This window comes from Crocodylus siamensis, chromosome 8, assembly GCF_052110815.1.
Source record: "Crocodylus siamensis isolate JL-2025a chromosome 8, ASM5211081v1, whole genome shotgun sequence".
Lineage (NCBI taxonomy): Eukaryota > Metazoa > Chordata > Crocodylia > Crocodylidae > Crocodylus > Crocodylus siamensis.
This window is the reverse complement of record NC_143402.1, coordinates 18664907-18953264: the sequence shown is the minus strand read 5'-3', so window position 1 is coordinate 18953264 and position 288358 is coordinate 18664907. Positions and strand designations below refer to the sequence as shown.

Here is a 288358-nt window from a genome sequence, read left to right as displayed (position 1 = left end):
TTATTTGAAGCGGCGCTGTTTGTGAATGATAAGATAAATCCATAGACAAAGGACTGAAAGCAAATTCCATTTAACGTTTCCTGCTAGGGCTTCCTTTTCTTACAGACCTTCAAAAGAGAAGGCTTACGGTTTTGTTACATCCAGTTTTTGCTAACATTTCAGATCCAGGTTTGGAAATCTGAGCAACTATCTTTATTGCCATCCATTCCATGGTCTGCCCTTCCTGTTTTCCAAAAACAAAATGTTATATTTATTTTGAAAGATGGGATATCCTGTTTGAAGACTTAAAAAAAAATAAGACCCACACAGAGATTGGGACCTCAAATGCTACTTCCTGTCTCCTCGATGAAATAAAGAAACTGTTCTAAGTAAAGAAGGAAATATGGCAGGAAAAAAATGTTCAAAAGTAAAGGTCAATGCAGTTCTTGAAAAAGAATAGTACGTGTTATTTTTTTTAAAGGGAAGTTTCCAAGTAGTGTATGTAAGAGCACCTTTTCAATATTAGACCTATTTTACTAGACCTATTCTGAGTATTGTAGTACTCAGTCTTAGTCGGAGACCAGGAACCCATTGTGCTGGGAACTGTATAAACACAGAATGAAACATGTTCTTACTCCACATCCCTCACATAATTTTTTTAAAACTTTTTAAATATGAAAAATATACTGATCCCTAATGGTGATCTTCTCAGATAGGGGTCTTTTAAGCATGGTGTCACAAGAAACTCTAAATTTTAAATTATTGTGAAGTTGTCATATGTCACTAGATTTTAATAGTCTACAACTAGTAGCTTCTGAGTGAGAAGTCTAATAAGTCTTGAGACCATAAAGGAAAGGCTAAAAGAAAATTTCTTCTCTCAAAATCTCTTCAGAAAATGGCATTACAGATGCTATGTCCATCCCTGAATGTTTTCCATATTAGATGTGGTTAGTTTAAAAAAAAGACAGAAAGATGTGAGGCAAAGATCTTTATGGGTATTGGTGATTTTTTTGGGGGGGGACCAACTGCTTGGTTGGTATCGACTTATACAAGCTTTTGCATGTAGTGCATGTCTAAGTCCACCCCAAGTATGTAGTTAGCCAATAAAAGATATCACCCACAAAAATCTAGCCTATTTTCTGGACCATCACAGCTACAACATCACTCAGCCACTACTAAAAAGAGAATTTCTTTTCTGACTGACAGCCCTGCAAACTTAGCCTTCACTCATAAAGGAAATGGTCATTGTCTTCTTACTCTATCATCACCAGCAGTGGAAATTCTGAAGGAAAAATAAGCTCCTTAGTTGTATCTATGGACTCCCTCTATTCTCAGATTAGACCAACAGTTCCACCTCTTTAGCTCCACATTGATTCACCTATGGATCACACCTGGTGCAGGTGAAGTTTTCAGAATACATCAGGGACCCCATTGTGCAAGGCACTGTACACATAAAAAAATACTTTCTCTGCCTCAAAGAGCTTGCAGTGCAAATAGGGACAGAACATGAAAGTGGGGAGAAAGAGGCAGATGAGGGAGGTGGTACACGGAACAGAAAGCCATACGTATTAGAGCCATGTTTGACTTGTGGGCTTCCTGATCTTTGAGGAAATAAATTAGGTTAATGAAAGCAGACTTATACTAGCTCATCCTGCAATGAGTGAAACGTAATTTAGCTGTATAAAAGCAGTTACTGTGGAGTAGCTGATGTGCCGTAAATCCTCACCCTTGTTTGCCTTGAGGTATCTTGTTTATGTGTCCATGGCCTCAGTACAAAAACTACACTTGAAGGTTGCAACCTGGTGACAGCAGGTTGTAATATCAAATATCAGGCTCTGCTAAGGCTTCTGCCTTGGATGTTCAAGAAAGAGTTTGGTAGATGATGTGGAGCCAGACCACAGAAAAAAACCTTTGGAGCTGACAAAAAATTCTTTAACTCGCTGAGCTCATCTGCACAAGATGCGTTACTGCATGGTTGCCTAATTTACTGTGCAGTAAGCACGTGCATCTGCATGTGTGTGCAGTTACTACACAGTAAATTCCCTTAATCGCACTTAAATTCATTACCTGTAAATGCACGTAGCAAATTTAAGCATTAGTTAATGTGCAGTAACACACATGTAGACGTGACCCAGCAGCAAGTTTGCTGCCAGATCTGCCCAGTCATTAGGGGGCCAGTCAGAGGCCAGCCCCAAGGCTAGTGGCAGGGAGTCTCCCCTGCTCCAGGGCTGGACTGCCTCTCTGGCAGCCCCTGTCTGCAGGCTATAAAAGCCAGCAGACATTTTCTGCCCTGAGGCACATACCACAGGAGTCTGAGGGAACCGCAAGCCTTGTGTGTCCCCCTGAGCAGGCCATAGCCTTGCTAAACCTTCCTCCCATCACCACAGATGGCTGTGGCTGCTGCCTGCAGCTTGCAGCAGCCTCTGGTCAGGCCTGCCAGCCCCCAGGGCCACCTGCAGCCAGGTCAGTGCAGGTCATCTCCCTGCTGCAGGGCATAGTCTCAGGCACATGGCTCCCAGTCCCATGCCGTGCCCCTGTGCTGGGCACTACTGGCAGCTGCCCATGGCCAGCAGCAGTGGGACAGCCAGGCAAGGCACCAGAGAGCTGACACAGGACCCACCATGTCTTCCTCATCCTCCCTGTCCAGGCCTGCTCCCACCTGCATGTGCACGTCTGTGCCATCCACCCCAACTGGACCCAGGAAAAGGTTGGTGACCATGTGGTACTCTGAAGCAACATGGAGGTGCAGAGGCAGTTTGAGCAGGGTGGGCACTCGAATGCCCACATTTATGAGGCCTTATCTGCTGGGGTGCTGGAGTGTGGGCACTCCCAACTGGTGTGGCAGTACCACGTGAAGGCCTTGCGGACACAGCAGGTGGCCATGACTGACCACAATCATCAGTCCAGCTGTGCCCACAAGACCATGTCCTTGATGCAGCAGTTGAGCAATATTTTGGAACCTTGGGACCCAGGCCACAGCTGTGCGATTTACACCAACATGGGCGGCTGGCCCAAGCCCCTGCCTTGCCCTGACCCTTCTGGTGACACATCACCAGAGGAGGGACCCTTGGGCTTGAGTGTCCTGCCCCAATCAGCACTCTGGCTGCTTGATCCATTAGCAGCTTGGGGAGCCCTGGCCAATGGCTTCCTCTCCAGCTCTGCAGCCCCAGACCTCACAACAAGTGGCCAGCCATGACACTGCTGGCCATCAGCTGACCAGCTCCTCCCCAGGGGGGAGTGGGGGGTGCTGGCCGGTCACCTGCACAATGTGAACTGCAGGCCAAAGACACCAGACGCAGCTGGACAACTTCACCAAGGGGAAGGACTGCGCCGAGCCACCAGCCTCACTAGCCTTTGACATGTGGTAAGCCCCACACTAGCAAGGGGGCCCTCCCCACCCCTGCCCCTGTCCCCACTCCCTGCCTGGCCTGTCTGTACTCCCCCAGCCCTGGGCTCCCCCCCACAGCATGCAGAGAGTCGGGACACAATGCAAAACTTTATTGTGCAGCCTGTGCCCCTGCAGCTGGGTGACCACAGGCATCTCACACCCCAAGGGAGGCATCAATGTCAGCAGTGATATCTTCCTCAGCAGCAGGGGGCAGGGACATGTAGTGCTGCCACAGGTAGTCCTCCAGGTGGTAGCAAAGGTTGGGGGGCAGCCTGAGCTTGCTCCCCATGCTATCATAGTTCATGGTCCCATACTAGGTGTCCAGGTTCACCTGGGGTACCAGGAGGATCAGCAGAAGCAGGGCAGAGTGGGTTGGGCACCCCTCAGCCTGCACAAACAGCTCATTGAGCCCCGGCTGGGGCACACACAGCAGGAGCATGCTCAGGGCGCAGCAGTGGCACAGGAAGGAGCCAGCCCTGGGGCACCTCCTCAGATAACACCCCTGCAGGGAGGGTGGGGGCACAGCCAGTTCCTCATCCCAGTTGTCCAGGAGCCCTGCATGCCCTGAGCCCAGGCACTGTAGGCTAGCAGCAGTGAAGGTGGGTGGATGGCTTGCAGGTGAAGAGGGAGGGAGCAGGGTCTGGAGCCGCAGCAGGAGGTGCTGCTGGAAGCCTGGCCTGTCCCACCCTGGGAACAGTTCCGGGGAGCAGGCTTCCTGCGGCCAGCACCCAGCAGGCCACCGGCCCAGGGGAGTATGCAGGGGTGGGGCTTACCTGGCGACTGCCTAACCCAACTTACCATGGTCCCTAGACACCCATGTATGACCAACCCCAGATCTGAAGCTGGACAGCACACGGCCCCTGGTGCAGAGCGTCTTATCTCTGAAATTATCCAAACTCTCACAAAAGACTTCCGTCTTCTGACTCTGCAGGGTCTGCATCTGAACATGGGGGAGATGCTGCAGCAGACAGCGGGGATGCTGGATCAGGGACACTGCCGCAGGGCATCAGGGCCCTCTGGATGTGCCAGCTGCACCAGATATGCCAGCTGCACCAGATGTTCACTCAAAACCAGACCGTCCTCCTGCAGCAGCTGATGGAGGTGGCTGCAGAGAGAGTGATGGATGCATGGGCCTGGAGCCAGGAGGAACTGGCCCTCCAGGAGAGGTGGTACCAGGAGTACATTGCCTGGGAGACTGCCTGGGAGGAGGCATGGGACCAGGCAGAGTGCAAGTACCAGGCTGAGCTCCTAGGAAGGGCCAAGTGCATGCCAGTGTCCTGGTGCTCCAGGTGGGGCCGGAGCTGGTGAAGCAGGTCTGCAAAGGCGTCGATCCTCATCCTAAAGGCATCAATCCACTGCTCATCATTTCAGTTATGGTGCACCAGGTGCTGCCACCAGTGCTGACTGCCGTGGTAGGCTTAGAAGCAGTGGGGCAAGAGCCCCTGGAGGGTGATGATGGCCCCAGCAATGGCCTCCTGGAGCACCTTGTTGGCATCACTGGCAGTGCACTAATGGTAGGGGCCCTGGGAGGGCACGCAGCAGGCAGGCAAGTGGTCACTGCATGAGAGGGAAACTGGTGGTGTGAGGCATTGGTCAGAATGGCAGGCCAGCAAGGTGAGCGAGACAGCCAGCAGGACTGAGGGACCCTGTTCCTCACTGCCAGGGCCAGAGGCTGGGGGAGCCATAGTGCAGGAACACAGAGCAGACACAAACACAGCTGCCATGTGCTCCCTCTGTGTGTGCCACGCCCTCCTCTGTGCTCAGGAACTGGCTACCCAGGAAGCACAGAGCAGGGCTGGGTTTCAAAGACAGCTTCCAAGTGCTGGAAGCTAGAGCTGGGCTCAAAAATGGCTGCCAGGGTGCTGGCAGCTTCAACCAGAGCCTGAAGCTCACTCCAGTGGCCACTGGAGCACATGGCAGGGCGGGAGAGACCTGACAGCAAATTTTCTGCCACATCTCTGCACGTGTAGACACCTAGCAAAAATCATTTATCGCACAGTAGCTTACTGCACAGTAAATCTAGTCACACCTCAATGCATGTGTAGACGTGCCCAATGAGAAGGAAGGTGGTCTTAAAAAGAGTCTGTTTACTTGGGCAACTGAATTCCAGTATTCCATCATGCACTTGTCAATGTTCAGTGTCCTTCCAACCCCAACCCTAGCTCTAAAAATTTTGTGTGAAGGCTGGAAGCAGAAGCTATCTATGAGAGACAGAGTATGAGACAGAGAGAAGATATTAAATTGCATCTCATCATTAACTGAAGCAGTTTAGTCTGAGACAAAGAAAGGAAAAAAATGCATAATTCGTTGTAACGTAGTAGGAATGAACACTGCAAATGTGACCCTTCCCACACTGTGAATTCATCCAGCCTGTTTAGGTCTTAAACAGGCCTCAAGCAGCTCTTTAGTCTGGGCTGGATCACTATGAAGATTCGAAATATTCTTGCCAGAGAAGGAATGACTTCTGGCTATGTCAGATTAAACTATTGTGGACTGCAATATGCTGGTTTCCTAATACAAAACAACTGGGTTATATTCACAAGCTGGGGCCTAAGAACTTCTGAGGAGAGAACTAGCTATGATATCCATCAGATGGGAATGGAAGAACCTTTAATAGTTGCTTAATGTCTGAATAGCTGTGTAAGCAAGAACACAGAAACAGCCTAGTGGTTAGAGAGAGTAGGGGGTCATAACTCCTGAGCTACACTCCTGGCACAGGTACCAATTAACTCTGTGACCTTAGGTAAATCCATAGGCCTCCACTTTCCCATTTGCAAAATCTCGTGTTGTAATGCTAGACTTACTCATGCCTGGAAATCTCTATGGGGGTTCTTGGATCCAAGATACTATGGAAGAGTCTGAAAGTTGATTGTGTTGTGTATTTAACACTCTGAGAGGTTGACAATATGCACATGGCCTCTTCCACATGCTTGTAAAGTACTTCATGGTGCCTGCATTTAAGGTGCTATAAGGAGTGCAAAGTAGAAGCAGTATTACCTGCGCAGTTAACCCTTGGGAGCCTTCAGATGCATATGTATTGTTTTATACATGCAAATATCTGACCCAGTACAAGAAAGCAACAGAGTCTTCCTGATGCATGGTCTGTATTTATAAAAATAACATAGAATTACATGTTTGTGTTCAAACCACTGTGCTATTATCTACATTCATGCTCTGGTTTCTGTACTTACCACCAAGGGCTAAAATCCATAAACATCCAAGAACACATCTGGAGAAAAAATTATGATTGGAAGAGCCAGAGGTCTTCATTGGAATCTCTAAGCTTGTTTTGGGAAAGCTATATGGGTTTACTGACAACCAGCTTTTAACCCTAACTCCATTCTGAGCTGTGATGACTCCTCACTATCTGACACAGACTGAGATTTGATCTGTCCCACAGATGGGCACCATCTACCAACTCACTGGATCTGGCCCACAGGTGGCCCACAGCCAGAGCCACCATGTGGTGCCAGGCAGCCAAGACTGATTCAGGCAGTAGCTTTGGGCCCAGGCGGGGCTTTTGCTGCAGTGGTCATGCAGCTGTGGATGCTGTGGGCAGGGAGTCCTCATCTGGATACATAGCTGAGTGTTGGAGTTCCTGGCGAACTACAGCTTTGGCCAGGTTCTAGAGGGAGAGGCGAGGGAAAAAACAGAGATGGATATGGCCCTCAACAGGTCCCCAAAACTCATTAAATGGCCCTCCACCTAAAATAATTGCCCACTCCTGCTCTAAGGTAAATGGCTCATTGCTAAGTGTATCACAGAGGGTATCTCATGAACTGAGACCGCTATCCACCAGAAACAGCCCTTTCACCCCAGACACTGCAAAGAACTAACAGTGCTGACACAATAACTCTTTTTACTCCATGGTAGTCATGACATTTCCTCCAGATAATGATGGCTCTTAAGAAATGTCTGCCATAGCAGCATTGAGTGCAGCTCACTTGAGTGTGGCTCCAGCTATAAGTGGCATAGATGGCAGAGCCTAAACAGACTGAGTGTGGGTCTCAGAAGATGCAACTTTCTCATGAAATCACGGGGCCTCTATGCAACCGACCAATGTGTTTGTCAGGAGAAGCAAACCATGGATCATCTTCTGAGATGCCCTGTAGCACCACAATGCACCCCACAAGATCTGGCAACACCAACAGCAGAAGCGGTGGCCACCAGCTCATGTGCAAAATATTGGGAACAGATGATACAGAAAGATTGGATTGAAGACTTGATGAAGAAGTCACACAATGCCTTCTGATCTACTGCCACACTGGCAAAAGCTATATTATGCTGGTTACAGACTTGAAACAACTATTACTTGACAAAGGACTGAGCGAGGTTGGGGCTATACTGTTTAATGTTAAACCTTCTGTGGCAAGGAAGCATCAGAGCAGACACGTACACCAGGAAAAAATGAACCTATTGCAAAGTCACTTTGTGCTGTCTAGCTAGCTTCTGTGATGCCTAAAAAGCACCTTCTAAAACCTATATCTAGATGTGCATCTAAACTGGTGTGCAACATTACATCCATATGTATTCTACATTTTTATCCACCAGGCTTTCCATATATATTATGCCAGCTTAGTTGTTCTCAAACATCCAAAGACCAGTCTGAACCCACTGAGTCTAAAGGCATCTAAACTGATACTATTTACATACTGAAAGGGGCTGGGAGAAGAATGACACCATTTTAGCCTGGCCCATGATTTTGATTTCTATATCTTCTGGAAATCTCTCCATTTGTGCACTGCCAAGGGTAAACCATTTGCTCTCAAAGCAAAATTCCACAGTCCCTGTTCTGGAATCTAAGCATACATACACCAGGATTGTGACGTCCACTCAATCAAAAGGGTTAGCAGCAAAATAAAGACTGAACACAATGGAGCCATTCTCACATTATCTTTCTTCTTACAGTGCTGATGCTGCCACTGATGGCTTTCTTTCCTGCACATCATGGCCACATACCCATTAATGATTTAGCAAAGAAATACAAGGGAGTGGGGCTACTCAAGGTGGGGTAGCTCCTACAAAATACCACAATGTTGCAAACTCCAGAGTAAGATGACAAGTCTAGGGTGCCTCAAAACCTTAGCCCCCACTGCCTTGTGGGTGCTCTTTGGTTGGAGAAATGCTAAGGGACATCACCCTGACAGAAACCCACCCTCTCTGAGGCATTAGGCAGCCAACAGCACTTCTTATCTGTTGCTCTCTGACAGAAGCATGCTTGCTCAGAAGCAAGCATTAAGCTGGATTCGGTCTGGCCTTTGGATTCTGCCTCAGTGGTCTAAAGGAGGATGGTAGGTCTTGGGCAGCCTCCACTCCTCCATAATCTTGTCTAGGCATACGCATCAAAGGTCTTGGTGTGATGGTCCCAGGAATCTGTACAAATGGATTCATCTGGCATCTAACAAGACCTCTTACCTGCAGACCACTATCCAGACTGTTACCGACTACAAGGGAGGAAGATGGATGTTGCTGCAACAAAGGCGCTAGACTGGGACTCAAGACATTTAGTTCTATTCCCTACTTGGTCACTGACTTCTTGCTAGTGAATTTCACTGCGCATAAGGTCCCTAGCCACAAAAAATGAATATCTTCATACCTGGGAGGCATTGTGAAGAAAAAATAATTTGTTTTTAAGATGTGCATCTGCTTCAGTAATGGGAGCCATGTGAGTCACTAGACAGTGCTGAGTACATTCAACATACCTTTGTTCTATATGTGTATGCCAAGTCATTTATAGAGATTGCCTGTAGATATGTTTGTGCAGGTAACTGTAAACCACATGCTTAATTCATCAGCCCTGGTAATGGTTGGGTAACAAATTAGGGTTGAGCAAAATACTTACATGAGTGATGGAAGTGTAAGAACAGAAATACGTATAATATAGTTTTGTATCCTTGAATGTCACATGCTAGAAAAAGTGTGACATATTTTTGCATAGACTACAAATAGTGGACACAAGGACTGCCTTTCAAAACCAGATCACTAGTGCCCCATGTCAAGTACCTCATCCTTCAGACTAGGCAAAACCCAGAACCAGATGCTTCAGAGGAAGGTGTAATAAGAAAACCTGTTCTTCCTAACCCCAGGCAAGTTACACCCTAAAGACTGAGAGACTTCCATCCCTTAAGCCCTTGTTATCCTATCTAATGTAACGATGAATATTATAACTATCAAATCATTTTCTGGATCCTTCATAGCTATTTGGTCAGATGAATACTTATGGCAGAGTTTCACATGCTAAGTGCTCCTATATATAAAAGCCAGAGCCCCTTTGAAACAAAGCAGAGAGCCTTCTGAAAAAATGTCTTCCCCAAAAAGCACAAGGTATTACAACTGTATATTTTTTTGCTTCCATCTCAATCCTAATGATGTGAGGAACATATGCTCGTTACCTGAATATCTAACTACCAGCTACTAGTAAATTACTAACCTGAGACCACAACAAAATAGACACTCGCTGCTGACTGCAGAAGGGTATGGTACCTTCCATGAGAGGCAGATTTTTGTTTCACTACCCACACATTTCTATTTTTAAATCAGGCTTTTACTTCATTTTGCAGATGCTGTGTGCTTTAAGCAACAGCTGTACATTTACAAACCACCTACACAAGACACTTCAGAGCCTCTTTCAAGGTGACTGTGGTTTTCACTGCAGCACTAAACTCACATATGCCACCAGCTCATGGATTTACAGTGGGATTGGCAGTAGTATATTCAACAGATCAGAACAAATGAAGCAAAAGCATCTGATATATTTTTAATCACCCTATCCCATTCAAAGTGAATTTTAAACCCTGCTAATTATTAGCCTACTAACTTTGAATGGCTTCCTTCAAATAAGACACCGTCAAGCTAAATAGCTTAAAGGCTTTTTGTGGGTTTAACCAAATTTTTGGCTCCTAAAATGGACTGCTCAGGAAGAAGAACATGAGCAAAGCCTTAGGATCAAAAAAGCTTCAAAGTTTAAGCAGATAATGTGTTTCTCCCTGTAACTGGGGCTTGTTAGAAGAGCTATAACAAAGCTTAGTCTTCTTTGACTATTGTGTAGTGCTCTGGGTAGAGTTTATCTATCTGGATACTTCACTGGCCTCACCACTGTAGTCACTGGGCACCTCACAATGGATTGTATTCTCACAACACGTCTTCAAAGTACCAAGTTGCTGTCCCTACCATACTGATGGGAACTGAGACAAAGGGGAGGTCAAGGTCTTGACCAAAATCAAACTGAAGTCTGTGGGATGACCCTTGGAACTAGAACCCAGTTCATCTGTATTGCTATTCAGTGCCTTAACCACCAGAAGACCACCTTGTCCTCACTATTACCCTAGTGAAATAAGGATTTTTGGGTCCTGAGACTCATTCTTGCAATAGTAATGTAGCATATTTACTGACTGACTTGAGGTGATAGCTAAACCCACCTCAGTGCAACCCAGTTCTCAGTCAAAGATGGAAGCTCAGTGTTTTGTCCAGTGTGTCTTCCAGTCCTCAATAGTTTTCATACTGGTAAGCTGTCATAGTATGATAGACAAACAGCTTTGTTCAGGATCTGCTCATTCCTTACAAGAATATATACCACAGTTTGAACCATGTTTACATTGATCTTTCTCTTAAAATTTCCCACCAGTGTAGTTCCAGTGACTAGAGGAGGCAGAGAACTGGACTTTGAAGATTACTGGGTTCTCTGGCATGTGTCTTGGGTTGAATTAGCCTATTTCTCAGTTCTACCCATGCATTGAAGTTATATAATACATGCCTCTTTCATAACTAAAGTGCTTTGCAGAGTGAATCCATTAGTAAAGTGCAAAATACTATTTTCTCAGTATGGGTGTTATTACTGTGGGTTTCCTACCTATCGGAGATGTCTACACATCACCCTACACCACCATAGTGATGTGCTATGTCACTGTACAATGCTTACATGAGTCTATACATGTTTGGCAGCTACTTCACTGTAGTGTCGCACTCCCCCATTTTAGCATGCTGCTATGGCAAAGCAGCGGTGAAAACTAGCCGTGCACTGCACACACTACGCAGTACAGGCAGTTACTGCGCCATGCTTTAATATGTCCAAAAGGAAGTATTAAAGCACTGTGCTGTACTTTAGTACTTCAGAAAGGAAGCGTGATCCATCACAGTTCAGGAACTCACCAACCATGAAGAATCTCAGACCTCCATCCTGGTTACTGCTTGGACACTTTGAGCAGAAAGTCTGTTCTTTAAACATTATAACAATGTGGGGGAGGGTAGGTGCCAATTGTTTTTTTTCCCCTTTCAGGACGATTTTTAATGTAAATTTTGAGTCGGTTCACCTTTATGCAAAGGCGGGTGCAGAGGTTTAACTAGTGATTTATATAAAAGATGCCAGGAAGGCAAAAGCTGCTGCAGAGCAGCAGTGAATTGAACTTCCTTTATTTTGGTCACTTGCTGACTGTAATCAACTTAATTCTAATAGCAGGTGATTTGAGGCCCTATAAGTGCAGAGTTTGCCTGTGCTGCGTACTAAAAGTGCCATCTAGTGGAGAACTTCAGATTAAGGCAAGGTTGTTTCTGTGAGTGCCCTTTAATTCATTAATTACTCCATGACATGGAACTTACTTGCAGTTTGTCCTTTAATCAGATTCTCCTATTCTGGGACACTCCCCTAGCCCCCTGCAAAAATAATATGGGCACACAGCAAGTGTGAAGGGAATGATCTCTGGGAACAAGGATCTAATGATCCCTGGACAACACAAGCACTGCCTGTTGGCACATGTGGCCCACAGAGCAACATTCACAACTGAAGAGAATCATGGTCAATAGAGCTCTCTTTGGAGTATAAAGAATTTCAACCACCAGGAAGAGGATGAAAGGTAAAGAGGTTTCTTTGTCCTATACAGAAAGAAAAGCTGGCTTTATACCAATTTGACAAACTGGTGAAATTGGAGATGGAGGCAGGAGACATCCCAGCTGGTGGAGGGAAGCGTTACGCACTCATGTCAGTTCATCATAATGAGTGCTTATATTTTTCCCAGCTTCTACGGTCATGCAGTTCATTCACAAATCCACCACAACTCAAGTGGATTCTTGGCAGGGATGAAAACTCTTCCTTTTTGCGTCAGAACTGTTGGCACATTGGATACGAAGTGACCTCAATGGGATTTTTGCCCATGGGCTTGGCTTTTCCTCCTTTTCCTCTGGGCAACCAATGGATTGGCTGAGGGCTTGAAGGCCTGGAGGTGCACAAACAAGACACACAGAGCAGTGATCAAGAATCTGTCTGGACTTTGTTCTGGAAAGTTTGCCAGTCACAGCCCTTTGTTTTCGTGTTGCACTGCGTAGTGATTTATCATGTTCAGTTGCCTGACTTTTGTCACTTTCAATCACATCACAGAAGTAAGTAGCATGACTCACACAGCCCGAGGAGATCTAGCTCATTGTGGGGTGTCAAAAATTCAAGGAATAGAGTATCCTGAAAATAGCAGTTAAGGAAAGAGATTTTCCCTTAAGGAAATGGTGACATGATGTATGTTGTTACATGGTTGATTTTTTTTTTCTTAACTTCTCTATCCTGTCTGCAACAGCAGAAAATATTTTTGTTGTCTAAATAGTACTGTTTTCACATGTAGTCAAAAAAGGAATTGCTAACCCTAATACTTCTACACCACTTTTCATCCAAGGATCAACAAGATCTTTACAAATACTCCTTGTACCATACCACATTCCTCAGAAATGCCAGTCTAACCACCAAACTATGGACAACTATTTTGAGGAATGGAAATTAAATGAGCAGCTCAAGATCACAGAACACATCAGTGGCAGAGATGGATAAAAGAGAACCCAGGAATCATGATACTCGTTTGTGTTTTGAATGGATTCCACCATGCTGGTTATCCTCTCAGAGATTTCAGCTTTTCCTTGATAAGATGGAAAGCTAGAAAGATAATCTTGAAAGCCAGCATCATTCATATAGCAGCAGTAGAACCACTCGTACCGCTTAATAGGAGGCATGTTAAAAGCAGAACTGCTTGTTAAAGAAGCATCAGTGCATAAAGATTGTGCTCCTTGCCCTCCATGGCTCTGCCCTCTTACTTATACCAAAGTATAAGGGGCATAAAATGACCATCCTTGTTTGCTCTGGTGTGACTGACCACACTGGGCATGTCCTCACGAGCAGGAATGTGTGCTTCCCTGGGGACAAACAGCAGCTGCACAATGTGTGCCACTGCTACTTGTCCCTGGGGAACACCCATGCCACATGCATTCTGGCACACTGCATGTTGCCCTGGGCAGGGGAGGGGAGGCTGAGGCCACCAACTGTGCTTGCCCCAGAAGCCTTACCTGGGGTCCTGAGGCCTCTGGGAACTGCAGCCATGGCAATCATGCAGCAAGGACCCTCGTCATCAGCCAGAATATGGCTCCCACTGGTGATGCTCCAGTTTTGGGTGGCAAGGACTGCCTCTCTTTTTTTTTTTTTTTTTTTTTTTTTTTAGGCATAGAATTTTTTTGACCCCAGGATCTCCCAGGGTTAAAAAAAACAAAACCCACACTGCAAAGTAGCAGTGCAAAGGACATTTTCATGTGTGGCACCACATACTTCATGTCTGCGTTCATCTGGATGTGCCCACTGAGGGCAAAGTAACAGAAAGTCAGGCCTATATGTCTACCACCCTATCCTACATCCCATATAGCAGCTGTCTAGAGTTCAGAAAGCTGGATGGTAGGGAATCCACCTTGGTACATTTCCTACACAATAATATTAGGTGGAATACAAAATTGCCTGTTGAAGCAAACTTTTAAAAGCCTGCTATGCTCTGTGAATGCACCATTTCAGATTGACAGTGGATGTGTTCTGCTTTGCTCAAGTAAAATTACAAAAACCAACAACTATTGCAATCCAAATAAAAATTTAAAAATAAAACATTCTACTGCATACGCTTCTCTCCTTGGGGAGACGATGAGCAAATAAACACGTGACAGATATTAATTACATTGTTTAATGCAGTGATTCTGAACCAGGGTGCCACAGCACCTGGGGTGCCTTGAGATCCTCTCAGGAGTGCTACGGGGTGCCAAGCAATCTTAGCATTGTTACAGTGGTGACATGTAGGGGGTGCATGTGCACCCCCTGAGAGCGGTGGTGCACCCCTTGACAGGCAGCACTCCCCAGTTAGGCGATGCACGGGGGGGCAGGCAGGAGTGCTGATGCCCACCCTGTGAGTGCCGGCCAGGGAGTGGGAGCACCAGGAGAAGCACCGCTGACACTTTGGAAGCACTACTGGCACTTCTGGGAGCACTGCTCATGCTTCCCAGTCGGCAAGAGCGGCCATGGGGGGGGAACATTGCTGACTGGCTGCTGATGGGGCATGTGCCCCCCCAGCCAAGGAGGCACCAGTCACTCATACGCTGTTAGATGTGCAAAATAAGTAAAAGATAAAATAAACAAAAGATTTCAAATAGAAATCCATAGCGTTGGAAACATTCTGATCTGCTGTAGAATCTCAGTTCATTGCAACAGGAGAATTGCTCTATTATTATTTCTATTCAAAGAATGAATGAAAACTAAGGGCTGGCATTTTCCAAAGGGTACCTCAAACCTAAAAAGGTTGAGAAGCATTGGTTTAATGAATAACTAGAAGGAACCAATTCCTGTGTGATTGGAGTGGAATCAGAACATACACAGAAAAGAATAGAAGACAATGACTGTGCCAAAAGCTTTAAACTGTAAAATAAGATACAAAAAAAAATGCTTTGGGGCCTTCCTCTGTTGCAGGGGCCATGGAATCTCTTGAGCATATTTAACAAGTACCTTGGAGTGACAGGAATAAAACATCTATATGCCTCCATAGATAGACAGCTAAACAGATAGATAGATAGATCAATCCATCCATCGATCCAACCATCCCAGTCCACACTTCCAAGTTCTTGGCAAGGTCATTCTATTCTGGTCTATTCTGCATAGGTTCTGTTACCACGCTGATCACATAGCAACTGGTTCCTAGTTCTGTGAGTTGAAACATGATTAATCTGTCAGGTACTTATGTGTATGTAAATGTAGAATGAGAGAGATATATGTATCTGTTTCAAGACTGTGGAATATAATGATATGTATATTCTTTTTATATACATATATATATATAAAATTCTATTCCATAGATGTGGAGCTGATACATATATATACATCTGTCTCATTCTACAGTTTCATACATTCAAAGACATGACAGGTATTAGTCACATTATTTAGAATCATGTAACAAGGAGTCAGTTACTATGTGATCAGAGTGGTAATTGAACCTATGCAGAATAGTATAAAATAGAGAAGTCAACAATGGCCTTGGCTTCTACTCCATAAACATGAAATTGAAATATACATGTATCTATCTTAATGTACAGTTCTAAGTTTTTGGCAAAGTCATTGTCTTTTATTCTCCATAGGTTCTGATACCACTCCAAGCACTGGCTCCTTCTAGTTATATTTTATATTTTAGTTTATATTTAGTTCCTTCTAGTTATATTTTATTTTTCTAGTTATATTTTATATATTGTCCCAGGGGATGATCCTGGGGCCAGTTTTGTTCAGTGTCTTCATCAGTGACCTGGAAGATGGCATAAAGTGTACCCTGAGCAAGTCTGCAGATGACACCAAGCTGGGGGGAATAGTAGGTATGCTGGAGGGTAGGGCCAGGATTCAGAGTAACTTAGACAAATTGGAGGATTGGGCCAAAAGGAATCTCATAAGGTTCAACAAGGACAAGTACGAAGTCCTGCACTTAGGACAGAACAATCCCATGCACCAGTACAGGATGGGGGCTGACTGGTTGGGCAGCAGCTCTGCAGAAAAGGACCTGGGGGTTACAGTGGACAATAAGGTGCATATGAAGCAGCAATGTGCTTGTTGCAAAGAAGGCTAACGGCATCCTGGGCTGCATTGGTAGGTGTGTTACCAGTAGGTCAAAGGAAGTGATTATTCCCCCCTATTCAGCACTGGTGAGGTCACATCTAGAGTACTGTGTTCAGTTTTGGGTCCCCCACGACAGAAAGGATGTGGACAAATTGGAGAGAGTCCAGAGGAGGGCAACAAAATGGTGAGGCGGCTCGGGGACATGACTTATGAGGAAAGACTGAGGGAACTGGGCTTATTTAGTCTGGAGAAGAGAAGACTGAGGGGGATTTAATAGCAGCCATCAGCTACCTGAAGGAGGGCTCAAAAGAAGATAAAGCTGAACTGTTCTCAGTGGTGGCAGATGACAGAACAAGGAGAAATGGTCTCAAGTTGCAGCAACAGAAGTTTAGGTTAGATATTAGGAAGAATTTTCTCACTAGAAGGGTAGTAAAACACTGGAACAGGTTACCCAGAGAGGTGGTGGAAGCTCCATCCTTGGAGGTTTTCAGAACCCAGACAGACAAAGCTTTGGCTGGGATGATCTAGTTGGGGATGGTTTTGCTTTGAGCAGAGGGTTAGATTAGATGACCTCCTGAGGTCCCCTCTTTCTGTGATTTTAGATCTATGTCTCTTGAAAATATATATAATATGTGTATTTCTATAATATATATTATATACATATTATTTTAAATGTGTAACGCACACACACGCACACACATACATACATGCATATATACACATACAGACACACATATACACAAACAATCCCTTGAAAATTTTATGACAAATCTCACCCTGTAATTCAGCCAACTGGCCACTAGCTGTCCCCATTGCTTCACACAAGCAAAAAGACCAACATTTTATAGTTAAAAGATACCCTCTGTTTTCAGATGAAACATCCATCTCCGAATGTGTAAGTTGCTGCTCCTGAGAGAAAGTGAATAACTCATAAAAGATAAAAAGGAGCTATCCCATGGTTGATTTTTCTCCCACCAGCACAATCTGTAACTATTTTCCTCTCTATTATTCCCTTAAAAATAAAATTATAAGCACTATTCCTTTCAAGGACCACTATAAAATATTTTATGGACCATGAGGCTAAATCCAGAGCCTTCACAGTTCTGTTTATTTATGCTCCTGTTATATTTAGCCCTCAAGTTTCCAAAATGAAACTAAGAAAGGTTTTGCTAACTGACATTGGTTTTATTTTACTAGAGCTGTATCAGTGTCCTTCCTTGTGTTAGAAAGGGCAAAAAACTAAAATGGAGTAGAGACCAAGGTATCCAGATAACAGAATCCCAGTGGAAATCAGCAGTTCGCAATATCTGAAAGGCTTTGTCTTATACAACAAAAAATCATTGTTTGTCTGCACTGAGCTCCCTCTAAAACTTAAAAAATGTAATATGCTGCCAGTTGGAGATATGATGCACTGGAGGTAATGCTTGATCACATGCTTTGGTTATGCCCTATTATTAATTCTTTTTAGAAAGAAATTATAACTAGAGTTAACATGACTTTGAACACAGCACTGATACCCTTGGCAATTGTGTGTGCAGTTGGATATATCCTCAAGGAATTCAAACTGAATCCTTCCAGATAGCACTCTTACAGTGGGACTTATTAGTAACATGCAGGATTATGTTGCTGCATTGGAAAAAGTAGGACATCGCCAAAGGTTGAAATCTGATACAACAAGATGGCACAGCTGACATCTATGACAGGTTGCTAAAGGTTAACTGCTTCAAAAGTTTTGGGAAAATTTAGAAGGAATTCTTGGAAAACTTTGATAGCTGGATTCTTGCTCATGCTTCTTTTTTCTTCTCTCCCTCCTTTCTTCCCCCTTTTTTTCTTTTATTGCTTATTTTTGTGACAGTTCAATTTTACATGTACAGCTATATATGTTTTATCAATAAAAAAAATGTTTAAAGGGGCAAGAAATCACAGAATCAGAAGAGAGATCAAGAGGTCATGTAGTCCAACTTTAGATCATCCCTGGCTAAAAACCATCCTGGACCAGTGTTGTCTAATCCATTCTTAAAAACTTAATGAACAACCCTCTTGCACAACTACCAGCCACAATCCTCAAAACATCAAATATTCCCCAACTTGACATAAGTAAAGTAAGGGAATTAGGATACTGCCAATGTCCTGCCACTGCAGAGAGGAAGCACTTGTTAAATATGTTCAAGAAATGGTTTCTTGAACTATTACCCTGATAAGAGGGGATGGCATCAACCCCCACGGTCCATGTCAATTTGACTGTAGGTAAAATGCTTTCCTTTAGGCAGTTGGTCTAGCTGGTGTAATAAAAGGTATCATCTCTGAACCAAGAGTTCTAGATTTTTGTAGTCCTTTAGCCAGGAACCCCTGGGTTTTTTAAGTCCCAGCAGAAGCACAAGAAGAAGTACATAATTCCCCCCCAGCCCCTCTTGACAAAGAGCAAAGGCCAAGAACGTGGGATAACCAAATATCCTCCACTCTGCACTTCAACCTGGGGACCACAAACACAAGTCCGTACATCACACTAACTGGAGAATCAGAGCTCTCCAAGAAAGAATAAGCCAACTCTAAACTATACATAGGACCAGCTATACAAATAAATATTTACTCCTTAACCCCTGTTATGCCCCCAGTTTCTAGCTATACAAACAGATGCTTAGGACAACATAGGAAATATGGCTGCATTCTCCAGTGCCTTTCATGTAGTTAGTGAATTGGAACAGATCAGCTTCAGAGGTCAAAAAGTGACTTCTTGAGCTCTCTTACACTGAAGAATAGCTAAAGAAAGTAATGGAAGCCCAGGCATTTAGAAACATAGGAACTGTCAGACCAGATCAGACCAGTGCAATTATCTCATCCTATCTTTGATAGTGGACAGGACCAAATGCCAGAGAGGAAGGTGTAAAACTTCCACAATTTCCTTTTTTCCCCCTAAAAATGCCTATTGAGAAAATTTCTCTTGCCCCCAGGCTATTAAAACTATTAGAACAATGCACTGAAAAATGCCCTTCATGGAAGCCACTGCCTTGAAGAGGAGAGGAGATGGACTGAGTTAACAAGACAAATGAGCAAGCTGTAAAGTTAGGATTTTAGACATTACAGGATTTTGGCAGACCATGAATCTGGGGACTTGGGTTCATCTCAAAACTTAACAATTCTCTCATGCTTTCATTTTCTATGACTGTGTCTTGTTTTCACTTGGGCTTTGGCTTCTTCACAGAATGCATCCAAAACACAGACCTGCTATCCACTTAATCAGATCCACAAGGCTTTGGTTTTGCTTTCTGTATCAACAGAGTCTTCTCAGAGAAATCCACTGTGTCCCTAATTATGCTGGAAAATATCCATTTTATCCTAAAATAATTACAAATGTCTTATAATGCCTTCATAGGTTAAGGCTTTTTCTTGCTGCTATGCAAAAAAAAAATCATCCAAGAGTATTCAGAGAATACAACATTTGATGAATTTGACCTTATTTGGGGCCTTTACTGAGCATTCCTAAATCAGTTTTCTATTATGCCTCTATTTAATATTCGAAAATGATGAACAAGTATCAAAACCATGCTGGTATCAGTGTCTAAATATTTTAGGTCCTGGAAAGGATGTATCCAATGTCCTAGAACAGGAATGGCCAACCTGCAGCACATCTGCCACAAGCAGCATGGGTAGCTGCTGTGTGTGGCACATAAGACCTGGATGCTGAGTAAACTGGAATCAAGGGGGCTCAGGATGCTGTTGCAAGAAGGTGTTAGGCATCACCACCAAAAGCCAGGTTCACCCTTCCTCAGCTCTGCAGCTGCTACTAAATTCAGAGCTTTGGATCCTTGTTTGCTTTATAAAATTGCAGCAGTTGCAAGGCCAAGGAAAGATTAACCTGGTTCTTGACAGCAACACTTCTCTCTCAGCAGTGATCTATCCCTATATACAGTTGGAGGCTCCAGCTCCCCTGCCTTTATACTGGCACCCCAGGGCACCCACTCTGCCTTCCTTGATGGACAGATCAGAGGACAGGGGTCAGAGAGGCACTCAGAAAAGAGGCAAGGCTTAACTAGTGGTAAGCCACCAAAAAGTTTGCCACCGCTGATCTAGAATTTCTCAAACGCCATGTACAGACATTATACTTTCACCAGTATAAGTGAATTGGAAATGGTTGGAAACTGGTCTATACCCATAACAGAACTGAAGTTCAGCACATGCAGACTGATTTTAAAATGGTAGAACCTGGTCTAAGATTTCCCTCCACCACCAAAGGGCGAATGTGTGTCCTGTTCACTACCAATCAAAACTATCCTAGTTACAGAAAACTGCGTAACTTAGATTGATTCCGCCCTGGGCTTTTTGAACGTCTGTACCTAGCCAAAACGTTTGTAAATTTTCTCTCCTTTCCACAGGTCCTATGCATGGCCTTTTCCACCCTGATACAATTAGTACCTGTGATTCACAACTAACACAGCCCCAATATGCTTTTAGCAACAAAGGAACCTCCATGTAACAACCCAAGACAGGATTCTGATGCTCTCCGAAAAACTGAAACCACTACAGTACAGTTTTGAAAGGCAGACATCATATAGCTGTCTATCTATCACTGTAGTCAACAAAATTATCCAAATCAGAATTCACTCCTTTGTCTTGGAAAGACCAGAGCTGTCATCTCTTTCAAAGGTAAGGAGAGGAAGAAGGGCCTGTTCTACAAAAGGCTAAATTTCTTTGACTCCCATTCTAATGGAAATATGCCCTACTCAAGGACTCCGAGGGATTCAAGTCTTTAAACCGGTACAAATTATATTCTCAGAAATTAACTCATACAATCTCAGTCCCTTTCTCCTTTCAGATACTATGTATCTCTCCAACACCCCCTCAATGTCTTTCTCTGTATCAGTCACTTTGGTGTCCACTAGAGTGGCCATTGGTCCTATTTTGTATCAGGCCATCCATCCTGTTTTTAAATCCTTTGTCCCTTGTCCATTTCTGAATAAGGGATGGACAGCAAAAAGTCCTGTTTTTCAGTTCACTGGTGGAAATACATGTCAATCATTTGTCCTCATGATTTTACTGGCGGTGCCTAGAGGTAGGGCACTGCACAGCCAGGAAGAGAGGGGTTCCAAGCCAGCCAGGGATGGAGAGAGGGAGGGAGGTGGTGGCTCCACACCTTTCTGCTGATTGGCCAAGGGATCTGGTGGCCCCACCCTCACTGCTGATTGGCTAAGGAGGTAGCACGTCCATTCCTCACTGCTAATTGGCCTGGGACTCACCAAGGAGCTGTCCTGTATTTTGGGGATATGTCAGTGGCCACCCCAGTGTCCACACAAGGAGGTTATTTTAATGTTATATCCTCATCAGACTTAAGCATGACTTTGGAGAAGAAGGAGATTAATGACATGTGGCCATGAGTAGTTGGAAAGGTCACCATGCTAACCAGTAGCTCCTCCTTCACTTGAGAAAACAGGAAATGTTGTGTTTTACTAGATTTAACAATGCCCACGTCATACTGAGTAGACAAATGAATCTTCACTGTCTTGTGTCCTGAATGTAGAAGTCCCAAAGATATCTAGAAGAGCTTTGCACAGTGATAGAGGGTAAAACACCTCAGATGATTTAAGTTTGAGTTCCAAATTCATTACTTGTAGCAGTAGCATGATTTGATGCAAGAACATTTCCCATGTCTCAAGCTGCAGGTGCCTCAGAAACTAAATGGAGCTCCAAAACAAATCATGGTTATCTTTTGGTTGGAAAGTAAGTTGCACTGTATTTACTTCCCTTAAGGAATCCCTTCCTGGAACATGCTCCAAGCTCCTGCCATAAATGAATAAGTAGAAGAAACTTCACAATGCACCAAGCATGGATTTTCAATATTTGTATGAAGGTTGGGGTCTTCTGCTAAGAGGCCACAGGGAATAGTCTTTTCTATTTCCAAGCCAAGATACTGAAGCAACACCCACAGTGGGCACATCTACACATGCACTTTAATGTGCAATAGCCTATTTTACTGTGCATTGAAGTGTCACGTAAAGAAAATTCAAATATGCTAATGCACAGTAAAACAAGCTACTGTGCATTAAGCATCACTTTAAAAAACCTCACATTGGAAGTACTTCATTTAATATGCATTTAGGAAAACTGCATTAATGTACATGTAGATGTGCCTACTATTGCACGGAGAAATTTAGTAGCGAGTTGCTTGACTAACTGGTTTATTTTGGGCTAAGTCACATGTGTAGCAGGCAGGAAGCACATCCCATCCCTTTGGACCAGTCACAGTAAAAACATGGCACCCACTAACTCACGAATCCAAAGTACAATGATGGGTTTCCAAGGGGTTGGTAGTGTAAGAGGGGAGATACTTATTGTGAGAAGACTCAGGACTGAAACACAGCCTCTGGTATTTGACACCCAACAATATAAAAGTCACTGCAATAAAATAATACTGGATGCAAACAATCCTAAATCCAGAGGGGAGTTCATAGTTCACACCTAAATATGATACTTGAAAATGGTCTGAACTAAAACCCTAAACTCAAAAGCTCCCCAAACTGCAATGTTAAATATCCAGATCTAAGTTTTGAAATTTGTTCTAAATAATAATGGAAAGTTAGCAGAAGGGCTGGTAAGTCCTCTTGACTTAATAGGGATATCATGATCCTCTTGAAAAAGAAGAAAGAGGTATACAAACAATGGAACAGTCCCCAAGGAGGACTATACAGCAACGGCCCACACTTCTAGGGAGCAGATTAGAAAGGCTAAGGTGGCGACTAAATTTAAACTAGCAACATAGAAACATAAACCAAGGACAATAAAAAGTCCTTCTTTAGGTATGTAGAGAACAGGAGGAAAACAAACTCAAGCAAAACCAAGGAAGTTATTCTTCCTCTTGACTCAGCATTGGTGAGACTGCAGCTGGAGTACTGCATCCAGGTCTGGGCACCGTAATTCAACAAGGATGTGGAAAAACTTGAAGGAGTCCAGAGAAGAATCACCTGTATGATCAGCGACTTGCAAGGCAAGCCATAAGAGGAAAGGCTGAGCCATATGAGGAAAGGCTTGGGTCTCTTCAGCCTAAAAAAGAGAAGACTGAGAGGGGACTTGGTAGCAACTTACTGCTATAATCGGAAGAATGTATCAAGTGCTCAGCGAACAACTGTCCACCAGGGCACCCTTGGGGAAAACCGGGGGTAACGGCCACAAACTCCTGGAAGACCATTTCAGGCTCAAGACTAGGAAAAACTTCTTCACAGTTAGGGTGTCCAGACTGTGAAATAAACTCCCTCCAGAGGTGGTACAATCATCTACGCTGAAATCTTCAAGGGGAGTACTGGATGGTCACCTCGCTGAGGTCATCTGACCCTAGTTGTCTTTCCTGCCGAGTACAGGGGTGCTGGACCTGATGATCTTGTGAGGTCCCTTGCAGCCCCTTACAATTTATGAATCTATGAAGATCAAGTCACAGAAATGCTGATACCTCAAGTGTTCCAGAAAACCTTTATCTGTTGATTCTCTCTGGGTAACTCTCACACAGTCACATCCCACATGCGCATTCTTATCCCATGGTAAGTGGAAGTTAAACCATGGTAGTTAAACCATCATTGAAAAAGCACAGGAAGTGACTGTTGAATAACTGTGGTGCAGCAAAGTCTTATCCTATTTTACCCCAGGGTAAATTGTGCATGTCTATAACCTGTGTGCAGTGAAGTATAGTCTCACTGTTGTGAATGCATTCTAATAGTTCTCACTGTTATGAATGTATTCTAATAATATTGTAGAATTATTGTAGAAATTGTAGAATAATATAAACTCTACAAATACACAATTTTGTTTTATACACAGTCCATGGAGTACAAGTGAGTTCCTACAAAGGAAGAGCTGATTCAATTTCCTGCTCAATTATCTTCACTTTTTTTTGTTTTCCCTTTGCTGACAAATATTAGTAGTTTTAAACTTAGTCTTAAATCAAACCTTTCCCAATATAGCATATTTTCAAAAAATGCCACATTAAGTGATTTTTGCTAATCCATAGCTATGTCTACACATCACCTGAGAGATTAATATCTCTAACACAAAATGAAAGAATAAGTGTTAGACACAACAAAGAAACAGAAAAAAAAAGACTTAAGTCGATGTATTTGTCAATATAAGCTGTTTTCCATGTTTGATACCAAGAGTTCTGTTGTAAAACCATATCAGAAAGTAGAAACGACCATTACTCCCACCAAGTAAAATGGGCAGTTATATTCATAATAGCAAAAAGCATTGATTTGAGGAGAAAATGTGTGATACAGAGAAGGCAGATCCAGGTACTGCATAGATTAAGCATATGAAGCATAAATTAAGCAGATGAAGACCTCTTATCAATTTTTCCTGCTAAGTTTCCTCAGAAGAGAAACTGACTGAAGAATTACTATGTTTTTGTATTCATCCAAATGATGATAACAATTAGCAAGCCACCCATGCCATCACCACTATATCTTTAAGCAGAGAGCTGTAGTTAGCTCCATTTATCTGATGTCAGCATCTGATAAAGTGAACTCCATCTATGAAAACTTATGCATCTCTGATTTAGCCTGTAATATGCATCTCTACATTGCCTTATAGCTTTAGGATGACAGCAAAGCTATAATAAAAACAAGATACTGGTTATAAACATAATTCTTTCAAGGGCTGTGCAAGGCTGCGGTTGCTGATTCGATTTGGAGGAGATTTGAATCGAATCGAATTGGGAGACCAATAAAAAGGTCCGAATTGATTCGAAGTCTCCGAATGGATTCAGAAAAGCTTCAGAGAAGATTCAGAGATTTGGTGATTCGGGCAGTCCCCACTTGCTGCTCCAAGGAGCTGGACCCGGACTCCGTGCCGATAAGTAGGGGGAGAGGGGGTGGAGGGGATCATGGAGAGACCCATGCCTGCTCCCCCAGCCCCCCTGAGCGCCCGCTCTCCCTGCCCCATCAATGGCTGCCTCACCTGGTCCCAGTATCCTGGCACTTAAAAAAAATAAAATAATAAGCCCCACACTCACAGGGCAGTGGGGGGCAGCAGGGATCACTCCCCCACTGGGCAGGAGATGGTGAATGCAGGGCTTTTTTTTTTTTTTTTTTAAGTGCCGGGATCCTGGGGCTGTACGGGGCAGCCATTGACAGGGCTGGGACAGTGGGTGGAGGATGTGGCCTGTTCAATTAGAAGATTCGGCGGTGGCCAAATCTCTGAATCAGATTCGGCTGCATCAATTTGGGACAATGATTTCAGCCACCGAATTGAATCACTGCCCCCCAAATCAGCTGAATCCAAATCCAAAGTTAATACTAGCCACCTTGCATAGGCCTAATTGTTTCTGGAAAATATGAAGAGCAACTCAATTCTAAATCACTAGTATGCGACCCTGGATCAGACTCTACAATAACATTTTGATTTTTATTTATCTAAAATGTTCCATGTCAAAGAAACAAAGTGACACCCCCATGTCTGGAGATGGTATAGAACAATAGGGGCAGATTCAAGTAATGATAACAATAGTTGGATTAATAGGATCCCAAGTATCCAAAGGTTCCCTAGCCAGCCTCACAATATGTTGTCCAAGGGAGTTATAGTATTAAAGGGATAGTGTCAGCTCAGAAGTCATATGTTGTATACCACTTCCTTTACCTACTATAACAATACCAATTCCATAAGTAATGTGGAAATAGTCTCCTTACACACCAGGATAGCAAGTGATCCACCGGTAGCATTTAAGTCAACGTTAACCAAAATAATCAAAGGGCATGTCTACATACACACATTTACTTTACAGTAACCAAAAATTACTGAGCAGTATGGGCGGCATCTACACATGCAAGCCCATACTGCTCAGTAAATATGGTGACTTACACCACTTGGGTATAATATTTACACCCAATTAGTTATTGTGCAGTAATGCACATGTAGACACCTTACTGCACAGTAACACTGCATGTGTGGATTGACTTGGGACTAACTTGAATCCCAAGTTGGTCCACATACAGCGTTACTGCGTTTTAATGCCTGCACGTGTAGACACCAGCATAAACCTGCTTACTGTGCAGTAAATTTAATCTGATGTAAATGCACATGTAGATGCATCCAAAGTGTACCAATTCAAGGAGTATTATTATTTATTACATGCCAGTAAAACTTCATCCTACAAACATTCATAAGAAGCAAAGAGTAAAGCGACAAAGTGAATCACTGAAAAATTTTGAAACATATTCATGGAAAATAGTTTGCACCTTGCACCCAGCTCTATTATCATGTCTTTATTTAGTATTCTAGGAGACTTTACTAAAAGAATGATTTAATAAGTACCATCTAGGCACAATGTTGTCTTCTTCCAGCACAAATGCAAAAGATTTCTCTGCAGAAAAGCATACCATATTATTAAATAATAAGGGTGAAAGCTAGCTCCCTCTCACAGTAGTGTTATGACTGTGTTGAGAATTGTCGTGTTGGTAGAGAGCAGTGATCCAAACATTCCTGAACACTAAGGCTCAGCGGATCAAGATGCAAATTATGCTGCCAAGTCCCATCATGCCTACTATATTTTGGGCCATTACTGCACTATATTCCTACGGGTTACAAGGCTGTAACGTTGAACAAACTTAATGAAAGCAGTTTCCAGATTGCTGGAGGGCTAGGACTGGTGGTACTGTAAATGAGTTCCACAACAACTGCGACTTCTTCCTGTGAGTGATTTATAGTTACATCTGCATTTGAGGGAGTTTGTGTGTGTGTGGTTTTATAAGGAGATAAGTTTTGGAGCAAATTAGTATTTTAAAAGTAGGTAACTAAAATAAAATTACTACAATGAGTGATAAGTCTTTTCTATTACAACCATCTCACTCCAGGTCTGGCAGCTGTTAAGCACCCACAATTATAACACATCAGGTTTGTTTCCATGGTGCAGTAAGGGTGAATAAAATGTATTGGGAAACTCTATGAAAGGAGTTGTGGGTTTAAACCACAGAGAAGAGTAACTACAGTGATGGACACTTCAAAAAAAAAAAAAACCCGAGAGAGAAGTAATTATAAAGAAAGATCAATATGGATTCATCTTGCTAGTACAGACAAAAATCAAATTGAATTTTAAACATATTCTGTATAGATGAATGACTTCCATGGAGCTGCATTATGCTAGAACACCAAAGAATTTAACATCACAGCTATAGAATGGCTTCAGTCATCTAATACAAGCAGGTCTAAAACCATGGTCCCAATTCATGCAGCGAGTTCTGACACCAATGTGACATCTCATTGATATGCCTGTCCTCCTGGGTCAGAAGTTGTATCGTCACATGATCAGGCAGCTGCCACATGTACACGTTAGTGGTCCTTAAAGCATCTGTATTACATTTACTTCAATTATGTGCATTATTCAAAAGCTTACGTAATTTTATTTTAATTCTGGATTGACTAAGAACAACTATTTAGCGTGTGAAAGGTACTGGTCTGTTTTGATTAGTAAGATAAGCTACAGGGCTGCAAATAATGACTGACTGAACTTACAAGCACATCAGGCACTAAATCCTTGCTTGTGCAAATGCAAGCTTCAGGTTCTGCAAACATTCCCTTGATGGTTGAAAGGGTCCTTTTAAACCAATACATGCCAGTAAAACTGCATCCAGCAAACATTCATGGGAAGTATAGAGCAAAGAAGCAAAGAAAACCACTGGAAAACATTAACAGATATTGATGCAAAAAAAGTCTGCACCTTTTCCCCAGCTTTAATATCATGTCCTAAAACAATTCCCACAAATACAGCTACTAGCCCTAATGTGACCAGGACATAAGGACGTTCCCGTCTCAGGAGAGGAAACAGAATAGTGTTGTCAGGTGTGTGAAGAGACTCCTTCCTTCTGGGAACCAGGATGAGGGGCCTGGTTAAATGGTGTCAAAGTGCAAAAGACCCTTAAAGAAAAAATGCACCTCTGAACAAAGAAAGAGATCATTATACTTTGCACCTGTTTAACAAAAATATCCATTCAACTTGTCAGCTCATTAATAAAGGTGCAGTTAAGTATCACATTATTATAAGGATTTTCTCAAAATCTGAAATAGGGCAGTTACATGCCAAGCCAGTGCCAAGGTGTCTACCTCATTAAAAAAAATACCCTCTCTCCCTCACTATTGATTATAAGCCCTCTAGAAATTAAAAGTGGAATTTTTATTGCATGTTTTATCTCCATTAATCCCAGGGTGGTTTGTTCATGAACAGGAAGCAGCTACCACTTTTTTCTTAAAGATAAAAAGCTGGATTCTGCTTTACTTTATATATGCTCATGGGGTAAGGCACTACTCAGTAGGCATGTCTACACCTACATATTCATGCCAGAGTTTATTGCTCTTGGGCACCACGTTTACACGTGTACCCAGGACCACAGCTTGTTGACCTAGTCAGAGCAGCCCCAGCTGACAGGGGACTGGGGGGAGGGAGGGCATCCTGCCAATCCAGGACTGCTCCAATGCACCTTGTGCTGCAGAGGGACAGGGTGGGTCACAAGGATGCTCCACTGCAGGGCTAGCTGACAGGTAACCCTCACAGTGAAGCACCCTTGTACCCCAGCCAGCCACATCAGTGTCTACACATGTAGTACTGCAGAGGAAAAATCTCTGCAACAGGATAGTACTTATATTTACACGTACTAACCTGCTATAGAGTTTAGTAGTTTCCTGCAGCCTAATAGGGTTGCACATATAAACAGAGACATTTACTGCAGAGTTAGTCTACTCCAGAGTAAACATTTCATGTAGATGTGCCCAGTGAGAGTAAAGGTAGCTGGATCTGATCCCCAAAGAGAATTAAAACTGAATTTGTTCAGGGTCATTACAGATAAGATAGTTCCATTTAGCATAAGGAGGGAGGGAATTAACCATTTTTGGGGTCCTCAATCAGAACAGACTCTCTTTCAATTAAACTTCAAAGATAATTGCAGAATCCTGATTCATTTTGACAAGTACTTACCCCCACCAGTATACTCATTAATGCTGAGCCTTCCCCTGTAAGTAGATGCTTGCTATAGGATGGAGACATCTTGTGTATGCCCTTGATAATATAAATATAGCTTAAAATTAATAGGTCTGCTGTGGTTTGTAGGTGCTCACCAATATAAAGATGGGTTGAAGTCAATAGGGCTGCTTGTGTTAGCAAGTGCTTAATCACCCTGCATCAGAACTGCATAATCTCCTTTTCAGTTTTCAGTATGAAAATATTTTTAATATTGAAAATTTTGGCTCTGCCAGAACATAAAAATGGCTCTGGACCTGGCAGGTATCAAGTATAAGACAAACAGAATGTGAAACCTGAACAGATTCTGACCAAGCTCCTTGAAGCACAGACCTATATTCCTATATTCCTCTCTAAAGAATGCTTAGCACAGTACAGGCACAAAAGAAATAAGGAATGATAAGATGAGTTGGGGTGGTGTTTCCTTGATGCTATTTTTCTATATTTTTCAGTGTTTCCATGTAAAATTTCCCTTAGGAGCTACTTACTGCTCAACTAACTTATTTTGTTAGCTTTCTAAACCATTACTGGTTGTGTGTGTGACATGGCGCCAAAACCAAGGCAGGTCAGAGTGCATTTAAAGAGGATAGGACCAGGATGGCATACATAAAGAATCTGTGAGAAAGGAAGCACCAGAACTAGCAGCAAGGTGGGGTTGCCTGCATGGTCAGCCCTTCATTTGAATGCAAATGTAATTTTGGGGCAGGCAGTTATCTGTGACATCAGGCAGAACCTTAGTAAACTGTTACCACCAGCACCTGGTAACACCATTGTTAATCATGTGTAGTAAAGGGACATCAGGGCTAGCATGAGTCATTTATAGAGCCAGTCAGGACTAGAAAAGAGAGAGAGAAAGAAAGAGGAGGGGGAAGAGATCAAACAACCACTGCAAGGAGCAGGATGTCCTGGCAAGACACAGCCGGGCTATGAGCATCATGTATGTGAGTTATCTCTTGGATAAAGAAGCCAGCATGTATCCAGGATCTGCAAGGTGCAACAATAACAACCTGCCAGTGCAAAACTTTGTCTCCACGCCGCCCTACTCAGATTATGTGGGATATCATCATGTGCCAAGTATGGACAACCATGGACAGACTTCAGGAACCTGGGGATCTCACTACGGCCCACAAAGAGAGGATTGGAATGCCTATGGGCCCGGACCCTCCAGCACAGTTACTGCTGCACAGATCAATGGCTCCTCTCCTGGGCAGGTCTCCTACAGTTCTGCTGATTACAACTCTCTCCATCCTACTGGATCTGGGGTTTTACCTCCTGTAGATACAATTAACACGGAGCAAATCTCTCCCAACCCTCAAAGGCACAGCTCTTATGAATGGATGAGGAAAACGGTGCAATCTACTTCCACAGGTATGTGGGCACTGAGGGTTAGGGAGAATGAGAATCCTGATTTTTCTTACAGATTTTCTTGCTATCCGTTAAGTCATGATTCTACTCCTGTATGATATCTTTGATCACATGGTTTATTACATTGCCATTCCTGATATCTGATACGGGGGCAAAATAAAAGTCAGCTTCTAAAGAAAAAGAAAATGCTCAGTGCACTGAAGTGACCCCACTTGTTATGAAATGTGCAACATCTTGGCTGAATTTCTGAATTGTATGATTTAAATGAGATTTGCCGGTGTATTTCCAGGGGAAAAAAACAACAAAAAATAGTGTTAAAGCCCTGATTTTTTTACTTTCCTCATTAACTATCCTCCAGTTTTAAAGTAAGCATGACAAAATGCAAACCAAAATATACATTTAGCATAGATGCCAAAACCAAGGCTTTACACTGAAAATGATTTCTTCAAACCTGAAGATCTTTCTCAGGTAGGAAGACAAATTCAAGTTAATTGAGCAAGGATAAGGATCATGCCTCCAGAAGAGAGTCAACACCATAGCTCCTTTTTAAAGTATTAATGTTTTAAAAGTGAATAGATAAGGAAAGGTTTGCTTCAGTTGTCTTATCACAGGAAGGAACACTAGAACCCCTAGTTACACAACCAATCAAAAACCTTAGCAGGTCAATCCGATTCGTAAAACTGAGCAGGTAAAAGTAATAGGCAACAATAACCATGTAACAGGTAAAAATTAATCCCCAAACCCTAGGAAAAGGATATGTTTGATGACGGAATGAAACAAGGCAGCAAAATTAGCACTGTTTGCCAATTAAATATCCCTAAATCAAAACACAGCCATCAGGGGAGAGGAAACAAAACCAAAAGGCTGCCTGGGAAGAACTGAGGCAAAACTGTGTGTGAAAGCAGCAAGCCCTGTGAGGTGCTGAGTATCCTCTGCTCCCATTTTGCCCACTAGGAATCAAGGGCTCTCAGTACCTGTTTGGTGCTCAAGTCTTTCAGCTACACTGCAGGGGATTTCTTTCCTCCCCTTTCCCAGCCTTTGTCTTTTGCACTCTGTAAGCAATGCTTTAAATTTAAGCAGGATTTGAATTTCTGAAGGGAAAATAAAACCAAACAATATCCTAAATAATCAAATGAAAGAAATACAGAAAACCCTACATTAAAATGGTGCATCTGATCTTCTAGGGCCAAACTGCAGCAGACCTACCCAGGCTGAATAGTCTTTTTTTATTATGTTTAAGACACCTGAAATCAATGGGAGAATTTATGGAGTAGGGGACTAATCTGGGTGTGAGAGAATATCACCATTTAAGTCCTTAAAACATGAAGTTATGCACCAGGTGTTTTTAAAATCAGCTCCTTCACTTCCAGCACTCTCCAGCTACCAAAGCACAGACCCTCACATCTAAAAGAGACGCTATGTCTTCCAAGTAACAATCCATCCTCTTTTAAATGTGAAGAAATACACATCAAGGATACACAGCACAAAGATTTGGAGCTCATGAGCCAAATGGCAGAAAACCTCCTCCAAATAAAATGCCCCACTCCTCCTCCCTGCTTTTCAGCTCTTATCCTCCATTCCTCCTACATTTTCATACCTATCATTTTGGACTACAAACTCTTCTGGGCAGCCTTCATCTCCTAAGCAGCTCCCATCTCCTTACCTGCCCGTGCAGCCTTCTCACCTGGTGGGCACTGTATTACACGTGTAAAGAACAAGAACCTTGTCACTGCCCACCTAATAGCATGACCTGGGCTCTTCCATATTAGCCCTGACAGCTCTCAGTCATGCAAGGTGCAGAGCCTGCAGCAGGAAGCACGGGTGTGAAGTGCTCACACCTTTCCATTCTGTACTGCCTGCTCCAATGAGGCCCTCAACTTTTAGGAGCTCAAAAGGAGCTGAAGGTGCTCAGCATCTCATAGGATCAGACCCCACAAAGGTGATTCTTATTCAAATGCCTAAAAGTCAACCAAAGGGGCACTGAATGCCCTGGGAGCTTTTCCACTGACTTAACTGGGTATTGGATCAGGCCTAATAAGAGAAATCCTTCCTTCTGAGCAATAATATCAAAACAGCAAGTTTTTCCTATTGCCTGTTCTCTCTGCTAATTAATTTTTAATTCTGGAAAGCTCAGCTCAGCCACAACAGCCATTTCACTAGGGAGGGTCCAGCTCCTAGCCCTCATTCTCTTCCAGCTTCTTGTCCTGCTTTTAAAAGGAACAAATTGTTCTCAAGTTTTCCATCATGGTTAAACTTGTTTAACTACCATCCTTAACATTCATAGGTCCTACGCATGTAAGTGTGAGTTCAAGTGAGATATAGGAGTATTTTCCATTTAGTAAGCCAGTTGCAAATGCTTAAATGTTTGCCAGGCCATGGCGCACACCATTCTTTAGGAGGAAACCCACTGCAGTTTACACCTTCCGAGCCCTGTACAAATATTAAGTCTGATCCATCACTATTTTGTTTGTTCAGCACAACTACCAGCAATTTCAGTAAAAGCTTGCCTATATAAGGACCCCAGAATCAAGCCCATTATCAAATTAGCTGTCCCAAGTACTGTTGCCCCTTTTTTACAGAGGAAAAAAACTGAAGCTCAAGAGCCAACTTGCCCATAGTCGCTCAGCCAGAAGCCAAAATAAATTAGATTAACTGAATACAGTCAATGAATATTAATGCAAGATAATCTTGCAAGTCTACAAGGATTGCTCCCATTAATAATTCCCTGGGAACTCAGCAGAGCTGCTTGCATTAGGATTACTCACAGGAGCCGTCTTGCCTGTGAATAAGGACTACAGGCAGGAGCCCTAATATGGAACAAATTCTCCACCTACAATGATTTTTACAGTGGGCTTCTCTCACTATCGTTTTCTGCCCTCTTGACCTCACAAGTGCTGAAGGACAACCTATTACCCATTCTCTATTAGTGTCTTATTCCCTGGATGTCTTTCCACCACTGTTCTTCTTTCTTGTGGTTACAGTTTACATGTAAAGAAAAGAGAAAAAAAAAGAGTGCAGTTAAGACCAGGTTCTTAGGTGGGAAAAGGTGAAATCAACTGAATTATTCCAGTTTACACCAGTGGAAAAGATGTTTCTCAGGATGCAACATCAGGGACTGGCCTGTCAGTTTGGTGGTGCTACTTTAGTAACACATTACTTTAGTCCATCATTTGCAGGTTGAAGGAGATATTTTCTTGGGTTTATAACCCCCTCTCCTAGGTGCTTTGGCATTGGAGCAGGGTGGGGCCCAGATTTATACCCACTGGCAACATTTGGATTGAGTGCTTGGTCATTGCGCTGTTTAAGGGGTTGAACAAAGAAAAGAAAGCAAAATATGTTAGGACTTCAGAGAAGGGCTCAGAGGAGACTTTTAGGAGGAAAATGTTTGAGCATTAAACAGTCAGGTTTTTTTACCCCAGGATATAGTTGGGGCTATGCCCTTCTCTCTCACAGTTGCCCCTTCCCGCTCCAAAGTTACCACACAAAGGGGCAAAGACAGACAAGGCGACTGTCCACTACCAAAAGGGTCACCTTAAAGCCCTGGCAAAGATCCCAGTACATCCTTCAGTTTTCCTCACGTTTTCAAAAGAATTCAAAGGGAAAATTTTCAGGGGAAACTGAAAAAATGTAGTTTGGACCATACCAAAATTCACCCCGTTTGGGTTTCATTGCTACTGACTTCCTGCCCCTGGGGCAGGGGGCTGGACTCGATGAAGGTCCCTGCCGGCCCGAATGTCTATGACATCTACCAGGAAGAGAGCGCACCCTTGTATTTTCGCAGAAGAGACAGAAATGTGACTTTCCGGTTTTGTGAGAGAGCAGCAGTGGTGTTTTCTCACAAACTGAGGTGAAGCCATAACAAAACCAAGGCTTTGAGACACTGGTGACAATTCACTTCGCCGGCAGTGTCACTAACAATGTGAATTTAGTCACAGAGCTGTGGGGCAGAAGAAAAGAGGTGGCTCTTTCTTATCATAAAGTAGAAAAGAGGCACAGGGTTTTATGATGGGATAAGAAAGGGGATGGAGGGAAAGTGATTAAAAGCAGAGCGAGACACTTCCTGTACACAATGACTCCGATATCATCCTTGTCCAATGACAGTTTTATTCTGAAAAGACAGGTCACACACCGGTTATGACAAGTATCCTACATGTCAAGCTCACATCGCTGACGCTTGCCAAAGGACACTACTTAGCCTTTGAAGAGCACAGCAACTCCATTCCTTGCATCTTCAGAAAGAGAAAAAATGCCATGGGAAGGAACTGCCCTCCTCCTAAAGGCCCATACTGACCAGGTGCTGAATGCCTACAGGGTATTTGTGGGGATTTCAATTCATCCCTTGTTCTCTTGACTTACAGTCATGAAGGAGGGAGCACATTAAGAGAAATCCCTTTTTCAGCAGTTTACACACTTCTGCTATCCAAAATCTACATGTTGAGCAGGGGACCCATCCAATCAGCAGTGGAAAGTGAGAAAAGATGGAGAGAAATTCTGCTATGGATCCAGTGGATTTGATGTGGCTTACTTCAGTGTGGTATCTCCAAGTTTATACTAGGAAAACCAAGAACAGAATTGGGCCAGTGAGTTCTAGCACAAAACATCAGAAGAGATCCCGAGTAGAAAATCCTGGTCAGACAAGTCAACATAACTGGGAGCAAAATCCTGCACTTAAAGTCACATAACACGTCTCAACTCAAATATTATGCTTTTTCCCTTCAAGCATGGATCTTCCCAAATATATACAGTGATAATATATTATTAGAGACAAGCGTTACCTTCAGAACAGAGAAAGAATGTTTCACATAGTATGCAGACACATAGAACATGATCCTGGAAGCATTTATGCACGTCATTTTATTCATGGGTAGTACTATTCAATTCAAAAGGTCTTCTTTGTGGAGCCTGAGTTACTCACAAGCATATATGCCAGACTGGGCCCATATAACGCTTCTGAAATAAAAGGAAGCTGAATTTTCATTGTAACTATTTCAGAATATCCACTTTGGATTCATTCTGACCTTTCTATCATTACTTATTAAAGAAACTCCAGGCATATCTAATTAGAGGGCTGTGAAAGAGACCCTTGATTCTAATCTGAAGATATGCAAAATCAAAATTGTGTCTATATATGAGTTTTGCAGATACCCCGTTTGTGTGCAATGGATGGATCCAGACACTAACCCCAGTACTGAAATTATGCACATTTGAACTCTGTAGCTCAGACCCACTGGCAGGCCAGAATTTGTCCTTTATTCTATCATTGACTTCAGGTGCCCTCAGATCAGCACAATTTTCATTCACGTAACTGTGGCATCTACATAGGTATCTATATGAGCATAGGTAGATCCAAGATTTTTTTGAGTGATGTTAGCATACATGAGGCAGGAGGACACTCCTGAACAGTTAAGAATGGAGGATGAAAAAGAGGCCAGAGCCAGTTCTAATGCTAATTTATTTTGCTTTGTAAACTAGTTGTGAGGTCTGAGGGTATTTTTTTTCCTTCCCTGAGCTACATTGTCTTAGGTTTTGAGGTCTATCTGTCATACTGAGGCAACAGACCCTTTTAACACTTCTTTTTGCTTTGATATGCAGTCCTGTCTCTTCCTTCTCCCTCTTTTCTTCAGGAGTTATATTGCCGGAAAGGGTGATGATTTTCACAGCAAATAAAGGGGCCTTCTCCTAGCTTTATTGTCTTCAGAAGAAATGCTCTGTGAATTTTATGACCAATGGGAAAGCTGTTCCCTTCCCCCCACTCAACCCTGGCCAGTCACAAAGATTGCTAGGGTAAGTGGGGGTCCCACAAAAGAACTGTTACAAACCCCTTTGCAAGGTGTAGAGTAAACCATGAATGTCAGGTGAAGCCCATTATTCCATTAGCACTTTCAGATTATCATAATTTGTAAAAATGAATCTTGGGCAAAATTCCCTGTTCTCAAACTGCTTCTCAGAACCAGCCAATCCAGGCATTACTGCTTGGAGGGTACATTACAATGTAGGTTAAGACCTTTCCCACCTCTGACTTCTGGTAGCTTCTAGTAAACTTCTGGTAGTTCAAGTGAAGAAAAACAATTTACATAATACAGTCCCTCCAACAGAGAATGTCTTCAGTAAAAACTGGTCCTACAGGCTGGTTACAATGAGACCAGCCAGGCCAGAATTAGACCAGGGGAAGTCCACTAACAAAAGGCTGAATCCAGGGACACTGAGTACGGTGAGCAAGATTTGTCTAAAGCATTGAATTTAAAGTTTCTTTTTCACCTTTTAAGTGATAAATCATAATTCTTATCCCCCGGAAGGCTGTGAGAGGCCACTGACATTGAAAAGATTCCAACTAGTTCTAATGAACATCGGATCGAGCCTTAATAAAACAGATTTTTACACAACTACTGCAAACATTTTCTTAGATGTCCTGGCAGATCTCAGTACTGATAGTTTGGTAGGCATCATTCTGAACATGTAAGAAAGCAACAATATTCAAGCGAAGATCCACCATATAAGTCAGAATTTCGTTCTTACTTTTTAATTTTTTTGTAAAGCAACCTTCTTAACTAGATTTGAAAACTGCATTTCTTGAAAACAGAACCATACTGTATTATCACAGCTACAATGAAATCAGAAAGGTACTTGTATAATAATAAGTAAGTTGTATGGGGAAGTAAGCACCCTTGTTTTGCAAATATACTTAGTTTCTGCTTCAGTTCCAAAAGCAAAGGAAAATTCCTCCCCAGATAATTAAAATCAGAAACTGAAAGGTGTCTCTTTGGCTTACTTCTTGTTTTTGGAGATAAAAGGAAGATCTGATATTTGTTTATGGCTTCTGAATGTGAATAGAGTCCATGATAAGATCACCTTGTAGCTCTTTTGTGTACTTCATCTTAACACCACAATAGAGAGTTTAGGGAAACATTTTAGGCATTCTGTTCCAGGGAATGACCCCAAATTCACATTTAAAGGGGAGAAACCCCTAAGCAAAACACAGGCTAGAGAGATCAAAAGAAGTTAAAAAATATCAAGTAAGGCATTAAAGCACCACAGGTGACCATATGTTAAACAAACAATTTACACTTCCAATGAATGAAAACAAATGCACTGATACCTATGTGGGCTACACTGAATAACCACTCTTGTTCAGGACCTCTCATGTTTTTACCATAGTATTTTAAAATTAACAGAGCTTCTAACTTGGCTATTCATATAAGCAAAGTTTGATTCTGTTCCTGATGCAGTTTGACACTGTTTTTACTGTGATGACTTCAGAGTAGCTAGGAGTTGGAATCCTTTCCAGGGAAGGGTACAAATTTGACATACAGTACAGCTAACTTTGTGGGGAAAAAATTAAGCACAGCAAATACAAATACAGACAAAAATATTTTTCCTCACCAGAAAGAGTCTGGCCTGACTCCAAACTATACAAATTCAGTGGCTCAAGAAAGCTGAGAGATGCCACTCAAATGCCATTATTAATACTTACAGGGGATAGGTTGTTGTCTGCCATTATTAATACTTAGTTCTTGCCCAAGGACCCAGCTTGAGAGAATGTGCAGATTAATGGACCAAATATATAAAATATGGAACCTTGTTCTTCAGGCTGGGAAACAGGAAGATCACAGAAAGCATGTCTGACATACTGGTTGGATCAGTGTCATCCATAGCCAGAGGCAGAATATTATCTATTCTCTGCAGTGAACTATTATTTGCCTAAGATCTCCCTGTCATGGAGCAGGATGCTACAAACACAGGTCAACAAGAAAATCTCTGCTGCAAAGGGGTCACGTTCTAAAGACCAGCTTGATGGGCCAAAAATTACCAGTCAGGGCAACACTGATTTTCAGATGTTGAAAGAAGGGGAAAATACATTGCTCATATGCTGCTCCTCTGCGTGGACAGATTTGAGGTGCAAGGGATCGGGGGATGCTATTCACTCTGGAATCTTTGATTGTATTTATCAGGGCCAAACCCTCCCTCTTCTTCCAGAGCTGGGGAAAGCTCTCTCTCGGCAGAACCAGTGAGGACATGCCCCAGAAATAAAGGATAAAGTATTTCAGGAACCTGCTTGATTTGTGGTCCACAGATTTCTCTTCTGTGGGAACCTTTTCAATTCAAAATTGTAGGGGAGTTAAAAGGGGGTGGGTGGAGGGGAAATGTGGAGCAGGAGTTACAAGCCATTCAGCTTCATGGAGAAGAAGAGTGCCAGCTGTGAGACTACGCACCTGAAATTCAGGTATGTTCACAACTGTTAAGTGCAAATCAATTACAGGTTTCCCTCGCCAGCCACAGGGGTTAAGTTCCTGAAAGTTCCCGTGGTTGGCAAAACCGACAGGACTGGGGGAGCAGGGGCTGTGGGTTGGGGGTGAGGGGCACCAGCAAGGCTGTGGGGGCAGTGAGAGGCATGAGCAGGGCCAGGGAGGCCATGCAGGCTATTTTGAGATTGTACCCCCTTCTTTCTCTGAAGCGTGGATACTCAAAACCGTGGTTGGCGAGGGAAACTTGAACATATCTCTCTGCCCTTTCACATGCATCCCCAGCTGGTGCTTACATCAAGATTATGACTCCATAAAAGAAGACTAGTTACCTCCTTCAACAGTTGTGCACCTGTTAGTTTGGTAGTTAGTTCTCCCAAAATCACAGTTTGGTGGAAGTCCTAGCAAATAAGGATAGGAACACCTAATAAGGCCAGGAGGTAGCCCAGATGCAGGCTGTTCTAGATTGCAGGCTAGAGCAGGCCTTCAGAATAATGCAGGACATTAGTTTCAAGGGAGCTGTTTGGTTATTATTTTTATTACTATAGCACCTAGAAGACCCAATCATGGCCTGGGACCCACTGTCCTGGGGGCTGTGCAAACAAAAAACAATGATGTTCCCTACTCTGGAGAGTTTTCAATTTAAGCATAGGACAAGAGACAACAGAGGGTCACAGTCAGACAGAGGAGTGCAAGAAAGCAATGAGATGCTGCTGGTCAGCAGGATACACAATAGTCCTAGAAGGCTTGTGACATACCCTCTGTCAACTTTTTAGCAAACCTTGGAGAAAGGGAGGCTCTGACACACCTTTTGTTTAAGGTGGCTGTTAAGCCCTTGCAGACCTTGGCAGATTCTGATCAGGGCTTTTCACTGCTAGCCTGAGAAGTTAGGCAGACAAGATTCTTTGGCTAAATCCGATATCTTTTATTAGACCAACTAATATAGTTGGAAAAAATCTTCTTTGCAAGCTTTTGGGTATGTTTGCTTTCTGGGTCTAAAACGGGTGACAAATCATAATTTATGAGGGAGACAGACTATGGACATTAGTGCAAGGAATTAAAAAAACAACATATTTTCTCTGAGGGTGTTTATACATGAAAGCTTGCAAAGAAGACTTTTTCTCCTCCGTTTTTTAATATAGTTGGAAAAAAATCTTCACCCAAATATTCACCCTTATGTTTTTGTACCCGAAAGCCTGCAAAGAAGATTTTTTTCCAACTATATTAGTTGGTCTAATAAAAGATACCGGATTTACCCAAAGAACCCTGTCTGCCTGTCCTTAGACCAACATGGCTACAACTGATAGCTCTGAGAAGTTACCAGTTATGGGATTAATAAGCTTTCTGACCAGAAATTCCACATAGTTGCATCTGTCCTCACTGCTTTTTGCCATTCACAATTACCTCCTCAGCATCCCTCATCCTGCTGAACCATGTCAGCTCCATCCTTCCATCCAGATTTGATGTACTAATGGAATCAGTGAAAGAGACATTGGTACTAGGATTTGACACTGACCATTACCCTACATCAAGCATTATTTGTCTCTCATTCTCTCTCTGCTTATTATTACATGAAAAGCCATTGCTTTTTTTTAAATTCCTCACACTGATGTCCATAGTTTATCTCCCTCATAATTTGTCTCTCTTTTCTAATCCAGGAAGAAAAGAGATACCTATTAAATTGAAATAATAATACTGTGTCTCTCTATAACCCTTACTGCTATTGCCTTCATAACATTAATAGTGCAGGAGATTTTGGAGGACTGCAGCCAGTGAAATAGGCCCCACCATTCCCCTTTGATACAGGTATCAGCGTCTCAATTTTAGAACAAGGAACTGAGCAGTAAAAATGTTCCATGGATCATCTGTGGTCATGCAGGAAGTCTGCGCTGGAACCAGGAACAAAATCCAGATTTCCTGACTCCCAGTTCTTAACCCCATCTTCCCCTCAAAATGATAATGCAAGGGATGATAAAGAAGTCAGAACATCAGCTTGTCATCTGTTTGTTTAAGAACAAAACTAAATGCTGGTGGCCTAAGTCTCCTGTGCTGTAAATCAAGAACAACTCTCCTCATGTCAGTGGTTACCCTGGGGTAGGTGAGAGAAGAATCAGGCACAAAATGTCCAGGAACATTTTTTTCCCAAATGCAAAAGAAAGTGTTTTGTGCTGCTGAAATTAAAAACTGTAGCTCAAAGCTGTATGTCTTTTTTCTTTTAAAACAGGTAAAACAAGAACAAGAGAGAAGTACCGGGTGGTTTATACAGATCATCAGAGATTAGAATTAGAGAAGGAATTTCATTACAACAGATACATTACTATCAGGAGGAAGTCTGAACTTGCTGCAAACCTAAGACTTTCCGAGAGACAGGTAGAGTATGGGTCACACATTCAGCATTTCCTATGCATTTATTATTACTGCTCAGGAGACAAGAAAACTGGTTAAAAGCATGACTATCCTAATGTCCCTAAGTATGGAGCAGTGCAGCTGGACTATTATAATGCAGACCACTGACCTGTTCAGCTGTATGAGATCTGTTGCACTGTACTTGTCTACAAGATCAGGGACAGAAGTTCAATAAACCTATTTAACCTAAATCCGTTCAGTTTAATAGTACATCCATCAGGTTTATCTTAAACTGGTTTTACCATTTTGAAAGCAATTTATGAGCACTGAACTTCTGTTGTGTTACAGATTTGAACTAGTTTCCAAACACATACACCAGTTCATGTGTAATTTCTGTCCCTAGCCTAACAAGGCATTATTTCTATATTTCACAGCATCACTGCCAAGACTGGTGCAAGCTCTACCTGCAATAACAATGGTGCACACACAAGTCCAGATTAGGTACAGGCAGCTGCCAGCATCTTAAGCAAAATGCTGTTTAGATATGCTCCAAGAAAGGATAGCTGACGAGGTCTTAAAACACCAGCAGATAAGGTTCTTTGGATAGATGTGATATTTTTTATTAGACCACTAAATAGTTGGAAAAATTGTTTTTTTGCAAGCTTTTGGGCACAATTTTTCCAACTATTTAAAAGAACAATTTCTTCCAACTATTTAGTTGGTCTAATAAAAGATATCACATCTACCCAAAGAACCATCCCTGCCTAGGTCTTTAAACCAACATGACTACAACCAACAACCCTTAAAACACCAGCAGCATCTTGGAGCCTTGTCTACACTGATGGAGCTAAACCAGTGGGAACAGTGGTGGAAAATTTTCGCCAAAAAGCCCAGGGAAAAATCCTGACCTGACTTCATTCCAGGGTTTTGTTATAGATTTAAGCGGGGCCAGAACTTCAACCTAGCAGAAACAGAGCTACTGACTCCAACTGACAAATGGACATATATTAAGAAAAAATACTTACTTGTCCCTCCAGTTCCCCTTCACATTTACTGGAGGACTCTGTCCCCATTTCATATTTGCCCCATTTTTTTCTCTATTCATGAGGCCCTACAAGACCACCATCCTGTCCAAGACCTGAATACATGTTGCTCTGGAACCCATCAATGTCACACTCCTCAATCAGCTAATTGCAATGTCTGTACATTGCTCCTGCAGCACTCACAGCCTGTGTGCCTCCTCCTCCTCTCAAAGGGCCTGGGCACATGGCCTCTGGCTCTAAAACACTTCCAAGCCCAGCTGGCCCCGGAAGCAAGCAAGTGAGATAAGAAGTCAAGCTAGATCTCCCACAGAGCAGTACAAATAATTATTTCATGGTTAGCATTTGTTCTGTACCATTTTAGGTGGGGGGTTCCTTCAATCAATGCACTGAACACAGGCAGTGGAGTAAAAATTGATGAGTATTATTGATGGAGATCAATGGATAATTCCCACTGGGTTATATCATTAGCAATTTCCACTTTTGCTGTTTTCATACTATGCAGCCATGCCACAATTTTCTCAAGTATGATTCAAAATTATTACCTGAATAACATGCCTAATTCTCCAATCAGATGCACTTTTTAGAGTTAACCATCTGTAAAAAGCCACCAAATTGGAAAAGTAGCATTTTATCACTAGGATGAACTCCCTTCCTCTGGGTACAAATGACAAACAAGGTGTAAGGAAATGGAGAAACAGACCCAAGTGTCAAAAATATTTCTTGATCTTCAGCAAAGAGTTCATTGCAAGTGGTTGATTATTGAACAGTCAGGTTTTTTTAACTGGTTAGTAGGTCAAATGATACGTGTATTATCTCTTATTATATAATTGAACTCCTGGTATCTGCATTTTATTATGCTCTTAACTATACACTTAAGATTTGTTTCTATGAACATTCTGCAATATTCACTTGAAACTCACTGATCTGATGATCATTCCTGCAAATTAACCTTTTTATGATAACAGTTGAAGAAAACTATTTGACACAATCTTCAATTTCTATAAGAAATTTGTTCAAATATCCATGGCAATGTGTTTGCAGTACTTGCTTTGCTCTCATTGATCAACTATACCCCTGTGTCCAAAATCAGAACAACATCTATGCATCACTTAAAATAGTGGTTCTTCAACTTTTTAGATATAACGCACTCCCTGGTAGAGTATCAAAAGTATCAAGACACCCCATCAGAAAATGCCAGCTCTTAGTTTTCAGTTGTTTTTTGAAAAACAGTGCAATTCCTCTGTTGCAAAAAAATTCAGAAAGACCAGAATAGGTCAGGATGTTTTTAACACTATTGATTCCTACTTTATATCTCTGGGTTTAGCTTGTGTATCTTGTGTATCTTATGTATGCACACCTAACAGTGCTAACAACTATGTATCACTCCATAACATCCTTGAAAGAATCTCAAGGCACCCTGGTTGAGAATCACTGACTTAAGCCATTCCTAAGCAGGGCTAGACACAGGCATAGGAGAACTGGGCAGCCACCTGGGGCCCAGACAGGGGGCCTAAAAATGGTAATTGTATTATTATTATCATTATCTCTAATGAAGGGGGGACAGGTACTAAAAGTTCGCCCAGGGCTGCCAGGAGTCTAGGTACGATGCTGATTACTAGGCAAACTCAGGCTTACATGGCACCTAAATGATGCATAGGATTTCAGCCTATACAACTTTCACTAGACTTCTATAGTGCATTAATGAAGAAGATTAATTACTTAGCTCGGGGTGAAAGCCTGAAATGATTCTCTGGGAAAGCCTCTTCACTAACTGTTTCAAAGTGCTGAACAGGAAGTAGGAGAGAATGTTCTCCAGATAATGTAAATGAAAAATGTTTCATATCAACTTAAAACTGAAAAATATTTCCAGAACTTTAGACAGTGAGTGTTGATCTGTTCAAAAGATCTGTGGTTAGAAATAAACCTGTACATGTTTGATGCAGTAATCCATTGAGAGGGCCTCATTCTAATCTGAAATATATTGCCATGTACCTTGACAAACAATGTGAATAGATACACAAATTCAGTCATAAACCATTTGAATTATTTGTGCCCCTCTACATGTGCAGGTAAAGGTGCATTAGGATCAAAGCATGATCCACAAAATCATGCTTCCTGTCACATCATGTGTATGGCAGGAGGTGTGATTGTGGGACTGTGCATTAGATCTCATCTAACCTTATCACTGGTGCAGGAATCATGATCCCAGGCTTCCCCAGAACTGGCTCCTGTGACTTTAAGCCCCACACCCAGCGGGACTCACAATGGGGACGATGTTCTCTATGCTGCCCCCACTGCGAGCCCCACAGCTGATGTGCTCTGCAGGGTTTGCAGCCGAGGCTACAGGGAGCATGCTGCCGCTGCTGTGAGCCCCAAAGCTGAGGATGCTGCCACCACTGTGAGCCTTGTCAGTGCAGGGCTAGAAGGGAGTGGTGCACCCCTATGGCTAACGGTCCCCCAGTTGATGGGGCTCCCAGCTACAGGGGAGCACTAGGCCACACGTTCAATTAATGACATGATTAGAACAAGCTACAGAGTTATTACACATTTTTGTGGAATAACCCTATAGTTTATTGCTTGTTTTATCATGCCATTAATTGGTTGAAGGTGTAATTGCATCAAAACTTGAGGAGTGATTACTTGGTTAATTGTGCCTGGACTGTAATGTATAGAGGGGGCCTAAGTTTCATATTTTAACTTTCTTTTTACAAAATACTTGTATACACTCCTCTAACTATACCAGTAGGATTAGCTACCTCTCTCAACCCCCACTGCCAGGATGGATTTCTCATGCTGATGCAGTTTATTCCCATATGAAATATAATGTTATATTGGTATATGACCACTTTATACTAAAATAACTTGATCCACACTGAGGATTGTACCAGGTATAACTATATCAGTAAAAAACAAACAAAAGGGAAAAAAACTTCAAAAACTCTTAACCATCTTAGTTATGCCCGTAGATTAGAGTTAGTAATTACATGGATGATACTTGGGTCAGTCTCAGTACCAAGTAGAAGCACATGCATAGATGGTACCAGATATAGTAAGATTTTGTGGTTCTGGCAGAGTAAATGGACATAATTGATGGGGCAGGGAAATGCCAGAGATACTAGGAGATATGGGTCCACTTATTTCTCCAAAAGTATCTGCATAGCATAGATGGCAGGAGAAGTTCTTTAGTGAAAATGAAAAGTTAAGACAAAGGTGTGTGACTGATTGAAGATCCTACTAACAGTGCACAGTTATGGGTAACCACAGTTTTCCATGGCCATGCATCAGCCCAGCACCTGCCGTTTTTCCCATAAGCCTTTTGTCTTGCCAACCACAGTTTTGCCAACCACAGGAACTTTCAGGAACCTAACCTCAGCAGCTGGCAAGGAAAACCTGTATATGTATAGCAACATTTTACCTAGGGGGTCCCAGAATACTTCATGAATGTTACAAGACCTGTATTTCAGCCACCACTAAAATGCAGGCACCGCTGAACTGAAACAAAAGAGTTGTTTCATGGAACATGGACAAAGCAACACTATAGAACACACTGTTGGGACAAAAAAAAAAAATTAAGGATGCTATGACTAATCAAATTAACCTATGGGAAACCTAAAAGGCAAAATGCAAGCCTGTTGTTACAGGGGCTGAATACAGACAGTCAAAAAGCCTGAGGCTAAATCCATTCAGTCTTTGTAGGTTAGTCTAAGCTATACAGATTAAATTGAAACAGGAGTGAACAGACATTTATCGTTGATTCAGGAAATGCAGCCATATGCCTGCAGTGGCCCAGGCCGGAAGCTGTCAGGTGCTAGAGCACAGCTCTCTGGCTGTGTGCTCACTTCCTCTTCCTGCTGCTCCCAAGGCCTTTGGGATTTGCAGTCCACAATAACATCAGCAGGACTCTGCAGGGTTGTTCATCACTTCCTCTTCCTGCTTCCAGGTGCCCATGCGATTTGTAGTCCACAGTTGCAGCCAGCAGTAAGTTTGAGTGGAGGAAGGTGTGTTTATCCCTCCTCCCTAGTACCAGACCCCAGCTGGGGTTTGTTGGGGCTGGGACATCCCCAGCCGAGCTTGCCCCTTCCCCATCACCTTGTCAGCCAGCCCTCACCGCTCTAGCTTCAGAGCAGAGGGGTGGGGCCAGCCCTGATCTCTGAAGCAGGCAGCGCAGCCCAGCCCAGCCCAGCCCAATCCAGGGCTGGAAAGCATGCTGGGGTCCTCTGATTTCACTTGAACCAGGAAGGGGGTCTAGGACAGAAGTTTCATAAGCCAGTTTGACCCAAATCAGTTAAGTCTGATACTATATTCAACCAGGTTTATCTTAAACCAGTTTCAGCCATTTTGAAACTGGTTTATGTGCACTGAACTTCTGTTCTGTTACAGGTTTAAACCACTTAAACTGGTTTATGTGTAACTTATGTCCCTAGCCAGGGAGGCAGAAATAAGGGGAGGAGCTAAAAGTGGAGGGTGGAGAGAGTATTAGAGTGTGGACAAGGAAGTTATTTGTAGGGCAGCTCAGAAAAAGGGGGGAAACAAAGAACAAGGGAGTCAGGCAAAGAAGGAAGGAACATCAGGAGAAACATGAGAATACATCTGAGAGAGAGAGACAGTGAATTACATCCTTTTGTTGTGCTATAAAAAGTTCTTTGCCTGCCTTTGTTCAAAAGTCATACTTTTGCATATACTTGCATGTACTGAAAAACTGGCACATGGCCATAGGCTCTGGCAGGGTTTGGGCTCTGGCAGAATTTGGCCCAACCTGAATTACCACTGCATCTCTTTTCAATGTAGAAAAACTCTTACACCACCATTTGCATTAAAATGTACAAGCATTTACATTACATTTTGTACTTAGTACCAATACATTAACAGACAAGGAAGCCAAAAAATGCCAAAAATCCTGCAATACTAAAAAACTCACTCCATTTAATACATTAAAATGTGTGTTAAAGTTTTTCAGAAAGGAACTGGCTGTTACACAGCTTCCTATTTCCCTCCTAAATGATCAATACATGTTTGATTTTCACTGTGCTAGTGATTAGGTAACTGCTCAGCCTACATTCTGTTTGCTGTTGACACACCTCTTTCTTTGCTTCTCTGCAGGTAAAAATCTGGTTCCAGAACCGCAGAGCCAAAGAGAGAAAATTAATGAAGAAGAAAATGACTCATTTTGATGGCAGCAATCTCAGCTCTATGCAGAGTGACTCTGGCTCAGTGAGCCCCATGCCCGTTCCTGACCCACAAACTCATTCAGAAATGTCCAATTCTTTATTCCCCCCTCCACCTCCTCCACCTGCTCTTTCCATGAATGGCTTACAGCACAATGGCAACCTTCAACAGGTCGTAGCCTCTCAGTAAGGCTGTTCAAAGAGTTGTTTTATACAGAACTTTATAAACAAACAGTACATGGAGCACTACAGTTCAACAGGACAGTTGTAGCTGGCAAAATACCCCAACACCATAATGGTCTTGTGCACACAGGCTCCAATTCTCAGGTCTACAGAAGGCAGAAGCAGATGTCAAACACAATGGAACTGTTGTGTGCAAGGGGTCCTGATTGTGGAGAGATCTTGGAAGGGGATGCCAGGAGGCTGTGTCACTAAGCAGGCACTGCCTGGAGTAACACAGAGGTTGGGAAGGGGTGGGGAAGTTGGACGAGAGACAAGGAAGTGGTCATTTGTTCTGCTACTATGCAGCTCCACTAGCCAAAAGATATATGAAATAGGCCACAGACAGTGCTGCATCCCTGCGGCTATTTTAAGGCCTCTGCAAGCACTATGGGTCTTGATAAGAAAGTATATTCTTCCCCCTACTTTTCCTCATATAGGTTTCATGTGTGAATCTCTTTCTTGGACTTTGCACATGGCTCTGATAAAAATGAAGTTCTTTGGCCTATGCAACTGAAAGCCTGGAACACGTTGGCTATAGACTGTTGAGGTTTTTGGGATGAGGTCCAGTTTATCTCCTCCACTACTCTAACAGAAATTACTTCCAAGGCTAAGTAATACTGGCATCTACTCTTCAAAACTTGGTATAAATGTTTCCAGAGAAAAGAATTTGGGAATTGTGAATCTCAGCCCAGGTTTGCTCTTGGTGGGAAAAAAAAGATAATTTCAGTTCATTTTGTTTCTTAGAGAAGTAGCAGAGGAAAATAACCCCTAAGATGTTAGAGATGTTTAAGGGAACAATCACATTTAATGAGACCATGAAACCTATGGAAAAAGGTACAGCTAACGCATCTACATATTATGTGGATTACTTGGTTTTCACACATTCTGTAGTATAAAAAAGTTGAAAGGCCAAATGAATAGATGAGAAGAGAAAACCAACATTCTGCTTGAGCATAACCCGTTTTTTAAATGGGTACCTAATAGTGATCTGCTAAATCCACATATAGGCTTGATATGTACATATATATATGTAAGTCTAACATTCAGACATGCTGATTGCTCATTAACTGCAGCACAACACATATTTAGGAGCTTAACTATGTATTTAGGTGTCTAGGTTGGCACCAAGGATAACATTTCAAAAGCACCTACAGCCTAGATCTCAAGCTTAACATGCCAACAGCAGCACCCCCAACCAGGCTGTGATGAAAACTCTACACCAGGCAGAAGCACTGCAGCTACAGCTATATGAGGCTAGAGGCAGCCTAACTCCACAGTGCTAATTAGTCTTCCCTTGGTGCCATGTGAACATAGCTGCACTGCTTTCACTTGAGAAGGGTTATCACGTGCAGAGCAAGGAGTATATCTAAGGGAGCCAGGCACAATAGGTCTGTAGTCTAGATGTGAGTGACATGATGACAAAGATCCTAAAGGTGACTTCAGCATTTAGAACCCAAGGTGCTATTGACTTTCACCAAGAGTTGGCCTCCTAAATATCCAAGCCAGTTTTGAATTGGAATTTAGGAGCCTAAGGGCATGTCTACACTGCCTCCTGAGTGCCTAGGAGTGCTACTTTGAAGCATGCCCTTCATCCTTCCTCTCACTAAGCATAGGCCAACTCCGCCAAAACAGGCAGGGCAGCTAGTTTAGTGTGGACCTGTGCACATGCAAAGAAGCTGACTTGATAGACAGCCTGGAAGCAGCTCTGGGCATATGCTCAGGTCCCAGCCTTTGACATACCCCAAGTTCGAGCAAGCGGGTGGAACAGGCTTCTGAGCAGTTCTCCTGGGCTTTTCACACAGGCAATGTAGATAGACATGTCCTTTGTTACTTTTGTGCATTGGAAAAATTTACCCCAAAACTTAGTCTAAGGGTGGATACATTCTTGTTTTTCCCCCTAAATATATCATATAATATTATTTTGATGATTAAGGTGGAGTTATGAAAAATCACTTTGTATATAAAAGAACTTTAAAATAAATGACTTTTCCATAAGTGTTTCCAACACAGTATAGACCTACTACCAAAAGCTGCAATGCAGGAACGATTTTTGGAGACTGTTTTTAATCATGATATAAAGCTTAAATATATAAAATGGGGGAAGATGGGATGGTTAAAACAGAAAAACTCAGAATTTCACTACTAAATAACCAATTTTACTGCAGTTCACACATCTAAGGATGCATTTTAATTTTTACCATCTTGTGGTTATTTGATGACCTGTGTGAAATATAATTAGTGTATCCAATCCTGCTCCAAATGTGCTTGTGTCTCCATCATATACTTTCACTCTCCCACACTGAAAAGAAGTCCTCTTCTTACTGGCAGTAGCAGCTTGCAGCATTGAGATTAAGCACCCATATGAGTCTTGGAGTGGTCCTTCCATACAAGGTTTAAGAAGATCAGTTAAACATGACGATGGAAGTCTCTCCTGCTGCTATCTCTGTTGTGCCTATTTTGAGAAGTAGTACATACAAAGGGAGACATCATTCACCACAGCACTTTATCAGACAGTTTTAGCTGGAAATTCCGTCATGCTTCTTCCTATTGTCAGGTGGAGTGTTTTGGAGAAAGGCCCTTGATTAACAGCATTTGGGCATCAAAGTAATTTGGCATTTGCAAGGCTAACAAACTCAGGCATCTCAAAGCATTCTATCTTCCAGATAAGTCCATCAGAAATGCATATAATGGCCTTCAAGTGGAAGGAAACCGTATAGATGCTTTGGGTATAGAGCAACACTAAGCAAAGATTTCTATTTTCAGGTCAATCCTACTTGACTTCAATTCAATTCAATTTATTATTAAGGATTCTGGCTAAAAGCCTCGCTCCTGAAAACAACATGACAAACATGCAACCATAATATAAATAAATGTAGGCAAAAATAACGGACATACAAATATAATAATAAAATTAAGCCAACCATTATAAAAACATTGTTCCTTTTTCTAGAATTAACATAAGTATAAATATAGTATAAATGGTTATAGTATAAATATAGTGATAAATCAGATCATGAATCTATAAAAATATTGTACATAGGTCCACAACTGACACAGTAAAATCAAATATAGTGATAACATTTATCAACCATATCAACAATAAAGGATGTTTATCTCTAATTGCTTCAGCCTTATAAGCAAAAATTCCAAGACAGTTCACTAATTATGAATCTGATGAAAGAGACAGATTAATTTCTCTCTGTTTGAAAAGTATATCAATTTCTGCAAGAACAGTGATAAATATTTCTCATGTCGTTATATAAAAAACATTCTAAAACATAATGTATAGTGTCTTGCAGAACTCCTAGACAAGCTGGGCAACATATTGTAGCCCTTGGAATGATAAGTCTACGTCCAGCCAAAACAGCTGTAGGCATCTGTTCGGTCCTAGTCAAGGAGGATCACCATTTATTGTTGAGATCCAGCTATAAATACCTTTCCGCCCTCCACAATCTAATTTCCAAAGAGTATATAAAGGGGCAATACAAGTAGCCCTGGCCACTGCAAAATCATTCTGCCTGGCAATATCTCGTAACCTCTGGAAAACCCGAACCTTTTCTATGGGAGAGAAAAGTCTTTCATTCTTTGACATAGTAACCCATCCCAGAAAATGCAAAAGTCTGGGAAAGAAAAGCTAACCAGGGAGATTGAAGAGAAGGGGGATTATTGATGTCTTTTATATAGCACAATTTAAGCAGATAAGACGGTAGAAGAGGCAGGATCTGAAACCAAAATCCTGCCATTCTGATAATATTAGTTAAGTTAGAATCTAATCAAAATCTCTGATCTCAAAAAAGATGTGGGAGTTGAAGGAGAAAGACCCAGAAGAGCCTTATGAAACTTGTTCTGAGGCAATGTTCCCGCTAAGGAGCAGAGGTCCGTGAGCACACTGCTTTGGTCCCACCTCCCCTTTTCGGCGCGGTCCACCAGTAAATGTCCCGCAGTGAGTGTCTAGGTAGGAGCGGGCAGGGTTCAGCCCTATGTGGAGCACTGTGGGCCCCACCCACCCCCCTGCTCCATGCTAACTGCTGCCCAGAGCAGCACAGTGGAGTGCTGTGGGGCAAAACGGGAAGGAAGGCACTGGGGCCGGCGTGGGACACTTACCAAAGGTAAGCTCCTCAGTCCTCACGCGAGGCAGGCAGTGCCTCCTCCCTGAGGCGAGGCAAGGCAGGGATGGGGACCGGTGCTGGTGCAGGCTCTGCTGGCTCCAGGGAACTGCTCCACCCCCCAGCCCTGACACCATGTGCTTCCTTGCTCCCAGAGGTGATACGGGGGTGCAGAGCAGTTCTCCAGAACCGGTAGAGCCTGAGCCAGCCCCAATCCCTGCCTTGCCATGCCTCTAGGAGTGAGGAGGCACATGGTGTCAGAGCTGGGAAGTGGAGCAGTTTCCCGGCCCTGGTAAAGCCCACGCTAGCCCACACCTCACCTCCAGGAGCAAAGCAGTTTCTCGGCCCCAGCCCCTGCCTCGCCTCCAGGAGCAAGGAGGCACATGGCATTGGGGCTGAGAAGCAAAGCAGTTCCCCGATGCCAGTCCCCAGGTCCTGTCCTCACTTCACTTCCAGGAGCACATGGCCTTGGGGAGCAGCCACTGCCTAAGCTTACCTCCAGTAAGTGTTCTGCACTGGCCCCTGTGTCTCCACCGTGCTCTGCGCCCGGCTCATTGCTCATCTCCTCTCTGGATGGGTGCACGGCATTCGTAAGTTTGTGTGCGGCATGGTTTTAAAGCATGCACGGCCACGCGTGGGTGCAGCTTGGAGGCAACCTTGTTCTGAAGTATGTCTACATCATTACTGGTGGCATAACCCCATACTTCAGCGCCATATAGAATCTGAGGATATGCTGATATAAGAGCTTGGACTGATCATCCGGCTGTGGTCACATAACATTTCTTTATAGCCACAGCCAATTGGACTGCCTTAGTTTTAACTCATTGAATGTGGTATTTCCATGATGGAAAAGCTGTGAACATCACACCCAAGTACCTATAGGTTTTAATAACTTTGAGTTTACTTCCATGGATATTTCATCAAATGGCTTCCCCCACACATTATTTTGGATTTATCATAATTAATCTTTAAATTGTTTTGTCCACACAGATACTCAAAAGTTGTAATTGCTCTTTATAATTCAATAGGGGTTCTTGACAGTATAACGGTGTCATCTACCTACATTAAAATAGGGATCAGCGTTGCTAATAATTATGAGGAATGAAAATGAGCATCCTGCATGTTTCTGATAATGTCATTCATGTAAAGATTAAATAACGAAGAAGCCAAGATGCATCTTTGTCTAACCCCTTTTTGTATCTGAAATTTCTGTATGAGTTCACCCCTCAGATTCCCCCTAACTTGGCCCTACTTGACTTCTGAGAGAAGGGATACAAATTTAAGCCAAGTTCTCCTTTCACTCACCCCCATCCATCCACATGCACACACACAAAATCAAGATGATAAAAGAATCCTCAGATTTAGATTGTCCAAATGTAAGATGTGAACAAAACTAAATCTGCATCTAGTGCTTCCATTAATTAATTTAGGACCATTCCTGCAACATGCTTAACTACTTAGACAAGCCAGTGGTTCTCAACTTTTTGAGACTCAAGGTATCCCTGGATAGGCTCAAGGCACTCCTTGGAAAATGCCAGTTCTAAGTTTTCACTCTTTTTTTTACTACTGAAAAATAATAGAGCATTTTTCTGTTGCAAAGCACTCAGCCCACAACTATGGATTTGAAATTTCAGGCTTTATCTTGTAAACCTTGTTTGCAAACCTTGTTGGAACGTGACAGCATTCTTGAAACAGTCTCAAGGCATCCCAGGGTGCTGTGGTACCCTGCTTGAAAATCACTGTGCTAAGCACTCCCAAACTACTTCTGATTCCAGAAGATGAAGCTCCTAAGCACCCTGCAAAACATGTCCAGCTCTTTGCAGGATCAAGCTCAAAGTTGCCTGCTTTTCTCTCATCCCACCTTGATACCACCATTCTTGAGTGTGAAGGATATACTAGGATGAAGACATTTCTGTACATTGCCCTAAAATGCTTTAAAATTCTACCTTAAGATTAACAGGAGAGACATCTAAGCCCCTTAACTCAAGGGCCACTGTATGAAAGAGAAAAAAATATGATTGTGCTCAAGTATTTGTTCTTTAAAACTAGGCAAACATGTCATTCAGAAAATGAGGAATCTGGCAAAATGGCCTGTCTTATCTTGTTTACATGCAGAAGAGTTATTGAGGAAGATAAGTGATCACTTTGAAGATTTGACTCATTTCTATCCTAGTTTGCTGAATACTTACTTGCTATAGGTTGCTATGTGTTTCCAATCAGAGGTTGTTAAGTACACAAAATAAGGCTGAATTTTATTTGCAGAAGCAAATGTTCAAAGGTTAAATTTTATTGCTCCAAAAGCAGTATCTATAAACTAGGATAATACTTTAGGGATCATTAACTTAGTAGTTATGCCAGTGACTTTAAAAAAAAAATAGTTCAGACATTTTGTAAAACACGCAAGGTAAAATATTGAACTAAATACCTTAAGCATGCTTTCATTCTTATAACATATTTAGCCATAAATGTGTAGGGAATAATATTTTTCTCATGGAAAAAGAAATATATGGGGTATGTTTCCCTACATACTATAGTGAAGTGGATGATTAAAAATATATAGAAAGAAACATTTGGAGCCAATTAACAATAAAATGGTTTGAAATCAAATGGTATTGCAATCAAATGGTTTGAAAACAGGACAATGAGTCAGAAATTCTGGCACTAGTCTTAACACTGACAAACTTCCTTCCTGGTTTTGGCAGATCATTTAACCTGTCTCTCTTTTCCCTCGTATTTGTAAAAAAACAAACAAACAATGGCAATAACTCAGAGATATTGTGAAAAATAAATACCTGTTAGTAAGGTACAGTGAAGAAGAAAAGCACAACAAAGGCACTGAAATAATCACATATACCTACTATATCACAAGGGTATCAAAGGCCTTATTACAATTAGACCTGAAACCTGTATAAGTTCTATTTTCAGAATGCTTCACTAAACTTTGAATTCTCAATGCCAACATGGACAATCAAAATGGTTTTAACGGATTGAGGAGAACACATCAAGCAGACACAAATTAACATGTACAAATACAAAGGCATATCATTTCAAAGGTTTTTAGAAACTCTTATGTGCAGCATCTACCACTAACTGAACAATATCCAGTGTGCAAATACTGTTGAGTCCCAGTCACCTACTCAGTCACCTTCAGCAAATATATTTACTATTGACATTGAGGCCCCTTTATTCAACTGTGAAAGATTTCATGTTCCATACTACAGTCCCCACATTTGGAATTTTACAGCAAAATGCTGCAGTCCCATTTGTTCTGAATGGTCACGTAATGACCTGTACCAGTACTCATCCTCTGGGGGTCTTGAAATAAGCTGTCACCATCTGGGCACAGAGTCATATGTGCCTCACTGCTTGACAGCCTGAGTGGGCATCAGCACCAACACCAGTGACACGAACCAGAAACAAAGATAGCAGAAGCAGAGATGAGCAACATGACAAAATGCAACAGCAGCTTCACTCTTATGCTTAAAGGATGAAAACAGCTTCTTGTGCACTCTGCAGGAAAAGAGACTCCAACAGACAACAGATGCAGGTGGATGCTGGGGGTAAAAGGTCTTAGCTCCACACAGTAAACATATGAACTATTCTCTATCTTGAAAGGCCTTAAAATCAGGCATTTCTTACAACTAATTTCCCATCATTTGCAGTTTAAATCATTGCTTTGACATCTTATCAAATGTAAAGAATAAAGGATACAAAATTACAACCTTGACAACTGTTGTCTGTGGACAGGTGACATTCTATCTCCACTCTCATGACAAATATTTTACATGAAAATTTCCTATTGTGCATTATTGTATCAGCTAATGCTTCCTGTTATTTTCTACAGGGGTTTACTGTGAATTCAGACACCACAGGACATTCTAGTCTTTCAGCCTGTGTAACGAACAAGGGAAGCAAGGTTGTATTCTTATTTGTGCTACGTGCCCTAAATCTGAGCTATAACTGGAGCTTTGGGCATTGAATCAGCACGTTGCAATGAGGTCATGAGGAGCTGATATTTTGAATGGCATTTAGAATACCATTCTTCCTTCCTGAAAAGAAATGCATCTGTGGCACATGCCTGTTACAAATTTCTCTTAGCTCTGGATTTATAAGAGCTCTTGTTCAGACCCTCTGAAAGTAGATAAGCCTGCAGAGATTTTGCATCTAATAAAGGGTTAATAATAACTTCATAATACTGTCAGCCCACTAGAAAAAGATGGTACATCAGTAAAGTTCACAACCACCCATTCTGTCAGGAATCCCACACAGATACTTAAAGAAATATAAGTAAGAAACACTATTAAGCCTGAAGTTAGTAATGTTTTTTGACTGGTCACTTCTGAAGGCAAGGAAACAAATCTTCTTCCCCCATCATTTTAGCCTAGATGCCAAGCTCATCTGCATTATTTTCCTTCAGTAAAGAGAAAAAGAACCATATCATTTTGCAGTTTTCAAAGCCAATTTTCTTCTTGCTTTCTTCTTCTTATGCTGCAACAACTGTAACCTCCTTCTGAGTCAGAGACAGATATTAATGTATTTATAAAAATACACTCATGCATAAATGCCATTAATTAGAGGATCAAGTATTTATAGCATATGCCAATTTTAATCTATCACATCCCTACAATTCTACTTACAATAGTTGCTATCAAAACATTTATCTGTGCCTTTACAGTTATAATATTACCCCAGTATCAGAGATATCTCTTATGTGAATTAAAAGAAATAGTGCAGATATTATGATACTGTCGCCAATTCTACATGTACAGGCAAACTGTAATAATGTCAATGGTATCAATGGTACCTATAGGGGATTACACGTAACACTTCTTCATAGGCTGATAATGAGTATACTGCCATACTAAAAGTTTTAATTTCCAATGTTTACCTAATGAAGCTCAAAACACACTGCATTAGCTATGTACATATAAGAGCCACTTCCCCTCAATATAAGGGCAGTTTTTGGACAGATGGGCATACCCTGCACTATAAAATAACAGGACAGAAATTTCAGGTTGTTTTTTATAGTCAACCTATCCTGATTTTGCTAATAGGTGTAACAAAGCCACTGCCCAAATACCATAGGCCTGTCCTGTTCTATGGCCCTAATAATGAGGGTTAAGAGCCCCATTTCTCTCAGATGGGAGCTCATTTCCCTGCTCCTTATCCCAGTATGCAAGGGTGAGAAACAGGTCAGCATGTGACCCATTGTAAGCATGTGACCCATTGTAGGACATTACTGTACTTCACTGATAACTGACATGGCTTTGTGGCCTTAACCACTGCAGACCAAATACTAAGCTGGTGCAACAGAGCTTCACCAAAGGTTTACCTATGTACATTCTGGATGGACCTGTGCTGATAAGAGAGAGGCAGTTAGTGGTGTGAACACAAATTCCCATTGCAGACACCATGAGTTAGCCAACAACTCAGCCAGCTACAGGACAGTCTGCCCTGTGCCTCTGGCAAAGGCAGTTGTTTCATCAAGGAAGATGACAAGGAAATGACTCATGGGGGAAGGGCAGAGAAGCAATTTACTATGCACAATATAAATTAATAGCAAGCTTATTCTCTAGTGAAGACAAACTTTGGTACTATACTGTTTGCCCAAGCCTTTCCTTTTTTTTCTCTATATCCTTATCACTCTGCTGTTGGAGACACAAGAGCCAGAGTGTTGAAGAAGGTTGGTACGTTGCCATTTTTGTTATCTTATTCTCACACTGATGCTAAAAATTTGCAGTCCTGCCCAAAAATCTTATCCTTTATGTAAATCTATTTAAAAAAAAACCCTTATCCAAACCTACCATTGTTAGCTGATACCAAATCAGTACAACAATATGCCATAGGCATATCTTGATCTAATTATGTTCTGGAGAGAACTAAAATAGATCTGAAGAAAATGTAGATAACAGAAGAGACAAAACAAGAAAGGGAAAGGAAGAACATAAACAAGAGATAAAAGAAGAACAGAGAAAGAAGGATAAACTTCTGTGATATAAAAATACAGGATTAGCTGATAGTGAAATTGTTGGGGAGGGTAGAGGGCACCACCCAAGAAGAAAAAGGCCATTGGTGAAAAATCTAATAATACAGTTAACCTGAAATAGAGTAACTTTGTGCTCAGAAGCTTATCTAAAATCTATCCTTACCATATCACCTTCCCAAAAAAATTATCCCTGCCTCGTGAAAATAAACGTCACTGAGGAAGAATGTGAATGTGCAAATAGTACTTTTATAAGTAGGGGCAAGCTTCAAATAATGTACTTGACTTGAACTGTATAAACAGTTAAGAATAATTTACATAGTATCTATGGCTTTCAAGTAATGCTGGTGAATATGAAACTTCACCTATTTAATTCCATAAATTTGTCTACAACTGACAGTATTGCAATGCTTCATTATGTTGTAGTATATAGCAATCAGGCATTGTGCTTGCAAATAAAGCATAATGTAGATGATTATATTCCCAATTTACTCAACAATTGCTTTTTAACGTGTATATTGCTCACAAGAATTGATGTGAATCCCTCCACTCCCACATCAGAAGCACCCATCATTACTGACTTGGGCATGCTCACAAAAACTATGTTGCAGTACTTTTCCTGCAATCAAAGACAACTGGGTCCCCTTTTAATTCCTCTTGTAACTCCAGGCCTTGGTTTCCCCACACCTACTTCCATTACACAGCTTTCCAGTCTTCTCAGTCATTCCTGGTCTGAGAAACACATAACAATACAAGTTTTAAAAAAACACTTAAAAAGGAGGGAAGACTTTTCCCCACTAATCCCTTAACTTCCTTAATTCTCTTTCATTTGTGCAAAAATCTCCCCTCACATACACATTTAGGTTTCTTCAGTGCTGGAATTAGAAGAGATGTGTGAATATGTCAAAGTGCAAAGGGCTCTGAATGAAAAGCCACACCTCTGAAAAGAGAAAGATCTCATTATGATTTACACCTCTTTTGCAAGCATATCCACTGACAAATAGCTCACTGCCTACACATGCATTTGAACTAAAACATTAAATGGAATCCACTACACAAAATTTAACAAGGCAAATGTACAATGGTCATCTATTGCAAGGCATGGATAGTTTAAGATCATGCTCACAACAATGCCTTCTGCAAGCGTTTTTAAACTACCTTTTCTCCTTCTTTACATTATTTACCCTTTTAGCACCTAAGTGTCTTACAGACAGGTATGAAATCAGTTCTGGATCCAGACAATTTACAATACAGATCTGTCTCACCCATTTCACTTTACTAAGCTAATGTAACTGAAAAGAGATTGTGCTCAGATGTGGAAGTAAACAGCCTGAAAAATCACCTTTCTCCTTGAAAAATTCATATCTCCTATAGCTACAATTAGCTTCAAGAAGATATGAACTGGAAGCAGCTAATAAAAACAATTATTTTCCTTCTTTTTTTCCAGTTTATTTCCATTGTACTTTTGGCACTGTCCTTGCCAGTGCACTGCTTATCCCATAAAGTTAGTCAATAATGGACTCCACATAGCTAGACCCCCATGAGCCCCAGTAAAGTCTATGGACAGCCATTGGATGTAAGGGTTTGCCCACACTCATTGCAGGGTCAGGGTTTTAACTTCTCCCATTCTAAAAGACTTTGATAAATATCAACAGAAAAGAAAGAAGGAAAAAGGGGGAGGGAGGCGAATGAGATACAAAACACAGGGCCCCAGGTTTTTTGGGTTGTTTTTTTTTTTGGGGGGGTGGGTATTTAGTGCTTCTTACTTTAAGTCCTTGCAGCTCTGCAAAAACTTCAGTTCTTTAAAATTCATCCATTACACAATATTCAGGGTGAGAGTATCTCTTTAACCAAGATAAACACGTAGTTTATGAAGTTGCAAATGTATGGATTTAATAAACACATTTACCAATACACTTATCCACTTGAAAATTAAATAAACTTCTTGGATAAATATCCTCATTTTAAAAGAGTTGTGGGGGGAAAAAAAGTTGTGCCAAATGTTTTAGTAACATTTATGTCACAGTTACTTTTATAGATTAAAAAGAAATAAGTCAAATGCTTTTGATTAGAAGCCCAAAAAAATTCAGGTATCACTTTTCTGACGTGGAATTGTTTTAAAAGAGTGGGAAAGGGACTAGAACACATAAAAGATCTGTGAGAAAGGAAGCACCAGAACTAGCAGCAAGGTGGGGTTGCCTGCATGGTCAGCCCTTCATTTGAATGCAAATGTAATTATGAAAGCAGGCAGTTACCCTGACGTCAGGCAAGATCTTGGTAAACCATTACCACCAGCACCTGGTAATGCAGTTGTTGATATTACAGGATGAGGTAGAAGAAGCAAAGAAGTGTGTCAATTTTTAGGAAGATTAGGAATAGCTAAAACAAAAAATTAAAAGGTGAAGGGGAAAAAATGGCAAGCAGAATATCATAGCAACTACTTCTACCCGTTTTGACCATAATGTATGTGAGTTATCTCTTGGATAAAGAAGCCAGCATGTATCCGGGATCTGCAAGGTGCAACAACAACCTGCCGGTGCAAAACTTTGTCTCCACGCCGCCCTACTCAGATTATATGGGATATCATCATGTGCCAAGTATGGACAACCATGGACAGACTTCAGGAACCTGGGGATCTCACTACGGCCCACAAAGAGAGGATTGGAATGCCTATGGGCCCGGACCCTCCAGCACAGTTACTGCTGCACAGATCAATGGCTCCTCTCCTGGGCAGGTCTCCTACAGTTCTGCTGATTACAACTCTCTTCATCCTGCTGGATCTGGGATTTTACCTCCTGTAGATACAGTTAATACGGAGCAAATCTCTCCCAACCCTCAAAGGCACAGCTCTTATGAATGGATGCGGAAAACAGTGCAATCTAACGCTGCAGGTAAGTGTACACTAAACTTTCAACTTCTTAAAATATCTTTATCTTTCTCTACCCTTTTTTGATAAAGGGCCTTATACGGATCACCTGTATCGCTGGTTTGCTCATGAGAGTTAATCTTACTTACATTTTATAATTACAGTTTGAAATAACCTAGCTCTAGTTTCACTTTTCCTCCTAGACTTGCTCTGTGATATTATTCATACAGAATGGCCAGTGTGTCCTACCTTAGATGTGGTTGCGTGTTGTTAACATATACAGTGATTCTTGCATATACGCTCTGGAAAGTGCTTCAAGGCATGTGGGATGCTACTGAAACAAACAAGTAGTCTTTTTGATTAAATGTGTTTTCATATGAGCATTTTACATATGTAACTATTGGACTTTAACCAAGAAGATTTAAACAAAAAATCAGGAAAATGTATTAAATGCAGTTACTGGAATGAGTTGTGTCTGTATCTTACACATTGTTTAGTAATAAGCATCTTAACAACTTCAAGCTGACTTTATTCCTTGCAAAAATTCTTTAAAAATATTTTAATTCAGTTCCCCAAAACTGTAATGATGAAGCCATTTTCTTCTGAAATTACTTTATCCCCTGTTTCATTTAAATGCTTTATCATCAATTGAGTGGATACTTTTCCAGGAAAGCTAGTTGCTTCATTTATGATTTTATTGATGTGATTTATGACCTTTATAGTAGAAGGCAGGGTAGAGTTGCACCTTATTTTTCCACAGCTATAAAGTCTCAATCAAAAGGAAGATCCCTGAACATTTTCATTTAATTTGAAGTATATTCTTAAGATATCGCCTTCCTGTATGGCAGGATTTTGCTATTTTTTACGATCAGACTTTTAAAAATCATTTTGTTCCAACTGTCACAGCCTGATGTGCCTGTTTTTTGTGGCAAGCTACATGCCAGAAGAACTTTTCTATGTAGCTCATTTGGGTGTAGATGAGGTGTAGCAAGGGCTGTCAGTTGCTAAATCTATTGTTACGGTTAAAAATAGTAAGTGTGTGTTACAGAGCATCAAAGAAAAAGGCCTAAGGAAAGAAGGATAATTACGGTTGGAACAATCTTACCAGATAAAGAAATTGAGTATGTTGACTTCAAACAGCTATTATCACTTAAAAGTGAGATTTTAAAAAATAATTTCTCAATGAATATGGTAATATATTATGTTATTTTCCATTGCTGCTAAAAATACAAATAAATTCTAGATAATCTTAGGCTATCATTTCTTGTCCTTTTGGGAGCCTAAACAAGGTGTGTCAAACCTGACAGATTGACTGGGCCTGGTTTCCCCTTATATACCCTTGTGTAAGACAGAAATAACTCCGTTGAAATAAATGGCCTTTCAAAGGTGTCAGAGTTGAATGCAGCTCCCCAAAACTGCGGGGACTGAATTAAATGGTAAGGGGACAAAAATGTCCTTGGTATAACTCTACTGAACTGAAATAATACATTTCAAGTAAGTAGAATATACATGAACCCTTGTTCCATATAGCACCTACTGTACAGAGATGAGAAGACACTTAGGCCTGGATCCTGGAAAGACTTGTGTACGTGGTTGCTTAACTGTGGCCCCATAGAGCAAAGCGTTTAAGAAAATGCTTACGTACCTCTTTATTCAGGAAAGCACATAAGCCTATGCTTACATTAATGCACATGCTTAGGTGCTTCGCGCGCCACTAAAAAGGATAGCTGAGTAGGGGCCTACATTTTTGCAATTGCAGGGACACAATAGCAGGTAAAACTTTATAGGGCTTTAGATGCTGAGGATCCAATCCCTTGAGGTGCTCAAAACACTCAATTCCCAAGGACCATGTACAATATGGTTTGATCCTACTAAAAATAAAAGTAAAATTACATTTAGAAAAATAAAACGTAAACATGAAATGTAACGTGTTTTAATCCTCAGACCTAGGGACACACCAAAGAATGGTCTTTTTTTTTAAATTAAAACATTGAATGAGAGTGTTTTACATCCCATTGGTCACAAGCAATTGCTCCAGTGAAAACAGAGTTTTAATAATCTGTGTGTGCAGGTGGTGGGGGAGAACTTTGGTGTCTGTTTTGTTTTTTGAAAACGAAAATTCAAAAACAAAGGATATACATGTAAAAAATGGGTGTTGTATACGACAATTGATTGATATATTCTCCAGGACACAACACAGTAAGAATGGCTTCAGGCATTGTATGCTTTACGGAATAATAATTAAAAAAAAAAATCAGAAGTGGAAAAAGAAAATCAATTGGATCACCGTATCCACTCTTACCAATGTAGGTCTGTGCTCTGTATGCATTATACACAGCTCCACTCACTCTATCTTTACATGACTTTAAAATACGGTTTCCAGCACTTTCCTTTCAAGAATACTTCATTGTCTGATAACACTTACTGTTCAGAAATTAATTATATGCCCTGCAATGATTTCTTATGTGCTTAATTTCGTCCATTCTAAGTAGTTCCACTGAGGTCAATTTTAGTTAAGCAGGTGGGTAAATATTCTGGGATTAAAACATATAAATTTGGAAGAGGGAACTTTCCTTAATACAGTCCGGAAGACACCAGTGTGAATTACAAATTATTTTATATAAAATTCAGTTCCATCTGAAGCAAAAACATTAACAATTTTAAGATGCCAATCAGGAAGAAAATGGTATATAGAGGCATAGCATTCTTTTTTGTCTTTTCAATAGTCTGTGTTCATGCTGAAATGCAATTCTTTTATAATATATTCTTTTGCAAATAAAGTATATTGAGTATGCCTTTTTAACAGCAAATGTTAACATTCCAGCCTTCCAAAGATACAGTATAATTATGCTGGGTTTTTAAAAATAAGTAGCATACTTATTATGCAACAAGAAATTTAAAAAATGTAAATGAAGTTTAGCAGGATATCTTTCGAGACTAATTGTCACAAACAGAAAGGAACATACATCCATGTTTCCTGTGCCTGATCTATTAAAGTCAAAGAACATTCCCATTGATTTTAAGGGTGTAGAGTCAGAACCTAAATCAAAGTAATTTCTAAATCAATTAAAGTGATAGTATAAACTGAAGATTGAGGTTTCCTTCTTTTATATTCCACAATGTGTGGGATGGAATGAAGGAAGGAAGAAGTGTTCGAATAGAGGTCTGGAGTTCAAACCTGCTAATAATTGCATGTGAAAATCACAGGAGTGAACAACCCAGTCAGTCTGACTCACAAGGATATCAACAGAGAGTTTGGTGAGAAGGGGTAAAAGAATAAAGATTTCCCCTGGCATAGGGATGGAGAACCTTTAACGCATACATGTATTTATTTTTCCCTGTATTACATCTACATATCCACACATATACATATATGGTTTTAGATTGACAGTGCTATACAAATAGGTCAGATGTGTTACCAAAAGAGAACTACAGCTAGAAAGTAAAGTAGGAAAGCAACTATGGGGGAAAAGGGCCTGGTCCCAGTTCTAATGCTAATTTATTTCACTTTGTAAACCAGTTGTGACATTTATTTTTTCCCTGAGCTACATTGTCTTGGGTTTTGAGGCCTATCTGTCATATTGAGGCAACAGACCCTTTTAACACCTCTCTTTGCTTTGATATGCAGTCCTGTCTCTTCCCTCTCCCTCTTTTCTTCAGGAGTTATATTGCCGGAAAGGGTGATAATTTTCACAGCAAATAAAGAGGCCTTTTCCTCGCTTTATTGTCTTCAGAAGAAATGCTCTGTGAATTTTATGACCAAGGGGAATAGGCTAAACTGTCCCTCCTACTCACTCCCTTGAATCTTGGTTATATTTACTGATTATGGAGAAGTTGGAATAACCCTGTTGAATTTTAACTCTTGTTTTCAAAGGTTACACTTTAGGCCATCAGTCTAATTGGAACCTGAATATCTGAGACACTGTTAGCATAACTATCATTAAAGGCAAATATTTCAAAGCCAGGGACTTAGCCACCTTAATAAAAACAGAATATGGTCAAAACATTAATCAAACACTAATTTCACCTAAAAATGTAACTTTTCGCAGTAAGGGACTTCCCTATTTAAAACTGAGATTTAGGAAATTGCCCTTGATTTTGCATAGGTTAAAATTCATTCAGCACATGTGGTTTGGGGCTCAGATAAAACTGCCTGGAGTAATCTGCTGGGTTGTATGCTAAAAATTAAAAAAAACATGAACAAAAGAAATATTCCTTCATCTATTCCTGTCCTTTTCTTTTCTTCCCTAAGATGAAAGGAAGTCTGACATTTGTTTAGGGCTTGTAAATTCCAAACCAATTGGCTTGTGTTTCTGAATGTGAAAGGAGTTCTTGATAAAATCTTCTTGTAGCTCTTTTGTGTGGCGTGTGCTTCATCTTAACACCTCCATGGAGTTTAGGGAACCACTTTAAAGGAGTCTTTGTCCTACAGTTTGTCCCAGAAAAACACATCAAAAACAGCCTGGGAAGATCAGAAGAATTTAAGCAAAAAACAGAAAACAAAAACAAAAAAATGCCAGCTACCCAATCAACTTTGAAAAGTGTGAAAGAGAACAAGTAAATTACAATATGATCTCCTGGATTAATGTCAGATGAAGAACTGTTTAATAATCTCCCAGGAATGAAAATGTGTATTTCTCAACATCAAGTAGTGTTGCCATTGATATTATTATTAATCCAGTGCTAAGAACACGTTTTTTCCCAAAAAAATTAAATTGAAAAAATGAGGCTATTTAACAAGAATTTTAGCACCTGATCTTGGGAAATGAGTATGCTTAGCACCCCAAAGGTTTAGGTCCAAAAGGCATTCATGACCTTGCATGAGGGTAAACCATTCTAAGTAAATGTTACTGAACTGGTATATCCTAGAATCAAGCTGATAAACTATGTTTCTGCTCTGTTTTTAGTGGAATATTTCCTCAGTCATATGTTTGGTTTTACAGTTAACACTAATATCTTGGTTCTAAATTTCATCAATATATGGAAAGTTTCTAGTCAAAAGATATAATGGCTGAATTTCAGTACTGGGTGAATCCTTCCTGAATGGCAGAAGGTAGGACAGAGTGGCACTTTAGGGACTACCAGATTCAGAGACATAAGCTTTCATAAGTGACAGCCTATTTTGTTGGATACTACTCTGCCCTGCCTTCTGCCAGACTTCAGATTAACATAGATAATTACTTCTCTCTTCCTAGGTTGTCTACATCTGCAAACACATACTGACAGAGCACAAAATCACTCAGCAATAAAATGCAGCTATCTCTGGGTGTATATATATGGATGTGTACATGGATACAACCTAATTAAAAAAACTCCAAACATTTTAGAAGGCCATTAGCTCAGAAGTGAAAACAGCATATATATTCTGAAAAATAATGGAGTTGCTCATATTTTTAATGCATCCGTTACAAGGAAAAATAATTAGGAAAAATTACTAAAAACTAACCCAAATAGCAGCAATAGGAGAATGAAGCATTAGTTAAAGCATGAAAGTTAGGAGATCTAAATTCAGTTCATAGCTGTGCCATAAATACACGGTGTGACCCTGGCTAAATCACTTACTTTCTCTGCATTTCAGTTTTCCTATCTATTTTCTGCACAGAAAATAATCCCATATAGGTCCTGTGAAAGTATATGTATGACTGTAAAGTTCTTTGATATCTGCAGATGAAAAATGCTACATAACATTAGAGTATTAAAATATTATATTTTTCCTAAACAGGTAAAACAAGAACAAAAGAAAAGTACCGGGTTGTTTACACAGATCATCAAAGACTAGAATTAGAGAAGGAATTTCATTGCAACAGATACATTACAATACGGAGAAAGTCTGAACTTGCAGCTAACCTGGGACTATCTGAGAGACAGGTACATGGAGAATAAAGTTTTCCCACCTATTCATTTTTAAAAGCCAGGTCTTGTAAACTCTAGTGTCAGAGATGACAAGAAGCTAAATTCAGTACTGAAACTTTATCTATAGCATGCTATCAAGGCCCAAGTGATAAACTGTATGAATGCCATGGTGACAAACATAGGAACTATATACAGAATTAAACCAAGTCAACATATAAAGAATCTGCACTCATGTATTTTCTGGTTACTCTGAGGGCAAAGTTTGAATGACTGAATCAAAATACAGGTTTAGAAAAGCACTTTTTCTTGATTATATGACAGCTTAACAAACCACAGTATTCTGTTAGTTCCATCCATCATAACAATGGGATTCTGCATTTTGCTTCATTTACAAAGTGGTAGGTAGCCCAGAAGAGAAGTACAGTCACACAGTTCAGCTCTCAGCAAACACTGTCAAAATGAAAAACACAAATACCAATAAAACTAAATACCTGTGCATTTTGGTATTGATTTTATCATTTTTTCTGTGAGATATCCTTCTTTGATCACTGTGAGCTGAGTACATGAACTGAGGGTCTTCTTTAGCTTCAATAAGTTTTTTTTTTCTATTGCTTTACAGTCCACTGCATATGCACTTACTTATTAGATGCAGGCTGCTTTAAGGCAGACATTTTAAGACCAAATTCTTATTTCTATGCACTGCTCATAGCTCTGACTTAAGAAAACATTCAATAGATGCATTACATTTACTGTTAATCAAGGACATCATCTGAGCATATGCCCAAGTTAAGCTAGTACTTAAATGTTACCCTGAAGAATGCTGTTTTCTGAATTGGAACCCAAGTAACCCGGCTGTGTTCAGGGGAAATCTGTAGGAACTCAAGGTGAAGAATTCCTCACTGCAATGCTAGGAGGAGAGATCACTCGTGGAAAACAACTCAAGGAGAATAACAGTGGTATGAACTGTTGCATGCAGACCCAGGCCCCCATCCCTACTTTCACAACTAAAATTCACTGGTTCTGTTGTGGAAAGTAGAGAAGAGGGGACTTGGCATTATTGAACAAATTATCATCTTTCTAATATACCTCATATATTCTTTATATATACCTCATATATTGTTCCCCTCCTGGAATAAGCATATTTTGGCAGAATGCAGGTCACAGTGAAACCTTAACAAATCCATTCAGAAATGCATAAGCTTTTGTAGGTAGCAGCCCACTTCGTCAGATGTTTGAACATTCCCCCTCTTTAGATGTCACCTCCTCATCCATGTGCACTCTGTGAAAGAACATGGAGTTAAAGAAAACCAATATATTAAAATAAAGCATTAGGATGCATAAATATGCAATGATAGTTTATGGTCAGGCAATGGATTTTTAGAAATACATATCCTAGTGTGAATCAACTGTATTAAGTTACACTAACGGTATTCCTGAAATAACTAATGTCAGTACCTAGATTTAGCATTTAATTCTCTTTTTCTGTAAAGTTGCTTTACATGAACTAGACTTATTTTTGACCATGCCTTTTATTAATATTTCCTTATTTTTCATCAAGTAAAGCTTAGATAAGATATGCAATTATCTGTCACCATTCCTACAGAACACATCCCCAACCAAGCTAACTATTGCTTGTCATCCTATACACAGAACAATGGAAAGGATAGGCTGTACAAAGAAGACCATAGAAAATAATGCTGAACTATGTTAATGCTGTTATATAGCTAAAACTACATCCTCACAAGCAATACTGTGTTTAGTCCTGGTCCCCCAACCTAAAACAATTCAGGAAAATTATAAGAGATTCAGAGCTGAAATGGAGATGGTTTCAGAACAAGGTGGACAACCATCTGCTGGGAATGGTTTGGGTAGATCCTGCCTTAGTTGCTGATTTCTATGATCCCGCGAGAGAGACTGGGAACAGAGTAAGATGATGAATAACACTGGCTTATATAAAGGAATATGGGGCTCCTATGTACTCTCTCATAAGAAAAAATGGTGGGATGCTCCATCAGATGGTAAGGCACCAGACTGAAAACTGATCACAGTAAACACTTTTCCATATGCATGAAAGTTCCTAGTTTGTGGAAGTTCCCATTACTAAGTATCACTGATCTTGAAAGCTTAGCAAGATTCCAAAAAAGGATTAACCATTTCTACAGATAACAAGAATAATCACAAGCATGTTAAATATGATGTTTTTAACATGTGGAAAGGAATAATGCCTCATGATTCAGGGCATAAACCAACCTTTAACAGGGCTTAGGAAGTAATTTATAGGCCACTTAACTCCCCAGAATCATCTTGTACTACTGCCTATAAAGGCTAGATACTGGAACAGATGGATCTTTGGTCTGATCCAGTAAGGGAATTCCTAAATTGCTATTAAAAAGAAAAATCTATAATAGAGATTTGATATGAAAAACTAATAACGTTTCCACAGATTACAATATAAAATGCAGTTGTGTAACAACAAACAAGCACAACTTTTTCACTGCTTCAAGCTAGTTTTTCCTCCCCTTTTATATCACTGTTAGTATTGTATACCGGCTGTTACTATTTCTTAGAAATAAATGTTGTTCATAATGTTTCAGGTGAAAATCTGGTTTCAGAATCGCCGAGCCAAGGAGAGGAAAATGATCAAGAAGAAAATCTCGCAGTTTGATGGCAGTGGGGGCTCAGTTCAGAGTGACTCCGGCTCAGTCAGCCCAGCTGAAATGTCCCACTCCCTCTTTCCACCCCCACATGCAATAAATGGATTACAGCCCATTGAGATACAGCAGGTCATCGTTTCAGAATGAACAGGGCGGGAAAAATGTGAAAAGGATTTTTCTTTTCTCTGTGACATGTCAGTTTTGTGAAGGACCATGCTCATTCGGGTCTCTTCAGAGTGCTGGCTGCCCTGCACAGGAACCAGGACTGTTTCCAAAATATTTTAATTACTGCAGAAATCTCAGGGAACCCTTGCTGCTAAAATCCATCACTCATAAAGCTTTGAGTAGGATGTAATTTTGTTGCAGATATTGCCAGGAAGAGTGAAACAACTGAAGACTAGGGGGAAGGTAGTTCTAATCAGTTTATATTTTGCAGAAACTTGTTGGTGAACAGTACAATACAAGGAAATGTGGGATGCTGGCTTTATTTGTGTGCATTACATTTTTATATAATTAGAGTTACCTGTAGATGTTTATAAACATTCATATTTAGAATACTGAAGAGTATGCCACCTTTTAAAAAAAGACGCAACAAAAATATTTTAAATACATCAAGAAAAAATGGGACATAATGTTACAATAACAACATATTGCATCTAGTCAAATTAAAGGTATCTTTTTTTGTCCTACATTACTGTACACAGTATGTTCAGGGCTTCTAAATACAATAAATTTACAAACCTATAGTATCTTACACCAAACCTGTCAAGATTTGTTTGATGGTAAGAGCTTTAGTAATTAGTAAATACCAAATGGCTCAAAGCATATAAACATTACTTCATTTTTTGATTACTGCATACTTTATTGTTTAATAAAAAGAGGATTGACAGAAAAATCTGTTATTTTTAACAAAGTCTCTATGCATTTGCCCCATGACCTGAAGGATTGAAGTAAAAAAAAAAATTTTTTTTAAATCAGCCTTTGGCTAGTTGCAAGCATTTCCCATTGATTGTAAATAGGGTTTAGTACTGGCTGACAGGCAGAATGCAAGTCCTTCTGATTCACTTAGCATCAGGTGTAGAGTGCTAACACCAGTGCCAGACTATAGTGAGTAATCAGTGCCAGCAACTCAGCATTCATGAACACTTCCATAACTTCACTTCACCAATGACGAAGAAACAAAAAGTTTTTTCCTGGAGAAAGAAACAAGAGTTGGGGCTGAGGTTTGGGCAGCAAGAAGTGGGTGGCAGAAAAGATAACAAAAGAAAAAGCTATAAGTTGACACCCAGAAGATTTTTACATGTCTTAAATGTATTCTTTATCTCAACAAGGTCAAAGTCTTATGCTCAGAAATAAACAGCCAAACCAATGCACCTGGCAGCATGGATAAAACTAAATAGGGGACTCTGATTCTATAAAGCCAACTGCTTGTTTTGAAGACATGTGACAATGCTTTTCCCAGTTTATTTGAAGATTCCCTATTCCTATCACACTGCCATTCATTAGTTGCTAATGCTATAGAATAACACACAGTTTAGCATTGGTTGCCAATATTATAGCATAAAATACTCCAGCACTCTATACAAGAGTTACAATGCTTTACAATGCAAGAAGTATAGTTGAAGCAGAGCTACTCTCTTATTACCCATAGCTCCCACACCAGTCAACACTGGGAGGCCAGTTATCACAGAGAGGCAAGCTAGAGCTTTTCTGAAGTTATTGTTCACGGGTGAATGATATACCCAATGTGTTATTCCTCCTAAAGTCTTCAGCTACTAGCATACTTCTATCTTCCTTCACTGATGCTTTTCTGGCCCCCAAAACTGAACTGAGTCACAAATATAACTTGTTAAACAATAGTGTAAGACTTTTCTAATGAACAATGTCTACAAATACATCAGGAAATGTGCATGCTTCTTGTATTCTATTAAACTGCTGCTTCAGTGACTTTCATATGATTTCAGAAAATTGTATGTACCAAAGGATTCTTCAAGGGATCCTTGCTAAGTAATTAGCTTTTAGTAACTTTTAGGTTAAAGGGAAACCCTTGAAGGAAATCACATTAAAATATTACCATTCACAGCATTATTTGGATTTTTTTAAATTAACCCATGCAAGTGTACAAATTCCATTTTATGCTTCTGGCATGTGGCTAACATGTCATTGGGGATCTTTTAATTGGCTGTTAAAAGATTAACTGAATAAATATACTAAAAGTTAACATTCAAATAGCAGTCTGTATTGCCAAAGCACTATGTGAATATTAACAAATCAATCCTCAATACATTTGAGTAGAGAGCAGTAGTTAGCTGTTAGTCTGAAGTCAAGCAGAAGGCAGGACAGGGTGGCACCTTTGAGACTGATAGGTTTAGAGAGCCATGAGCTTTGGTAGGTAACACTTGTTTCATCAGATGTATTTTCCCATTTTACAGATAAGGAGAATGAGACTAACTGGTTTATCCCGATGTCACACAGGCAGTCTGGGTTAGAACTGGGATTCATATGCCTCCTCTGTAGTCATGCTGCCTTCAAGTCAAGAAGCGGGATGGCATGAAAGATAGAGCTGCAAAGTCTTTGTAAATCTGTCACAGATTATTCCCTGTATATATGCACGGTCAGGAATGTGTGTGAACTTAGGGGGGCTCTGTTTCCAACAAATACACTGCACAAATTCAAAACAGGTTCAAATTTGAGATCATTTAAAACTAGCATGCTGAGCTATCCTCACCCAACCTGTGGTTTGCCCACTAGCTGTTCTGAGTTGCCAGGCTGCCAGGAAGTGTCCTGCTGTTCTGAGAGAGAGTGACAGAGCCGCTGAAAGCGTAAGGTTGAATTACAGAGCAACAGCCATCGTTCTTGGGGGGGCGGGGTAGGAAGAGGCTAGCTAAAATGTGTGCCAAGTGAAATCCGGTGAAGGAGCTAGAGAGAAAAGGGGAATGGAGCACTTGTTTAACCCTTCCAGGATATTTTAAAGTGGATGTGGCTGGGAAATGTTTCCCCTCACAACAAATGAATGGAATAAAGAAAGTTCTTTCAGTTTATTCCTTTAATTTTGTAAGAACTGATGTGTTTGTGCTAAGAAAACAAAAAGGGTTTCAGCAATGAAAATAAAAATCTTCAACCGACTGAGACAATTCCTGCAAAATTAAAAAAAATATGTATTAAACACTTCCACTCCAAACTTCAGAAGCCAGCCAAGCAAGTCAATTCCTCTGCAAAGCTGAGAAATCCTTTGACAAAGGATATGAGGCCTCATCAACTGAGCCTCCTTTTCTGCACTGGCTCTAAGCCAAAGCCACCTTTGCCACCTGTACTGTGGAGTGGGACCAGAACAACCTAGAGCTGCTTGACATTGGAGCATTTTTTACTAGTCTCTTATGGCATGTTATACCAGGACAAGATATCCCAGTAGCATGGCACCCTGCTCCTATACCCTACCATGCCTACCTTGTCCTTTAGACCATGGACTAAGATATGAGGTCAACACAGAACTGTTATACCAGGCTAACCCCTGCAGTGTGATTATTTTATAGGGTGTTTAAGACTCCATTGTGACCTTTTTTTGCTGCTTGTGCAGAGTAAAAGTTCTGCTTCATCATATACAACCTGGTCTGTTCATTTACATTTTATATCTATAAGGTTAAAAAGAAAAAATGAAAGATACAAAAAACATTTTCCAGTATTTATCCTTCCTCTGTTGAAGACTTCTCCACTGACTTTAATTAGAGTCTCTCTCTGCACCATAAGGCAATTTAAAAAATGATAAATCAAACAAGACCTTTCTTGCCCAATGGGTATATTCCCCAAGCTCTCATACTTCTTGTCTTTTTCACTTCATGCAAATATAAAGCCATTAGAGTGCAGATCACTATGTTTAAATTCAGCTGTTTGATTGGTTTTTATAGGGTTGCAGAGCACTGAGGCACTTTAACACCATGCTGATATCAAAAAGAAACTCTGCATCACAAAATTGCCTAATTCCAGCAGCAAGCAAATCCCTTCTGACACATTTCTATGAATCTTTATTCTTTGGAGGATATGGTAGATCAGTCAATAGTTTGATGTAACTGCCTCTCTTAGGTCCATCTTCTATAAATACTTAATTAAGCAGTGTTTTTGCCATAATAGGAAAGTACAGAATTTTACTACAAGTTGCATGGTGATGTGCAACAATGCACTCCTAAGAGGTAGCTTCATAAATGCATCCCTAAATATTGATCTGTTAAAAAAGTAAGTAAAAATAGCTTAGACTAAAGATTATAAAGGAACTTTAGCACACAAGTTTTAAAGGAAAGGGCAGAATCCAAACCAAGATTTTGATACTAAGTCAGGGGTAGGCAAAATATGGCTCATGAACTAGATCCAGCCCTACAGTTGATTGTATCCAGCCTGTTGCTGCCCTCACAGCACTCCACATGGGGCTGAGCCTGCTGCTGCCTGGGGCAGCCTGTGCTGTGCTTCAGCCCACCCCACCCCATGCCTGCTGACAGCACCGCCCTGGCTTTGGCCCCAGCCCCAACTAGTGTGCACAGCACTGCCGCTGCAGCCACCTGGGTTTTGCCTGGCTCCCCCAATTTCTAATGACTCCTCCTCCTGCTGCCTCTGTTGCCTCACTCCAGGCCAGGGCAAGCTGTAACCCCAGCTGGATCCTGTCCCAACATATAGGGCTCTACCTCCACCCACCTTCCACTCACTGCACCTTCCCATTGTGATGAGCAGCCACATGCAGGAGGCTAAGTGGATGAAAGGTGGCTGGAAGCCGGAGCTAGAGCCTTACACACTGGGGCAGGAGCCGCTCTGCTGCAACTTCCCCCACACCTGGAGTAGCACAGCAGGGGCAGGAGGAGAAGGAGGAGGTGAGGGGAGCCAACAAGTACTGGGTGGCTGCAGCAGTCCCGCGAGCAGCCCCTGTGGAAAGCAGTGCACAGTGTGCAGGGCTGAGGCTGAGGCTATTGGTGGGCATGGGGTGGATGCAGGTAAAAGCAAGGCTGGGGCTGCCCTCGGTGGAAACAGGTAGGGTTCAGCCCCATGCAGAGCTATATAGGAGCAGCAATGAACCATATTGGGGGGGAGGGGGGAACAAATACACCTGCACCACACCACCTGAGCGAGCTCTGCTGCACAAGCCCTGGGCCCCACATCCCTACCACACACCTACCCCATCCACCCTCCACACAATGTACAAGAGTAACACTTTAGAGCTTTTATGCAATTGCTTCTATATACACTACTCAAAAACCCATGAATCAGGACAAAAATATTTTTTTAATAAAATTTAAATATGTTATAGTAGATATTTTATTTTTAGCACGTTTTGCTTGTAATCAATAATTTGTTAAACTGATACCTTGTGGAAAATGTTATGGGTGGGGCCCTCAACAGCTCACCAAAACTTAAGTGGCCAGCCAGCTGAAATAACTGCCCACCCTTGCACTAAGTCCTCTCCACAGAATGGGTCAAATCAAAACCTTACGTCAGAACAGTTCAGGACTTCTCCGGGTCAGAAACAAAGAGTATTTTTGCAGCTTGAACTCAATCTAATTTTGTACAGCTCTATGTTATACATTAATTGTCACTGAGGAGCACAAAAGCAAATATCTTTCTGACTCTTATTAACTCTTCATATTTACTTATACATTTAGTATTTATACATTTAGTACATAGTATATAATACATAGTATTTATACATTTAGTATTATTAAAAATGTCAGCCTTCTCAGCCCTCATTGCTGATAGCCTGACTTCCCCCATGCAGCTAAATTCAGTCAAATTAGCCTGTGAAAATTTTCCAATGGGTTATATATGTTAATCAGTCCTATAAAAAGTGCCTAAAGTAACTGCAAAGACATATGGGATATATACATGGAGGGAGAAGTATCATTAAAAGTCGGCAAGCAAAAGAAGTACACACAAAAGAATTTTTGCAATCTATTATGAGAACCACAGTTATCCCTTTGTATGCAGTTTCTGGTCATAATAACCCAAACAGGAAAGACTGAGTACTGTTAACCTTTCTTTTCAAAGAGATCAGTTTAAAACTTGGATTGTTGTTGGACAATACTAAATGAATTTTACCATACTTAACTCTTAGGATTTAGGTTTCTTTTTTTGATCCTTTATTTCAAGAGATAACAATTTGGATTAACATTAAGAAACAAATTCTGATCCCCTGACTCATATTTAGTGGCACCACTAGTCACATTGATTTTAATGGAGGTACTTGCGGAGTTGGCATGAGTGAAGATATTATAATCTCACCATCAAAGAGAACAGGGGACTGTGCAGAGGACAGAAACTAGGACCAACACTTGAGACTTCTAAGCAATTCATTTAGGCCAGAAATTTTCAAAATGCTAATTTATTTTTTGCAGACTTAATATTTAAGTCCTTAGGGGTTGGTTAGCAACACTACTCAGTAAATATAATTCCAGCTGAACTTACTAGAGCTGCAAGAGCTCAGCATCTTTGGAAAGTAGGTCCAAGGTATTTGAAGTGGAGCAAGAAAAAAAACCCTGAGGGCTGCAGATTTAATGGAGGCTTAAAATGTTGGCTCTAACATCCTGTTTCAGCTTGCCTGCAAGAAGAAGCTAATAATGATATGACACCTTAGTGAGGTGCTCTTTAACCCCTATGCAATTTTTCCAGCTTTTACAATATTTAGTGCTTTTCTTAAAGCCTCAACTGCTAGAATGATGGGAAGAAGCAACTTCAACTTTGTACCCTACAAATGAGTGTTTTAAATGCTCAGTGTTAATGGCATAAACTTATAAAGTATCCATAAGGTTCTTCTGTAACAGCTATAGAATCAATTTTTTTTTTTTCAAGATCCTTCATCCTTACACTTTTCTGGCAGGCCTTTGACAGTCAGTGAGGGAAGAAACTCTTGGACTAGAGAAGTGCTTGTTCTTTTTTTTGTGAAATTTTATTGAGTTTTAGCTGAATTTAAAGCTGTAAACAGTTCATTTCCATTCCCTTTTTTGCAAACAAACCAAAATAACAACTAACCTTTAAAAGTCTAAAGGTTCTAACCTGGGTGGGTCAGTGCCAAAATGATGCAAACAGAGGCATGAACTATACCCGAACATCAGCACAAAGCAAGGTTTTTTTGAGTGATATATTTCATTGGACCAACTGTATAGTTGGGAGAGATGTTGGTGTCCTTACCAGGAACCTGTGACATTGCTGTGATGGCAGGGATGGGGAAGAGACACTGCTCCCTCCCCACCATACCTCTTTAGTTCCTTCTCTAAGGGCACCTCAGCCACAAGGCAGATATTCCCTTAAACCCCTGTGGAATAAGTGAGAGGGCTCCTTTCCCTCTGTAAACTCTCAGGATAGACCCAATACATGGCCTGTACAGAACATTCTGGGATAAGAGCTTTCTGCTGCCAATTAACATACCATGATTAGTTGAGTAGTTCAAGTAGTAGTACTCAGTGCTACGATACTGCAGTTTCAGCATTCAAACCTTGCTGTAGATGCATGATAGGGGGGTTGTTTTAAATTTTTTATATACAACTTGGTAAAGTGGATCTAAAACAAGCTATTAAAAGAAAAGGTCTTAGATGGCAAAATCTGCCACTTGAAAGAAAGACCCGAATTTAGGTTGCTCATGCAATATATATGTGAACATAAATATATTCGACAGAAAACCTACCTTACTGCACGCTCAAGACTGGCACACACAGAGGCAGAATTAAGATACTATGGGCAACTATAAATCTGACATTTCCTAACCTTAAAGGCTAGTACAGACATTCAGAGGAGTTAGGGGTAGGTTAGATCACATTCAAAATGGCCACCTGATCTAACTTAGTTTGTCCGGGTATGGCCCTTACACTTAGATCCCTAGTTAGGTTGATCTAAGTGTGAACAATCCAGAAAGTCCAGTAAGGTTAGATCAGTCTAAAAATGGCTGACATGATCTAAATTAACTGTACCTTGGAGGTATTTTAATTTGGATTGAGTATGGTGAGACTGAACCAACTGAACTTCCAAACAGTTCTCAGTGCAGCCCCATGGCTAGAAAAACCCAGCCACTGGCCCCAGCCCTGGGGCTATGCTTTTCCTAGAACCCCTGCCTTCTTCTGCCCCTCCCCCCCCGTACTGATGCAATTGAACGTCTGTACACTGCTCAGCCCCTCCGGCCATCTTCAGATGGACAACTCCCCCCATGGATCAGCTGGAGCCCAAACCACTCTGGTGCCAGTTTTAGTAGCATTTCTGAGTGGCAGAAGCCGATGGAAGTAAGCTGGGGCGGGGAAAGGAGCGGGCAGGTTCGGGGGGGAGGGGTTGTTCATCTGGGTATGGGAGGAGGGGTCAGGGGGATAAAACAGCTTTTGGTCTGGGGTGTAGGAAAGAAATCCCTGGTGAAGAGGAAGGTATGACAGAATGATACCACACTTACACCATTCTAGAAACAGGCTTCTTGAACTCCTAGAGTTTTCCTGGGAACTATAATAGACAAGTTAGGAATACAATACCATTCTCATTCACTTCCATGTTGAGAATGAAATGGTTAAATGCCTGTGCAACATTCTGCAAACTCCCCCTTTAAACATATAGTACTGGCTTTGTGGTACAGTTTCTTCTACCATTCAAAATATTCCATGTTAATCTATATTCTAAAGACAGAAAAATTGCTCTCTCGTGTCCACTTTGATCCTTGTGAAAACCAATGAAGTGGTAGAGAAATATACTGAAGTGAATTATCTATGGCTTTGACATTCCCTGATAGTCTTGTTCAGTTCCCAGTAATTACCAGAAAGGGTGCTGAGAAAAATAAACATATTCCCTTTTTTATTGGTTTACCAGTGAGGGTTTTTATGACTGCTATAAACTAAACAGTGAAAAGGAAAATATGCTGTCAATCCTTCTATCAAGATTAAAAAGTTAAATTAAAGAAAAAGTCACTCCCTACTCAGAACTTCCTCATTTTAAGAACACACCATAACATCAGCTCTTCTTTCCCTATTAAGTAGTCAATCCAGTTTTCTGAATATCTTTGTCTGTGACTCTCTCAGCACTCCTGCCTATACTACCCCATTAGGCTCCTTGCAGTTCAGTTCAATGATTCTACTTGTAAATGAATCTCTTCTGTAATTAATAACAACCCAGGCTCCCTTTGATTGGATAGTGAATTCCAGATCTGAGTGCTCACCTTCCTATAGTGGCGCTCAAGGTATTTTTAAAATTTTTATTTCAGATTTATTCCTGTCAGGCCTATGTACAGAACTGGGATACTCCTTAATGGAAAGGTCTCTCAAAGCATCACCTAAAGTGGAGAGAATCCTTTGAGATATAACTTGTCTTCCATTTTCACTTAAAGAAACCCTGTAAAAGAGGAGTAGCTAACCTGACCTCCCATATACCCCAGAAGCAAATCTCTGCTAAGTTTCTTGCGTTCCTTTTTGTTCCTTTCCAATTTGCAATTTCTGTTTGCAGTAGTCTGTACTGCTGCATTATGTCAGGCAATAAACACCATTTTCCCTTAGGTAAAGGAGGTATTTTTGTTGGATTTTAGCAAAAACTTGAGAAAATATTTCAACAGGACTGAAATGAAAGGAACTAGTGAGGAGCCAGTCTAGAGTTTCCCACTGATATATTAAGTCTGTGCCCACAACAGTTTGATCTGATGGAATAGAGAAACATAAAAACTCACAGGGCTTTTTTCTCCATGACTCCTCTGGGAGTGAACTTTCAAGACAGAACAGATCAGCCAAAGTATTACTCTTGTCTATGGGTAAGAAAGAAATCATTTGTGCCTTTCCCCCCACCCTTTATTAAATTATCCTTGTTTGAAAAATGTTAATTGACTTGTCTGTACAAGGGAATGAAATTCCTTTCTATTAAGGGGTGAAAGAAGTCTTAAAAAACCTATCTTATAATTCGTTACCAGTCACTGCTTCCAAAGGAGGTGGGATTTCCTCCAAAGTATGCACTCAGCATGAGGGGTGGGTGTTCCACATCATTCTGTGCTGCTGGGCTGAGTACCATAGGACTCTTCCTACAGTGCTAGGTGACATATAGCAGAAAGTAGCTACATCTATCCTAAAAGATGTTATGCTTCCTGTACTTTCAGTTCTGCCACTCCTAGATGATAAAGCCCTGGATCTCAGCACAAGACCACCTGGAATCATGACAATCAGGCATGGTACAAGGGCAGCTGTAAAATATGAAATTATGCTAGCAAGTTATGTTGACACTAGAGCATGTGATTATTACAAAACAGAAAGTGGATGCATGCCAGAGTTTAAACAGGGTGGTGACATCCAGTCACCCTTTATCTGAGAGCAATAGAAGGTAAACCAAGAGCTAGTACAAAGCACTGAAGGAATACAGATGCTCAACCACCAAAATAATCCAGAGCACAACATGCACACAGATATCACTACACCATAAGTGGCTCCAGTGTAAAACTACCTCATCCCAGCAGGAGTAAAATCTCCAGAGCAACTCATTAGTTCCACAGATGAAAAAAGCTGCATTCACTGAGATGCAACTTATTTTTAAATCTATGTAACTAGATTTACATCAGCATGTAAATATACTACATATATTTACATGCTGTAAATATACTAGTACATTTACATGCTGATACATGTAAATGTATTTACATGCTAGTACATATACTAACCAGCACACCCAACAAGTATCTTTCCCCAAATATTTTCAGAGTCAGTATCTTCTCCTGAACAGTTTCAGTGCAGTGAAAGACCAAAGGGCCTTTCACTTCAGGGATTAAGAAAGCAAGGCCAGAAGACAAGAGTTACTTTCTGTTCTTGCATCTGAAAGGAAAATGATTTGTTTTCAATCAAAGCTTGCAGAAAATATTAGGGCATAGCCAGATATATATGTCTAAGAATTTTTATATTGCCTGCTACTTTGAAAAAGTCTGTTTTAAAATTAAAATTAAGAAGTCTGCTGCATTATAATTCCTATGATGCCATGTAGCCTATACTCTTCCTGCAAAGAGATCACGAAGCAGCCAATGCTTTATCCATCAAGCTGAAAATATGTACTCCTGGTCTAAAGAATATGATCCCGTTGCTTTAGCATTATAGATGTGTTTGGAGGTGTACAGCCACTCTGAGATAGACTAAACTAAAGATTTTGCAGTTCACTTTCTTTTCTCTGAACGTTAAGATGTGGTTATGAATTCCTCCTTCTGAATGATGATTGCATGCAGATGCTTTTTTGATAGCATGGTTTAAAAAAATGCAATAATGAAAAAGTAATTTCATAGATTTCATAGACATTAGGGCTGGAAGGGACCTCAGAAGATCATCGAGTCCAGCCCCCCCACCCAAAGGACAGGAAGTCAGTTGGGGTCATAGGATCCCAGCGAGATAAGCATCCAGTTTGCTCTTGAAGGTGCTCGATGTAGGTGCTTGAACCACCTCTGATGGCAGGCTGTTCCAGACCTTGGGGGCTCGGACAGTAAAGAAATTCTTCCTTATGTCCAACCTGAAACGGTCTTGCAGGAGTTTGTGACCGTTCGACCTCGTCATCCCTTGGGGCGCTCTGGTGAACAAATGTTCCCCCAGATCCTGGTGGTCACCCCTGATAAACTTATAGGTGGCCATCAGATCACCCCTGAGCCTGCGCTTTTCCAGGCTAAAGAGCCCCACGGCTCTCAGCCTGTCGTCATAAGGTCTGCTTTCCTGACCTCTGATCATGCGCGTGGCTCTTCTCTGGACTCTGTCAAGCTTCTCCACATCCTTTTTGAATTGTGGAGCCCAAAACTGGACGCAGTACTCCAGCTGCCTCACCAAGGCCAAGTACAAGGGGAGAATGATGTCCCGGGATTTGCTCGAGAAGCATCTATGGATGCAAGCCAGCGTTTTGGTCGCTTTACTAGCTGCAGCATCACGTGGCAGGCTCATATTCATCTTGTGGTCAATGATGACCCCCAAGTCTCTTTCTTCCGTAGTGCTAGCCAGCACAGCACTGCCGAGCCTGTAAGGATGCTGCAGGTTTTGCCTCCCGAGGTGGAGAACCTTGCATTTTTCAGTGTTAAACACCAACAGGTTCTCATCCGCCCGTTTCCTGAGCCTGTCCAGGTCAGCCTGGATCTCCCTCTTGTCTTCAGGTGTGAATGCTTTGCCCCAAAGTTTGGTGTCATCACCGAACTTGGCCAGTCCACTTCTGACTCCAATGTCACCCTGCCACCACCTGGCACCTGTGTGGCAGCTGCCCGGGTGCAGCATGGTTCAACGGGCACTGTGTGCTGTCTGGGAGCTGTGGCTGCTGGGGCTGAGTGGTGCCAGGCTCTGTCTGACATGTGGAGCCACCCCAGCTCCCAAACAGCACACAGCGCCCTGCTGAGCCATGCTGCACTTGCACCATGGGGCAGCTGCCGCTTAGGTGCCAGGCAGGGGGTTCATCCCTGCTGGCCCCCACTGCCCACGCTGCATGAGGGGGCACTGCCACGACCCCGCAGAGGCCCTGATCGTTGCTGCTGAAGCCGGTGAGTGTGGGGTTTTGGGGTTTTTTTAAGTGCCAGGAGGCTGGGACTGGGCAGGGGATGGGGCTGGACAGGGAAGCCATGGGGGCTTCTCCCATGGTTCCCCACACTGGGGCAGAGGCAGGCACAGCCAGAGGATCCACGGGAGAACCTGCAGCCACTCGTCTGTCCCTGCCTCTCTCCTGCTGATCCAAATCTCTGAAACAGCATTGAAACTCTGAAACAGATTAGGTCAAATCAAAACAGAACAGTGATCTGAAACACCAAAACGAAACACTGTCCTCCAAAATGGCCGAATCCAAAACCAAAATGAAACACAGCCGCTTCACACAGCCCTAATAAATTGCAATATTACATACTCTCTATCAATCAGTAGCTACAATGAAACACTAAGGAAGCCTTTTCAAAACATGTACCTTGGATAGTAGCATGAAGGGTGCTGACTGTCACCTTGAGATGACATGGAGTTATATTATTCAACCTATATGCTCTGAACTTTTAATATCAGTGGTGGTTACTTATCCCAAGAAAGAGGGAAGAGTAAGGGAAATTCCATTGACTCTTGAACTGGACTTTTACTTTAATTTACTAAAGCATAAAGCATTAAGTAAAGAGCGTTTTAAATTACTTTTTTTCACTAGAAAGACTTTGCTTCCTATATAAAACTCAAAGAATGATACATAGACTGTAAACAGCACTTTTGCATTGTTGTGTTTGTACAGGGCCAAGTCAAATGAGGCTATGGCCTCTGGAAACCAGCATAATGCAAACAACAATATAATCAATGATCCTCCCCCATTCAAGTGGCCTACCTGCCTTTCTTTCACTTTAAATAATCCCCTGAATCTTTCCCAAATAGGTAAAAAATATAAAAATAACAATACTTCCAAATACAGAGTACACTAAACTAGAGTTTAAGGATGAACAAGGTACTTAAAAAGTAAACACATTACAATCCTAGGAAGTTGAGTTGAAGTTTAGTTAAAAAAACAAACACATCCTCCATATAGGTCTGAAAATACATAGTTAAGGAATATAAACTACCTTCATTATATCCTGTGGTGAGGCCATGCAATAACCATGTAATTGTAGTGTTTGTAGTGCCAGATTAGAATAGCCTGATTTAAAAAAGGATTAACTTGCTTTCTGGTGTCACTGATGAGAAGAGCACAGGGTTTTTCAGTACCTTAGCATGTCTGCTTGTTTATAAACTCTAATCTGCATATCTAAACTATAGAAGTATGCAGAATATGTACACCTGCCATATATAAATATATATATATTACACATTTCAATATACTACACCAGGGATCGGCAACCCCCCAGCACACATGCCGAGCATGGCACGAGAGGCCATTTTGTTTGTCACACCAAGGCCAGCCCAACTCTGAGTAGCTGCTGCCAGCGACAGAGCCTGGGCTGCTCCTAGCACGGCTTTCAGCATCTCAGCTGCCTGCTGGGAGCAGCTCGCGCTCCCAGCTGGCAGCAGCTGACCAGAGCCGGGTTTGCAGCCAGCCTGGGCTCTGGGAAGCTGCAGCAAGCAGCAGACAGGCTGCAAACAGCTGCGCCGGGCTCCACAGCCCTGGCAGCAGCTCTTTGCTGGCGGTGACTACACAGGCACCTTGGGGCGGGCTGCACTGTCCCACTGTCTGCCCTGAGGTGTGCATGCAGTTGCTGCCAGCACGGAGCTGATGCCAGAGCTGTGGAGCCCAGCGCAGCTGTTTGCAGCCTGCCCGCTGCTTGCTGCAGCTGCCTAGAGCTCAGGCTGGCTGCAAACAGCTGCGCAGGGCTCTGGAACCTGCCATCACCTCTGTGCCAGGAGTGGAGGAGAGACTAGGGCTGCGCTGCCTCATGACCCTCCCCCACTGCCCGCTCCAATGCGCGGCTACACGCGCCGGTATGGAGCTGATGCCGGAGGCCAGCACAGCTATTCGGAGCGTCCCTGCTGCAGTTGGCCCCAGCTCTAGGGAGCTGCTGCCAGCCGGGAACCCAGGCTGCTCCCTGCAGTTAGCTGGGATGCTGCAAGCCCTGCTGGGAGCATCCAGGGCTCGAGCAGCTACCCAGAGCTGGAGTAACTGCTGACAGCCACACAACCCGTGCTGGGGGGGGGGCAGGGGCTTTGGGTGGGGCAAGGGGCACAAGCAGGGCATCCTGCCATGTACCCTTTGCCCTTTGTTTTTCTGCCATGCTGGCACTCCGCCACCTTCCGAGGTAGGCATTGTGGTGTTTTTTGGCACTTCAGCCAAAAAACGTTGCCTACGCCTGTACTGTACACTGCAGTGTAATATTGCAATATTAGGTAGGCGTTGTCAGCTGTCAAGTGGGAATAAGAAATTAGTGATGTTACAGACCTTCTGACCTGGGAAATACTTCTGTCAATCCTGCCATAAAACACTCATCTACTGGTTCAAAGTAATATCAGAGACAGAAACACCACTGCAAGATGGGCAATATCAACAGAGTATCTAATTATGTACAGTCTTGACAAAGTCAAGCAATGCATAGCAAGCATTGCAGTGAAGTGAACCAAGGGAGAAAACAATTAGTTTCCTTTAACTTAATTAGCAGTCTGCAGGTACTGGGCTGGAAACATAACTAAGGACAGCATTTTTAAACTGTTTCACTGATTGTCTTGAAACACTTCCAAAGCTTTTTCTTCTGCTAAGCAATAGCTTACATACAAGCTGGGACAGCAATGCCAGCTCTTTTCTTCCAGAGGGGGCATGGTGGCCAAAAAGACAGCAGGGTTACATCACATGCAGTTATATTTTCAATAGCACCACAAGTCCTTCACTTCCTTGCAAACAGTCCACAAGAGCTGCCAAAGACCTAATCCTATAGTACAAATGCATTGTACCAGCTTTCCTCATTTTTTCCCTGGGCAGTGCTTTTTGTGCTATGACTAACAGATAGTTATTTGTGTCTTTTGACTTTGGGGCTAGCTAACAGACAAAAAAGTTTGTCTTGAGCTCACCTTATTTTATTATAACTTTGACCTCATTGTGCAGCTGGTACTAAAATAAAGGTCAGTATCTTACCAGCATTCCTGGATATCACACCTTTGTTACAAAACTATTTCAAGGTTTCTTTCAAAGGACTGCGATAGTAAGGTAGGATAAGTAAAATACACAAAACCCTACCCCTAGAAACTTCACTGCTTGTACACGTGGGCACATGCGCAATTTGCATTGCTACAAACCTGCCTGTGGGGCTGCAAACCACAAGTGCCACACATGCATGCATTCGCTGTGCTGCTAATTTGCAGTGCCACAGGTTTTTTTGACACTGGGAGATCTTGGTGTAAAAAAAAGCGCAACAAAAAAAGCAGCACAGCATACATGACTGCAGCATGCACTGCCAGTAACTGGAGCCTGGATGTCCAGAGTCATGCTCTGGTTGTCAGCCAGGCTCCACATGCCTGGATTGTCACCACTGCAGCCCCAGGAGGCCCATAGGGCCCCAGGCAAAGCTCTGGGGCCAGCCCAGGTGCTGGCCCCAGCCTTCCCTACCCCACCCAGGACAATTTGCTGCATGCCAGAGCACGGTGCAGGAGCATGGCCACACTGTTTTAATTTAGTTTTTGTAGCATTCATTTTTAAACAGGACATATCTCTTTCATCTTCAACAAAAGTTAGTTGATATCACCTGCCATACAAAGCGTTTCTTTCTGGTTTGTCTGTGCCAAATATCCATTACTTGCCTGTGAGAAGAAGAAATCTGGCAAGAGTGGGAGATCAATTGATCAACCAATCCAAAACATAAAACTTTCAGTGTTTTTTAAAAAAATACATCCTTCTAGAAATAATTTTATGTATGAAGAAAACTTTCCAAACATGAATGATTACAGCACTGTTTTCATGAACAAGCAGTGAGACAGCTCAACACCTTTGCTTCTACGAAGGCAGGGCTGTGTGGCACCTTGTAGGCTAGGGACTGGCAAATCTCAGCACACATGCTGGAGCATGGCATGTGAAGACATTGATGCTTAAAAGCAGTTCGTTTCTCTGGAGGCCACTAAAATCACAGACACACACTCATTAGATGGCACAAAAGGTGTATTTGCAAATAGGGTCAGAGCAGAGTCAAAAACTCAGATTACTCTGAACCCACCAAGGAATTTTGCAGGCTGTATTTATCTTTTTCCTCCTGGGCACGTGTGCAGAAACAGGAACTCTTACAGCTCACTTCAGTTTCATACAAGCATACATGTGTTTACATCACTACATACATCACATGTATATTATAATTAACTACTTAAGTATGCAGGGCGGAGAGGTAAATATGCATCAGCTAATTAAGCATGCTCAGAGACTACTATAGGTCACCAAGAGTTTAAACCCCCCCCCTTTCAAGGACACAGTCAGTTGAATTCCAGCTTCTGTAATCTGCATGAGAAAGGCTAGGGAGAAGCTGGGGGAGAGTCTGCGATTTAGTATAAGAAAAGCTGTGGCAAGGCTGGGCAAGAAAAAAAGTCCTTGACAGTGTTTCTTTCTTACCGGTGTTGCAAAAATGTTGCGGTTCGTTTCTCGGAGGCGAAGAACTCTCAGACACACACTATTAGCAACACAAAAGGTATATTTGCAAATAGGGTCAGAGTGAAGACAAAAGACCACACTCTGCCCCCGAGGAAAACTCTCAGCTGGGTTTTATTCCTTCCCTCCTGGGCACGTGTGCAGAAGCAGGAACTCTTACAACTCATTTCCGGTTCATACAAACATACATGAAATGATGTCACGTCATCTGTTGCATGTGCATTATAATTAACTACTTAAGTATGCGGGGCGGATAGGCATATATGCATTAGCTAATTACGCATGCTTAGAAAGCTCTCCAGGTTACCAAAAGTTCAAACCCCTCTCTTTCCCAAGGACACAGCCAATTAAATCACAGCCTTTGTAGTTTACAAGAGTAGAGGCAGAGGAGTTTGAAGGTATGTGTGATTTAGTGTTACAAAGAGATAGTAAATTAGCGAGATGTCCTTGGTGGTGTTTCTGCTTATCAGGTACGAGATACAAACTGTACAGTTCTAACAACACTCTATTCACTATACATTTTTAATAATATTTCTAACACCGGGTACAAGATGCAAGCTGTGCATTTCTAACAATACTCCATTTCTAACAATATTCCATTTCTAACAACATTTTGCTTGTCACTCCAGCACTCAGGGTGGATGGTGGGGGAGCCACAAGGGGCCCAATCCCTTTTCCGTCTCATCTGTTTCCAGCAACGAGTCAGGTGAGGGTTCTGCGGACACTGGTGCAGCTGCTTGCAGCCTCCACGCCACCTGCTGCAAGCAGCCCAGGCTCTATGGCAGGCTCCAGGGGCCTGTCCAGAGCCCAAGCCGGCTGTGATAGGCAGCCAGGGCAAGCGCTGCACCGGGGTCTGTGGAGCCTCAGCCCAGCTCGGTATTGGTGATGGGTGCATTCGCATCTTGGGGCAGGGGGCAAGGAAGGAGCCAAGGCTACACTGCCACAAGAAGAATCAGGCCTTTTGCAGCTCCCCTGCCATTTGCCTGTGGCACACCAACCTCTTACAAGTAGACCTTGTGGGAGGTTTTGGCACTTCGACAAAAAATGTTGCAAGCCCATTACAGACTAAGTTGTTCAGAGAGGTATGAGCTTTTGTAGGCTATAGCCTACTTCATCAGCAGGCCATAGCCCAGGGCAGGCAAAATGCAGCCTGCGGGCTGGATGTGGCCTGCCAGGCCATTCTATCCAGCCCACAGGGGCCCTAAAAAACTTAGAAAATTCATATTTATTTGCCCCTGGCTGCCTGTCATACAGCCCTCTATGGCTTGCCAAAACTCAGTAAGCGGTCCTCCAGCTGAAATAATTGCCTGCCCCTGCCACAGCATATAGATTACCTCATGCCTTTCTGAACAAGTTAGTCTATAAGAGGATGGGCAAAATGGCAGATTTGCCCAGCAGCTAGACTCCATTTCCCAGCAGCCTCTGCCCACATCACTCGGGTCAGTTACCCTGGAGACCTGGGGAGTGGCAGGACCCTGACACCATGTAGCCAGGGTTTCCACAAGAGATAGGCCCCAGCAGTGCTGGCAGAGCACCCAGCTGGGTGGGAAGCTACTCCAGGGCTGGGGTCTTGCAGTGCTGACAGTGTGGTCCAGAGCCAGGGCAGAGCCATGATCCACTGCCTGCATGCCCCTGCCCAGGGCATGCATTTCTGATTCATTTAGTCTGTAAAGTGCATCTCTACCCTGCTTTCTACCCAGATCTTGTCACTTCTACCTGTGCTGCCTGGGAAAACTCCCAAGAGGAAAGGACAGCCAGCCGATCTAATTCAGTGAGAATAAAACTTTTCACTAACTGTTGCTACCAAGGGCTCCTTCTTTTTATATATTAGCCTCTGGTTTGCCACAGGTATCTAGTGAACTGATCAAGTCCTGCATTCTTCAATTCACAAATTACATGCTGTGATGCATTTGGCTGGGAACAACTACTCATGCTCCTTTTTAGACTCTTTCCTCTGTATCTTTCATCTCCTCTGAACTCTGCCTTGCCCTGCAAACTCCTTCTCTCAGCTCACCCTTAAAGTTATCCCAACAGATGTTCTGCTTCCATAGAGCTTCTGCAAGCTTTAGCTTCTCTCCTTTGGATAAACCGTCTTGCTGGCAATCTGTTACCGATCCTTGCTGTGGCCCTTTCTCCTCCTGACCATTGCCATTTAGCCAGACTCTGTCTAAACATTTCAGTCTATGCAAGTAAAAGTGGTGGTTTAAAGGAAATATGTAGCACACCTGGACTCTCTTGGATGTAGCACACTCAAATCTCTCTAATCAAGACAGCCACTCTCATTAAGTAGGGAACTTACTGGCAAATGTACCTTGAAAAAAGTAAGAATAAGCTATATTAGTGGTTCTCAAGCTGTTTAGGCTTAAGGCACTCCTCGTTAGCTCAAAATCTTCTTGGAAAATGCCAGCTCTTAGTTCTGTTTGCTTGGAGAAAATGAAGAGCGCAACTCTTCTGTTGCGAAGGACTCAGAAAGACCACAGCAGGACAGAAGGGGTATAAAGCTGTGCATCCCTCTTTGAAATCTTTAGGTTCACTTTGCAAATTATTTGCACCCCTCACAGTGCTCCTGTTGTGGCACTCTTGAAAGCCTCTCAAGGCACCCTGCAGTGCTGCAGCCCCTGGCTGAGAATCATGGAGCTTTACACACGTTACCCACGGCCGAGACCTGAACTGCTGCAGGAAAAGCCCTGGCTGCGCCATTACCTGCTCAGTAACTTCCCAAAGGCCTGTAAAGGGCTACGCTTTGGCTCTTGGCGGGGACATGAAGCAACCCATGGGCCAGTACCAGATTATGACACGCTGAGGCCCTAAACATTTTAAGAAGCCGTATGTGATAAAAATAATCCAATGTATTATATTTTTGTCATATTAGAACTAAAATGTCCATACAGGCAACCTCTACTTAACTGGCATTAAGCAAAAGTATTTAACGATCCAAGATGATGACTGCAGGCATTTTCAATGACCCAAGACGCAGACTGCAAGTGTAATAACAAAACTCGCTAAGTGCTAAGTGAAATCAGGTATCTGTTTAAAACAAGCGTTACAGCACTAAGCGGGGGTTGCCTGTATTGAGCCATTTCCCCATATCTCCTTTATCTACCAACTGATTACAGGCAGTCCTCGGACACAACTGGTTCCTGAAAACCTCATCTCAAGTCAAAATGTTGTAACTTGGAACCAATTTTCCCCATAGGAAACCATGTTATAAATGTAGGATCGGTTCCTGAACCAGAGTCTGATACCCTATTTTCATCAAAAATAATCTAGAATTTTGTACTCAATGAATTACAGATGAGTAATATAGCCATATTAATGTATTTATATGGTAAATAGCAATTGCACTGATTTGGAAGGACTTCTTTGAGGTGACTTTGCTGGACTTCTTGAAAGGCTCTTGGTTGGACTTTTTGAAGGGTTCTTGGCTGGAGTCTTCTCAGGAGTCTTGTCTGCTTTCTTAAAAAAGTGGCCAAGGAAGTTTGGACAGGTGTTCTCCAGGGAGACGGACAATGCAGAAAACTTGTTCACTGACACGGCATTGCGTTGGATCAAGCGTTGTAAAGTCAAAACTGACATCATAAAGTTGAAACAGGGTGTCAGTTTATAAACGTTGTAAATGGGAAAACTTGTAACTCAAAACATTTAAGTAGAGGACTGCCTGTATTATAAAACTTGATATTAAGGTGGGGGGGGGGTTTCTTATTTAGACGCCTCCTCATATTGTGAGGCCCTGAGCTGTTGCTTTAGTAGCTTAAGCCTAAACCCAGCACAATGTCTGGTGCTGCTGCTGGATGCCCCTGAGGTGCAAGGGCTGCCCCAGGCTGCCAAGAGAGGGGTGAAGCCTCCTGCTCCCCAGAGTCAGCCCTCAGCCTGCCACAGGCACCCCTACCCTGGGAGACTGTGAGGAAGGAGTAGGGGCTCTCTCTAGCTAATGCTCCAAGAAAGTAATCGCTTAACCTGCCCGTTCCTGTCCCTCCACTGAGAGAAACTAAGATAGCCCCCCCCCCAGCGCATGCGCCACCCCACTGCGCATGCGCGGCATCGTCTCCCGCCCCCCTCCTCCTCCTCCGCCCCTCTCGCTCCCCAGCCGCGCCTGCGCACTGGGGGCTCGGCGGGGTGGGGGGCATGAGCGTGTTGCTCCCCAACATGGCGGACTTCGACACGATCTACGAGCTGGAGGAGGAGGAGGAGCCCGAGCCCGAGCCCGTGGTGAGGAGCCAGGAGCTGCCGCGGCCCCGCGACGCGCCGGATCCCGTGGCGGTGCGGGGCGCCGGGCACATCACTGTGTAAGGAGTGCGGGGCGCCGGTGCGGGGCGGGCGGGACAGCCGAGCCGCCCTCTGCCTCCGCGGCGCTGCTGGGGCCACCCCGGGAGGCGGTGGCTGCGGGGGGAGGCAGCGGGAGCCCGAGCAGCGCTGGGCCCCTCCCCGCCGGTGCCAGGTCGCCCCCCGAGGGCCTGTCCATCCCTGTGCTTCTCCTCCCCGTGCCTTTCCAAACGAGAGAGGAATCCCACCCCCGTGGGACGTAGCTGAAAAAAGGGATGCAACAGACATCTCCTCAAGGTGGGAACGGGCTCTGCCCACATCTTGGGAGCTCTCCTGAAGCAGTGCCAGCCTTTCCCTGAAGGGACTTTCTTCCCTCCAACCCGCTCGGCGGGATCCACCTCTGATGTCTGGGCAATAAGAAATCTGCCCCCCCTGCATAGTGTGATTGGGGTGATTCTTGACAAGTATTTGTCTTCCCAGTCCATCTCCTCGAGTTGTGTATGTAACCTGCGTGCGCGCGTTTATCACGACGGTGTGGGAAAGGGGATTGGTGGTAGGAGAATAGCCTTGACGTCGTCGTCGAGTCACGTGAGGTGTGGCAGGAGCCACTGATTTTTAGCCGGTGTTCTTGCATCTTGACACACCTCCTCAAACCAATGCAGAGAGCTAAGGAATAATACTGTAATAGCAGGCCATTGAATGAGAAGACCGAGTCGATGATTCTGATGTCCTAGTAAATGAGGACTTACTCTGCTTTTTACATCAATGTATCAGTTCTGGATTTCTGTCCCTTTCTGATCAGATGGCCGCTTGTTCTGAAAGCTGTTCCTTTTGAAAATGACCTGCAAAGGTTGCCAAGAGAGCACATGTCACCCTGGGACTTGTTTGTTTTGGATAGATGCCTCAAATGTGGTGGGAAGCATTCAGACCCCAGCAGAGTAATGCATACTCACCTCATCAGTGAAATCTGAGGGAGAAACAGAGGTGTTGGGTTTTGCTTGGATGTCTTTTGTGTTTCTTCCTGATATGATCTTGGTACAAAAGGCAGATTGCCAGCCACACCTCTTTGCGGTGATGGAAGGCGGTATTCATCCTTGTTCCCATCTAGGCTTCCAGTCTAGATTATTTATGTATTGTTTTCTTATAACTACTTCAGAGTTAATGTGCTTAAAAATCTTATAGCAGACTTGTTTTTCTGCATGTGAAAGCTGGGCTAATAAGGTTGTGTTGCAGTCTCCATTGCTAAATATGGATTCTAGGAAACCACCCAAACTTTTTAAGCAAGCGTTTTGCTATTTCTACTGATCAGTCTACTAACCTTTTGCTTGTCACGTCAAACTTATTTACAATGCATGTTTTCCATGGTGACAGCAGGGGAATGACAGGTGGCAATACTTATGTTTAGATTGAGTAACATTTTCCATTTGTAAAGGGCTCCTGATAACTTTTTTGAATATTGTTATAGCCATTGTTTTCAGCAGGCCTTTGAAATTTAGCACAGAGAAATCATTGGTGCTGAAAAATACCGTCTGCTTTGTTTCCTGAAATTCCATTTAGGATTGTTTCTGGTGTAGTCAGCAAAACTCTGGTGCAGATGCATCATAACGTTCATATTTTAGTTAAGATTGGATCACTGGCTACCAGCAGTGCTTGGAACTGCGGAGCAGTTGTCAGAGCAGCTGTGTTAAGTGTAGAAAGGAACATTTAGTTTGGGCTCAGCCAGTGGGTTCCTGTGATCCATGTCTCAGGCATGTCTCCTTTCCTGCCCCTTTGCAAGGAAGAAAGGCGGGGGGCAGGAGGAACTGCTCACAGAAGCCGTCTGAATCCAGCACATGGACTCATCACTCCCACTTCTGTCAGTACATCAACAGGGGTCCCCCATATCTTGATGAAAAAGAGATCAAGCCCACCAGGTGGCCCTACCATCTTATCATTTCCCCCTTCCACCTTCAGTGTAAGAAATGTCTCTTCTTGATAACCACCAGCTAATGATATAGCTCAAGTGGTAGCAGTCTGTTACTGCAACAGTGGTGTGTTAAAGCCTATTGAAGCCAATGGAAGCGACCCAGTGGACATGAGACAACCCTAAATCTCGTCCCTAGCAGTCAAACACTGCTGATATGTGATGGCAGTGGCTATTAGAGGGCTATTTGAGTTGCATATAAGAGAATTACTCTTATCTTTTTCTTTAAAAAGAGAAATAATTTTAGAAAGTTGTGTACAAAAACTAGATTAAAAGTAAGCTAGTTAGCCAAGCATTTGAAAGATAGGAAATAATAGAATTGATTACAGTATTGTCAAGAACAGGTCCCTGTTATGATGGGTACTGTGCAGACACAGAGTACTAAAACCTACCTGCCTTTTGTGTGCTTTATGTCATATTTTTTAATGTCAAGACATGGTATTTTTTTCAACAGGACCCTGCATCATTACATACACAAGATGGACTGTGATCAGGAAATAATTAAGTTATTTAGTTATTTCCCTGCCTTATTTTCTGCAAGCCATCCTTTCCTGATTATATAGTCAACTTATTCCTCATGGTGGCTTCTATAGTGCTTGCTGTTGTAGTATCCAAGTGCTTCACAAATATATTAATGCATTGTGTTGCCACGTACATTACCCATGAGAGAAGTATTTGTTTCAGTTTCTCCAGCTATAAGATAGTGATGAAAAGACTTGTTTGAGGTCACACGCTGAATTAGTAGCAGAAGCAGAGCTACAACTTGTTCCTCTGACTCCCAATCATGGGCACATGCCTCCAGACCATGGTGTTTTTACTGTCAGAAGCACTGAACATCTACGGATATCTTTGACTTCAGTTACAAGTTGCGAGTGCTCACTATTTCTGTACATCACACCCCAAATGTTTGACATCCACAGAAATAACAGTTAGTGGCTATCTAATAAAATTTTGATTTTAGTGAGTTGAAGGAAAAATACTTGGGTTTGTTTCCCTTGCTAATTTTTAGAGTAGCTAAAGGAGATGGAAGTTATCAACTCTTTTGGCTGAAAAAGTAGGTGAGTAGGTGTTAGAGCTATTATTGCAATTGATTATCATCTTGCATGAGGCAATATGTCAGCTTCTCTTAGCCTGATTACTTGCCCTTTAATCAAGGTGCTGTCCCCTGAAGCTGACAGCTTGTGAGCTACTGCTGTATTAATACAGTTGTATCATATAGGTCTGGTTTGGGCAATACTACAGGAGTTTCATCTGTAAAAGTGGGTAAGAAATTGTGCTTAAAAAAAAAGTGCTTAACAGCTACAACTAAAAGTACTAACTTGCTTTTTAATTTATTGAGGTCAGTTGTGTTAAGAGATATCAGATCAGTATATGAGTAGTAAGTACTGCAGAGCTCTGTGCTATTGTTGCCTGAACTTTCATAGTAGGGTAGTTGTATGCAATTAGATTGTGTATTATTAGTCATGTTTTACAAACTGATTAGGTCCTGCAACAAAGACTGGAAATCCCACAGTAATTCCTCAAGAACAGGCCTGTTTAGTTGCCAGTTGCTATAAGTTATGCTTATGTATGCTATATGTTATTCTTCCTGTACTCCTTAAGGCTGAATAGACTTTTAAAAAGCTCTTGTAGCTTTTTAAAATTTTACTCTTTCTCTTCAAAGTGAAACTCTTTATTTTTAATAGATTTGTATCAGAAAACAAAGGAAAAATTCTGAGTCTGATTTGTCATACTATGTTGCCAGAAAATGGAAATCCATTTATTTTAGTAACTGTTGTTTGCCTAAAAGTTTATTAAAATAAACAAGAGTTTAATTTAAGGATTGGTGCTTGTAGTAAAGATTGGTTAAAAATCAGTCATTTATATATCATGAGAGAAGAACACCTGCTTATGAGTCTACTATTTCCTCTTTCTGTTAGTAGATTACAGCACTAATTTGTCACCATGGTTTTTCAACAATTTCTGCAAGACTGATCCTGGGTTGCTAATGATGTGCCTAAAAAGTTAGTGCTCATAATGAATAAATGACTGTATTACAATTAGCATAGTATATATGACATTTAAAAAATACAGAGGCTGAGAAAGCAAGATGAAATGGTCAAAAGCAGTTCTGTTAGACAGTCCATTGACCAGACATAGATAGGGAAGAACAACAAAACCCTAGTGCTGTTTATCTAAGCAGCTAACTTCTAGAATTTAGGAATGCATACAAGGCTCTTCATTTACACTTCTTGCATGACAATAAATTGACCACCTTCTTGTATGTTTAAAAGGTCCAGCCTCAGCTATACTTCAGTGTGTGTTCATTTTTCTTTACCATGTATTTCATGCACATCCTGCTTTAATATGCTGTTCTCTGCTTATATCAATTAGTAACTGGAGTTCTTAATTAAACTTTGCTAGCACTGTTGACAAACATTTTAATGGGCTTAGTTATAGCATTGTAGTTTAAAGCAGCATCAGTTTTCTTTGTTGTGTTTTACTTTTCTTTAAAGTTAATTATATGCTAGTCTGTACTTCTAAACTTGCGTTAAATTGTCAAGTTAGCGCAGTTAACACATCTGTGTTAGCACAGTATTCAGAATGGTAGCAAATGTCATATTTTAGCACTACTGGCATTTGTATGGATGACTGATAAAACTTTGGGGCAAAGAAATGGTGTTGTTACATATTACTCATTGCTATTCTTTCCCCCTCCCTCCTCCAAAAAAAAAAATCCTCGGCTAAAGTTATCATAGTAAGTATAACTACAAAACTTGCCTCAGGACAGTGACAATAAAAAGGAATCAAATAAGAATTCATACAGAATGGAAATAACCAGGAATGAGAATTCAAAGTAGTTTACAGTGTAGTGCTTAATTTGGTGAACAGCAAACAGCTTTATTCAAACCAAAAACTGTGTAGCTCATAAGACTGGCCTACAGCTGTATTATAGCATCCTGTAAAGGCTAAAGCTTAATTGGGGAGCAAGAGGTGAAGAGGGAAGGAAGTACCTTGGGGACTGTGCAATTATAGCAAAGCCACAGGGCACAGGGTACCAGGATTAGCTTAGGAATCTTTTTAAGTTATTGGCTTTTTTTTCTTAGCAAAAATAAGGCTAGCCGATGGCTTACGAAAAGCATGTTTAAATGCTAACTTGAAGATTTACAGGCAGGTTCACTGAATATTATAATTAGTTCCATCTTTTGGAATGTATTCCTAGTTTAAATTCCCTTGCTAAGGTACCAAGTTCTACAAAATACCTAGCTCCTTTCAGGCTTCACTGCCTGATGTCTCTAGTGCAGTTATTGTATAAAGGTTTTATTCTCTGTCCATAGATAACGCATGGTAAAATGCTCTGCTTCAGATTCATAGTTTTCAAAAATACTCTTAATGATTTTTTATGGATACTGCTTGGGTGAATTTGCTTTAGCCAAAAGCAACAATTTTTTTCCAAAAATAGGTGATAATGAATTTCATATAAGGAAAAGAAACTTGTTTTATCTTAGGAATTATATCCGTGGTATATGAATAAATTAGTAGACAAGTACAAACTAGTAATTCCAATGAAATGGTTGGTACTACTTTGTGTCAAACTAAGATTGGAGTCTAATATCAATAGTATTTTTTATTTAAAGAGGGAATGATTTACATTTGAATACTCTTGTTTTAGAATACAATTTGCTTTGCTAACTGTTTAAAGATACCCTTTAAAGAAGGCCACAAGCTACGCTTCTAGTTTCTTTCTTCTTTTTTTTTGTAGGATAGTTTACAAACTTTTTGAATTGAGGAAGTCTTGGAAAATACTAACACATACATAAAAATTCTGTTTATTGCACTTTTTAAGTAGCAGATTGATTATTACAAAATACTGTTTTTTAAAGGGGAAACAAATACAGTAAGTTAGGTGGAATATATTTTGTTTGTCTCTTTTGTCTTCAAGGTTTGGCTTGAGCAACAAGTTTGACACAGAATTTCCTTCTGTTCTGACAGGGAAGGTAAGTCTGAGTTTGCACTAAAATTTTAAATTTGAGGGGTGTACTTCATTCAATAGTTTGGGTGTTATCCATGTCTAGAAGCATGTTTTTGGGTTCAGATAAAATCAGTTTCAAGTAAATTGTGACAAAAGGTGATTAACAACTGTCTACTGCTGTGTCCTGTATGAAATGAGTTGGTGTTTGCCAACCAGTTCCTACTGTACATGTCTGCATCAGAAAAACTGCTTGCTGCAGTTTGTGTCATTGACAGTCTTGGCACAGAAAGCCCCAGGACTAGCCCAAGGTACATAAGCAGTCCACATCAAACTAGGACTGGCCCCGGGCATCCGGAATCCAGAAAACTGCCTGTTGTGTAAATTAAATAACTCAACGTTAGCGGGGCTTTCTGCCCAATTCATTTTTGGACAATTTGTGGAAAGAAAAGTCTGTTTCTTAAATATAGTGAGAAGGAGTGGAAAGCAAGCCATCTTGCAGCTTTTTACGTAAGCCTGAAAACGGAAGTGCTTTGAATTATTTTCTAAATACTGTATAGCACCAGTTTTTTAGTTATTGTTTGTTAGTGATGTTCTTTCACAGAAAGCAAATCAGAAAGAGGTTACTGCTGTGTTGAAGGAAATTTCCTCACTTTTCCTAGCATACTGTCCCTAAGATTAGTTAGAACCGTTTTTTCAAATGGTAGCCATCTGTTAATGAAATGTGGAGGTAGCTTTCTTTATTCTTCCTTTAAATGCTTTTATTTGTGTGTTCCTCTGCTTCGGACTTATGATTCTTTACTCCAGCTTTCTGGATTATTCTCCCTTTTGTTCCTCCTTATTGTTGAAATGTTTCACTTTCCCAGTTTTCACCCCATATCATTCCTCATCTCTCTTTTCCAAAACTGATGCAGAGGAAAAATTTCAGGATTTGTTATTTTCCGTAATCACATAGCATGCAGTTAAGGCTTCACACTGCCTCTGCAGTCTCTTGCAGTCACTGTTGAGTCATATTAACGTAGTACTGAAATGCATCTAGATGGCATCCTCTGTCTGGTTCTGATAGATCCATCTGTTTTTTCCCCTTAGTATTTTTTTTCCCCTTAACCACAGCGATTACGATACTTGAGCTAAAATCTGTCCAACGTTGTTTGGCAATCTAATTAAAATGATAAAGAAACAGATTACACCCTCCCTGCTCCCCCCACCAATGTGTTAAAAGGCAACCTGGTAATTCTGGGCCTGATCCAAGATCCCACTAAAGTCAAAGGAAAGGATATTATTGTCTTTATTGGGCTTTGAATTAGAACCTATAGCTGGACTTTTGTCACCTTTTTTGTCAAGGGTTCTCTTCCATCTTGAGGCAAATGTTCAGGATCAGCTCTTTGAGGTAAAGCCACAAATTAAACATGATTTTAAAAAGAGTGTGAACATTCAATGGATGTTTCAAAGAAGTATAATTTTCTATAAATGAAGCTGCAATTGTAGAAGGTATCTCCTAAGTAATAAATATGAGTATTAAAGCAGAATTCAATAACTTTAAATTTTGAATTTAAAAAAAAACCTTATAGAAACCTTAATTTCTCTTACTTTCCCCTTCAGTGAGGTTTCCAGCACTGTTTGGCCAGTGAGCATTTGATTTTTTTTTTTTTCCTATGGGTTTTCATCTTCACTCAACGATCTTGCTATAGGATTTTGTGGCTAAATTCTAAATATGGTACTTTGTAGATTTGCTTGGTTTGATTTTCAGTACTTTATTTAAACATCTTTTAAGTAATCTTGTCAAAATGCAATCTAAGTCCTAGGTCTATAGGTTTAGGGAACAGGAGGTTTCTTGATTATCAAGAAGACTAAACCAAGCTAGAAAAGTACCATTCATGATATATGGCCCAATGGCATGCACAGCTCCAGGTGACAAGAAAATGACAGAGCCAGTGAACCTTAAGGAAGAAAGTGGAGCTTCCTGCCCTGATCTTAAAACAATACGGAGATTAGTGTGTAAGGCAGGGAAGTGTAAGTCATAAAATGTACCCTTGGTATTGTGATCCAACAGGACATGTGATGGATAGAGTTTGTGATCATGATGATTGAAGGAGGCAGATCAGGCCTGCTGGGCTTTGCTTGCTCTCTTCCTCTGTTTGCAGATTCTCTTGCATCCTGTTGTAAAGTATTATGACACCCTCCTCCTTTTATGTTTTTTTTAAGGCCTAAAAGGAACTAATGTCTTTTTACAATGTGTACTGCACGGCCAGAAGCTGTGTACTTATCTTTCTTTTCAAGACACAAACAAACTCTTCAAGTAACTTTCCAAATATCTCAGACCCAGAGTTTCTTAATTAAGTTTTGTCTGCAGGCGAGAGCTGGTGAATTCTGTATTGGGAATTAACTAGAATCTTTCAGATTAATGTTTCAAAGCTGCAGGTTTAGATGGGGAAAAAGATTTAAGACTGTGGAAATAACTTGAGGAAGATCCACTAAGAAGTGTATGTTCTGAAGGCCACCTTACCAATAATTTGGTACTAGATTGTTTATCTTGCTGAAATATGGCCGTTATTGATTTCTTGATGTAAAAAATGCCAAGTCTTGGTAGGGTTATAAAAGGATCTCAGATATGTAGTGGCTTTTAACAAATTCCTCTGTCAGCTCAAAATAGCTTGGTGTGAGTACTCAGGATAAAATTGGACTTTAAATTCATGCCCTTCCTGTTAACAAGTATTGTGTTCTTAATTGAAGAATTTGTGGCTGTGTTGGCTGAGCTGTTGTTAAGGTATAAACAGGACTTTCTAATAAAGATGAGCTAATGCTCATCAAGACTTAAGTGTTTTGATTGGAGGAGGGGGGGGGAAAATATCACAGATCTACAGGAATATTTTGTCATTTCTTGGTTTTGCAAACTGGTGGTTGTCATCCTTATTGTACAGTCATTTTAACACAACAAATTGAAACTGAAGTATGTTCCACAACATTTAATTTTGGTGTATTAGAAGCAAGCAACAGTTAGTTTCAGTTCCATAGTACAAGAGTGAACTGCTAGAAGTCTAGCTCATGTATTTTCTGTTAGGGCATTATTTGGTGTCCTTTCTCCTGTGCAATCCAGAAAGAGCAGACTGATCTGTCTAGCTGTTTATACTATGTCTTTTCCCATGGCATCTGAGCTCATCAGGGCCACTTCACATGAATAATATTAAGATCTCATTTTATTCAGAAAATCAACTTTCATAGAAATGCCACAGAAATACTGGAATCCTGTGATTCTGATGTATTCTTTATTAGATGCCTTCAGTTTTCCCATCTGATTTATTTTTCTTCTTGCTCTGCAAAATCAACCTGCAGTCTCAGGAGCAAGCCAAGTCCTTGTTTCCCTCTTGGGTATTATTGCTACAATTAATAATAATAAACCTTCCAGGCATACGTTAGTTCCACAATGTAAATGTTTTCAATAGGTTTGCACACTCATATCTGCTAGAACTGGGTAAACAATTTTGCGGATGATGCAGAAGAGAATACCATCTGTTTTTCTTCCTGCAGCAGAGTTGGCTGCACAGTGCTAGGAAAAGCAAGTAAAGTAAATTTTTTTTTTGTCATCAAAGTTGCCAGATGTGACTCTGTATACACAACCATCATGCATCTGGTAAAAGATGGTACCATTTGTGTCCACTCAGATGTCAAAACTGAGCCACAATTTGAGGAACTTCAATTTTTTTAGGGAAATTAAATTTAGAACAGTAACTCAGTAATATGCTGAGCTTCAGCCTGCCTAGAAAGTAAACACCTGACATTTGTGACTCTAAAATTGTGAATTATTAACCTGTGCAGCATACCATTAAGACTTGTTTCTTTTAATACAAAATTTACATTGAGCGCAGATAAAGCGTTCTTGTTGAAGTGCAGCTACTTTCACAATATCATAAATATTGAAATGGATCTCTTCCCCATCTCAGCTATTCTGCTCCAAACTTGTATCAGTGCAGAATTGCTCTCTAGACTGTTACAGTTTTTTTTTTTTTACTTTACTGCAGCTCCAGGTCAAAAAAAGTGTATGTTTAATGTTTGTTTCAGTTGCTACACAAAGTGATTGGAATTGGTCCACTTGTTAAAAAAAAAAAAATTGTTAATTGAAGAAATTATTGTGAAATCTACTCCATATATGGAGGGAATGCATTTGTCAGAGAATACAAGCTTATTTCCTTAGTCAAAAAGTAAACACTTCTCTGAAATATTTGCTATGTACTTACTTGCCTGTTCATAGTACCCAAAACACTGCCCTGATTGATGGTCTTGTGTTAAATGACTGTAGCCCTGGCTTATGTACAAATCCAGATCACCACTGCCTCTAATGAGCAATGACCCAAATGGCCAGGAAACAGCTGTTGCACTTTCTGGCACTCACTATTGCAGTCCTTCCATGGGCATAGCTCTTACATGTAGAAGAGGATAGCAGAATCAAGTCTTCAGTATTTCCTGGCCCCCTTTCTGTAGAAGTGAAAGACTACCAGTGAAACCAATGCATTTCAGCTGCACAGAAACTTCAGCATGAAGTGGAGCAGTGTGTGGGGATACTGAAGAAGTTGCCTATGCCTGGCCTATTTCCTGATTCTTTGTGGGGTACTTCAGGTGTTACTAGCATTTGATTGTCCAACCCCCCTGATCCTTTCCCACCGGTCAGGATTCCACCTTAAAGTTTCCGCCTTAGGTCCAGCCTTAAAGTTTTTTCATGTACTGTGTATTTCTCAGAAATCCTTGTTAGGGTAATAGTAGTTCTCTTCCATTCTCTTCATCAAAAAAATTGGTTGTTGTATTGTAAGAGTTAATTTATGCAAGAATCAATCACAGACTTACCAGTGGTTACCATTTAAGAAAACATTTGTGTGGCGTGTAAATAAAGTTAAATTTCTCAGCACAATATTAAAATGAAGTAATTGTAAAATATTTTCTTAGTCAAGACGATGGGCAAATAAAACTTTTTTTTCCTGAAAAAGTAAAACAGCAATTGTATAACTTACTGTTCCCACTGTTATGGCACTGTTGAACTTCACAAAGGAGAAAGAAATGGATAAGTTGTAAAAGTTTTAATATGAAGTACCCTAAGTTAGCCTTCCTTGGGAGTTTTTTGTTTGCTTGAGTCGAGCTGAAACAGAAAAGTGCATGTACTGTGATGCACATTCAGGAAAGCACAATTTATGTTTAAATACCTGGCCTGCACAGCAGTGGAACCTATTTTCCAGTGCACCCTTTGGGTAAGAGCTCATAATGTCCCTGTCCTGGCATCCTAACATTTGGGTTTAAGGTCTTTCCTTCATCTCACATGTTCATCCAGTCATGTTGCTCTTTTTTTTTTTATCTTTGCTCTGTGACTTCAATTAAGTTGGTATATGTTTTGTTGATAAATATTTGTTTAGGAAGACTCTAGCGCATTTGTGTGCATGCGTGCGTGGACTCTTAGTCTGATTTTCTTTGCAGGTGGAGATGGTTAAAATTCAGGCTTTGTGCCCTGAGTAAACTTCCCTACATTGGCAGCTTCATGAAAGAAGTCTTGAGGGCTTTGACATGTAACATTCTTGTAAGAGGTGTGGTACAAGTGTTGTGTAATGTCAAGTAGCGCTTCTGGGTCTTTGTCCAAGAAGCCATAATATCAGTTGGAGAAATGTGTGGTCATTCAGTTTTGGAAGGGTTTTTTTAGGATCTTAGCCTGACTGCAGAAGAAACATTTGCATTTATCAGCAGTAGTGGTTTTCATGTCCTTTGCATATAAGACCAATGGCAAGGTACTCTTAGGTGTGTTTACAAGGTTGTCATTTGGATTTTAAGGTACTCAGCTCTTGTGTGCAGGAAGAGCCTGTGGAGCTGGATTCCTTTGACTAGTGCTTAATGGAAAACTGTCAGGAGTGAGCTTAAAGTTCCCATAATTGAAGTCCCACAGTTCTCCGAGGTAATGGGGGGGTTGTTTCTCTTTACTTAGTTCTCCTTTGTTCCTAATCTCAGTTTCCTTGGACCCAACAGAAGGGTGGTTCCAAAGAAGGATTCAGAAAGGATGTCTTTGTCAGCATCTTTCTCAGGTTACTTTGCTGTGGTTTCTTGCTTGAACCAAAGCAAGGGCCTGCTCTCCTTTTACTGTTGCTCTCCTCTGTTTTGTTTTATCCACTTTTTTCTTTCATAGAACAGGCTGTCAGAACACCTTCACAAGCTAGCATCCAGCTCCTGTGCTTTTGTATCTGTCAAACCATGTTTGTTTTTAGGAAAACGTGGACTTCAGACTGAAAACTTTGTCAATGTAGTCAAGTCAGAAAGACACTGCTTGAAGTCTACAGTTTTGTGTCGGATTCTAGCTAGATCACTGGTGGCGGCTGGCTGTATAATTCTGTGACCACGTTAACAGCACAGTTAATGCAGCTGGGAAGCAACAGAAGCTGCCCTTTTAATTGAGTATTTTCAAGTTCTGTATTGTTTTGTTGACCAGGAAAGGGGTGAGGGGACATCACAGAAACAGATGCCCATCTGTCAAGAATCCATTAACTGCTTCAGTGATTCCAGTGAAGTGGTTATTTTACTTGGGGATCTAGAATTCATTTTAATTTAATCACTGTTAATAGAGGGTTTTTTCCAACTATTACAAAATATCCTTTTCAGATCAAGGAATTCTTGAATGGAAATAAGACCTTGTGAGTATAGTTAACCTTAACATGCAGTTCTTCTCACAATAGACTGGTAGATGTTAAATTTTTCTTTTGTGTAAACAGCCACTACACAAACAGTGCTGTGCCAGAGCTTTATCACATCTTCAAGTAGCATGATTCCTATTTTAGACTCAAAAGATAGCCAGGATTCGTACTTCTGTGTCTTGAGAAGCTGGAAATATAGGAAGGGCTTTGAGTTCAATGAGGGACACCGCTTTAATCAGCAGATATTCTTTGGGTAAACTGTAAACTCCAAGGGTGTACTATTGTCTAGAAGTCTCAGCTTCTGTTTTCATCATTGGGGTTTGAAGTTGGTCCTCTAGTTGGCTTTTTGGCTTGTAAGGGTAAGGCACAACTTATTTTTTTTTCCCCTCCTAAAGATTTCCTGTTCTGTCCCTCACAAAGTTGAGTGGATGTGGGAAATTTCAGTCCGGGTGTAGTTAACATTCTAACAATTTAAATAAAACGATTCTGAATTTCTGGAAAGTATTATTTTGCCTCCTACACCTGAACTGTGCCTGAAAGTTAACCCACTTTTGAAAGTCTTCCACAGTGAAGTTCCATCTGTGAGTGTTCAAAACTGCCAGTCATTTGAAAATCTTAGCCAAAATTTTACTATGGATTTCTTCCAGAATAAGCCAGTTCTCAAGAAAGAAAACTTGTCAAAATAGGAAGGCTTAGGAACACCAACCTACTGTACAGATTGGTAGGGACCTACGTAATTCATGGGGGCTGCTCCCCAATTTTACAGACAGAACACAGGCCCAGGAAGCCATTTCGTGGGCAAAGCATGGCAGGCCTCCCATGCCTCTGGCCGAGAGCCCCCATAGCTCTGCCCCTCATTGCTTTTGGGCTGTGGGAGCTGTCTGGCATGTGGTCCCACCCCTTGCTAGTGATTGACTGGGGGCTGTCCATCATGAAGCTCCCACCCCTCACCACTGATTGATGGAGAAGGGGTGGAGGTATGACAGGCAGTCCTCACAGCCAGTCAGTGGTAAGGGGTAGGGATGCCAGTCATCTTGCAGGCAGTCCCTCTTCCCCCTGCCCTGGTAAGCTGCCACAGCACACTAGTGCCCCCCCCCACCCCGTTGGTTGTCCCCCCCCCCATCCCCCCCACCCCTCCTCCAGATTTTGTAGACATTGTGGTATTTTGCAAAATTCCAAATTCATTAGGTTCCTACAGATAGGCATGTCTTGTACTTCTGTGCAAGATGCGTTTCCTGTAGTCTTCCTTCTGCCTTCTAGGTTGCTCTTAGCAGGAAGCCATTGCTAGAGTTGTTGGATCATATTATTTGGAAGCATTTCAGCAATTTGTTCCATTTCCATTAATAATGCAGCTTTTTGCTCCAAAGGTCCAACTTCATCCTAGGCAAACTGTAGGCTTTCACTAGGGAAAAAACTAGCACTTTCTTTCTGTGTGAAATGGCAGTTTTTACCTACAAACTGAACGAACTCTTGTTTCCATGGAAGCCAAATATCTTTCATTCTTGCCAACCTCACCAATTTTATGTGCTGCACAGCTCTAGTCCTAATCTAATTTTATAGGGGACAGGGGTATTATTAACAGGACTGATTTATTAATCATTGCCAGATAACATGGAGGATCAACTATTAGAACCCTTCCCCCACCCAAGCCTTCAAGGTAAAATGGGCTTGTTCTAAGAAAGTGACCTTATGCTAAGCAGTACGAGCAGTGTTGTGGATTTGAATTGGGGGGTTGATTGAGGTGGCTTTGTTTCACGCCTGATAATTGTATCCTTGGTGTCACTTATATGTAGAGACAATTAGAATGAAAGCAGTTCTGTAATGGCTTCCAGTTAAAGTTCACCATCTCTGTTGCAGGTTGCTCCGGAAGAATTCAAGACCAGTATCAGCCGAGTGAATGCGTGCTTAAAGAAGAATCTCCCTGTCAATGTAAAATGGCTGCTTTGTGGCTGTCTGTGCTGCTGCTGCACATTGGGTTGCAGTCTGTGGCCTGTTATCTGTCTTAATAAAAGAGTAAGTGCACATTTCAAAGTGGCATTGTCGCTATGGTTTGCAATTACTGTTACCATTAAATAACCTTAAGTAAGTAACAATGCCCTTCTTTATTTGAAACCTTTTTTTCTATATCCCAGCTGCAGCTATAAGTCTCCTCTTTAAAATACATATGCATGTAATCTTTAGCTTATAACTATGTCTTGGACATTAGTAAAATACATAATTTATTAAAGTAAGCGCCTTTGAATTATCTGGGTAGACTTTGTTGGATCTCTGAACAGTGGGTTTGATTAGCTGATGTCTGGGAATTCCTTCCAGCTCTACAGTTCTATGATATTATGTGTTGCTTTAGTAGAGTGCTGCTAGAGCAGCAGTTGGTCCCAGAGACTGTCCTAAGTAGAGTGAAATGTTCCAGCTGCTCTTCTTTTCATCCAGGTGTAAATTTTTGAAAGATGAAAATGATTTTGCTTCCTAAACAATGGCTTTGTACTGCAGATATTCTGGACTATTGATTCAGCTAATTACATTTCATAATGTCGTAGGAGCAGCAGAATTTTACTTTTTATATTTGAATATTGCAAGACTCCCTTTCTTTCCTGTATAATCTCTTAACAACATAGAGCTGGACAACAGTAACATCTTTGCAATCAGTGTTCAAAAAGTATTCCTTCAAAAAAGAGGGAAAAAAAATCTAGGAAAGATTAAAGAAATGTAGTCCTGGTTGTATATTTAGAACTTACATGCTTCACAAGTACAGCCCAGCCTAGACTGACAAGCAGAACATATACACAGGTAAGCAACAGGGGCCAGGGCAGTGCTGTGATTAGGGGGCCAGTGCACACATCCACAGGAGGCCTTAAGTGCCTCTACACAAACGCTCGCAGTATGGAAAACGAGCAGGAGGAACTTACCCTCCTGCTAGCTGAGACCAACCCAGACATAGTGGGGCTCACTGAAACATGGTGGGACCCAACGCATGACTGGGCGATGAATATCAAAGGCTATAGGCTGTACAGGAGGGACAGGACAGGGAGGAAAGGCGGGGGTGTGGTGCTCTACGCTGAGGAGGAATACACATCCTCACCAGGTAGCACAGAGTCAGAGGAGGAGCACATGGAAGTGATCTGGGTTAGAATACAAGGCAGTCGAGGGGAAAGAGACTTAATGGTGGGGGTCTACTATAGACCACCCAATGAAGGGGAAGAGCTAGACCAGGAATTCTGAAGTCAGCTCATGGAGGTAGTTAAGTCAAAGGACATGGTCGTCATGGGTGACCTGAACTTTCCAGACATCTGCTGGGAAGAGCAGTCAGCCAGGTCTGAACGCTCACATAGGTTCCTAATCTAAATGCAGGACCTCCATCTAACCCAGGAGGTGCACAGCCCCACCAGGGGAGACGCCTTGTTGGACCTGGTGCTGGCCACGGGTGACGACCTGGTGAGGGGGCTGCGGGTGCTTGACCATGTGGACAACAGTGATTATCACCTGCTGGAATTCACCATCCAGCGCAAGGTGGCAAAGGCATGCAGCAAGGCAGCAGCCCTAGATTTCAGGAGGGCGGACTTCAGTGAGCTAAGGCGAATAGTTGGGGAAGCAGTGAGGTCCTGGAGGGGAGGGGAGGCAGGTGTCCAAGAAGAGTGGTTGCTCCTTAAGGAGACGATCCTCCAAGTCCAAAGGGAGGTAATCCCAACACAGATCAAAGGGAGCAGGAGGGCACAAAAGCCCCCATTGCTCACCAAAACCATCCGGGAATGTCTTCTAGCTGAAGGGGAGGAGTACACCCAATGGAAGGGAGGGGGCCATCACCAGGGAGGATTATACTGTGGCTGCTCAGGGATGCAGGGGGGCAGTCAGGAAGGCCAAGGCGGAGATGGAACTGGGACTAGTTTCCTGGATCGAGGGCAACAAGAAGTCCTTTTTTAAATACATAGGGGGCAAAAAGAAGGTACCGGGTAATGTGGGGCCCCTGCAGGACACGCTAGGAAATTTGGTCATCACACCAGATGACAAAGCTAACCTATTTAATGACTTCTTTGCCTCCATTTTCCTGAGCAGGGACCAGATCAGTTCCCCTCCCCCCACGGGCCCCTCTCAGGCCCCAGGGGAGGCGCACCTAGGCCAAGGGTAAGTGAGGATCTAGTCAGGGAATTTCCGGAGGGACTGGATGTATTTAAATCAGCTGGTCCGGACGATCTCCACCCCAGAGTGCTGAGGGAATTAGCTGAGGTCATTGCAGGACCCCTGGCTTGACTTCACGAGCACTAGTGCTGCTCTGGTGTGGTGTCAGAGGACTGGAAGAGGGCCAGTGTGGGTCCCATCTTCAAAAAAGGGAGGAAAGAGGACCCGGGGAACTATAGGCCAGTTAGTCTTACCTCGATCTTGGGTAAGCTTTTTGAGAGAATTATTCTGGCACATGTCCATGAGGGGCCAGCAGGGGAGATCATGCTTAGGGGCAACCAACATGGGTTCATTAGAGGCAGGTCCTGTCAGGCCAACCTGGTGGCCTTCTGCGACCAGGTCACCAAATCCTTAGATGCAGGAGTAGCAGTGGACATAGCCTTTCTGGACTTTAGGAAAGCCTTTGACACTGTCTCTCACCCCATGCTCATTAAGAAACTGGAGGACTGTGGTGTCAACACCTATACAGTCAAATGGGTTGCCAACTGGCTGGAGCGCACCACCCAGAGAGTGGTGGCGGACGGGTCATTTTCGACCTGGAGGGATGTGGGCAGTGGGGTTCTGCAGGGCTCGGTCCTTGGGCCTGCACTGTTCAACATCTTCATCAGTGACTTGGATGAGGGGGTAAAAAGCATCCTGTTCAAATTTGCTGATGACACTAAGATGTTGGGGGATGTGGTATGCTAGAAGGGAGGAATAGGCTTCAGTCAGACCTAGACAGGTTACAGGGGTGGGCGGATGAGAACAGGTTGGTGACAAGTGCAAGGTGCTGCACCTGGGGAGGGAGAACCAGCAGCGTACCTACAGGCTGGGGAACTCCCTTCTTGTCAGTACAGAGGCAGAAAAGGATCTTGGAGTCGTCATTGATGTCAAGATGAACATGGGCCGGCAGTGGGGATGCAGTCAGGAAGGCCAACCGCACCTTGTCATGCATCCACAGATGCATCTCAAGCAGGTCCAAGGAGGTGATCCTCCCCCTGTATGTGACACTGGTCAGGCTGCAGCTGGAGTACTGCAACCAGTTCTGGGTGCCACACTTCAAGGGGGATGTGGACAACATAGAGAGGGTCCAGAGGAGGGCCACCCGCATGATCAGGGGACAGCAGGGCAGGCCCTACGAGGAGAGGCTAAGGGACCTGAACCTGTTAATCTTCCACAAGAGAAGGCTGAGAGGGTGGCCATCTGTAAACTTATCAAGGGAGACCAGTGGGGAATGGGAGAGACCCTCTTCCCCCAAGCAGTACCTGCAGAACTAGGAATAACGGCCGTGAGTTGACTGACAGCAGGTTCAGGCTGGACATCAGGAAGCACTACTTCAGTCAAGGCGGCTGGGATCTGGAACCAACTTTCAAGGGAAATGGTGCTCGCTTCTACCCTGGGGGTCTTCAAAAGAAGGCTAGATAATCACCTAGCCGGGGTCATTTGACCCCAGTACTCTTTCCTGCCCATGACAGGGGGTTGGACTTGATGATCTGCTCAGGTCCCTTCTGACCCTACCAACTATGAAATTATGTGATGGACACAAGGGAAGTTCTGAAATTTGACATTATGCTTTGTACTGTACTTTTTGAAGTATCAGTGATTGGAAAGCCATAGAATTTGTCTCTAAATTAAAGCAGTTACAGTCTGAAAATGTGTCAGGACAATGTAGAAAAACTTTAGATCATAATTAAGAGTACAAAAACCTGGAATAAGACCTATCCTCAGCAAGGTGCATGAGTTATGTGGCAGAAAGATGTATTAAATCCTAAAACTGCTGAGCCACAAGTTGTTCTTTGAACTGTTAACTGCTTTCATCAGATTGTTGCATGAAAACAATTAAGAGGCAAAACTTGAATTGGAAAAATATAAACAACATGTTGTTTTACTAAGCATAGTGTTTGGGGGGAGCTGTAAGAGGGGATCATAAACCAGCCTGTATGTATCCAATAATAAAATAATTGTAGATCAATTTTAAAACAATGCCTGATTAAAGTTGTTTAAGGAATGAAACTCATTACACCCTGATATAAAATATAAAATAGGTTTTGTAAGTTTTTGCAAAATTAACTACTCCCAATTTTTAGTTTTAATTTCTTTCAAGAAGAGCCATTTACCCAGCCTTAGTTATATCAGAAATAATTTTAATAAAAGTATAGAAATTCCCAAAATATTTTGAATGGCTGTACACATTTGTCTGGTTCTATGTGACGTTAATATGGATACAGAAAAAAAGTTACTTCTTCTAAATAAGAGTTGTTTTGTGTTAATATTTAGTCAGACGTAAATGCAGTTCATTTTATAACACCTGGCAACAGATTTAGAAAATCAGATTTAAGTATGCTGATTAATTTGTCTTAAATGTTTAAGATTTATAGATTGTAAGGGGCTGGAAGGAACCTCATGTGATCATCAGGTCCAGCCCCCTGCACTAGGCAAAAAGGACAATTGGGGTCAGGTGACCCCAGTGTGGTGACCGTCCAGTCTCCTCTTGAAGATTTCCAGCATAGGTAACTCCACCACCTCTGGAGAGAATTTATTCCACGGTCTGGATACCCTAACTGTGAAGACATTTTTCCTAGTGTAAAGCCTGAAATGGTCTTCCAGGAGTTTGTGCCCATTACTCCTGGTTTTCCCCCAAGGGTGCCTTGGTAAACAGTTGTTCACCGAGCCCTTGATATATTCCCCTGATGTAGCAGTAAGCTGCTCCCAGCCTTCAGCCTTTTCTTTTTCGGGCTGAAGAGCCCCAAGCCCCTCAGCCTTTCCTTGTATGTCTTTGATCATATGGGTGGCTCTTCTCTGGACTGTCTCAAGCTTTTTCACATCCTTGTTGAAGTGTGGCGCCCAGAACTGGACACACTACTCCAGCTGCAGTCTCACCACCACTGAATAAAGCGGAAGAATCACTTCCTTGGTTTTGCTTGAGATGCGTCGGTTGATGCATGCCGTAATATTGTTTGTCGTTTTGTCGTGGTGACCACCCTCCTCTACTACAGTGAAACCTGGGCTGTCTACTGATGCCACATTAAGACCCTCGAGAGCTTTCACCAGCAGTGCTTGTGTCAAATCCTGAGGATCAAATGGGAGGACCGCCAGACCAGTGTGAGCATCCTCCATGAAGCTGTGTCCACCAGTATCAAAGCCTTCCTCTTGAGAAATCAACTCCAATAGATGGGCTGCTGCATCCGGATGTCCGAGAATCGCCTCTCTTGCCAGATTCTCTTTTCCCAGCTCTCTGTTGGCCGGTGCTCAAAGGGCCAAAGGAAACAGTACAAAGACACACTCAAGGTCGCCCTTAAGCACAGAGGCATTGACATGAATGGCTGGGAGGAGCAAGCTGCTGACCGTTTGGTGTTGTGGCTCCACCTAGTCCACCAAAGCATGCACTACTTCAAGGCCCAACAACTTGGTACTGAGATGGAACGGTGGAGGAAGGAGGAGACGACCAACCCAGGGCTATGAATCCCACTCTCCCACGCAACAACATGCCCCCATTGTCGAAGAATGTGTGTATCCAGAATTGGTCTCCTTAGTTACCTGAGGACCCTTCAAGCCTGATGGATGTCATCCTTGACTCTGAGGGACTGCCGCTGCCAAAGTATTGTTTGCTCTGCTGGCTACAGCATTGCACTGATGGCTCATGTCCATTATTACTCCTAGGTCCCTTTCAGTCATGATTTCATAGATTTCATAGACATTAGGGTTGGAAGGGACCTCGGGAGATTATCGATGCTAGTCAGTTTGGCGCCACCGAGCCTGTAAATATGTTAGGGTTTGTTCGTCCCCAGATGGAGCACTTTACACTTCTCAGTGTTGAATTTCATCTGGTTCCAATCCACCCAACTTCCAGCCTGTCTAGGTCCACCTGTATTTGTAGCCTATCTTCAAGCGTAATCATGCTTCTCCTTAACTTGCTGTCATCCGTGACTTTGGCCGGTGAACTCTTCACCCCCACATCCAAATCATTGATAAAGATGTTGAAAAGCACTGGATCAAGCACAGACCTCTGGGGGTAACTGCTAGCCACTTCTCACCAGGATGACAGATCTGTTCATTAGAACTCTCTTGGTCCTACCCCATAGCCAGCTTCCTACCCACCTAGCTGTCAAGCAGTTAAGCCTGCAATCCTCCAGTTTTCGTATGAGAACATCATGGGATACCAAATCATAGGTCTTTCGGAAGTCTAGGTATACAAGGTCGACCTCCTCTCTCTTATCCAGTTGGTGAGTTACCTGGTCATAAAAGGTGAGGAGATTGGTAAGATAAGACCTGACCGCAACCAAGTCTTGCTGGCTCTTGTTCAGGATCCTACCTTCTGCAAGCGTATCACACAGACTCCTTGATGAATTTTTCCAGGATTTTGCCTGGGATATGAGTTAGGCTAATTGGCCTATAGTTCCCTGGGTCCTCTCTTCTCCCTTTCTTGAAGGTGGGCACAACATTGGCCCTCTTCCAAGTCTTCATGTACCTCCCCTGAGTGCTATGAGTTTTGGAAGAGTTTTGCCAAAGTTCCTACGATGACTTCGGCCAGCTCCTTCAGCACTCATGGATAAAGTTCATTTAGTCCTGCTGACTTTTAAATGTCTAATTTTTCTAACTGATCATGCACCTATTTGATTTACACAAGTCAAAAATGGTAAGACCATCATATCCTTACCCCATCCTCTTTGTAAGTCTGTATTAATCATGCAACTTCTTAAAGGAGAAAAGAGCACATTCTTTCTGTTTGGTTTTCCTGGTTTCAGGTCTGGACTTATAGCCTTTCTGAATTTAGGATGATAGTATAGGCAGTCAAAAGATGAGGCCTTTCTCTTGTTTTGTAGGTTTGTTCCCACTTCTAATACCTGGAAGAAGATTGCACTAAATTTTACCAGAATAAATGTATGGGTTATATCACATGTAGGAAAATGTAATGCACTCTCTCCAACTTTTTAATACCTTTTTTTTTTTTTTGTAATAGAGTAGCTTGGAGTTAAGGGTGATGCTCACAGTTGTGTATACAAGTCATATGGTTCATACCAGCTCTGCCTTGCAATATCTCTTCTATAATGTTCTTGGGCCTTCTGTAAGTGTAAATGACCAAAACAGGTGATTGTTTTTGTGATGGGGGGCAAAGCTTTATAGGACAATACAAGGATACTATGAAACATATTTCATATTTGACCTCACATAAGGCTTCAGAACCTGATCTTGGAATTGAAAATCATTATATTTTAACCTGCTAGACTACTAACTGTTGGAAGTCTAGATCTTGCAAAGAATGGGACTTTTTCACTGACTATAAAGGCACTCTCCAGCTGATGGCTGCTTTTGTTCTCTCCCCTTCTCCCTCTCCCTTTTCCCTCTCCCTTCTTCTCCCCCCATGTTTTGCCAGAGCACCTCCACTAATTAGATAAATATACTAATTTACCCAGCACCTATTCGCTTATCAAAGGCCTCATTTTAGTATGTTGACAAATGCCTTGTTCAGGCAGAACATAACTCCCATGGAAAGCCTGAGCATGGTTGCTGAAAGAAGCAATCTCTTGCATAAGTGTGGTCAGTCTCTTGATGGGTTATTGAATAATGGAGTAAAGACTTTGAATTTAATTATACTATAAGGGGGCCAGTGCAGAAGGAGAATACCAGGGCAATCAGTTTAGATCCCATGGTTGCTAGCATATAGATGCTTAGTTTTGTCCTAACAGGACCTTTCGGAAGGCATACCTGCTTTTCTAAACAAGAGATGCAGTAAGGAATGCTAGGGGTCAAGTGTTTGGATCACCATGACCAAACTGAATAGGGTACAACGTTTTGGCAAAAAACAAATGGAAGACGCTATATGCTCCACCAAAAATACTAAATCTAAAAAGAATCCCAACACTATGGTTGGGAAGGGGAGGAGGACAGTTGAAAATCTTCCCCATAGGCACAGGGAAACGAACCATTTTCTTGACTTTCTGGGGCTCCCACTTTTCTATACATAAAAGTAGGGGTGCACCGATAGAGATTTTTGGGGATGATACAGATTTTTAAGGAGGCGTATCAGCTGATACTGATCGGATTTCTGCTACAGCTGCGTGCAGCTGGTAAGTCTGTTGTGGTAGAGGGAACGGGGGAAGATCAATGCCCCCCATGGTGAGGGACGAGTGGGGCAGGGGCTGGGGTAGGTGCTGCCCAGCCAGAGCCACCAAACAAACTGCTTCTGGACCAGCGGCACACAGTGGTGGGAGCCACCGCTCCATGGACAAGACACAGCTCTGTCCCACGCCTGCTCCAGCCCCTGCCCCACTCCTCCACCATGGGGGGCATTGATCTGCCCCTCCACCCCCCCACAGCCCTTCACTTCCCCTTCCCCTTTCACCACAACAGCTCTCCATGCTGCTGGGCTCTGCACCTCGCTACATGTGTGCTCCGCTGTGGCTGCGCACAGGCATGTGCATTTATTGGCCTAATTATTGGCCGCATCAGGCTGATTTCCAACATAGTCAGTTTTCTTTGTATTGGTGCCGATCCGATATCGGACCAATGTATTGGCGCACCTCTACACAAAAGGATTATAGTTGGAAAGGCAAGCTTTTTCCAAGGTGTAATTCTTCCTTAGTTCTCATTTCTTAACACACATTTATAATTTTGATTTATGTTTCTTGAATTGCAAATATAATTTTAAGATTTATGTGAGAGCTTGGTAGCTAAGCCACATCTAATGCTATTCTGGTGTTCTTTCCTAGACTAGAAGATCAATTCAGAAGTTGTTAGAATGGGAAAATAACAGACTATATCATAAGGTAAATAAGATTATGGATCTCTTGTTGTTCCATTTTTATTTACAAATAAGATTTTCCACAGCTGGAATATGGGAACTTTATTACTTTGCTTTAGGACTGGAGCTGAAGTTCTTAATTCATTTTGCACTTTGTGTGTGAAATGCCCTAGATGTTAAATAACATAATCTTTAGCAATATTTAACTATGTCACTAAAGATAATGTCATTGTATGTATTAATCTTACAATAATTATTGTCTTAGCTGGGTTTGCACTGGAAGCTGAGTAAAAGGAAATGTGAAACTAGCAATATGATGGAATATGTAAGTATTTTTGTTACTTTTAATATCTGATATCAGTGTGATTTTTAATGTTTAATTGAATTACCTATTAAATATCACTCCCCATGGAAATCTTTTGGCTACCAAAACAGCCTGGACAAACGCAAGATAGAAACTTAGCACAGGCAGCTGCTGCACATAGTGGAATTCATAAATTGTCACTGATAAACGTTTTCTCTTTGGTAATACTGCCTGCACAGACAGAGCCCTGCATAGGAGACATGGTAGAAATTGCATTTGGTAGTTAAGGAGCCTTGACCTCTAGCTACCATTACACATCCTCTGAACTCTTAAACAGTCCATAAGTTTCTTTCAATACACCTGTTGGGAAGTCCCTGTCAAAACTTTCTTCATAGTTTGTAGCTGTGTAATGAAAACTAATCCCTAAAGAATTGATATAGTATAGTATAGGCTTAGAAGTCTTTTAACTTTATGTTTTGTTTAGTTAATGGAATTTTGGTTTGTTTTGGGCTTTGTAGGTAATTATTAAAGTAATAGATCCACCTTAAGAGAATGCATTTGTTATGTCCATGTTGTCCAAGTACCTTCTCAGGGTTGCCAGGCTGAGAAAAAAACGTATATATCTTATCTTTTCTTTCCTTCACACCTTGCAAAATTTTTATTGATAAACAGGGATCCTTGTTTTTCTCTGTTTAAAAATCCCAAATTCTGATAAACTCAAAATCTGTGTTTTTCCTCAATTAAAATGAAACACAACTATTTATATAGTTATCAATTGAACACAATGTTTTATTAATGCATTTACAATTTTAAAGCAATTTGGAAGCCTGCCAGTGCCTCAGTCAGTATAATTAAACTAATACTAAATACCTATATATTTTGGCATTTGATTTTGGTTTTATCATGGAAAGTCAAAGCTCCCTCTGTCCCCTTTGCTCACCAATATCCCATCCAGCTGTGGCTGTCCCCCCTGCCGCTTTGTTGCATTGAGCAGCCCTAATATGCTGGTTCCATGCCCCTGTTGTTACCTTTCACTCCCAACCCACAGCCCTCCAGCTCTGCCAGTGCCCCTCACTCCCAATCTACAGCCTCTTGGCCCTGCCAGTGCCCCTTGCTCCTGACCCAGTGCCCCCTGCCCCCAGGCTGCAGCTCCCCAGTGTATGGAGAAGGGGTGGGTGTGTGAGGAAGGGGGAATGTAGGCACAGGTGACACATTGCGGGGGAGCACAGGTGACACATCATGGCTGGAGCCAGGCTGGATCAGCTTTGGGCAGAAGCTGCCTTCATGGCCCAGTGGGCAGAACCCAGTGTGGGAGAGAGTGCTGTGCTACCATGGCTGCTAATGTGAGGTGTGGTAGAAGCGCAGCGTTGTACCCCCTGCTGCTGCCAGATGGGCAGGGGGCACCTCACCTTGGTGGCCATGGCAGTGCGGAGCTCCCTCCCACACCAGCTCCAGCCCAGAGGTGGTTCAGCCTGGCTGCAGCCCCACACCCTGCTGTGGGTGCAGAAATCTGGGGGGCCACACATCCTGCTGTGCCCCCCACTGCCTATAGACTTACCCAGAGGAAGCTGCAGGAGCTGCTCTCCACCATATTCCCTGGCTGCCACATGCATGTGGCGTCCTCTGTGTCCCACTCTCCCCAGCCCCAAGCAGCTCATTGCAGGCTGGAACTCTGTAAGCCTACAAGGGGAAACCAGCAGTTTCCCAGGTTTTTCTCCTCCAAAGGAGAAAATCTCTGTCTTTCCATGGCAAATGGAAAACCTGAATCCTTGCTGATAACTCTTTTACTGACATGTTACATACTGTAAATGTAATCTTTTTGCCAGGCCCTGGATGGCAGTAACAAGGGCTGGATTCGGATTGAGGGGTTTACACCAGATTTTAACACAGTCTTACTTGACTGCAGCAGTGGGTTTACACTGTGCTGCACTCACTCCCACCTATTCCTCTCTCCTTGCCCTGCAGCTCCATCCCAGCCACACCACCTCCCTCCCTATCTGACCTGGTAGCTCAGACTGTCCAGGCCCACACAGCCTGGCCTGTCTTTGAGGCAAGCAGCTGTTACAAGTTGGTAACAATCTGGGATGCAGCAGCAGCAGGTGGGTTCCAGTGGGGGGGCTACAGAGGGTCCCGTGGGCCAAAAGCCCTGACAGCTTCGTGCAGAGTGCTGCGCTGTGCTCCAACTCAGACACAAGATGTCACTGCTCTGCTCTGTCTGCCCATCAACACTTGCATCTGGATCTTCAGTCAAACTCATGGTTTCTTGGTTTCTTATGGACAGCTGATTGTTTAAAAATAAACTATACAAATGAGTGTGTTTAGCCTTGTTTTTAGAGACTGTTCAGAAATTTACAGACAGTTGGCAGCCCTGCTTCTGCTCTTCAGATGGGCATGAAGATTGCCTCTTATTCTGTGGGGAAGCCACTCAGCCAAAAACTTGATGCCTACAAGGTCCACTTCAGACTGACGTGTCTTAAGTCCTGAACCTGTTAGCCCCCAAGTCTGAAAAAAAGACTGCCTTCCTCTCTCCTGCCCCCTTATCTTCCCTCTTCCCCTTCCCCCAAATGAGAAAGTTGTTATCAATATAAATTAGAGGAGTCGAAGATTTCAAGTCCTGTAGCATGTGGGCATTAGCATATTCAGCACTGGTTGGAAATTATGCTAAAGAGTGTAAGTACTTGGTTAATATGTTCTGTGCTTTTTTCTTTTTTTTCTTCTACAGGTAATATTGATAGAATTCTTACCAAAATATCCCATATTTCGACCTGACTGAGAAGCAGTATTCAGTCTTTCATGTTACCTGTCATTTCCTACCCTTAGTGCCTTGTAGATGATTTTGGAAAGAAGATGGTCTACTTTGCTGTGATTTAGAAATGGTCTTTGGTAGAATATCTTCCTCGTGATGTTATTTTCTTTTGTTTAAGAAGAAAACAATTTGCACATTTTTTATGTTAAACAAGGCTTCTATGTTGCACTCTGAATTTTTAACGTTAACGAACTGATATAGTTGCCACTAAGGATCTAACATCAGTGCTGCTTAAAACTTGTTCTGAGCATGCTGCCTTATTCATTTCTATACTTGCTGTTTCTAAATGTACGTCCTAACTCCATATCATACTGTATTTCATCCGAAGCATCACACTCCTATAAATCCTCTGTAGAAACATCTAGCTAAGCTTTTGGTAGTTACTGATAATTTTACTATAACTTGCTTGCATAGGACTTGCAATTAACAGCACTGGTTTTGTCCTGCACTTTGCAAAATCATAATTTACATTAGAGGGTTAATTATTTTACCCACTATAGATTTGTAAATATTGATTATTTGCATAACATGAAGTGTGGTATGCCAAGGTTTACAGAATGTAATATAGCTCTTAATATTGTATTGCCAACAGTTCTACAGATTTATTAACGTCTGTTAGCATCCTTCTAATTGTATGGACCCATTTACATACCATTATTATGGTGAAGCCATAATGAGTTTGTACATACTATCAGGTGTAGGGTTCAGTTGCACTTTGCTTTAGTAAGTGGATTAAAAATGTTTAGTGTTTCAGGTGTCTTGGTTAGCACCTGAAATAGATTCAAGCTATTTTAAGGTTCTTTTTGGAAAACTTGCATTCATGGAGCAAACTGCAACAGTTATTACTATCAGAATATCCTAAAAACCTATTTTTAAAACAAGAATATGTTTAAATCTTTTTTTTTTTTAATTTAAGCAAAGAAACATTTTCAGTAATTGAACACCTCTGTTACAGCTAAAGGCAACTACTTGGGACAGTTAAATCAATACTACAGAAACATTTAACTTATTTTTATAACACAACAATACCAGATGGTATGTTTAAGCAGTTAACTAAACTGGCTTTCTTTGTAGACCATACTATTAAAAGCAAAGAAATTCCACCGCAAGCCTGAGACTCATTTGAGAATACTCAGTTGGGTGGATGTGAGTCAGTTTAAAGAGTTTATCTAAAAATGTTGGTTGATTGTACTCAGTCAATGGCTGAAGAACCAAAATGCTTTGCCTGATTGGTTGCAAGAGCTCTCCCCAGACTCTGGCCTGTAGAAGATCAGATTGGGAGCAAATGGAGAATAACTGCAAGGCCCTTTGCCATTTCTAGTTAGGGGTAATTGAGAAGAACAGATGTTGTCAAATAGTATATGGGGAACCACAAAAGGTATTTTTTTGAGTGGCAGTGAATTTTATTTTTCTCATCACCATAACTTAGAGTTCAGGCATTGCTTTGCAATTATTTTGGCTCCTTTTAACACCTAAACAGCTTCTTATATTCAGTTTGTTTTCCTTTTAATGTATCTCTACCCTTCCAGTTTGGATTTATGAACCCTAAAAAAGTATTTGTTAAAGAAGTATTTGTTAAACCATTGCATTTTCGTAGCTGCAGTTGGCAAAAGTTCTAACAGACTCTTTTGTCATTTGTGAGGGATAACAGGCCAGTTGCAGGCATATTGTCCATTAGGAGTCAAATTCCTCACCATATTGGTTGTCTCACAGCCAAGAAGCAAGAAACGTTTATGCATGTGGTACAGCTTCCATTCATCACTGCCAAAAATGATGTGTTAGGCTGTGAAACTTGAACACTAAAGTTAGTTCTTTCTTAGCTTTGTACACAGTTCCGTTAACGGATCAGCTTCATTTCTATTAATGGATCAGTGGCAACTAACTGTCCAACTACATTTTACATGTTAAATTTTAAGTACAAAAACCTCTCCTAAATAGTATCAGAATACAGTGTTGGCTATAGTATGCAGCTCCAACTTTCATTGAGTCCCCAAAACAATACATACTGTTATATTTTGTTTCTTTGACGTATCTGTAAGAGGTGGGATTTGGAGAGCATGCAGAGACTAACCATGCATAACAACTGGAATAGCATGCTTAAGTCTGTATTTATTTAACTTTGAATTAGGGTTCTGAACAGTGAGTGTTGCCAAAAAAGAATAACTATAAGATTTTGATAGCTTAAAATCCCAAATTGTATAAGATTTAATATCATGCTAGAGCATGTTAATTGTTCTTGCCTTCTCTTCCTCCTCCCTCCCTTTTGTTTAAGTCATATTTCAGAAACCCCAGTCACCTTTCATGTGAGTGATTTTTATATTTTCAAACATTCCTTTTCAGCTGAGGGGACAGGCAAGCCAAGGAGAGTTTGTGATGTTGCCAGTGGTAGTAAATGCCGAGCACTCCTCCGTATTGTGGCCAATAATGTTCCCATCATCCCCCATTAGGAGCCAAGTCTCTTCTTGACTTCAGGAGATGGAGCTCAAAATATTTCCATCTGACTTGCAGTGCATTTTTATGAAACCATGCCAGGCTGAGAGAGAATATCATGAGCTTCCCTAGTTAATATATTGAATATTAATAAGCCTTGTGTTTAAGTGCATAAATTCTATAGATTTTTCTGCATGTCAGGTTATTTTGAATTTTTATCTTCTCCCCATAAAAAGTTAAGTGAAAATGGACACCTAAGTAATGCCTGACCTTTTGGCTATATTAGCAACTTGTCAGGAGCATGACAGCCAAAACAGCATTTTACAGAAAACCTCATCTTTTGGTCAGTAGGATTGATTGCAGCATGCAGTATTCTTTTGAATCTATAAATCATAGATCCCATTTCTTATCTTAAGATGCAGTCACCTGTCAGTGGTGCTGCAGATTCTGTACTGCATTCTGCCTACCAGTCCTCTCTTGACTACATTTGGCATGAACAGGAACATTCAACTGACAGTTTTCAGTCTTACAAAATAGTATTATATTACAAGCTAAAACTAAGGTATTCAAATATGAAATTATAAAACCTATTCATGGCAGGCAGTTTAGAGGAGAGGTCTGTAGCAACAAAGTGATTACACAATGTAGTAAAACGGAAAAGAAAGTGCCTTGACTTGTTTGAACAAGAATTGATGATACTGTGCATAAGGGAAAAAAGAACTAGAAGTTATCTGAGGTCTGAGTTTCAAAAAAAGCAGGTCTGGAAACACTGTTTACCGAAGTCTTGTTTATTTCTGTATGACTAGTTTGATCCTCATTTCTTTTTTCAGATTTGTTGTGTATTAGGGAGTGTTACAGTATTATAGGATATTGGCAGAGCAGGAAAACCCTTCGTCTGCTGATTTCAGAAATTAATTTCACCCTGACCTAAAGAAATGTTTAAGACCAATGTAAACATACATAGAACGTTTAGATTTGGTTATGTATGAGAGACTAGGAAACAGGATTCATTTTTGCTGAATTTAGTGTAGCCTTGATAAATACGAAAGTTCATATGCTTCTCTTACTAAGTACAAGAATTCATATGCAAAAACATGGATATGTGTGTAATAGTGTCCCATGATGACCGTTTACTACAGTTACTTGTAAACACACTAGCATTTGAGCAATAAAAATGTCAAACTGTTAATATTCAATGTAAATAATTTTGACCAGTTTAGTAAAGAATGTTGTGTGATACTCTTGTTCTACAATATTTTTGTTTTGTTTTTCTGTTTTGGTGTTTTTATATAGTTGTAACATTATTTGTGTCGCATTTTTTTAAAAATGGTTTTGTTTTAAGTTGTACAAAAAGCATTTTTTAAATTCAGTCCTTAACATTTTTATTCTGTTTACAAGTAAATTGCCACTTTTTTTTAATAGGACCTTGCCTTGAAGTTTGTTTGTTTGGGTTTTTTTTAAATAAACTCCAAAATAAGTATTGTCTCTACAATTTACTGAATTCATCTGTGCCATTCAAGAAGCTGGGATTTGGATCTGGTTAATCTGAATCACTTTTCAAAATGTTTTTTTTTCATCTGAATTAAATTTCAAAGTGGAAAAATATGTAACTAGTGCAGTGTGTGTGTGTGTGGAATTGGATAACACCTTTTTGCGCCTGTTGCTGCAGTTGTATTTATATTTATTTTTGATTTTAAGAGGTATGTCGTCTTTCTGATCTAGCTAGCTCAGCTCGGTCACTTCTTCCCTACCAAGTTTGACTGTCCAAATTACCAGGAGTTAGCCCACTCCAAAGGCTTTGTTGCAGCGAAGAAGATGCAGGCTGTGGAATCAAATTCATCAGGGTTGAACCTGTATTTCTTGATGGAAGCTGTTCAATTGGTATAGAGAGCGTTTTTTTAAAGAACAGCTTTACTCTTGGCCCAGAGAGCTTTTTCTACCATGCTTGTGTTGGAGCAAGCTACAATCCTCTTTTCATTTCTAAGGTATCTGTGAAGCCTGCTGCATTTTGAGCTGTGTTGTGAAGTTCTTAAAACTGAGAAAAGTGTGGTATTTCCCTTCTGCTACAGTTCCACTTTCAGGGAAGACTTAATTGATCATGAGAACATGTTTGTCAAATGTAACACCACTTTTCCTACATGCCAGCTGCATATGCAGTACAATACCAGATCCCATATAGGTTGATAGACTGTTAAAAATAATATTTCATATACTGAGTCATCTTGGCTTTCTACATAATGGAAAAGGTGCGTCTTTGAAAGAGGTATGTGTACACACATTGCTGAAAGGGAGAGCACTGGTCCCTAGGGCACTTTCTCCCTGCCCCAATATTTGGGTAAATACAGAAGCATTCCAACAGTATTTGCACTCACTAGTTGCCAAAATATTAATATTTAATTGCTGCAAACCTAATACTCAAATCTCTACTAAACAACACACTGCTTACTGGGCCAAGTATAGGAATGTGATGACCCAGGAGGTCTCATCCAGTCCCCTACTATCACAGAAAATTATGTCATTCAGTCACTTTGTCAAAGTGATTAAGCCCCATCTTAATGTTCAGGTTTTTTGCCCCATCTCAAGATGTCCCAGAACTTCACTGTTGTGTTAAAAGGTCTTTTGATTTCTAGTTTATATCTATTTGTGGTCAGTTAGACCCATTTGTTCTTGTCCCAATATTCTCCTTAACTTAAGTAATTATTTCCCCTCCTTGGTATTTATTTTCTTGCATGTATCACGAGAAAGTAGTTGCATCCCATTTGTCTTCACACTGCTGAACAACTAAATTATTTCAGTGTTCTCAATCCCTTGATCATCTGAGTTACCCTTTGTTTGGTTTTGATGACAACTTTTTATAAACATGGGTGATCAGACCTGTGTGCAGTATTCCAAATGATGTTTTATTAGTGCCTCATACACAGAGCCATCCCTAGGGGTGTGCGGGGCCTGGGGCATAACCTGTGGGGGGGGTAGAGGGAGGGGGAAGTTGCGAGCGGTGGGGGTGGTGAGCAGCAGGAGGGCGAGTGGGGGAGGGGGTGGTGAGTGGGCAGAGCCAGCAGTGGTGCATGCCAGCCATGGTGGGGCCTATACTGCAGTGACCGCAGGGCCTTGGGCAGTTACCTTGATTCTCCCCTGACCCCCCACCCCCGCGATGGCCCTGCTCATACAGTAGTATTAAAGCTTCCCTTTCCCTAACTAAAATGCTTTGACTGATTAACACATCCAAGAATAGCATTTTCCTTTCTACTTTATGTTAGGAGCTTCTTAGTTGAAAATAACTAAGTTTTTTTATTAGTTCCTAGGCCAGGGGTGGGCAAAACATGGATCACCAGGCCATTCTGTCTGGCCCATGGGACCCCTAAAAAGTTTAGAAAATTAACTTTTATCTACCCCTGGCTGCCTGTCAAAGATGACTGGTCGCTGACTGGAAGTACATCCCCCCGCCCCCCAACTCGAGGCACCAGTCACCCCTGCACCCCACCCACCATAACCCCACACCCTCCCACAGCCCCCCCACCTCAACTGCATACCCCATGCCCCTCCACACCCACCATACTTGCATCCCAACCACACTCTGCCACAAACACCCCCTTACCACCCACACTGTATATGGTAGGACTGTATTTTGAACTGTTATGCAGTCACCTCTAGATACACTTTATAAACACACAAATCAGTACAAAAATATTTTAATTAAGTTATAGTAGAAGTTTTATTTTTTTGGATATGATTTCAGTTTTTTTTCCCAGTTTCAAGATTATAGCACCCTACCTCTCAAAAGGAGTACTTCTGGGGCAAGGGGAGGGACTTCATAGTTTCATAGTTGGTAGGGTCGGAAGGGACCTGAGCAGATCATCGAGTCCGACCCCCTGCCATGGCAGGAAAAAGTACTGCGGTCAAATGACCCCAGCAAGGTGTTTGTCTAGCCTCCTCTTAAAGACCCCCAGGACAGGAGCCAGCACCACTTCGCTTGGAAGTTGGTTCCAGATCCTAGCCACCCTGACCGTGAAGTAGCGCCTCCTGATGTCTAATCTGAATCTACCCTTTGCCAGCTTGAGACCATTATTCCTAGTCACTCCTGGTGGTGCTCAGGGGAACAGGGACTCCCCCAATGCCTGCTGATCCCCCCTGACTAGTTTGTAACAAGCCACTAGATCCCCGCCTCAGCCTTCTCTTGTGGAGACTGAACAGGTTCAGGTCCCATAGCCTCTCCTTGTAGGGCCTGCCCTGCTGCCCCCTGATCATGCGGGTGGCCCTCCTCAACCCTCTCCATGTTGTCCACATCCCTCTTGAAGTGCAGCGCCCAGAACTGGATGCAGTACTCCAACTGCGGCCTGACCAGTGTCGCATACAGGGGGAGGATCACCTCCTTGGACCTGCTTGATCTGCTGCTCCTTGGACCTGCTGTATCTGTGGATGCATGACAAGGTGTGGTTGGCCTTCCTGACTGCATCCCCACACTGCCGGCCCATGTTCATCTTGGCATCATTGATGACTCCAAATGACCCCAGCAAGAAGGGAGTTCCCCAGCCTGTTGGTACGGTGCTGGTTCTCCCTCCCCAGGTGCAGCACCTTGCACTTGTCAGTGTTGAAACCCATTCTGTTCTCATCCGCCCACCCCTGTAACCTGTCTAGGTCTGATTGTAGCCTGTTCCTCCCTTGTAGAATACCCACATCCCCCCACATCTTCGTGTCATCAGCAAATTTGGACAGGATGCTTTTTACCCCCTCGTCCAAGTCACTGATGAAGATGTTGAACAGTGCAGGCCTGAGGACCGAGCCCTGGGGGACCCCACTGCCCACATCCCTCCAGGTCGAAAATGACCCATCCACCACCACTCTCTGGGTGCGGCCCTCCGGCCAGTTGGCGACCCAGTTGACACCATAGTCCCCCAGTTTCTTAATGAGAACGGGGTGAGAGACAGTGTCGAAGGCCTTCCGAAAGTCCAGGAAGTCTATGTCCACTGCTACCCCTGCATCCAAGGATTTGATGACCTGTTCATAGAAGGCCACCAGGTTGGTCTGACAGGACCTGCCTCTAATGAACCCGTGTTGGTTGCCCCTAAGCGTGATCTCCCCTGCTGGCTCCTCATGGATGTGTGCCAGAATAATTCTCTCAAAAAGCTTGCCCAGGATCGAGGTAAGACTACAGGATCGAGGTAAGACTAACTGGCCTATAGTTTCCTGGGTCCTCCTTCCTCCCCTTTTTGTAGATGGGAACCACATTGGCCCTCTTCCAGTCCTCTGGCACCACACCAGAGCACCACATGTGCTTGTAAAGTCGTGCCAGAGGTTCCACAATGACCTCAGCTAATTCCCTTAGCACTCTGGGGTGAAGATCGTCTGGACCAGCTGATTTAAATATATCCAGTCCCTCCAGAAGACTTCTGGTGACAAAGGTTGGCAGGAGGGCAGGATTTCCAGTCCAAATATGGGGACCGGGGATGGGACAACTGTCAAGGGACAGGGTTACCCATGCAGTCCTGAACAGCTCACCAAAACTCAGTAAGCAGCCCTCCGCCCAAAATAATTGTCCACCCCTGCCCTAACTTTACATTTTTATGTCATTGAATTTCTTTCCATTTTTGTTACCCTAGCCCTCAAGCTAGTCTATAAGATTTCAATCTAACCTCCTTTCTGATGGACTGAAGCCCTGCCATGAAGCATATACTTACGGACATGATGAGAACAGACCTGGGGGGAGGGTGGCTGGGGAAGCAAGTGAGGGACTGCCTTGGCTCTAGATTGCCTTGAGACAGCCTTGGGTGGCCAGATGCTGCTCGCACAACAAACTGACAGTAACATATGCAGCCATTAGCATCTCTCTCTGTCCGTTCTCAAGACATCTGAGGCCTTATGAATGGACATCTAAGCTCTTTAAAGTAAAGTCTGTCAAAAATAAAGCAAGGTTTTGAAGACTTCCATGTGCAGTTAAAGATCACAGTATTGTCAGTATTGTTGGTTATGTCCCTCAGGCAAAATGTGCGTGGCATGGACAGACTGATTAATGGCTGGGAGTTTCTCCAGCCATCCAACTGTTACTGTTTGTCACTACAGAACAAACTCAATTTGTCCTTTGTGTACAAAGCCATGGAAGAGGTCTGGGAAGACAGGAGACTGGTCTGCACCAATCCCTAAGCTGCCATTCACTGTTCAATCACTTTACACCCCAGCAGTGCATACAATGCCTCTTTAGTCATTTGAATGCTGCATTTCTACAACACTGGGATGCAGATGAGTAAGAGTTGGAATAAGCTCACTGTCACTACCAAGACAGCCATCAGAGATCTTACTATCCCTGTAACTAGGCCTTACATAGCTCAAGTAACTCTGCATTCCCTGTACTCACAACAGAGTAAGACTGCAATTTACAGCCTCCCTTGACCTAGACATATGCCAAGTCCTTTCCGCTGCCAACTGAGACGAGATTTTGTCTTCTGAAGGGTTGGGCATTAATCGTGTTGACTAATTCAGTTCAGGAATAAATTAAATACATCATGCAGGGCTTCGGTTCATCAGAAGGCAGGTTAGATTTACATCTTATGGACTACCTAAATCAGAGATGTATGCATAAGTTTTCATAAGCAGAGGGCTTGCTTCATCAGATGCTGTGAAGGGACCTGCAAGAAGCAGAGCTGCTAAACAGAAAGTGATTAGAATATGAAGGGTAGGGAAGGAGGGAGGAAAGAAGAGGGGACACTGCTGAGACAGGCAAGGGGGGTAGGAGAGAGGAAAACACAGCAGTTAGCCCATGGGTTAACTGGTTGGCTTAAACGACTTAAGAAGTTCAGTAGACATTTCCCTTAAGACATTTCAACACTGCCTGGTATGGATCTCATTCCAGAGGGCTCAGAAGGAGGATAAAAGTCTGAGTGTGAGACATCTCTAAAGGTCATCTCTGGCTTACTGCATAGGACAATACACCAGGATTCAGGAGTCCTTGGTTCTTTTCCTGTAGGGCTATGAGAAATTTCAACAAGTGTTTTGTTTCAAAGCTGTTTTGATACGTTTCGAGCTTGAAACAGTGAAACCGAAATGAAACAAAAGGCTTCAAAACAGCTTTGAAACATAATGAGGGCACTTGAAACTTTTCAAAATGTTTAGGGTTTCAAGCGGCTCTGCCAGCCCCACTGAGCTCAGCCCAGTGGTGGAGCCGCTCCAAGTGCAGCCCTGGCCAATGGCTCTCCCCTGCCTCCCGCTGCCGGGCTGTGCTCACCAGGGCTGCACTTGGAGCGGCTCCACCACTGGCTCTCCCGCCACGTCCTACTGCCAGGCTGAGCTCCGTGGGGCTGGTGCTTGGACTGCAGCCCGGCGGTGGGAGGCGGGGAGAGCCAGGGCTGCTCCGCCAGCCCCACAGAGCTCAACCTGCCCTCCCAGCTATGCCGGACTCCTCCCCGGGGCGCAGGCCCACAGATCTGCATGCAGGATGACAGGAGGCTGCCACTGCTGCCTAGGGCCAACAGCAGTACCAGTTTTCCTGGTGCATGGCATGGGCTGTGCCCAGTGCCTGTCCCAGGTGGCAGCAGCAGCCTCCTGTCATCCTGAGCAGACCCAAGGGCCCACAGCCCTGGGAGGAGTCTGGCATAGCCCTCTCAGAGGTGTGGGCCCCCAGATCTGCACACGGGGTAACAGGAGGCTACCACTGCCGGCAAGTGACACGAGTTTTGTTTTTTGCAGTTTGAGATGCAGTTTCCCAGAAACTGCCAGACCTATTTCCTTGAAACTTGGCAGGCTTTGTACCCTCAGAAGGGGCTACCATCCCTGCAATTTTCATCCAAATCAGGCAAGAAATGACAAAGTTACAGACATTTTCATGATTCCCCATTTATAGCCTATGGGCAAAATGTTGAAATGCATCAAAACAGCAAAACAGTTTTGATGAAACAAAATGGAAAGGTGCTTCGAAATGAAACAAAACGATGAAACTAAACACTGTCCCTTTGAAACAGCAAAACAGAAGCTGAAATGAAACAGTGCTGTTTCACACAGCCCTATTTTCCTGGTTCTGCTACTAGCTGGCTGGGTGATTTGGTTTCCCTGTCTGTAAATGGGGATAATAAATATTGACCTCCTTTACAGAGTACTTAATGGATGTGTGGATGAAAAGTGCTATGCACCTTGGCAGTGGAGGTATTCTAAATACTGGGAATTTATAGTGGATTTGTTTCTAAATGAAAAGAAGATACCTAAAATAGAAAATGTACTGATTGTTCCATGCTGTCTGGTAATGATGAAATGCCAGTGCCGTTAAGGCCCTGAATGTTGGGGTTTCCCAGAATTAAACATCTTTAAGGTGTTAGATCTTTGTAAAATGAAGATGCCTAAAGCTCCTGTAGGTTAGAAGCTGTAGGATGTTAAGCCTATCCTTAGTCATGATGTGCATAGCCAGAGCCATCCCTAGGGGTGTGTGGGACCTGGGGCATTTCAGCCTGTGTGGAGCCAGGGGGTGGCAAGCAGCTGGAGTGTGGAGCTGGTGGTGCTTGGCGGGGCCTGTACAGCACTGTCTGTGGGATCCCGCAAAGCATGGGGCCTGGAGCTACTGCCCCAATTCACCCCCCAACCCCACCCAGGGACAGCGCTGTGCATAGCAGACCTATGTAAATCAGGGAGGAATATTTCAAGTTTAGAGGACAAGCAGGAAATTAATCAATTAATATAGCAAGAACTTGAAGTTGTTCGACGATTTGAAATGTTAGGAGAAATCGAGGCAGCAACAGTTAGTGGACAGAGAGCAGGCAAGGTGATACAGGTGAGCAATACAGCTAATGCTACTGCTTGCAATTCCACACTCAGTGCCTAACATGAACAAAGAATAGAGGAAATGGAGAGCAGCCCCAGGCAAGCGTTCATCCGGTGGCTAGAAAAACTGAGTACTGAGAGCCAGAGGATACAGTTTGGGGAATTATTCCAGGATTCTTACTAGGTACAATACTACTACTACTACTAATAAAGGCAAAATGCACACTTAAAACACTGAATGCACACTGAATTTGTTTTCCTTGCCCCTTATGAAGCCATTGACCTCAGCACAAAGTACAAACACAACCACTAGCGTTCAGATTCAATAAACCCGTTTGCTCGTATCCTTCGGAAGTTTTTCTTTTTTAAATGAAAAATGATTTTAAAGCCACCATGATTTCAGCGCTGGGCACTTCCAGATGTCAGTAACTTCTTTGGGGCGTTTTGGTTGTAGCCATGTTGGTCTAAGGACATAGGCAGGCAAGGTTCTTTGAGTAGCTGGGATATCTTTTTATCTTTTATGAGATATCTTTTATTAACTTATGAAACATTTACAAACTTATGAAGCATATCTTTTAACTTCTTATGAAACAGCCTAACATGCATAGCAAACTAATCCTTAGAAGGCTGTTACGTTTAGGACCCATTTAAGGGGGCGCTGCAGTGTCACCACCCCACAATTGCATTGCGAGTTTTGTGATGTTTGAAGCGAGGCCTGGGCGTCCTACGTAAGAATCCACTTTGCGTCCTCTTCGAACCAACTTAAGTTTCTCGCCCTCGTGGTTGAGAAAACTGTGAATCTGACGAATCTCTAACGTATCTGGGAAGCTCAGGAGTCCTAAACCAGGGAAACGAGTAGCACCGGGACTGGATGACTGAAAGAAAGGCATCAGGGATGCATTTCGAGTCTGAGCCCCACGGGCAGTGCCAGGGTTCCTGCAGGAGGGGTCCGCGGATCCCCCAAGGAGCCCCTGCAAGGACGTGGCTCTTGCGGTGGCAGCTGCAGAGCCGCAGCGCCAACACGACGAGCCCAGCGCCCACGTGCCGCCAACAACCCCAACCCCAACCCCATTCCCCGCAGTGGGCCCGGGCGCTGGCAGCGCTTTGTTGCCTCGCCCCGCCCACAAGGGCGAAGGGCAGGCGCCGCGCCGAGGCTTCGCCGCTCCCGCTGCGCCTGCGCACGACCCCGCGCATGCTCCATGGGAAGCGGGCCGCGGGCCGCCCATGCGCGGTAGCGGGCGCGGCGCCGTTTTTCACGCGCGGGGGGACCTGTGTGGCGCCCACCCCGCGCGGCTCTAGGACCTGGTGGCTCCCGCCCACTCCTCCGGGAGCCCAAATAAAGAGCAATGGCGGCCCGTTAGCCGGGCATCCGCGGCGCGGCGCGGCGACAGCACCGATCGCGCCGCGGGTATGGCCGGGCCGCCCCGCCCCGCGTGAGGCGCAGCGGGCCCGGCGAGTGCGGCGGTGGGCGCTGCGCAGGCCGCGGCACAGGCCGCGGACATGGCCACCGAGCTGGAGCCGCCCGCGGCGGGCGCAGGGCCGGGCGCGGCGCCGCTGGAAGCGGAGGAGGACGAGGAGCACTGGCTCTACGGGGGTAGGTGCGGGCTCGGCGCACGCGCAGTCGCGTCCCCTGGCGGCGGCGCTGGCGCGGGCCGTGTACACGCGGGGCTGTCTCGGGGCAGCCGAGCCGCCCCAGCGCCCCCCGGCCCGGCCTGACCCCGGGCTGTCGGTCTCCGTGAGGGGTGAGGCCGGCGGTGTCTCCTGGTCCTTGTCCGAGGTGTGCACAGCCTTCCCGGGGCACAGGGGCAGACGGGTATGGGCAAACCACACTGGCGCCCAGGACCAGGACAAAAAGGGGAGCCCAGAAATGGCTGTTGTTGATTATTACTAATGTCTGGCGAAGGAGGACCTGATACTAAAAGCTCGCCCAGGGCCACTAGGATTTCTAAGTCGGACGGGATGTATTGGATCGCCGAGTCTGACCCCTGCCCTGGGCAGGAAAGAGCACCCGGGTCAAGTGACCCCAGCCAGGTGCTTGTCTAATCTCGTCTTGAACACATCCGAGGTGGGGAAAAGCACCGCCTCCCTTGGAAGCCTGTTCCAGACTTTAGCAACCTTCGCCATAAAAAAAGTTCTTCCCAAAGTGCAGTCTAAATCTGCTGTCCATCAGTTTATGGCCGTTGTTTCTAATAACCCCGAGGGGTGCCCTAGTAAACAGAGTGTTCTCTATTCCCTGCTGTCCCCCCCACCCGATGAGTTTGTAGATGGCCACAAGATCGCATCTCAGCCTTCTCTTGCAGAGGCTGAAGAGATTGAGTTGCCTCAGTCTGTCTTCACCTGCAGGCCCTCAACCATACAAATATAGCCCTTCTCTGAACCTTTTCCAGGTTATCTACATCCCTCTTGAAGTGCAGCGCCCAAAACTGAATGCAGTACTCCATCTGCAGCCTCACCAATACTGCATAGAGGGGAAGTATCACCTCCCTGGACCTGTTCATGGTGCACCTGCTAGTGCAAGACAGAGTGTGGTTAGCCTTGCTTATTGCCATATCACATTGGCAACTCATGTTCATTTTTGTGTCGACTATGACTCTGAGATCCCTTTCCACTGCTGTGCTGCTTGGAATGGTACTTCCCAGTCAATAGGTGTATTGGTGATTCTTGCTCCCCAGGTGTGCAGGTGCAATGCTGCCCAGAGTCCCCAGCCACACGTGGAGGCCCTCGTCTGTGCAGGACATGGGAATGGCTGCCGGGTGCCATGGGTGGAGCGATGGGTGCGTCTTCATGAGTCTTGGGGGCCTTGGCTGTCGGAGCCCTGCAGGTCCTTGACCAAGGGGCTGTGGCTCCCTGGGGTGCCGTGAAATCCTTCCCAGGTTATTGTGGTGAGGTGTGCAAGCACAATTTGCAAGGCGTGTCCAGAGACTTGATGGCAGCTCGAGAGGTGGTTTGGTAGCAGCTTTCCGCTACGTCAGGAGCATACATCAAGGGGTCAGTGAACAGCTGTTCACCTGGGCACCCAAGAGGAAAACCGGGAGTAATGGTCATAAATTCCTGGAACATTAGGAAAAACTTCTTCGCAGTCAGGATGTCCAGACAGTGGAATAAGCTTCCTCCAGAGGTGGTGCAATCACCTACCCTGGAAATCTTCAAGAGGAGACTGGATGCTCACCTCCCTAGGGTCACTTCACCCCAGTTGTCTTTCCTGCCTGGTGCACGAGGCTAGACCCAATGATTCCCCCCCAAAGTCTCTTCCAGCCTCACAATCCTATGAATCCAAACAGGAACCCATTGTGTCACAAACATGGGGATCTGCTCTGCTGTCTTGCGTGGTTGGCCATGGGAGGTGATGGTGCCTCTTTCTCACAATGTCCCTTCCAGCCCTAAACGTCTGTGGATCTGTGTATGCTCCTCGCTGGCTAGTTCTCACCGGGGCTACTGTATGCAGTGCTGGGCTCCACGTTTTAAAAAGGACGTGGAGAAGTGAGAGAGGGTCCAGAGGCAGGTGACAAAGATGATAAAAGGCAAGTCTCAGGGGGAGAGGCTGAAGGAGCTAGGTGTGTTCGGCTTGTGGAAAAGGTGCGTGAGAGGAGACATGATACCAGTCTTCAAATACGTGAAGGGATCCCATGAAGAAGAAGGGAAAGCACCTTTTTCTCTCTTGCTGGAGAGAGGATGATGCAGACAAATGGTTGGAAGTTGCAGCAGAGTAAGTTTAGATTGGATGTCCTGAAAAATGACACTGTTAGAGTAGCGAGGCAGTGGAATAGGCTGCTAACAGGTAGACAGGTCTTCAAGAAGAGATTGGACAGCCACTGGTCAGGGATGAAGTAGGCGTAGCTATGCCTGTCTTTGACTAGAAGTATTTCCCGTGCTTCTGGGCCTTTCTTCCTCTTTACACGTGTGAGGTGTGTTTAAACCTTCCCCAGAGGCATTGGGTATTCATTACAGCCAAGGCTTGGGACTTTGACTCAGGTGTGCCCGTGCTCCTGCTGGGACTGAAGGTGGAGATTCCTGGCAAGAGGGTCTTGCCCCTCTGCTCAGGGTCTGACCAGTCACCCTACCTGAGGTCAGGAAGGAATTCTACCCCATGGTCAGATTGGTATGGTTGGGGGTGGGCGGTTGTCTTCCTCTGTAGTGGGGGGCATGGCCCTCTGCCCAGGATCTCTTGAGCATATATTGACAACCTTTCATAGCCAGTGAATGCCTTGCTTCTGTCTGCTTTACCTGTGGCAGGTTGGGGTGTCGGGTCTGTGTTGCGTCAGGATTGGTAATAGTCTTACATACAGTTTAGATTGTCGGTGGGCAAAACACAGGCCAAATCCCACTGGCCTTATCTGGCCTGCAGCACCCCACAATGAATTGCACTTCATACAGCCCTTCTGCCCACCAGGGTGGGAGCAAGGTGCCCATGTGTACAACCCTTTAACATACCCTGTTGGGCCTTGCTCCCACCCTCTTGCGTGGAAGGACTCTGCCTAGCCAGCAGCTTCTGGGTGAGGCTTCTGCTGCAACCAGAACCTGCTTGCTCTGGGCAGCAGGTAGGGAAGTAATGGGGCTGGTGGGGGAGGTAGAGTTGCAGCTGGATGGAAGCAGGAATGCAACACGGAGCCTGCGCCCAGAGGGGCAGTGGAAGTGCGGAGCTCACTGGGCAGGGTGTGGGTGAGGGTGGGGGGTATAGGGCCAACTCCCCCCCCCCCCCCCCCCATGGTGTGCAGTCCCAGCTGCCAGCAGCAGCAGGTGGGGAGGTCAGGGCACTTGTGCAGACGCCCAGTGGGGCATGGCTCCGGCCATCACTGTGCAAGGGGAGGGAACATAGCCTGCCTGGCTACCTCTATTGCTGAGGCTCTGCGCCACATGCCTGCACTTCCCCACTTGCAGTGGGGGAAGCCCTGTGCTGGAGCCTGCTGCCTCCCCTGCTCCCTGCTGTGCAGGTCCCAGCACTCTGCTGGGAGTGGAGGGAGTCCCACCCCTGCTTCCACAGAGTCCAGCATGGGGCTTCACTGTTGTAAATGTGGAGCTGCAGGTGTGGGGCACAGAGCCCCTGCGATCGAGGCAGTTGGGCAGGCTGTGTGGGGGTGCACTCCTTGTCCCTCCCTAGTGCAATGCTGATCGCCTTGATCGCAGGGGCTCCATGCCCCCCACCTGCAGCTCCACACTCGGAGTGGGGAAGCCCCGTGCTGGACTCTGCAGGGGAGGGAGTGCAGTGCTGGCCGGAGCCACGCCACACTGGGTGGCTGTGCCAGGGACAAGTGCCCTGACCTCCCCACCTGCTGCTGCTGGCAGCTGGGGCTGCACACCAAGCAGGGGTGGGGGGAGCAACTGTCAACTGGTGGGGCTAGCTATGTGGCCCCCGAAAACTTGTTAAGCAGCCACCCCTGGTTTAGATGATGGTTTGGATGGGAATGATTCTGCCTCAAGCAAAGGAGGGGGTTGGAGTAAGTGAGCTCTAGAGGTCCCTCCCAGCCCTATTTCCCTAGGATTCTGGTAGTTCTTTGCAACAGGAGAATTGCTCTGTCTTCTATATTTGGGGGGAAAAAAAGAATAAACTAAGAGCTGGCATTTTCCAAGGGGGTCCTTGAGTCTAGACAGGGGTGCCTCGAGTCTGAAAATGGTGAGAACCACTGCCTTGAATATTTGTTCCATGAGCCCTTAGGCATTTGTTTCTTTGTTCTCATTGGTATGTTTTCTGGTACCTTGAAATTTCCTCCTCCTCTGCCATGTTTTAACATATAGGTAAAGACTGTTTATGGAGAGGAAATAAACATTCCTGACTCCTGTTCCATCCTTTGTCCTGGCACAAGGGTTGTTAACCAGGGGTGCACGTACCTTTGGGGTACTTGGATCAGTCCTAGGGGGTACATGCAGGTGGGCGGGGACAGAGCACCACCACCTCCCAGGAGCAGGCCCCAGGGCAGGGTGAGGGCAGTGGTGGCCTGTGGGGCAGGGAAGCTTGCATGCAGTGGCCATCACTACCACATACCAGCCTGGTGAACTTCCCCAGCCCTGCTCCTAGGAAGTGACGGTGATCCATCCCTGCCCACCTGTGTACCCACCTCCCTGCTCAGCGTCCAGCCATGCACACACCCCTCGTTGTCCCGTTTCTTCCCCCCCCCCCCGCTCAGTGTTTGGCCACTCAGGGTACTTAAACTAAAGATGGTTGAAAACCCCAGTCCTAGCATTTGAAGGCCTTTCCTGAATTAGTGATGCATATTTTCACTTCTGCTTGCTCTGTTTAATCTTGTGCTTTGTTTGGGAACAAAAGTGTTATGGCATTTGGGTTATCGCTTCCCTTCATCAGGTAGTCTGGATCACACAGCTTTTTGGGAAAAATCTTTTGTCGTCTTATTTCTTTTTTAGTTTTAACATGTGGTGTTTGTTCTATTTGCAGATGACACCACTGGTAAGCAAGAAGATGGACCAATTGCTGGGTAAGTCCAAAAACTACTCATTCATGATGATTAGACTTCTCCAACAGCAGTTTCTGTCTCAGACTGAAGGGTAATACCCAGGTTAAAATGTCAGCAACATCAACTCCATTGTTTTGTGTTGGAACTAATTGAGTTGTATGGAGTCTATTGTTTGAGCATCTTTATGGTTGTGACCTTTACATACAAGCTCTGTAGAGATGCTAAGGATCCAGCATCCTTTCAGGAATAGAGCACTGTCTCAGTATCCTAAGATAGAATTTTACTTTCTCTACTACCCTGTGCCAGCTATCCCTCCCTGTAAAAATTTCCGCATGCGAATGGGGTGGGAGAAGGGGAGGAGGTGTGTAAGCTGCACAACTGTCCTTAGCTGGATGGGTACTCATCACCTTGGAAAACTAAGCAGTGTTTTGCACAGCTTTGAAATGACATGATATGATATTTTTCACTTTGTTTGCACATACACACACAAAATAAAATTCTCATTCAGTAGATGTGAACACACAAACCTTTTAGATGGTGTACTTGCCTAGTAGCAAGGGACATCCTTTGGGTTTTTTTAATATAAGTTTACCACTGACCTAATTACATAAAACTAGCACTCTTGTCTCTTTTTAACTATGACTATTAACATTGCACAAACAGAATAGTAAGCAATTTGCAGACAAATGCTTGGTGATTATGAAGTAGCAAATCCTGTATCTTTCAGTCTTTTAATGTTTGCAAGTCACTTTAAAGCCCTCAAAGGCTAAGTATTATTAGCTGCTTGCTCTTATTTTTAAGTCCCTCATTTTGGGTCCCAGTTCCTCATATAGAATCTGTGTAGGTTGTGAGATGCCATATGTCAACAAGATGATTGATTGTTTGCTAGTCTGTTATCTATGGGAATTCCAGTGAGACATTCCCTTTGCCTACAGCTGACTTCCCTAATGATACTATACAAAGGTAATACAGAGTGCAGTATCTCTTGTCATTTCTGCAGTACACAGGGTTTTATTGATTTTTAAGCACTACTCTACAGAAGAGAGTTTTATCAGTAGCACAAAGGATTTACATTGGTATTCAGGGGAATGGAAATTAAATGGCCAGCACTTTATTAAGTGTATATAGATGCTAGTGGCCCCATCAAAGTGCAGTTTATCTACTCTGTAGCAGTGAAGTTATAGAGACAGATGATTGCTTTATGTGGATGTGTATTTCAACTTACATTCACACATTTTTAATACGCATCCACAGATCCTTCGTGTGATATGAAGCTGAAGGTAATACTTGTTGCTGTTTCTCACTTCAGTAATCTTGGTGACTAAGACGATTCTGGGGTTGGGGTCAATGTTGTGAATTACTCTGATTTGCTGAACAGCATAGGAAAGGTCATAGGGAGCCATCTGTGGCAATTTCCTCTAGTGGTTCTTCTTTCTCTCCATATAATGACCTGATGTCCATGACCTTGGAGTCGGATCTTCTTTTGGATGCCTGTTATGCTAATTTTTATAACTGAAGTGCTTTTGCTGCAGCATTAGGAATTTGGCCAGACTGGGCTCTGTGCTTTGTCGGCCAGCTCTTGAAATAAATGTCTGTCTGTCTGTCTGTCTGTCTGTCTGTCTGTCTGTCTGTCTGTCTGTCTGTCTGTCTGTCTGTCTGTCTGTCTGTCTGTCTGTCTGTCTGTCTGTCTGTCTGTCTGTCTGTCTGTCTGTCTGTCTGTCTTTGATTACTGCAATTCTTTCTTTGTGGGGCTTTCCACTACCATGCTCTGGCTGCAGCTGGGGAGCCAATATGGAATTCAGCTAGCCTGCTTGTCCAGATTTCTCTTCACAATCTTGCTTTCCCACTCTCCTAATAAGAGAGATTTAATTGACTTCTCTTGTTTTGTTTTGTTTTGTTTTGTTTTGTTTTGTTTTTTATAGGGCAGTGTTGGGCAATATACTGCCCACAGGCCAGATCTGGCTCACCAACTGATTGGATCCAGCCTGCAGGCAGGCACCTACCAATTGATTGGAAGTAGCCTGGGGCTGCCCCTGCAACACTGCATGGGACCAAGCCCTGCCCGCTTCTGCCTCGGGCAGCCTGTGTTGCCCCAGCCAGTGTTCACAGCTTCCCAGTGGGGTGCTCCCAAATGAAGCTTCTCCCACCTGCAGTGGCTCCTCTTCCTCCTGCCCCTCCAGGCAGCAAGGGGAGCAGGAGCCATCCAGTTGTAGTACTTCCCTGAAACAGTATAGCAGGGGGAGGAGGAGCTGCTGGAGGCTGGGGGAGCCAAGCAGTATCTGGGTTACTGCAGCTGCACTGAGAGCAGCTCCACTAGTGCACTGGCCAGGGCTAGGGCTGGGTGTGAGCAGGAGCACAGCATGGGCTGCCCCAGGCAGGAGGGGATGGGGCTTGGCCCCTGTGGAGCACTGTGGAGGCAGCTGTGGGCCACACCTGCACTGCCTGGGTGAGCTCTGCTGCACATGTCCCCTACTGCCCTCTTTCTCCTTCTCCCCAGCTGGCTCCCAGGACCTAGTGAGGGGGCAGCCCTCCACATGCCACCCCCCACTCCAAGACTACAATTTTATATTGAGCAATTCTGCAATTGCTTCTATATACACTAAAACAAATCGGGACAAAATTATTTTTTGAAATAAAATTGAAGTATGTTATGGTAGACGTTTTGATTTTTTAGTATATGATTTGCCTTTTGTCTGTCACGTGTTAAAATGATATCTTTTAAAAGATTTTATGTATGTAACCCCTGACAGCTCACCAGAACGCATTAAGTGGTCCTCTAGCCAAGGTCATTGCCCACCCCTGATCTAGGGTTTGCGTTGTGGGGCTCCATTTCATCAGGGTGATCTCTGATGTCCTTGTTTGCAAGGTGTCTTCCTTTATGCCGTACCTGAAATGGCTTTAATATCCTGCATATGCAGACTCTGTTCTGGCTCTTATGCACTTTGTTCCCCTTGGGGTGCAGACCTTCAAGCACCTGCTCCCAGCCATGGTTCTCTTCCCTGATTTTTACTCCCTATTTCACTAAGGAGTTTTCCTAGAATTAAAGTGTTGGCAGGGTGGGGCCCCCCAGATCATGGGCTATATAAATCCTTTGTATAAAAAAGGAACTTGTGAGTACTTTTCTAGTTCAAATGGGTAAATATAAACCCTGTCTCGTTAAATTTGGGTTCTGTAATATGTCATGTGTGTTTAGTGCAACAAGCGGTACTTCATCAGTGACTTGGATGAGGGTGTGGAGAGAACTCCGTTTAAATTTGCGGACAACACCAAATTATGGGGCAAAGTAAACACACAGGTGGGCAGGGAATGGATTCAGGCAGATTTTGACAGGTTGGAAAAGTGGGCAGAACAGAACAGGATGCGGTTTAACAAAGATAAGTGCAAAGTGTTGCATCTAGGGGGGGAAAAAGGGTCATCTCCCAATCTGTGTGTCTTGGCAATTTTAAGTAGCGCAGCAGCAGAAAGGGATCTCGGAGTCATAGTGGGCTTCAAAATTAACATGAGGAGTCCGTGTGACGAAGTGATAAGTAAAGTCAACCACACTCTATCAGGTACATCACAAACAGGTCCAAGAAAGTAGTGCTTCCCCTCTGTGGCATTGGTAAGGCTGCAGCTGGAGTACTGTGTCCAGTTTTGGGCGCTGCACTTCAAGGACATGGATAACCTTGAGATGGTCCAGAGGAGGGCTACTCATATGGTTAGGGGCCTATAGGCCTATGAGGAGAGATTTGAGGGACCTGGATCTCCTTCAGCCTTTGCAAGAGAAGGCTGAGGTGATCTTGTGGCTGTCTACAAATTCATTGGGGGTGGGGGGGGACCAAGGAATAGGAGATGTTTCTAGTTACCCTAAGGGGTGCCCTGGTAAACAAAGCAACGGCCACAAACTGACAGAGCAGATTTAGGTTGGACATCAGGAAGAACTTCTTCACAATAAGGGTTGCCAGAATCTAGAATGGGTTTCCAAAGGAAGTGGTGCTCTCCCGTACCTTTGGGTCTTCAAGAGGAGACTGGACAAGCACCTGGCTGGGTTTATTGACCCCAGAGCACTTTCCTACCCAGGGCAGGAAATCGGACTCAATCTACTGAGGCCCCTTCTGACCCTAAAAATCTATGAAATCTCTGACACTTGCTTCAGAATCTTTAGTTAACAAATTTTACCTCTAATGTCTATTGTTGCAATCTCAGACTTATCTGTAATGACTGATGAGCAGGGATCTTGCCTTTTTTTACTCTAACTCCCAAAATCCATGATTAAAATTAAAGGTCCCTCAACCCCCCTCCCAGCCCTGCCAGAGAGGGCCCCCAGCTGCCGGGGCTATGGGGCCAGGGACCCAGGGCTGCAGCTTCCTGTCTCTAACAAAAGGCAGTGGCTGCTGCAGCAGAAGGAGTACGGAGCTGGCTTCCACACCACTGCAGCAGGCTTGGGTGGGGCCAGGTCCTGGCGGTAGTGCGGACTCCTGGGGGGCAGGGGGGACACCCACATCCCCCAGATCTGGACAGGGGGGTGTGCACTGCGCAGCTTCCCTGAAGGGCTGATAGCACACCGCTCTGGGTCCATGTGCTGCCAGCCAGGCAGGCATTTCATGTGGGGCTTCCCCCAACAACTTCCAACTCCCTCAGCCACCAGCTAGCTTCCCGCAACAGTGCCCGCCCAGCTGGCAGCATATGGACCCAGAGGGGCATGCTATCAGCCCTTTGGGAAAGCTGCACATGGAGGTGCACTCGGTCTGATACTGCGCCGCTTGTGGTCCACGTGCTGCTGGCCGGATGAGCACTCTGTGTCTTTCCTTAACACCTCCCCGCTCCCTCAGCCCACAGCAAGCTTCCTTCCCAGCCCTGCCAATGCCCCCCAGCTCCCTACAAGCCCCACTTACCTTACAGGCTCCAGGAAGGAAAGTGAGCCTGAGCCCAGCCTTGGGTGAGTGAGAGTCTCAGGCCCGCCCTTCCCTCTTCTTCCTGCTCCAGGCAGGGTTGGGGGGTTTCTGCCCTTCTTGCAGTTAGCTCTTGCAGGCTGGAACTCAGCTTGCCTGCAGAGTTCTTTGCAAAAGCGGGAAATCCGCAGATTTCTCTGCTAAAAAGTTAGGTTTTTTTTTCTATGATTTTGAAAATGGGGAAATCCATGGTTTTCTCTCTCTCTCTCTTTTTTTTTTTTTTTCTGCCATGGGAAATGGAAAACCTGGATTCCCTGCTGATGAGATGGAAGGAATGGTTTAGGTCAGGGGTAGGCAGAATTTACCATGGGCTGGATTTGGCTTTTCAGGCACTTCTTTTTTTCATCCAGCCCGCAACACCCACCAGCAAATTGCACCCCACCCAGCCTTTCCACCTGGAAGGGCAGGAGCAAGGTGCTCATGTATACGCATGCCCCAACATATCGTATTGCTCCTCGCTCCCACCCTTATGGGTAGAAGAGCTCAGCCTGCCCAGCACACAGCTCCCAGGCAGGGCTGCTGCTACCAGGCAGCAGGTAGGGAAATGGTGGGGCGAAGGCAGAGCTGCATCTGGGCAAGAACACAGAGTGTAGGGCTGGTGGCAACGCAGAGCCTATGCCCAGGGTAGTGGCAGCAGTGCGGGGCTTGTGTGGGTGTGAGGGAGGGTGACAGGGTGTCGGGACTCCCCCCACTCCATGGTGCACAGCCCTTGCAGACAATGGGAGCAGCAGGCACAGGTACTGGGGCACTGGTGCCTGGTGGCATGCAGTGCTGGCCAGAGCCACACATCACAGTGAGGAACACAGCCCCTACCAGGCTGTCTCTATCACCAGTGCCCCCCGCCATGTACACTCAGCCCCCGCACTTGTGCAGCATGGGAGGGAAGCCCCATGTGTTGGAACTGGCTGCCTTCCCCCCTGCTCCTGCTATATAGGTCCTGCAGCTGGGGGTGATGAAGATGGCTCTCTCCAGTGCATGGGGCTTCCCTCCAATGCCACACAAGTGTGAGGGCTGCGTGTGCACAATGGGAAGTGCCAGTGATTAGAGGTGGCTCACCAGGGGCTGTGCTCTTTGCTGTAGTGTGCATTGCTGGCCGGAGCTGCGTGCTGCTGGGCATGAGTGCCCCCACCTGGTGATGTGCCATGGAGGGAGTGGGGGGTCCACACCCCTGCCACACACCCTACCATCCACATACAGCCCCCCACATATGCACATACCCCCAAACAATATACAAGACAAAAATAAATTCTTAGAGTTATTATGCAATCTCTTCTATATACAGTATGAAAACACAAATCGTGACATTTTTTGTAATAAAATTAAAGTATGTTCTAGTAGGTGTTTGACTTTTTAGTGTATGATTTTGGCTCTTAGGTTGTTTTAGTTCTAAGATGGCACCCCCTGCCTTCCCAAAAGGAGAGTTTGGAGGGGCGCAAGGGGAGGGACTTTTGGTGGCAAAGGTTAGGGGGTGGGATTTCTGGTCCCAAGATGGTGGCCAAGCGGCAGGGCCTCTATCAAGGGGTGGGGCTACCCACGCAGCCCTTGAAAGCTCAGCAACCCTCATTAAGTGGCCCTCCACCTGAAATAATTGCCCACCCCTGGGTTAGGTGATTGTTTATGTTCTGCCTTGTCATCGCCAAGTGACTGATGTAACATATAGCCCAAATTTTGAATGCAGTGTTCTCCGGGGGCTTGTAGGAAAGGAATTAGTTGATGTTAATCTAATCCCTACTATTCGAGTGTCCTCGTCGCCTAAATACTTGCGTAGCTGGCTCTTCTGTTGGCAGTCTCTGGGAAGAGCAAGGATTTACTGGGCCATGGAGCATGAACAACTTTATCCAAAAGATGGTATGTGTAGATCAGAACTGAAGCACGTGTAAAGGTGTGGCATCATTTGCTTATATGTTATCTGTTCATCGATAAAAAGAAATGTCTAGGCAAAGCTGCCTATGGGGCATCTTGCAGGAATGCTAACCTGTTTACAGTTAAACAAGCCTGCAAAGGATGAGTAATTGCACACCCAGCCTCCCAAATCCAGTATTTCTTTTTGATAGAACTGTGATGCGAAAGTCACCTTGATGCTGTATTGTTGGACACTTTAGAAATATTTATAGGAAGGGATCTCTGGGTTCAGACTGTCTATTTTATTTATGTCTCTTAAATTTGCCAGACATGCAGAATCTTCTCATCCTTTGCAAGATGCCCCTCAGGAGAGCCGGTCTGTCAGCAATGAAGACCGGGAGATGTCCCAGCACGTATGTGTTACAACTACAACTGGTAGATGTGGCTTTTCTGTGCAGTACACATTCATTACTTGAAAATATCCATGCATAACAAGGCTAAAGTGAAATGTTGCTAGTATTTTCTTTGTTGAAATATAGCATATTACATTTGTACCGTAACAACCAACTTATTGGAGATTTTCCCCCCCCCTTCTCCTCACACTAATTGCAACATGTAGTGTCTCTAACCTTAATGGTTGGAGAGCACTGGAAGCCAGGTATGCTAGGGTCTTTCTGACTCAGCCATGACTCTTGGGATGACTAGATGTCACAGACAGTTAATCCCTCTATCTTGGTTTCTGTGGTCCAAGGATTTCACTTGCACCTAGGGATGAATCTATTGTAATACCTAGCAAGCACATGGGTTATTGTAAATGGGGAAATATTGTTTATAAGCAGTACTGAGATCATGGGAAGAAAGGTGAAAAATGTATTTGAGGTGAGAAATATTGACGATTATTTGCTAAGAGGGGGGAAAAGTGGTGCTTATGTGGTGCAGTTTTTCTGCCTAACATGCACATTACATGAGGCTTTCCAGAGTTGCATCACTGCGAATTTTTGGCTTTAAATTTTAACGAGTCCCTATCAACTTCTACTACTGTTAGGCCCTTCCAAGTGGTGAGGATGACGAGGAAGACAGCGATAGTGACAGTGATGATGATGACGTGAAAGTTACCATTGGCAACATTAAAACAGGAGCACCATCCTACATGTATGTTTTCTGAGTCAAAGGATCTGCCTCTTTATTTTAACACTTAACTATATCTATAGCACTTTGGGGGAAGCTGTGCAGAAGGGAGGGAAGAGAGCATTTGACCTCACCAGCAGACTACAATGGGTAGAACACCAGCTTGGAAGTTGGGTTGGTTTCCGTTGGCTCAAGTTGGCTTCTTTTCATGTCTCACTCAAGCTTCCTAGGGAGCCTGTCTGTAAAGTGAGGATAATTCCCACATCTGTTGTTATGAGTCTGAATGGACTCATACTGGGGACATGCTTGACTGAGTGAATTTCAGGTTGGGATGTTGTGTAAGTTCTTAATACCAGTTTAGTGTTCAAGGTTTTTCTGGAATCAAATGAAACAGTAGGTAAATTGAACGGAAGGAAGCCTTAAAGTCGCTACAGTTTTCACTTGTCTGATTCTTCACAGTATGGGAACAATGAGGCCCAATTTGCAAATCAACCACTTACTGTCACTAAGCTAGTAAACCCTGACTAGCACTCAGCAGCTAGGCTGTTTTGGAGGTAGCATCTCTAGTTGCTATTGGCAACCATCATCTTAAAGAATTATGCCTGTTCTTTGCAGCATATTTTAATCCTTCATTTTAAGGATAATTCCATTCTCCATTAGCAGGGAAGGTTGTAGTTGATGGGGATTGAAGGGTAGTATACTACCATTTAAAATGATCCATTTAATTAATTTTTGAGGACCTTCTGCGTGTAGTTTGCTGTTTCACTGTAAATTTAAATCCCTCCTTCCTTTCCTTCCTCACATTCAGTGGCATACATGTTGTCACTGTTTTCTCCTATGGCTCAGGTACATCCTGATTATCATAAATTTGTTTTCAAGACAGGGTGGTACCTTCCAACCTGTGAGAGTCCTCGTCTGATTCCAGCCAATGCTATCAACCTGCTGCTGGACTTCCATTCCAGTGAGCTGTACAGTGCCTTGTAGTCTTACCTGTACAGAAGAGTTGTGTTTTAAAGTCACTCAAGTTAAATAATACAGTGCAGAGAAGCCTAAATAGACTGAATTGCTGGCTGACCTAAGAATTTTTGTCTTTTTAATCTCCTGCAGTATATTGAGGCTAGAATGTATTTGGGTTTTAATTTTTGACTCGGGACATTCTGTGGAAATGTCAACGCATATGTATTCTGATTCTTTTCTCTGTAGGGGGACTCCAATGAATCTAAACCTAAAAACGGGTAGAGGCTATGGAGCATCTGCTTCAGGTATCCTTTTTTTTTACCCTCTGTATCTTGACCTATTTTCTTCTTCTTTACCAGGCTTTTCATTGAGGTCACTGATGCAAATAGATGAATAAGCTGCAAATGTTTTTATATTTTCCCTTATTTATGGGGAGCTTGCATAAAATTTGAGCATCTTTAAAGCAAGAGCCACCTGCATCTTTCATAGAGATTGGTAACTGTCGGGGGGGGGGGTTGATGCCTGGAGATGTAACTCAGGAATGATCAGCTGGTCCCAAATAATCTGGAAATACCAGACGACCAGGTTATTGCTACTTTAGATTGAAAACGGGGGGGTGGGGAAGTGGCATTTATTTGTGACAGTTTCCATTGTTAAGTACAGGATGTTACTTGGGCCCAGGTTCCAGTTTCCTGACCCACACTCACTGGTACTTGCCTCCAGGAGTAGACATGCTGAGGTCACTGTGGCAACTTGCACTGTAAAGTACTAACCACTGGGCATGAAGGTAACAGAATCTGGTCTTGAAAGTGAGCTAAACATATTCCAATATGGCGCTCAGTTTATTTTGCATTTGTGTGATGAGAGGCCAAATACCTCTGGAATACTCTCTTCTCCTATTTGGGGGGACTGTCCCTTCTCCAGTCTCCATTTTCCCCCTTTCCATTACTCCCTTCTCATGATCTTTTCTATAGCTGAGAACTGGATGTAGCTGCCTCTAAAGCAGGAGTGGGCAAAATGTGGCCCACAGGGCCCCTAAAAATTTTAGAAAATTTTATATTCATCTGCTCCTGGCTGACTGTCAAAGGTGACCAGGAGCCAGGGACAGTACGACCCAGGGGAACTGGCAGGACTTGGTAGCAAGGCCAGCCTGAACCTGCCCTCCCCTCCTTCCTCCTAACCATAAGCCTCTGCCTGCCCCAGCTTTCACTGCTTCCCTGTGCACCGGCCAGCAGCTCCAGCACCACATGGTCCCTGGCTGCATCACCAGACTGCAGGAGAAGAGGGCCCATGCTGGTACCCCAGGGCCAGAAGCAGGGAGGGGGAAAGGGGGGGGGTACACGCATGCACAACCCTGCAGGGAGGGAAGGGGAGAGAGAGAGAGGCAGAAAGAACAATGAGGGAGTGTGTGTGTGTGTGTGTGTGTGTGTGTGTGTGTGTGTTCGTAGGGCAAGTCCCATACATGTGCACCCCTGACCACACAGTGCCATGCATGCAGGCCTGCAGACCCACACCCCTTCACACAGTCCAGCCACCTTTCCCTCCCTCCACTCCACATATCCAAATACATCACCCACATGTTCTCATACCCACATACCAACAGCCCCCCACAATATACAAGAGTAGGACTTCATTTTAAGGTATTGTGCAATCACCTCTGTACACTGCACAAACAGATGTAAATCAGGACAAAAATATTTTTTGAAATCAAATTAATGTATGTTGTAGATCTGGGGTCAGTAACCCCTGGCACATGTACCATTAGTGGCATGTGGAGACATTTTTCTTGGCATGCAAAGAAATTGTGTGTGTGTGTTTAGTTGCTGCTCTGGCCTCTCCTGTGCAGCCAGCCACAAGTCCCAGTGCTGGGGCAGGCACTGGGGTAGAGCCAGAAGAACACAGGCAGGGAGGCTGTCTGTATTCTACTGCCCTGCCCCTTGCTCCTAGGTTGCACCCTCCAGCCTGGCTGGCCCCTGGGGCTGGGGGAGGTGCTGCTCAGGGTTGCTGCCCTGGAGGCTTCCAGCGGGTGGCAGAGCCCTAGGCCCAGGCAGGCAGATACCCTATCCCACCCGGGGCAGCACTGGGGTGCTGAGTGCTGGGGCCAGGTTCTTGGGACAGGGTTTGGGTGGCATGCGGGGAGGTGTCATGGGCAAGCCAGCGTGGTCAGGCTGTTAGGAAGGCAGGGGCTGGGTAGGAAGTGGGGGGCAGCCCTGGGGTTCTGCGGGCTTGAGCTATGGTGGGCGGGCAGGTGGGGGTGCCCAGCAGCACCCATGGTGGGGTCTGGCCTGGCCCACAGTTTCTCAGGGATGGACCACAGCCACCCTGTGCACATGAGGATCCTGCCTGGTTGGGGCAGGCCACTGGGCTCAGGGGGCTTCCCTCTCCAGGATCAGCCTCCCTACGCAGTGCAAGCAGGGCAGAGCTGACCCCAGTGCAAGGGCCTACCTGTGGGAGACCCCTGGAGCCTGGGAACAGGTACCACGGCTGCCTCAGCCTGCCCGGGTCCCAGCCTTGCCCACCTGCTGCTCCCCTCAAGGAGCCAGGGCTGGGGGCAGGCACTGCACAGAGCCGCTGTGCTGCAGGCTCCCAGCCAGCTTGGCCCTGAGCACCGGCTGCAGCGGCTGTTTCCAGAGCCCGGGGAACAGCCTGCGGCTGCAGCTTCTACTCGCACAGTACCCAGTGTGCACAGACACCAAGCAAGGAGCTCCCTGAGCCCAGAGTCCTGCCCCAGCCAGGCAACATCCCTTTGTGGGCAGGGTGGCTGCGCCCCATCCCTGCGGACGTTTGTGGGCTGGGTGGGCCCCACCTCCAGTGCTGCTGGGCTCCACGCTATAGCCCAAGTCTCTGGAGTCCTGGGGCAGCTCCTGCTTCCTGCCTGACCCCAGCTCTCCTCTGGCTGCAGCCTTCCCAAGGACCTGGCCAGGCCAGGCAGCAACTCCCCTGGTGCCTGCTGCTCTCTGCTCCTCTCTCCCTCTCTTCCCCCTCTCATCACAACATGCTTAACAAGAAAAAAAAAATCACAAAGAAAAAGGCAGTACACGATGTTATTTATTGTCATCAGGTTTTGAATTTTTAGAAAGCCTGGTATTTGCTGTAATTAAAGCAACATTAATTTATTTATTTTAACTGTATTAAATATGCAGTGCATCCTGCCATGTATCCCCTCACCCCAGTTTTGTTTTTGTGGTGTACTGGCACTCTAGCACTTTACAAGGTAGACATTGTGGGGGTTTTGGCACTCTGGCCAAAAAATGTTGCCTACCCTTGTAGATGTTTTATTTTTAATTGTATATGTATAACAACATTTACTATACAGATTACTGGTAGTGTTTTTACTAGAAAGCGAGACAGTTACGTTTAGAAATAGATGTTGTAGAAGCATTATTTAAATTTGTAGCTGATAGTAGCTCTCTGTTTTTAAGATCAAATAATTTGCTCATCAGATTAGTGGATTAGAAGCATTGCATTAAAAGTGGTAACGTTTTATTTTCCTTTCTTCAAAGCCAAGTTGCAGCCCAAAGGTATTGATTTGGATGCCCCAGGGAATATAAATGGATTGCCTGTTATAGAAGTGGATTTAGATTCATTTGAAGACAAACCATGGAGGAAACCAGGTGGGGCCTCAAAGTTTCTTGTGGTAAATATTTTCTGCTGTTTTAAGTGGGTTTTTTGGTTCACTTTTTTTCATTCATAATTTATGTCAAGTTGGTGCTGGCTGGGCTGGGAAAGTCTGGACAGTCCAACTCCTGTCTGAGCTGCCAGTGACCCATTTATTGGCCTGAGTTATTGAGCCATGTGCAAACTTAAGTGGTGATTAGAAGAAATTGGACTGCATCTACCTGTATCTGTTAATCTAGGAAGAGCAGATAACTTTTTATTTTATATTTTATTCATATTCTGCTTCCAAAAATACACGATTCTAGTATTGGTGCAGTAGCATTCAATCCCAAAGTCAGTTGAACTTCTTAATCTTGACTTCACTGGACTATTGACGTGTGACTCATTATGAGATGTGGTCTCCTCTTCATGCACAGCAGCTTGCATGCTCTGTCCCCTCATGACCAAACCCAAAGGCACACCAGGTGCAGCTTTATAATGTCAGCATTCATGTAGGGAAGTGTCAGATGCTGAGGGAGTGATGAATTTGCTTTTGGTAAGTTAGCACTCAACCATGTAACTCCTCTGGGAATTAACTCTTGTTTGAGCTTTATATGGGTTTGTGAAGCTAGTGATAGAAAAATCATCTGTCCAGAGCCTTGTTAGGAACAGATTTAGTATTAGTTGGGAGGAAAAAAAACTTCAGAGAAAAAAAGAACCTCACCAAAGCACCTCTGAGGAAAAAACACTTGAATTTTAGTGTCAGAAAAAGGTTACCTCTTCCAAAAAAAAAAAAAAAAAGAGGCAGAATTGTATAACGGACCCTGAGACTAGATAACCTTGGGTAGGCCATCCTCTGTGTCTCCGCGTATCCTTCTGTACCATGGCAATATATTGACCCCTACCTTTACACAACACCAAGTTCTCCAGAGAGTATTTCACACAGCAGTTTTTAAGCTATTTAATGCGTGGGATGCTTTTTATCTTCCCTACCTGTATGGGGGGTGGGGGTGAGTTTTCTCCAGCAAAATGACTCTTACAGGCAAACTATGAACTGCTTTAAATTCTTTCAGTTCTTCGGATGAATTTGACTCGAAACTAATTGTAAAGACAGAGATCCAAATGCATATCCTCCCACAAATCTGTCAACCCAAGCATAAAATCCACCTGCACTTTGTCATAATGAGGAAGGAAGAAAGCTAACGATTTTTACTTACCTTTTCAAAAATACTACTAGGCCAAGTAAGTAGTATCTTTTGTAAGGCTGCCTGTGATATGCATTTGTGTCCTGCCCACCTGAAGTGGAAGGGCAGTGGGATACACAGAGAAACATGTGTTGCTCTATCAAGGTATCAGACACGAAGCACTCTGATATGGAGGGGAGTTAGACCAGATGTAAATAGAAAACACATTTCTTTTTCTTCAGCAGATCTGTCGCTGACTACAGAGAGAGAAGCTAGGGGGAAAAGCAAAATTTAAGCAGTGAGGCCAGTTAAGTTCAGAGCTACAACTGTGGGAATCGTTACTGTTCTGCTGGCTCTGGACCAAGAGTGATCCATGTATCTAAAATGTAATATTGATTTCATGTATGAATTGGAGAAAAATTAATGGAAAAATTTGGCCCATGTTTCATATTGGATGGTTCCGTATGCTACTCTAGTAGCCTGTCCCTAGAGAACCTTTTTGGGCTACACCCTAGGTGTAGACTCCACTAGCTAGTCACTCTCATTAAGTCGGGGAAGGCAAGCGGAAATGTTGTGTTTATTGAAATACTGATAAAAAGCCTAAATATGTGCTGGTAAAGCAGATCTGTGAATTGCATGTTGCTAAATTTGAGTGGGTTGAATTTGCATACCCAGGGGATGGGGCAGGAAGAGCAACTACCAGGAGAGAGAATATATGTCTTCTTGCAAAGACCCAGTGGTGGTGTGACCAGTCTGTCTAAGCCCTAATGTTCTGTAACTGGTTAAACCAAAAATGTTTCTGTAGCTGGAATGGTGAGGGTGTTCAGTGGTGCTAGGAGGCACTGCTGTAGTCAGTCCCCTTTGCTGTGAAGTCCCATCTGCACTTGTCCCTCTCCACCTTCATTTCCTTTGGCAGGAATTCCTGGCCACTTCTATTTAACTGACTGCAGTCCATGCTGAAGTAGCACATTAAACATCACAGTGAGTTGATGCTTCTTGGATGACCACAGCTCGGATCACAGCCGAACAGTGAGGCTCTGTGTGGTCCCAGTTGTACCAATAAGGCACATTCCAGCTTATCTTGGCTTAACACCATGGGCAGGCCCTAAGCAGTGAATCTGACTGAAAAAAAGCATAGGCAGTGCAGGACAGAATAGAAATGCACTTGCAAAGCTGTGGAAGGGGGAAAGCCTCTATCACCAACCTGCTTGGTCCCTTACTTCCATTAGCGCTTGACTCGGCTTCAGAATTATAGATAAAATAGCTAAGGACCCTGTGGAAAACGGAGGCAGTGAATAATTGCCTGCGAGCAGCGGCCATAACCCTGTAATATCCTGCCTTTGTGTTGAACCTTTTTCCCAGAAAACTTCAGATTTAAGTAAGATGCTGCCATCTCTAGGAAGGAACCCAGCAACAACGTTCAATGCCACTAAACAGCATTAAATGAAGAACAAATCTAATTCTGTAGAAGAATAATTATAAATGCTCTGTTTTAAGCATTTTTCGGCTCAATCTGAATGTGCAGACATCTTCACCCAGACTTGCCCTGTTAATTTGTGGCGCTGCTTCTAGGTGCTGACCTTTCTGATTACTTTAATTATGGATTCAATGAAGAAACTTGGAAAGCTTATTGTGAGAAACAGCGACGACTTCAGCTTGGATTGGACCCCTCCCCTCCTATCAGCACAGAGAATAAGATCACGGTAAGATCAACCTTCTGTGCAGCATGTAGCTGTAATTCAAGCATCTGGCTGTTTTTTTGAGTAAGGGTATAAGAGTGGAAGCTGGCTAAAAGGATTGCCCTTTTAATGTTGTTTCAGGAAAAGTAGACCTAAAAATATAACTTCATTCTTACAGTCTCTCTGCTTATGTATGGGCATGTCTACCTGAGACATTTACCACAGAGTTGCCAAATTAGCTCCCCAGTAAATGTCTCTACACGTGTTCCTAATAGGCTGCAGGAAACTAATAAACTCTGCAGCAGATTAATACTTGTATTTACAAATGCTGTGCTTCTGCGGAGTTCTTTGGTGTGTAGCAACGCACATGTAGATACTGACGGAGCTGGCTGGGGCACAAAGGTGCTTCAGTGTGGGGGCTACCTTCTGGCTAGTCGTGTACTAGAGCACACTCGTGCCCCAGCCAGCCCCTCCGCAGCATGTTGAGCTGGGTTAGAGCAGCCCCATGCTGGCAGGCTGACTCCCCTGGGTCCCTTGCCAGCCAGGGTTGCTCTGATTCAGCTCAGCATGATGTGGTCCCAGGCACATGTAAGTGGCACAGCGGGGAGCAATAAACCCTGGCAAAATATGTATAGGTGGTAGACACACCCAGTCACTCCTGTTGAAGGAAGAACTCCAGCCTTTGACAGGCTAGTATGAACCCCTATGGGATAGCAAGACTTGGGTGACTCCCCAGAGAAGCCTGTGTCTTTTGTGGGGTGTTGAGGGTGGGATGGTAATACTGCTAAGGTCCTTTGGTTAGGAGATCCTGTATTTGAGGTCGGTGTTGGGGAGACTTAACTTGTTCAGAAGTCCTGTGTCCTGCTTGACAGGATATAGGACTACAGGATAAGGACGATCATATGCCTAGAAGTGTCAAAGATCTTGTGAGAGAACAGCTTAAGAGGCTGGACATCCACAAATCAGCTGGCCCAGATGGAATGCACCCAAGAGTGCTAAAAGAGTTGGCTGATATCATACCATGACCAATGGCAAGGATATTTGAGAACTCATGGTGCTCGGGAGAGGTCCCTGAAGATTGGAAGAGGGCCAACATAGTGCCTGACTTGAAGGAAGGAAGATCCAGGAAACTACAGGCCAATCAGTTTGACGTTAATCCGTGGAATGATCTTGGAAAAAATTCATCAAAGAAACCATCAACAACAGGCTAACGGAAGGCAACATCCTGAGAGAGAGCCAACACGGCTTCATTGTGGGTAGGTCTTGCCTGACCAACCTCATTTCCTTCTGTAACCAGGTGACGCATCACCTGGACAAAGGAGAAGAGGTTGATGTTATGTATTTAGATTTCAGAAAAGCCTTTGACTTGGTCTCCCATGATGTACTCATGGTAAAATTGGGGAACTGCGGTCTTGACAACCTTATGGTCTGATGGCTGGGGAGCTGGCTTCTTGGTCAGACCCAGAGAGTGATAGTTGATGGAACAGAGTCAACATGGACAGTTTTGCAAGGTGGGCAGATGAAAACCTGATGACCTTCAACGTGGAGAAATGCAAGGTGCTTCACCTCTGGAGAAAACCTACATCATACTTACAGGCTTGGCAGTGCTACGCTCACTAGCACCATGACCAAAAGACTTGCGGGGGGGGGGAGGGGTCATGATTGACCACAAGATGAACATGAGCCACTAATGGGATGCCGCAGCTGGCAAGCCCAAATAAAATTCTGGCTTGCATCTACTGATGCATCTCAAGCAAACCCCAAGAAGTCATCCTCCCGCTTTACTCGGCCTTGGTGAGGCCACAGCTGAAGTACTGCATCCAATTCTGGGCTCCACACTTTAGAAAGGATGTGGAGAAGCTTGAGAGAGTCCAGAAAAGAACCATGCACATGATTAGAGATCAAGAGAACAGGCCTTATGAAGAGAAACTGAGAGGCATGGGACTCTTCAGCCTGGAAAAGTGAAGGCTCAGGGGTGACTTGGTGGCAGCTTATAAGTATATGAGTGTGCATCGGGAACCGGGAGAGCATCTGTTCACCAGGGCACCCCAAGGGAAGACTAGGTCTAGCGGTCAGAAACTGCTGGAACACCATTTTTTAAACTGGACATAAGGAAAAACTTCTTTACCATCAGAGTCTTCAGTCTGGAATAGACTCCCCCCTCTCCCTTCCTCCCCCCCCCAAGTGGTGCAAGCACCCACTCTGGATACCTTTTTAAGAAATACTTGGATGCTTATCTTGCTGGAGTGATTGGACCCCAGCGGACTTCCTGCCCCTTAGGCAGGGGGTTGGACCCAGTGATCTCGCAAGGTCCCTTCTAGCCCTAATGTCTATGAAATTTATGATTTAAGGCTGATCTGTGGGGCAATTCTAACCTGGAGGGGAGCCATAGCCTATTCACTCCTTGGCATCTCTCCTGAGACTGTATCAGTTGTGTTGGTGACTTTTGTGGTGCCCACCAGCATCACCAAGCAGAAACGGGATAGTAACATTTCCCTGGGTAGGATTTGCCCTGGTGAGGTAGAGGCTGAAGTCTCCACATCCCTCTTTCAGTTCTGCAAGATAGAACTGAATAAAAACAGGACCATACTCAGGTTAATTTAAACCATAGTGTTTCAAATGTACATTGAAAATAGAGAGGCCATCCAGTTTGCATCTCCATATCTGTTTGGCAACCATGGTTTCAGTTAGATCACTACAGTGGTGTTCTGCTTTCTATGTTGGAGATGCTTCTATTATCAAGAGTGAATCTGTGTTGCTTTTAATGCAGTTGGTAACTGAAGGCACCAAATGCAATTTCCCCTCCTCGTACCCTCTCAGGTTCAGCAAGGAAGGACAGGAAATGCAGAGAAGGAAGTGGAGAACAGCATCATCAAAACAGAATTCAAAACCGGACTTTGTGGCTCTCGTGGGAGGGCGCATGAAGGCTGGGCCTCCCCCAAACAGGTGAGGACATTTCCAGGCACCATTTCGGAGCCAGCAGCTATCATGTATTGCACACTGGACAAGTTGGGATTCAGCAGGTTCACCTCTGAATTTCTCTCATGCAGACCTTGCTCAGAATTGGCCATGTTTCTGGGAATGCTTGTTCCAGTTCCTTACCCAGTTGGCATCCTCACTGTAGCGCTCTGGGTGGGTCCAGCCTGTTGCTTAGTTCAGGCATTCTAGCTTGTCTGTGCTAGGGGAGGGATGAAATAAGACACGTCCCTCCTTTTTAGTTTTTGGGCTGTTGCCTCATCATCATAGGCCTGATCCAATTCCCTTTTAGCTGGCCTTTGCAATGCCTTGCTCACAGATGGGTCCAGTGCTTGGCAACTGCCAAAAGGAACTACTTGATCTCAGAACTGCCTGCTGAACAATTAGTATGAGATCAACTGGACACTTGGTGATTTTTTTTTTCCTGAGGAAATGGTCCAAGGAGGGTGGACAGTGTTTAATGCTGATCCTGGTTGGCAGCCTGTGCTGGGCAAGTCACCTTACTGGCAGTATGAAACTGACTGTTTTCTGTAAGGAGTTTGGGAAGCTTGGTTATGTGAAAGCAAATGAAGTTTTTGCTCCATGTTATCCAGGACTTTGCACAATTCTGTCTACATCCAGGGACAAATCCAGTACTCTCATCCCACCCTTTACAATAAGGATTTCATCACACCTAGAGAGAGTGCTTCAAGGGCCAAATCTAGATCATTCAAACAAAAGCCTTTAATATCTACCCCTTTCCATTTAAGCGGTTCACTTACTTTTTCATGCTTCTTAACAGTGAAATGAGACCTGTCAGTTCTGTTTTTTTCTTGCTCACATGTGATACCCTTCTGCTGAGCTTTTCCAAAGTCTTTACAATCCAGAGTAACCTGCTCCTACAAAGATTGCTCCCTAGCATGGCAAATATGCAACAGGGGGAGATTAGGTTCAGGAGCAGCAATGGACCTGTGCTTCTTCCTTGTCTGTCTCTTTCACCAGTTTAGAGTCTGGTCCCCTGTTTCTGTGCAGAGACACTTTATTGTGGGGCCCAGTAGAGCTCTCACAGTAGTATCCTTTCTATGGAAGGAGCACTAGGCCCAGGGATGGAGAGACAAATCTGTCTGAGGATCAGAGCTGTCACTAAAATAGCCGTGGGCCCTAAGGTGTCTGCAGCTCTTGGGGAGTCGGTTATGAAGTAGTGCAGAGTCTGAGATGCCTCTGAACCAAGGGCTTTGGGTGATTAAGCACTCGCCACTCTTGTTGGGTTTGATCCTGTATCCCCTGCAGTAGTTCCATTGACATCTGCTGAATAAACAGCGTTTTGAAACACTCGGGGTATTCATGGTCTTAGCAGCTCTCAGTGGCAGTAGTGTGTGCGATACCTCTTGATCATGTGCTGCTGATGATTTAAGGAAACCAGGTCATTCCCAGCAAGCAGAACTCGGTTTATGCTTGTGTGAAACTGCCACTTCTAATGTTTTTGTGGAATCTTAGAAGAGATGTACCTATTTTGTACCAGGAAGCTGGGTGGGACGATCGACGTGATTGGTGGACAGGCAGGTACAATTAGGAGAGTAGAAGGAAGACGTCGTGATAAACATGCCTCGGAGGAAAATCCCATCCAGGTAAATGGTTTGGATCTGTCTTCACAAACGTTTGATGTTGCATGTGCTTCAGTGAACTCTCGGCAACTGTCTGTCCCATAAGTGCTGGACTTGGTCCCTCAGTGTGGGATGAAGGATGTCTGTAACATAACAGACAGTCAGTCCAGACATTCAGTGATAATTTGGTCATTCCCCTGGGGTGTGGGACCATCTCCTAGGGAAACGGGTTTGAACCTAGCTTGGCTCTTATCACAGGCTGGAATTTGTGTTTAGAGAAGATGTCTGTGTCAGGGTATTCCTTTGCATACTGGCCTGGTGCCATCTCCCCCAGAGTAAAGGATAAAATGCTGAGAGAGTCTCCTGATTTATTTATTTTTAATCCCTTCTCTATAATGCTGGGGTTGCAGGCCACAGGACATGCACCAGCAGCACATGTCAGTGTGTTAGAATTGCAAGTTATCTGTTTTGTTTTCATGTTAAGGTCCTTGGAGATCATGGAAATAAGCCACAACCCCCGCAGCAGCCCCAGCAACCATCGCAGCCCCAGCAGCCACCCCAGCAGCAGCCATTTGCACCACCAGCGGGCCCCCCGCCACCTCCACTTGCTGGACCACCTCCACCACACTTTCTGCACCCTCCTCCTCCAGTTACTTCTGTCCCTCCACCTCTGCACCCTCCAGGTAGGTATTTTCATGTGGCGGTCTTGCTCATCCTGTTGTCTCTGGGGGCATTCAGTTTGCAGTTTAGGGAAACCAAAGGGCTCCCCAGTATTATTAATGGTTGTAGCAGGTCACTGAAGTTTGATTTTTAGATGGAGGTGCCATGTATGATTGCCTCTCCCAACCTCTACCTCCATGTGCCCAAGATCTGTGTGTTTTTTAATAAGAGCTTCTTTTCCTTGCAGCACTTTACTTTTTGTGAGTTGCTGATGACACCTGAGCCTTGGATACCAGGGTGGTAGTATATAGGAAAGTGATTAGGATGGGTCTTTGAAGGAACCTGGGAGTGGAGGGATTGCCCTTCTGGATCAGACCAGTGGACCCTCTATTCTAGGATCCTATCTGATGATAGCTAATGCTAGATACTTCAGAGGCGGGGTGCCAGAACCTCCATGTTGGACAGTCCTGGGGTAATGTGCCTATTGGACCTTTTTTCTTAGTCCAGGTCAGTTAGTGGTTGGATTAGGTCCTGAAGTAGGAGAGCATATGGATTTAATAGACATGAGACGCATCTTTTTGTTGCACTGGAGGTCTCCGAATATTCTTAGAACTTAAATATCCTCAAATTTAAATGGATATTAGACCTGTACTCTTTTTGTGTTTAAGAAAAGTAGTGCAAATGAGGTAACTAGTGGGCTTCTGGCAACTAGTGAATGTCTCCACAGTATCCTTGAGTTGTGCACCCTTAAGTCTTTAGGTGGGTATGGAGACTCCACAATACTTCAAGGTGACATCAACTTAAACTGTGTATCCACCCGAACACTCCACCTGCTGAGGCTGTTAAACCTAGGATGTCAAACATGATGAGATGGGAGGGGAGAGTTATTTTGGTCTAAGTAGGTGACATTTTGCATATGAGCAGTTCCACTGCTTCTTCTTTGTATTGAATCACTTGGCATGCTCTGTATCCCATGACTCTTGCACAGCAGGGAGAGATGCTTTGATGGTAAAAGTATATACTCATAAAGCTGCTCATATTGGCAGGAGAAGCTGGGTATTTGCAGAAGCTGAAACTATTTTAAATTCACTTTTAGAATATGAGTCCATTTCCAATCCATATAATGCATGTGGTCAGGATAAACCTGTATACTTCCCACCTAACTTTAAAAGGCGACTGCTTGGAGGAAAGGATCACAGGGTACTACTTGGAATAGGCCTCTGGACTTTGGAAGGCTTAGGTTCGACACTCAGGGCTCTTGATGCATGGTGTTTCCATCTCTAAAAGATTATGCAGGGAGACTTAACATTAATGTTTTGAGAACTTTGAGCTGGAGATGGGCAACTTGGGAGAGGAGAATCAGTTCAGTGCATGTCGTATCTTTTTACAAGTGGGCCTGTTGAGAAGACTGATGACTGACTGTGGCTGACTATAAGCTGTAGTCTGTCTTATCCAGGGTAGCAGAAGCACAACATAAGCTTTGGAGCACAAGTTCATGTTACACACGTACTTTTTCTCCAGACAAAAAAAATCCTTTCTCAAAAAAAAAACAAAACCCTGCCACTCCTGGTTCTTCTGTTGTGTGTTGATGCAGGCCCAGATTAGATCTCCTGAAAAACTATTTACTCTGAACAGCCAGTTTCATTCATTTTTTCTTTTGACCCAGTGTTTCACGAACCAGTCTCCTAGAGGAAAGCCAAGTCATCTTTAAATGCTGGTGCCTTTTCACCAGCAGGTGTGCAAGACCACTAGTTTTTAGTCAGTCTTCTACATTTTAAGGAGAAGGTTAGGGCCAGATGATCCAAAATTGCAGCAAGGTAATTGAAAGCTGCAAGTTCCAGTTCCGATTCCTTTCTTCCCTCCCATGTGTGCCTGCTTCTTTCAACTGACCTTTCCTTTTATAAACCAAGCAGTCTGCTTCTGATTCCTACCCTGTCAGCACCTTTGAGGCATGAACTACTCTGCATTTCTGTTCCCTGAATCTCCTTGCTCAGGTTCCTGCCCCACCTTGGGAGGGGTGGAAGAAAAGAGGTGCTGTCTGGCTTACAGGGTGATCATTCTAACAGAAGATAGATCCTTGAAGGAATCCACCATTGCTGTCAGATAACAGCCTCCTGCTGCTGCAGAAATGCCCTGGATTCTAGGAGAGGGTTCTGGTTTTCCCTCTTATTCAAACCAAACCAAACCAAGGATGTTATTTTTTCAAAGCAAAAGAAGCTGATTCTGTGATGCTGTTGGTGACCATGACTTGTTGCCCCAAACATTTGATTGGTTTGTTGGATGTTGCCGGAGAAGTGGTATTTTGTTGCCGGAGAAGTGGTAGGTGCTTACAAACTGCTGCCAATCACCAGTATAGTCTTGATGCCTAGCAAAACTAGAGCATGATAGTAGAAAGAATGAGGAGCTTTGACAAACACCGAGGCCACTTTTCTTGTCCCTGCAGTTTGTCGGTGGGATGTATGCTGTCAGTTTTGGATTCCTTTAACTAGGCACAGAAATATCAGCCATCTCCTGAAACACTTCCCCTCCCCTTCATCAGCTGCTAGCAAATCTGTCTCTCTTCCCCTTGAACGTGAGCCTTGCCATGGTGATCAATGTCTTTTTCACTTTGGGCTGGAATGCTGCCATGCTGCCAGCTGAAAGCAAAGAGCTTTGTGGGGTTTTACGCGGTCTAACATGGAAGCTGGTCCTCTGACAGGAAGAAGTCGGCAAAAGTACGTTGAACTAATACTGCACTCTCTTCACTGGCTCCTTATTGTGAAGGTCCAGAGTAAATACACTTTCAGGACATCTAATCCATAGGGACACATTGCTCCTGTGTGCTGATGAATAATGGACAGCCTTATAGCCTGCTTGGTCTCCTTTTAGCGCTTGATTCTGTGATAGCTAAGAAGAGGAAGGGAACATTTTGACAGACTTTGCTCGTATATGCCTGGCCTCAGCAGAAGGATGCCAGTGAGCTGGGCTCTAACCTTGGGTTCATTAAGGATGTGCTTTTCTTATTGTCTTCACTAGGTTTGTTTTCTTGTCTCCATAGGTTTACCACCACCAGGTCCCATTCCAGGTAGGCTCTTGATTTGCTTAGTTTTAAGTGGCAGTGATTCTCATGAACGCACATAAACGTCCGGCCTTGAGCCCTCAGTTTAGTATGAAATGGAGCGAAGATGAGGCCTGTTGTGCTCAGTCAGGCTTAGCCTTATAAATGCTGAAAAGCCTTGCCATCTTGGACCACTCCAGCTGCTTCAGTAATATTGCCTGTGGTGACTTAAAACAGTCTTTTTTTGTCTCTGAAGACTTTCTCAGAAATAGAACTGGAGAATTTTAACACAGGAGTCCTTTTGCCAGTCAAGTTTTGAGAGACCTAACCTCTTGTCACTGCAGGATCTTGCATAGGGACAAGTCTCCTGCCTTAAGTGACAGATGGATGCATCCTGTAAGATTTTTGCAGAGTATGGAGAATGAGGTGCGGCCACAGCCATTCTCATTGGACATCCTCTCTCCCTTGATGGGCAGAGCTGGTGAATGTTAATGAGCAAATGAAACAAATGGAAACCTTGCAATCTGGAACACTCCCAAACTGAGAGTAAGTTCAGAACCGGATAACTTCTCATTGTATGCTTGTTTCATTGCAGTCTTGCTGCAAGTCTGGTTCTTTTTCTCTTATTGAATCAACCTCACTTGTAGTGAGCTTGGATCTAGCAAAACTCACCTGTAGCAAAACCAAGTGCAGATCCCAGCCTGTTTCAGGACCCCGCACTTGCCCCGTGCAGTTCTGGTTTATTTAGATTGCAGCTATGTTCTGGAAATAAAGGAGGTGAGGTTTATCTTGGTTGAAGGGGCTGCTACAGCAGCTAATTAGACTGAAAAGGGAAAATGCATGGAAAATACCCAGTGAGAATTTTCAGCTCTGTTGTAGTTAGAGAAAGGTGCATGACACATACCTGTAGTCATCGGCCTTTTTGCTCAACAATAGTAAGTGCTCCTGAACAAGTGTCACAAGCATTATTACTTGCTCTGATTTGTATCTTTCCAAAAAAAAAAAAGGAATTTTCCAGAAAAGGAGAATACTGACTTAAAATGTCAGATTGCTTTCTTTAAACGTGATTTTTAAACAGTTGGCAGAGGAATTTCTGAGCTGCTTCAAGCCAACATTTTACTCATCAATGGCAATGACGTCATGTTAGCAGCCTATAATTTTGTTACACAAAACTATGGGTAATGCTTTCAAGAGCACATAGGGCACCATTTTCAGAAGTGACTTAGCTACTTGGAAGTTCTACGTGACTTAATTTTCTAAATTACTCTGGTTTTGAAAATGTTGTCTCCATCTCTCAAGTTGCCTGTTCTTGTAACTGAAATTTGGCTGCTTTTTCAGGTGGAAAGCAGTCCTAGGGCCCTCAAAAATCCCACCTCTGAGTTCAGTTAGTGCTATACCCTACCATGTTTTCTGCCTCCTTGCAGGGTAGTTCTGCTTAAAAAGAAACTTTTTTCCCCAGTGAACATAATAGGCTTCCCTGCTGTGTTGAGCTCAGTGTACAACTAAACCATCCTTCCAGTTGTAATCAGCTGGCATCCTGATAGTCAAGCTCTTTGTTTCTCTGTTTTCATTGTGACTTGAAGGGTTAATGGAGGGGAAAATCTGAGTCTTAATTTTTTGTTGATGCCAAATGAGCCAGGATTTAAGTTAATTCATACTCCTGTAGCTGTGGTGGTTCTGTAGGGCTACTAGAAGTAAGAACAGTAGAAGTTTTAATTCTGGTAAAGGGATACAGTACTATATACACTCAAACTAGACTAGAGTAAAATGTTGCTGTTTGTGTTGTGCAGTGCAGAACTGTAGTTTCACTGCCTAATTGTGAATGTTAATAAAGTCTTGGCAGCTGACTACGATCTCTTTGTGACCACTTCTGCTTTTATTTGTAGGGTTGTTTCCTCCCCCACTGGCTCCTCCACCAGCCCTCCTCATTCCAACACTCGATGGGTAAGAGAGAATCTTTCCAGGCTTGTTCTGTGTAACCAGATGTTGCTTGCTAGAGTGGAGCAAAATTACAGGGGGCGGGAAGCTTGCTAAGGAAGTAGGATATGTTGCGTTTCTCTTACAGGCTTGAGAGCACTGATGTTAGGAGTTAAGTCTGCTTAACTCCTAACATCAGTGGTAGGATGTGTGGATGCTATCTGTGGTCACATATATCTAGGTATACTAGACAGATGACCGCACAGGTGCAAAGAATGCTGAAGTTTGGGTGTAGAAAAGCTTCCAGACTGGCCCTAAATTGGAAGGAAAAAGTGAAATGACCAGATAGATTAAAGCTATCTGAGAAAGTTAACCTGTTATGGCAAGGCTTGCACCAAGCTTGCTGGTGCCTTTTGCATATCCAACTTTGTGGATACATTCAGGACTGCGCCATATTTCTCTAGCATTTTTTGTTAGGAATCTCCACAAACACTCTGTTGCCACTAATTATTTTTCCAGAAGCATTATTAGATCCACCTTGCAAAGGTCCTAGAGAGAAGCTAATGCACAAAAGCATGAAATGTGTTTATTTATATGCCCAAGCCTATGTACAGATCCAGGAACAGAACTTGAATTGCAGGGCTCTTGGTACTAAGTTTTCATGCCCACATCACATTCTCTTAATGCCCCAGGGAGTCATGTAGGAGATGAAATGATGTAATGTCAGTTGTCTTGCTGCCCTACTATTCCCAGATGATAAAAACAATATGACCTGTTACCGAGGCTTAATAATTCTTACATGAAACATGCTGAAGGCAAAGTATGGCAATTTTTGCCATGTGTGCTGAAGTATACCATCATGTCTGGCTTTGTGTTCTGGTGCATTGAATTCTCTCTAGTAACTGGTTTCTTGGTTGTCTGCCACCATTTGTTATGATGGAAAACCAGTCCCAACAACACAAGAACCAGAACAAGCAGGTGTCGTCATCCCGTTTCCCTACCCCCAACATGATTAAACCAAAGCAAAACTTTTTCATGGATTCTGAACGGTTTTGGTATCTCAACATTACATTCCATTTTTCCACTTCCATGCTGCCTCCCCCAGTTTGACATGTAAATACTCTTTTGCCTCACTGACTCTTAAAGAAGCAGGTATTTGTACCTTCATGTGAGGTCATTTTTCTTGCATTAGGATGTTGCCAGTGTGGGGGGAGGGTGGGGCTCATGCTGAATAATCTGTGCCCAGGGGAGGATGATGTTAGTCAGGACTTCTGGCCATAGAGCATATCCCCACCCTGGTGGCCTTTTCCTGCCCTTCCCAGCAAGACCTCCAGGTCTGCCCAGCCTCCCCCTGTGGTAAGGTCTGATACCCATTACTGAACCAGTATGAAGGAGCCAGTCTGCAGCAGTCAGGAGTGGGGGATATGCTGGTATAGTGACCAAGCTTGGGAAGGAATCACAACTTGGACTTATGTGGGTCCAGCCATGTCTATCCTGATGTGCCCTGCATGTTAAGCTAATGGCAGGTACCTGACCTTAGTAACTCATATCCTTGTGCTCTTTCCAAAGTCAGCCAGCCAGCTACAATAACAGACAACCACCTCCGTTTGGCTACAACTCTGCAGGTGAGTACTGGAGCGATGAGTGGATGATATTTTTTGTTTCCCAGTGGACAGTGGTTGGCAGCTTACCCTTCTGCGAGGATGACTTGAATCTATGTTGAGGTGACTTTGGAAAGCCTTGCTGTTACTTAGAAACATCCCAGCTGCATTCAGTGGGTGTTTGACAGTGGGGAAAGCAGGAAGCACTCAAGCTGGTCTTGGACCAGTGATGTTTTCTGAAAGAGTGCCATGTTCTGGGTGTGGTATTGCTCAGGGGAATCCTTACAGTTGCAATTCTCAGCCCTGGTTTAGCTGCTTTTGATGCTGATATCTGTCAGCCATACAGAAATCCCCCTGCACTCTCAGCAGCAGTCCTGGCTCTGTTGGGAAGAGCATGTTTCTCCTCCATAAATCTTTGACTCTGTTGCAAATGTCCCCTCCCCAACTCTATCCTCCTTTCCCACCTCTTTGCCTATGCATATACTCTGTCTACTTCTGCTCACAAGCATCTGCCTCCTTTTGCCCACCCGTGAAAGAGGCAGGGACAAGGTTTTGGCAGATGTTTGCCAGTGATGCCTGTGCCCTCTCCCATTTCTTCAGTGACCAGCTGTCTTTGGAGGCATTGCCACAGGATTGCAGATGCTGACATCTACCGCCTCCTCTATGTGGGGATGGATTTAGGGACCAGACAGTGTGAGCATTCCTTCAGATAAACTTCTCTTCAGCAACTGGTCTAGTCCAAGGCAGTATCTCAGTGGTGCTCCCAAGCAGCAGGCTAGCACTTAGGTGGCAGACCTCAAGAGAGCTTATTGGTGGGGCTAGGCTCACCACCGAGTCTTCTCTGGTCGATCTTATACTATAAAGGATTCTTTCATTCCAATCCTTACTAATAGGAAACTTCAGTTTTCCTGGCAGCAACCACTGATCTTACCATAAGAAAGTTAGGCCTAGTAGGGATGTCTGTGAGTCTCCAAGGCTGAACTGTACCAGGCTGTGGGATTATCAGAAGGGAAGGGCTTCAAATGACCTTTGTTTGTTGTCTGGTTTAGAGTGCTGCAGTGGAGGAAGGGGAATTGAGGGTGTGTTTTTTTTTCTCAGTGGGGAATGCTACGGTTCCTCTGACTTGGAGCGACTGTCAAAGGGCAAGAGCTGGGGAGCAGTCTGTGTAGCCCCAACTTTAGTATCCTAGGTCAGTGACTGCAGCATCCTCTGCTGATACCTGGCCCAGTGCAGCCATGCTTACGTCATGCCGTACACGGGGAGAGGGGGAAGGCTTCTTGGTAAAGAGGTGGGGTGGATCAGCAGTCACTCGGCGAACCATCCTTTCCTGACTTCCCAGCACCTCTGTGCTACTGGGATGTCTCTCATCCAAAGGGAGACCTAGCCCAAGCCTGCTTAGCTGGCAGGCTCTGACAAATATGTTACCCATATCAGATGCAGAGAAGCACCTTTCCTGGGCTGGGTGGTATCGTTTGGACAAACAGGTTCGCTCTCTTGCTGCAGATTCTGGTTTCATCAGCTATCCGCCCATCTCAACGTCCCACACACCCTGGGTGACAACAGTGGACAAGGGCACAAGCAGTTCCAGCAGCAGCCACTGGGAGTACTCGGGCTCAAGACGTGAGAGGGAAAGGGAGCGTGAACGCGAGAGAGAGCGGGAGAGAGACCGTGACAGGACTCCGACCACAAGTGAATACAACAAGTAAGAGCTATGCTCCATTGGACTCTTCCTGATAGCTTCCCAGCCAGGGGTGAGGCTCTGCCTACTGGGGGCAGGATGGGTGTTACCCTACATGCCACACTGATCATTGCCACTTTAAATAATATGGGACTCCCAACTTGCAGCTCTGATCCTTTCTGGGAATAGGCAAAGGACAAGCCCAGGAGTTGGGACTCCTGGGTTCTTTCCCCTTCAACCTTTAACTCGCAACTTTAATCTTTTCAAGACACTCTGCCTGAGTTTCTTCATCTGTAATAGCATTCAAGTCCAGTTAGGTACCTCCCTGGTAAGGGTCTGTGCAGGTTCTGGAGGTTTTGTGTCAATGCATCCATTGCAGTTCTGTATGCTTAAGATAACACAAGGGAAGAACTACTGTATTTTCTTGAATTTAAGATGAGGTGACCCCTGTCCCTCCTGATTCTGTCAGCATTGGGGGTAGGGGGGGCCTTGTCTTTAAATTCACGCACGAAACAGGGGAAGCAGGCAGGCAGGTGAGGGCCAGAGTTGGGCCCACAGCAGCCTCCTGCCCCTCACCCTGCTGGCCCTATGTAGCTTCACCTCCTGCCCACATTACTGTCAGGCACAACTTAGCTCTAGCTTAGGTTGGAGTCCCTCCTAGGCACCGAGCACATAAAGACTGTGTTCCCTGCACAGTGAAGCCTCAGGCAATACAGCAGTGTTGGCACTGCCTGGCCAGTTGGAACCACCACTGCTGTTGTGTGGCCCACTGAGGGTTGAGCTTCCATGCACTGTGCCTTGGGAGGGGGGCAGAGCCCAAGCAGCATCTGGCAGTAAGGGAGGAAAGAGGCAAAGCCTGCAGGGCGGGGGAGGCAGAGTTGGGGGTGGTAAAGGCTATGGGGAGCTGGGGTTGTGGGGTGCCAGTGGCAGGGAGGACAGGAAGGCTGCAGGGGGCAAAAGTAGGGAAAGGACAGAGGCAAGGGGGCCACCTAACTTTTTTTTTCTCTTGCCCCCGCCACTATCTTCCCTGCTGTAGCAGTGGGAGGGTGAGGAATTTAAGACTGCCCTCTGAGAATTGGATCCTGTACCTGGAAAGTTTGGGGGGTTTTTTTTATAACAAACGTATAAATTATCTGTATGTAGAATCTAACTATTGGGGGATCATCTTTAAATTGAGGGTCAGTTTAGATTTAAGTAAATACAGTACCAAACACAACCCTTACTGCTTAGCAAAATGGGGCCCCACTGTAAAAGCACAGAGGTGAGGAGTGTCCTTCACCATGAATGAGCCATGGAGTAGAAACCCTTATCAATGCCTGGCATTTCTGAGCAGAGGACCAGAACCTGATGTGATTTAAAGGTGGTAGGAGCAGTGTGGCGGGTATGTACCAGCCTTCCTTCGTGTCTGTTAGGGAAAATGAAACCATCAGAGTTCTTTGCAGTCCACTGCTCTACACTCTGCCTCGAGGGCTTTTGTCACGTGACTATCACCAGCAGCATCACTATTCTACCAGGGCTGGGCTCCAAAATGCCAACAGCCATTGGAAACATCACCATAGAGTGTGCTTCTGCCCGAGGGGTGCTGCTTGCCTGGGAACTTCTAGGCCCCTGGGCTCAGCAAACATGGGGACATTTTTCTTGCAACAGACCTTTTTAAAAAAGCTGCAAGCATCTTGGATGGGACAAGAGAAGTGGAAGATACAGATGTGCTGCAGTATGAAAGGTTCCCAATTCCTCAGTTGTTGGCAAGTTTTGGACTGCAGCAGGGCAAGCAGGACAGGGGCAGGAGTTGGATGATCTGCCCAGAGGGCGTGCCAGTATCAGTTTCATGTTCCTAAGTGTATGTGTTGGCCTCTAGGAGCTTGGCATTGAATTTGTTGAGTCCTCTGTAGAGCTACCTCCCAGGTGATAAATCTGCCTTCTGATTCTGTCTGATCACTGATATTTTGGAAGATTGCTTGTCTAACTCATTTCTATCAGTCAAAGGTTCTCAAACTGTGGGATGTGACACCCCCCCTCCTCCCCCTCCCACCCCCCGGGAGTTGTGAGCAACTTAAAAGGGGGCTGCAAACCTCCCAGGGGGTATATGCAGTGGCGCAGGAAAATGGTGCGTGGTGACAGCACTGAGTGGTGGATGGTGGCGGCGGCTGCTATGTGCAAGCTCCCTGTCCTCCACCACCGCCACCCAGCGCTTGCAGTCGCAGTTTCACAAAGTTTGAGAATCTCTGCCATAAGCCTTAAAGCAGCCTTTTGGGATTTGTCTCCCACCATGAGATGTGGGAACTACTTTTTGGACTAGAGGTCAGTGGTTTTTATGGGGGAAAAACAATTGTAAGGCAGGCAGGGAAGCAGGGAACACAGAATGTGTCTGAATTTTTGGATTCCCATGTGCTTTAATTTTATAAAGGGGTGAGTTTCCTTAGGTTGGAGGAAAATCATAGAGGATCAGCTTCTTCTTACCCTGCTCACTAATTAGTTTGCATGCAGGGCTGGATTATGACAAGTTGGGGTCCTAAACTAGGGGTTCCCAACCTTTCTATGCTGTAGCCTGGCAAACTGGACCAGCACTGGCCATAGCCCAGCAAACTGTGTGGACCACTGCGCAGAGCCCTGTGGCCATAGTTTGTAGCTGGAACACAGGTGAAGATACCTCCATCCCCAAGGCAGTGGGGTGGGCCCAAGCCTCAATCGCAGCTGCTGTGTGTCCTGTGGAAGGAGTCACAGCCTCTCTGCCTGCCTCTGCGGGGCCACAGCTTGCTGGTCCATGGTCCAGCAGCCAATGCTTAGAGGCCCCTCATAATGTGAGGCCCTAAGCTGCAGCGTTCTTAGCTTGTGCCTAAATCCGGCAGTGCTTGCGTAGTTTGTGTTTCTTAAATACTGAGGGTGGTGGGGTGCAAGGGAATAGTTCCATTTTGCTGCAGGAAGAAGCTTTATCATGGGTGTTACTTAAAACAAGGCTGAGCAGTAACACAGTAGAGGCAAGAGTCTACAAATGCACTCCCTTCTGAACAGTGGTGGCACTGTGTATCACAAATTATGTCGCAGAGACCATGAGGCCAAAGGCCTGTGGCCACTGTCTCCTGCCAGATGTCCAGTGCTAATCATTTGTCTTCTGTTGCATGGGTTTTTTTCTAGAAAGCCTGACAAACCATTTTGTTTTGTGACACAGGGCTGAACACACGTCTGTGTTGGTATAGGAGGGGCTGTAGCTGGGCTCTGTGTGGCAGAGGAATTGGGATTGTAGCAGGGGGTGGAAGAGGGGTTGGGGCAAAGTGGGAGTGTGAATAGGGAGAGGATACAGTTTATTTCCTGGCTTACAGCATGAATATTGGTTGGAGCGTGAGAGCTTATAGCTCTGAATTCTGTCATCGCGTCCGAGTTCTGACCAGTGAAAAACCTGAAACTCATGGTCGTGTGGTGGCTCTTCTTTTAACTAGGGGTCTGGTTTATGCCAGTGGGAAATGATTCTCAGTTTAGAAGCAATGTAACCCATGGATATTTCCCCCAAGAGAGGGGTGTTTTCTCTTGGAGGAGGGAAACGGCTTGTTGGCAGATATTTCCACCTAGAGATACTTACTAGCATGAGGCCCTTTGAGAATCTGGGGTTTTTATCCGGAGCCATTGATCCCAAACATGCTGTAGAAGGCGGCAGACATGAGCATCAGTGAAGGTCATATCCTCTGCCTTACTGTCCCTTCCTCCGCCCCAAAGTGATGATGAACGATATCGCTACTACAGTCGAGAGCGGAGCTATGACTTTGAGCGGGATTACCGTCGCAGCCGAGACCGCAGCCGGGAGCGGGAGGATCGCCATCGTGAGCGCCGGCACCGAGATAAGGAGGAGAGCAGCAAACACAAGTCTTCAAGACGGTAAGAGTCCTCCTTGGTGGAGCTGCTGGGAGCTGATGTTGGCCCAAGATGGGATGGCTAGGGCTCCGGAGCAGACAAACTCTATCTGTACTAGCACAGACAAGGACACTGTCCAGTGCATTGTGCTCCATCAGTGATGCCCCTGGCCAGAAGTTGGATCTTTCTGTTACAGAGGAGAGCTGCTTTGTTTTTGTAGGCTCTCTGTAGGGGCAACTGATGGGATCTCGGCACTGTCCCAGGTCGCACTGTTTGATTCCCAGTGAGATCTGACCAATATTGGATTTAGCACCAGAAGCCTCTAAAAAAAACGTGTAATGCTTTAGCTATCCTAGGAAAGCATAGCTTTGTTCTGCTAGAAGCTTCAGCCCCAAGATTTGGCTTGGTTGTGCAGAAAATGAAGCTGCCTGAGTTCCCAAATGGGGTGCAATGCATGACTACTGGGCCACTGCCCTAGTCACATGATCAGGGTCCATTCTGAGCTCTGTCATTCTGGGCCTGAACGGACAAAGCTCTGACACTGATGTCATTGGTTTGAACATCAATATAAATTCCACCAGGATCCATAGTAGACAGATGAGCTGCTAGTTGGGTTAGTTTTGCACAGTAGGTGCTATTATAATGCCTCACAACTAGGTGGCAGGAAGTAGTGAATAATAGCCTACTTGCTTTTGAGCAAATGGCAACCCAAAGATAAGCTGCACATAGGACACATGCACCAGTAGAGTTTGTTTTGTTTTGTTTTACCCTTGATTTCTCCTAGCATAGTTCTGTGCCAGGTTTGAATAAGTATCAGTGCAGGTTATATGTTATACCACCTTTTTTACATGCTGGTATGACATCCTTCGTGATGTTGTTTTTGTGCTTTAGTTTACCTACTAATACACTGTAGATGAGGATGCCTTAGCATTCATAAAAGTGGCTTCCTAGTTCTAGAGAAACAGGACATCACCTGGTTGTCCAGGCTGTCTGGCCTAGTCTCAGTGGATTCCAGAAGCTATTAGAGGGAGATGCTGGAGAACTTGGCCACAAAGTGCTGGGCAAAGGAAGCCATGTGGAGATTTTTCCTTTGGCCCTCTCTAATGGCAAACAAAAGAAATGCTCCTTTTATCCTTCAGCCCAGAATGCTTGGACAAGACGTGCCCATTAACCCCCATGGTAGAATGCATGGTGGCTTTTAAAAAGTGGCTTGTATTATAATTATTACATTTCAGAGCCTAGTGCTTGAGGTCTCACCTTAGTGCCACTTGTGTTGGGAGGAGGTGTGTGCTGCAGTCCCCCAACTGGCTTTTGGTTGGGTTGCCCCAGTCCTAGAGAAAATCTGATTTGTTTCTTGAAAAAGCCCCTTGTTTATGTTTCCCAAGTATTTAAGAGAAAGGGTAGTTAGATAGTACAAGCTAGGAGGTCTTGGTTCTGGCTGTGCAGATGGTCAGTTCCAGTATGGACAGTACCTTACATTTTGAGGTGTTTGGCAAGCTCATGTCAGTGCCTAGGAAATGCTTTGAGATGCTCAGAGTGGTAGTATTTGGCCATTAACTTGCCAGAAATATTGGTTTGGCTTATGATTATACCATTAATGAAAAAGAAGGTTAGAAACAGATTTACAGCCTGTGGGTTTTCATCCAGGGCTTTAGCAGCTTGGCAAGATGAGCACCTGGGCTGCTAGCCTGGGATGTCAGTTGTAATAAGACATGTCACACCTCATAAACAATGTTTAAATCTCATTTGCCTTCTCCTACAAGTACAACCCTACTGCATTGATGTGACCACTTTGACCCTCACCCAGTAAATCCAAAGAGTTCAGTTTGGGCATGTCTGTACCCCCAGTCCTGGACCAGGGATGCCACAGTGAAGTATGCCATGCCCACCTAGCCATGGCTTCTTGTTTTCAGAAGCAGTGCATATCTCGGTAGTGCTGGGCAGATGCCAGCAAGCACATCCCCTCAGGAGCATGGCTTGCCTCCTGCCATTAAGGCAGCTACATTGCATCTATTTCAGGAGGCGGCACATTCGGTGTGGGTGTCCCACACTTTCCTGTGGTGGTCCTTGTGCTGAGAGAGATGTTTCCATTGTGTTCTGTATTTCAAACCTGCCTATAGAGACACTTGAAGTAGGAAAGAACCACCCCAACCCTATTTCCTGCAGACTAAGAGGCAAAGCTCAGTCCTGGTGCAAAGCCAGGTTTACCTCCTTAGTAGGCTGAGGTAGAAATGGGACCTTTCATCTCTAGGAAGGAAATGCTTCTGGGCAGCTAGATTAGTTTTTCCTTTTCAGTCTGAGATAAAATACCATAGGTAGATTTTTTCCATGGGGTCTTAAACCTTTTAACTTTGCGGACTGACCACTAAGCAGGAGTAGCGCACAGTATGCACTCTCTCTGTTTCCAGTAATTACTACCAGCTCCAGCAAGAGGAGGAAAGCCAAATTAGTCCTAATGGAAACTTCTATAAACCACTCCTTCAGTCTCCTTCAAACACATGGTACTGGCCCATTATGTGATGGTGCAGTGTGGCATAATAGATGCTGTTACCCATGTAGGGTGAGCTGCATAACCTATCCCCAGTTCTGACACTCATGAGTAATTAAACCACCCCAAACAAGGGGTGGGAGAAGTTTTGGCACATGGTGAAAGGGGGGTGTACAATCTTTCCTATTTTATTCCAGATTTCACACACGCCACCCATACTGGTACCTCTGGAATTTATTTTAGTCTTTTTCTGTGGCAATCAACTTGTCCCTGGTTTCTTCACCTTCCCTTTTTTTCATTCCCACTACAGTAAGCAGCATGAGAGCGAAGAGGGTGAAAGTCACCGGCGCCACAAGCACAAAAAGAACAAGCGTAGCAAAGAGGAGAAGGAGACCAGTGAAGATGGTGTCCCAGAGGGGGACGAACAGGATGCCAAGGAGTAGAAGACCCACGGCCGGCCGTCGGGAGGGACTTGCTCCTCTGTCACCTGTGTGGTGTCTGCATTGTTTTTTACTATATTCCGAGGGAAACAGCGAGGACTCTCGCCAGCTATTGAAGCATGTCATGACAACTCGAGCCTACGGGATGCACATGCAGTTAGACTTTTTTGATATGGGACAAAAGTACGGCAGTAATAGCATACGAAGCACTGAGCTACTCTACTTGTCAATGTTCTTTCATCGTATCAGATCCTATGGTTTCTGATGGAAGATGGCTTCAGCTGAAACTAATGCATTTATGTGATAGGCTTTTTTCTTTTCTTGCAACCATCGTTCCTTTTTTAAGAAGTAGGACAGTAACTGCAACTTGAAACTTCTTGTCCAAAGAAAAGTGTGATTTTTAGGTCCTCTTGAGAGTCAGCTTAGAGTCTGGCTTCTATTAGTAAAGTCCCATCCCCCAAGTCAATTTCTTTATAGCTACTAAAGTATCTATAATTTCTTTGTGGCAGGATTGGCAGCATGCGGGGAGGAACTACTTCATTGGTTGGTTAGTTTGAACCTGCTTTTGTCTAATGGCTCTTAAAAGCTGTTAGGTGCGTTTACAAAGGGCATTCAAAGACTTCAAATCCAGCTTCTTTTTTCTTTTTTTCAAGTCCATTGCAAGCCTAGTTCTACCATGTCACACCTGTAAATGGGAAGTCCCATTCTGTGGAAGACTGTAGTGAGAGCATGAGTTTCTTTTTGATTAGAATTGATTAACTTCACCTATTTTTTTTTGTGGGGGGGGGGGAGAGGGGTAACAATTTAAGATGACTTATCTAGCACGTTAGGGAACATGAAGCCTTATCCAGCAGTTTGCCATTGTTGGATTGGCTTGCATATATTCAGACATCACCAACACTCCTGTGCAATGTATCTTCCCCCTCCTCCCCACACCATAGATTTCAGAATAAATGCAGTCAAATTCCACATTTGGTTTTGATTTAGTTTTTTGGGGGTCTTTTTAAATAGAAAAAAATTTCAGTGGAAAAGGGGTGGGACTCTGGGGGTTTTTTGGTACATCTTATTAAACTGAACACTGCATTTCTGTTTGTGTGAATTGCAGGCATTTCATTTTTAAGTACCTTCCATTTGTATTGACTGTTATTTAAAAGTGTCTACAATCCCTTCCTCAAAATAAGCTAGTTCTGAAATTTTACATTTTTTTTGTATCGTATTCATGCAAGTCTGAGTACTGTGCAAAGCTTACAACCTTTGAAACGTGAGCCAGTAGAGCATTGTGATATTGGTTTATATACTATGACCATGCATTTGATGGGTCAATAAGTACAAAACCTACAAGGAGGAGAATAAAGCAATTTTTTGGTAAATGTGACCTTTAAAACTTTCTTAAATATATTCTCATTGTCTTGAAGCAGCAGAGGCCTTGCATGCAATGAATTCTGAGACCACGATCCAAGGGGAAAGGCTAAAACCACATTTCACTGTTTTTTGTTTTGTTGTTTCATCTTTTTTAGTGCCCTATGCAGCCATTTCTTTAGCAGACCAATTTGTTTGATATTTTTACCAGGAGCCAGACTATGGCAATAGTGACCAGCTGTTCTGACGATGTCAGCAAAGATTTGGCATCTGTTCAGTTAAGGTAATAGGGCCATAAATATTATTGTGGTTGGCTCCTCTGGCAAGGCAGGCCAGGACATGGCTGAGAGAGAACATAGGGAAAGCTTTTTTTCCAGTAGCATTATTCCTGACTAAAATAAGCGTTTTGTTTTCCAGCCATGTTCGTGAGCCCAAAAGGAATTTGCTTTTGGAACAAGGAATTAAAAAAGTGGGGATGGAGGGCAAGTTTAGAAGGATCAAAGAAGGATTCACAATGTCTTACATGCATTGAAGTTTGCGTCGTCCGGGAATACCTGAAAACCATGTTTTAGCAACCAGTGCTGCAGACCTGATTGTGTACACCCTTCAGTTCTCAAATCTCAGCTGGGGGGTGGGGGGGTTCCAAGTTGCTTGCTCCCTCAACAGCTTTGATATTTTACAGCTCTGTTTGATTTGTTTCTCATAATACTGTATCTGACAGATAGCACTCACATCTCCTATCCCATGGCTCAAGACCCCAGGCCACATCCTTGCACTCGCTAGTGGAAATAAGGCTGAAATCTTACCCTGGTTTCAGAATCTTCCTTTAGCTGTCATCACACCCTCCTGTCCCTGTGTTCAGACTGCAGTGACTCTGGGGATGAGTGGGCTGCTATGATTTACAGGGGTCTGGCCCACTTTTTCCCCTCACCTTCCTGCAGGTGCAGGTCATGTCTGTATACGTGCTGAATTCCTTTTCCACACACCTACTTCATCATGGTTACTTAGTATACAGGGGAAGAGATATGAAATCTTGTTACAGCACCAGTCTTTGCACTCCTGTATCTTGATCTTTCCTGCCTGCTTTTAGCTGTTGCTATTAGTGGATCTACAGTATCGGTTGGCAATGAGAGGCAGAACAAATAGATTAGCTTATATTTGTCTTATCTGTAATAACTTGGCAATGGGGAAGGAAAATCTGGCTTATAGCTGGAGGATACTTTACTGGAGAAATGTTTTGCTACAAGTGAGCTATTTGTTCATAAGCAGTTTGCACCTGTTTTTACAAACATTTTCTAGAAATTGTCAGAGCTTTGACCAGCTTTAGCTGGATGCAGTCCCGGTGCCAGGGACAATCCTATTGTGAAACTGGTATAAGGCAATTGTTGGGTCCATTATATACAACTAGGTGTATAGCACATACAGGACTAAGTACATACCGTAAGCAAAAGGATGAGTTTAACACTTGAAAGTGGATACGTATACACATTCTTATAGCTTCATAGATGGTTGGGTTGGAAGGGACCTTAGCAGATAATCGAGTCCAAGCCCCTGCCCTGAGCAGGAAAGAGCGCTGGAGTAAGACAACCTCAGCCAGGTGCATGTCTAACCTCTTAAAGACCCCTATGGTAGGGGAGAGCACCACCTCCCTTGGAAGCCCATTCCAGATTCTGGCAACCCTTACCATGAAGAAGTTCTTACTAATGTCTAACTCATATCTGCTCTCCAATCAGTTCGTGACTTGTTCCTAGTTACTCCAAGGGGTGCCCTGGTAAACAGCATCTCCTATTCCTTGCTCCCCCCCCCCCCCCCCAATTAATTTGTAGGCGGCCACAAAATCACCTCTCAGCCTTCTCTTGTGGAGGCTGAAGAGAGCCAGGGCCCTCAATCTCTCCTCATAGGGCTGTGCCTGCAAGTCCCTAACCATACAAGTGGCCCTCCTCTGGACCCTCAAGGTTGTCCATATCCCTCTTGAACTGTGATGCCCAAAACTTAATGCAGTACTCCAACTGTGGCCTGACCAATGCTGCATAGATGGGAAGTATCACCTCCCTGAACCTATGCGTCATGCACCTGCTAATGCATGATAAAGAGCAGTTAGCTTTACTGATTGCTTTGTCATATGAACATGAGCTGTTGATCTTGGTGTCGACAATGAGATCCCTTTGTGCTGCTGAGAAGGTCAGCCCCCAGCCTGCACACATGCTGGTGATTCCCTCTCCCTAGGTGTAGCACCTTGTACTTGTCCTTGTTGAACTGTATCTTATTCTGTTCCTTTCACTTTTTTCCAACCTGTCCAGGTCCACTTAGATTCATTCCCTACCCTCTAGTGTGTTAACTTTGTCCAAATTTGAAGATGATACCAAATTGTGGGGTAGAGTGCTTTCTACACCCTCAAAGTCACTGATGAAGACCTTGAACAGCACAGCTCCAAGGACTGAGCCTTGTGGGACTCCACTGCCCATATCTTTCCAAGTCAATACCAACCCATCCACCACCACTCTCTGGGTGCAACTCCCTAAGCCAATTTGCCACCCACCTGACAGTGTAATCATCTGTATCACAGCCACTCAGTTTATCTGTGAGAATAATAATAAAATACAGAAGCTTGATTCTGGGTATGCAGAGAGCTAGGAAAGGCTTACAGCAATGGTGCCTAACCTTTTCAGGCTAAATGAGTGGTGCCAGATCAATCCATGGGCTGGATCTGATCCAGGGGGTCCCATCTGGTATGCAGTGCTGGACCAGCTAGGGCTCAGTGCAGCTGTACATGAATAACTAGGCTGGGGCCTGATGTCATACAGCTGCATCAGACCCTGGCTCAAACCAGTTGCATGGGAACAGGGCCCAATCCCTCTGTATGGGGCCAGTCCATCCAGGGCTGATCCAATCAGCGTAATTTGGCAGCAGGGGAACAATAACAGTGGTAATGGCCACTGCCAAACTTCCAAATCTGTGGAAGGATTGTGCGACTCTACAGGCCACAGGCTAGATTTTGTGATTCTGCAGGCCATATCTGGCCCATAGGCAAGAGGTTGATAGCTTCTGTGGGACAGGTCCCTTGTGACTCCCATTTCCCTGTTTACAACATGGTAAGAGGAGGATACCACAGCAGTGAATGGCTAAAGGTGCTGATTAGGGAGTGTTTCTAAGACTAATTGCATTGCACTAATCATTACAAAAGGCTGAAGTAAATAAAGCAGCAGGTTCAACTCCTTACAGGAGAGAAACCAAGTTTTCCTCCTGCTAGTAGCATAGGACATTCCTGTCCGGGTCTGGCAATGGTGGAATATTTTGGACTGATGAACAGAACACACACAGGCCAGCTGTCTCTGCTAGTCATATTAAAATAATTTATAAAGGCATCCAAACAATTCAACACTTAAACAAGATTCAATAAATCCTTGTGATGCAAACAATATGTAGTTGCTTGGATTTTTTTGGTGATGCTAAAGGCACCTTGAAACGAGATGGAGCAATAGTAAAACCATGCTGCCTTTTTGCAGCATCCCCTTCATTTAAAAGTACAGCCAACTGCCCACTGCATTGCTGCTTACAAGGCAAAAAAATGTTGCAACAATAGGAGATTATTTTCAGCAATAAATGCCCACCTTTTAAGTACCCAGCCAATAGATCTTTGAACTATCTAGTGTTGCCTGCAGAACTCGCTTTAAGTAACTTTTGTATGGAAGAGTCAAAAATTAAGTTCTGCATTTCCTTCACTTCAGAGGGAGGCTGATTGATTTGTTTTACCACAAACACCTGGCTGACTTCTGAATTATTTTAATCTTGTGATTTGCTGAAGAATGTCAGGAATCAGTGTCTGAAGGTGCAGCTAGTCTAAGACAACTCCTGCAGTCCAAATCCATAGGCATGGATATCGGCTAAACCAGTTATTCTCAACCAGGGTGCCAAGACACCTGGGGTGCTATGAGATCCTTTGAAAGGTGCTACAGGAAGTGTGAAGAGATAAGCAGACAATGGCAGGCTCTGGCTCTCTTTGCCTAGCCATTCCCCTGCCTCCAGTGGCCCGGCTCCTCTGCAAGGAGGTAAGTGCTATGATTTAGTTTTTGAAATGTGGTGCTGCTCAACTTACAAAAGTAATGAAGGGGAACCTTAAGTCTAAAGAGGCTGAGAACTGCTGAGTTAAACAATGTTTCATGAGCACTAGAACCTAAACTATTTGTTTTGAATAGGCCTTGATAACAGTCCTTGCATACAGCTTTTAGCTAACAGCCATAAGACAGCAAAGTCACATTGTGTGTAAACAATTCACAGTTTAGCAAGGACCAGAACTCTGTTCTGCTGTAATAGCAAACTGAAAAAGTCCGTCCCGCACTGCTTGCTTTACAGAACGGACCCCTCTAGTCCACTGCACTTAAAGAATCGGACAAGGAAATGGAGTTCTTCTGCTTTCTGCTATAGCCCAAGCCACTCCTGACAGCTAGAGAAATCATAGCATATCTTGTTTTAAATTGAGCCTGATGTAAGAGACCCCTCAGTCATTTCTACTAATGATTAAGCTTCCATAGAAAATGAGAAATTCCTATATATCCTGAATGTTTCAAATAGTCTATTATTAATGTGTCATAGTCAGAATAACGCCTTGGCTTCCTACCTTAAGTTTTATAATTCTGCCTTATAGTGCATCAATCTGCCCAAACCAGCTCCTCTGTCATTTTAGAAGTAGGTTTTTCAGCATTCACTGGGTAAAAGTGTAGCTGGAGATGCTGGTACAAAGTGTGAGCATGCTCTACCTGACTCAGGGAAAAGGGGTTGAATAGGAAAGGCAGCTAATCATCTCCTTCAACCTACTGGGAAACTAAGGTCAAGGAACAAGATGTTGCTTGGGAGCAACCCGGTCCATTTTATGTAGGCAGCCCTGTGTCTACATGACCAGCCCTGGTGGGTTCATTATCAAGGAGAGAGGAGTTGCAGGAGTTCTTGAATTCGTATCCCTTCAACTGACACTAGGACGGGGATTTTCACACAAGCCAACGCAGTATGTTAGGGTGGCTCAGTAATTCAATTTACCTAGCACCAGAAGGGTTGCATCTTACTGAACTCGTGCTAGAAATGTGAACACCGTTAGCTATGAACCATTTCATTGGTCCATGTCCTTATTTTTATTAGCAACTTTTAAAAACCAAGACAATGAATTGAATAAAGTGTCCAAGAATGCCAGCCAATGTCAGCTTGCTAGGTTACTTGATTTTTCTTATGGACACTGGTTTGACCAGGAATTAAAACAACACCTGAAAAAGGTTGACAACTATAGCTCAAGAAACAGATGGACAACTCCTCTTGGACCACGGGAAAAATAACTGTCCCTAGAATCATGATGAGTTCTAATCAGTACAAGAAGCTAGTGAAGATACGGCTCCAAGCTACTAGCATATTGTACCTAAAAAAATAAAATAAAATAAAAATCAGATGCATCCACAAGTTGCATTAACTTTCTGAACAGTATGGAAATGTTTTCTTCAAAGAGGAAGTGAAAGTCTAGTGCACACCATGCCAGGAGCTCATGGTTTCCTTAGTAAGTGTCACATGATGGGCTGTCAAATCAAGCAAACTAGCATCAGAGGGGCTCACAGATTTCGTGAATACACATGTTTGGTTTGGTGTTTACACAAGACTTCCAGGCCAGGACACCACAGTAAGAATGACTTTGTTCCTTTGTTCTTTCAGCATGGGGATCAGCTCTGAATTGCTCATTCCTATGGCAGGTACTCCATTTACTGCCACAATTTCATCTCCACACCTAGGTAGAAAAGAGAAGGCACTGCTGTCAGGATGCAACTTTTGTATAGTTCATTACTTGTAGCTCTACAGTGCCTATAAGCCTCAAGTGAGACAAGGGACTCTTTCTTAGTGTGAGGCACTGTAGACAGTGGTAGTCCCTCATACCAGAAAAAGGTTGAGGGAAGGAAATAACATGCAAGCAGAATGAACAATGTGATTGTTCTACAACTCTCATACTACTGCAACTACAACTTCTTGCCTAAACATACAGGGGTAAAGGGGACGTGGGAAAGAGAAGGGACATGCACGGTACTGGAAGCAAGTGAGGACAGGCGTAGCTGAGGCTTCAAGCAAGCATTCAGCTGAGGGGAAGACAGACTGGAGAATTGACAGCGATGGATTCAGTCTGTCAAGGCCCTTCTGCAGCTGTTTCTCTAGCCACAGCAGAGGTGAAGTGCTAGTTTCAACACAACTTGGGTTTGAGTCTGCCTCAGCTGCCAGGATGGGGCACACCCAAACTGTTTAACAGAATGGGGAGTAACTGCCTCGGCAGCAGCACTGCTGAGAGGCAAGGTGAGTCAGCACCAGCATGCTGAAGGAAGAAAAGCAAATGCAGCTTGGTATTGACAGAAGTGCTGCAGGCAAAACATGGGAGGAGATTAGGACTCCCCCAGTCAGTGCTGGCTGGGTCTTGGCTCAAGTGTTTTGTGCTGTTTGAGACACTACTTTAAGAAGTATGCAGAGAAACAGGAGAGGATTCAGAGGCAAGCAGTGGAAGTGAAAATGGGGTAGGAATGCAAGGCAGATAAGGAAGGATTGAGGGAGCTGGGCTAGGTGCACTTAGGTTGGAGAAAAGCAGAGTAAGGGGACCGTTCTTTTTTTGGCAGCCTTTCAAATATTAGAGAACAGGAAGAAAAATAGTCCTGTCACAGAGGCACCAGTTTGGACAACAGCAAAGCAGATTCAGATTAAACCTCAGGGGAAAAAAAGACTTCCTAACTGGAGAGTACTGGAACAAACTGCCTAGAGAGGTTGTAGATTCTTCCTTGTTAGGAGGTTGGTTGGGTTTTTTTTTTTTTTTTTTTTTTTTTTTTTTTTTTTTTTGAAGAGGCTGGATATCACTGTCTGCAGAAGCTGGATATGCATCTGCCTGGGATGATTTGGAAATAATCACTTTGCCATCGCTTCCAGCCCTACGTTTCCATAGTGTGTGAAGGCCCTTATGGGCTATGGAGTAGGCAGAGTACAGAATAGCCTACAGCAAAAGCATCTTTCAGGAAGATGAATTCCTCCTAGCTTGCCTGAGAAGGAATGAGCTAAGGCACCAACATCAGTTCCTTGACCACTGTTTTGAATTCTTCTTGGCTGGATAATCTTTTCATTGCACAAGGAATTTTATCTTCTAGGGAACAGAGCCAGGTCCCCATCCTTACACTACCCTTAGCAGGGATGCTGAAAGGGCAACACTGACCTTTGCATTACTGTAAGTGGAGTGGAAGATTCTGCAGAGAAGCTTTACAGGAAAAGATGGTCGGTCATATGTCACTCTGCCCATTTCCCACTCAGTGCACTAACTTTGTTACCTAGACAAGCCAAAAGCTGCTACGCTTCTCTTGCAAGTACTCTGGCACAGAGTCTCACCACTGGGAACCTTCTTGGGAGAGAAGGATGTTCAGGATGACCCTGCTCCATGCTGTTATTCCTCATTATAAGTTTTAACACCCCTCAGAGTATCTTTACTCATTCTCTCCCATGTGGTAGCTACATCCTTGCAGAGATGAAGTGTCAAATCTACTCATGCCAAGGCACTGATTTTTTTTTTTTTATGCTGTAGCACATTAAGGGCTGGAGTGAAAGGTACTTGGATAAGTCCCTATATTTTGTTCTGACTCATTTGAATTAGATAAAAAGCAAGATACCTCCACACAAAAAAAAAAAAAATCAAAACACTGCTGTAAAGCTCAACGCTTGTGAACTGGATACCAGTAATTAAAGAGAGAACCATACATACTTCAGTCTCCTGTCTCGGAAAGCAGGAGTTCCAGGCACAATGGTTTTAATGAAGAACGGCTGGTTTCCTTTGCTTTCTTCAAAGCCTCCAACAATGCTGAATCCCCAGCTTTCTGAATTACTCTTACGCAGGATAATATCTTGACAGCAGTGGAGGTTACTGGAAAGAGAGGCATAGAGTGGTTTTCTCAGTTTCCACGCATAATTGCAATTAATCTATCCAGATTACCTGTATGTGGGGGAATGGGGAATATACCATAGGTTGTGAGAAGGGAAGGAAGCCAAGTGTGGGGGGGTGGGGAGAGGGAGGAGGGGTCAAGGTTGTCAATGGGTTGCCTTAAAGAATCATTCAGAAAAAAAAAAAAAAAGAGAGAATTGTAAGCACAACTGCTGCAGCCCCTGCAGTCAACCTGGAATCGCATTTCTGCTTTTGTATTGTCACTACTTGGTACAATGGCTGCATTCAGGCACTAGGTCTCGCTGATGAAAAGTAAATGTTAAATTAGGTAAAGCAACCAGCCTTCAGTCAAAACAACTGAATCCATCAGGGTTTGCTCATGAAAAACATCTCTTGTTGTACCCTGTGCTTTTTGGAATGTTATAATCCCATGACAAGAAGAGAAAGATTGTTTATAAGACAGTAGATCCAAAACAGCACGGGGGATCTCCCTCAATATCTAGAAGGTTTAAAAATCTTGAGTGTCTTACTGCCTGCTAGTTGAAGAAGGTGGCAAGGGAGTGAAACATGCAACTGTCAATGTCACCTGCCTCTCCCCATGCCCAGCCTTAGTGCGGGCAGCTTGCTATTGGCTTGCCAGGAGGCAGCGCCTTCCCTTCCTCCTCCCCTTCTTCCCACCACCAGTGCCACCAGGCTGCTAAGTGTTCCCACCAGCCGTGGCTTGATGCTGCAGGAGGAAACCAGTAGGGTGGTGTAGTGCAATGCTCCCAGGCCATGCAGCCCGAGTCGGGCAGAGCCAGTGCTAGGTCCTCCTGTGCCACCTTACACGGTTTTCCTTTCACTTGTGCTGGGCCACACTCTGCCCACCGCTTAGAAACACCACATGGGGGAGGGGCTACTGCATCCTGGGATACCGTAACATATAATCAATGCTTTAAGCCACTTAAAAGTGTTTGTGTGTAGCAAATCCATGGGTTAAGAACTTCAGGAGCCTAAAATTACTGTGTAACAAGGCTTAAAGTCAGCAGTGTTAGTCTAAAGTCAGGCAGGAAGCAGGGCAGTGTCATAGCACCTGACAAAGTACTGTCATCTACAAAAGCTTATGCATTTTTAATGAGTTGGGCCCTAAGGTTTCTCCCACGCTTATAAAGTCAGTATTCACACTAACATGTAACTACTGCAACCAGACCCAGCTCTAGTTTGCTGAGAAAAGTACTCCAACTAGTTTTGGTATCTCCATAGTTATGTTGTGCTGTTTTGGGTGAGCAAGGTAATTTACAACAGATGAGCTGAAAATGAAGTACAACTGATAATAGACAGCAACACGCAGCTACACCATAGCCAAAGATAGTGAATGTGCTAGGCACAATTTAAGCCTGAGCTTCATGTGGAAGGCACAGTTCTTATGTGGCAGTGGGCTCTTTAATGTGCATTAGCTCATTTTAATGTATATTAAAGTCACTAAAAATGCACACTTTAGATAATGCACATTAAAATAGGCTAATGTGCATTAAGCATCACTTAAACCATGTTCTTTAGTTAATGCACATTTTTCTAGTACTTCAGGGTGCCTGTAGACATGTTGGAAGGTTGCTCCAGTACACTGTAATAACAATTAATTGGGCATTTATACACATACCTTTTTGTCCCACGACATGCCAAAGATCTGTCACTTCATGCGAGCTGACGCACACCTTGCTGCACCACGTGCAGTTGTATAAGTGGTGAAAAAAGCACACAGAAAATGGTGTGGTGCGCTTTTCAACCAAAGCAGTTCCAATGTATTTTAGTTCAAAAGTGCACCGTTGCCATTTTCTCAGTGCTGACACACAATTTGCCACTTATACAACTGCAAGTGTTGCAGCACCTGGCGCTGTGGTGTTTACATGTATAAAAATGCCCATTGGGTCTGCTGGAGTGCAGTAATTAGCACATCTTCTGCATCAGCATCCCCACACTTCAATATGGTGGTGGGGGTGCTTTAACAATAGCTTTTCGAATGAGCTTAGTTCAAGCACCCTTGCTGCCATTTTGAAGCACAGGAACACTTGATACATGAGACTCTGTGGCACTTTAACTTGAGTGGCTCTCTGAGCCACTCCGATTAAAGCACCCTGCCCCCTACCCCTGACACATGTGTAAAACTGCCCTCACAATGGAGGTACTAGATTTAATGCACGTTAATTAAAGTGCATTAATGCACCTGTAGAGGTGCCCAGTGACTGCAAGTTGTTACTTCTACTAATCCTAGTATATACCAAAGGCCTGTCAGTTCTCTATGGCAAGCAGTTTTGCCTGTGCAATTTTTTGGGGATGCTGGGGAAAGCTTAGAACATTTTCCATAAAGGCTGCCAGGTTGATTTATGATTTTGACAGAAACGTTGTTACTTTCGAGTGTTCACATTTTCTTCGAAGAAAAGGGTGATGTGCTGTCCATGGCAGGGGCGGGGATGGGATTCTCTTAGTTCCTGAAGCTGAATGTTGAAACGGCTCAGATTTCATGGAGGTGGGTACTGTGTGACCACCCCAGAAGAAAAATGTAATACTGCAGCAGAAAAAAGGAGGACTTAGGTGGACAACAAAAATACCCACAGCTATATTAGGAGGATTGTGTGTGGGGGACATCCAGTGCCATAATCCAAATAGCCAATCACTATGTGTCTGAGATTAGGGGAAAAACACCATGTTATAGCATAACTATCCGTTGGCTAAGGATCTTAAGAGCCTCAACAGGAACATTGATCTGATCTATGATTTATGCTAAATCCTGTGTTTTTTAAAATGGGATATGAATTTTTAAGACCAGAACTTGTTCTAACTGTGATGAGTTGTCTAGTCATGACATTTGGGCTATCCCCTATTTTAACTTCTCTTCTTAGGCAGTACCGTATCAGAACAGTGTGAACAGCCAAGTCCAGTGGTCGGTAGGCAGTATGCTGCCAGGTAAGCCAGGCTGACAAGTGCCAGATGAGACAAGCGGGAGGCCACAAGTACAAGAGCTTAGTATACAAAGGCTGGAATTCAGCATCATGGACAGAAGTGTTGAAAAGGACAGAGAATGCCCCTAGTGAGCCTTGAGCACAACCTCTTTGGATTCTGCTTTTTCATCAAACAACTGCTCTCTCAGGGTAGACACACACACACACACACACACACACGCGGCCTACTTCCAACAAATGTGAGAGATTAAGTAGCACAGGAGCCATCTGTTGGATCATGTATACCTGGGGGGCGGGAAACCAGCACGTGATGCCAAACCGCTGAAAAACATTTTAACTGTTGGTGAACATTGCAAGAAGGCTATGCTGAATAATGGGGCTCTCTCAGTCCAATGATTTCCCAACAGGGGAAAAAACTTATGCTGCACATACTGGTCAATGCGTTTAAGATTACAAACACTGGTGCTCAGTAGAGGACAGCAATAAGAACAATAAGCCAATCAAAGAAGAACAGAAGCAATTGCTAGAGAGTGGAAGATAGTCATCTCAATCGTATTTCACTGGGAAGAACTGGAAGTGATCATCTGGAACCCTGTGCATGAAGCAGAGACTCCAAAACTGCTCTCTAAGTATCCAAAGTGCTGTCATAAAGGAAAAACCCCTTCTCCCACTGCAGAGAGCAGGGCATTGAGGTGGGATAGGGTTGATGGAGGGGATACAGAAAGGGGAGTTCTGGCTGTCCACCAAGAGGGTGGGATGGCTGGAATTATGCTTACTGTCCCCAGGTGCAGAACAGAAAAGGAGGGTGTTCTACATTCCCAGCACTTCTGGTTTTGCTGGTTGCTACATGGGACCAAGAAGGATCTCCACCACCCTCCCACCCCCTTTCTGTTGCTGCGTGTATCAGAGTTTGTGTGGGTTTTTTTCTTTTTTTTTCACCTCCTTAAGATGCACTGGTGTTGACTGCAGTCAAGACTGGGAATTTTGACTGGGGTATGCCAATGCTCATGCTGGGACTAAAACTCAGAGGCTCTTGGCTAGAGGGTCTTTCCCCTCCTCTCAGGGCATGACTGATTGCCATATTTGGGGTCAAGAATGAATTTTAGCCCATGTTCAGACTGACATGGGCTGTGGGGGTGGCCCACTTGGATCTCTCGAATAGTTTAACAACTCTTGCAGAAGCAGGACACTGACCACCATTGTCCCCCTGTTTTACCTGTGGCAGGTTACAGTGCTATACCTTGTAGTTAGTTGTGTGACAAGGGCGACGTGTGTGGTTTTAGTAATAGGTTAGACAGGTATTTGTATGGGATGATTTAAACAGAAAAACATTTAGCCTCCACAATCTGTACCAGAACCTGCCTCAGGCAAGGGCTTGAACTGGACCTTCAGAGGCCCCTTTTGGCCTTATTTTTCTACAATTTTAAAATGAGGATCTTTTTATAATCAACTTTCACGCTGCAGAAATTGGAGACTTAACTTTTGAACACAACTCGTAGTCTCTTGTTACACAAGGGTGTGAGTGAAACCACAAGCCCTAAGAAAGGTCCAGCAAGGGAATAATGTGGACAATGTTGGCTTAAGGCCCAAACTTGAAACTAAGGAAGATGACTGGAAAGCAAGAAACCCAACATCATGGAGACAGAACTCTGGAAAAAGCAGAGCCTCCGTAGCTGGGAAATCTTCTGTAACTGTATCCTTCACCTCCATCCTCCCTTGTGTGCAAGACTGGGCATGCAAAGGGTTGTTTCCCCGCAGTGCTGTGCCCCGTATGGCTCCTCTGGAGAAACTGTTAGGATTTGGGAGTCAAAGCCCAGCCTCCTGTATGAGCATGAGTTGATCTGGTGCAGCAGAGGCTACTTAGTCTCAGCACTTTAAAGAACTGGGTTGCTTTTAGGGAAAGGGTGAAAAGATATTAGTAGGGCTTTGCTGAGCACAAGAATGAACACGCTGCCTTCAGTGAGCTGCTCTTGCTGGGCTTGTTAGCTTGGTGTTTACAGGTTGCTAAACTGGAGGAAGGGAAGGTAGTCAGAGGCTTTGTTTGGTTGGTTGCACCAGGATACAAGCCTATAAATCACCTGAAACCCCTGGCTGGAGGCTCTATTTCTTTTTTTCCAGCCTGTGCCTCCTGCAAGCTCCCTTTTCAGCAGCTTGGATGTTAGCCCTGCCACAGCCCACACTGCCCCCCTGGGTGAACTTATTCTAATTTGAACTTTGAACAAATCACCAAGTTAGTGGAGTACCACTTGCATCTCTCTGGAAAGGAGATGGAAGTTCAAACCTTAAAGGGTCCCCTCTCAAATCTGCCACCTGGACTTCAGCAGGCTAGTTCCCACTGCTTTTGGCACCAGCACATGGCAAGTCTCTATCCCAGTGCTCTTTGGCAGGGAAACTAATTATTAGCATCATTTTTCCTAATATTACAAGTTATATAGCTGAGACTAACAAGAGACAGATACCCAGAGGAAGGCTCGTCTCTGCACAAAATGACAAACTAGCAATGTCAGAGCACTGATCTCCATCGGACAGCTCAGAGCAACCAGAGAGTTTCGGCTTCGTGATGTTTCCGGGCAAATTGTTTGCAGTGTGCACGCTGCCACCAAAACATACAGCGCAATAAAATAGCTCCTGTACAAAACATGTGCTTGCTTTTGTCCCCATCTCCTGCAGCAGATGCAGTTGGAGAAAGCATTCGGTGAACTCTGGCAATATTCCCAAGTGATGGGGGGCAGAAATACCAAAGGGCGGGGGGAGCCTCTTAAGTTAATTTGTTTTACAAAGACTAAACAGACAAGTAAGGATTCTTCCTGCTTTCTGTTAAGAGGGCATGTTGGCAAGTTTGACTGTTCAAAGGTAACTGATGATTCACTTTACTGAAGTGTCAGTTGAGGCAAAATAGAGACAGACCAAACAAACATACCTAGGTAGTCCAAGCCACATGGTCCAAAGGGGAGACCAGCTGAATCCTTGTTCCCTTTTCTCAGACGATGGGTCTGTGGGTTCTGGTACAAGGATCTCCAGGGCTTTCAGTACCAGTACGTGGGAAGCAGCATTGGATTTAAGTGCTGACACAGCTTCATAGTAGTTCATATGAGTCAAATCAATGCCATTTATACTCAAGAGCACATCTCCTGTTGATGATATGAATAGATTAGGGGGAGTTAGCCAAGTGAATTTACTAACCTTCCATGATGGTTAGTAAATGCACATCTGCCCCAGGTCCTCACGCAGGACCTGCTGCCAACTTACACTTGCACTCTAAATCTCATTCACTGAGTGAAGGTAAAGAGAGCAGGGTATGGAGGCTGTGGAAAGCTACCTTACCTCTCTTGATCCTGCCATCCCTGAAGAGGCATCCAATGGGCTGCACACTTGTCACATAAACAGGCAGCTTGTTCTTATTATCCCTTCCGCCTCCAATAGTTATTCCCAAAGATTCCTTTGGTTCCTTTTTTATGGTAACAGTCTTTTCCTGGCTAGCATATCCCTGAGGTAGCTCCTACAAAGTGAGGAAAACGTATACGTGGTTTCATCAGTGCACAGACCCTATGGACACCCCAACTTTGGGGCAGGATTAGAACAGCCTATAAATGCAATGCTGGAGAAAGCCCCAACATGACTGGACAGCAAAGCTCTCTGCACAGAACAGACAAAGGCTATCACAGAGTTGCCAAGATGATTCAGCCATAAGTCTGAGGATCTGTCTCCACAACTATTCAACCCTTTATTCCTACTAGAAGCTCACTACTGGGAGAAAATGGAGACTCAAAGTGGAAAGCAACTAACATCTGTCACAACATCTATCGAACATATAAAGTGCTACCAGCTTTTGATCAGGTCTTTAATTGGGATGGATTTCAACTAGTGACACACAGAGTGAAGTTGAACTCCCACATATCATTACCAATCCTAAACACTTATTGCTTGTGCGTCTCATGTGAACTTTAGTATTTATTCAGTCAGAGGAGCTCAGATCTGCAAGCCTTCTGTTTTGCCAGACTCAATATACCATAAGGCACATCATGGAAAGAAAAGGTGGAGGCTTATTTTTTATATTTGGCATTGCTGCATGGGATAAAAGGACAGTTTCTACTAACTTAACTGTTTTAAATGAAAACCAAAGGAAGGGATTTTTCAAAACAGCTTAGCATTGCCCTAAATCTACTTTCTTTCAACTGTGAAGTCAGCTGCAAAACTCCCACTGACTCCGATTAGGCCATTGGCAAGTTATTTTGAAAATCCCTCTTCCAACACTTGCTAAAAAGCACAGCGCTTGCTTTATGGATCTTAGAGTAAGCGAGGGTTTAGACTGAGAGCATGTATGTGTGCATGCATGGGAAATGGAAGGAAGATACTAGAATACAATTTATACAGCAAAGAGCTACCAGACTCAAATTACTTCTGGCAGCCACCAATTCAGAACCTGCGAACTCAGAATCTTAACACAACAGGCCGGGCAGTAAGTGTTTCAGGAAAAACATCTTTATACAACTGGTAGTTTTAAATAATGAACAAACTGTCAGAGGCAGCAACACAACAACCAACCTGTTCAAGCTCTGAGTTTTCTAGAATAGGGAACAGGAAGGTAAAAAACTAGGGCTGTCAAACAATTAAAAAAATTGTTTGTGATTAAAAAAAAAAAAAAATAGTAGTCACAATTCATCGCAATTTTAATTGCACAGCTAAAAACTCAAAATTATAAGTAGAAAAACTCAAAATTACGCAGGTACTTTGTATGTTTGGGTGTGAGTGGGGGGGGGGGTGGATGGGGTTTAGAGCCTGGAATGGGGGGTTGCCCACAGGGGGGTCTGGAGCCTGGGGAAGACAGACCCCCACATATCCTTGCAGGATGCCCAATCTGAGTGGGGTCTCCATGGAGCTGCCCCAAGCCTAGAGCTTGCCCCCAACCCCAGTGGTGGCTCACCCCAGCAGTGGTGGCTACAGACCAGGCTGTGGGCAGCTGCTCCAGCCCTGCCCTGGCCTGAGCCTGAACTTCTCTCCTTACTTGCTCAGCAGGTGCCAGGTGGTCCCAACCTGCCCTGGTGCTGAGGATGCCAAGCAGCCCCGCTGCAGCCCAGCACCACCTTCCCTGAACCCCCAGTGTTGCCAGCCTGACTGCTCAGCGCCCTGGATGAGGGTTGTGGGTAGGTGCCTGGGTGTAACCCCTCCCCACCTTCCTGCTGCAGCTGCCCAGAGCCCACATCCAGACTGCCTTATGGCTCTTATTGCCACCGCTGCTTCACGGGGCGGCCCAGAGGCAGCAGTGCAGCTGCAGGGCAGGGCAGCCCAGGTGCAGGCTCCAAAACCACATGCATGATTAACATGTTAATCGGTTCTTGTGTTAATTGTGCACATTAATGGAGAATAATTGACAGCCCTATAAAAAGCAAATTACGTTGGTGGAGTAAAGCTGCACAAGCATCATGCTTCAGCTTTGGTGGCTGAGCTTTCACTGCAGGCCACAAGGCTACCTAATCCCAAATGGTGGTGGTTGTTTCTCCACTTCACAAGGGGAGAGCAGTCCTACAGACAGAGAAGTGCACTGAGTGATAAATGTACTGGCTTTGGTGCTGTTAAATATCCAGAGGTCCCTTCCAAAAACTGAGTTGACCTTGCAGTCTTGGCCAACAATTTTTCTTCCGTTAAAATAGGCTTCCATCTCAATGTCCACTGAGGGTTACTGCAGTACTCGCTAGGTAGTGGATCTTCCATGCACTTGTACACAACTCACTGCACTGCCAGTCACCAGCACCTACTGTTTGCAACACTTGAAGGAGGAAAAGTGCCCTGGAACCAAACTCTGCTCCTCATACAGCTGTAGTAAGCTTCATATTTTCAGTGTGCTCAGGGAAAATGAATAGACCTGAGAAACAGACCATTGGACCTACAGAAAACACTGATTATGACAGCACTTGCCTTCTGGTAGTTAGGTTTGCGGCGGTAGTAAGTTTGCTCAGGCCTCCTTCGATGGTGCACTGGGCTCTCTCCATTGCTGCTGCTGCTGCTGCTGGGTGTGCTGCCATCATCAACAGTATCTACCAGCTGTGTGCCAGATTGCCGGAGGACCACAAAGTTCACTCTCGTCTCACTGGCCTGCCAGAAAAGCAAAAGGGATAAGTTTGAAACTGTTGCAGTGTCCCTGGAAAATCAAGTCTCTCTATGGGTGTGGCAGGGCACTGCTGGGGCCTGCCATGGTAAGGACTTAGCCAGCCAGCTGGCAGGTGCTTGATTGCAGCAGCCACTGTAGATCTCTGGCCACCTATATAAACAGAGCAGTTCAGTGCCGGCAGGCCAGGCAGAGACCTTGCCTGGCTGCAGGGCTGCTTGGCACATCCTTGGAGGTAAGAGCAGGAGCTGTAGAGGATGGCTAGGAGGCTCCTGGTCCTGGGCATGACCTAAAACTGCACCCTGCCATGTGGCCTGGTGGGGCTCTCAGTGGTGCGGGAGCCCCCAGGAAATGCCAGGCCAGTTACCACCTTGGTAAAAGGTGTGTCGGGGCGCCTTAATAACCCCCGCTCCCACAACTGGGTCAGTTACCTGTTAGTAGGGTCTGGAAGGTGGACCCTGGAGAGACAGTGGGGCTATAGACTTGGAACCTGTCTTGAAATCCCCCGACTGTCAATGCTGGGACCAGGACCAGAAGGGTCGAAGGGCCAGGGGCCCACTGCGAGAGACGCCTAGAGCTCAGAGACCGGGGCTCTGACTGGCCTGGAGGTGAGGCCCGGGCCTGTGTAGCAAAAGGTCTTGGGGGGGACCACACCTGTAAGGGGGAACAGCTCAGGGAGTTAGGCAGCTTGAATGAAGGTGGAGTGGGCTGCCTGAGTGGAAGGATCCAGGTGGGGTCCAGACTGGAGGATTCTGGGGCCCAGAGTGGGGCCGGAGAGATTAACAACTAGCGGATGCCATCTGCAAGGCCTGGGCTGCAGTGTAGGGGAGGAACGGAGCTGCAGATGGCGCCCCCTGGCATCGGGGCAAGAAATGGGCAGCCTCCCACCTAATTAACATCTTAATTTAATTATCATCAAGGTGGGCGGGTCAAAGGCAAATCGGCCTCAAGAAGGCCCCCCTGTTACAGTGGGCCATGGAGGGTGGAAGCTGGTAACTTTTACTGACTGCTGCGACAGCAGTATGACAGAGCTTGTGCCACTGAACAATACGTGTAACAAGTGCACACCCTCTTCCAGGCCCAGGCAAACCAACAGCAGAAGGTGACTGAAAGTCAGGTGTCAGTGATGGGGATGACTCTCCTGACCAGACTTGACTTTCTACACACTTTCCAGGCTCCAGTATCACGTATAAGTTTAAGATACTCAAGAGGTACGAGTATCACTTATAAATTCAGCCTCCAATCTCAAGAGGGACTGACGCTTTACCCTTTAAGCCAGTGATTCTCCAGCAGGGGCCTTGAGATCCTTTCAAGGGTGCCACACAATGTTAGCACTGTTAGGTGTACATGATTCGCAAGATAAACCCAGAAATTTCATCTAGGAATCCATAGTGTTAAAAACATCCTGTCCTGTTGTGATCTTACTGGGTTCTTTGCAACAGAAAAAGTGCTCTATTATTTCTCCATATTCCAAAAACAAACAAGTGAAAACCAAGGAGCTAAGTCTAATGAGGGGTACCTCAACACTTCAGAGGTTTAGAGCCACAGGTGTTCTTTGTGATTTTTCTTCGAACACCCACCTATCTGCTGCAACAGCTGAAACTAGGTAAAAGAATTCCAGTTACTGCTCTTGTTTAATGTGTGGTCCTACTGAGTAGTTCTGGTGCCAGAACATATGCTTGATGTCGCTGTAACAGAAGCAAATCTTATGACCTCCTGTAAGGACTAACAGTTTGGAATTTCTACTTGAATAAAAGAGTCCTGACATCCCAGGGAAATCTTGAACAACCATACTTCCAGGGTTGCTTCAGAAGGCATTAGTTACATTCTAGAAATGGTCTTCTTCACAAGCTGCAGTATTTCATGGGGATTCTCACGCCTCCATCCTCAAGAAGCCAAGTTATTTATACATGCAACATGGGTGTACATAGCATCTTACAGAAAGAATCCTTTCTCCAAGGAATGTGCCATATGAAGTGCAGCAAGTCTCAACTGAAAATCAAATTAGATCCCAGAAAAGCTGAGCCGCCTAAAAAATTCTATAGGATATCCCTTTAAGGTCAATCCTGACTTGGATCCAGTTAGCCCACTGAAGTCATTTAGGGACTCTTCTCACTGCTTTTAGTGGGAGCTAGATAAAGTCCCATACCTGAGATTTAAATCTGCACTCAGGAGTCACAATTTAAACTCTTGTCAGGAGTTCAACCAACATACTGGATTTGTGATCTATATGTAGCGGTCTTAGAACCAGTGCTTTGACACTTGCTGACTTTAACAGTATGATCTCAGGCCTTGCAGTTAGTCCTTCATCTCAGTACATCTTTTCTGTCCCCTTCTGAAATATAGCTTGCTCGGGGAATTTTACAACCAGCTTCACAAATATAAACATCAGTTTGTGTTGCTTCTGTTCTGTGCCGTCAGCCTCGGAGACCTCTCTGCAGATCATTCTCTCCATCAAGTATCAAGCAGCGACAGAGGCTTCATTTCACAGCCCTGGCCCTTCTCTGTCACACGCATATGCACTGTGTCTAAACAGTCTATCTGCAGAAAGGCTACGTGTAACCCTTTACAAAGAGACCAGGTCACCATGGGTGCACTAAACCACCATAGAAAACTGACTCATCACAACCCCGTCAGAGCTGACTCAGGGTAGGTTCCCACCCTGCATTTTTATCAGCGTTAGAACACGGTAATCCCTACATCTGCAGGGAAGCCACTCTCCCAAAAATAGTTACTCAGGAGTATCCAGGTTGCTCAAGCACTTTTCATTAGCCCCTGGGTCAGAAACAAAGTGCTGTACTGGTGGTGCAAATAGGCAGTTACGAGACCAACCACTCCTCCACACTGTAAATTACCTGGATTATCTGTGCAGCAGTCTCGGGTGTTCCTTGCCTCAGGTCCTGGCCGTTTATAGAAAGGACTCTGTCGTTCCGACTCAGCTTCCCATTTTTGGCTGCCAAGCCTCCATCCAGCAAATCTAGAATAAAAATTCCCGGCTCATCTGTTTTCCTAATCAGTTTGATTCCCAGGGGCTCTGATCGGTCTCTCTTCATCAGGGTAACATGAATCACTTCCCGGTTTACAGCAGGGCTGGAGTCCTGCTGGACAGTCCTGGGGGAAAACCCCTTCTCCTGTAGGATCACGAAGTGGAGAACAGAACCTGGATGGCACAGCAAAGAGACCGCTTGGCAGTGAGTCACATTGCTGATGTTGACACCGTTCACCTACGGGAGAGAACCCATTGTTTGGAATCTATACACAACCCGAGAGACAGACAGTCCTACATGGCTAGTAGCATACAGAGTGCATGTAACCCTCCATGGTAGAAGAGCCATCCTGTGCACTATGCACTCTGGTGCACAATCAGCTACTCTTGATGCAAGTGCAGAGGACAGAATTCTCTAATGGGGAATGCAGAAGATCAGCAGCAGGTGGGGCAAGATACAGCCGCTGCAACAGGACAGCCCCCAGACAGAGGACAGAAATCAGAGAATAGAAAACATCACAGCCAACTCCAAGCCATTGCATAAATGGTCTCTACCTTGTACCTTCTGGTACCTACTGCAGTAAAAGCCTTAAGGTACAGAACATCCATCCTCACCCCATTTCCCTTGAGAGACTACTCCACAGTCTGGAAAATGGATAGGATCTTCAGGATCTTCTTAAGATTGTTTGGGGTAATTTTCTTCCTTCCAGTGGTGCTGTGTTATAGGGTTCTAGTCTGTTGCCACTTAGTGTGAATGTGGGGTTCAAGGAGACATGGGTGGCATCCTCGTCGGTACTCCAAGACCCAGCGCAAGCTGGGCTGAAGGAGTATGAGGTGTTGAATAATTTAATCACTGCCCAGGTAAGACTAGGAGGTACACGACCCTCAGTCAGACGAGATGGAAGTTACGTTGGTCGGCTGGGGTGGGGAAGCGACTTGATTATGTCTGCCACTCCCGGTGCACTCAGCCAGTCATTGCTCAATTTGTAATCCAACACGCACTGATTATATTTCCACTGGTTGTCAGAGAATCAACTAGTAGCAACAGTAATGCTGGCTGGGAACAAGGTAATAGCAGTTTCGTTTGCATTCAGGCTTTAGTAGCATACTACTTGCCTACTACCTCAATTAGACTACTTCAATGCACCCTGTGTAGAGCTTTTTATTTATTTAGAAGCTGATATAGAATGTGGCAACTTATTTGTTCAGCAGGTTATAGCGCCATGTGCCTTGTGTCCTATGCTCCATTCTGGCTGCCTACTAGATTCAAGTTGTATTTAATTTATTTATGCTGATAATACGACTTGTGGCATATTTAATTTATGCTGGGTTTCACCTACAAGGCTTTAAATAGCTTATGATGAATCCGCTTGAGAGAATGCAACTGCAGCAATATTGCATGGAGAAAGACAACAAGGTGAGTAAGGCCTTCTAGCTGGACTGCTCTCTGTTTGAGGGAGCTGGAGTTGTTGGAAGAGGATTCTCACTGGTGAGGAGTCTTCATAATTCCCTTGCCCACCCTAATCTAAAACACCCTACAACTATCTAATGCACACAGCCAAAAATATCTAGAATAATATTTTAAACCACTTTAAGTTTGATGAATCAGAACTATTTCTCCAACAATGGGGAGTAAAGTGAGTTTTGGACAGAAGTAGGGGTTTTTAAGTCAATGGGATGAACTTAAAAGGACTGCTCTTCTGAATTGTACCCCTTTTGAACCACCCTAAGTAAATCCTCATTCCTACATCTGCACCCTTAAATGTCTGGTCAGGTCAAAAATAAGAACAAAGACAGAACTTAAACCAATCCAACCTCTCAAGGGGTAGAAACGTGCTCAGATTCTACTTTATAAATGTCACTTGGTGCATCTTGGTTCCAGTAACCTCAAAAGCAATTGAACACTGTCAGGAAACCTGTTCTTGTCAGGTCACAAATTCCACAAAGGAAGAAGGGTCACCAAGTCACGAGACAGCTTTTTCTTGTAAGACTGCAACCCAGCAAAGAAGAGTCAAGTTATATGGAGCAACTTTGGGTTTCACAACCACATCTTCTCAGCTTTGCCAAGTGCTGTAAGCTTCTCTTAGGTCAGGGGTTTCAAACATAAGGCCTGGGGCCAAGATGCATCATCCAGCTCCCAGTGCTGGCCCTGGGTCTCAAGTGGACCCGCATGCCACAAGTGCATGCTGGACTGGCCTTGGGCACAGGGCCTGGGAGATGCAACTTGGGTCCCAGAGTAGATGTGTGTGGCAATCCTGCTCCCAACCTCTCCACCCCCACTTCCCCAATGCTGGATCCAATGCCCTCTCTGGCTGGTCCAGAATGCGAGCCATACATCATGCCCACTCCAGCGGGTCCAGGGCAGGCACCGTATGTACCACAGGTCCTAGACAGGATGCTGCATCTGGCACAGTCCAGCTAGATCAGATGCTGGATTCAGCATGCTGGGCACGGGGGTCTGAGGGTTCCCCACATGCCAGATCCAGGACCGGATCTGGCAGGTCTGAGACTGTGCCACATGTGGTGTCTGCCCTGGACTGGCTGGAGCAGTCGCTACGTGCAGTTTACGTTTCAGACTGGCCAGAGCAAGCACTCCTGGCGCAGTCTCAGACCAGCTGGAACAGGTGCCATGGCACTGGATTGGGCAGGCTGGGGAGCAGGAATCCTACTATCAACAGACAAGCCTACCTCAAGAATGTGGTCTCCAGGTGCTATTCGTCCATCCATAGCAACAACAGAATCCCGAAGGATTTCCTGAACCACAATGTTCCCCAGAGGGGTATCTTTACCCCCAACTATCCTCATTCCAAGTTCTTCCTCTGGATCTTCTCGTTGAATTTCAATGGTGCTGGTTTCGGCCACAAGGCTAGCTCTCTGAGGCAGGTCTGGTTGTGAAAATTGGAGGAAAGAAAGCAACATGAATGTACATAATACTTCTGAGTCTATTCATATAATTTCACATAATTCAGGATTTTCAATGCGGTTAGGACTTGCTTTGCTTACGTGCTCAAAGATGGTTGTGGGGGAGCAGACAGTGGAGTAGGCAGAGGGCACTTAGAAGAAAGAATAGTTAATAAGCTAGCTTCCTAGATGTTCCCCTACCACTTGCCAACTTGTGCTCACTTACTACAAAGACAATTGTCACAAGGTGCAGCAAGACCGGGAACATAGCTTTAGCAAACAGATACGTAAATTGCCATTTTGAGATGTTTCTTCTTCATGTCAGTTGGGTTACTAAAAGTCTAATTGATTAGGCCTAGCAGCCAAAAGGTCCTAAATTCCACGCTCGGGCCATTAGAGAAAGGGACTTGGTCTCAGTCTCAGGGGAAAGGAAGCAGTCTGGGAGCTCAGCACTCCTGAGTTTATAATCAGAGATCTGACCGTGCACTGGCATATGATTTTAAGCATGTAATTTAATCTCCCTGCTTCAACTTGCCTTTCTTTTCTCTCTAAAATAGGAGTAACATGTACTGCTTCATAGGAGTACTGAGGATTAATTAATGCTTCCAAAGAATTCTGATGATGAAAATTGTTAGGTCTCCCTGCATTTTGGCAAATTATGTTGAAGCTGTCATCACAGCAGCCGGCGCGCACAAGCCAGATGCTTTGTATGTAGCAATGAAAGCAATCTCAATGGCAGCCAAGTACAGCTGTAGTTCTCTCGCACAATGGTGTAAACAGGGAGCCTTGGGGATACTTGGGGAAACTCCAATGCAGAGCCAAGCTAACCTACATGTTACCTAGGTTTGTCAGCAGACAGATTCCCGCTTCCCTCTTTGTCCAGCCCAATCTTGTCTAGGCAAACAGAAGTTTAAGGAAAGGATTCTGCAATGTGCTGTCAAGCGTTCTAGAGGTTTAGTCAAGCAGTGCTGTTTTTAAGCTGCGATAGCTACCAGCAGCACAACAAGCCTTCTCCTCCAATGATTAATCCAAGCATTAGTATAGGCCATAAACTTCGTTCGGTTTGTTATAAGTAGAGAAGAAATATTAATTCATAAATCTGTAATAAATAGACAATTGCCTCTTCAAAGGGGCAAACATAATATCAAGATGAGATTGGAGCCAATTCCTTGTAGTAATTGTTTGGCCTGTTTAAATGCTTAGTGGCCATTAGGGAGAGGCATGCACTTTGTGTCCTTGCAGTACAGCAAGGAGGTGATTTTTGAGCTCCTAACCTGTCATTTTAATTGGTGCAGTGCACATGGCTTATGCATGGATAACTGTGCGCTAGCAGGGCTGAATTTCCCTAGTGTCAAAATGGGATAACCTGAAAAGCATTGATGGGAGCACTGTCTAAGTTGCTCCAGCATCCTGCAGCACTCCACTTCCCACACCTGCTCTCCAGCACACTCATCTGTCTCCAAGTCCCTGTCTCGGCTGATCATGCCAGAGAGTGCCTGCGCACGCATGTGTATACACAATGGAGTGCAGAACTGTAGGATGCTAAAGGACCGGCAAGCCCTTATTGTACTCCCTGGCTGGAGACTGAAGGTGTCTGAAAATGGGACAAAAAATCATTCATTTGAAGAAACAAATAGGATGCGTGTGACAGGTGCTTTTAAAACAGGACTGTCCTGGTGACAGTAGGACATATGCCACCCTACCTTGGGCCTGCAAAATGATTTTGCTGTACACACACATCTCTCTAATGGAGAAACAGAGAGGGGATAAGGAACATTACCACTGTTAGCGTCAATGGCCCAAGACAGGGAGCTGAAAGACCACGCATGTGTGCATATAGGAACTGTCAGTACCAGCCAGTGTGGTGACAAGCTCATTGGAAGAAAAACATCTGAAACGGAATCGGATTTCATACCAAGCAAAGCCATACAAGTGAGACATTATAAATATTTGCAGAGAAAGTCCCACCTTCTTCACCCTCCTCAAATGCTGGATTAACCAGTCCAGGCTCTGCTGTCCCTAGAGATACACCAGCTGCCATAGAGCTTTCTGCCACCAATGATGACCCTCCATTTGAAAGCTCTGGCTCTTTGGCAGTACTTGTGTCCACAATGACAACAGGCTCTTCCTTCCCTTTGGAGTGGGGATTCTTTCTTCTTTCTAGTTCAGATCTGTATTTCTTGAAGCCAAGACACCTAGAGAGGAATTGGAGATCAGCCATTCAACACAAGCCATGACAATCCCTGTTTACACTACAAACCTATCACACAAGCGTGTGTGTGTGTGTGTGTGTAAGGGGGGGTGACGGTGTTTCCAGACAGAGCCTGGAAGTTGTGTCAGCCACTCAATTTCCAACAGTTGGTGCAAACAGAGATTCTTTCACGTTGGGGCCTCAAATTGATACTGAAAAGACAGAGGTGTGGAAAATTGGAGCGCAGATTTCCTCATCAAATTGTTTTAATAAATCTGAGGAAGGGGCAGTAGGAAGGGGCGTTCTTCTTTTCAAATATTTACCATCCAAGCCCTACAGCTCCCAGTGAAGGCGAGAATACATTTTCTAAGGATAAGCAAGTACTTCCATTGGCTCCAAAAGAGCAGAAGGATTGAGTGCATGAACTACACCTTTGAGTAACAATAGTCATGATTCTACCATTCAAGGCTTCACTGGGAACTACGGTTCCTACGAAACCCAAAACACGCAAGAGGATTGAGTTTGCAGAGACTGATGTGTGGCATGATGATGTGTCAGGGGGCTGGGGGGGATACAGATGATACTGCCTGCCACCCCACCTCCTCTCCAGGGTAGAGCTGTGATGCGAGGGCAGTGGCAGCAGAAGCTACGGCAGCAAGGCAGAGCTGCAGCCCAGCTCACAAGCAGCTGGTGGTGGGAGAAGGCGAGAGCAGTGTGCCCCACCTCACCCCCCGTGTTCATTAGTGAACTCCTTGCACTGCTGGTGGCATGGCTGGCATAGGGGGTTCCAGTGGTAGTGGCAGTAATGAGTCTCACCCCCCTGCTCTGCCCTCCCACGCCAAGTCCTGCCTGCAAGGCCACGGAAGTGGCTTCTGCCTGTGCCAATCCAACCTGCAGCCCCATGACCTCTGTGGGTGCACAAATCCGGGGGGGGCAACATGCCTTCCCATGCCCCACCCTACTCACCACACACACCGGCTTTGGGGTGAGGGGCATTGGCAGGGTCAGGGGGCTGTTATCTACTTAAACTATTTACTGGCTCGGGACTGGCCATCAATGTTTACAAATGGGTCCTGGTACAATAAAAGTTGAGAACCACTGACCTAAAGAACCTTTTAATATCCCCTTTATTCACAGAGAGGCCAAAGATTGCTTGAGCAAGGCAATTTTCCTTAAGTGCCTGAAAGCAGAGCCTCCAAATAAGCAAGGCATACTAAGCCTGCTGCCTGAAAAAGCTTGCTCCGGTTCTGCTGTCCTCACGTTATAGCAAACAGGACATCTCTTGCCTTTCTGCTCCTTTTATGAGCACGGAGCTCAATACAAAACAAAAAGCAAACCTAGCCTGCAGCCACACAATAGCCAAGCCATCAGAACAGTACTGAAGCAGCAAGTGCTGGAGAACAAACTGCTTTTACCATCCTTAATAAGAAACAGGGTTGCACGGGTGAGTTCAGAAGCATCGGATTCTGTTTACTGCTCACCTGATCAAAAGCCACTAGGAAGGCTGGCTGGCAAAAGCCTCAGTAGTAGCTTTTCCATTCTGACCTGTTAAACTGGCCTGTGCTGCTTAGCCCAGCTGTGCTGCCCTTTGCAATGATGCAATAAATGAGTCTTCAGACGTATATTTATGTTCCACCACATATTTCTTCCTCACTCTGACCTTTGAGTTTCAGCTCCTTCCTCTTGTTTGTTAAAGACCAAACCACAATGAAACTCGAGTCTGACTGTGAGCTAGGACTGCATTTAAAGACAGCCTTGCAGGGAACAGCTAACTACTGCAGAAGGTGTTGGTGGCTTAGCAGAAGACTCTCCCCCTTGAGTCAGTGATATCGTTATGTCACTGCCCAACATAATGATATCCTCCCAAATAATCAAGTATCCTGTATCATTCAGGGCATGGTCACTGTAGAGGTGTTTACTGAAGTATCCTGCTCTAATTCCACTTTGCATATTGCATTCTGGCTCCTTCAGTTGCTTTGGAGTTTCACCTCCGCTCATATTTCTTCCTGATTGCTCTAGTCCCCTGTGCAAGGTGACTCCTCCCTGAAGTAAAAGCCAATCAAGTTGCTGATTTGCATGCACTTTATATAAACCCAGTTTCCACCACACGTTTTCTAACAAACTGTACGTGCAGCAATAGCCCTTTTGGCCATTTTATTATGACTAATATCTAGGCAGCTGATCTACTACACTCCTAATACTTCTGAAGCCAGACTGCAGAGACTTGCATTCACATCCTTTCTCCTCCACTCAGGGTCAGACAAAGCTGGCGTCAGGGAAGAATTTTACCCTGTGGTTGGATTTTGGGGGGTTTGCCTTCCTCTGCAGCAAGGGGTATGGCATTCTTCCTGGGATCTCTCTTAACAACCTTTTCAGAAAAAGGACATTGCCTGCCTTGCCATGGTCTCCCTGTTCTACCTGTGGCAGGTTAGGGTATTATGTCTTGTGTTGTGTCAGGGTTGACTAGTTTTGCTAAGGGGTTAGACAATGGATTTGCATATGATGATGTGGATAGGGATGATCATGCCTCATGCAGGGAGTTGGACAAGATAACCTATGGAGGTCCCTTCAGCCCTATGATCTTACAAAATGCAAAGACAAAGGTCAGGAGTCTCTAGGGCTTCACGGTTTGCTCTCAAATGCACAGTGGTAGCTTAGGACAAGATCCATAAGGGCACTGTATGAAGCTAAATGTGGACTTAGGTAGAATCTAGACACTTAAGTCCACCAGGCAATCCATGGGCTGCCAAACCCATTAGGCACCAAATTCACTCTACATTTTGCTCCTGACAAGTTTCTTTGGCATCTCAAACTTCAGCCCCTGCCTGTGTGAAGGAGCACCCTGCTTTGAGCAGCTGAGCACCAAACTCCATGCACCGTAGTCCAAAACTGAGATGGATCAGCTCGTAGGCAGTTCTCTGAGTTACTTAAAAAAAATAAAAATAAAAAATATATCCAATGACTCATACAAGATGCATCAAAAACAGGGCTCAGAACCCAGGTCCTCCTTCTTCTAGCCTTAACAGTCTCCCTCTTGCTTGTTTTCATTCTGGCCGTTGGACTTTTGCACTTTTGGTAGATAATGAGACTAGATTTGAATACCTCTTATGCAGCTGAAGGAATGCTATGGAAGGCACAAGCAGTCCTAGTCTTCCAAAAGCAAAGGACAGATGCTGCTTTATAAACTCTGAAATCTCAAGTTGTTGGTGTTTAAACATCTATAGTGCCTATTAAAATGCTCTCTCCAGATTCTAGGGATGAACATTGAAGTCCTTAATGAAGGGATAAAAAACCGTAGCTGTCATAGCTACGAGGGTCTAGGGAATATACAAGCAGCAAGAATTTCGGGCAATAGCTGGGACAGGCATTAGTTAAGCTTTCAGACACAAAATGTCCTTCTGCAGGCTTATGCAAGAAACCAATCTTCATCTTCTAAAACTCTCCCTCCCTCTTGCCCTCAGTGACACTACCAGCTAAGCAGGATGATGTCAGAAGAACTGAGAAGTCACCTCCTCTGGAGCAGGGTAGGCAAAAGGGATTAACTTAAATAAGAAATTATGATATCTCCAAAAAATCCAAAAGAAACAAACCCAGAGACACACTTAGCGCTATAGAGCAGTCAAAACTACCATATTAAAAAAAGGCTTGGATAAAATGGGAAAGATTTGCCTAGCACAGTCATTACCTTACAAGGCTCCCATTTCTTTTTCCCCCTTTGGTATTGTTATAGACCAACAAGATGTTTCAAATCTACGTGTTACCTGCTAACAAAAGACGCTGCCACCACAACTCTGCCTTTGTTTACAGGAAGGCTTGTACCTGGCTCCGTTCAGAACAATCATTAACGAGGAACAAAGGTTACTTCCAACAGCAGGTAAAGAACCCTTTGTTGTGCACACTTTTCTAAAACCACAAAGTTTTGTCTGCTATGAGCCAAGCTACTTGGCAGTGAAAACACCATACACCTGTGCTGAGAAATCCAATGAAAAGCCAAATTCTCTTTCCCTGAAAAAGAGTCACTTCTATCCCCAGGAAAGAGGGAGGGAAGATGACAGAATTATAAATTGGTGGCTTAGTGACTGCATAATGAGCAGGTTGGAGGGACTTCCTGTCTTTGGTTCAGACTTGTGCATTGCACATCTTACTTGGATCAGTTCAATTTACAGAATTACCCAATCCCTTTTCTCTCTGCTACAAGACAATACTCAGGAGACCGCCACTGTGAATCTGGCATGTTTATAATGACTTCCAAAGTAGCTAGTGCCCAAGATCAGCGCTATAAAAGGATCCCTGTGTTCACCCACATTCAGCTGCTTCTGGCTACATCTCCAACAAATAGTTCAACCTTCTTATCCTTGATATAGTCACTAGCCTCCCAAACTATGCTTCCTAATTATGTAGTCAACACCAGAGACCTGGGTTTTCCCTGATAAAAAAAATTGCAAATTCTCCGATTAAACCCCCAAAATCTGTGATTAAAATAAAAGGCCACTATATGTATATGTACACCCACAGTCCCCTGCCTGCCCCAGCTGCCAGGGACCCAAGTCTCCCTACCCCCCTGCAGCGGATGAACCCCGGCTGCTGCCCACAGGAGGCAGCAGCTGCTGCAGCAGAGCAGAGCATGGAGTCTGTCCTCCGTGCCCCCCCCCTCCCCCCCGGCTTGGGTAGGGGGTGCTCCCGTGCCCCCAGATCTGTGCGTGAGGCAGGCTGCTCGCTGTGACTCAGGCTCCCCGCCCTGCTGCCCTCCCCCAGGGCCTCTGCAGCCCAGCAGGTGCAACCCAGTGCTGCAGGGCAGAGTGGGGCCAGGCAGGGAAGCTCCTCGCCATTGCAAGCTCTGTGCTGCCCTGGCAACACGCCCCCCGCCCGCACTACAGGAGCGGGGGCAGCGATGTGGGGTTGTGCCCTTTGCTGCTGCCACACGGGCAGGGGAAATGTCACCAGGGCAGCACGGAGCTCGCAGCATCAAGGAGCTTCCCTGTGCGGCCCCGCTCTGCCCAGCAGTGCTGGGTTGCACCTAGTGGGCTGCACAGGCCCTGCTGGTGGGGGGCAGCAGGGCGGGGAGCCCAAGCCCACAGTGGAAAGCCTGCCCTGGCCTCGCCCCGTGCACAGATCTGGAGGGCACAGGTCCCCCATCTCCTCGGGAGTGCGCACAGCAGTGGGGAGCCAGCCCCACCCGTGGCCCTGTCCCACTCCCCACTGGGGCCCTGCGGCCACACTTCCAGCCACAAACCCCCAAGCCCCACACCCCCCTGGCTGGGCAGCAGCCCCAGCCTGCTGAACTTACTCTCTCCCTCCTTATAGAGGCCTCAATTCCCCTCGCACTGCCAGACTTACCTGCAGGAGCTGCTCTCCAGGCTACCTGGCCATGTGCATGTACATGCACACGGTGCCCCCCGTCTGACTGCCCTCCTCCTGCTCCCCCAGCCCATTGTAGCCTGCAACTCTACCAGCCTGTAGAGAGCTCCTTGCAAAACTGCAATATCCATGGGTTTCTGTGTTAAAATCAAACATCTGCATTTTCCTCAGGTAAAGGTAGAAATCCACATTTTTCTCCATTCTTCCATGGGAAACAGAAAACCCAGATCCCTGGTCATCACCCTCCTCACTTTTGGACCCCCCCCCCCCTTTTTCATTTCCATCTGGTATTCCCATTTTAATTTAATTTAACTCTTTCAAGAACTAGTCTCTCTCTGTCTCCAGCAATATGGGAGTCAATTTATATAAGCAGTTGGTGGTAACATTACATAAACACACATGCACCTGTTCTGTAGATGAGCTTCTAGCTGACACCTCTGCATGGTCTCCTGGCACAGCGTGTGGAAAGGACAGAGGACAATCAGCTTATCCAACAGGTTCCTTACTAGAAGGCTGGACTTTCGACAATGCTGGAAGCACAGTTTTTTGCGATCCATGGGACAAAAATTATGCTCCTGCATGAAGTTCTCAAGGCACCTGAAACAGTATGTGTGTCCACATGGGGTATCCATAGGGTGAAGCAAAGGCTGAAGGCAAATATGGCAAATCAATTCATCATCCACTTCATCCTGGAAATTATAAAGATGATTTTCTGATAACAGGTGAAACTGGCCACATTCAGGACAAAGTTCACTCATTTTGGAGACCTGTTCTTCTCCTGTAGGGTCAGCCATGATGTCCAGCATAAAGCAGCAGTGAGGCAGGAGAAAGAAATTTGCCAATTTAAAGAGTGGGGCCGGTGATGTTACAGGATTCCTCTAATGAGAAAGGGAGAGAGAGAGACTTAATCAGTCAGCTATCTAAGATGCAAGCTTAAAAGGCCAATGTCTATCTAGTTAATTAAAAATAAATGTAATATCAAGTTGTACATCTGTCCCAAGTTCCCCTGCCAACTTCTGTGACGCCCCTTCCTCCGTAACTATGGGAAAGACCTACTCAGATAATAAGAGAACAGAAGGCTCTGACACAGCAAAGCACTCAAGCGCATATTTAAGAACTTTGCTGAATTGAAACCTGAACGACTACACAAGGAAAATGCGAACACCGACTAGATAGCATTCTGTCAGATGCATCAATTCAACAGACTCTACATATACCATATATTAGCTGTACTGAGTGTTGCTGGCCATAACGCAGGACTATAAAAGGTAAAATGCTGAGACAGTAACTTAAGAGTGACCATTTTCTTGTCCGGCATTCTGGACGCCACCGAACGTACTGGTTTTAAATGGCAGGTCTGGGAGGTACTGGGGTGGTGAAAAGAAGAGTAAAAGGAAAAATATTTCCTTCCTGCTAGTTCTGGCAAGACGCAGGGCTTGTGGTTGCAGCAGTGTTCCCCCATGCTGCCCCCACAGTGCGCCCCACAGCTGCAGTCCTTGCCGGGCCTGCAATGGGGACAACGCTGGCCCGCTGAAAGTCCTGCAGCTCACAAGGCTCATGGCAGTGGCAGTTGTCCCTGCTGCCCTGGCTGCCAGCCCTGCAGCGGGGCTGCATTTCCAGGGCTGCCCCTGCGGTGAGCCTCACAGACCACGGGCTCACAGTGGGGGCAGTGCAGGCAACTGCTGCAGGCAACACTGTCCCTGCTGCTAGCCCCATCAGCTGTGAGGCTTGAAGCCGCAGGGGCCTGGGATCATCATCCCAGGCTCGTTTTGGAGACCTGTCCCAGGCTGGATCCCAGGCTCCCCCTGCACCGGTGACAAAGTGCAGTGGGATCCAATGTGTGATCCCATGATCACACTGCCTGCCGTGTACGTGTGGCACGGCAGGAGGCACAGTTGTGTGGATTGTGTGTTACAGTCCATTGTGCTTTTACCTGCATGTGGCCCTAGGAGGTCATTTTCCCCCTCCCTCCCCTGCCAGCAACCATTACAACCAGATAGCTCATTTCATAATTCAATGTAATGTCTCTGAAGTGTTTAGTGGCATTCTTTATTCTCCTTTACTCTGAGACCGATTCAGCTAATGGGTCAAACTTTAGAAATCACTGGAGCTGAAGCTCCCCAAGACTAATGGAAATGCACCTATTTATGCTCATTTTTTAATGCTGCCCATTACAGCTACCTTTGAGATTGTTCTGAGCCTGTCAACAGATTTATTGCTTGGCAAGCAAGGATCAAGTTCTCTCTCTAAAGAACCATCTGGCAATTTGCACAATACAACAAGCCATACAGTGCTGCACGAGGCTGGAATCCTATCTAATGCAATTCGTTAAAATATTCATTTAAGAATAATAATAAGGCATGAGATTTCCAATATTAATGACAAATGTGAGGGGGAGGGAAATGAAAGGATGCAAGTGGTTCTGTATTTGGAAAAGATGTCACTAAGCAATTCCTATCCCAGGAGGCAGGAAAAAAATTTAAGAGAGGGTGAGGTGCTGGCCCGGACCCTTGCCCGAATGATATAGCTAACAAGAAGAGTCATGCTCAGAAATGATCCACAACTGGCATCCAAAATTGGTCAGGGTTTCTTGCACACCACCCCAATTAATTGTCAAGCCTGCAGTCAGCTATTTAGTTAAAGAGCTAATGTATCACAAAAAGAAAAAAAAAATCAGTCTTTTTGTTTCTATTTTTACCTTGGAATGCCAACTGATTCACTTCAAAAAGGCCAGCAGCATTCCCGTCAGGGTGCCAGGTTCCTGGTAGTTGCAAGGTAGGAGTGTTTTCCTCCTCCTGCTGTCTGGCAATCAGGCAGTGTCTACCCACTGAATGATGCTTACGTGCAGTTCAAGTGTTTGTTAAGGTCTTTTCTTTACTTTGGGAAGGGTTAAGTCACCCGAGGAGGACAGCATAACTCTAGACAAAATCAGAAGCATACTTCAGATAACAACAGAAAGTTAACAAGACACAAGTAGATGCAAGGCAACTCAAGGCTCTGGCATTCCCACGCCCCAGCATTTTAGAAATGTTCCTTCACTTACAGCAGGAGGCACATATCTGAAGCAGAGGTTTTTTTGCCATAGCTTATTTAACAAAGCACAATTATCTTAAGCTAAAAAGGCAGTGTTTCAACCCAACCACAAAGGCTAACAAAACTAAATAAATAAATTTCTCAAAGCTAAACAACTGTCAAATTAAACACCCTTGGGGTTTGTAAGATATGTTGTATAATAGTTGCATAAAATATGTTGGTAGGTGATCAAACATTTAATTTCTCCCTGCTAGTTTTCCTGATAAACTACTTGATACCAGGCCTTTCCATTATTTATCCTACCATCTTCATTCTTTGCTCTTTGTGCTGGAAGCTTAGGAGAGGAATCCCATGTCACTTCAAGACTATCACAAGATAAAAATATCACATTATTTCTTTTCAGTTCGGATACTGAAGTGTAGTCATTTAGAATCCCTGTGTTAATCTCAAACCCATGTTTTTTTAAGGTTTCAGATTTAAAAATAGACAAGTCTGGCGTCAAGTTGCCCAAGAACACCAAGTGTTGAAATAAGATCTGTTATGTCATTGTCTCCTCAACGAAGAGGAAGTTGCTGCAAACTTCTGAGAACTTCAGCTTGACACGTTAGTGATGAAGCCTGGTCCACACCCATCAGCAAGACAGTCGTTTGTGAACAACACTCGTGAAGGCAGCAGGCCAGAACAAGCTTGCCATTTGTTCAGTGATTCGCTCAAAAAGATGTTCGTTATAAGGAAAATGGCTAACAGGTTATTCAGCAGATATAATTGAGTTTTTTGCTTCACTAAAAATGTCTGGACAGTGGGCGATTTCAGCACGGTGAGCCTGAGTCTGCTCTTGAACTAATTTAAATACATTGGCTGAAATGGAGTTAATCAAGGATATAAATCAGTCAGGCTCTGTCATCTTAGATTCTGGTTCTCCAGATATAATAGTCTGTAAGTATGTCTAGTCATTATGGGCTCTATCCAGTTTAAACAGTTTGCCCTACGAGCTGAGCCACCTCCATCTCACACCACTTCATCTGGTTTCTGATACCATTCCTCCTGTCCTGCTTCACCCCAACAATTCCACCTTCAGCCCCCCCGCCCCCTTCACCTTCACCTCCTCCCCAGGCTTTGACTCTTTTGGCTCCCTCAGTTTATACCTAAAGCTAGTATGTCAACCTCAGCATTATTCACATCTCTTCTTAGGACTTACTCTTCCCCCAGATGATAACTACAGCTGTCAAGTGTCTTCACCTCAACATAAGGAAGGTGTCCTATTTTTCTATACAACACATATTGAGGAAACCACACAGATGCAGCTGGGTCCCAAATATATCCACAGCTAAGTTAAGACCTAGCATAGGTACTGCTGTTCGGACTGGTTTCTGACTGCTGCTAATGGTGTTCACTATGTCCTCTACTACAATTAAGGTGATATTGCCCTATACACTACTATAGGGCAATATCACATTAATCCTTCCTCTAGCTTTCCCATCTAGTGTTTTCCTAGAGCATGAGGTCTCCAGAAAGGATCTTTATCTTTAAAGAATCAAATACACTCTTAAAGAACTGATATGTCTATTTTCTGTATTGTAACAATGAGGAAAAGAAAAAGAAGAGTACAAGTTTTCTTTGATTATCAGGCTGTCCATCTGTCCAACAAAGCAAAACTATTGTTAGCAGTGCATCTGCCAAGTGACAGCTCTTCAGGCATTCTGTGTACAAGACATACACCCACTCTCTGGACATATCTACAGTATTATAATGCTATTAGTCTTTATGTAGTATGCCAAATACCACAGACAATGAAACTCCAGTACTGTCTCTGAGCAATTCAATTCAAACTCCAATAAACCCTTAAACTTAACACGTATTGACTAAATACCTCTCATGATTTGGGTGTCTACTATACTTTTAAAAGGTAGGCTAGCATGTGACCCCTTTCCAGTGTTTTAAAGCAGACAGAACTATTCTTATCTAAAAAGAAACCACAGTAATCATAGTAAAAGCCTCCACAGTGGTTGTTCATGAAATTTCCAGATATTAAAGCATCATTGTCTGCAACCTGTTACCCAGATGACAGGTAACCTTGTGGGTAGGTTACAGAAAAAAAAGCAGAAAGAGGTCTACAGCCTAACATTTTATTTGCTGGCTCTCTAAAACATAAAACCAAACATTTATCCCAAAGTCTGTCTGGCTACCTATGACAACACAACATAGATTCTCACCTATACCAGCTGGGGAGACTTGAAAGATAGGAGAAAGGCGGCATACAGATTAGCCGCAGGTCTTGTATTTCTTGAGTTTTCCAAGTTTTGCTCCAGCCTATGCCTAAAAATGTATAGATGGCTAGTTCTAATATTCTAATAAATGATCTTTGATTGGTTTTATTTGAATGTCTTTGTTTCACTGAATTTTTTGGAAGTGGACTGAACCAGATCTCTTGTGGACTTGGAAGGTGTCTATTAGTTAGGATGTATATCCTTGGGAGAGTAAAAGGGTAGTTTTCTTATCTCCTTTCCTTCCCCAGTGTAGTATGCTGTTCAACACTGGCCTGTTTCTTCTTTACCTTAGCTCATGGTCTTCTCTGACAAGACTGCTTTTGTTTTTACAAATGATCTAAGCATCTTATCAAAACTATATCTATTATAGCAAAATAACATCCCTACTACTAATATTGTAAGATAAAGTTAAGACATAGTGTATTTGGATTATTTAATGTATAGTCTTCCCTTATCATTTGAAATGAAATGCTGACTTTTTCAGTATAACCCATGCTCCCTATAGGTTAATTTACAGGACCAGAAGGGCAAAATACACATCTATCAACAGTGTTTATAAGGCCTCATTTATCATGGTATGAGCACCTGTCAATCACCAAATGATACTGCAGTCCTAATCACAACATCCCTGTGTGATCATTACTTCTTATAGGTTACAAAGTTACCTGTAATCTGGGTAACTGGTTGCAGACAATGATGCTTTAAGCCAGCGGTTCCCAAACTCTGGGTCGCAACCCCAAATGGGGTCACAACATCAGCAGATGGGATTGTGGGGGTGGGAGGCTATGGGTTGGGAGTTAGGGGCCATGTTGAGGAAGTGGGGCCAAAAATGGGGAAAAGTTTTGGAAGCACTGCTCCATGTTAGAGATGCAGAAGTCAGGCACAGAAAGGCTACAAGGCTTGCCCAAGGTCAAACAGGAAGTCCGTTGCAGAGAAAGGAGTGGGGCCCATCTCTTCCAAGATCCAGGGCTGAGAATCTATCCAAAAAACCCTCCAACAATTGCTGCATAACTATGCTGTTTAGAGCAAGCACAAGCATGGTGAGGCTCTATACCACCTTATGTTACAAAATGAAGGAATGTATTGTATTGTTCATCTTCAGTGAGATAAAGCCATAAAAAAAAAGAAGTTAATTACTTCAGCGTTATACCTACATAATGTCTATAGCATTTTACACTTCAGAACTCTCCCACCAAGGGAAAGGTGGACAGAATGATGACTACTTTATAAAAGATTAAATTACAGTACTTTTTATATGATGAGAAAATATTTTGGTAGCTTTGAAGTATTATGTTGCTGTGTACCTACCGGGATGTGCTTACATGTTATATTGATTGGCGTCATGGAAAGCCCCAAGCTAAACGTTAATTTGGAGATTTCTAACTACACACAACATATGCCTCAATTACATAAGCTGTGGAATACTTTACTGCACTAATTATGCCACTGATTATGTTTCTGAGTAAGTTTTCCCCGGGAGACTGGAAATACAACATTCCAAATGAGAGCTACAACAATTAATCCAGTTCCTTGGGTGGACCCAAGGAAACCCAAAACATGATGGGCTGGTTGAAATCATGGATATGTGTATGAAGTTTTTGGAAGGGTCAGAATTTTACTGTCGGTTCATGTCAAAGAGACAAGGAAAGCAGCACGCGCAACTAAAAATGATGAAACCAATGCCCCAAGTACAAAAGGATGGAGAAAAAAAGATAGTTATGAAATAATTCTGAAATCAGTTTGTACAAAAATGTCTTTAAAAAGATGAATATGGTGGCAGGGAGGGGAAGTCAGAACCATATACATTTTCACACTTAGCACAAATGTAGCAAATACCTCTCTCCATTTCAAATTAAATTTTCACATTCAGAAAAAGGGACTGGTTTCATGTAAAATGCAGTTATCACTCAGGACTAAATGTTTTAAATATTGTGGCAAAGCTATGTCACAACCCTGGCTAAGTTATAGTTGTCCTGTTCAGGGAAATTTAAAAAGTAAGTTTGGCCAGCCAGGAGTAAGGGCTGAGGATCAAACCCAAGACCAGTTTCTCCATTAATTCTGTTGCTCTTGAATATTCTGTTTGACACTGCCAGAATTTAAACTACCAGAAGTAAATGCACAAGGCAAAGTTGCTGTAAATTGTGTGTGTTTGTAGAGCTAAATAAAAAGGTGACCTTTCAATAATTAACATCTCCTTCATACCATCTGACTAGATGACTGGGCTGCTCTGTTTTAAGTCTGGGTGTTCCAATCAAAGAAATCAAAGTTAGCATTAGTATGCTAGCTGAAAGGGACACTTTCCATTCAACAATCTGATATCTGTCCCAACCATTTTTATCACTTATATATCTACTAGGATTTCAGTAAATAAATGAGATTTACAAAAAAAGGTGATTTTCTCTAGCTTTTCAATCTATTCATTTGGCAGAATAGACTTTGGGTATGTTTGTTTTCCACTGTTCGGGGATCTTTAACACCGCAACAAGTCATTATTTTCTCTACCAGACTATTAAGAAAATGCGACTGAAATACCATAAAAATGCTGGGGGGAAATAGGGACACATGTAATACCTACAATCACTATTCTCTTATATTTAAAATCTGTTGAGACTTCAGAATTAGTGTGTCCGTAGCCTGGTACAACTGGCTAATGCAAACAAAAGAGTTTACAGGAACAAAGTTGGAAAGCAAGAGTCTGACAGGTTAGAGTAGAAGGCAAGGTAGATTTGCCACAGTCTAGTCTAGGGCTCCAGTTCATGATTACACACAAATGCTTTGCACAGAATAAGGATGGAATTAAGTGCTAAAGGTGGAGGTATAGGCTTCTTCCCTGCTTTAATTATATAAATGCAGCAAAATGGTTGGAAATTTGTGAAGGGAATGAAATTAAGCCAAAGGGATGATTTTTTTTCCTTTCACAGGCTCTGATGTTATAGTAAATGTAGTTCTACTGATTCAGTGAAGTTACTCCTCACTTACACCAATGCATGTGAAAGGTGAATTACATCTCATCTACAATACTGAATAGTTAAGTCATTTACGTGAGCATCTTGCTTGCCAGTATTATGCCAATTTTATAAAATCCAGTACATTCCTTTAGGCAGTTCCAAAGAACAAAAAATGGGACCCGATCTAACTCAGCACGGTTGTAGCACAGCCAAAGTAACTCCCTTGACTTCACTGGGTTTAGTTAGTAATGGCATTCGTATAACAGACCAGAAACTGGCTCAGGCTCCTTCAATGCCCCGTGTTATAAAAAAGTGCTGAAACTGTGTCACCGCTTCTGTTGTATACATCCTCCTCCCACATTTAGACTGTTCAATGAATATACTCCCTAGAATGAGCTGTGCAACATGAATCCCCTCAAATGACGCATGATTTTGTTCAATGTGAGTTGCACACTTTTTCTTTTCTTTTTTATGGCCTGTAACAAATTTAAAATCTGTGCAAAAGAAAGACCTCTGACTTGTAGGACTGGATTCTACATAAATGACTAGTGCCTCTGCCTTCCTAGAAAAGAAACAAACTGGAGATGGCAGATAACGGAAGGCTTAGAAGCTGGCAACTGCACTTTGTTTCTTTCGTTGCCATGGTTTTCTTAATGTCCAGTTCTTGGACTAGTTAACGGCACTGAGGCACAATAACTGGAACCAGACAATCCAGTGACCTAATATTCGAAAGCAGGACACAACACCTGATTTTCATCTTAATGAAGTCAGTCATGTTACAGTGACTTCTATATGCTCCCAGTTTACATCCGTGTAACACCCTACCTTCAAATTAATGCATCCAGATGGATCCCCTCCCATTTCAGCTTTTCACAACAGAGAGAAATACATACTTACACACACCTAAATACATTCACCCCAAAGATATAATAGGTTCCTCATGGGCCTAATTCAAAAGAATTCCTTTGTAGTATAAAAGCATTAGAAGGAATGGATGGGTGGGAATGCAGTTTAACTTGTGACAGCTTTAATTTGGTGGGTGTGCAAAATGAATGCAAGTTAAATGCCAGCTAAATAGAAGTGGGTGTAAGTGTAGCAGGAAAACCAGCTAGCAGGTTGCTGTATCATACTCCCACTTTACACCAAAGCACCTTGTCCTATGTCCTGCTTCAGTACTTTTTCTGTTGGGCCCACCCTGACTGTGCCCCATCAGCACACAAGGGACTTGTGTTCATACCAGTGAAATGCCAAATTTGTGTAGCCCCTTAAAAATAAAACTGATGTCACTGCTCAGTTTGGCTCAGAGACTCCAGCGGGAATCCCATCCGGTGACAGCAGGTACCAGCCATCCTGTGTGTAAGAGTTAGCTTTTCTCTTCCATCTGCTAATCTTTTCTCCTCTATCTCCTGGAAATTAAACATCACCTGAGGCTGCCATTCCAACCTTAAATTGATGTTTGTGCAAGTAAGTGGTTTTGTACAGGGGAAAAAGAAAAGGAATCCAATGGTATAATTTTAGGATCAAGGGTCTAATCTGTGATTAATAATTAAGGCTTTTCCTGCAATTAAAGCACAAAAGCCAAACCCCAAACAAAGGGAAACTAGAAGATCTGAAGTTAAGTCTCACATTTCATCCAAGTAACTGGCAGAGTAGCTACCTTCCAAGGATCTGGCATGCTTTTGAGAAGAGGTGGAGACCAGTATAGGAACAACAGACATTCCTAATGCACAACATCCTGTGCATCTGTCCACAAATTCCTTGTTTATAAAAGGGAGATAATTCTCAGTCAGTGCCACAGTTGGTAGGATCATACATAGCATGCAGTGTGCTGAGGCAAGTCTCTGGCATGTGCCTTCATACCAGACCAACTTTATATGGTTTTTCCCCAGGTGACTGCAATAGTTCTAAATTCAGATCTGGGTGCTCCCTATACAATCCCAGTAAGAAGAAAGCATTGCTTTCCATTTACATAATCATTCTTGAGGCCTGCATGACCTCCTCATATTATACAACTGTACTGGAAGTTAAGGATTTTTGAATGATGCATTTTATTACCTAACTATAATCCACTGTAATAAATCAGGGAAAGTACAGAGTTCTGGGTGAGGGGGTAGTTAGAGAAAGCAGCACAGTGAAGTTCAAGAGGGCAATTCCCATCCTGGTTTAAAAGAATTTTTCATTACGGAGAACTTTAAAAAGAACCCATCAAACCATTAATCTATGCCCAATCATTACCAAATGTTGCTTCTGCTAATTATATGGCAATGCTGTAATCAACTCCTTGCATCTCATAGGGAAATCCTAATAGAACTTAATAGGGTTGATAGAGCTTGATAGCTTAATTTAAAAAATATATATATATTTTCTGTAGGCTTTTTAAAATAGAAATCCTGTAATACTATTCTATAGGAAAGTAAAGGATATGGGTTAAACTACCCATAGAAGGTTTATTTCCTATAGCACTTTTCCCATAGGGATTCATTTCTCAGCACAAGTGAGCCAGCCATGAAATTACATGGATTGTCTCTGTCCTAGCTTTGAATACCATGCACATGAAGGGGAACTTACCCTGTACAGCATTATGAAACATTTTCCAGTTAATTTTATGGCTGTGTATAGAGATGTCACCTGCTAGATTATCCTGCAGTAAAGTCATAAAGCAGTGAAGGAAGTTGAAAGTCAAATTTTGGTTTGGCTGCACCCATGCAAAATCTTGATTATCAGAGAACCAGCAGTTTGGCCGGAGGTACATTCTTGGATGCATTAAGGACCAAATCCAAACTCAAAACAAATAGCCAAATAATAATCCAAGAATGCATGATACATTTGACAAAAGAGGTTACAAAGGTGTCCTCTAGGCTCCCTCCAGCCAAGGTGCTCTTTTCATTAAATCAATCCTTCGGGCTGCTCTAAAGCTGTATGCTGCCATCAACGGCAATTGTTAGCTGTGCCTAATTGATAAAACCTCTGATGGCAGATTTATGCCACCTGCTAATGCCCCTACATCTAGGATGTTCCATCAGGGGTAGGGTTTTTGGAGATGAAGGCCTGTGCCTGTGGTGTAAAGCAGCTGGAGAAAAATTTGGCACTATAATTTTCACATATCACCTAAAATCTATCTGTCTAAAAATATTTTGGTAGCATTGAAGTGATGCTGTAGCTGTGATGGTCCAGAAAATATGCAAGAGGTTTTTTATATATATATATATATGCTACTCTCCTCAAAAAAAGAAGGGGAAAACGAGCAGCTTTTGTTTTTAAAAAAAGACAAAATCCTAATACAGCAGGTACAGAAAAGACCTGTAGATGATCCAAACTGCCTTCCCTTGCATATTTACAGGCTGAAGAGCACAGTGGTTACTTGCTTAAATATGCTGGGTCCTATTCTGTTCCCAGGTACACCTCTGCCATCTCACTTGCTCCTACATGGTAAGATTTTTCCTGTTTCTTACTGACGTGTCAGTTCATGAGCACAGACACCCCCTACCTTAAGTTTCCTCTTACTATGTTTATTTCAGCTGTAAACTTTCTTGATCTTATCCTAATTTAAAGCTGTGCCAGGTGATCTCAGAAACAGCTTTTCTAAGAAGCATTGTTATCCTACACTGTGTGCATATATTTACACTCTAAGCCAAATATTTATCTTTAACTTCTCCTCCTTAAAAAAAAAAAAGCTATAGGGCTTTCTTACCAGTTAAATGGTGAAATGATCATCCTGGAAACCGAAGTCCTCTCTTTATCCAGAAGTCAGGGGAGAAATAGAACTTCCAGACCTTCACCTGCAAAGCCCAACTCACTAGAGCAGATGTCAGGATGAGAGGATAAACTTTCTTTAGGTCTACTAGGTCATTCATGACCCTTTCTACCAGGACTGCTAATCAGGTAGCCAAATGGTGACAACTGTGTTTATGAGGTTTTGGTCAGAGACTCCTGTCCATTAAATTTATTTCAGCTTGGCCACAGAATGGACATCAAATGGTAGCTTGGAATCCAGGTAATGATTTAAACTAAGAGATTTCTTATACTAAAGTTCACAAGGCAGGCACTGACTTCAGTAGTTCTGTACAAAGAGCAAATACCAACCCTCTCCTTTTATCTATTAAGATGCAATCTTTTTAATGTGTGAGAGCCTTTTACAACCTGGGCTGATATCATTTGATCAGGTTCACGCAATCAGTGCAGATGATTTGAAGTCTAGCAAACAAATTTAACTCCAAACACAAAAAGGAGCTCAACATTACTCTTTCCTAAAACCAAAAAAACTACATTAATCCATTTAAAGAACAATCAGCCAGCCACAATTTGCTTTTAAATGACAAGTCTGCTCTAGAGGTCAGGACAAACAGGTCTCAAATGGACATGCAATATCTCGATCTGAGACGGTAAAGCTAACTGGGACATTCTGGATCACAGGCTTCAACCCCGCAGACAGTTCCTTGTTTGGACCCTGATCCTACAAATGTCTCCCCTGGGCAGTTCCTCAAGGTTACAAAAGCAGAAGCCCACTGAACTCAGCAGAGCTCTGCACAGGTACATGGGGCCCTTACAGAGCCAGCTGCAAAATCAAGGACTCTGAAATCAAACTTTGGTTCACTTCCAATTTTTTGTCCAAGCTTCACCTTCATTTATCTTCTAAATATTGCCCTCAGTCCTCTCTCTCAGCCACATTAGCAATGCCTTCTATTCATGACTTCACAGATCATCCCTAGCACCTGTTTCTAGTGCTTTCATGCTTGACTCTGGTCATTCCTCTAGCCCTCCTATGAATTCCTTGAATGTTTACAGTATGAAAAGAAAACTTGCCAGATATTTCCATATTTTTGTGAACTGAGACAAAACTTCTTGTGCCAAGCTTCAATCTAGGGTAACACTTGTTTTATCAGTTAGAAACCCCAGAACATAAGCTGATGTGGGACTGTCAAAAATTAAGCAGCACTTCCTGCACAGACGCAACAATAAATAGATGAGAGAGAAAAGTCAAATGAAGATTTTGTTATTGTTTTTACAATATTTGGGCAAGACATAAGCACACCTGAGAGACCACAGCTGCAAACTCGTTGGCAAAGCAGAGAAATCAGAATAAAATTATGCCTTTAATTTTCTGCAACTCCTAACTTAAAAAAAAACAGAAAACAGTGCAGCTATTAGAAAAGCTGAAAGAAAAGATACTAGAGTTCTGTGAAAATCCACAATAGTTGACACATTACAAACTACAGACATTTCAAATCATTTTTGCAACCTGCTATTAAAATGAGAAGTCTACTACCTTAAATTTGTAAATGTTTACCTTGTATTTAGGAAGCTTAGCAAACAACTCAGTCTTGTATGCCCCACAATTTTTAATACCACTGGAACCATTATAGTGTCAAAATGTTTAGTTTTAAGCCACTGAGCTCTTCATTTTAATAATATGTTGCACAGAATTCATCTTAATCCATTTCATCAAGTTAAGCATGAACATTGTGATTAAGAGTCTGAAATTGGAGAGGCCTCATGTTATCAGGCTCATTTGAGGCAATATCTAGCCAACTTTCAAAAGTGTTTTTTTTTTTCTCCCCACCCTTCAGTTCTCATTTTTAGGTGTATTTTTAACTCTTCTACTCTCCATCTGTTTGAAGCTAAAATCCATTTTCCTTACAAGCTGTCCCTCATTGTATCCAGTGGGTCTAATTCTCCACCCCATTACACTGGTTTTATGCCACTGTAACTGCATTATTTTCAGCTGAGTTATTTGTGTGCAATGGAGTGGAGAAACTGATTCACTGTGTATACATACACGTGTATATAGACAGGGTTTGCTTTTTCCTTTTATTGTAGGACTGTTTATTAACTCTGACACAGCACAGAACTAGCCGCTCAAGGGAATATGGGACCTTGAGCTACTTTTGTGACATGCAGAACTTTTCCAGGACCTGCAGAGACTACAGCATGTTTATGCAACCCTGAGTTATGGCAGGCTTTCCTAGGTCGTCCAGCATCTCCACAGCACTCCACTCTACCCTGCTCCTGGCTTATCCCTACATGAGGGCTTGTGGGAAATCCTTGGAAGGTTATTTTAAGGCTGTTTTATAGTCTCTGCACCAGGGAAATCCTCCCACAACTGGATACACGGTGCTACTTTATGCAGCTCTGGTCCTCTTGCCTGACAGAAAGGGCCAGAATGAGGGAGGGTGTGAACATCTCACCCCATTTTTCTAGCTTGTTTGTTTAAATAATGCCAAATATTTCACTTCATCTTGCAGAGACAGGCAGATATCACAAGGAAATGCACAACTGAAACACAGTAAGGTTATTCCAACTAAACAACCACACTTAGACATCTTGCACCTGAAAAACACTTTTGATCTCTACAGATATAAAGTATTCTTTCTTGACTTCTTCAAGACTCCTCTGAAGTGAGCACACAATCATGTTGCCATCTCCCAATTTATTTATAGGCTCTTCTATGATACTTATCTTCACAGCATCTGAAAATGCCATCCACACTGCCTTGCTCTAGGGTAAAGCGGCATTTTGGTAGCAGCTACTTGATCTGAGTTCAGTGGGGTCAGCACAGACCCAAGCAGCAATTTTCACTTTGCTTTAAAGCAGTGGTTTCAAACTTTTAAGACTCAAAGCACCCCTCATGAGGCCCCCCTCAGAAAATGCTGGCTCTTAGTTTTCACTCTTTTTCTAAGCTACAGAAGCATAACAGAGCAATCCTTCTGTAGCAAAAAAACTCAGACCCTCCCGCCCCCTGCAACATTTGGTTAATACCTTGATGCTACTGGATGCCTGTACTGAAGGGGATTTAGTCCTTGGATTTCTGTTTGAAATCTCTGGGTTGATCTTGTGAATCACCTTTGCACACCCTAAGAGTGATAACATTACATGGCACCCTTAAAAAGAGCTCAAGATCTCCCCTAGGAGTGCTAGCATGGTGTGGCACCCTTAAAAGGATCTCAAGGCCCTCTGGGGTGCCACAGGCCCCCTGGTGACGCGCTTAAAAGGATCTCAAGGTCTCCCCAGCAGTGCACAGCACCGTTGAAAGAAGCTCAGGGCTCCAGGTCTCTGGTGGCACCCTGAAAAGGATCTCACGCCCCCCCCCCAGCAGTGCGATCATTGTGTCACCCCACAACACCCCAAAAAGTACCTCAAGGTCTCTCCAGCAGTGCTAACATTGCAGGGCACCCTCAGACAGAGCTCAAGCCCCCCGGGGGGCTGCAGGTCTCTGGTGGCACCCTGAGAAGGATTCCCCCCTGCAGCACTAGCACCTTTAATTAGCGCTCAAGGTCCCCCGGGGGGCTGCAGGTCTCCGGCGACGCCTCGAAAAGGATCCCACTGCCTCCGGGGTGCCGCAGGCCCCGAGGCGGCGCGGTGCGGGGAAGCCGCAGCCGCGGGGGTCGCGGGGCGGGGCGGGGCTCCTCGCCCGCCCGCAGACGTCACCTGCTCCCCGGCGCCTCATGTCCCCGGGGGGGGGAGGGGCGCAAGCGGGTCCCCCCGGGAGCTCACCTGGGCCGGGGGCCGGCGCGGGGGCGGCCCGGGCTCGGCTCGGCTCCGCTCCGCTCCGGCGGCTCCTCCGGCAAGTTTCCGGGCGGGGGAAGAAAGTCGAAACCAGCGCGAGGGGGAGGAGGCAGCGCAGCCGCCCAGGTGCCTGCCCGAGCCCGCCCGCCCGCACCTGGCGCCGGGGCCCCCCGCCCCGGGCGGCCGCACCCGCCCCGCCCCGCCCCGCCTGGGGGTCCCCAGCCCCTGCCCTCAGTGCCCGGGTGGGGGCACCGGGTCCCGCTCAGCGCCCTCAGGCGCACCCCACCTGCGCGGGGGGCTGCCCCGGCCATCCCTGCGCCCAGGACGCGTCCCGGTGAGCGGCACAAGCTCCAGGCCGAGGAGGTCCCAGCCCAAGCCGGGCCGGAGTTCAGGGATGCGCTGAGACCCAAGCCGGGGGTGGGAGGAGGTGGCTGGCAGCACTCTCCTTCTGCGGGGCTGGGCGGCCACTCCGCGTCCTTCCCTTCTCCTGGCAGATGGCGGCCAGATGGATGGGGATGGCCTGTATTTCATCCGAGCCGGATCCCTGTCTGTTTACTGAGGTGAGCCTATGCAAATGCCAAGCTGTCAAGTCTCCCATTTCCATCCCGCGGGAGGTTTCCTCTGCACTTAACAGAGGACGTCCTCACGCTTCCGTCTTGCCAGCAAATGTTTTGCCTCTTTTATAAGGGATGGGAAGAGAATAGATCAGAGACCCTGTTAGACCATATGAACTTCCACTGCCAGTAGTCAATAATTGCTGGGCAGGTTGAGAAGCCTGTTGTCAGATTACCCACACGCATCTCAGGCCAACTTCTATAAATCTGGTCAAAGGTAAATAAAAATTGTCTGTATTTTAATGGTATCCCTCTCCACTTCCTTTTCACATTGCTTACCTTCTTAGGGCCCTATCTATTCAATGGCCCTGCCCATTATCATTCAAATTTCAGCACATGTCAAGTACTTTGCAGGACTGGGACCTTTGACTGCATGCTTACTGGTGTGTAGAGCATTTAGTACAGTTTAAGTGCCACCAGAATGCAAAATAATTCATCAAATGGGAGAAACTACAGATAATTCAGGTGCCTACTACTGACCCAATTAACTGCCATCTAATTCCTAAATTTGACTCAGATAATTAGACTATGCATAGTAAAAAGACTATCCATAGCTATTCTAAATGGGGATTCTTTTTTTTAATTTTGTAGAAAAAACAGTAACCATTCAAACAATGTCACCCAGATCTTATGCTGCTTTGTGTCTCAATGCAAATATTAAAATGTTTTGCTAATGCTAGCCATAGACCTCATTCTTCAGCTCTAAGGAAACTGTACCTTTGTTAATGACAGTGGATGTGCTCATATAGACTGGGTTCGGGGGTCTTAAGCACTTTGTCCTGGCAGATGACAGGGGAAGACATGCTGTCAATACTAAGGCTCTGTCTGCACTAAGACTGAAAAACTGGCGCTAAATTTGCTAGAGTAAACCCAGCCGAAGCAACTCATACTTTAATCACCATGACTACAACTGTGTTGTATGGCTGTCTATGACAACTGTCTATGGCATTACCTTAATCATGACAGGAAGGAAGAAGGCCCTGGAAGAACTTTTGCTACAAAGGAAAGGGATATCCTCCTTATTAAGGCAGGATGCACAATTCAAATGTTATTGAAGGCCCTTGCACGGTACAACTTTCCAACCAGGCAGGGTCACCATTAGCAGGATCCACTCTGATTGTGTCACCCTGCAGCATGTAAAAAAATGGGAAACTGTATTGGGCTGTAACTGCATACTGCCATGTAAGAGGCAATGGGTTTTTTGGGGTGATATCTTTTATTGGACCAACACTATAGTTGGGAGAGATCTTAGATAAGTGTTCAGGCATAAGGTGCTCTTCCTCAGGCCTGGGCTATATCTCTTTGTTCAGTTGAGTAAGTATGTACTGTTTAAATTGATCCTTAATGGCAGGGGTGCCAAATATGTGGCTTGTAGACTGGATCCAGCCCTTGGAGCTCAGTTGTCTGGTCTGCAGGGCTCCCAGAGGGTCTGGGAATTTAGGAGTGGGGCAAGCAAGAGCAGGGCCTACAGCTGAAATCCAGGGTATAGAGCCCTGTTGGGACATGTGTCAGCAGTGGGGAGTGAGTGATGGCAACTGCTATGGCTGTGACTGCCACATACCCTGACAGGACCACTGCCTACCCTGCTGCCAATGCTGCTGAATCCACATCCAGCCCAGGGGCCCCAATAACTTTGAAACCCTTGCTTTATGGAGCAGGTTAACTAAAAAATGTTTCTCAGTTTTTCTGGGGTTCTGCATAGTTGTGCTGTATAGTTGGAATTGTGTGCATTAGCCAGATGGTAAGTCCTCTGGAGATGATGTTACAAAATTATGTTTCTTGCACAAGCTTGGAAAGAAGATGTCACTATGCAGCCTGGCTTTTTTTTTCTTTATGTTGTGGATTTTCCATTGTAAGTGCCAAATGTCAATATCTTCCACATTGTGGTAGTTTTGGAGTGATGCAGCAGCTATGATGGTCCAGGAAATATGCCACCTGAGGGAAAGCTGCAAAGCTCTCCAAACAGTGTAGTTGGTCCAATAAAATATATCAGCCCAAAAATCCTTGCCTCATGTATTTCCTGAATCATCACTCCACCACTACTAGTGCAGTGTAAGCCAGAAAGGGATGCAGGTGCTGCAGAGACACAGGGCTTCTGTATGGATTATCCTGGTTTTCATGGACCTTGGGCAATTTCTGCAGTTGTTTGAAGGTAGGCTTGGAAATTTAGGAAAAAGAAATCCCTTGGAAATTCCAAGCGGAAGCACATCTTTAGAATCAGTCCACTGGAAATCTCCCTTAGTGGACACTCCCCAAAGATTTTTATCATCTACCAGGACCCGTGTTCCATAAATTGGACAATCTTGAACATGTATAATTTAAGATGTGGTAAAAATTAATTATATAATTGTACTGGAATGTTGTTTGGTTTAGCCTTGCAAAAGAGGAGTCAGACTGAGTCATGACTGCTAATAGTCTCAGTCTGTTCACTGTAGGCTAAAGGTCTTGTCACTCTAGCTATGTTTTCACTGCAGAGTTAATATAAATGTGGGTAACTCAAATTAACACCTCTCAAGTCTGCTCAGCTTGGGTGAAAATAGCTAAACTGTAAAATGGAAAACTTGACAGAGTGTTTATGTTAACAGGTGATGAGTTGTTCATACTTGACCTGTAGCGGTAATCTATGATGGGCCAGTTAACAGGAGGTGAAAGCACCATCACATCTGAGTTAAGCAGTTTTGTGTCTGGTAACTCTGAAGTTACAATTTGAGTTAAACCTTCAAGCTCTGTATCACCCAGCTGTTCTGTCCCTGTCTCAGTCAGATGTAAATATTTTTTCATTAGCATTGCTTGCTGCCCCTCACAGCCATTGGTCTTTATTTCTTTCTACCATCAACTTTCTTAAAAAAAAAAAAGTTCTTATACTAGAGAATTTTATTTCTAGATAGACTAGTTTATCTTCACTTCTTTGATTTATCTGCCTTTTTTCAGAGAAAATAGAATGATTTTCACTTGAATTCTTATCTGCTCTGGCTGCTGATTCCCTTATCTTAAGTCATGATCCCCTGTTAATGATGTCACAGTCATGGCAAAAGAAACAGAAAGGCCATGTCCACCCAAGCAGGGCCATGTCTTTGCAGCAACACAAATAGTAGTGGCACAGATTTGCGCTGTTACTTTGTGCTGCAGTGCATGCCCCTGCTCATGCAGTTTGCAGCAGGGCACATTGTCCCACTCCTCCATGTGCTGCAGGGGGACTGGCTAGGGTACGTGATGCCTCGGCATGGGGCTGCTCAGCTGGCCCCAACCATCTGGAGAGTGGCATGTGGAGAAGTGCCCATCTTGAGGTACACTACACCCCAGCAAGCCAGTGAGCAGCTGGTTGGGGTGCAGGATGCCTTGAGACGGGCTCTGCAGCACACGGAAACAGGGGAGTAAGCAGCTCTGGGCTACCTGCTGCTCCCCCTTCACCAGGTGTCGCTCTCTGGCTGGCTAGGGCACAGGGTGCCTCAGTGTTGGGGCTCCACAGTGCACAGCGATGGGGGAGCAAGCAGTCCTGGGCTGCCTGCCCCCCCCCGCTCTGCATCTGTCCCAGCACATGGTACTTTGGCATGCTTTGAGCTGCCTTTATCTGGGGGGGGGTTGCTACCAGTAAATCCCAGAAGCAAATTTTGCCTCAGTGCTGTAAATTAGCAGCATGGGACACAGTTTAACATGTAACACATGCAGTTTGTGGCACTGCAAAGAGGTTTGTGCCACAAGCCACGTGTCTGCACATCTGGATCTGGCCCAAGGACGTGAACCAAATTCAGTCCTGGTACATGACTACCTGCTGACCCCTGGACTGAGTTTGGCAAATACAAGAACAACATATATTTCATTGGAAGTACAATATGTTTAATAAACATGCAGATAGAGAAAATATTTCACAGGGAGATATAAAAAGCAAATTTGTAAATTCCAAAAAAGGAAATAAAATAGGTAGGCACATTGCAATTGAAGTAAATAACAGATTGAAGGGAGAAGCAAAATCAAATCACACAAAAACTTAAAGGTCAGTTTAATATTGTTAATGTAAATGCAAAGCCGTGTTAACCTAAAGTTTTCCATGTACAACAAATATATGGCAGGGTTCCAACCTTGAAGCTTCATCACAAAGAAACACAAACATCCATCTCACACAGCAAGAATGTAAGTAACCTTCAAAGATAAATGATTCTCACAAGTAAGGAGAGGGAGTCATCTCAGCAAACTACGATTAGATAGGTGTGGAATCTCTTTTGCAGGAAGTTGTGAAAACAATTCCAGAAGAAAGCTCACATGCATGTAGACGCTGCTGATTTTGGTGAATCCAGTCATGTAAATGCCAGTCACATTAATTCTTACAGCTGCCACTGCATCTCTGTTTGTTATGCCCTCTTCTAATATGGGATTGACATATTATTATCCCTTTGTATGATGCATACACAGGTTCTAGGAAACGCATCAATTTCTGGGTAATAGAAATGGTGGAAGACCCAAATCTTGAAACATCTGTTTTAAGTAGATTAGACAATATGCTAGAACAGTGGTTCCCAACCTTTTTAGACCATGGACCAGCAAACCACAGACCAGAAGTGACCATGGACCAGCATACTGCAGACCAGAAGTGACTATACTGAGTATAAAGAAAAGATTGGCCGCTGATCCGCAGTATGCCGGTCACTTCCGGACTTCTGGTCCGGCAGCCAAGCCTTTTGCGGACTGGCAGCCAACCCTTTGTAACCTGGTACCAGCCACGGCCCAGGGGTTGGGGACCTCTGTGCTACAATATCTAACGCTGGCCATTGATGACTTGATCCGTCTTTCCTATAATATTCTTTATAGTCCATTAATCATTCGTAGTGTCAGAGTATTTGGATGGATAGGTCTTTAAAATGTTTTCATTATAAATAAGTAGAATGACCCTCTCTTTATAAATAAATACATTTGTGCTGGATAAAAAAGGACATCTGGCTTTTCGTAGCAAAGGGTAATACATCTGTCTTTTCTCAGGAAAGGAGGAACCTTCAGTATTTTCTATTAAAGCTGTGAGCCTAAAATAAATAGTTTGTGTTAGTAATCCTTCCTTGGGTTACTCCATGAATGACTGTGATGGCTAGTTTGTAATTTTTAAGTGATATTTACTCTTCAAATGTAGTAGGTGATTTTTAATTAATATTTTTATTTCTCTGGCAGTCTATCCAGGTTGGCATTTTTTCAATGAGATTTTGTTGCAACATAGTATCTATTAGAGTGAAAGCTATTTTAGTAACATGAAAATACTACTTGAAGGAAATCTGGATTTGGCCTCAGAAGAAATAAAGTCTGTGATCTGATATTTCGTTGACCTCCTGTAATGTTATTTTATATTAGAACATTACCCTGTGAGCTGCCGAGCTCACCCAACTTCCCTTAAAGGGATATTTAGAATATGATATTGTTAAAGTCATAGAAAATAGTGTTATAGATAAATCATGGTTTTGAATTTACCTCACCGGTTTAGTTTCACCATCTTTCCTATTTACATACAAACTGAAAGCTGATATTAACTATTTCCAAACCACATACAGGAATGTAATCTGTGCAATGTGACAAGGTTCTACTCTTATCCAATATTGCTTATTATAAGCTTATCTCATTTCTGACTCAGATGATGGCTTGAATGCATGAAGGACTAAGAATTTGTTTTTGAGATGCTGAGCTACGTATTTCTCCTTGACTTATGGAGCTGGGAATGCCTAGCACATTTGAAAACTAGGGGCCAACCAATTTTCTTGCTGTCCCTTCAGATTTAGCTATTTTTCTTAAAAGATGGATACATGTGGTTCTTTGGTGTAAGTTCTACCTACTTTCTGTGCATTTCTTTATGCCCCCAAAGTGATGGATGCTGACATTTCTGTATAGTTTTCATAGCTGAACATGCTTCTAAATTGCTGGTGGCTAGGTTTTTCATGTTTGACATGACAAAAAAAATTATGAAAGGAGTTTATAGGCTATAAATTCAGAAATAATTTGACCCTGGCTCTAGCTGCCTCTGTTCTAAATCATACAAGACTAAGTATGTTAACATTTTTTAAATGAGTGTTTTGACTTTATTAGATCTCAGATCACTGACCCAGTGAATAATTTTGTCACTTAGCCTGAAATCACTACATGAAACCAGCTGCCAGAATTGACCTAAATACAAGCGAAGCCAGAGACTAGTTGGGTTCCTGCTTTTTTTCTGGAGGCCCTTTCTACTTCTCTGACAGCTGGGCTGGTGGGAAAGGCTACTTTTGTCATAATTTCCTTCTTCCATCCCATCTCTTCTCGACCAGGGTCCCACAGATCACAAGTGTTGCCAGCCCACTTTGAAGCTGTGCTACTTGGCTGCTACAGTCCCTCCCAATGGAGCAGGAATTTCAGGCAGTTTGCAAACTTATCCTTCCTTGGGTCCAGCAACATCTACGTAGTGTGTCCAGGTCATCGATTTGAGAATACAGAGTGATGTTTCCAGTGCATGTTCAGATCTTCTTCATTACTTCAGGATATTGATAGGTCAGTTCTGTTCTCAAGCAGGCCAGTGTAAATGTAAGGCATGCCATTGACTTCTGTTCATGTTTTTGCAGCTACCTTTTGCACTGAGCTCTTTAAAAATGTTATTCAATACCCTTCTGGCAACCTGAATGCCAGCCACTTTCCTCTGCCACAGGATATGCTGCTTGGGTGATTTGAACTTCAGCAAAACAGAACAAAGGATGTCTGTTTGTTCTTGGCTACATGCAGTGATTTGCTTAAAAGATTAAAGGATCGGTTGATATACCTTCTTACAAGAACCATATCTTCCTATTAACTGTGCTTTCTGACTCAATTCTAGAGACCTCCAGTTACTTAAATATGGCATTCTCCTCAATCCCAATAATTACTTTGTCAAGTCTTAGGAAGGAAAGTGAGCAATAATGAAGGGAATGTTGAATTTTGATAGCTACGTAAGTTATAATTACAGAACAAAAGTGAAGATTGAAGAAACCACAAAGGGGCTTATTCTTCCTGGAACTGGCAGGATACGCCCACTAGTTTTTTAGCAACAGTTTTGGGGAAGTGGTAGCTAGACCCTTCCGTCCAGCACATCCCAAAGCATTTCAGACACAGAAACTGCACTCATAGAGATTGCCCCACTATCCCTTGAAATACAACTACTTCTGAGGTGGGAGAGGACAGTAATTTCACAATTATTCAACAGCATACAAGATTTTAGTGACTGAGCAGTTCTGCACATTGGGTGACAGTGGTACAGGGCAGCAGCTACAGCTGGATTACTGGTAGCAGCAGTGATGGCAGCTGAGCTAGGAGCACTGTGGCTGCTTTTTTGGACCCCCTCCCTCCACTAGATCGGTACCCAGGACTAATGCTCCAGTCATCCCACCTTAGTGACTAAGCAGCACAGATTAGAGAGGTTTGAAAAGAAGAATATGAGATGGTTGCAAGAATCATCTTGAAAAGATTTAACATAGACTTGGACCCCTATTAGGTTGGTTACACTTTATTATCCCTCAAATCATTGTTTAGGAAAAGAGACATATTTCTGATCAGGTTATACACCCTGTAACTAGAGGGAAAAATCATGTCCTGAGGAAAACTGAGATCTAGGGTTCAGCACGTGCATACACCCATACTGCCTCTCTCAGCATTCCTAGCTGAATGGGTGGGAGGCAATTTCCTTGCAGCAAAGATATCCAGTAAATAGGATTATCTATTAACAAGATAATCCACTGAAAGTTTATTCTGTAACAACCCAGAGAGAGAGCAGAGGTATAAGCCATGTAGCCAAGGTGCAGGTATACTCTTAAAAGTAATTATCTGAAGCACCACTGTGGGGTTCAATATTAATTCACTCTCATTGATTCCTGATCCAGGTCACTTTGTTTCTAAATCTGAAGATTAATTTTTCCAGCTGGCATTTGGGACAGTTTGCAGAGCTCCAGAGAGATGTAGAACTTAAGCTGTTGTCCTTCTGACCCTCAGCATCACTAGTGATTATGGTAAAGGCATGGTGTGGTGACTAAACCCTAGGACTGGGAAATTAGGGTTCTAATCCCAGTTTTGGCAGAGACCTTGCATGGCCTGGGTCAAGCCACTGAAGTATTTGTGCACTAGATGATGTACAGTGGGATGATGGCAGTTCTATGCCTATATCATCCTGCAGGGTATTTGCAAAACACTTTTTAAGTCTTGGATGGAAGGTATGATACTGGTATAAAGCATAGCTGTGGTTTTTAGATTTGGGAAAAACAAAGCAAACCATTCCTGTGAGCATTTACTCAGTTTTTTAATTAATTATATAATAGCCCACTCCTGTCTCCCTCTATATAGACACCATCCTGTTGTAGGTAGACCCAGCTGCAGGATCCCACATGCGTCTCAGCCTGCTTGGTCTGGACAGAACCTGATTGTTTTTTCTGAGTCTGTAACACAGTGTCCCAGTCTCAAGGATCCTTTGCATGAGGTTTTGTTTGGGAAGTGAAATACTGCAGTCCTAGGGCCCCTGTATTGCAGAATCAGTGTCTCATCTTCCCCACTCCCTTCATTGCTTACGCAAGCTCTATCAATGTCACCTTGGTTATTTTCAACTCCAAGGTTTAGTGTAACCCCTCCTGGGACTCTGCTACAAGAAGCTAAGAACTCAGCTTTGGTGCAAAAGATAGTCTTAACCTTAGTGACAGACTGCAGTAGAATAACAAAAGTTCTCAGTTGTTTCTTCCCCTCTTTGCTAAACTTACTTACCCTCTTCTGTCAGTGTAAGGCTATGTCAGCCCTTCAGACTGTGAAGAGTCCCTCATGCCTTCTCTCTCAACCCAGTTCTTCTTGCATGCAGTGAAAGATAATTTTCCCCTCCACAGAAAGCACCTCTCACCTTTTAATATTGTCAGTCTTCTTTTTTTGATTATATTTCCAGGCCCCATTATTCCATGAAGCTGGGTAAGCAGTTGCAAAAATCGAAGTTGACGAATCTAGATGAACCTCTTATGGCTTCTGGTCATAATCATTCAATAAGGTGACAAGCACCTTTCCTGGGTTAGGCATTTTCTTGGAATACATTACAGTAGTCTCAGGCAAAGTTAGACATGTGCTGAATTCCTAATACAAAGTGGATGTTTGAATCTGAAATTGAGGTTTTGGTACAAAATGGAGCCCACAACTGCTGGTCACATTGTCTTTATAGCATTTTAGATTCATTTTTCATTAACATTTACATAACCAAGTTTTACTGCTGTTAACACACCTGTAGCAATTGAAATTTACACTTGAATAGGTAAAGCATCAAGCAATACATAGTCAGTCATAAGGTGGTCCTTTGATTTAACTGGCATAAGTTTAAAAGATTCATGAAATCCGATGAAGAATTGTGTTAAGTAAATGTAGTTCATTTGAGGAAATAGCTACTTCCTTTAGTGTTCTTCTGTCAGGAAAAAAAGTTCGGTTTGGTTATTAAGATTCTGCATTTAGAACTGAGGAAACAATTCAGACAATACATGGACTCCAGCTTAGTGACCCACGTCTCTGTAGGCTCTGCAAGAGTTGACAGGAGTCCTCTTATTTTTTTGGCCAGTGACTTGAGCAGATAGAACTTTAAGAAGTAGCGCACATTTCTGACTGTAATAAAAAAACTTTAAATGGCCATACTCTGGTTCATACTCTTACCCTTTTCACAATATGTTCATGATGGAACAGGTTCTGAAAGGGGTCTGAACATCTTCCATACTCGTTGACAATGTGAGTACTTTTCTTTTGGATTCTATTATTCATGTGACGCTCTTATTGATATTGCACTAATATGAATATTGATAGAAGGTGATACTAAACTGAGGTTTCTAAGGGGGTATTTGCTGAAGACAAACTAAAACTGCTTCCTGGGTCACGGTATGTAGTCACTTACTCCAGTGAAATCTTGGCCTGCATCATTAGAGTGCTATTGGTACTGTTAATACTCTGAGAACAGGGGGTTCAAACGCATCTGGCCCTGCAAGTTGGATGAATGGCATGGCCTGTCCATGAGCTGGATCAGGTCTACAGGTACCCCCTCCTTGCCTCCCCCTCCCCCCCAGCATGCCTAATCCAGCATACATGGAATCTATGTGGGCCAGTCAAGGACACTGGCCAAAGCAGGCACCATGGGTGGCAGGCCCAGGACCCAGCCCAAGCAACCATCATGGGTGGCGCACTTCTTGGGCATTGCATGTTGGGATGGTCCAACACAGCAAAAGGGGCAGCACCAGAGGCCAGATTATGGGGCTCTTCAGGCAAGATCCAGCCCCCAAGCCATATGTTTGACATCCCTGTCTTACAGCCTATGTACCGGATCACTGTGTGCTTTGGACATGTTGTCCAATGGTAAATTTACTTCAAATTGTATTCTTGGGGTTTTTTTAATAGACTTAGTGTACTGCTACTGAGAACAGAATTTAGCCTTTACCCCCATTGCTGCTATCTGAACTGCTAAAGATTTTTAGATCTGCACATTTCAGAGTAATGATCCTTGTAAAAAAAAAACTACAGTTCAATACTCATCCACCGTTTAGGCTGCTTCTCAAACTTTTGTGTGAACAAGAAGGTTCCAGTGCATTCGGTGATGTCAGAGGACATAGTACAGAGAACTGAACTGTGGCTAACAGGATTTGAGTTACTTTTTCAGTTAATAGGATTTACTTTATTATTACAGTGAAATATATTTATAAGAAAGAAAGGAGCCTTTCAAAAAGAGTAGCATCCCTCATAGGTACAGCTTTACACATATGTACAAGCTCCTCTCTCAGACAAACTCTTCTGTGTTTTGAAGCTACTTTTTGTTCAGCCTCGCAGCCTAGTGGACACATTCAAATCCTGTCTAACTACATTCCTCCTCTTCTTGAAAGTTTCTTTTGGCTGACAAGTTCCCTCCCCTATTTATAGCATTTGCTTCTTCTCTTTTCCTTGTATTTAAGCATCTAAAAGTACTTCAGAGACATTAAACCTTTCAAATCCTCCAAAGTTTATAATTTTCATCTTCAGACTACATATATAGACCAAGTGACTTCTCCAGCACCATGCAAATGCTGCGACAGTCAGGAACAGAACTCAAAGGGCTGTTTTGGCTCTCATTTACACTGAGTCTATAGATTTTTTTGAGACGTATGATAGAGGAGAGGATTAACCTGATTCAATTTGCTTCAAGAAGCAATTTCTTTAGAGAAGGTGATTTTCCTGAAGTATCTTATCACTGATGGTGAAAGGTGCTTGTCTGGGGAAGTTTTTGAACAGTTTTCAAGAAAGCTCTGCAGCTTAAGACATCTGGGTCTAATTCATATGTGAAACGACTCTACTGAAGTTGCAGTAAAAATGACTTTGGCATTCCGATTTCAAAATTTAGCACAAGTACGTAAGAGACAATATGCTAGTTATCGGGAAAAGCAGCAGGCGCCAATATGAATATTAAACTCCTGGATATGCGCATGCGCATAGTTTCATTTGGGGGGGGGCATAGCAAGCGCCACTCTGTCACTGCGTCAGTCAGACTGACTCAGTCTCATTTTGGCAGCTGGTGCATATAGCCTGTGGAAAAAATATTGAAGTGTTGCTGTTCTGAGTTCAGTCAGCAGTGACAGAATTTTTTGTTGGAATAATTATTTTTACGGATTGTGAAAATGCATGTGGGCACACCTCGGGTGTGAGGGAGGAGTGCCATGGTGTCAGTGGGCACCGCGTTGAAAACTGCAGTTATAGGGCCAATTTTCCTTTGTGATTGATTCGTGATGTGATGATGCATATTCAGGCCCAAGAGTATCAATTACATCATACGTTTTTGCCCCATTCAGAGGAGACCTAATAAATGGTGAGAACTTGAGTTGGGGTCAAGAAAGATAATGATGTAGCAAAATAGGACAGATTTCTAAAATAAAGGACCACTGGATACTCCTAAAAGGTATATGAGATGCATCTTCATGGACTGCTCTAATAAGCTCTGCTGGCTTCAGCTAATGTTTGATTTAAAGTTGTTTCAGAGTAGTGCTGCGTCATCTCTAAAGTACACCTTCTCTGCCTGCCCAAAACAGCCTCACAGTTCAGTCTGGGCACCAAAGTGCCACAGGATAAGGAGATCAGGCATTTGTCCTAATTCATGGTTAAAAAAAATAATGAAAAGTTGGCTCTTCTGTGCATCATGGATCATTTGTAAATTAAAGTGAAATTTTTCCATTTCTAGGAACTAAAATCCAGCCTGGCTGCAAAGATGTACCATGTGGAATAGCTGCAGTGTGTGTTCTTCACACTGTCAACTCTGTCCCAGCTTTGATTAGTAATCAGTGATACCTGCACTTAATTACCATTTTTCCATAGGATATTGCATCCATAATACTGAAGGTCAGTGTCCCCTGAGCCTAAGAGCTGGTCCAAACACATACCTATTGTATTGATGGTAACACTGTTTCACTTGCAGCTTTGTCTTTAGGGCTACACCACTGCATTGTGTGGCCGCAGGCATACTAGCATAAAATCTGTTTACACTATAACTTATTTCCCATCCCACACAGAAATAACCCACATTAATATAAAAATATTTATACCTAATAAATATATCCATGATATTGCATTCTGTCTGTGGAAGATCTTAGGGAAATTCCTTCCAGGTCTCCTCCTCTCTAGGGACCTGTCAATGGAGCTGACCCAAACTGAGGTTTCAGTAGATGAGGTTGTCGAGGAAATCGATAAACTAAACAGTAGCAAATCACCAGTAAGTAGTAAGTTTAAAAGTCACGAAAGGAGTTTTTTTCACACTACATGTCATTATAGTGCAGAACTCATTGCCACAAGATATTGTGAAAGCTGACAAGCTAGCCAGATTCAAAAAGATTGGACACATTCTTGGAAGAAAGGGGAATCAGTAGATATTAATTATGGGAGTTAGGGTTGCAGCTTCTGAACAGAATTAGAACTTCCTAGACCTGAAATGTTGGAGTCTGCAAGTGAGAGAAGAACAGTGGGAAAATAACCCTGGTCATACCCAGTTCACTCTTCCTTTCAGCATCCATTGTCTGCCACTGTGTGACGTGGGGTAAGATGGACCTCTGGTCTGACCCAGTAAATGGCAATTCGTATGTTCTTCGTTTTATCTCATATACTTCATTTCCCCCTCTACACATCATTAATGTGGCAGAGCCACACAACTGCTTTATCATTGACACTTGCCCAGTCCTCATGCTGGGTGCACGGGTGCGAGGAGGTGGTCAGATCAGACTGTCCTTTAAGCCAGTCTTAGAGAGTGTGACATTAAAGCATGCAGCTCCAGAGCAAATCCTGTTTAGTTTATTCCATAAGTTGTTGGGGAGCTCGCACCCAGGTGGATAGGGCGTTAGGTTGCTCTTGATTTGTGGTGGTGTGCAAGTGCTATAGGACACTGCTCCCATCTCCGCACTGTTGCAACAGTACCTGTGTCTCGCATCTAAATGAGTTTCTTGCCTTTAGTCACTTATGTACTGGTTTGTGTTCATATTTTATTGTGCCAGTTTGGCCAAAGTGGTACAACAGCCAAACTGGTACACCTGATATTTTTAAGATAGTTTAGTCAGTGCTTTTCACTTACAATGATCATAGTGACAGCCGGCCAAAGACTAGTTGTAACTGCTAATGCAGCCCATGTGTAACATGTGGTTTTATTTTCCTTCTTATTTCATTTACTGATAGGTGCCTCCATGGAACCTCTTCAGGGACAGCAGAGTCAAAATAAAATGATTTATTCTTTTACTGTACCTTACCTCATTTCCTCCCCCTCTTTATAGACTATTTCATTTTTACATTTGCTGATCCCTAAAAGTCCACCTACTCTTGTTAATTATATGTCCTTCAAAAAGTAGAAGTCAGTTTTGGTGTATTCCTGATAGATCAGCTCAGGGGAAGTTCAAAGTAAGGGTGTCCTCTGCTGGAATTTTTGTGTACTAACCTCTTGTCCTAGGGTTAAGGAAACAGCTGTGGTTCTCATACACATCCTGATAGCACATTTCCTTGTTTTCTTTGGCTAGGAACAGACATTGCATTTATCCTGGGACTAGTTATGCCTGTGTTTGTCCCTGACAAGAAAAGTCCTGGCATTGATGCATCCCAATCCACCCTTCCAATTGGGGTTTAGTGAGCAGCTGATTACACTGCTGCTTTTCTGCTATTGACTGAATAGATGCAATCCCAGGACAGCCATTCAGATGCACTTTGCAATGCTCCAAGTCAGACTTAGCGCTTCTTACCTTTTTAGGGTTTGTCCCAGAATAACAGACACGGATGTCTGAATAATCTCTCTTTATCCCAGGAGAAGATGGTTTCTCCCAGGACAAATATGACTTCTGTTCATAGACTTTCTGTCTATATAAATATTTGCCTTGGAAAATCTTTCCATCAATTGTTTCAACACGGAGTTTGATTTCTCTTTTTATAATCTACAAATTACTTCATGGGCTTCACAATACCAGTTCACAGAGGCTTAAGGAAATTACGTTCATACTTCAGAATAAGGGCGCTCTTCCAAATGAAAGAAGACCTAGAGGCTGGGAGGGTTACAGTTAGCACTTTTCATTCTAGAAGACCTTTATCCAAATCCTGATACACATCATAACAAAATCAGTCTTGTGGCATCATAGAAACGACTGCCAGAGAAGATCCATTATGTTACATTTTGAGCACACACTACTTCTTCCAACTACTTTGGGACTGTTCCCTATGCCCATATTCTCAGGTGTTCAGTGCCTGAAACCATGGGGCACCTTCACTTCCATTTGGAAACTGTTCCATAGTTTAGTAATCTTTACCCTTAGGGTAGGAAGGTTTTCCTGCCAGCGTTCCTGTTTCATGTCCTCCTCTCCTTGTTTATGTCCACACAGACCATTCTAACCAATTTATCTCCCTCCCTAGTATTATTTGTAGTTATTTCCTCAAATTGGAACTGATTGATCAAATTCTACATGATTTGTCATGAGGCACTGAGATGGTAGGTGCTGTATAACATATCCCAAGAGACATTTATACTCAGTTTTGAAAAGCCTGGTTTTGCTCTAAAACAACTCAAGGCTTTGTTCCATAGTCATGACTTTATTCAGTTTAGGGTTGTCTTGGACTGGAGTGACAGGGTGCTGCAAGTTAAGAGTGAGGAGCACTTGCAGAGCTATATAGAGACCCAACCCAGGACTGGAATAGAGAGAGGATTCCCTGGGATCCTGGTTCTCCTAGCAGAAGAGTCTGAACATAGTAGTGAGGCAGAAGGAGAACAATATACTTCGAGGCTTGCCACAGCTGAAGGATATTATGAGCCAGATTCCTACACGGGTATGCTCAAGTGACCTGTGTGGTAGGAAGGTCAAGGATGCAGGAATGTAAGTTCATCTTGAGAGGCTGAGATGAAGAATCTGGCCTCAGAGAAATGTAAGGGATGGATGAGAATAGTCTTGCAGTCTGGGGGAAGGGTAGAAAGACGGAGAATGGGAATTTGTCTTACAGAGAAAAGATTTAAAAGAAAAATATGTCGTATATGAGAGGGGATGTAAGGCGGGTGGCCCTGTTTAACTTTAATCCACTCTTGACTGGGGATCAGCCAGGATCTGCTGTGTTCCAGGCGCTGAAGTGAGTTGTGTCTTGAATACAAAGGGAATTGGAGGTAGAGCAAAAGCCTGGAAGAGTGGGAAAAAATAGGGAGGCTGCAAGTTCACACTGGGATTCCTTGCCACAGCTCTAGGATGGGGTTGGAAATTGTCTGGGCCCCTGCTTGCACTAGGTCTGGCCCTAATCATTTACTTGCATAAATTCTGTGCTACATTTTAAGAGCGAGAAATGTCCCAGTTCCCTTGGGCAGCTAATTACTCTGCTGTTTATCACTTCCCGGCTGTCTGTGCATCTGTGGCATATAGGAAGCAATTGTGTCCATTGGGGCCTGGCACAGATGTTTTGTAGGCTGCTCTATAACTGGACAGCTGTTGGGGGTCATAAAATTCCACATAAAACTATGATGGGGGTTTTAAAACCACTTTAGCAATGATTGTGTGGAGTAAGACCTGGCCTCCTGTGGGGTCCATCAATCATCAGGCCCATCCAATATGATCAAGCCATTGCTGAGCCAGCACTGCAGTAAACAGACCTCAAATGAGGCAGACTATATGAAGACAGGGGTTAAATTCATCCATCTGCTTTTCATCCTACATATTCTCTAGGAGGCCTGACACATTGGCAAGGCTGTATGTTCACGTGCTCATATTCTTGAGGACCTTTCAGTAGCCTCAGAAGCTACTGTGGGTATGAATGGCTATGCAAATGGAAAGATTTCCCAGCCTGTCCTTGCAGCTTAGTGCTCTGGGAATCATTAGCTTGTCTCTGTTTGTGTTCACCCTGCGCAGTTCATGCCATAAAAACCCCACATTAGGTTTGTGCTCTGCACAGGGAATTAATTCAGCAATGAAAAGGTTTGTGGCTTTGGAGAGTAACTCTTATGAGGGCCAAATCAGTGAATTCACACTATAGATGAATTGGGCCCAACCTGGGTAGGCTTCTGTTGGTGAGAGCTGGCTTGAATGCATGTACACAACAGGTTTGCAATTCATGTTCTAACCTGCACCTGTGTTGCTGACAGCTGAACAGCTCTTCCATTACTTCACACTGGGGGGATCCAGGCTTTTGGGGGTGTAAGATGTTTGGTCTCTGAGATGTGATAAGATTCAGTGCACTGATTGCTGTGTAATGCTACATGGCTGCAAACCTCTTACAGTGTAAAATTTTTCCAGTCAGCTGTTCCTGTGTTACCTGTGTGATTACCAGTGTCAATGAATGCCCATTCCACCAATAAGTGGCTTGTATTTTTTCACAGCTCAGTCTTTGGAGGAAAGTTGATTGCTTTGGTGTGCATTATTTCAAGCCAGCTTGTATGGTTTCTATTTGTAGCCAGTCAGTCTTTCAGCAAAGGTGTACTTGGGTTCAGCAAGAACTTGGGCAACAATATTATAGGCTTCTTATTTAGGCTCACTGGGCAGAACAAGGCTTGTTGTTTTCCAGGATAGCAGTTGGTCTAATCTGACTAATTTAATTTGTTTTCCAAATTCTGAGGTTTTATCCTTCTTTAATTACGCTTTGTAAACCCAGTGGTCAGTTCCAGCAGAGATCAAAAGGTTCCCATCAGATTAAGGGGTCTAGGTAAACAGCCTGGGGGCAGCAGTCTTTGTCGGGATTCAGGGACACAAAGCCCTGTCATTAGCCAAGCAGACAGTCACCAGGACGTCTCTTCTCAGCTCCAACGCCACCTCCTTCACACTTGCATGTTGATGTCCAACACAGGCCTTGTACCTTATTCTGATGCTAATATCTGCTCCAGTGTCCTGCTCTCAATGAAACTGGACAATTCCAGGATTTTGTAGAACCGAGTCCTTGGAATCATAAAAATTAGAGACTGGAAAAGACCTGTTTGGTTAACAGTCTAAGCAGGGTTATTATTTATAATACATCTTCCAGTGATTTGAATGGAGGTGATGAACAACCGCTGGAATTTTTTAACAGGAAAAAAAATTAAACATATGTCTTCTGCCCCAAATGTTTCCCATAGAATGGTTTGGATATTTTCATAAAAATCCAGGTGTAAATTTGAAAACCTGTTTTGATTAGGGAAAAAACTTCAGTGTTTTAATGTTAATTTTTTGGCAAATCACAATACAACTTAGAACAAGACATAATCTTTTCTCCTTCCAAAAGAAAAGCATATTTTTAGGAATGAAACAGTCCATGGAGCCCCTGCAGTTTCTCTTGGAGCCTGGAGAGATGGCATGACCTTGCCTGGTCCGTGGTTGCTGACAACCACAGAATGAATAGCACAAGCAATATTTCTACTCTGTTCGCTGTTGTCATACATTGAACATTTATGTTACAGCCTGCTGCATCTCAGCTTCACCCTCTGGCCATAGGGGATAACAGTGCTAATGCCTCTTTTTTTTTTTTTTTTTTAATGCTTTGACATTTGGATGATAAATATTTAATCACCTCTTTTGATTGACTATTTGTTAATTTTAGGAGCACTTGACAGTTCTATGTAGTGTCTAAGAGCTCTGGAAAATTGCCCATAAATCCTTTACAATAAATTCAAGTGTCACCCCCAAGACAGCAAGGGAGCACGTGTGTCTGAGGGAGGGCCTGGTGGAATATTCACCAGGTTGAAAAGATCCATGTTGGTGGTTACAGCTACATTAACCTCTGTCAAGAGTCATGACCTTGTGCTGACCCTGGCTGGTAAGCAGCAGATCTCTGAAGTCCAGAACATGAAAGTGTGGGAGGTTTAAGAGGCAGAAGAGGAGAAAGGAGTGGCTCTTCATGGAGGAACCTCCAAACCCATTCAAACAAGGTGCCTAACAATAGCTGCAGAGAGGTAGTGCATAGGCCATCTCCACCCAGTCACTCAGTCACCATTGAAGCATTTTCATGCTGTTCTGGGAAAGCCTTTCATATCCAGCTGCAGACTGGCCTGACCTTTAAACCGCACAATTCCTTTTCAAGTTAAACACTGCTAAAGAAAAAGGAAGAGGTTTGAGCTTATACAGACAGAGCCTTTAGATCTCTGTTTCTATAGGTCTTTCCTCCCTCTGCCCAAGGCCTTGTTTGCCCGAGTCTGTATGGTTGGAACATCCTGAAATCAGCAGCCAACCCCAGTTAAATTTTAAAAGCCGGATAGATTATAGTTTTTAATAGGTTAAATCCTGAATAAAATTATCCATGCCTGATTTATTATAAGTGAAAGGGGGTATCAAAGATGACAGAAACCTCTGGAGAGCAGTAGATCTAACATTACTTCCATCCTTTTGGGCTGAATTCTTAGGAGGGTGGTTTGCAAGCTTTCACGGCCTTGACCCTAAAGTCAGTTATAAACATAAGTTAGCTCCTCATTCAAACTTTCTTCCTCATTCCCTCTCCACTGACAAGCCACACTCTCCCCCAAGCCCCATCCCATGCCCTTTCCCATGCTAGGGTGGCATGTTACATCCATATTACACTGTTCCATTACATCAAACAGTGAGCCAGTCCTAATGTTGAGCTGTGGGCTTGTGACTAGACACAGCAAGGATAATGTAAGATAACCAGTTTTATAGGACAATTGTAATCACTTTTTGCTGGATTCATTTAGCAAATAAAACTCTCCACATTTTCAGCAAAAATGATATTATAATTGGGTAAGATCACAGCATGGGAAAATGTATTCCAATAAAATAGGAACAACTTGGATTCTTGTCCCAAACTCAGGATGAAGCTGTTTCAAACAGACTTTGAGATTCTAAGGCAAAGATAACAGTCCATCTTCACATAGCCCTTTGCCTTTCCTGGTTTCTAGCAATAAAACAAGCCCTTAAAGAAAGTCAGAAATTATCTTCTTGTAAGCAGTAGCATAACTGAACGTGAACAACTGGGGCCAGAGCCTTGGGCACTGCCTTTGTGGGCGCCTGCATAAAAACAGCCACCGTTGCAGTGGCAGCTGGCCCTGCCCCGTGCATTGTAGCTGCCCTGAGTGTGAAGCTGCCTTGCTAATACCTCTGCTGGTGAGATTTCCAGCATGGTTTCTAAGACCCAGTTTGGAATAATTTGAAGCTATTCCATGTAAACAGGAAAATGTGACTGTTTATATAAGTTTGTAGGACCCCCCTCCCCCCAGCTGGCATCTGTTTTTAATTGGCTAATAAAAAGCTACACTTAAACTGAGCTGTCTGTGCTTGTTGGGATGGTCACAGGGATTTACAGGAAGGCGCCTAGCTTGGCAATTCTGGGCCCTAAATGAGTTCCTCTCCTGTCCATTTTTCACCCTACCATTCCCCCTAAGAAAGTGTTTCATATACCAGTAGCTATTCTCATGAGTGCATCCAAGTCAGAGAGTCTGAGTGGTGCTGGGTTCATCCTGTCTGCATGTCAAAAATTGGCAAGGCCAGGGGTAGATGCACCTCAGTATAGTTCTGGTTGCACTCCTTGGCTCATTATCTTTTGCCTTAATTTTCTTTAAAGCTAAGAACTTGCTGTGCAGGCTGTGCACAGGATTTGGATGTGGATTTTGTAGGTAGTGGGTAGGCTTCTTGTCTCTACATTCTTTTGAAAGGGGAACCCCAGTGTCAGAACGGGGGCTGGGTTAACTGGCACAGTTATTTCTCATTTTCTGTGCAGAAAGAAAACAGGATCAGTACAAGCTTTTAAAAAGAAGCTTCAAGCAATCTCTGTAACAAACATTTATAAAATAACTGTCTTAATAATAAGTTTCTTCATCTCCATCTATAGGTAGTGATTGACTTATGCCCTGAAGGACCAGGGTTTATGAATTGCACTGGTAAATAATGACCAGCTTGTCATCCCCAACCATTAAATATGAGTCAGGCACCAAACAATTATGAAATGTATTTAAAACCCTGTTGAGGGTTTTAAAAATTATTATTTACCTTCTGACTTTTGGACCTTAAGGGCAATTAGAATTTTTTAAGATTTTTCCTTGTACTGCTAAAATGTGGGTTTTGCATATGAAAATTGAGATTTTTCAGGTACTTACAGGACTCCAGGAGACGGAACAACACTAAGTGCAAGATTTTTTTTAAAAATGAATAAAATAAAGGTATTATGGTGACTAATTCCTATTTAGGTATTTGAATCATGACAGCTGGCAGCAATGTAACGAAGAAGACTGAAATGATCTCCTGTGTTGTATCCTTGTACCAGGCCAGGAAGTAACCAGCAGTATATATCCATGGGTTCTCAAAAAAGCTGTATCTTTTGTTTGATCTGAAGAGGTCAACACAAGAGAGGCCTCCTCTGTGAGAACAGACAGGGCCAGCTGTGATTGCACCTGCCCCCGCCTTCCTCCAGCAGCCCATGCATTCAACTCAGGACTGGTGACCCAGTGCTCTGTTTGCCTCTTCCCAAATTCAGGGAGGAAGAGTGAATATCAAACAGGCCTGTACTCTTTTGATGTAGCCAAGGGATGCTATCAGGTCTGGCTAGGGGGTGGGGGTTTGTTTCTTGGAGGCTTGTTTGCATTCCCCTGGCTCTTCTGTACCTTTAACCAACCACCCAAATCTTCAAAGAGTCTCTGCACCCAAAGGTGCAGCTTCCTTTGAGCTGGCCCTATTACCAGCCTCTTGATAGGGTGTGTGTATGTGAGAGGGAAAGAAGAAACAGAGAACATGTGGTTCTTTTTTCCTCCAGCCTGCTCAGGTCATGCTTAGTGGGGCTGTGTGAAACGGCACCGCTCCATTTCGACTTGAGTTTTGAGGTTTCAACGGAACAGCATTTCATTTTGATTCAAAACTGCTGTTCTGTTTCATTTTGTCTAAACAGCAACACTGTTTCGACGTTTCGCCCATACGCTATAATGGGGAAGCTTGAAACAGCCTCTCTCATCTGGCAGGCAGATAGGGGCCTGCAACCCTGGGAGGGCTGTGGGGGCTGTGTTAGTCCTCCTGGGGCTGTGGGTTCCCATCTGCCTGCCAGATGAGGGAGGGAAGCCGGGTGCTGCCGCCTGGGACTCAGGAGCTGGGCAAGGCAACTGAGCTCAATGGCTGGGGAAGGGAATTCAGCTCAGCTGTCTGGTGCTGGGGATGAGCTGGGTCACGTTCCTTTCCCAGCCCGATCGTAGCTGCGCTGTGATCCCCTGCACGGTGATCGGCTTCCTGCAGCCCGGTTGTGGGAGGCAGGGAGAGCCAAAGCTGAGCTCCCGGCTGAGCCGCATGGGGCTGGCTGCTTCGAAACATTTCGAAACTTTCAAAACATTTTGACTAGCCTCATTTTGTTTCGAGGCTCTTTCGAAGCCCTTGATTTCGATTCGATTTCACTGTTTCAAGCTCAAAATGAGTCGAAACAGTGTCGAATCGAAACTGCCACTGAAATGTTGTGCAACCTTAATGTAGCCTTCTGTTCATGGAGGTTTCCTTCACCTTTTGAAACCAACACAATGTGGCTGGAAGTAGTAACAGTCCAACTAGGAAAAAGGAAGGGTTTTTTGTTTTGTTTTGTTTTGTCCTTGAAGTGGGAGAGCTGGTGTGGGTTGGTTCTTCCTCCAACTGTAAGATTTCTCCTTGAAGCATGCTTACAACCAGCCTCCTCTTTCTTCCAATGGGACTTGTCCACAGAGGTGTGTGAATGGCGTTGCTGGCAAACGATAGTTGCACTGCATGCAGTTTTGTGGTAGGAAGAGCAACTGGAAAAGGCTTTCATATTTCTGAGAAGATGCTTCTGCACAGAGAAATGCGTTGTCCCATTGGGATAGCTACCCAGATGTGGTAGCTTAGGTACTGGAAGCAGTATGGAAGCCTGTTCGGGGCTAGCTCAGTTATCTCTGCATGGCACTTACAGGCTGGACGTACCCGGAAGTCAGTTAGGGCTGTGCTTTTTTCCTGCACTTACATACTACTGTTTGGGGTGAGTTTATCATTCCTCAATCAAATTGTTTTAGATTCTGTTCCCGTAATTTCCAAACTCTTTCTTCTCATCCACACAAGTGCCATACTGAGATGCATGCACGTTGTAAAAGCAGCAGAGGTTAGGTGACTGAGTTTAGGGCTGAGTGTTGGTTCTGAGGTTTATTAATCCCAGGTCTTCCTAACTGGCCGTAGGTAAATTATTTGGAATTGCCATCAATTTGCAATGTAGTCAGATCCTTATGACTCTGCTATCTTGGTTCTCTTCATCTGAAATTAGTCTTTTTTTAAAAAAAAAATCTGTATTTAGAGACTTTGCATAAATAACCTTGTTATAAAGGATACTAGGCACTTCAAGCAGTCCTTCATGTCTCCCAGATACCCACAACTTGAGAAACACAGATAGACAGGATTTGTCAGGGGAAAGTGTGTATATCAGTTCATTAGAATGACTGCTATTACCAAGGTCTTATCATGTTTAGATATGAGTAAGAGATGCTTTTGAAATACACTGTTCTCCTCCTCTTCCTAATGTTAATACTTGCATTAAGGCAAAACCTACCCAATGCTTTTATTGCTCCATTCCCAAATTACTGTCATTTTCTGCCCTCTACAGTTAAGCAGTTGCAATTGCTATCAAAAGAATGAAACTGTGGTGAATGGAAAAAAATATTCAGACTCAGATATTCAAATACTCAAACTTCAAATATTCGGGGAGTTTTTGCATTTTTTCTGTCCAAGTAAGCATTTCCATGCTCTGTTGATTTGTTTTTCAATTCTTCTATGAAGAACGGGTCTCTCTTCAGGTGAAAACAAGGTGATCACTAAGTAAAAACAGAAAGAAGTGAAAGACTAAAACTCAGCATGTGATGATGGAAGTATTAATTGTTTTAATTGTCAGGATTTCAAAACATTCAGAGTAAAAAAAAATAATTGACAAACCTTTTACAAAGCTCGTCAGGGTTTCATGATTTTATAGTTGTTCTAAGACAACTAGTGAAGTCAGTTTGGTATCATCTGTTATTAGGCTGTTCTAGATTAAACGTTACCCACAAAAGAAAAAAAATCCAACATGTTCTGATGTGCCAAGAAGGGTTCTTGAGTCCAGTTTAGTTTTGTTAAGTTTTCTTTTTCCTGCTTGTTTTTTGCCTCAGGCATATCAGAAATGTCAGCTGTATCTATCTCAGGTGTTGTGGGAGTTTCACTCACGTAGAACTGATGGTTCCTTTCCATCATGTGTTTCTCTGTTTGCCATGGCCCAGGTGGGAAAGACAAGAAACTTGCAGTTCCAGCCTAATTCTTTTTTGTAGTCAGTAACCCCAGGCAACCAGGCAAGCTTCAGATTGCTCTCTTGAACCAAAAAACAACTCAATGTTTTTAGTCCAAATTAGAGCAGGAGTGGACAACCTGAGAAGCAGCCCTGCTGGGGTGGCGACGAAGGAGGCACTATGCCAGCTTTTTGCTTTCTGAATTCTAGGGCAGACGACCGGCTCTAGCAACTCAGAACGGTCCCTAAGGTGCTAAGTTATAGCAGTTTAAAGGACCACAGGCCACTTCAAGCACAAAAGGCTGCTCTAGCCAAGCCTCCTCACGTCTTGGGTAAGTCCCTATGCTGCAGGCTACTTGGGAATGTGCAGTGCTGCACAGGTACAAAAAAGCTACCGGGGAGCAGCATTTGGGGACTAGAACCTGACCCAGAACTGAGGTCTTTGCATTTAGCAAATGACTGGGGCATATACGGTGTCCTGTGTGTGGTGGGATCTTTATAACAGAAGCTGGGACTTGTCTTTCTCTTCACATGTCAAAAGACTTGCACACAAATGTAGGGATTCAAATACAGCAATGGGACAGAAACATGGACATGTTTCTCTTCTCTGCTAAAAGCTCTGTCTAGCTTAGGCAAGCAGCACTCCCACACTTCCTTGCCTGGTGTGCTTGTTTCTATTGTCTATATAAGGCCAGAGCCCTACAAGTCACAAAACACAGCCAGACCTTTAATAAGTGGGGCTCTGTGGTGATAGCAGGCTCAACACAGGAAGTAACTTGCAGGACTAAGTCATAATCAATCACATCAATGTACTCTTAGAGTATAGTCTGTCCTGCCTTGGTGCCACACCCAGGACCACCCTGTCTGAGAAGCGAGGCAACGGACCCCCTGAGAGTAGCACTGAGCATGCACCAGTGACTGCATTGAAAACAGAGGCTAAGAGCAGGTCTGGGCATGTGCTCACTGCCATCCTAAAGCAGCTATGCTGTCCCATTTCTGAGATTAGGTGCACATGCTGCTTCAGAGGCTGGTGCAGCACAAAGGCAGTGCAGGCATGGCCTTAGTCTTCTTAGGTGCTTAGCTGCCAGCCAGACTTTGATGCATGCCACTGGGGCTAGGGACAGACATTCAAAAAGCTGGAGCCTGAATTGATTCGATCTTTGCTGGTTAGTCTAACCTGCCTGGGTTGAACCAATTTGTAACTACATAGACAGTCCCTCTGGACTGAGGAAATGCAGGCACATGCCTGCAGTTGCTCAGGCCAGGCACTAGGGGGTGCTAGGGCATGTCCTCCGCTGCAAGGGAAGCTTTGCTGGATGGGGGGAACATGGCCAGCCTGGCAGTAGCCTCAAGTGAACTGACCAGAAGGGGGTTTAATTCTCCACTCCCTGTCCCGCTGGCAGGGACCCAAGCCGGGTCTGATGGGAGCTCCTCCCTTGCTGCTGCAGCAGTAGGCTGGCATGGCCCCTGAGGCAGGGGGGACGGGAAGTGGGGTTGTTCCCCTGCCACACCTGCTGCCTGCTTGGGGCAAGTGGTGGAATAAACCCCGTACTACATCCTCTGCTGGGGTCCAGAGGGAGGGGGGAATAACTCCCCTCCCTGCCTCCCATCTAAGGGGCCGTGCTGGCCGTCATCTGGCTGCACTCCTGCCCTGCCACTGCTGTGGTGAGGGGGCAGGGCTCTTGATGGGGGCAACAGCCCGTCACATTGCCAGAGAGTGCAAGCCCCTTCCCTGGGGAAAGGGGGAGGACCCGCTGCAGGGCAAGCAGGGCTGTGGAAGACCGTGTGTGGCAGCACCAGGGCTTGACAGGGGCCATAGCCCCTCCCAGTGCCACCGCCATGGTCTGCAACAGCTTTCCCCACCCCAGACCGAGAGTCCCCCAGCTAGGAAGGGGCTTGCGCTCCAAGAAACCATGACAGGGGCTGCTTCCCCCATCATGGTCACTCCCCACATTGCTGCTCCAGTGGCTGGGTGGGGGCAGGGCCCCTTAGGTGGGGGCAGGGAGCAGGGTTATTTCACCGCTTGCCCTGGGCACAGAGTGAATGGTGGCGGCAGTGGTTGGGGCAGGCAGACCCCACTGCAGTCCCCCAGGGGCAGAAAAGGGAATAGCCCCATTCCCTGCCCCCCGCCTAGGGGCCCTGCTGGCCAATGTCTGGCCATGACCCTGCCCGGCCACTGGAGCGCTGAGGGGGAAGCAGCTGTGCAGGAGCTGTGCTGCAGAGTAGGGAAAGCTGCTGAGGACCACGGGAGCGGTAGTGTTGGAGGGGGCTCTGACCCCCTCTAAGCCCTGGTGCTACCATGTATAGTTTACCACAGCTCTACCCACCCCGCAGTGCGGCTCCTCACCGGGAAGTGGCTCACGCTCCCCAGCGTCATGACATGGGCTGCTGCCCCCATCAAGAGCCCTGCCTTCTTGCTGCTCCAGCCGCAGGGCCGAGGCATGACCAGACCCCTTTGGCAGTGGGGGCAAGAAGGGAGATTATTCTCCCCTTCCTCTGGCGTCCAGTAGAGGGGGCAGGAGGGGGCTTATTTCACCACTTGCTACAAGGGAGCAAGTGACAGTGATGGTTAGGGCAGGCAGACTCAACTGAGGTTCCCCAGAGGCAGTGGCGGGGGGATAGCCCCCCTCCCTGCCCCCTCTGCCTCAGGAGCCATGCTGGCTGGCCTCTGGCCATGCCCAGCCTCGCTGCTGCAGCAGTTGGGTGGGGAGAGCACCTGGCAGACCTGGCTCAGGTCTCTGCTGGTGGGACAGGGAGGGAAGTGGAGAATAAAACTTTTTCCCTGCTCCCTTCCAGGGCCAGCATCTGGCCAGACCCCCTCCCCTGCCTGTCCCTGCTCCAGCTGGGGAACAGAGAGGCAGGGCCAGCCCTGCTACCTGGAGCAGAAAGCACAGCCCAGAGAGCATAGGTGACTAGTAGGGGAGGCATGTGCCCCCCTGATAGGACTGTCCCTAACGCCACCAGTGTCTGTGGGTGCTCACCAGCCCTGTCCCTGCTGTCAACACCACCGCCAGCTTCTGCGGGTGCCCCCAAGACTCAGGAGGCACCAGTCACCCATGCCAGAGAGCATGCTGGGGGACTTTGGTTTAATTTAAACCAGGAAGGGGTAAAATGTTGGGGTAGTTTGAAGCAAGTTGTCCACTCCTGCCCAGATTTCATGGCAGCACTGCTCTGGCCTGCTCTCTACAGTTAAGTGACTGCAATTGCTATCAGAGGGATGAAATCATGGTGAAAGGAAAAAATATTCAAAATGTCCAGGGAGTTTTTGCTTCTGAATCCTGAAAGAACTTTTCTGTTAGTGTGATACTAGATCTGCATGTCTGCTTAGGCTTAGAGTATGGCCAGACCTTCAGGTATAAAATCCTTACTTGGATGCCATTAAAAGTGCTAAAATGCTCTCTGAAATTTGTATTTTCCTCTTTCCAGACATTTGCAAATATTGCTTTATGCCAGTGGTTAGCAATCTCCAGCATGTGTGATAGACCATGGCATGTTAAACCATGTTGCTCGGCACACCCTGGTTCTGGGCAGGCCCCTGCTGCCTACCATGCAGCCTAGGCTGCTCACGGCAGGCGGCAGGGTCCTACCCAGAGCCCAGGCTGCTTGTAGCAGGTAGCTGTGAGGCTGCAAGCGGCTGCACTGGGGTCCAGAGCCTCAGCCCAGCTCATTGCTGGCGGTGGCTACACACACACCTCAGGGCAGACGGTGGAGAAGAGGCTGGGGCTGCACAAGTATTGAGCCCCTTGTGGCTCCCCCACCATCTGCCCCTGGCATGCCAACATCTTCCAAGTCAAGGTTGCAGGGGGTTTTGGCACTTGGCCCAAAAATGTTGCTAACCCATGCCTTATGCCAATGCTCTCTGCTGCCCTGTTTTCTGCTGTTTGTCATAAAATGGTTATTCTGTACTTAGGGATGTGGTGATAATTTCCATGACAACACAGACAGATTCTGGAAACAAAGAACTCTGCCTGCATTGTGTGACGAGGCACAAACACTGAACTCTTATCTGCCCACAATCTCTAGCAGAGGCTGGGTTTTTACATTGATCCCCTACAATGTGACCCTCCAGTTCCTTGAACATTCAGGGTTTGTTGACTTCAGGAGTCTGTGGACTACATTTCCAGTGCAGTGCTAGGAAATGCACACCAATATCCAGTTAGTAAAGCCTCTTTCCACTGAATGAGTATTTCTTTAACTAACGGCTATATACCTGGAATTAGTAGGAGACCCACAGAATACAGCTTCTTATCATCCTCCTAATCAGATCCTACTCAGACCTAAAAAATAGATACCAAAAATGCTTGGGAATTTTAACAAGATGAGTGAGAATATTAGAGATGGGTCTGAACCAAAAGCCTAACCCAGGCTTAAAATCCAGGCTAAGATCCAAATTTGTAATTTGAATCTATGATGGGCCTAACACTATGAGTTGGGATGTGATTGGTGAGATGTTCTGCCCCAGATTTGGAGTTTGGCTTAGACTTACCTATGGGGGAAATACCAAGAGGCATCCTGATACTTCTGAGGCTAATGGGAGTTTTTCTCCTCCCACTATTTATTATTCTTTATTTCCAGGATTTTACTCATTAGAATGTATTATTTAAGTACCAACATTGTGTTCAATGGATTACAAGCTACAGATAAAGACAGTCCCTGGCTGGAATATCAGCAGCCTAAAGAAGGGAATTCACTTGGCCAGGTATTGAACCAGGATTGATTACATGCAAGACACCTCAGTTTGCCCCTACAGCTCCAACGCTGGCTAAGGAACCACCTTATTAATAAATCAGTTGGTAGGTATGAAGAGGCTCTCAGTAAAAGTGATCTTGATTATTCTCAGCCTCCTTCACCCACCTACCACTGTGAGTAATAAGAGCTCATAATTTATACTAATAGGCTTTCAAAGGAAAAAGGAAATCGTTGGCTCTTTCTGCTGCGTTGCTCTTTTGTTGAGGCCTCTCTTTCTATATTATCAAGCCTTGCAATTAACCTGCTGTGCATTGTTCTTTGCAGAGAATCTGCTGTTCCTAGCTCTCTGCTGGGGGGATAGACCTTCCATTTGCAATGATAAAAAATGCTATTTGTAGAATTTTTACAGATTGTAGGGTCACTTATTTCTCACTGGACGCACATTGATGTTGTTTTTGCTTGATGACAAGTAAAAAGCCTGAGAAGGGTTTATACTTGCTCCTTCCTTGGCTTTGTATGATTCACTTGGGGCACAAATGGAGCCCAATCCATTTGACTGGAACTCTTGGGCACTGCATATAAATAGTAAAGAATATAAAATGAATGAAGAATACCAAATTAATATAGAAGAAACAACAACAGTAATAAGTCATGCATATCTGTGTCCCCTGAGTGTAATGGCTTCAGCTCATCACTGATGACCTTACTCTTCTCCCTTTTGATAGGTCATAGACATAAATAAATAATTTGAGAATAAACGATGTTAGATTAAATGCTTAGGCTGTGTAGCGCCCAGTACTCAGGATAAGGGATGCGGTTCTTTGCTCCTAAACCCATTCTATAGCTATTCACTCCAGTGTGTAAAGGCTGCATTCTGATTCAGTAGTGTTTCGTATCCACTTTGCAGTAACTCTGCCCTGGTATAAATGATGCCCCAGGGTGCAAAATAAAGAAGAATAAGGCCTTTTGGGTATGTGTAGATCAGGGGCGGGCAATTATTTTGGGCAGAGAGCTGCTTACTGAGTTTTGGCAAGCTGTTGAGGGCCACAAGGGTAGCCCCACCCCTTGACAGGTACCCTGCCCCCTGGTCGCCATCTTGTAAAATCCCACCCCCTAACCCCTGACTTTTGCCACCAGAAGTCCCTCCCCTTGCCCCTGCAAGCACTCCTTTCAGCAAGGGGTTTTGCCATCTTGGAACCAGAAAAATATCAAATTATATTCTAAAAAGCAAACATATAAAACATTACGTGGGTGCATGCATGTGTGTGGGATTTACCCTACAAACACACACACTGGGGTACCAGTGCAAGCCCCATGCTCCCATGGTCCAGCAACGTAGCCAGGAGCGAGGTGGTGCTGGAGAGGTGCGGGGGCAGGGAAATGGCTGGTGGTAGGGCAGGACTGGGCTGCTGCATCCTGCTGCCATCTCCCCCAGGGTCCTACTGCCCCTAGCTTCTGTCGTCTTCCCCCCAGGGCAGATAGAATGGCCCAGTGGGCTGGATCCAGGCAAAACCTTTTAAGCCTGTCTGCATTTCAGCCTCTACATTCGATGAACCAATGTGAGCTTCCACATAACCCCCCTGCAATCCAAGCGATGTCCTCTTGGGTCTGCAGAAGCCTCCCCTGCAGTATTGCAGTGCATATTTGTTCCTGTTGGCATTGAATCTTTGATGCCTAGAGCAAGAAAAGATGAAACACGATGCGGAGAGGAAAAGTGTTATTAGGAACTTTTTTTCCCTCTCAGAAACCAATTTGGTTCAATTTGGCTTTTGGATGAAAGTCTTGCAACAGTTCTTGCCTCAGCTCTCCTGAAAATTAACGAACATCTTTTCTCTGTTCTTTTGGACGGTAGGAATGAGTGGAGACAGACTGATGTGGCCAGTGCTCAGGCTCAGCTCCAAGTATTCTCTCAGTTTGGTCTTAGTAAGAATTATGCCCTTTATTATGGAAAAAGTGGGCCTTATTTTATTCCTGTTCCCATGTAACTCAGAAGTAATTACACTGGAGTGAGGGGGGGCACACCAGAGCACCTGGGCACAACACAGCCAGAGGGAGCATGGCCAAGGCAATCCACCTCAGGGCTCAGACAGAAAGTGCTCCTGCTGGGCAGACCAGCTCAGGAGCCAACAGGCCAGGTCACAGGGACAAGGAGAGCAGTCCTGACTGACTGAGCTGCAGGAGGGCACTTGGGTGGGGTGTAGAAAGGGAAAGAGCAGGAAACTCTTGGATTGATCTGTTGACTGCATTTGAGATCCTTTCTGTGCACCCTGGAGCATGCCCTGCAGGACTCCCTGCAGAGTCATCTCACCTCTCAGGGAACAACATTCAAGCAGTGACCCAGCCTCTCTCGCCTTTCAGCGTGTGTTGGTTGTCCCTTTCAGCAAGCATAGATTTCCCTCCATGTTCACTAGCACTGACAGGCACAAACAGTTCTCTATGGCTCAGGTCCCTGCTTTGTCGAGTCATGTTGGAAGTTTCATGTTAAATGCCATTTACCCATTTAAAATGCCTATTTGCAGCTGCTTCTAATTCTTGGAGAGGCACCGTGGGTCAGGCCCTAGACTCTGAGTCGGGAGACCTGAGTTTTGTTCCTGGCTTTTTGCTGCCCTCCTTTGTGACCTTGGGAAGGAGCAGAACCAGAAGGGGTGTGATGGCACAGTCCGCAATCCTCTTGCTCTCCTCAGGAGCCAAGGGCCCAATCCAGCTGGCAATAGACTTCCCAGTCCCTCTTCTCTTGGGAGGGCATTTGAGGGCCCAATCTGATCTGCAAAATCCTGGATCTGTCCCTAGCCACCCTTGGCCTTGCTGCCTGTTTCTTCTCCCTATCTTCACCTGCCTTGCCTGTTCAGACTGGGAACTATTTGGGAGCACAGCCGGCCTTTGGGGAAACAGTGCCATGGGCAAACCTGTATTTTGGTGCCAGTGCCCTCCCCACCACAGCACCACCTCCTGCTGTCCCCCTGGTCACCCCACTCAAGTCACCAGTGCTGCTGCAGGCAGAAGCAGGTGGGCAGGGGTGCAGGGTGCAGTCTGGTGGGGAAGCAGAGCCATCTGCACTGCCTAGCCAGGCTCCTCCTGAGCAGCGCCTGGGGTGAGGTGGGGCAAGCTGGGCTGGGCACTGTTCCCCTTCCTGAAGCAAGGATTGGGGGGGGGTGCCCCCAGAACATGGCACCCTAGGTGGTCGCCGACCCTTAAGGCCGGCTCTGTTTGGGAGGGAAGCCTGTCCTTTACTATGTCTGTCTGTCAGTGCTGCCATTTTTGCTGCCTTTTTTGTCTGCTTCTCCCCCCGGTTGTTTCTGTGCCTACTTTCACACCAGTCCCAACATGGGGAGCACTCATTTGGAGCTGGTCCATCTGACCTCTGCACTTTTCCCGTTTTCCAGTCACCCACCATGACACGCACAAAAAGGAGCCAGTGACCTTGATTTGGTTTTATGGCTGACTCTTAACTTTAGGGGGCATTTTTGTATATGAAACCTCCTTCCTCAGAGGTTTAGATTAGCAAAATTATTGGATTATTTATTAATGAGTCACTATAACACAACTTGTTGCCTTCCTGCTACTCAACTAGTTGGAGCATCAGCAGCCCTCAGACATCAGGCCAGGAGGCTCCAGCTAATTCAATCACTCCATGTCACTTGAGTGTTTGCAGTGTGGCCACTGTTGGCTAAAGACAGGCTAATCGGCAAGGTGAAGGTCGGATCTCAAATCATGGCAACTCAAGAAGGTATGATGCCAGGTATTGTTCTTCTACCTTCCAAGATGCCACAGTGTTCTGCAGCTAAGAGAATTTGATGCCAGCATGAAAGCCCATCACTGTTTTGGAAAGCCTTCTCTCTTCAACTGGAGCAGCTTCCAGGGTTTGCTGAGCTCTAGAGATCCTCAGCTTAGACTCCTGGCTCATTTTCGTTCCATCACAACATCTGGAATTGGAGATATGGAACTGCAGAGAGTCTTGTTGTTGCTTTTGTCAAGGATATATTAGGGAGTAGGGTCCTCTGCCAAGGAGTGGGTTCACTCTGGGGCACACACTATGGCCTCTAAGTGTGGTGGAATTCCCTGGGACCCAAATGCAGTAAGAAAAAAATGTTCTCAAGTGGAAAAATGTATGGGGGGGGCTCTCTAATTTGATTATATCAGTGAGGAAACAATGTAGTATAAATAAAGCAATTTCAAGAACAAACAGATTGTACTTAGTTCTCATTAGAGGGGGATTTTATATTGCCTCTACTATGTAAATAGTTTATTGGCTCTTGAATTGTCCATTAGTTTCCAAGTGGGCTGATCTGTAAGTAAACAGTAATATGTTGTTTACTTAATCTATGTAAAATGATAACCTGTCTTGTGTGGGGTTCAGCGTAAAAAGGTTTGTAAGAGAGGTGTACAGAAACCTATGCGATGCCAGAAAAAAGCTAAGAAAAAAAATTTTGGATTTTAGATAATACTTGTAATTAAGATGGTTTTTCTTTGGTTTTGACTGTGCTTACTTTTTCTTAACATTGATATTTGACTGTGTAAGTCAGTCTATGGGCCAACAAAGAGTGGAGGAAAGATTATCACAAGCTGCCTATGGCCTGAAAACAGCAGCTACAAGTCTTTCTCCTTTTTGGGTCCTGGATATGAAACCAACTCTTACATTGGGACGGGGCCAGATTGATACAGGTGCTGAGCACTTGCATCTCTACTTGACCTAACTGGAAGTAGCTGCTCAGCACTTCTTAAAGTCATGCCCACAGAGAGAGTGTCTCAGTTCAGGTCCAAGGGGTGAGCTCTCCGGGTTGCATGGAAGGTGTCTCAGCATGGCCACATTTGGAAATGGACCAGCAAATGGAGGGGACTGGAAGAAGCAGCTAATGCCTGTTCTGCCTCCTGCTGCCCTTACTCTTGTACATTAGGGGTGTTTATGGATCAGGCCTCTTGTTCACAGAAAGAAATGTTACATTGTAGCCAAAGGGTTGTAAGGTTCTGTCCAATGATGCCACCTAGGTAACAGTGATTGGTCAGGGTGGCATCAGGGTTTATGACACTCTCATGGCAATTGTGCCAAATAGACCTTACCTTTAAGCCACATATTAAAGGAAAGGGTGGTACATGTGGTCCTGCATAGGCTCTGCTCTGAGAGGATTTTCCTCTCAGTAAAGAGCCTAATCCATCCCTTAAGCAGTTCTCTGCTTACATAAAGGAAAGGAGATATCCTTTTAAAACTTGTCCTAAATACTTCTAAAGGAAGCAGACTTTGCTCCTAGTACTACAAAGCCTGTGCATCATGGAGACTGTTACTAAACAGTGATCTGGTATGAACTGAAAATGATAAAGGTGACACAGGCAGTACGGGCCTTAGCAACTATAGGACTTTACTGCATACCGTTGATGGCATTTTGCTGACACATCACAATATAACGGAGTCTGATTCCATTTGGATACCAGATTCCATGGAAGTCATTGTGGGCTTTGGGTGCCCTCTTATGGACAGTTTATTATCATGCATGAACTGTACCAAGCTCTTGAGCCGGAGACATGAATAATAGTAAGAACTCAAGGACTAGGGTTAGATATTCCCTCTTAATTAGAGAAGTGAAGGCAAAGTATATTGGGCAATAAGATCACCAGATATAAAAAGACAATATACCCTGCCATAGGGCATGAGGGAATTCTGGTTTGCATTCCTCTAGCAAATGTAAAATAGGGATCAAAACCCCCTACAGAAGCATTATAAGGCTAGCTGATTAAGCCTTATATTACCTCATGTTAGAAAAGGTTCATGATATATGGTGTAAGGAACAGCATAGTAGAAGCTGTTTGCATTACACAAGAAGTTTTATTAGTCTTACGCAATCCAGACATGTATTTCTAAGAGCCATGAATAACTGGGTATTTAGCTATACACGCATGTCAAACTTCCTTATAACATCTTTCTAACCAGAAATGGAAGGATATCAATTAACTGTAACAGTCTTTGAAATGATCAAGCAACTCTAACTTACGCTACAGATCTCCTAAGAAGTGAACAATACAATGGCAAGCTGAACATGGTATTTGAGAAAAAGAAAGAAGGGGCAAATTTAAATTTTGGTCAAATCCACTGGAATTCAATGAGGCAATCTAAGGAAATGTGCAGTTGGCTTAAGCTGTTTTGCATATATTGTTTCCTATTTGTTACGGTAGAGTGGGTCAAATGGATTAATTAAAAAAAACACTCTTGCCCAAGAACAGGACAAACAAGATACATGCTGAGTGTTTCCATTCATCCATAGCCCTCCACAGTATGTCCCATTCCCCTTCCTCCAACTCTTTCCTGTTAGCTCTTTGGAGTAGGGGTCTTTACCCCATGTCTGGACAGAGGCTATTCAATTGTCCTTTTTCTTGCTTGTAATGTGCGTAGAATATTGCCAGCTCTACACAGTGATATTTTTTGTCAACAAAAAGGATCTCAACAGATTGGAAAGCTGGGCTGAAGCTAGCAGGGTGAAGTTCAATACTGATGCATGCAAAATGCTATATTTTGGGAAGAATAATCAAAATTATGACTACAAAATAGGTGCAGTTTTGGGCTTCACATTTTTAAAAGGACATGGAGAAGTTAGAAAGGATCAAGAAATGGGCAAAAACAATGATAAAGGGCTTGGAAAATAAGTCATATGAGGAGAGGCAGAAGGAACGCAGCATGTTCAGCTTGTGAAAAAGGTGAAAGCATGGTAGCAGTCTTTGAATACTTGAAGAGCTGCCATAAAGAAGAGGGGAAACACCTTCTCTGTCTTGCTTTAGAGAGGAGGATGGGGATAGATGGCTTGATGTTGCAGCAAAGTAAGTTTAGATTGGATAACAGAAAAAACTTCTTTGCTGTTACAGCAGTGGAATAGACTGCCTAGGGAAGCTGTGTACTCTCCATCATTGGAGGTATTCAAGAAGAGGTTGGACAGCCACTGGTTGGGGATGATAAATAACTTTGTCTGTATTCTTTTCTAGGTATTTCCCATGCTTCTTGTCTTTGCTGGTTGTTGCATGGGGCTGGGAAGGAATTCTCTTCCCTCCCCTCCCCTCCTCTGCTACATGTGTGAGGGGTTTTTTAAACCTTCCTCAGAGTCACTGAGTGTTGGTTGTGGCCAAGACTGGGAATTTTGGCTGGGGTGTGCTCCTGCTAGGACTTAAAGTCAAAGGTTCCTGGACAGAGGGTCTTGCCCCTCCACTCAGGGTCAGACTTCGATGTCAGGAAAGAATTTCACGCCATGTTCAGATCAGAATGGGCTATGGGGGTTTTTGCCTTTCTCTTTAGCCAGGGGAGGAGTGGGGCACGGTCCTCTTCGTGGGATCTCTTGAGCATATATTAACAACCTTTACAGGTTCAAGATATTGGCTGTCGTGCTTCCCCAGCTTTATCTGTGGCCAGTTTGAGTGTGTTGTGTTGTGTTGTGTTGTGTCAGGGTTGAATGTAGTTTTGCTAAAAGGTTAGACAATGGATTTGTAAAGGATGGTTTGAATAGGGCTGATCCTACCTCATACAGAGGGTTGGACCAGATGACCTATGGAGGTCACTTTTAGCCCTACTTCTCTATGATTCTATAAACATTTTCTATTCCTTTTCTTGTATTTAACAAGAAGAGGCTATTAGAATTAAATGAATGTTTTTATTTCCTTTGGTACCTTTCAATGGAAAAATGTTCTAAAACAAAATTTTAATTTTGAACTAAAACTTATCATCTTGGTTTTCAGGATTTCAGGTCTTTCTCTTCCTTTTTTGTATTTACTTTCTTTCCCCCAAAATGAAACAAACTGTTAGTTTCCTTCTGAAGTTTTCACAGATATTCCTATTATTTGTCTAAGTGTAGAACTAAATCCTCACTATCCCACTGTCACTGAGTTTGAGAGCAGAACTCAAGATGGTGACTGTAACACTAGCTTTCCTTGTCCAATGGGTTGATAGGTAAGGGGAGGCGGAGATCATGTAAATCTGACTTAAGCTTGACTCTAAGTCATGGCCAACCAAAGTGGGTTTGGTGATCCATGAAAAATAATGCTATGGACCAATTGCTTCTGTACCCAGACTACATTCAATCATTTGGTTGCTCCCCTGAGGGGGTAAAAAGATCATGTTCAGAGGTCTTCAGCAGGTAGCCTAATATATTAACTGGATATAATGAAATCCAGTTGGAGCCCAATTCTAGTCCTGTGTGATGTGGCAGCTACTAGGTTGGCACCATAAAAAACAGTTCAGCAAGAAAGGTGCAGGCTCTACAGCTAATTAGGCTGGCTCTGGAAGAAGGAAACAGAATGGCTCATGAAATCTGTGAGCATCAGGCACACAAGCTAAAGATCTCCAGCCCCGAGGTAGCATGCAGAGGATGAAGGCTGCTTGGATTGCTCGTCTACCTTAAGTGAGAGAGAATTGATTTGGGGCTGATGTGTGCTAGGCCCTGATAAAACACACTAGGCAGATCTCAGCTGCTTGAAGTAGGATATAGTGAAACATCCTTCATTGATTCCCTTGATGATGAAAGCCATAGTAGAAAAATAGAAACCTTTTAAGTCTATTTCAGGCCAATAAGCAAGCAGACTGGATTTTCAGACCTGAGACATCTCCCTTTGATTACTCTTTGCTTGCCAGTAGGTGTCATTGCAGATTTGCAGACAGCGGGGTTTATTGTGGTCTGAAGAACAGTATTGATTTTGACAGACATGCCCCCCCCATCTACTCTCCATGCAGACGCACTCTCACACATACAAACAGAAGCCTGCATGATGTAGCTTTATCCTGGTATCTGCTGTGTGGGATAGAGGGGGATCCTGTTGTTTCACTCAAATGTGATTTTGCGGTGGCTTTTCTGCTGTTGAAGATCTGTATCATCTGAATTGCAGCCTCTTTTTCAGAGCTGGGCAGTTCTACTTCTCTGTGCATTATAAACACTGACTGCAGTGTTTGCATCCTCTTTTCCTAGGATGGGGCTCCTGGGTCATAGAAACAGAGTATTTTTGATACAAAAACCCCCAGCTATGGAAAGGCCTAAAGCCAAAAATTAGTGTCAGCTGGTCCCTCACTAATTTGAGGGCCTGCTTTTGCTCTTTTGAAGACAATGGCAGAGCTCCTGTCAAGTTCTGTGCACCAAAACGAATGCACACTGGAAAAATATCGAAGACAAAAACACCCAATTACCCGTGCGGGCATATTTCTCATAAGTAAACCACTCTGTCTGCAATCTCTCAGTTCTACTCCTCAAAGGGAATTTACAAAATTTACCTTTCACAGACAAACCTATGAACTTCACTTCATTAACCCACTAGATACAAAAAATCATGGACTAAATATAGACATTGGATTTATGATGCATTGTAACCTGCCTAACATTTGACTCCCCAGGTGCCTCTCCACTAGTTACCAGCTACATTCATTCCCCTTCCCACCACACCTGTCTCTCACCCCTGAACCCTCAATTTATACCTTCACTGACTGCCTGTCTTGCATGTATGCCAGCCTCTGGCTTCTTTACTATTCATTTCATCGAGGAAGAGCATACACCAACTGCAGATGCTTCCTCAGCCTGACTAAGGGTATTTATACCTGAAAGCTTGCAAAGAAGAATTTTTCCAACTATTTGAGTTGGTCTAATAAAAGATATCAAATTAACCCAAAGAACCTTGTCTGCCTCTGTCCTTAGACCAACACGGCTACAGGCTATACCCCTGTTGAGTCTATAGGCTTTCACATGAAGGGACATGGTGTTTCACTGTACCTTGCATTGCATTCTAAAGCCACAGTTTTCAAAATGGTCCTCCTTCCTAGGAACATTGGACCAGAAGGGACCTCCTGGGCTATCAAGTCCAGTGCTGTGCTATTGTAGACTATTGCATAATTTAATTCTTTTCATAAACTACTTGAGTTCCATTTAAAAACTAGTTCCATGTGCTCTTCATAGATGACTGTTCCAAGATTGGAGGAATTCCACTAGTAAACTCCCTCCAACCCAATAATTCTGTTTCAGCCTAATCTTTTGTTATCTCCACTCTGGCTGATTCCTTACCCATTCCTTATAATTAATGTACCAGTCTTGTCCTCTTCAGCTTCAATAACAACCTTCAGTATGGTACCTTCAGTGTGGGTCTTGCTGAATTCCAGAAAGACTAGGTCTCCTGATTTGTCCGTTTGCAGACACCTGATTGTCAAGCTGGCAAACACCCTCTCCCATTGAAGTCACTCACTTAAGTGCCTGAACTTGGGTTTCAGAACCTAATTTTAGACATTCATTTTAGAAATCATTAAGCTTAGAGATTAATTTAAGAAAATCTCCTTTTTCATAGGCCTTCTCCTAGGAAAGCTATTTCAGTGTGCCTGCTCTGTTTTAGCTTAAAGTGAAGTGAATAGACAAGTTATAGCTATCTTTGCTCCCATTCCTGTGCTGTAATGAACTGCACTGAAATCAAGTGGGAATTCTCAGAGACTGGGTTAGAAAAGGCATGACACAAAACTGGAAAAGCTAAAAAATGTGGTGGAAATGTCAGAGAAGGAGGTTTTCACAAGACAAAGCAATGAGGTTGTATTTCACCTTGTCTACAGCATGTTCCACATTCTCACAATTTATTTTGCTTTGATTGCATTGCTGCTGGTTTTATGCTATTTAATTTCCTTTGCAGCACTGTGCACACCTGGACCTGTGCAACTTGACTAATCAGTTACACTTCCTGTTTATACCTGATTTCACTTTCTGGTTCTTCCCTCCTACAGGGCAATGGCATCCTAAGCTGAGAACAGTACTGTCAGCTTGGGCATTAGTAGCGAGAAGGAAAAACTCCTAAGAATCAAAGATCTTTTTATGCAGCTGCCATTGTTCTTAGAAACAGCAGTAAAGCACAAGGAGAGAAACATACACTAAAGAGGGAACATGGAAGCAGTAATGATCTTAAATAATATGACCTAAGTTTTCCATGACTAGTTTCCTTGGTATCTTTTCAGTTGCTTTTATGCCCTATTAAATAACTGGACTATAGACACCTGTTTATTTTCATATATTACCTCTTTTAGATTTCTGGGCGCACACAGTCCTCTTGTTGACACTGGTGTTATGATAAATTAGCATGCTCTGGTGAGCTTAGCTGTTTACAGAACAGTATGCCTGTCAGTTCTCCAATTTACAGAACAGTCAGTTACTAGCAATTGCAGAGGCTATCTACACTCAAAAAAGGCTTTAATTAAGCCGTGTTTGACTAGTAGATGATTTAGCTGATGAATTTAGGCTTTATTTTGCCTATTGGGTATCCATTCTGAGAGTATTTCCTCTACGTTCCTTGCCATTCAAAAACATAAGGCACTCTTAATTATTTTGCAGTCTCTTTCTTGACTGATGCTGAATAAATTGGGATTATGTTTGGTTAATTATGAATGGCTCAAGAATACATCACTCTGTTGCTGTTCAACAAGCAGTTGAGTATACAAGCCCTACCACCACAAATAGACAGGCCTCTGAATCTAACGCTCTCTGCCCAGTTACTTGTGCACTGCTGTGGTGGTAGTGGTGGTTACCTGTATCGTGGTATCAGCCTAGCTGTGCAGTGATGGGCCCAGAGACCATTGTTTCGGCTTTGATTCAAATACAGAAGAAAAAAGATGATCCAGGCCTCAAAGAGCTTACAACCTGACCTTTCCAGGAACCTTTGAAGCCCAATCTCTCAGCTGTTCCTGGGAAGTGAAAGTAACAAACGTCCCCCTTTTCCCTGCCTGCATGATGCTCAACCCCAGAGATACAACGCAAGCCTCCAAGGCTGCTGGCTTTCTCACTGCTCGGCTCTCAACGGTCTTGGGTGCCCCAAAATTGAAAAAAAAACCCCAAACAAAAGATTTTGGCTGCACCCACTTCCCCTTCCTCAGAGGCACTCTGAGTGCTCCGACTGAAGCATGGGCCAAAAACGTGGCACTTGTCCTGCAGCTTTTAGCCCTGGAGCCCGAGCGCTTACCAAATAGCTTCTCAGGTCCATTGCATCTTGCCATATGTCAGGGTGAAAAAAGGTTTTCTTTATGCCTAGGTGAGTCTCTAAGCCCATAACCAGACCTGAACTCACAACCTGCCCACCAGCAGTGGGGCATACAAACCCCAGAGCCCCACGGCAAGACCGGTTTTGGGTCTTTCCACCCTCCATGTCTAGGCCACTACCACACACACACACATATGTATACCACCTCCTGACACTTAAGAAAAAAAAATTAATGCTCTGAGAGCCGGCTCTGTGCCCCATGAAAAGAAGCCACAGGCATCCCCCTTTCCCATGCTAGCATGATGCTCAGCCCCAGGGATACAACACAAGCCTCCAGGGCTACTGGCTTCCTCATTGCTTGGGTCTCAATGGTCTTGGGTGCACCAAAATTGAAAAAGAAAAAAAATACATTTTGGCTGCACCTACTTCCCCTTCCTCAGAGACACTCTGATTGCTCTGATTGAAGCACAAGTCGAAAATCTGGGACTAGGCATAGCTTTCAGCATGCCATGGTAAGCCCTTCAGCTTTTAGCTCTGGAGCCTGGGTACTGGTCAGATGGTTTCTTGGGCCCATCATATCTTTCCATGCATCAGGGTAAAAAAAAAAATTCCTCAGTGAGGCCAAACATTCAGACTTTTTGTTTCAGTATTTAGCTAACTCTATTAAAAATATGCTGGGATACCCTCTTTGATTGCTAGACACAGAGATTGCTCCTCCAGTGTGTTTTGTGCTCTTTGAAAAAGATGACTGATCTGGTTTGACTGGGAGGGTAAACTGCTTTCATAGTCCTGACATGATTTCACTTTGAATGGAGTATTACGAAGTTTACGTGGGATCCTCGGTTGTTGTAAACTGAAAGTAGAAGTCCCTTGGCTTGCGTGGTGCCAGTGCAGCTATGTGAGTTAAGAATACATCTCAGACCCACATTAAACCTCTGCTGGGTTGTGTGGAGTCTGGACAGGGCCCGAGCGAGAGGAACCTGTGTCAAAAGTAATGTTGCATACCAGGCCAGTGGAGAGTGCTCTCAAGGTGAAGAAGTGGCAGGCTGCCAAGTTGCCCATTGTTTTTATGAATCCCTAGGAGGCATCAATTTGGATTTCTCCTCCTGCGCCTCACTTTCTTGAGAAACACTGTACATTCCTAGGTTTGCCCATGAGCTCCCTGTTTCTGTGTGCTTGAAGGGTAAAGTCCAGTCCTCGCCCTATGCTTAAGGGAGGCCAGGGGTTGTTCAGTTTGTATTTCAGAAGCACTGGAATCCAAGTACAGTGTCATTACAATCACATTCCCACTTGTCCATCTGCCCACGGAAGAACTGCTTTCATTGAGCTTCTCTGCCTGTGCTATTCTTCAGCCTAGCACTCGTACTCATAGATGTCAAAGGTAGCTCTGGTTGTTTAAATCTCTCTCTTTCCTGGTGAGAAACTGGCTTGAGAAGTCATAAGGATTTCCTACTGGGAGCTTGTTTACTTCATGCAACTTGTCTGAGCAGGATTTTCCTATGCAACGACTGGGGATCAAGAGCAAAAGGAAATGCATGAAAAGTCCCTCTTGACATTTGTTTTTGTGTGCTGAGAAGAGGCCACGTTTAATAATACTCTCACGGGCAGAGTGGCGAGAATATACCCACACCGTACTAAAAGTAGAGTTTATTTATCTCTGTACTGGGAACTCTAATTGCATGAGGAAATAGATGAGGAAATAGGAAGACTCCAAAAGAAAAGCAGGACCATGAACACACTTGGTGCTGAAATGTCAGCCTGTGATTTGGCCTATGAAATGACTGTGATTGGCATGGCTGATTGATTACTTCCTGTAGCAGAGAGGCTTTCAATTAAAAATAGTTGAATGCCCCTTTATCAGGAGCAACCCAAGATCAGGTTTGTTTTCAAAATCAAATTGAATTTGTGATTTCACGGCCGCACTTTGCTGAGTTTTTTGTTTCACGCCAGAAGCCATTTGGAGAAGGAAATGGATCTGACAGGCTAGCAATGAGCCACACATGCAAGAAAAGCAAGAATAATCAACAGTGACCCCAGCCACCCACTCTCCTGAATTTGCAGCATGCAGAAAAGATCAGGGCCACAGTTTGTCTGGGCAGAAGCACTGTGAGAAACTCAAGGAGTTATTTTGTAATGTAGCGTGGGAACAGTGCCCAGAGAAGGAGCAAGCACACAAGGGGATGTGGAGCCAGCTCCAAGCCGGAAGTTCTTAAAGCGACACACACACACTGTTTGCTGCTCTACCCCCATCTCCTTCAGCAAGGCAGAAATTATTATTTGAGCAACTGGCCTTTGGATTTGTGTCTGTGAATTTATATTAGCTTACTAGCATCCTCACTCTTTGACCTTATGTCTGAAACTAGTGTAGCAAGGAGACATTCCAAGCTGAAACATGAATTTCACATTATATGATTCTTGATTAAACGGCGCAGGCAGGAAGTACTTGACTCTCCAACAACCCTCCCCACCCCACCCCTGTGAATTCCAGGCAACTCTCATTCTCAGATCAGTGGCAAACTTTATGTAAGTGAATAATGAACATGGGTCCATAGGCACAAATAGCTAACTAGTACCATAACTGATAGTCAAGAGGTTGTGAGGATTGACATGGAGATTGGCTGTACTCTCTCAGCTCTAGTGATGATTCTTCTAAGTAGGGGTTAGGGAATGTTCATGGTATGGAGGAAGTCTGCATTGTCAAGTAAGAAATGACTGCAAGCTAACATCCTTGCATCATTCACCAGCACAAAGGTTCATGATGGAAAAAAGGCTAACACTTAAAAATAACAGACAGAGAACAGCATTTGCACAGCCAGGGCTTACACAACCCTCCCACTTTAAAGCAAAAGACAAGGAAATCTGCAAACGCTCATGGGCCTAATTAAAACAGGACATAAATCAGAGTGGTCTCCTTTACAGATGTGGAGCAGAATGGAAGTTGGTACTTTAGGAGATTTTTTGGAAGGGTCACTTAAAAAAAGAGAGTTGCCAAAGGAAGGGTGGCCAATAGTACTGGTTGCTCTGTTTAAGTTTCTACTTTGGCAACTTGCAGAATTATTTTTCTCCTGACTCCTGAAAGGGTCAGTGGCATTTTCAGCCTCCCATAGAACCAGTATCATCAATCTTAGATCTATTTGAAGATGACAGTGATATTAGTTCTTGTAGAAATGTTAAACTCTTGTACTTGGGTGTCTGCAGTTAAAGGAGTATGTAGGAATTGTTTCCTTGGTGTACTTACACCTCAGATTACTAGAACAATGGAGCCATATAATTGTGTAGACAGGAAATGGTAATGCTACCACATTCTTTTTGCACAAGAAGAGATGAATACTTTAGCATAGACAGAATGAAACTGTCTGATGTGGCATGCAGATAGGATGCAATACAGTTGGATGTTGGTGTCACATTTTATCAGGACCTTCAAGGTCCCCAAGAACAGAGCACTTCCTGGTACAGTGCTGAGACATTGCCTCAGCAGTAATTCAGAAGAAACATTTATTCACCGAGTCCCTTTATTCTGCACTTTGATCCATTCTCTTTCACAACTGACTTTACCCAACACCCAGCCAGAGTGCAGAAAGTTTAGCTACAGCCAAACCACGGATTTTCTCGGAATCTGCATTGACAGTTTCAAGATGGGCTTTCTTGGTCTTCAGTACAGACATCTGCTTCTTTTTCAGAGGTTTTAGGGAAAGTTTGACAGTATTCATTAATAAAAAATGCATATAAAATGAAAATGGACATGGCATTATGCTGCAGTAAACATACGTACATGCTCATGTTCATCTGTGTGTGCGTCTGTGTGGCCCTGAGCGTTACTGGATGGAAGCAGAACTGCTCACTAGGGCTGTGCGAAGCTTCAGCTTCTGATTCATTTTGGCAGAGATTTAGCCTGATTCAGTGGCCAAATCTCTGAATCCGAATCAAATCAAAGGACCCTTTAATCTCTCTGAATCAAATTGGAACCTTCCGAATCGATTTGGAGAGATTCAGAAAGATTCGGTGATTCGGACACAGACACAGCTTTAAATGTTTTTTCTACATACCTCGAGGTACCAGCATGGCTTGTGAATGCTGCGATGCTGGGGTGGATGGAGTGTCCCACAGGAGCATGGGGGGGCTCCCCAGCGCGCTTGGCAGCAAACTCGGAAGTGGACCAGAAGCACTTCCGGTGCACTTCTGAGTCTGCCGGAGAGCATGTGGGGGGCCCCCACACTCCTGTGGGACACTCCATCCGCCCCAGCATCTCAGCGTTCACGAGCCACGGTAGTACCTCGAGGTATGTAGAAAAAACATATAAAGCTGTGTCTGTGTCTGAATTGCTGATTCTCCAAATCAGCATCAAATCTTCACATTCAGATTCAGCCGAATCAAATCAGGGACAGTGATCCGAGTCAACTAATGGAATCGCTGTCCCCAATTCAGGCCAAATCCGAATCTGAATTGAATAGGGCCTGCTTCGCACACCCCTACTGCTCACCTTTGTTATACATCCTCTTTTGCTGATAAATAATGGAGACTCTCTTTCAATTAAAGAGATAGGGCGTATGTTTACAGAGCTGGAATATCTGAGTTCTATCCCAGCAGAGCCAATCAAGTACTGAACTGGCCCTGATGGGATATATAGAGATAACCCTGGCCTTTTTAGGTAGCCACAGTTTTTTTTTGCAACTTTAATTAAAAACAGCAGGAAAGCGGGTCAGTCCACTTTACTGTGATATGCCAAAAATCTCTCTCCTTTTTCGGTTTGGTATAACAGGATCTTGGGAATTTTAAAGTGAAATAACAGTGTGGAACATAATGTGATCCCTGGTGTCTTTAGTAAATGTCTGGAAACCTGGATCACAGTCAAGAGTGACATAATTCAGTTCTCTTTGTGAGAGTTCAAAGGCTGTGTCTGAAAAGGCACAACCCCCATTTATCTAGTGAGCTTTCTAACCAACAGAGAAAGTACAGTTTGTCCTCTCGACCCAGCAAGTGAAAGCCACGTCTCTCCAAAATGACCAGTTACTGATTGCTAGCATGCTGCAGTATTGCCTAGAATGAAGAAAAACATTGTCCTTAGGAACAGTCTCCACAATCATTTATAATAACAACAGAAGGCATGTGCACTTTTCACCCATCAAATTTGGAAAATGTGCACCTTCTTCTTGACCTGCTGCAGAGGAGACAGTAAGTGTTGACAAGATGAGATCCAGAGGTTTTGCCTTGAAAGTTGCTTGGATTATATGGAAAATGTAAAAAATGTATCTCCTAGAGAAAGGCAGGTTGATGGTTCAGTTCCCAAACAAATCGCTTTAGAGGTGTTTACAGAACTTGTCAGTTCACCCGCCTACTTTGAATGGGTTTTATTTCCCTTCCCCCCCCAACCCACATTGATACCCTATCATTTAAGATAAATTTTGCCTGCTTCATAATGGATTGCTTGTGCTGTTGTCACTAAGGTGAATGGCTGATAAATCAATAGAACTGAATTTTCTGCAGCCTTTTTAGGTAATCTGGCAATCCCAAAACCTTCAATGATAAGTGAATATCTGTCAAAGCAGAGACTGCAGACAATTCACAACAGCTGCTCTGCACTTCTCCATACCTTGCATAGAGGCTTGGAAAAGAGAACTTGCTGGATTGAATTAGAGGGAGTTTACAGAGGAACAGCCAAAATGACTGAGGTCTGAAAACTAAATGGGTTTGGATAAACAGTGACTAAGCAAGGAGTGTGAACATTACTGAGTTGAATGGTGCAAGCACAAAGCAGAGGGAGAACTATCTGGCTGATCCCTGAGGCTAAGTACAGACAGTCAAAAAGCCCAAGGCTGAATTGATTCAGTCTTTGCAAGCTAGTCTAAGCTGCAGAGATTGAACCAATAATCAAATGAACAGACATTCACTTGTGATTCAGGAAATACAGCCACATGCCTGCAGTGGCTCAAGCCAGAAGCCAGGGGGTGCTAGAACATGGCTCTCTGGGATGTAGCCAGTATGGGCTGTGTGTTTTCTCCCTCTTCCTGCTGCCCCCAAAGTATCTGGGATTTGCAGTCCACAGTCACAGGAGCAGGACTCTGCAGGGTTGCTCATCACTTCCTCTTCCTGCTTCCAGGTACCTCTGGGAATTGTAGTCCACAGTGACAGCCAACAGTAAGCCAGCAGGGCAGAGCAAGGCAGCTCTGTGTTCAGGGGAAGATCAGTTTAACCCCTCTCCTTGGCCCCAGACCAGAGCTGGGGTTTTCCTGGAGAGGGGGTGGGGAGCGGCAGTAAGCCAGTCAGTGAGGCCAATGAGGCAGCCCTCACTGCTCCAGCTAGGGAGCAGAAGTTCAGGGCCAGCCCTGCTCTCTGGAGCAGACAGCCCAGCCCAGGGCTGAGAAACATGTTGGGGGACTGTGATTTAACTTGATTCAGGAAGAGGTCAGGACAGAAGTTTCATAAACTGGTTTGACCTAAATCAGTTAAGTCTGATACTACATCCAACCAGATTTATCTTAAACCAGTTTCAGCCATTTTGAAACTGGTTTATGTGCACTGAACTTCTGTTCTGTTACAGGTTTAAACCAGTTTCTGATCACTTAAACCAGTTTATGTGTAACTTCTGTTCCTAGTCTAGGAGCAAAAGCAGCTAGGAAAAATGGGGATGAATCTAAAGGCTTGTCTTAACACAAAGCTGCACTCATTTAACTTGTGATTTGAGACCAATATAGTTAAATCAGGACTGGAAGTAGAGTGGACTGCTGTATTTTAGTTTAAGCCAGGCTTGGGTAGAACTAATGTCCTGTAATGACAGACTTGAAACTAAACTGCACTAAGCAACTGCCAACCTGAAATGAGTCCCTGTACAAGGGGGCTGTACGGGTTTAACTAAACTGGTGTATGTATGTGAATGTATGAAGAAGGCCAAGGAAGGGAACAGTTAATCTTAAATGTTGGTAAAAATTACTGGAAATTTGGTATCAGTCTGTGAATACTGTCTTGGAAAAGCTGTAAGTTTCCATTTCTGTTGGACTTTAAAGCTAATGGGAACAAAGGACTAGGAAAAATGCTTGAAGGAGCTGCCTTACTTTGGCCCTGGATGAGATGGACTGGATAGCCATTTCTAGCTCCAGCACCCACCAGTCTGTTTTTGCAGTGAGTCATGGCGTATTTAATTTCTAATGGGATAGCTCCCCTGTGTCATCTCAAAAATAGAAATCAATGAATGTAGGAAGAACTGCTTAGAAATGCGTGGGAGGCTAGATGTACATCACATCCACATTCAGCATGCTCAGGAGCCAAATTCAGGCATTGCAGAGATAGCTATAACTCTAGTGAAGTCAGAGGAGTTGCAGTGACTTGTAGCACATCTGAATTTGATCCATTCAGCTCCATTCTTGGCCTTGAATGTACAGAAATTCAATTCTGGGGGCTAGGCTCAGCAACCTTTCAAATGTACTTCCTTGACATTCTAGGATTTATATGAGGTATCTCTTGGGTATCTCAGAAATGGACCCTTTCCCTCTAACTGCCCACTCAGCATCTATTGCAAGGTGAGGGAGAGAATCTGGGATCTTCCCCTTCTTAGTATAGCTGATATACCTTTAAGAGAGATTTTCAATCCATTATGGGGCCTGTGCAAACAAAGCCTTCCTAGCAGGTTCATCCAGTATCAGTTCCAATTCACATTACAACTGTGACTAAGCCCAAAGCTCAGAAAATTCAGTATACCTACTATAAATTAGTAATTGTCCTAAACAAAAATCCTGGGTAGGGGCAGTGTATGTGTGTGTATGTGCATGGTGGTGGTTGAAATCAAGATCTCACTTTTCTCCTTTGCTTCCACCATTAGCATATTCCAAGTACGGTATGTATGGTACATTGCCAGGGTACAGGAGCTGGACCCAGGTGTTGTGGTTTAAGCCCATCTCAATCATAAATGCAGGAATTGCTCAAGATTTTATAATGCCTACTACTTTTAATCAGAAATGCCAAAGCATATGTAAAGGAAGGGTAAAGAAATCTTATTCTTATTTTACTGAAAGGGTAAGAGAGGCAGAGAGAAATGTAGAGGTGTTCCCTAGGTCACATAACAAGTCTGAGGCAGATTTGGGAGTAGGGCCCAGCTTGACCCATGCACTGAACCCACTGTTTTGCAAAGGAATCTACCAGAATTGCAACTGAAAACCACAACAGCGACATCTGTTTGCAGCAACACCAAAGAAGAGCAATAGCTGCTTCCTAGCAACATTTTGCTGGGAACAATTTTCCCTATCTTGTATTCATATGACACTCCCCATAACAACAACATTTGCTTACAGGGTACAAAGCCACAGAGTGCCAACATGCTGCTAAGAACAGATATTGACTGTACAGAAAATTCAGTTGTGTCCCAAATACCTGTACAGCCTGTACAGCCCAAGGCCCAATCCTGGAATCATTGCAGCTGTGCATAGTGCTAACAGGAGCATTTTGCTTAGTCATTTTCTGACCAAGGTACTTGTTTGGGCAAGTTTCTCCTTTTGAATGATCTTCAGTTCCTGCATAACTCATTTTACTATGAACAATGTGAGCACTGGGGAAGATACTGGAGTTTGGGGGTTGCTGCAAAAGGCTGGAAATTAATTACAAAGGATACAGTTTGAAAACCCCCCTGAACCACTTGCCCAGCTGTGCAACCTTGGGACAAGTCATGGGACTGCTTTGTGCCCAAGTGTGGCCAGCTGCAGCCCCATGGGCTCTGTGCACTGTGCTCCAAACCAGCTCTGCGTGCTTCATGCAGTACATGGGGCGGGGGCTAGCACATGTTGCATGCGGCATGCAGGCCTGTGTGGTGTACGCTGAATGTGGTGTATGGATCCACTCCAAGACCCACAGGCAGCACCACACGGTGGCTTAACAAGTAGAGTCGCTGCCTGGAGCAAACCTTGCAGGGGAGTGAGGGGCACGGGTTCCAGCTGGAGTGAGGAAGGAACAGGATCTCATAGCAGGGGTGGTTGAGGGAATAGGTTCCCAGAGCAGGCAAGGGGCATGGGATCTGAGAGTGAGGAGAGGGTGCAGGTTCAGAGAGGCTGCAGGGCAACAGTCTTACCCATGGTGGAAATGCCACAGTCCTGGCTGCTGCTGCTGCTGCTGCTGTCACACATGCTTTGCTCACCCCAGCTGCTGTCCTTAAAGCATTAGCAGCCAGGGCTTGCCAGGGTGCAAACTCTGTCACTGTTTCTGACTCTTCCCCCACCCCTCCCATCATACTACTGGCACCCTGGGCTTCATGGGCCAGATCTGGCCTGCAGGCCATGTCCTTGACACCCCTGGATTATATCAACAGGGTTCAGCTGGCTTTACCCTAGTATTACTGAGTGCAGGATTTGGTCCAATGGCCCCAGTCTGTTCCCTTGTGGACTAAGCACCTACTCTCATTCAATCTTCTTAAAACAGACCACTTCTTTGCAGCCTACTGACACTAATCCATGACTGGGCTCTGAATAACATCTTTGATATTTTATATTAACACTTTCAGAAATTTATTTTTTTGGTGAAGCTGGAACTTCTTATCTGTATTGTCCCTTTTCGCCATCCTTAAACAGTCCACTTTGCTTCATCATCCATTTTGTTCTCAGTACTGCTCGGGACCGATGAGACGGCGGCCTGTTTCATGTATTTTAGTACTTAAGAACTACATCACTAATAAAAATGTTCTGTTCTATTGTCTTCAGCATACGGTATGTACTGGCTCACAACCAGTACTCAAGCTACTGCAGGGTTTCATGTCATCGTTGGTCAATGAACAAAGGAAATCCTATGCCCAATTTTCTGTGACAGAACTAACATTTGCCACATGTTGCTACTTAGGAGATGACTTAATCATTTCAGGGTTTTGGGGGGTGTTATCTACAGTTAGGCTTTCCCCTGCCATTCGTGTTGTTTTATATGTAGTAATAATGATGATCTCAAGAGAAGGAATTAGATTATAAGATTATAAGAAATGGAAAAAATGTCAGTTGTTTAAGCATGCACAGAAGCAAGTCCTGATTAGGATATAAAAGCATGAAATATATGGAGTCTGTTGTGAAAACCCTTACTTTTACTGACCCATTTTGAAAATGGGACTTAGGTTCCTAAGTCACTTCAGCTCTTTGGAAAATGTTAGCCCTAACTACCAAATAACACATGATTAGAGCTAAGAGAACAATTTGTAACGCAATTTAATGGGATTTGACACCTAGCTCCTTTAGGCTTTTTTGAAAATCCCAGGCAGCATCTAAAATTTAGCCCTTTTTTTTTTGCAAACTGGAAACAGTTACTATCCACCAGTAAGAGCATCATGTTTGTTTACTGTTCAGAAGTGTGGGCCAATGCATTTCTGTAATCTGATTCATTTGTGGGTCTGTATGCTGGATTTTATGTTAGAGATTCAATATCTGAGCTGTTATTTAAGGCATTTAAGTAACTGTACTAATGGACACATCATTGAAATGCCTGCAATGAACCAACAAAAAGCTCAATATCAAACTGTTAATGAGCCATGGGGCAAAGAAGAAGTAGTGTGGTATTAGTTACAATCCAGGATTGGATGACCTAAACTTTATAGATGTTTTCTTTTCTGTGTCCATGCAGAATTCACTCTTTCCTTTTGCCCACAAAACTTATTTCCTTACTGTGATAAGAAACTCATTTATGGACTTAAAACTAATTTGAATACAAAATTGCCCAGATGAGCAGCCATGCAAAACAAATTAAACAGGATGTAAATGTGGGCGAAGGTGAATCTTGGTGCCTAGCCAACTTAGTCAGTGCTTTCCTTAAATAGGGAAGCAAAATAAATGGCAGCTTTTTCAAGCACTGCACTTTGTTAATACTTATACATGCCAAACTAAACTGATATTCTTGCTGCTTGTTGTATGTAAAAGCCATTGATTTAGCTCAGCATTATAATTATAGTTCTATGGATATGAATGCATATATACACACACACATACATACACCCCACATAAGCTGTGTGTCTCAATATAATTCACTGAGGTTTATTTCATTTAATGGTCCTGCACATTTCTGGGGCAGCCTGTTAAAAAAAAATTATTACATCTTGGCTTGATGCCTATGCCTGGTTGTTTTTCACTCTGCCTTAAGAATGGCATGATGGATGCCTCTGAGTTGTCAATGCTGCCATAAAATTGGCCAGACCTCACTTATAGCCTCAAATAGCTTTGTTTACTAAAAAAAGGGCTTTGGTTTATATACACTTTCACCCCTGGCCACCCTAGCATGACTGCTTGTCAGTTAATCTCCTCTGCTTCAAAGATGCCCATAAGAAGCTGTGCACTGACCAAAAATGGAGCCATGGTTTTCTTAGGCAAGTAATTTTTAACTCAGTAATATTGTAAAAGCAGCTGAGGCTGCCAAGCCTTCACTGATACTTTCTTTGAAAAATGCAACATAAATCCCTTCTTTCATATCTTCCTGTGAAGCACTAGAGAGAGATGGGACCATGCTTTCATTGCAGGTGAGGCATTGCTCTCTTGGATTAACTCACAAATTTGCTTCAAATCATTCATTCCTGGGCAGCTCTGTGCATGCCAAAGCATCAGGATTATGTTGGATCAGATAAAGATATCTACATAGTTACTTAATTTACCCAGAATACAAACCAGTCACCCAACGCTAGAGACTCTGGAGTTCTCTGGAAGTTCGTATTTGCTTTGGATTCCTGTGGTTTGATCCATCTCTTCGCTCATAAGCCTTCTCTGCATAAAGTGCATGGATAATAGAGCAGCTCCTCTATGGCTCTGCAGATTTACCTTGTTTACACACACATACACGCAGACTTATAGTCAGGCTAATGGCACGTAACAGGCTTGGCTCCTGCTGCTTGGGAAGGAGGCTGAGGATGAATTAACTTTATTTACATGTAACTGGATTTTCTACAAACAATGCTAAGAAAACTAAATCCTATTTTAAAAAAAATCATGTGATGAAAGCTACACTGTAAGATGTCCACTCCAAGAAACAAGATGGTAAGATGCTGACAGTGAAGTGTGCATTGAAGGACTGGTAATGCGGATGCCTCTGAAAGTATTAAGTACAGTCTATTCTTGAGCAGATTGGTCTGCATTTGAGTTTCTGTTAATGCTTGATGGAGGAATTCAGTGTTTCAGAAGCAATCACAGAATCATAGAGAAGTGGGGCTGGAAAGGACTTCCAGAGGTCATTTAGTCAAACACCCTTCTTGGGGCAGGATCATACTTATCCAAACCATCCCATAAAAACCACAATCTAAACTCTACATAAGACTATCATCAACCCTGACACAGCACAGACCTAACATCATAACGTGCCACAAATAAAGCAGAGGAACTGTGGAAGCCAGTGTCCTGCTTCTATGAAATGTTGTCATATATGCTCAAAGGATCCTGGATAGAGGGCCATGCCCTCTGCTACAGAGGAAGGCAAAAACCCCCATGGTCTGACTCCATCTAAAAATCTAAAAGTTCATTGGCAAATTTGGGGCCAAGAAAATAGTGATAAATTCTTCCAACCACAAAAACTGAACAAAGCAATTTATTTTAATTTGTAAAAGTAATCTTATGAATGAAATGTGATCTGTGGGAAGGGCTTGTTTCTCTTTTTTTTAAGGGATGTCATCAACATAAAATCTATTCCCTTAATGTGTTCCCCCCCCCCATATTAGAATAGTTTCAGGTACTATGCCTGCCCTGGAATCCCCAGCCCAGTTTTATGATTGTTTTACAACCATACCTTCTTCATGGTTTTTTTTTTCCTTTTTTGCTATCATTTAGAAGAATCCCGTTTCACTTGGGTCTCACAGAAGAGGAAAGTAGTCAGGTAAGTTTCACTTCCTGAATATAGTCTATTTCATTCTCCTGGGGTTTTGCTTTAAATCACTAGTTGTGTTTGGGAATATTTACATCCCAAAACAACTCCCTCCCCCCACAAACTCTTCTTTTAATATTAGGAATTAATTGTTTAAGTTTAGGCTACTTTTAAAAAGTCCTTTTTAAAAATTGTGTAAGAGTGATGTTGTAGTCATGATGGTCCAGAAATCATGCAAGAGGCAAAGAGATGCAAGACATTCGAAAAATTGTCTAACTGTATACCAGCTCCACAGCTGGTCCAATAAAAGATATCATCCTAGCAAATCCTTGCTTCTCATGCCTTTTTTTTTTTAAAGGAGATAGCTTCTGACCTGCTAACAGTACTTTTTTAAACAACATTTCTAAGCTTTTGCCCATCGAAGCTCATTCTATAAGTATTGAAGGAATGAAGGATTGTTATCAAGACCTTTAAAAGCCCAATGAACTTGTGGAGTTACGGCCCAGAAATATACAAATACTAGCTTTCTTGCTGGCTTCTCTGAACTACTGTCAGTGCTGTCAAAGGGTGGTGGCAGATTTCCCTTTGGAAGTGAGAGCCTGCTTCAAACGTCTTTTTAAGTCCTGCATATTTGGAGACTTGGGTCGGATGAGGTGGAGCCCTCTTCGTTTCTCCCCATTGCAGCTCCCGATCATCCTGCTGAGCTCCTGGCAAAGATGCTGGAAGGCCTCCTGCACTCCTTCACAGTTCTCCCGAGCAGACACCTCACTGTAAGTGCCCCCCAGCTCGCTGGCCAGCTGGAGGCCTTCTTTGGAGGACACCTGCCTAGCTCGCAACAGGTCCCCTTTGTTTGCCATCAGAAGCAGAGGAATGTTGGCATTGGGGTGGATCTTGCGGATGTGCTGGTACAAGGGCCGGATGAGCCGGTAGCTGTTGTAGTCCGTGATGGAGTACACAAACACGAAGCCGTCTGCCCAGTAGATTGAGCGGTTTATTTGCTCCTGGCAGCAGATGTTGTCATTGTCATCCTGCCACCAAAACAGAGAGGAGAGGTTAGAAAACAGAGTGGAGGAAGAGATAGAAACAAGTGATCATCCAGCACTGGTAGCAGGCAATTGCTCCGCTTCACCCTGTGGCTGCTGCTTCATATAGGGACAAAGGCATCTCCGGATGCATCAGCTACAGAACAAATTTCTTTGGTGTGTCAGTAGATTGATTAATACAATGGAGCAGCACAGATACTAAGGCAGAGACTGGGCAGATGTTAAGCAGTTAAAAATGGTCAAAGCATTGATTTTTTTTTTAAGATGTTTTTTGTTCTGTGCTGTTCTTGTGCTAATCAGTATTCAGCAGCTGCCCTGCTATCAGGGCTGATAAATGGAATCATAAAGGTTAGAACGAGAGCCTCCCCTCCCAAAACTGTTAGGTCAGCTATTCTAAACCCACTTATCTAAGTGAAGGATTGTCCCCTACAGGACTTTTCCTAGTGCTTTTTTTCAGTCCAGTGTTTAATGTTTCTAACAAGGGGATTTTACAGATTCCCTTGGGAGGTTCTTTCCCTGTCTACTAGATCTTGCTGTCAGTACGTTTCTTGTGCTATTTGGGCTCAAATTTACTTTGGAATGGATTACTTTTTCACGTGACTGATTACTGGAACTGAAAATAAACAGGGCCCTGTTGCTGCTTACTCTCTCTGAGAAGTAACAGAGCTCCTAATTCCTGTTACCTGCCTTTTGTGTCATATATTTCACTGTCCAGTTGTACCCATAGCTGCATCATTGTTCCTAATCAGATACAAACAGGAATCACCAATACATAGGAATTCAGTGTGTTGGGAGACGAGATCAAGTCCCTACTCAAGATGAGATCTTTTGAATTAATCCATTGCTTTGTATATCCTCCTCGGGCTGTGACTCCATCAGCTTCATGGATTATTGTCTGGTATGCTTGGATTGATAAAATGTTCCTGCTCATATTACAGCAGAAATTCTTAACCCAGGGTGCTGCAAGAGCCTTTGAAAGGTGCCCCAAAAAGTGTGATGAGATAAGTGAGAAGGTAAGCAGACAATGGCGGGCCAGGATCTCTTTGTCTGGCCCTTCCCCTGCCCTCCCCCCCCCCCACCTAACCTGGCCCCTCTGCAAGGAGTTAAGCACTATAACAAATGAGCTTTTGAAATGGGGGGTGCCACTCAGTTCACAAAAGTAATGGAGGGGAGCCTTGAGTCTAGTGAGGCTGAGAACCACTGTATTACAGGCTCTTTGGAAACAATATGCAAGTCCTTGTAATGTCTTTCAATGCTAGGCACACTCAGGTGTTACTGAAGCCAAAGGAAATTAAAAGCCCTTGGAGCCTTGCCTGCAGTATCCAGCCACATCATTTTATTACTGGCTAATTCTATTCTGGAAACCTTACACAACAGCAGCTGGACATAGGGCAGGCATTTTGAGTCTGGTCCAAAGCCCATCAGTGTTTGTGGGCCAATATGAATAACTTTCTCTGTACAAAATGGTGTTGAAGATACTCAGCCAGCAAATTGGCTGGAAGGAAGTAGGACTTGTAGGCCAGACCCAGCCTAACAGGCTGGATGGGCTTTTCCTGAAGGGAAAAAAAAAGAAATCTCTCCAAAATAAAGCAGAACCCTAATGATCCTCCTTGCCAGTAAGGGCATGCCTGTGCTGTGTCCATGGGGCTCCTGAGGGTGTTGTAGAGAAACATGTGCGATCCACCCTCTGCAGCTTTCAAAGGTGGAGACAAGGCAGTGAAGCTGCCTTGAGAGTGTTTGTTGCTGCTTTTGAGATCTCTGTCTCCAACAAGCGTGAGAGCAGGGGTGGCCCAGGGTGCTCTCAGGACAGCTTTGCTACCTTAGCTGTGGATGTTTGGTATGCATGGAGCAGGAGCAGGTGGGCTGGACATGGTTCTCAATAGTTTTCGCAAGCGTGCTGGGGAAGTGGTATAGACATAAACCACTCTCCTGTCCTATCTGTCACTCAGGTGGTTGCTCTCTTTCTCTTTCCCTCCTGCATGAAACACCTGGAAAAACACTGACACTTGTGCTTACAGATACTGTCAAATGAAAGAGCAAAGCATTGTCAGAAATGTTCAGACTTGGCTGAACAAAGTTAAGACCCTTCACCCTCCCTGCAGCTTCCCTTGACTTCAGTCAGATATGTTTGTGCTCAGCACTTGCCCAAAACAGTGCACCTAATCTTATTTAGGCACCTAAATATGGATTTAGGCAGCCCAACTCCGGGCACTTGGGGTGCAAATTGATGGGTAAAATGCATTATGTCACAGCTGATCACTCGGGCAGTAAGAGAAGAGAAAGCCGTGCTTCAGAGGGAGAGTTTTTCCAGACCCATAAATAGTTAGAGGCCCAGTGTCAATGGGAGTTCAGTACCTAAGTGTCCTTTGTGCCTGTGAAAACTTTCCTATGGGTTTCAAACCCTGTGAGCTTGGAGGCTGACTCAGAAAATGTATTAGCCCTCTGCCGCTTTCAGCTCATATGGCCGTCATGCTGGAGCCCAAATTATCTTTGGATGTCTCTAGTGCTGGAGTCACAGGTTGCCCAGAACAATATCACCAGCCCAGTGGTGCCCTGGTACTTTCTTCCCTGTGTACTAGGGGTTATTGGATTTATGGACCACCTCTACATGGAATAAAACTTTCAGGTTATTAGAACAGGTCCCTACTTATGACTCAGAAATGAGTTTCTGGGTCTAAATTCAGTTTCTAGGGAACAGGAAAACCACACCTAGAATGAATAGATCCTGACTCTGGCCATTTCACTTGAGATGAAAAGAAGTGCTATCTCCCCTGATGCTTCAGAGCAGCCCACTGGCCTGGCATGGTACGGGGAGAGGGGGGCCTTGTATTACTGTCTGTATTAATTTATCATCCTTTTATGTCCCTTTGCTCCCCTTCCACCATCAAATTATTTTTTGGGGGGGAAATAACCTAATTGCTATAAACAAATATTTGAAAATGGCCTTAGAAAAAAAAATGCACGCAGAACACTTCAACAAGCAGAAGTTCTCAGTTGCTACAGCTGGGCCCAGACAGCAGGGAGATGGATGTGATAATCCTCAGTGGAATGCTTTATTCAGGAAAATCAAAGAGTAACAAGCTATATTTCTGTTTTATGAGAATGTCTCCTAAAAAAAATGAGTTTTGAAACATGCACTGTTACCAGCCTTGTGTGGTTCAGGCTGCAATTAATCATCGAACAAGCCCAGTTATCTATTTGCTTCTGGTGTTTTTAAACATTAACATTTCCGGTGTGGTTAGAATCCTGAGTAAATGCAGAAATCACTGCACCCCGCTCCCAAAGTGCAAGCAGCTCACTGCTGCTTAAGGATCTAATCAGAGAACACATAAGCACAGCCTAGTCCAACACATTCTCATGCTTTTGATGGCTCAGTTCAGCTACAAACCCTTAAAATCACTTCATAGACATCAGTTGATGCAAACAAGATATTCAAGATAAGCAGCTTCTGTGGGAACTGTTGAAACAGGGCAGGCCTTTAACTGGGACAAAGGACCTGAAGCTCCCCCTAATGATATTAAAAACAGGGTTGGATGAGGTGCCGGGGATCACAGTTGAACTTTGGAGAGTCGAGACCTGCTTCCAGGGTCTGGATCTGGTTAAAATATGGAAATCTGAAAATGTATCTTACATCTGAGGAGAAAGGGAGAAGTAAATGTGCCTCATTCCTCTGTTGTGGGGAGGGAGTGAAAGAGGGATTCTCTTTACAAGGTGCTTATCATGCTTTCCTGGTGACATTACCTAATTCCTGTCAATAGCGTCAATAGACTCACCTCCACACCCAGGTAATGCAAATTCTACTAGTTAAATCTACTTATTTTGAGGTTAAGTGGGGCAGAAGAAGTTTGACAGACTCCTACATAGTCATGAATTACATTCTCTGAAAATATGAGAAGCTAGATTTGTTTTATAATATTTTTAGTAAACCTAAAAATAGGTTTACTTGGTGGAGGTGTTAGACATGTCTTTGGGCACGAAATGCCCTTCCTCCAGTCTGGGAAAGAAGCAGACACTACCTAAGCTTAAATACCAGTGAAAGCTGTTTAACTCCATTAACTTTGTGTGATAAGTACCTTCTGGCTTGGATAGGATAGCTCTTTCATGCCCACTGGAAAATCATGGGTTCAACTGAACTCAAAACTCTTCAAGTTCAGGCTCTGTTTATCTCTGGCAGAAAGGAAAGGTGCATGCATTTTTATTCTTGTTTTGCTCACTCAGGAGCTCTAGGAGTAGAGCAAGAATTCCTTTCAAAATCAAATACTGTTTTATAGTGCAGGCTTCTGCCTCATTAGAAAAATACACGCTTTTAAAATTATATTTCTCTGGGGAAAATGCTGGTTTAACCATTCGATGATTTTGCTCCCCCCCAAAACCTGACAAAGCCTCTAGCATGCTTTTGGAGGTTTCATGAAACATAAGACATGGCTGGTTCCACTTTTGCTTGCTTTTTGGCAGGGTAAATAATGTCTTATGTAAAATGACTGGCAGACACCTCCCCCCTCACGTGCTACAAGGCATCAGAGAACAACGAATATGATTAGGGCTTTTGGCTTTTCATTTAAACCAACTTTTAGCCATCAAAGAAAATGAAAATGGAAACCCAGGGTGCATGAGGTTTCCTTTTCCAGTTCTAGAAATTTCAGGTGGGCATGTGCAAATTTATCAGGATCTTTAGGTGCTTGACTTGATACAGAATGCGGCAGAGAATGAGCATTTCTGGGGGGCCAGATCTGTGTTCATTTAAACCTGAGTTTTGAGTGGGTTTGAGGCCAAACCAAAGTTATGGCTTTTGTCTGACAATGATGAAAAGACACATAATTTTGACCCAAAATCTCATGAGATATGTATCATTCAAGGAAAGAAAATCTCACTGAATTAGCAGGTTCTGTGAAAACGTTACCATCCTGTTCTGCCTCCAGATTGGATCCCCTAGAACAGAACCCCAGAACCTCTTTTGGATCTGCTTAGAAATTCACTTGTAGGGACATGATTATAGCCACAAATTATATCTGTTATTTCCTGAAATCTTGTGGGGAAGTGCCCGTGAAGAGGATTATACACCCCCAGCGCCTGACTAGAAAAAGAGGGATGAATACAGACATTAGAAGCGCCCCGCTAGCACTTAGTATAGTTGCTATAAAGGCTTTTCCGTCAGAAAAAAGAGGGCTGCCTGCAGAAAAGAGATTCTCCTTGGAAGACGAGAAGGGTCTGACCTGAGCATCCGGGTCAGGCACTGGGCTGTTGAGAACTTTCTGCTCATTCAGAGACAGGAGTGCCTGGGCAGCAAATAGATCAAGCCAGCAATTTTGTGTCTATTCAAACTTGGGCTGCACAAAACCATTTATTATACACTTGTTGTGGCTCCCTGAAGGGGTGATTTTTGGTAAGAGAGAGGTCATCCCAGTGGGAAAGGTCACACTTAGAGCTGAGTTTCTGGCTCAGACATATCTCTTCTCACAGTGCGTTACACATTGAAGAGACACAAATGTTGGCAATGTTGAATGCAGACATTAACTGTGTTCTAAAGCTGGACTGTCCAACTTCTAAGCCCCAGGGGGCCACATCAGTCGTGGGGGGCACCTGCTACACAAGCTACCAGCCAAGGCTCAGGCCACCGGGTTGTGTACCACATGGACACTCCTCCTATTCTCTGCTGTACCCTGTGCCCAGGCTGATACCTTCCTTGCATCACTGTACTGTGTGGACACAATCCCCCCCTACACCCCCATACTGCCCTGCTCCTTGGAGCAGAGGCAGGAATCAGCAGCCAGAGGAAGGATGGGGAACCCAGATACTCAGTCTGTGTTGCAGCTGGAGCAGTGTGGGAAGCAGTGGCCTGGCAGGAGCCCAGAGGGTGCAACTTAACCCCTTGCGGTCCACATGGGTCAGACAACACCTGTTCTAAAGTACAGATACATCAAGCAGAGTTTTTACCTCCAGTGAGACAAAAGGGGTATCCTGCACCTGTAAGGAGATCTGCTCTCCGTCTATGTTGAATTTTCTTGAATACAAGGCTCCTGGTAGAAAAATAAGATGATGAGAGGCAGCACATATAAAGAGTCAGTCCAATCAACATCTACTATTTCAGCTTCTAAAGACGTAAATGGGATTTAGGCACATGCTAGGCCTTTGCAGGGAGATAAGTTTCCTCCTGTGTTGTGTGAATTGTTATCACAGTAACATCATATCATAACTGTTCCTTCACTGGACATTCATCGCCCTGGGCTGTATCAGTTTTTTTCTTTGTGAGCTATTTTATGGATGGAACAATCAGACCAGACTATTTCAGGGGAGATGTTAAAAAAGCTATAAAATTATTTTAAATGCAGAATCTATTCCTGATAGCAGCAAACACTGGCCTACAGTTTCTCGGGCAACTTACATTATGGCCTGCTCTGTGCCTGCTATGGTCTGGTAGATGCCTCTTTCCCCAGGTCTATTATTCCTTTTGGAACAAGAGAAACCCAAGTGAAATATTTGTGCCTACTTTAAATTGGTCATCAATCCAACAGAGTGTCACCTTTTTGCAGTGGTGCTAGGTTGTATTTTTAATTGCCATCCAAAATATCAAGGAAGATATGTTAGTTTTCTATGCATTTCCACTGGAAGTGAAAGAGAAAGTAAGTCCGATACACAGAGTACTGGAAATGGAGCACATGACTAGATTTTAAGGTGGCAGAGCTGAGGTTTTGGTGTTGGTATCTGCAGAACTTGAGCAGTCAGAGTTTGGTTTGAATGCCCCCCAAGCAGGAGTGACTACAGGTCCATGTTCTTCCATTTTATCTGAGCCACTTTGGCTCTGGGAGCAATACCTGGATACAAGTTTGCCAGCCTGGCAAAGCTCTTATCAAGACCATTAATATTTGGGGCAGAGGTGTAAGAAGCAGGGCTGCACCCTGGGCAAACCCTGTAGGGTGGCAGGGAGCAGGGCATGGTTCTGAGAGTTGGGAGTGGCGTGCACAGGTCTGACATGAGGAGGGAGGGGGTCTCCCCATGTGGGGAACTCCAAAACAGTCCCCAGCTGCTCTGCGGCTGCCACTGCTTGTTCTGCCCTCCCTAGCTCTTGCTCTTAGCAGCATCAGGGTCTCAGTGCACTGGTTGGTGCTGCTGCAAGAGCAATGCTGTGGGGTGTCTCTTACTACTGGGCCGCAGACTCCATGGGGCTGGGGATAATGTTTGTGCCCCTTCTAAGTGAGCACCTGGTGCTGGTGTCCTGCTCCTCCACCCTTAGTTATGCTGCTGATTCAGGGTTTGAACTGCAGGTGCAAAAAAGGCAAGGAAAGCTTAGGTTCTGGCTGTGTGACACATTCATGGCTGTCAGGATGACAGCTTTGGAGACTGAAGCCTCTTTGATGATCTTTAGAACAGTGTGGACCAAACTTTTTGGCAGATGTGCCATATACTAGCCCTGCACCTTCCCCAGTTGCCACTCTGACCCCTTTCCCATACTGAATCTGTTGTTCTTTCTGCTCTCTGCCTTGTGCTCTCTGCCTGATTTGCTACTCTGCTTTCTTCTCTCTGCCCTATCCACTACTGTGCTGCCTGTTCCCTCACTGGTATGCTTCATGTCACACACAGAGGCTACCCATGCCACTTGTGGTACTCCTGCTGCAGGTTGGCTATCCCTGTTTTAGAACATAACACTAGGTACATTGATATAAAGAGGACTGAAGCCACCACATTGAGTCTGGAACACTTTGCACTGACCCAATACAAGTGCCTTAGTGGTTTGTTTCAGCCCAGACCTGGAGGTGTCCCCTTGCCAGGAAAGGAGGGAGTTCAGTCTTAGAAACACAGACTCATAGAAAATGAGGGTTGGAAGGAACCTCAGGAAGTCATCTAGTCCAACCCCCTGCTCAAAAAAGGACCATTCCTAAGTAGATCTCCCAGCCAAGGCTTTGTCTAACCAGGTCTTAAAAGCCTCCAAGGATGGAGAATCTACAGCCTCTCTGGGTAACCTGTTCCAGTGTTTTATTACCCTCTTCCTAATATCTAACCTAAACTTCCCTTGCTGCAACTAGAGACAGTTGCTCCTTGTTCTGTCCCCTGCCCCCACTCAGAACAGTCTCTAGCTCCATCCTCTTTCAGCCCCCCCTTCAGGTAGTTGAAGGCTGCTATTAAATCCCACCACAGTCTTCTCTTCTCTGAACTAAATAAGCCCAGTTCCCTCAGCCTCTCCTCAGAAGTCATCGGGGCTCATTCAGTTCTTGGCCTCAGTTCAGACCACTAACAAAGAGACTAATTAGGGCCACCGGTATATCGCCCCTGTAAGAATCATCTCTTAACATTTGGTTCACAGAAACAGGTGGTTTTGTTTCAATGGAAAAAAAAAAGCTGAGCTCACAGAAATGTCCATGATGTAAGGAAATCTGCCAGGGCAAAGTTCAGTGCATCTGGTCCAACATTAAAACTCTACCTTTTGAAACGGTGTTGGACGAGTAGCCTCTCTGTGAGCACTTCAGAAATAGAGCAGATGTTAAGGTGGAATTGTACTCTATGGGAAGAGGCCTTCCCCAAAACCAAACATACTATTTCCGCTCTGTCATGCATAGACAAAAATGGGGAGGGTGCTTCCAGAAAGTGACTGTGTTCTGCCTTATATCCAGTTACAGGAGAACAGTCACATGGTTACAGATATATTACCACCCACTTCAGATCCTTGTTTCCGCTGCAGGATGACTGTTTGGCTGGTAACTTAATGGGAAAAGCATGGAGTTCTCAGCACTATCTCTGATAAAGATCTTGCAAATTCCAGGGGTCTAACTCCATTGACACTGTCTTGTAAAAAAGTGAAGGAAAACATAAAGTAGCAGTTCAAACACTGAGCTATCAAGGCTCCTTAGGGTCAGCGGAAAAGGGCAGTCACTCGTCCAAGGGATCAAAAGCTTCTGGTTTTGCCATCCTTATATCTGACTCATCCCTCTGAACTCAAGATACATCTCCAAAACAAAACATTTACAAAGCCTTTAGTATGAATCCAGCCTCACCCAGTAACTTACCCAATGCTGACTGGCCTGTGTGTGAGCAGTGCTAGTGGATCTTGTATTGCACAGGTCTCTGGCCCTTACAGGGTTCAATAGGTTTGAGATGTTTCCTGCAGGTTATGCTTGAACAACCTAGCTAGCAGACCCAGGACAGCTTGCACTGCTACTGTACTAGCATTTGGGCAGAGGACTCTAATTTAGCCGTTCCTCCCCTCACCCTCCCAGCCCAGCACTGACATACCCAGCCCACGGTATAAAACAATTGGCTTGCTTACACACCCTGTGTGATCCCACTGACTTCAGTGGGGTGTATAAGCAGGGTAGTATCCAGCCTCCATTGTTCAGTCAATTTATAAAGCATTCTTTAAATTCTGCTTTTCAATAAAGGTGTGTCCCCATGTGAATCTTTTTTTCTCTGATCCTTTTCCATCAGGGTGGGAAAAAATTTAGGCTAAAAGGATCATAAATAATGAGACTTTGATTTATTGTTTTCATAGCCGGAGGCAATTAAGTGAAAATATGTGCCTCGTGGACATCTGACAGTGCTTGGTTTTTCTGTAATATGCAGCAGTTGCAAAATACAGTAGTTTGAAATGGAATCCATCTGTAATGCTGCAGGAGGAAGCAGACTCACCAGTATTGGGCTCGTAGTCTCCAATAAATCTTTTAGTGAGAAAGCGCACCACCAGGGCTGCAAAACAAGGTAAAAAGATGGGCCTTTAATCTAAGTTGAGATGGATCGTTGCAAAATGCATATAATGCCTTCCTGGCAGACCTGCTACAGGATCAGGCTTAACTTTTGTCACTTGCTTAAATACTACCCTGAATAGACTTGTCTTTATCAATCTAGAAAATGATTTGGACCAGGCTCCAATGCATGACACCACCTTGCACCACAAGCTGTCTCTTGGGTGTCAAGGGGTGAGATTGATAGAGTAAAACTATAAGGCTATCTCAATTTGCCACTTGGATTGAAGATAAGAAATTAAAAGAGAGAAAACTCTTACAATACTCTGACTACTTACAATGCCACATGTAAGATCTAGATTGTGCTATATCAGAGGCCAGACTGATCTAAGGATTCCTTCTGGCCTTAAAAATCTATGAATCTATTAATGTCATCCACTGAACAAATTGCTTGTGGAGTGCACAAAATGATCATTTTGCAGCGAATTAGGACTTCTCACTCATCTTAATTTGTGAGGGCTTCATGCAGCCTTGGGTGAGAAAGCTGGAAGAAACATTTTTGTCTCTTTTGATCTCCCTTTCAAGAAGTACAATCTCTTTTATCCTAATAGTAATTTACATTTCCATATTGCCCTTCATGCCCACAGATCACAAATTAGTTGGTGAAATTAATCTACTGGTCTGTAAATGAGAAGTCTGATACTGCAAATAGCATTGTCTCAGACTTCATTTATAACAGTCATTTCTGTCACTTTTGATATGCTGATTAACTTGGTTATGGTACTATCTTTGATGAGTTGATTCCTATTTCTATACAAAAGTGGTTTCTTCAAATCCAAATCAACTACAGACTTTACTGAGGGCTAGTAAGTATTCATACAGTAAAACAAAGTCTGGCCCTACAAAATGTGGCTTTGTTAAGAAATCACAAAACCCATGCTCAGAAATTACAACTCAAGTTTCTCTCACTTATTTTCCCAATCTCCCTGTGGAAAGCAATGTTGAAAATGTCAAGTCTTTTTAAAGTACAATTTCTCCATAGACCTCCAAGCGCTTTACAACAGGAGGAGGAACGGTATTACTTCTGTCTACGTCAAAGGGAAGCTGCGGCACAGAGCAGTGTAGTGACTTGTACAAGGTCACACAGTAGATCATTTGCAGAGCTGAGAACTGTGAGCAGTGTCCTGACACCTAGCTCAGCACCTTGTCCACTAGACACAACGCACCACCTCACCTTTGATCTTTCTCTGATCATCTGACCTGCTACCAAAAAGAGCATTTTTCAAATTGCAATTAAAAGCTTATCAGCTATTATGTGTGAAGTATATACAGCTTTGGATGAATCTGACCATAAAATATAAACCCAGGGGTATTGCAAATACAGCAGAAAGCAGGATTACTCCGTGGACTTACCTGTCTTGCCAACGTTGCTGCCACCCAGTACAACGAGCTTGATGATTTTGTTGGGCACACAGTCCAAAACAGGATACTCTGGTATGGGAAGCAAGATGAAGTTAGCAGAATACTGTGACATAGTACTCTGAGAGGTGAGACGCATGCCAGAAACAAGAGCCGATCAAGTCTAGTGGGAGTTGGGGGAGAAGAGAGGGAAAATAGCTTCTTTCCTTCTTTTGGCAGTCAATCCTTGGAAAAAGAAGTCCTCTCATTTCATTTAAGTAGCTTTGCAGAAGGATATCCCAGCAGCTGGCCTCCTCTTTCCAACGACTGCTCAGACAGCAACTTTGCAAAGCAGAGGGAAACTTTTTGATCACCCCCAGTGAAAACTGACTCCTACATTCCTCAGCCAATCAGAAGTCAAAACATGACATTCCACTAGATGGGGTAGAAAGTGTGCGCCTCACATGAACCACACGCCCTCCCCTGCTTTATCTTTCTTCACTGCCTGTTTTACATGCTAGTCTGTAGCTCTTTGCTGAGAAGACATCCTTCTGCATTTTCAGTCTTCATGGTGCTTGTTTCCAGCAAGATAGAGTCGGTGGTGTTTGGGCAATTTCCATTCAGGATAATTCTACCTTGTCTGTTGAAACACCCTCTGGATTTTCAACTGGATCCAGTATTCTCTGTTGCTCTCACAGACTGTTTTATCCAGATTGTGAGCTTGGATCCTTTAAAGCGGATGGACTCTTTTTTTGCATGGCAAGAAGTACTGAAGCGTAAATACCTAGGGTTGGTATCCTGCAAGTTTTCCAAGAGGAGCAGCTTTAGATCTTAATAAATTACTTGATCTAAAAAACAATAGGAATGATTTTTCATTCTTATCATCTAAGGACAGCCTCATTTTGCTGATAAAGATACTTTTTTAACAGGCTCTAGTCCACGGTGGAACATTGCAATGAGAATTTTGTCCCATTGGAATATAAGCCACTATTATGCTGTGGCCCAGCTATTTTTATGAAGATTTTAAAGTGAATTTAGTGGTGGCGATGGATTACCAACCTTAGAATCAAAATGGGCCTAAGCATAGCTGTATGCTGGTGCTGAGCCCAGACTGGGGGATGAGGAAGGAAGCAATGAACCAGGGAAGCCCAGTGCAGCTTGGGGAAGCCCAAACTTTCTGGCTACAAAGGTCTGTTTGGATGGTGATGGAGCCAAGAAATAGCCAGAGTGTGAGCCTACAGCAGCCACTAGCCTCTCCTGTCCCTGTAAGAGAAGAGGGGGCTAAAACCTGCTATGCCAGATCTATCTGCCAAAAAGGCCTCCACGGCCAGGAGCATTCCCCAGCTTGCAGCTTCCTTCAGTCACAGCCTCTATATGAATGCTACCTAGAGTAGACTCAGGGGTGTGACTTTGGAGCAGAGTGCAAAATCAGGCCTCAGCCTTGGATGCTAGTGATTTTCTCAGTGCAGCATGTGTCAGATTTCCAAAGGGCTCTGTGGCAGGGCACTAGGGTGCCTGCTACTGGCAACAGGAACATGGGCTCAGCTGCCACGCACCAGGGTGGCACAGGTGAGGGTTGCTAAGACAACCGGTTGGGTCAGCTGACCAGAAGGGGGCAGGGCCTGGCCTTTATAAACAGCGAGGCTGAGGCCATAGTCAGTTCCCCTCTGGCAGCCTAAGAGCAGGACCAAGTAGGGTGAGCAGAGCTCCATGGGTATAGTAAGGAAGCTGGATGGCTTGAGCAGTGTTGGTTTGATGATACAGGGTGGAGAGGACCCTGACAGGGATATGAAGGAAGGTTAGCCAGGCTGGCTGGGAATTTACGTTGTAGCCAGGGGCTTTGTGTTTTCTGTTTTTGGTTGTGTAAGACCGGAGGACTGGGCGAGGCTATAGAGGTGGAGGAGGCCTCAAGGGAGCTCCCTAGTAGAAAGGGGGGTTTCTTGTGCTGGAGAGGGTGCTGTGTTTTGGGGTGTCCCAGCCCCAGTGTGGGTGATTATTGGGAGGAGCCCAGTGTGGGTGTAGATGAAAGGCCCCAGTGGGGCACAGGGCCCAAGAAGGGGTCTGGGGCCCAGGTAAGGCTGAGGCTGCCTGAGCCCCAATTGGGAGAAGCCTTAGTGGGGCGTAAGACCCTGAGAAGCAGGTCTGGGGCCAGGTAAGGCCGAGGCCACCTGAGCCCCAATTACGGGAGCGTGGGGCACAGGCCCCAGTTGGGGGCAGGGAGCACGAGAGAAGCGAGGGGGCTCCCATGAGGGCATAGGCGGGCAGTTGGATAGAGTCCCAGTACAGCAAGGCAGGCACCATGCCAAGGAGGGCAGGAAGGCAGCCTCCCTTTTGATATTTACCAGCAAGACGTGGTGGGCGAGAGAGAGGGTGCATTCGGGACCTGATTTGGCACGGTAGGTAAAGGGCGCTAGGGGAGGTCACGGCACCCCTAGAGGCCGTCCTGCCACAGGCTCCCTTTCCACTGAGATGCTGCAATACACAGTGAGGTTTTCAAAAGCACCCAGCATGCTAGGGGCCTACTGCATACAGAATTCTTGAAGATCCAGCTGTGGTTCACAGCGGTCCTATAAAGTAAGGACAGGAATGAAGAGATGCGTGGGCCGGGCACTTACCTCAGCTGAGCCTCAGTTTTTATGCTTTTAGTGACTTACTAAATAATATTTGCACTAAATTGCTATGCCAGCACCACATATTATTGTTTCTTAATCTGCCATTGACTAAACGCTCACCCACTCCAGATCTCTGACTGTGAATTTGCTTTCAGATCCTCACAAACCTCTAATTTCACAAGAAACTTTCCAACACAGTTGATTTAATTAGTCTAAGATGGAAGTGTAGTGATACTCAAGCCAAAGGCACTAGGGCAGTCATTTATTTGTATGGAATACAGCAACCAAATGACAAAATGAGCCATAAACAATGTATAGACAACCTATAAAAGATGGCACTAAGAGATAAGGCTTGAGTGACAATTTTAGATTTGATATCCATTGCAAAGCATCATCAGTAGCCTGGTGCCAGTCTTTAATGCAACCATTAAAATGATAAATAGCACACTCCTCCATGATGTGTGCTACAGTTTGGATTTCACCATGCTCACTAGGGCAGTGATTCTCAACCATGGTGCCACAGCACCTTGGAGGACCTTAAGATCCTCTAAGGGTGCCCTGGGATACTATGTAATGTTAACACTGTTAAGGTGTGCAAATATGATTCCCAATATAAGCCCAAAGATTTCGAATAAAGCAGAAATCCAGAGTGTCAAAAGCATTCTCACCTGCTGTGGTTTTTCCATGTTCTTTGCAACAACATAATTTATCTGTTTTTTTTCTCTAGTGACTAAAACAGTGAAAACTAAGAGCAGGCATTTTCTGCAAGGGCACCTCAAGTCTAGCAAAGGGAGCCTCAAGTCTAAAAAGGTTGAGAACCGCTGTACTAAGGGGAAAGGTCTGAATACTTTGATCAACTAATAAGTCTGTTTTAAAAGTCATATTGAGTCAAACAACTTTGACTATCTAGCAAAGCTCTCCTTGGGTACCTGCTTTGAACTGGAATATGTGGGGACTTTTGTCTTCAGTAGCTATTGAAAGCATTTGCCAATGAATAACATAAACATATTTCTATTTCAGAATAAAAATGAAACAATGGAAATATGTTTATTTTTAAAATGTGGATGACCTAAATAAAAATGAAACAATAACTAGCTTTGCTAGTTAACTACACGAGTCTCAAAATCTTGTTTTTTTAATGTATTCTGTGTTTGACTCGATATGGAATACAGCAACCAAATGACAAATGACTCAAACTTCCAAAAAAGCATCAAGAACAGGGAAATAGCCAAATATATAAGAATGTCACAAGGAATATTGTACACAAGCAAAAGTGCTGGAAGAGATGAATATGCATCTATTTAAAGGACGATTGATACCAATATATAGTGGCACAAATGCAACAGGTCTTGGAATGGAAATGCCAGTGGATATGACTAAAATGTTTCTTTTCCCCTTATTTCACTTGTCCTGTTCTCGCGCTTATATAAGTCTCCGGAGGAAAGACATCAAGACAAAATTATGCACATAAAAATAAATGTGGCTTTGCTATCTTTGTACAGTTGCGTAATAGCCCAGAATCTGGCCAGGAGTTCCTTTCTTCTACTGATACTCCATTTTACTCGGCCTGGATTTTGGAGCTATTCTCAGATATTTCTGTCATCTCTTCAAGTCATATTTTGTTTCCTCTGCACTAGCACAAATATCTAACACACAGTATGCTTACAATTTTATGTTTGCAATCAATAAAAGATCACACCCTGTACAACATCTTGCCTAGTTTGTTGACATTCAAACATTTTTTTTTAAAACCCCCACACCTCTATTCTCTGTAGGTTTTAAAAGTTCAGTAGTCTTTCACATTTCTTATTTTCTTTAAAAAAAAAACAAAACAAAGAACAAAAAACCCCCAAAAAACTGAGCTCGGATTTTAGGCTTACACTTTCTCAGAGAGTTCTTTTTAAGTGTAAAAGCCAGAAACTTTCTAAGCTTATTTCTGTTTTCCGTCATAGACTGTCAAAATAGCGTTTCACTGAGGGAGAGCATGCAAAGGGATCACACTATTTGGGTTTGTATAACTCTTGGCATGTGGAGTGAGAATTGTTTTTAAAAGGGATCATTATTGTTTGCGTACAATAGGCTTATATTTAGCAACAAAAACATGTTCTTCATTCAAATTTCTGTAAAAACAAAACAAAACAAAACAAAAAACCCAGTAGCTTCAATTAAGGGGAAAGTTTCTGCAAAATTAAGTTTGTCAAGCTGAAAACCTTTTTGGGAAAATTCTAGCAGTTTCAACCCACCACCCACAGTGTTGTCTCAGTCCTTGTGTGTGCCTAATGAGAAGAGACTGCATGATTTGTTTCTGCACCAACTTTAAGACCAGTTTCATATATTAGTCCATGTTGCTTTAGATTCTGGCTTTAAAGGTTTTTCTAGTAATATATTTTCATACAGC

The 288358-nt window shown here is 43.9% G+C and overlaps 6 protein-coding genes and 1 long non-coding RNA gene across 12 annotated transcripts; 5 read left to right on the top strand and 2 right to left on the bottom strand.

Annotated features, from left to right (window-relative positions):
• Positions 1-30161: 30161 nt before the first annotated feature.
• Positions 30162-47575, top strand: LOC149858157 (homeobox protein CDX-1-like). Its single transcript, XM_090060503.1, has 3 exons — positions 30162-30594; positions 41056-41201; positions 47321-47575. The coding sequence occupies exons 1-3, from the start codon at positions 30162-30164 to the stop codon at positions 47573-47575; spliced, it is 834 nt and encodes a 277-aa protein (XP_089916629.1).
• Positions 47576-60157: 12582 nt separating this feature from the next.
• On the top strand, positions 60158-69216 carry LOC149858156 (homeobox protein CDX-4-like). The gene is made up of 3 exons (XM_090060424.1): positions 60158-60587; positions 66285-66430; positions 69010-69216. Exons 1-3 carry the CDS (start codon positions 60158-60160, stop codon positions 69214-69216), a joined length of 783 nt encoding a protein of 260 aa, XP_089916550.1.
• Positions 69217-90178: 20962 nt separating this feature from the next.
• Positions 90179-120933, top strand: CHIC1 (cysteine rich hydrophobic domain 1). Its single transcript, XM_090060278.1, has 6 exons — positions 90179-90353; positions 96216-96270; positions 104759-104914; positions 113764-113820; positions 114061-114120; positions 116822-120933. Exons 1-6 carry the CDS (start codon positions 90193-90195, stop codon positions 116870-116872), a joined length of 540 nt encoding a protein of 179 aa, XP_089916404.1. The 5' UTR covers positions 90179-90192; the 3' UTR covers positions 116873-120933.
• Positions 120934-129277: 8344 nt separating this feature from the next.
• On the top strand, positions 129278-170417 carry LOC149858154 (uncharacterized). The gene is given in 17 exon segments (XM_090061263.1): positions 129278-129668; positions 134463-134502; positions 141583-141667; positions 142300-142406; positions 143586-143644; positions 146843-146953; positions 149693-149823; positions 152620-152691; positions 152693-152745; positions 154277-154382; positions 154843-155041; positions 158056-158082; positions 159942-159999; positions 161542-161597; positions 163077-163275; positions 166963-167121; positions 169896-170417. Coding segments are annotated over 17 exon segments (1689 nt in total). The 5' UTR covers positions 129278-129574; the 3' UTR covers positions 170029-170417.
• A 206-nt stretch (positions 170418-170623) lies between these two features.
• On the bottom strand, positions 170624-217964 carry LOC149858153 (ligand of Numb protein X 2-like). 6 transcript variants are annotated; one of them, XM_090061258.1, is made up of 11 exons: positions 217538-217628; positions 204497-204716; positions 202204-202676; positions 196218-196444; positions 194037-194233; positions 191218-191586; positions 188173-188349; positions 185581-185755; positions 185177-185387; positions 179141-179299; positions 170624-177148 (listed from the first exon to the last, which is right to left on the bottom strand). In XM_090061258.1, the coding sequence occupies exons 3-11, from the start codon at positions 202602-202604 to the stop codon at positions 177013-177015; spliced, it is 2052 nt and encodes a 683-aa protein (XP_089917384.1). In that variant the 5' UTR covers positions 202605-202676; positions 204497-204716; positions 217538-217628; the 3' UTR covers positions 170624-177012. The 6 variants fall into 6 exon arrangements, with proteins under 6 accessions (XP_089917384.1, XP_089917383.1, XP_089917388.1 ...); XM_090061257.1 differs by lacking the exon at positions 217538-217628 and adding an exon at positions 217300-217524; XM_090061262.1 differs by lacking the exons at positions 204497-204716; positions 217538-217628 and adding an exon at positions 217836-217964.
• Positions 217965-217969: 5 nt separating this feature from the next.
• On the top strand, positions 217970-272057 carry LOC149858152 (uncharacterized). Its single transcript, XR_016443983.1, has 3 exons — positions 217970-218109; positions 271203-271248; positions 271921-272057. It is a non-coding gene; the product is annotated as an uncharacterized LOC149858152 (long non-coding RNA).
• On the bottom strand, positions 270948-283758 carry LOC149858151 (ras-like protein family member 11A-like). Its single transcript, XM_090061264.1, has 4 exons — positions 283364-283758; positions 281898-281954; positions 278214-278296; positions 270948-272264 (listed from the first exon to the last, which is right to left on the bottom strand). The coding sequence occupies exons 1-4, from the start codon at positions 283506-283508 to the stop codon at positions 271797-271799; spliced, it is 753 nt and encodes a 250-aa protein (XP_089917390.1). The 5' UTR covers positions 283509-283758; the 3' UTR covers positions 270948-271796.
• Positions 283759-288358: the final 4600 nt, after the last annotated feature.

Excerpts from the sequence above, each read along its gene's own strand:
- LOC149858157 (XM_090060503.1), top strand. The coding sequence starts at position 30,162 with ATGTATGTGAGTTATCTCTTGGATAAAGAAGCCAGCATGTATCCAGGA. Across the intron at positions 30,595-41,055 it reads GGTGCAATCTACTTCCACAG|GTAAAACAAGAACAAGAGAG; the intron begins GTATGTGGGCAC and ends CTTTTAAAACAG. Across the intron at positions 41,202-47,320 it reads TAAGACTTTCCGAGAGACAG|GTAAAAATCTGGTTCCAGAA; the intron begins GTAGAGTATGGG and ends GCTTCTCTGCAG.
- LOC149858156 (XM_090060424.1), top strand. The coding sequence starts at position 60,158 with ATGTATGTGAGTTATCTCTTGGATAAAGAAGCCAGCATGTATCCGGGA. Across the intron at positions 60,588-66,284 it reads AGTGCAATCTAACGCTGCAG|GTAAAACAAGAACAAAAGAA; the intron begins GTAAGTGTACAC and ends TTTCCTAAACAG. Across the intron at positions 66,431-69,009 it reads TGGGACTATCTGAGAGACAG|GTGAAAATCTGGTTTCAGAA; the intron begins GTACATGGAGAA and ends ATAATGTTTCAG.
- CHIC1 (XM_090060278.1), top strand. The coding sequence starts at position 90,193 with ATGAGCGTGTTGCTCCCCAACATGGCGGACTTCGACACGATCTACGAG. Across the intron at positions 90,354-96,215 it reads GGCGCCGGGCACATCACTGT|GTTTGGCTTGAGCAACAAGT; the intron begins GTAAGGAGTGCG and ends TTTGTCTTCAAG. Across the intron at positions 104,915-113,763 it reads TTATCTGTCTTAATAAAAGA|ACTAGAAGATCAATTCAGAA; the intron begins GTAAGTGCACAT and ends GTTCTTTCCTAG.
- LOC149858153 (XM_090061262.1), bottom strand. The coding sequence starts at position 202,604 with ATGCTGGACATCATGGCTGACCCTACAGGAGAAGAACAGGTCTCCAAA. Across the intron at positions 185,756-188,172 it reads GCAAACCTAACTACCAGAAG|GAGCTACCTCAGGGATATGC; the intron begins GCAAGTGCTGTC and ends CTCACTTTGTAG. Across the intron at positions 185,388-185,580 it reads GGATGGCAGGATCAAGAGAG|GAGATGTGCTCTTGAGTATA; the intron begins GTAAGGTAGCTT and ends TATCATCAACAG.
- LOC149858151 (XM_090061264.1), bottom strand. The coding sequence starts at position 283,508 with ATGCGTCTCACCTCTCAGAGTACTATGTCACAGTATTCTGCTAACTTC. Across the intron at positions 281,955-283,363 it reads CAGCAACGTTGGCAAGACAG|CCCTGGTGGTGCGCTTTCTC; the intron begins GTAAGTCCACGG and ends CTTGTTTTGCAG. Across the intron at positions 272,265-278,213 it reads CCCCTTTTGTCTCACTGGAG|GATGACAATGACAACATCTG; the intron begins GTAAAAACTCTG and ends TTTTGGTGGCAG.